This window comes from Bubalus kerabau, chromosome 1, assembly GCF_029407905.1.
Source record: "Bubalus kerabau isolate K-KA32 ecotype Philippines breed swamp buffalo chromosome 1, PCC_UOA_SB_1v2, whole genome shotgun sequence".
In the NCBI taxonomy this organism is placed as follows: domain Eukaryota; kingdom Metazoa; phylum Chordata; class Mammalia; order Artiodactyla; family Bovidae; genus Bubalus; species Bubalus kerabau.
The window spans coordinates 238,298,335-238,528,120 of NC_073624.1; the positions used below are offsets into that span (position 1 = coordinate 238,298,335).

At 43.5% G+C, this 229,786-nt stretch overlaps 3 protein-coding genes, 2 long non-coding RNA genes and 1 other non-coding gene across 7 annotated transcripts; 2 read left to right on the plus strand and 4 right to left on the minus strand.

Moving 5' to 3' along the window:
- The first annotated feature begins 234 nt into the window (after window positions 1-234).
- On the plus strand, window positions 235-60,266 carry ITK (IL2 inducible T cell kinase). The gene is made up of 17 exons (XM_055560612.1): window positions 235-509; window positions 19,131-19,235; window positions 20,657-20,738; window positions 23,028-23,156; window positions 27,776-27,816; window positions 31,763-31,914; window positions 35,835-35,900; window positions 39,674-39,728; window positions 48,535-48,617; window positions 50,899-51,032; window positions 51,401-51,475; window positions 53,082-53,253; window positions 53,620-53,836; window positions 54,756-54,820; window positions 54,911-55,029; window positions 57,979-58,136; window positions 59,438-60,266. Exons 1-17 carry the CDS (start codon window positions 372-374, stop codon window positions 59,507-59,509), a joined length of 1,863 nt encoding a protein of 620 aa, XP_055416587.1. The 5' UTR covers window positions 235-371; the 3' UTR covers window positions 59,510-60,266.
- Window positions 60,267-91,989: 31,723 nt separating this feature from the next.
- Window positions 91,990-205,432, plus strand: CYFIP2 (cytoplasmic FMR1 interacting protein 2). The gene is made up of 30 exons (XM_055560626.1): window positions 91,990-92,129; window positions 93,907-93,996; window positions 100,605-100,682; window positions 102,191-102,292; window positions 104,519-104,700; window positions 106,501-106,597; window positions 107,581-107,709; window positions 109,980-110,084; window positions 112,658-112,749; window positions 114,530-114,647; window positions 117,743-117,862; window positions 118,361-118,486; window positions 124,446-124,612; window positions 125,385-125,532; window positions 128,711-128,864; window positions 130,296-130,452; window positions 130,974-131,070; window positions 134,099-134,175; window positions 137,086-137,194; window positions 139,260-139,379; window positions 145,560-145,759; window positions 147,009-147,096; window positions 164,061-164,204; window positions 165,948-166,038; window positions 166,875-167,005; window positions 190,158-190,230; window positions 190,920-191,014; window positions 197,706-197,944; window positions 199,661-199,808; window positions 202,255-205,432. Exons 1-30 carry the CDS (start codon window positions 92,013-92,015, stop codon window positions 202,420-202,422), a joined length of 3,762 nt encoding a protein of 1,253 aa, XP_055416601.1. The 5' UTR covers window positions 91,990-92,012; the 3' UTR covers window positions 202,423-205,432.
- Window positions 116,169-116,240, minus strand: TRNAC-ACA (transfer RNA cysteine (anticodon ACA)). The gene has a single exon. It is a non-coding gene; the product is annotated as a tRNA-Cys (tRNA).
- Window positions 138,068-142,239, minus strand: LOC129636884 (uncharacterized). Of its 2 annotated transcripts, none has more exons than XR_008707184.1 (3): window positions 141,799-142,239; window positions 139,554-139,675; window positions 138,068-138,763 (listed from the first exon to the last, which is right to left on the minus strand). It is a non-coding gene; the product is annotated as an uncharacterized LOC129636884 (long non-coding RNA). The 2 variants fall into 2 exon arrangements; XR_008707179.1 differs by having other exon boundaries at window positions 141,351-142,239.
- FNDC9 (fibronectin type III domain containing 9) lies at window positions 148,424-152,047 on the minus strand. The gene is made up of 2 exons (XM_055560620.1): window positions 151,787-152,047; window positions 148,424-149,775 (listed from the first exon to the last, which is right to left on the minus strand). The coding sequence occupies exon 2, from the start codon at window positions 149,766-149,768 to the stop codon at window positions 149,085-149,087; it is 684 nt and encodes a 227-aa protein (XP_055416595.1). The 5' UTR covers window positions 149,769-149,775; window positions 151,787-152,047; the 3' UTR covers window positions 148,424-149,084.
- LOC129636874 (uncharacterized) lies at window positions 152,968-166,457 on the minus strand. Its single transcript, XR_008707171.1, has 2 exons — window positions 165,923-166,457; window positions 152,968-153,302 (listed from the first exon to the last, which is right to left on the minus strand). It is a non-coding gene; the product is annotated as an uncharacterized LOC129636874 (long non-coding RNA).
- Window positions 205,433-229,786: the final 24,354 nt, after the last annotated feature.

The window sequence follows — 229,786 nt, forward strand, 5'->3', positions numbered from 1 at the left end:
ACTATGGAGCTTAACTATTAGATGAGCTAAACCAGGAACTATAAAGATTGAACTCTAATTAGTCATATCATTTTGAGTCTAAGGTTTTTCAAACATTTCTAAACCATACAGCAAAAGGTATGCATAGTTTTTACATATGCCTCATAGTTTTGTGAATTTCGAAAGGATGTGGTTATGGGCTTTGACATCAGAAGAGAAGCTCCGCAATGTTGACTGAACGTTGATAGAGAGATAATATTGGAGGCAAGCTGCCTTTGAACAGCTCTCTGAAGATCAACTGCCTCCCCATCGCATTCCTTGCCCTGAAGCTGTTTCCTCTGGTTGTGCTGAGGGGTGATGCACAAGGTGCATCACTTTTCAAGAATTGGATCATGAACAACTTTATCCTCCTGGAAGAGCAGCTCATCAAGAAATCCCAACAAAAGAGAAGAACTTCTCCTTCAAACTTTAAAGTCCGATTCTTTGTTTTAACCAAAACCAGCCTGGCATACTTTGAAGACCGTCATGGGGTATGTGATCACTCTATTTGTCTATTTTTAAAATAACATTTTATAGTTAGATTGGGCTGAATCATAAAGATATACATAGAATAAAATAAGAACACGGAAAATACAGATGTGCTTATTATAACAACCTAAAAAATATAGTAAGAGTAACTGGGAGAGAACGTGGAGAGTAGTCAAGAAAGGGTAATTATATTAGGTGATTTCAGTAAAAGAGTAAGTTTATTGCTCATTAGCTTGTCTTTCCTATATAAGGTTAAGTTTAACTTTTAAATTTTATTTTATTTGGCAAATGAAATGGTTAAGTGATGGGTCCCGTTCAACATTTTTGTGGATTCAATTTTATTTGTCTCAATGTCATCACTCACCTGACATTTGGAATAATAGTCTCTGGGCATTTAATTGTCTAAAATTTACAAAGCTCAGTGGTAAACCTCTTCATCCCTTGGAGAACTTCCCAGGAGACTAGGGTTATCACACACAAAATATAATGCAGTACAGACCAGCAGTTCTTACCAGAAGATTACAGCTGCTTGGCTAAGTCAGTCTTTATATTTCTAAAGATATTCTTATATATCATAACATCAGTAATAATAAGAGCAACACAAATAATCATAACAATGCAGTTTGGTACAAAAAGCACTGGAAGAGGCATCAGGGGACCAAACTCCACTTTCCTCTAGGTGAGTTAGCCTCAGCAAATGTCTCTGTGTCAAGTTCTTTCTTGATAAAATGAAAGGACTGGAAACACCACCTACAACATTCCTTTCTTCTTTAAAATCCTTTGTTTCTATGAAGTAGCACTTGTACAGCCCACCTCAGCAATTTTTTGAAGCATGTTTGCCTTCTTGTTATATCACTGTATTATTTTTCTGTCATCAGGGAGGTAGCAAAAACAACATTAGGTGCTTGACAGTCACTTAGAGACAAAGGCACTCTGATTCTTAGCAGGACCGAACTTAGTAGGTGTAGGCATGAGTTTGGGTCTTTTGAGAGCCGGGATTGAAGTGTTCAATGATATGGGGTCTTGAAAGAGGCCAGGCCAGGTATGGAGACTACAAATGCCTGAACTTCTAAGCTGCTGGTGAAATAATACTGCCTGTTTTTTAGAAGTGAAAAGACATGCATGTCTTAAGTAGATCCTTACTGATAATAATCCACCAATCAGTTAGGAAGAATATGGAATTACTTATGTGCAAGGCCCCTTTAGTAGGTATTCAGTATGTATTCTTTGACTAAATTAACAGGGCCAACAGCCAGGTTTTCAACCTGGAGGATTCATCATTTAGAGCTGATTAATCATATGACCTCAGTCAATTTTTTTCCAATTGTGAATGGGACATTAGAAGCTCTTATTTCATGTTTAAAGAGTTTTCATTTACATTTAAATAGTTTTTCAAAGTCCATTTTGTAGTTTTTACCAATTTTTTTCCCCGACTCAACATTCAACATAGTATCATCTCATGTAGTTAGTACTGATTGTTTCTGAGCATAATTATTGCTTGTGAACTGTTTGGTTGTGAGTTCTGTACAATGGTATTTGCAGATAGTCCTACGAAAAATAATCTTGATTCAGAATTTTGTTGGTTATAATTTGCATGTAGGCAAGGTTGTAAAAATAACTCAGTTTCTTCATTTGAGCATTATGAAAATTCTAGGACAATTAATTCATCCTGGGGAGCCCTGACCTATAGTTTTTAACATTTCCATGTAGGATACAGCAGATATATGTTTCACAAAGATCAAACTTCTTATTTTCTAATGCTTATGCTTTATATTCATAAATAACATTTTAAAAAGCATTTCTTTAAATATAGGAATTTACTGATTATAAAATTTTTCAAAGTTACTGAAAAAGACAAGATATATTAGTTATTATTATTTTTTCTCTATGTGACATTCCATTGCTTAGAGCCATCAATTTGCACACAGGAGTGCATTGTTCATTGCTCATAAACGATAATAGTATTACACCTGTGGGAAGAAATGCTTTTAAGCATTTTTTTTTAATTTATTTTTTAAAATGAAAACTCAGTTCTGCCATTTGTAAAATGGGTGTTATAATAATATTCTCTTCATGGGGGAAAAAATGGTAAAAATTAAGAGAGGGTGTATTTAAATAGACTTATCTGAAAATTACCATTTTGGTAGATCCAAGAAAAAGGTCATATATTGGCAATTTCATATAGTTCAACTTAATATATAAAGAACTGCGCATAAGTCCTGTCACCTAGTAAACACTTAATAAAATTTAGCTACTATTTGTATCATCATTATATCTGTGAAGGAGAATGAAGGGTGGCATAACATAATCATTTCAAATGAAGGGAAGTATTAAGGATTCTTCAAAGTCAGGCTAACATCAGGGTCCTGGGTTCCCTCTCTTCCATGACTAAATACATATGTGGGGCAAGATATACATGCATCATGAGATGTATGATTTGGGGCCAACATTTCCCCTCTCTGGGTCTCAGCTTCTTTTTCTTTTTTCTTATTTATAAAATTCTGTTCACTGCAGCTCTAAAATTCTGTGGATTTATGACATATGAAAACAATTCTTCCACATATTCAGGAATGAATACTGTAGTTCTGCAAAATAAATATATTTTTTCCTAACTTCAAATTGCCATGCCCATGGTCATTATACTACATCCTGATTGAGCATTTTGTTTTAACATGGATTTAGATCTTTTATCATACGCCTGTTTGCCATATTGAGATGTGCAAGTGTTTTCAGTGGGGCCAGGAAGCCCCTTAGTCGTGCTGGAGTAGGGGGCCAAAAAGAAGCAGAGAGTTGGCAGGTGGTGGCTTGCTGGCAGCCGTGATTTCAGACACTCCCCTGTGCCTGCCAATGTCTTAGCAAAGTGGTCCCCCTTGTTGAACAGTCTTTAACAGAGGACAAGGAAAAATGAGAGTCCACCTGCTAAATGCCAAACAATCATTGCAATGGCAGTGGCAGTAGAGAATATGGGAGAGACTTTGTTTGTAGTGTTTGCCAATTTCTGTAGTGCAAATACTCCCATCAAGATCAATTTCAAACTACTAATGTAAAGTCTACCAGCTGACAGAATTCCTGAAAATTTAGCAATCGGCTCTCATAGGCCAACACAAGCAGGCTCCAGCACATCACAGGCAGGCTAAAATAAAAATAAACTTCTGGGAGGTAGCTACCTGAACAATGTGCTTAGTTGCACAGGGCTGATATCAGATCCTTTTTAGGGGTAAAAGAGAGAAATGGTGGGCTTCAGGCACTCTGAGTAAGCACAGGATAGGAGGGGTAACACAGATAGGACACAAGTGTCACAGAATGGTGAGGCTAGAATAGTCAGCTAGTGGTGGGTTCAAATGGTGCTTCTTTCACTTTCTAGATGTGGGATCTCAGGCAACACATTTAACCTCTTTAAGTCTCTGTTTCCTATTTATAAAGTAATGACCCCGGCACTACCTACTTCAACCAGTGTTGAGTATTTCATGAGAAAAGTATGCTGTAAGCTTGGTACTAATAGGACCATCTTAATATTCTGAAAGGCCCTTGGGAGAAAAGGAAAGGTTTCCCTATTTCAATGACTCACTGTACCTTAGGAATCAAGTTTGCCGTGGTTACCGTGGCCCAGGAGCCATTACCATTTACATAAGACAGGAAAAATAGTCAAAATCCCCATCCTAGTCAGTGTGTGGGTAGGCTGACTACTCCTCAAGGATACTTCCCTTTAGCCTACTGATCTAGTGGCAGAAACATCTTTGTAACATGCATCCTTCCTAAATGAAAGATGGCAGGTGGGGAGAGTGTCCACTTGCCTTGCTTCTGGCAGCAGTATTGCACAGTGGTCAAAAACACAGCTCCTGGTGTCAGATTTGGGTCAAAGAGCAGCTTTACCACTTAAGAGCTGTGTGGCTTTGCAAAGGTTGCTTAATGCTGTGTGACCCCCTTTAATATTATTTACCTGTTATAAAATGATCACTCCTGAATTTTTTTAAGTGAGATGAGTCTCATCATTATTTTAATAATAACAGCAACTAATACTTACTATTTACTATTGTCAGTCACTATGCTAAATGAATTATTTCACCTAATCCTTATACCTACTTTATAAGTTAGGAACTATCATTACCCCAATTAACAGAGCATATAACTGAGGCAAAGAGAATTTAAATAACTCCCTTATGTCTCCAGAGGCAACACAGCCTCCTGATGAACAGTTCTTATCACTATGAACAGTTGTTGCTCTTAGGCAATTGGGGTCACCACTGGGTTATTACAAAGTATGTAATGCCTTCTTGTTCTAGAGTCCTCCATGTAAAGGCAGTCTTGAAAATCAGCAACCGTACCACGTAGGTCTTCTGCAATGAAATATGTGATGAGCTCTATCATTTCCACATACAGTCCAGGAAAAATCTTTGTCTTCTTCCACTTCTGGGAGCTTCTACCATGTGTCCAAACTTTGGTGCTTAAAGTTCCTCTAGGATCTGTCCATTTCTTTCCATTTTCTAGAGTCACCTTCTTTATGGAAGCTGCCAGCATCTCTCACCTGGGATTGTTGCCACCTCCTAATGGTCTCCATGTACCCACTATACCTTCTCCCTGCACCCCTGTTCCCTATCCCTGCACCCATTATACCCTCCCCACCATCACTCCATTCCCCACAAGGAAGCTAGGGTAAGCTTTTCACGTGGTGACTGTGGACTGTGATCATGTCCTGATGACCCTCATCAGAAGATGGCATGTCCCTTCAGTGGTTCTCCCTTTATCCTGAGAGTGGACACAAGAATCTATCACACTGTCTCCTCCATCCCAGTTCATGCTCCTTTGATCCTCTCTCACTGAGTGCCAACCACATGAAATTTTCTTCAACTTTAAGACCTCCATTTTCAATGTCGCTTGCTTGAAGAAGCCTTCCTTCATTTCCCCAGCCTAGGTCATCTCTTCTTATGCTTTGCCACAACATCAAACACCTTTATTTCAGTGCCAAAATTATACTTATCTATTTATTACTGTGATTATTGTGCTAATGTCATGTCCCTCCCCTCCCCTCCATTAGACTATAAGCTTTACAAGGGCTGGTGCCCAATTTGCTAAAGATGGCATCACCAGTGTCTACCACAGTGCCTAGTACATATTATTCACTCGTTCAAAATTTGTGAAAGAAAGAAAGGAAGGTGGGAACCAAGGAGGAAGGAAGGGTATGAGGTATAGACACAGTTGCAGAGGTTAAAGTTATACACACGGTCCCTTAACAGAACAAGGCTCAGCACCAAAAGAGTTGAGAACAAAACTAGCGATACAAGATTTCAAACAGGCAATTCCTGGGTGCAGGGGTAAATAAACAGAACTCCCTGAAGGTAGCAGTTCATGACCTAGCCTTGAAAGATGAAGAGGAGGATTCAGGAGGTTGGAGTTTTAAGATTTGGGTCAGAGACACAAGTAAAAACCAACAGGTAGGCCAGTAACCCCTCCCACCTCCTTTTAGGAGAATCAAGCAACACTGCTCTCTTTCACCCTCCACCCTGTCTTACCCTTCCATCCTTCCCTTTTACAGCTAAACCTTTTGTAGATAACATTCTCAGAGCTACCCCAGGATTTTTGCTTGAGACGTTCACCACTCATGGTCTCTCTTCACTTCATTCCTATGTGACTGAGTTGCCTTCTGACTCGGTTCCCACTGACACTCAAGACTCTGTACTATCCACACACCTAGAATAGACTTTTAAAATGAGAAATCAGGTACTGTGCCCTGCTTTAAATCCTGCTGTGACTGTTTAGACTATTTAAATTAATTCTCAACCATGGCCTACAAGACTCTTCATCCATGGCCCCTACCAGCCTCTCAGATTCATTGCTTCTGGTCCCTTCATCCATCATGCTTCTATCATATCTGCTGTCTTTCTACACCTTGAGCACCCAAGCCATGCCTCCTGATAGGGCCTTTGTACTGAGGCAGGACTAGGGTGAGATACACTCAAGGGGGCGCTCACTTTTAGGTCCTGAGGAGAGTGAAAAAGTTGGCTTAAAGCTCAACATTCAGAAAACTAAGATCATGGCATCTGGTCCCATCACTCCATGCCAAATAGATGGGGAAACAGTGCAAACAGTGTCAGACTTTATCTTTTTGGGCTCCAAAATCACTGCAGATGGTGATTGCAGCCATGAAATTAAAAGATGCTTACTCCTTGGAAGGAAAGTTAGGACCAACCTAGATAGCATATTCAAAAGCAGAGACATTACTTTTCCAACAAAGGTCCATCTAGTCAAGGGTATGGTTTTTCCAGTAGTCATGTATGGATGTGAGAGTTGGACTGTGAAGAAAGCTGAGCACTGAAGAATTGATGCTTTTAAACTGTGGTGTTGGAGAAGACTCTTGAGAGTCCCTTGGACTGCAAGGAGATCCAACTGGTCCATTCTAAAGGAGATCAGTCCTGGGTATTCATTGGAAGGAATGATGCTAAAGCTGAAACTCCAGTACTCTGGCCACCTCATCCGAAGAGTTGATTCATCGGAAAAGACTCTGATACTGGGAGGTATTGGGGGCAGGATGAGAAGGGGACGACAGAGGATGAGATGGCTAGATGGCATCACCAACTCAATGGACATGAGTTTGGGTAAACTCCAGGAGTTGGTGATGAACAGGGAGGCCTGGCATGCTGCAATTCATGGGGTCGCAAAGAGTCGGACACGACTGAGCAACTGAACTGAACTGAGGGCAGGGTCATTGCACTAGCTACTCTCACTGTCTGGAACACTCAAGATTTTTGTAGGATTGGTTCTTTATTATTTTTCATCTCTTCAAATATTTTCCCAGAATCTTGTTTCTTTTTTTTCTTTTCTTTTATAATCCATGGATACTTTAATACCTCAGTATCTGTACTTTTGATTGGGTTTATTGATGTGCTGCCCTGTTTCTGTTCTGTCTCTACATCCACTGGAAGGTCACTTTCATGACCGACTGCCTCTCTCATCCCTGTATCACCAGCATCTAGTAATGTGCTGAGCATGTAGTAGGTGCTCAATAAATATCCAGGGAATGAATGAAGGTCACATAACACACTGATTTCAGAAGAGCATCTATGGAGATAGAAATATGGGCCTGGCCAAGTCAGGCAAAGAAAAGTTAAAATCCAAAGCAAAGTACTTTGCAATTCAGGCCACTCAAAGTGAAGGATGTGAGGTTTTGATGTATGCATTAACAGGGTTTCTTTGAGAATTGATTTTTGTGTGTGATGGGATGTTGATGTCTTATGGAGCTAGCCACTGGATAGAGAATTCTTGTTTTAGAGGCAGATACTCAAAGGTTAAAATAAAATTCTATTCTGACTGCTCAGAGACTGGTGCATCCATTAATCAGTTTCTGCAGTAAAAATAGGGCACAGGGCAAGACGGTACATGTGAGGGCTTTGTTCCTGACTCAGTCTGGAAGAAAGGTTTAGCTGGAAAGCCCAAGAGTTCAGTTTCCATGTAGTTATAATGCATGAAAATATTTATTCTTCCATTTTCTTCTTTTTCTATTATCCTTTTTAGATACATTTCCATTCATGGACTCCAAAGTAATAATTTTTCTCAAATACGTGTTTTTTTTTTTTAATAATCAAGTTGTTCATGTCAAAGATATACTTATCTATTTTCTGTACTGAACACATTGACAAACTTATCTATCATCTGCTATGTGACTTTCAGGTTGTTCTCAGATGCACTGAAAATGCTTAAAAATAATAGTATACCTAATATAGAACAGTCTGCTTTTTTAAATGCCTCCTTACGATAGAGTTATATGGGATGTATCACAGGATAGCATTTTCTGATCTCTACCATTCATTGTTACATAATCTTCCAAAGAGACTGAAGCAATGCTTGGGACCACCAATAGTTACCAGTACCACTGGAGAAGATTATGTTTCTAAGAAGAAACTAATAAAAACAAAAGAATCCCACTGTTGTGATGATCTTCAAATACACTATTTTTATAGGTTTTGAATGTTATAGTGAGAGAGAGGGGGAAATATAATATTCTATGCATGGGTAACTTTATTTGATTTAAAGTGAGTCCATATGTAGATGAACCCACTCCCTACATAGTAGGAAGGAAGGAGTGGCCAAAACCTCCTACTCTGCAAGATATTAGTCTCCCTAGATGATGATCTTAGGGCATCTGAAAGGTTTACATGAATGAGCTCTCTGGGTTAGATCATCAAGCGTCTGTATTAAGAAGCAAATGAAATACAGGGGCGTATCACATAAGCCATTTTTGACTGCTCTGTTGAGGTCAACTCTAATTTTAGATAGGGCCTCAGGAACTGAAACTCTCAAGCAGACCATAATTCTGGAATTCTAGGAAAGTGGAATGAGGTAAGAAAGCAACAACACAGCAGCTTACTGGGGATCCGGTTCTGATTAACCTGGGTTACTTTGTTCAAGACCTTCTTCTATCTGGGATTTGGTTATCTTGCCCATAGTGCCAAGGGATCGGACTAGATCAAAGTTTTAAAACTTTTCTAAGCATGGAGCCCCCTTTTAGTACAGAATTATATATGCTATTCCCATTCATGTACGTGAAGCAGAAGAGAAAGTATTCTAGTTGAAGCAAGAAAAAGGTAGGCTGTCCCTACCCTCTTGGCCTTACCCTTGACCAGAAAATATCACCTAGGTGCTTCCAATTCTATGATTTCAGTCTCCCAAGGCTGTAAATTGAATAGTAGAAATGAAAAGATAAAAGCTAGTTGAGAAAGTCATTTCACCTTGAAGCCTCATCTCTAACATACAAAATTGGACTGAATGATCTCTAAAGACCCTTCCAGCTCAAAAGAAATGGAAACCATGTGATTGTATCTCACTGCCAGTCATATTAGGAATTCACAAATAGACATGGAGATTAGTTAAATATGGAAATCTTTCCAGGAAGTAATACATATAAGAGATGATTAATAACTGTATGACTGATAAAAAGGCATGTTATCAAAATCCAAGCATGAACCCAAGAATGCATCCTAAAAAGAGGGCCATCATTTCAAATGTAACCAATGTAAAATTCAGAACAATATGAGCCAATATCTAATGAGTCCTTGCTGAGTTGCCAGGGCACCAAATTAAGTGCTTTAAATGCATCATATCAGAAATATTCACAATAACCATATGCAGTAGGTCCAATGTTTATCCCCATTGTATTGAAGAAGAAACAAAGGCTTGAAGAAGCTAAGTATCTTTTCTTAGGTCAGACATCTGGGACAAATATTAAAATTGGATTAAGAGTTCTACAATGGGTATTCTTAGATGTAGAACTTGTTTGGGTCCGAGAAGTCGTGTAATAGAAGCTATGGTGGCTGAGAAGGGAGAGTTGGGACAAGGACTCGCTGGTGAGTTTCCAGCACTGTTTAATGGAGTTCCTGAGCAGAGACCAGTAGGACTGCTCCTGTTAGCCTGGCAGACCTGCATGAATGACACACAACAGCAGCAGCAACAGCAGCAGCCTGCAACAATAACCACAAGGAGAGGGCTGAACTTGCTCCTCTGGATTTTTCTAGTTTATCTTCACAATTCTTTGAAGGAGATAAAAGCCAAGTTCTGTTTTAGAGAGGAAGCAATCAAGACACAGGGAAGTGAAGCCATTTGCCCAAGGTCACAATAGTGGCCATGAGAACAAAAGCAACAACTTCCCTTGGGATCAGTGATTCCCAGTAGTTTGATCTCACACTGCTTTCCTGCCTGAAAACAACCATCAGAATCAACTTATCAGTTCTTCCAATGTACTTTACTTTCAATTTAATTTACTTATTTTTGGCTGCACTGGGTTTTTGTTGCTTTGTATGGACTTTCTCTAGTTGTGGCGAGCAGTAGTTACTCTCTAGATGCAGTGCACAGATTTCTCATTGAGGTGGCTTCTTGTCGGGGAGTCCAGGCTCTGGAGCGCAGGCTCCAGTAGGGTGGCGTGTGGGCTCCAGTAGTGTGGTGTGTGGGATTAGGTGCTCCACGGTATATGCAATCTTCCTGGACCAAGGATCGAACCCATGTCCCCTACGCTGGGAGGCAGATTCTTATCCACTGTGCCACCAGGGAAGTCCTACAATGATACTTTATGTATACATATGTAAATACAAATAACTTTCTTTCCTCCCCTCCACTTCTTATACAATGGTAGCATATTCTACCTGGGCTTCCCTGGTGGCTCAGATGGTAAAGAATCTGCCTGCAATGCAGGAGACCCAGGTTCGATCCCTGGGTTGGGAAGATTCTCTGGAGAAGGGAATGGCTACCGATTCAGTATTTTTGCCTGGAGAATTCCATAGACAGAGGAGCCTGGTGGGCTCTACATATGCCTCCTAGCTTTTCTTTTGGTTGATTAGCAAGACTTCTTAAAGATCAATCTATACTGTATGCAAGGGGCTTCTTTGTTCTTTTTTTCCCTTTGATTGCATAATATTTTTTTGTACAGATAAAAAAATCATCTTGATGGACTTTTAGTCCATTTCCATTTGTTTTGTCATTACAAACAGTGAGGAATGAATAACCTCATAGGTATCTCACTCACAACATGTATAAGTATGTCTACATAGGGGTTCTTAACCAGGGGTGATTTTGCCCATCATTGGCAATGTCTGGAGAAAGTTTTGGTTGTCATACCTGGGGAAGGAAGTGCCACTGGCTTTGGTGAGTGGAGCTAGGGATGCTAAGTATCCTACAAGACACAGAACAAACTCACAGCAAAGAATAATCCAGCCCAAAATGTTATTAAATAATAATGCCAAGATTGAGTAGCCCTGGTCTATAGAAAACATTTATAAAAATGGGATTGCTGTGTCAAAAGATATTTGCATCTCTTGTTTTGCGTAACATAACCAAATTAATCTCCAATGAAGTTGTACGAGTCAACATTCTTCAGGGTCATGTGTGAAATGCTTGTTTTCTCAAAAACCTCACCAACAGTATTATCATATATTTTGATCTTTGCAAGTCTTAAAAATGGTGTCTCAGTAAAATTTATTTATACTTCCATTACTATAGTGAACGAGCATCTTTTCATATACTTAAGAGTAATTTATATCCCTTTTACCCATCTTTCTATAATTTTTTAGTGTCTTCCATAATAATTTGGAGGAGCTCTTTATTAGCTAAAACCTTTGCACAGACTAGTTTTCACTTTCCTTTTCATTGTCAAGAAATTGTTATCCACTTGCCAATCATTCTAGATAACTTATTCAAATCATTTCTGTTAAGAGTTTGTCATAGGGTCCACAAATATTACTTTCTGCTGCACATTTAGTCTTACCTTCTGTTCCCTCCATCAACCAAGTAACAAATGTTAATTGAACATCACCTTTATAGATTTCCTAAAATCTAATGACATTGTTATCCATCTATATGCTTTTGCTACTAACTCTCCAGTGCTTGAAAAAGATATAGAAATATATTCGTTAAAGCTCTTTAAAAAGCTGACATACCCTATTCTGGAAAGAAAGAAGGCTTTGAAAGAGCATTCAAAGACCAGAGGTGCTGACAAACAAAATGTGCAGGACATCTTCAGGATCTACTCTGTACCACTTAGTTCTTGCTCTTAATTTCTACATTAAGTCCTTTTCGCTCTCTCCACTTGCTTCAGGAAATTTAAACAAACCTGCTTTTTAAGGCTAACATCACTGCTATCATTGCTGAGAAGAATGAGGTTTAGGATCACTCTTGAATTATTCTAGAATTCTCAAAGACAGATATACCATATAAAAGCACACAGAGCTGCTTTATTAATTTATGAAGAAAGTTGCTATCACTCAAGAAGAACATGAGAGGAAATGTCATGAACTTGAACCTCTATGGATACAAACGAGCATGTGGCAGGTGCTGCCTGGATGCCGCTGACTGTTGATGGGAGCGCGAAGAGCTTCATCATTTTGCACACCCAGCATGTGATATGTATCTCTTGGCCTTCTCCTATAGTCATCTGCCAAAACTGCATTACAGTGTAGTGTTTGTAAAATCTGTGACTGCTTTAAAATAGTACTTTTATTTTCCTGCTTAATAAATTTATATGCTCACTGCAAAAACTTGAAATATAGTAATATATAACTTACACTGCAAAAATCTGCCATGATGTCATCCACAAAGGAGAACCAGGATAGCAGCATTCTTACCTGTACTATTTCTTTGATTATTGGACATATTATTATATATTTTATTATCTCTTTTCCTAAAAATGAGATGCTGCTTCCATCTATTGCTCTAAACCAGCTTTTTACATTTTAATATATATATTTTCCCTTCTGTATAGACTAACTTTACTCTTTGTTGATGGCTACAGCATGGTCACAAGATAGATGAACCATGACTAACGTGACCATTTGTCTATTGTAGATATTTAGGTTCCTCTAGACTTTTTAGTGTAATAAATAATGCCACGAGGAACATCCTTTTTCCTGTGTCTTTATGTATCTTGAATAAATGTTTCCTTAGGATAGATCCTATAAGGCAAATGTATTCATTTATTTTAGATAACTGCTTTAAAATATAATAAAAGAAATACATGTTTATGGTAAAACAGTGAAACTGTATAGAAGGACAGGAGGTGAAAAGAAAGGCTCTCTTTCTACTTTCTACTCTCAAATCCCAGAACCCCTCCCAGGAGTATCTGCTTTTAATAGTTTCTTGTGAGAAAATGCATTCATAATTTTAATAGAGGGTCTCAAAATGCATCTGGAAACTGTACAAGAGTGTAGTCCTGTTTCCTTTTTTTTTCTTTTTCTTCTTTTTTTTTTTTAAACGGGGGAGGGAGGGGTAGGTAAAATCCTTTTATTTTCAGGTAGTCAGGGTGCTACAGCTAACAAGATGGAAGACTGTAAGGGAAGCTTGAAAATTTTCCCCACAGCAAAACCAGCCTCATCATAAACCACAGTGTGAAAAGCTGAGTTGAGGAAAGCCACGACTAAAAGGTCTTGTGGAAAAAAGGAAAGACAAGAGGGCAGGTGTGGGATGGATCATAGTTTCCTTTAAGTCAGTCCAGAAGCCTCAAAATCTTCTACCTTAGCTCCGGACCCTCCCAGAACTTTGAAGGTTAGTGGGAGTAAAGAGGTAGGTCCAAGGGAAGATAAGCTGGGAGAGGAGAAGAACCAGCAGCAGCTAGTTATAAATTACACTGGTATTCTAGAAGATGCTGCTGTATACCTGAGCGGCAACTGTCAGCATCTCCGTGACTCCCCGAGAACTAAATGATTAACAAGACCTAAGAGAACTAAGCCCAGAGAACTGAGACAACTTGCCCAATATTACTTGTTCTTACAGGGATTCAAACCATGACTTTTCCAAGTTCCGAATCTCTTCTTTTCTTTCCTGCAATGTGAGGGTTCCCTTTGTTGTAAAAGACCAAAAGCTGCATTGGGAGACTGGGAGTGAACGCATGGGTTACCTACAGCATGCTTTGCAGAGATGAAACTAGAATCCAGGAAAGCCCCTAAAACCAATCTTAGAACTGATAGCCTGCATTCTGGTTGGGGTAGGGGACAGCAACCCCCAAGTTTCACCTCACATGACATAAGTTTCCATTTCAATTGCATCATTGTGCCATTTCAGATAGAGGCAATGGCTGTACCATACCCCAGAAGAAGCAATGAGTAAAAATTTAAAGTGCCTGATTAACATCATCATCAGAAAGACTTCCTCATTTCAAAGTATGTTAGTAGCTCAGTCTTGTCCAACTTTTTGTGACCCCATGGACTCTCGCCCACCAGGCTCTTCTGTCCATAGAATTCTCCAGGCAAGAATACTGGAGTGGATTGCTATTTCCTTCTCCGAGGTCATTTCAAGGAAGTTCTGATAAAGGTAGCATGTGGCTTCTTTTACAGTGTGATCCAAGAAAGTCTTAAAACCATCCCTCCCCTTTGAAAAACAGTTGGTTCCTTTTGAACAACTTTCTCAGATGATGCCTGAAATATGTTTGTCGAATCTCCCTCTGGGCTTAAGTCTCTAATATATGTCCTAATCCAAACTTCTGTGAAACAAGCCACATCTTAAACTATCAGGAAGTTAAACTTTGGGTGAATGACTATCTGGGGAAGGTTTTGACAGCCCAGGGAAAAGGTAAGAAGAGAACTAAAGTCATCACATTTGCTAACATGTGAGCAAATGGGACACAGTGGGGAGGACCAAGCAACAGGCCCCTTTTAAAGTTTTGTCCTGATTTTACAAATAATTGGCAAACAAATAACTCCAGAATGTCAAAATCACCAGGATCATCAGTTAAATATTAATGTTGTTCTCCCAAATGGTGGTTCCCATTACATATTTGCCTGAAAGAAAATCCCCAAAGAAAAGGTGAACACATAACGACAAGAGGGTGAAATCTTGTTCTATGGGCACCATTTGGAGAAGGAAAGGATAGAAAGTAACACTTTAGTGGTTGATTTATCTTTTGAATGTAGGCTTACATAGTTCTTTCAAATCCTCTAGTTTAACCCAATGATTCAAGGACTGTTATTATTACCACTTAAAAAAAAAAAGAAAGGCAACCAAAAAATTGAGACACTTGCCTGAGGTTGCACAGATAATCTGGCAGAAAGGGTCTGCCTGATGTGAAAGTTCTGTTTCTGTCCCACTCAGCCTCATCAGAGGAGAAAATTGAAGTTCTGCTGTTTTCAGAAGGGTAGAGATATCCTTTCATGGATAATAGATACATAGCTTCTTACTGATGTATCTGCTAGACTAGCTGAGCAGCTATGGAGCCAATATTACACCAGCAAAGAGGGAGTTCTGTGCTCCCACTTTGAAATCCAACATAAGCACTACACAACCAAACAGGGCAGAAATAAATCTCTGCTGGGTCACGGCTTGGAGGAATCCACCACACAACTGATTGTTCAGCATTAGGTTCAGGGAATAAAAGTCTCCTACATTAAATCAAGGCAGGTACAAAGCCATGAAGCAGTCATTAAGCACTCAGGTTCTTCAGTCATAGAATTGAGTTTGTATGCTCACTTATAAAAAGACTTGGCCCCTCTGAACCTCAATGTCCTCACCTAAAAAATGGGGGAATAATACTTCATAGGATCATGACCAAATAAGATGCCCTTTGAGTGCCTGAAGTATAGGAAATGCTCCCAAAATCTTTTGTTTTTCCTCCCTCTCTTTGAAAGAAAGTCACAATCCAAAATTCCATTTCATATATTAATATAAAAAGAAAGGAGATATCAAAGACATTTGCACCAGCTCGACTTTGTACAACTATGTGGGCATCAAGCATCTTCTTGGATAGTGTTTGATACATGTCAGATGTCTGGGGTGAAACTCTGGAATAGGAGGACAGCTTTGAACGTGGCCAGGAAAAGATACAAGGTCAAGTGAAGTTCTGTGATCTTTCAACCAGAGGGGTGCCTGTTTTACTTGGTGTCTCTCTTTCTCTGGTGGCTTTTGTGTGGTTTCCTTGGAAGGTTTTAGGCTGGCATTTTTCAGAAATAGCACAGTTGTTTGGGATGATTACAGGCCATCACCATTTCCCAGAGATGAAGTGGTGTTTAGCTTGCTGACTGGCTGTCCCCTGTGCCCGGCTCAGGGAAGGCACAGATTACCCTGCTGTTTACAACTTAACAGATCTGAGGAGGCCTCAGGAATTGGAGAGACTGACCAAGCAGGAGAGACTGTGAGGGGGTAGCCTGATCATTCCTTTGGGAATGAGACTGAGCTTTGATGATGGAACATGACATCCATTTCAACAGAAGGCTCACCTGACAGTCTCTAAATATCTATGTTGGAACTCAAACATTAAGAAGTCAAAGGAGATCATCTGAGTTTGGAGAAATTTTCCTTGGAAATCTTGAAGCCACACTGCCCAATAAGGTAGCTTCCAGGCATGTGTGGCAACTGATCACTTGTTGTGTGGAGAATCCAAATTGAGATGTCTTGTGAAATATATGATTTCAAAGACTTAGTTCTTAAATGTAATAGGTCTCAATTTTTTATGTCAATGATGTGTAGAAATGATAATACTTAGAAACACGGGGTTAAATCAAGTACTGTGTTCTTAAAATTAATTATACTTTTTCTTTTTGCTATTTTTAGAGTGGCTAATAGAAAATTTTAAATTCCCTATGTAGCTCTCACTATGTTTCTGTGGGTTAACGCTGCTTTAGAACTTCACATAGAATTTGGATCCCAATTTATCACTCCAGTTACTATTTATGTCTACTTGATGCCTTGACTATGATGATCCCAGGCTATTAACAACTCAAACTTATCCAGAAAGTTTCTACCCCAGGGTTTTTTGCTCTTGCTGTTTATTCTACTTTGTGCTCAGGCTCCTATATCTTCTCACATCTGGCCCCTTTTTCGATTTTCTGGTCCCTTTTCAAATGCCCTCTCTCCGGTAAGGCCAGTGTGACTACAAACTGATCATATCAACCTATCCTATTCTCCATAGAGCACTTTATATTGTCTACCTTTCTGACTAGAGCTCCATGAGAAAGTCTACTCTTTTTGTCTCTCTGCTTCCTGCACTAAGAATAGCCCTGGTTCAGAGCTGGCAAGAAATATTCCTGAATAGCTAAATGCATGAGCCGTAAGTCTGACTTAGACTATTTAAGCTGGGTTCCAACATGGCGCCCTTTGTTCATATCATCCTAATTGTGCGCCTGTTGTAGACTAGCCACTGTGACACACTTGAGGGACACTGTAACTGATGTCTTGGTCTCTGCCCTCAGAAATGCAGGACTTGGTAGGTTCCAGGGAGCAAAATGTCTGTAGACAGAGTTGTCATGTTACGGCCACGAGCCTTCTGTTGCATTTCGCTATGTACACTACTAAGGAAATAACCCGAAAGAGGTTAAAAACCAAGATAACCTCAAAGCTCAGACTCCCTGTTTACCACCTGTAGCTGCAGATGGTTGTTGAAAAGGCAGCTCTCTTGTGCTCTTCTGCTTTTGAAAACAGATTAACCATTCAGAAGACTATAATTATGGGCAGGATCAGGACATGTATTTAGCTGTGGAAGACTCTAAAGTTTGGGAAGTTTGAGAAGATAGTTTGGCTCCAAAGGGCATATGTTTTCAGAGGTTTTTAAGGGAAGACTGATCTCTTAATACATCCTGAGATTACTAAAGCACATTGAAGACCACTATGTAGAGGAGATGTCATTTTTGTTTATTTATATTCCATAAGTATGTGTGGGAAAGACATATACATTCCAAATGGTTAACCTTGGCTACCTCAGAGTTGTGGAGAAGGGTAGAATGCTAAGATATTAGAAATAATTTTATCACATGCCTCCATATTGCTTTATTTGTTACAATGAACATGGGTAGATTTTGTACTTTCAAAACTAAAGTTTCCAGAAAGAAAAATTTTTAGAAAGAAATTCCATAAAGCTTCCCTGTATTTGATAGGGGGTACTTCTCACACCTTGACTTTTTCATCTCAGTTCTGTGCCTCGGCTACTAAGGCAAAGGCCAGCCACCAACCTTGGTACCAAAAAGTGGTAAGTAAAGTCTGAGCTCATTTCTGGAGAATCTGATGGTGTCCTAGCTCCCCAAATACCCAGAAAGTGCCCTCATATATCACTGCTCTTTTGCCATAGTTAGGACTTCTTTAGCCTCTTTTCCTGGGAGGGTATCCTTTATTGAGAGCATCCATCATAAGCCAGGTAATTAGAGTACCTGTTCCTATTTTAGTCTGCAATCATTACTTCAAGGGTAGGCATAATTATCTTCACTTCTCAGATGTGGAAAGTGAAGTTCAGGAAAGTCTGATGCATGTCCCAAGGTCACAGAGATGGTTGGAGGCAGAGCCTAACTTTGTCCCTAGCCCTTTCCAATCTTATGCCCAATTAACCACCATTTGTGCTACCTCTTAAGCTATAATGAAGTGTTTTGCAACTTGTTCCATAACTGAACTAAACTCTATTCTCAACAGAAGCCTAATTCTAGGCACCTGTGAAGGGCTCCTGCTCTCCAGGAGCTTTCCCCTGACTAGCCTTCCATGGAGCCTGCTGGTCTACCAATCTAACATCTCCTGGGATCCAAGGACAAGGACCTTTAGAAATCGGTAACATGTAACATCGTTACAAGCCACAAAGACCATTATATGAATTAGTTATCAAGGAATACATCCAGTAAGCTTCCAAGGAGATGAAAACTGGGGCCAGTATAACTGGATGAGATAGTAACAGAGCAGAGTCAGGAATGTCCTACAGGGGTGCCATTGTGGGACCGTGGATAACCAAGGGACACAGAGAAGGCAGATGTAGAAAAGAAAGGTGCCACTAAAAGTATTTGTCACCAAGCAGGTAAGGCCTGAGCTCACTTGCTATGCTAATAAGGCCAGGGATAGGCACAAAACAGAAAAAACTGGCACATGTGGGGTCTGCACTACCCATTCTAGCCAAAAGTTCTGCAAATGCTGCTATTTGTCACAAGTTCACTGAGATATAAGACCCAGAAGCTCAATGAACAGAGGTCCATCACTTCATCAAGAAGATGATTCAAATAACATGTACTCCCAGGAGTCTGCTTCAGAGTGTCCTTCTAAGGCACCAAGGGCCAAGAAGGAGCTTCTGGATATTTGCAGGGTTGGTTTACGATGGATCTTATCTAGTAATGGATTTCTAGAAGCCACCTGGACAAAAATATTGTCTTCCTTCTTCCTCAAATGGAATGTGTTTTTCCTCCCCACAGAAAAAGCGCACTTTGAAGGGTTCCATCGAACTCTCCCGAATCAAATGTGTCGAGATTGTGAAAAGTGACATTATCATCCCATGTCACTATAAATATCCATTTCAGGTAAGTCCATCAGGCCAGGGGTCTAGTTCTCCATTTCTTGGATGGTGGTTGAAATGCTCAGTCACTGAATGAGAAGGTGGCCCAGAGATGACTTAGACCACGCCCAGAAGAAATCTGCTGTGTTCTTTCAATGACACATTCATTCAACAAAGATTAATTACAAAATTTTGAAAAAGTTGTCATCCCTCATTTCCCTTTCTTTCATGTCTTCCCTACCTCAAGGAAAGTCCTAATTACTCTATTCCTAGGGGGAGGAAAAAAAATAATCAACAGCCCCAAGCCTAACATTCTGTAAGCACAGTTTACTTATAATTTCAGACAATAGATTACACTCCTTGGTTATAAATTGATTGGAAGTTCTAGAATAAAAAGACTCAGATTTTATAATCTGAGAATTATCTGGAGTTGTGCTGTCCAATACAGTAGCCACTAGCCACATGTGAATGCTTACATTTAAATGGAAATTAATTCAAATTACACAACATTAATCAGCTCTGAGTCACACTAAGCCACAGTGAATGAATAAACATTTCACATCTTCAATAGCCACGGGCTAGTGGCTAATTTTGGACAGCCAAGATTTTAAATTTCCATCACTGCAGAAAGTTCTATTGAGCAGAGCTGATGGAGAGTATCTGTAGTCTTTAGGTCATGACATTGTCTAAATCTTGTTACCACTCTTGATATTTATGGTTCTGAAAGAGTGGATATCTTCTTGCACATCCTGGGGTTACCATTCATGTTTGTCAATCTGAGGAGTTAATATTTCATTTTCAATGTGGCATAGGAAAGAACTTTTTTCCTACTAGAAAAGTGACCTCCACAAGTTGGAATTTTTAGTACGGAAAGTAAAAGGAGTAACAGGTATTTTTCTCATCATTGAAACTCCAATTACTAATGCATGCATGAAAAAACAACCTGGTGAAATCCAAAGATCTGTTGTATAGTTAATAGTACTGCACCAATGTCAATTTCCTGGTTTTAAAGACGTATTTTGTTATGAAGATGCTGTCATTGAAGAAATGTGGGTGAAAAGTATATAGGAACTCTGTACTATCTTTGGAAATTCCTGAATCACTTATTTCAAAATAAGTTTAAAGAAATCTCAGTTATATATCTTCATCTAATATCTTATTCTTTCATATGCCATAATTTTTTAATCATTGAAAAATTAATGTGAGAAATATGCTGCCTAGTTAAGTGGGAAACTCTTTTCTCCAGCTGTTTTAATGTAGTGATGGCTTATCTGCACAGCATTCAAACTTCTAGATAAAAAGGGCACTAGTCCCCAGATCACCCAGATGTTTGCCTTTTTGACAACAGCCTGAGACCCCACTCTCAGCCCAGTAACCCAGAGGGGCCTCTGTCAGTCATCCACCTCCGACTTCACTGCTTACCTTGAACTCTCTGTGCGTCTCCAGGTTGTTCACGACAACTACCTCCTGTATGTGTTTGCTCCAGACCGGGAGAGCCGGCAGCGCTGGGTGCTGGCCCTCAAAGAAGGTAACTGGCCTCCTGTGTGACTGAATCTCTGAGACCTCTAGATCCTCAAGAATGCTTGAGTTCCATGATCAAATAAAGAGCAGCTGATGGTCAAATATTTCTTCCTTTTGGTGTTGGTGGGGACTCCCAAAGTTTCAACTTGGGCAATAACCAGTACAGTACAGTATCAGGCAAATCCTGCTAGGCCCCTGTTTTTGTAAGGCTCTTAGATAAGGATGTTTTTAATATTTTTTAACGGTTCTATTTTAAAGGGTTATGTAAGTACCTCCAAATGTATCTGTTGTGTCTCCTGGTAAGTAAAACCAAACTATTTACTATTAGGCCCTTTAAAAAAAATGTCTACTGACTCCTTGTGTTGAATGAAGAACAAGAGCATGGGCCCTCAAGCTAGAGGACCTGGGCTTGAATCCCGGCTCTGGCACTCACTAGCCATGTGTGTTCAGGCAACTCAACTGCTCTGTGCTTCAATTTCCCCATCTATTTTTAACAAGGAGAGGAGGAGGGAATAATAATAATAGTATCTCCTTCCCTGTATTATGCAAAGTAAAATAAGCAGACAGAAAAAGGAAAATCCTGTATGTTCTCATTTACATGAGTAAAACATAAAACAAATGAATATCACAAAACAGAAACAGACTCACAGAGACAGAGAGCAAACTAGCAGTTTCCAAAGGAGAGAGGGGTGGGAGGAGGGGCAAAATAGACAAAGGGATGAAAAGGTACAAAATACCAGTCATAAAATAAGTAAGTCACAGGAATGTAATGTACAGCACAAGGAATATAGTCACTATTTTATAATAAGTTTGTATGTATGTAATCTGTACATACATGAGTCTGTACAATTCATAAAAATATTGAATCACTGTGTTGTGTATCTGAAACTAATATTGTAAGTCAGCTACACATTAATATTTTTTTAAAAAAGCACCTGCCTCCAGAGCTGCTAAGAGTAAGTCTCTTGGAACTGACCAGGTCCATAGTCAGCACCCAACAAATATCAACTGGTCTTAAAGGTTTTCGGATCATTGTAAGGGTACTTCTTAGGGCTCACCTTCTCAACAGCATAATCAGAACCAGCACAGTATTTACATACATGAGATGTGGAACCAGGCTGCTAAGGAAAAAGCTCTAGCTCTGCCAATAATAGTGTGACCTTGGGCAAATTCCTTGACTTTTCAGTATCTCCATTTCCTTACTTGACTAGCAACAGATAGTCATAGGGTTATTGTGAGAATTAAAAGAGTTTGTTGTTGTTGTCCAGTTGCTAAGTTGTCTCCAACTCTTTGCAACCCCATGAACTGCACCTCACCAGCTTCCTCTGTCCTCCACTATCTCCTGGAGTTTGCTCAAATTCATGTCCATTGAGTCAGTGATGCTAGGACACGGCAGACACTTGGAATCATACCCAAAGAAAGCATTTAGTCTGTATTACTATTATTGTCATTTAGCCTGAAGGCCGAGCTTTGCAGGAAAAATAGATTCAAATATTAATCTAAGCAGCTACAGAGACTGACAGTAGGCAAGCCATCTGAAATCATGGGACCCAAGATGCCCTTATCTGAAAAATGAGAATAAATATACAAGTCTTATCTTCTTCCAAGATTGTTGTGAGTCTCAAATGGAAAGTGCCAGATAAACTGAGAAGTGCTCTCAAGTTTAACATTCACAGGCACAGAACAAACACTAGCACACAAAGTAATCAAAAGGGCCCCAACTACTCTCACTGGCCGCTCTCCCTCAGTGAAGGGATTTTACTCACAGGATGTTAGAGCTGAAAGAGGCATTTGAGATAACCTGTCAGTTTTTTATACTTTTTTTTCCCACCAGGAAAGCCTCTCTTCTCCTGTACCAAAATTTGACTTTACAGCCACAAATCTAGAAAGGATAAAAGCAAAGTTGCTATGGGTAGAGATGGGAGAGATGGAGTGGTGAGAATCACACCCACTCAGTCTTCCCTGAGTTCCCTAAGGCATTTTTGTGGGGCCCAGAGACCCCATCTAACAATCCCATGGCACAGTGGGAACTGGGAATCAAATGAGGATTTTGCTCAACCCAAAGACACACAACTAACCAAAGGCACAGCTGGATAAGAATCCAGATCTGCTGATGCCTAAATTCAATATACATGCTTCTATGTGCCCAGGAAAAAAGGCCATTTTTTTCTGGCTACTCTAGGTAATACTCATGCAAGTTCACACAGCAGGGTCCAATCTCAAGGAATTGTAAAGTTGGTGGCTCTTGAGTGACTGACCTGGAAATAACTTTTCTGCTGGTGCCAACTCCTTTCAGAAACCAGGAATAACAACAGTTTGGTGCCCAAGTATCATCCTAATTTCTGGTTGGATGGGAGATGGCGGTGCTGTGCTCAGATGGAGAAGCTTGCAGTGGGCTGTGCCCAGTATGATCCCACCAAAAATGGTAAGCGATTATGAATTCCCTTTCTTCTTCATATAATGACTGACCACTCTGCTAGTAGGAAGTAAAGGTTCTTTGCTTCCCATCACCAGGGGTGTCCAGGATTGAATGCAAAATTTCACATTTTCAAACTTTCAGAAGATAGTCATCTGCCTCTAACACCAGTCTGTTGGTGTTTTTTCATCTCGAGTGTGTGTGTATGTGTGTATGTGCACTCAGACATGTCCAACTCTTCGCAACCCCAAGAACTATAGCCCACCAGGCTCCTCTGTCCATGGGATTTTCCAGGCAAGAATACTGGAGGGGGTTGCCATTTCCTTTTCCAGGGGATTTTCCTGACCCAGGGATCAAACCTGTGTCTCCTACTAACCTGCATTGGCAGGCAGATATTTTATCACTGAGCCACTGGGGAAGCCTGCACCTTGAGGCTGATGTCTTTATAACTCCTTGTTACTCAAAGTATGGTTCTTAGACCAGCAGCATCATCAGCACCTGGAAGCTGGTTAGAGTGCAAATCTAGGGCCCTTCGTAGGTCTGTTGGATCAGAATTTGTATTTTAACAATATCTGGATGCACGGTTAAGTTTGAGAAGTATTGCTATACCCTCAAGTTAGGAAATTTGAAAGGCACAGTCTATTAAATCTGAAGTTGTAGAGACAGCCTTATAGATATATAGAGATACACAATATTATCTATTAGCATGGCATCGTATCACACGTGTTTATAACACAAGTTGAATTCTACACACTTGGAAGGGAAAGAAAGTAAAACCAAAAATCTGCTTATTTTACAATGTGGTTTCTCCCCACCTCTACTTATTTGCCCTTGAACTCCACAGTCTCAGAGAGAAAGAGGCCTCAGCCTAAATGCAAAGTGGAAACAAAAGATGCTGTTCTTTGGCCTTTGAAGTCAAAGACCTAAGTCCTAAGGATTGGTGTTTGAATCATTTTTAATTTATGTATTGAATTTGGAAGGGGCGCATCCCAGATAGCTCAGTGGTAAAGAATCTGCTTGCCAATGCAGGAGATGAGGGTTCAGTCCCTGGGTCGGGAAGATCCCATGAAGACGGGAATAGCAACCCACTCCAGTATTCCTGCCTAGAAGATCCCATGGATAGAGGAGCCTGGCGGGTCACAAAGAGCTGGACATGACTGAGTGACTAAGCATGCATGCACGATGACTTTGGGCCCAAAATCCCTGGTGAAGGGCAACTCCACTCTGATGCACACTTACATACATAACACTCCCACTTCTCACAACCATCTAGGGTAGGTGGTGTGATGTTGAAGAAAGAGGAGGCTTGAGCACTCCAGTACCCTCGAGGTTACACAGTGAGGAAGCGCGCTGCGGAGACATGGTTGACTAGGAATGACGGATCATATGGATTGTTTTCTTCCATCGCCCTTTCCTCTCAGCCTCTCTTACCCTACTTAACTTTTCTCATCTGCCAGTTTCTTTTTTGCACTAAAACCCAGTACCTCAGATTGACAGCCCAAGGCGGATGTGCTAAATGTAACACGTGGCTGGGTTTTCTGCGGCTTCCTGAGTTGTAGCCCCTCTTAGTGCCACTTTAAAAACCACTACTTCTCACCTTCCACCTTGGGAGAGAAAGTTCAGAGTTACCAGTCCCTTGGCCCAGAAAAGCATTTGCCTAGTTTTAGAGGTCAATGATTCCCTACATTAGCTCTATGGACCATACAAAAGCCAACATCTAATGAAAAAGAAATAGGTTTTATGTGGGTGGAATCAACCACAAGGACAGGATGGCATGGGCTTGCCAGTGACTGAAAGCTCTTTCCAAAGTCAAAGCTGTCTCCAAATTCCTGCCGGAACCTTGCTGTAGGCCCTTGGATGGGTCACTTGGCTAACAAGGACCATGATGTCCTCATCACTAAAATGGAAGGGGAAATTTTAGGGGTCTTAAGGTGAAATATTCTCTAAACCCCTTTCCAATTCTGAAATCCTTTGAATCTGTTTCCATTTTGCAATTTTCTCCATGCGTGTAGTGGCTATTCCTAGGGACACAGTATTCCCCTCCACTGCGTGGTACACACACAATAAAGGTGCGCGGAACATCTGAATGGCTCACCAGGACAGGGTTGGTCATGCTGAGCTCCTCCCCAAATGAAGCCAGGGTCTAACCGCGGCACAGTCACTCTGCTGATGGTCCTGCTTTTGCAGGACCTCCTGCCATCTCCTCATCTGAGTCTGTTCTTATTCTCCCTTCTTCTGGTTTGGTTTAAGTAATCTCATGCACCATAGTTTTGACAGACTTGAGAGCAGTTTTCAAGACACAAGGCTTGTAGAATTCCCAGTGTTGGGCCTAAGAGGACAGGGCTTTGGGATTAAAAAAAAAAAAACACCTGGTGTGTGTTCCAGCCCCTCAGTATCCTTGCTCTGTGATTTCATATTTGTTACTTAACTTTCTGAGTCTCTTAGCCAGTTTTCTCATCTGTAAAGTGGGAATGATGATAATAAATAGTTACTTTCTGGGGTTGTTGGGAGGTTCAGTGGGGTTGGAAAAAGTTCCTAGCATAGCTGCTGGCACTTCGTGGGCTCTCTGTAAATGGTAACCGTGTCTAGTAGTCATTCTTTTTGTGGACAGAAGAATCTGAAGCTGAGATAGTGTGTGTGTGTCTGCCTGGGAAGTAACAGAGGTCACTGCATTTAAAATAGGCTCTGTTACATCAAACCTCAGGCTTCCCAGGTGGCTCAGTGGGTAAAGAATCTGCCTTCAATGAAAGAGATGAAGGAGATGCAGGTTTGATTGCTGGGTCAGGAAAATCCCCTGGAGGAGGGAATGGCTACTCAGTCCATTCTGAGAATCCCATGGACAGAGGGGCCTGGTGGGCTATAGTCCATGGGGTCACAACAGAGTAGGACATGACCGAAGCGACTTAGCAAATACTCAACCAACAGCAGCACCCATTTATGCAGCCAGAACTAACCCCACATACAAGTTTTACCACATACAAACTTCACACAGAAGGGGAGGAAGAAAGGTAAGAGCAAGGCCAGAGGAAGAAGAGATCAGGCACCAAACACTCAGGGCTGGAAAGTGCTCAAGACCACCCAGCTTGTATGTGGTGGAGTTGGGGTTAAGGTAACTGGCTCTTGGCACCAAGTTGAGTGCTGTAATGGAACCATGTTTCCCACTATGTATGTATGTTTCCTTTTTCTAAGTTAATTGCACACCTAATACCCCAGTCTGCCCTTGATTATGGAGAAGGCAATGGCAACCCACTCCAGTACTCTTGCCTGGTGAATCCCATGGACGGAGGAGCCTGGTAGGCTGCAGTCCATGGGGTCGCTAAGGGTTGGACACAACTGGGCGACTTCACTTTCACTTTTCACTTTCATGCATTGGAGAAGGAAATGGCAACCCACTCCAGTGTTCTTGCCTGGAGAATCCCAGGGATGGGGGAGCCTGGTGGGCTGCCATCTATGGGGTCGCACAGAGTCGGACACAACTGAAGCAACTTAGCAGCAGCAGCAGCAGCAGCCCTTGATTAAGGTGTCAGCACAGGGTCTGGGCTCCAGTGTCAATGTATGAATCTCTTCTCACCACATCCCAGACACAGCTGCCCAGTTCCAAGTCAACCCCCTGCAGAGATACGGTGCTCACCATCTGTTGATACCACCCACCCCCTGCTTATCTCTAACTGTTCAAGAAGTCTTTGAACCGAGCAGAAGCCTAGGCACTGCATCCCCATACCACACAGACACACAGCTTCAGTCCACTGATTCCACACTGGGGCTTTTTAGTGCCTTAAACCAGGAGTTCCTAACCTCTGAGATCTAATGCCTGATGATCTGAGGTGGAGCTGATGTAATAATAATAGAAATACAATGCAAAATAAATATAATGCACTTGAATCATCCGCAAGCCACCCCTTCCCCCACCCCACCCACTGGATTCCTGGAAAAACTGTCTTCCACGAAACGAATCTCTGGTGCCAAAAAGGCTGGGGACTTCTGCCTTAAAGGAGAAATCCTGAGAGACACAGATGAAGAGATAAAGGAAAGAGAGAGGGAAAGGGAGAGAAAGAAGAAAGGAGAAAGGAGGAAAGAAGGAAGAGACTGCAGAGAAAGCAAGACATGGAGACACAAAGACATAAACACAGAAAGGTGTTGGGGTGTTGTCTGGAGGAGTCGGCAAGAACAAATACTCAGAGCCTTAAGATAAAAGCCCTCTCACAAAGCAACACGATGACCTCTCACCTCATCCACCCTCTCTCCAAGCCCACAGGGGCATCAGGAAGCCGGTGAGTCACGGTCTCCCTGAGTTACCAATTCCAAGTCCTGGTTCAGCAGGTGGAAGTGCCTTTGTGGAGGCTCCATGCCTCTGGGGAAGGACATACACTGAGACCAGGGGAACCCCTCTGCACTAGGCTTTTCCTGGGGTACAGCAAGAGGGGCTTCTGGAAGTTTCTGGTGTCTCCTGGAAAACTAGATCAGGAACACGCAGGCTGAAAGAGATAAAACCCAGGCCCTGTGTCTCATCCTTTCCTCCTGCTGTTCTCTTTGGGGCCCCTTTTCTCTGAAAAGCCCCCAGCCGTTCATCTCCAGCTGGGCACATTCGGTTTCATGCTCCTTTTCTTTTTCTGTTTTTCTTGTTTCAGCTTCAAAGAAGCCTCTTCCTCCTACTCCTGAAGACAACAGGGTGAGTGAAAGCACAGGTCTGGGTGCGGGGAGGCGGGGGCCCAGGGCACCTCGAGCTGCTGCTCTGGTGTCGTCCCGCTTGGGTTTCCCATCTGCTCAGGTTTCTCAACCGTGACCTCGTTGTGATGCAGCTGAACTCAACACTGTGGGTTTCCTGGGCCCAACTTGTCTCCTGGGTGGGTCCAGGTAAAATGACCACTCAGCTGCCAAAATCTTCATTCCATCGCCTTCACTCAACAAACACTTCTCGGTATCATACTGTGCATCCAAGTACCTTGACTAGGCTGGGGCCTAATAACAGCTCACAGCCACATAAAATGATGTGTTTACTCCACCCTTTGACAGACAAGCATTTTGGAAGCATACACCTGAGAACACTTCAAATTCTTCAAAGCAGGTCCACACTTTTACTAGTTATTTCAAAACTCACTCTCTGTTCTGGCCACTTCAGAGGGTTGTAGTTTTATTCTCATGTGAAAGCTTGGGAAAGCAAGTCCCATGAGAAGTTATCTCAAGGCCATTCGGTAACTTAGTAGTCAAGTTAGTAGGCTAGAGGGTTCCTGGTGTGGTGGTGTTTAATTCAAGTGGTCGTTCCCAAAAGTGTGGTCCCTGGACCAGCAGCATCAGCATCACCAGGGAGCTGGTTAGAAATGCAGATTCTCAGAACTCCTTCCCCCCCAACCCAAACCTCACCATCCCATCAGACCTTTGACACGCAAAACTTTAGGGAAAGGGACCAGTAATCTGCACTTTAATAAACCTCGAGATGATTCTAAGGCATGCTGGAGTTTGAGAAACACTGGTCTAATATACTGACTTGCAAGATTTAAGTGATATCAAGTCAATTCTCGGGAAGCTATTTAGTCAAAAAGACAAAACAAAACAAACCAAAAAATAGGAGAAAAGGCAATCTTAGCCCTCACTTTATGGTAATACCAATAACGATATCCACATTTGAGTAACTGGTCTTTATTCTAGAACATACTGATTCTACTCCCTCATGCTTCTTCCTGAAGGATGAGCCCTGCTTTTTTTCCAGCCAATATGGTGACATTTCAAACACTGGCAACTTCGCCATAAGAGAAGTTCTACATCGCTCAAAACTGGGCTGACTTTTAGATTTGTTGTCAGCCCTCTCTCACACAACAAGAAAGAAGTGTATTTAAATTGCAGCAGAAAATGGGCTCTTTTCCATTTTACTTCATTCATCTCCTAAAGACCATTTCACCATCACCCTTGAAAATATGGTTTCAAATCCCACTGCCCTGGCTCGTGGGTGGTTCCAATAGTCCCACCTAAACCCACATCTCTGCACCTTAGGCTGGCTTGCTCCTTCTGGTTTTTCACTATTAGTGAAGGTGAAAGTCAGAAAATAGGGCCTATCCACCGCCCCTTGGACACCACCACTTGGCTTCTCAGACTTCTTGGAGGAGCAGCTTTAGGACACCAACCACAGGGCTATTGGAATCACGGTTGCAGTTTCAATCACACATCTAAATCCACAGCAACATTTATGTTGAATTACTTGAAATCACTTCTCCCATCACCTTCATGTTCTGTTCTAGACTAAGTGATGGCATCTTGAGTTGGCATCTATAGAGGCTATACTTTTAATCTGATCTGAGCAACAGGCCTGATGCTTAGTGTGAGAGAGACTATGGACTGGGGACAGTTCTCGAGGATGGAGGGTGGCTATTATTGGTCAGGATAGAAACCATCCATGATCAGAGTAATTGAGAACTCCAGGCCTCTCTAGCCTGTGGGTGCAGATGAGGTTATGTTTCACTCTTGGTTTCCCCACGTACACAAGAACTCAGCCCTTCTTTGAGGCCCATCCCCATCAACCCAGAAGGACTTCCTGAGGGGCCACCCAGACACATGTCTGCCTACGCCCTGGCTTCCTTGTTAAGGCACACTACCCGTGCCACTCCCACCTGGGAGGGCCCAGTCTCAGCTGCGTGGAGCTCTCCCCAGCTGGGGTCAGGAGCTCTCAGAGGTCAGGACCATTCTGAGACCAGCAGTAGAGTGGCCAGGAGACAGGACCATTCCCCCATTCCATGACTCACCTCATCTCCTGGGCTCCCAAATAGCCCTTCTGGACCCCAGAGTCTCAGTTTCTCCAAATGTCATCCCTTCATTTTCTCAGTATAATCTCATGGTTCTCAATCCTATCAGACCCAGTACTCCCTTTTTCTTACAAATATTTTATAAAGCCCCCTTTATTATAACAAAAAGAAAGTAAATAGATAATACCACTTATGTAAACACATACTTTCTAAAAGAACCAATAAATGTTCTCACCATAATGTTTAAAAAAGAAAATAAAATAACTTATACAAACCCATACATATTTCTATATATAAATATTGGGCATGACTATACTGGACAACATAATAAAACACACCTGTATTTGAATCCTGTTAAATTTGGCAGCTCAAATGTAACTGTTTCAGTAATGTAGTATCAGTGACTCAAAGAGAGTACTACCATCTGTGATACACTTTCCAAAAGAGCAAACAACTCTTGGTCAAGTTCTGAACTAAACAAAGTGTAATCCACCCTCCACGTAAAGGGTGGCTGCCTCCTAGGAAACCAAGTGCTTCATATAAGGTGGAGGTAGGATCTAGGTCAGAGTGTTATTGTACATTATTACTGTAAGCGGCCTTCTCTGGAATATCTAACAGGACATTCAAAAATCGTGGGATGCTGCAGGGTGTTTTGCATCCTTGACCCTCTCCCATTCAATGCTAGTAGCCACCTCAACCTTTGTGACATTCAAAACACTGCCACAGATGTCCAAAATACTCCCTGTGGAAAGGTTTCACATTGTTTGAGAAACCTGCTCTGATCTTTGTCTTAATAATAATTAATCAACCAGTTGGATCTATAATGAGATGAATACCTTACTATATTTTTCCTTTATCCTCCTGCCCTTGAACACAATTCCTTCCTCCATTAGCTGTTAGGGTGACAACCTCAAGCTCAACAACTCTCATCTGTAGTACTCAGTATATCATTTCACAAGCTCCACAAATAATCTAGGCTTCAAATCCAAACTGTATCAGTATGACAACATTTTATTTTTTAATCTCCGATATTTTTATGCCACCAAATACTTCAGTGCACTCAGAGAACTTCTGATTTCCCATCACTGACTCTCACTCTAGCCAGTGATCTCAGTCTCTTCCCACATTTGCTATCTCACAAAGCCTGCTAACCTCTAGCAGGTGTGCCCACCCTGAACACTTGTGACTCCTTTACATGAGGACCTCTTCGGTCTTTAATATCTCATCCTAAGAAAGATACTGAAAAACAGTGATACAAGCAAGAGAGCCCACCAGAGGAACAAGAGATCCCAGGGATATAGTAAAGAAAGCATAAGAATAATTCAATTGCTAAACTTGTCCCATCTGGGCCTCAGTTTCCTTATTCTAAACAAAAGAGTGGACTAAATGATCTCTCAGAGGCATTCCAGCTCCAACAGTCCATAATTCTATGGATCTGGACAAACCCAAAAATAAAACTAGGAAAGCATGAACTAAATGATATAGTGTTGACTTCATCACCTTTGCCAAGAATGTGATGCTTCTAGCGGAGAGTCTGTGAATTATGACATGGCTTAAGTAGAGAAACAAGCAGATTTCTGTGACGAGCATGGCTGCCTGGAGCTCACTGAGAGTCAGAGTTTACCACTTGGAATGGGAGAGGCAACGAATTCCAGGTATTGCGTGTCTTTGTGTCCTATTCCATATCACGAGCCTGACAATGAGAAAGCCAACTAGAGGAAGGTGAATGGCCTCAGCGAGTACCCCCAGTGGATCTGAGGAACTGGTGTCTGACTGGCATAGGTCCAAGAGCAAGTTACAGTTCAGGGACTTGCTGACCTTGTTCCACAGGTTACCTCCTTTCTCACATCTTTGCTTGATTTTGTTGTCTCCCTCCTCCAGCGGTCACTTCGGGAACTTGAAGAAACCGTGGTCATTGCCCTCTATGACTACCAAACGAATGATCCACAGGAACTCATGCTACAGCGCAATGAGGAGTACTACCTGCTCGACAGCTCTGAGATTCACTGGTGGAGGGTTCAGGACAGGAACGGGTAAGGCACCTGGGTGGCTGCTGTCCCAGCTTTCAAGGGGAGGTGGGAACAAAGACAGTCCTGCCTCTCTCAGAGCGACCATGGCACTGAGTTAGGAGAGGAGAGCAGAGACAGAGGAGGAGAAGGAAGAAGTTGCTGAAAAGGGTCTTCCCCTTCTCAGAAAAGCCTGGGAGGCAGTCACTCACCATACTTACTCCCTGGACCTTATCAAGCCCTCTCAACCTCCAAACTCATCTAAAAATCTTCTGGGTTTTTCCACTGATATCCACAGTTTGGGAGAACAGCAACTTGTTCCACAAAGCACCATAGTTTTTGAGTGCTTAAATGAGGCTGAAGGTGTATATGCCATTGTGAGGGTCTTATTGTTGGTGGAAGCAAAAGGCATGTACAGATGGTGCAGATTGGTGGTTACATTAAGAATAATCAGGGAAAAAATACTAAAGATTTAGTTAAGCCAAGAGCTGTGAACTAGCCATCCATATGATTCACAGAGAAAATAAAATTGTACAAATACAATTTAGCCTCAATGGGACTTTTGAATGAAAAAAAATCTTATGACCCCTTATCTGAACTGAATTACAAGAAATTACTGTTACTGACCTTTAGAATGCTCTGGGATGTATATGAGTTTCATACCAGTGGTTAGTTTATAGTTATCAGATTTACACTGCTTAATAAGGCTGTATATTTTCCTTTAAAGATCAGAGATATTTACCTATGTCCCAGAATATTCTCCAGAATCCCTCCAGAAGATGATTTCAATAACTGCATAAATCCAACATAAAAATGTACCATAATTTAGCAAATTTCCTTCTTGGGTGCTTAGGCTGTTTCTAATATTTTGAAAATATTAACAATGCTACAATTAACATCTTTATATATTAAGGGTTTAAAAATTTTCAAAGTATGAGATTATTATTAATTTTAACATAGTTTTTAAAAGATAATGAAAACACTCCATTAGTGCAATATCTGGATAGCCAATGTGGATGTTTTATATTACAAAAACTAACAACAGAGAGAAATATACATAAAAAGAAGCCACCCTCCATTTGTCTGCACATCAGTTCTAAAAGTATTCATTGTTAAGTTACTTGTGCATCCTAGGCAAAAGAGTTATACATATAGAAATGCATCCTATTTTTCATTTGCATTAAGGTGATTCATTCTGATCTTCACCTTGCTTCTAACTTTTAATGATATATCTTAAAGATATTTTCATATCAGTGCATACAAATCTACCTTATTTTTTAGGTAAACATATAGTTTTAGAATGTATGATTGTATTATAAATATTTAAATAATATTTTATAGTGGGACATTTAGTTTTCAAGTTGCTTTCTTTGTTGTTTCACACAAGGCTGCAATGAAGATCTTGCATTGTGCATGCTCATGTAACTTAGAAATCTTTTGAAATACATATACATTTGAAAACATATTTTTTCTTTGGAAAAAAATACATAACTCACATTTCTACCTATGGAACTGGTGAGTCAGACTATGTGACATCTTAATTTTAGAAGATAAATCCCTTAAAAAGCTTGCCAAATTTTACATTCCCCACCAACAGGGTATTGGAGTACCAACACCGAAGTGAAAGTGTTAGTTGCTCAATCGTGTCCAACTCTTTGTGACCCCATGGACTATAGCCCACCAGGCTCCTCTGTCCATAGAATTCTCGAGGCAAGAATACTGGAGGGGGTAGCCATTGCCTTCTCCAGGGGATCTTCTGGACCCAGGGATCAAACCTGGGTCTCCTGCATTGCAGGCGGATTCTTTTCCATCTAAACCACCAGTGAAGCCCAACATTGGGTATCATTAAACTTTAAAAAGGGGGGCCAACCTGATGAGTAGAAGAAGAAGTACAAACATTTTTAGGGTAAAAACTTTACTTTTTACGTATATCATAACGTACATTTTCAAGGCACCTTCTCTTTAAGTACCCTTATCAATTCCATTGCAAGGGAAGTAATGGAGGGTTAGATCAAAAACTGTGGTCTCAGAGGCAGTGTCACTTGCTTGCTGAGAACAGACCCAAAAGCTCCCTCACCTGGAACCTCCCTCTCTAGTTAACTTGGGGAAACAAACAAGACCAGTCACATCACCTTCTCTTTGCCTATTATGGGGAGGCTCATTTCAGAAACAGGTTCAAGATTGCCTGGCTCCACAAATGCCAGAGGAACTTACTAAGAAATTCATCCCTTCAACCAACTGACATTTCTTTAGTACACCTTATGTGCCAGGAAATTTCTTCTCCAAAGTTTCACTTCCCCAAATGACAGTTTACACTTTGTTCAATGGCCCGCGGAAAGGCTCAGCTCTGTACTTCAAAGGGCATCGCAGAAGACACCCCAGAGGCCAATCAGGGTGTCTGGGAATTTCCCTAGTGTGCTTTGTAATAGTGTGGTACAGCGGAAAGTACACAAGATGCGGAGACAGAAGACTCGGACTTGAATATCAGCTGCTTTTGTTATACAGGGCCTTTGGAAAAGTCACTTAACTTCTCTGAATCTATTTCCTTACCTGTAAAATGCAGATGATAATATCAGCTTTCCATCTCAGAGTGTTGAGAAAATCACTGAGATAAAGAAAGTGAAAGGGATTTGTAAATTCTATATCCACACACAAGAGAATTATCATCATTTTGTAGATAATCCAGTTTTGGTTGGGATATTAAAACTGTCATTTTATATGAAAGCAAAATAGTATTTGACCTAGTAAAATAATTGTAAACATATGGTGTGGCAAAAACAGACATAATTAAAAGGAAATCCAAAAGAAAGACATAAAAGACAGCATATCTGAGAACAAGTTGACTCCTATCAGTTGGAATTGACTACCTTGAGTGCTGGCTTAAGAAGGATTCTGAGGCTGGATGTTCAGTTCTCCAAAGAAAGCATAATACCATGACTGACTAACCGTGGGTACAAGATACAAGATATCAGGTATTCGGTATCACCATTCTTCATTTCTTCACTCTTCCAAACAATTCTGTGAAATAGATTACACATTTCCCATTAAACAGAAATCACTAGATTGAAAAAAAATTCAAACACTTAATGGAGTAGAGAGCAAGAAGTTAGGAGACATCTTTTCACAGAATGCACAGTCTGGGGGGATTTTATGTGTAAACTAGTTTAGGTCCTTCATTTTACAGGTACAGAATCAGAGGCCTAGAAAGTGGAGGAGACACTGCTCTCACCTTGTAGTATTAAATGTGACAGTGAATGTGATCGTGTTTTGAAAAGTACCTACACAAGTGTAAAGTATTTTGATGTTCTTACCAGTCTCTTGATCCATATGTCTTTGTTTATACACAATTTATTCCTGCTCAAAAGAGACTCCTAACCCCAAATCCAACATAGTTTTATTTTGTTTTTATCATGTTTTATCATTTATGTTTGAAGGAGCACAAATAACAAAAAACATTAGGGAGGCCTTGAATTAAAAGTTTACATGGTTGACTGACAGTATCTTTTGGGACCCGTGGTTGGAAATAATTCTTTATATTTTATTATTTTGGTTTCCTAACTACAAAATGCTAGCACTAAAGTGGAAAAATACTGATTATAACACACACACAGAGATGTTTCCTATTAGAAAATAAAGACTGAACATTGATATTTTTTCCAATAGAGGAAATTTTCACAATGAAGAGATTAGCAAGCAGAGCTAATAAAGAAAAGTAACTATTTCTTATTTATTATGGCTCAAATTTTAGTAATAAGATCTATATAGCCTTTAACAGATAGCAGGTTGTTATTTTCAGTAATTTTTATTTGAAAATTTTAAAATGTCTTATCCTGAAAGCTAAACAAGAATTCTTCATCTTTAAATGACATTTAGTTGATTAAATCTATGAAATGGAGATGTAAAAATTAGCTTTATATTAATATAAACACTCATTTCCCTCTAAACAGGCATGAAGGATATGTTCCAAGCAGTTATCTGGTGGAAAAGTCTCCAAATAACCTGGAAACCTATGAGTAAGATTTTTTTTTTTTTCCAAAAATTGGTGCTAATTGGTCTTCTTAGATTAGGAGTGTCATTGGTTAATTATTAAAATACGTCATTTTCTTGACTTGCTTCCATACTCAGAACCCTAAATAAACAGCTGGGGGTCACTTTAAATAGGAGAAGGGGAAGGATATGTGTTCTCATCTCCCCTTTTACCAAACTAATGTTTTCAGATGCCTGCACACATTGTAGTCAAAGAAACAGTTTCTCCTGGGAATTCCAGGAATATTGATCTTACACTATGAACATTGGATCTAATACAGATTGATTTAAAGCATGGTTTGATGCAATACTTCCAATACCAGCAGACAAACAGATAGGTATTAAATATCTGCTTAGTTTGTGTCATTTGTTTCAGACTGTTATTTAAAAGGAGAGTTCACAAACAGTTTTAGTGGAATTATTCAATGTTTAATAAAATCCAAATGTAGAGAACAACATACTTAGCATGTGCGTGTATTCACCAGCTCAGCTGCTAGAAGGCCCAGAAGCAATAACACTAGAGTAGCAATGTGCACACTCAGGTTCTGGTTTTTAATTAACACTTCCCACTAGAAACAACTAGGACTTCCTGGAGAAATGGCTTGGAGACTTGGAGTTAGGGCAAGGAAAGAACAAAGATGAAATTGGAACATTTTGATGCACCAAAATATTAAAGAAGTACCCTCTAATTTTTTGTTGTTAAGTAAAGTGAACACATTGAGTGAGCACAGAAGTCAGATTAAAAATGCCTCTTCTGACAAAATCTGGATAATCTGAGTATCAAAATAAATAATGACAGTAATGAACTACAATCACTGGATAAAACAAGAATCTATCATAAATAAATACTTTGATAACTAAATAAATAACAGGACAAGAAGAAAAAAACTCCTTCTCACCATAAAATGCCAAGTAATGAATGCAGAAGGAATTTTAAAGTGAAAAACCATCTTTTTATAGCTTGAAGTACCAACTGATCCAGGCAAGAATCATCAATAAAAGTTACAAGTAGGTGGTAAAAGTTTGATAATTACATAGTTTCAAAGTATCTTCCTACAAATCACTTATTAAAAAGAGGAAATACATGGCAGACCCCATCTTAACTAAACAATCCAAGTTCACATCAAGAAGTGGGCAAGCAGACATCGTGCATCTCCTGACATGATACACTGAGAAGGACACAGCATCACTTCAGTGATATTCCCACCCAAACATGCATAACCTGAATTCGTCATGAGGAAATAACAGACAAATCCAAACTGAGGCATAGTCTACAAAATAACTGCCCTGGGCTCTTCAAAAATGTTAATATCATGAAAGACATGAAAGACTAAGAAACTGGTTCACATTAAAGGAAACAGAAGAGATATAGTAGCTAAATGCTCCAGTAATCCTGGGTCAATCTTGAACCATAAAAAAGCAAACCAAAAAATAGTAATACAAAGCATATTATTGGGACAACCGATGAAATCTGAATAAAGTCTAAAATTAGATAGCATTGTGTCAGTGTTAAATTTCATGATTTTGGTAATTGTACTATGGTTATATAAGTGTATATTTTATTTCTTAGAAATACATAATGAAGTACCTATTACAATAATGTTCCAGTTTGGACACACTGCAGTTTGAAGAACTCTATTTTAGAAGATGCAGGGGGTGAAAGTAGTTAAAGAATATTAATTATTTTGGTCCATTTCATTTCTCCTTCAAACTTATACATATTTCATTTTTATATTAAAACATAGATAAGGAAAGAAGGAGCCATGTGAGAACATGCACATGACAAATAATGCCATGATTATGTTCCTTAGGAGTTAACAGATTGTAAGAACTGTATCTGGCAGGTGTAACTCCTGAAAGATGTGAAGTCGGGGGCTACAGCATAGCAAGCTAGGCTTTTCTTGGGGGAGACAGGGAGCCTTTAATGCTTTTTCCTTAAGTCCTTGGTACATGATAGTTACAGGCTCTATATGGTGGTGATAAGAGCATGGGTTCTGGAGCCCCACTGCCTGGGTTCACATGCTGGCTATTCCAGACCAGCTTACTGACCTTGAGCAAGTCTCATAACCTGCTGATAGCACTTCCTGACACTGATAGATGAGCTCTACATTAGCTAATTATTCTTTGCAGTCTTGAAGTTCTCACCAGGATATGGCTGGAGCTTTCCCCCAGCAAACTTTGATGGAGTCCACTCCAACTCGATTGGACATGAGTTTGAGCAAACTCCGAGAGCTGGTGATGGACAGGGAGACCTGGCGTGCTGCAGTCCATGGGGTCGCAAAGAGTCAGACATGACTGAGCAGCTGAACTGAACTGAACTGAACTAGTCAGAGATGTGATTGCAGCCTAGTTAACAGCCAATGCAAAAGAGATTAATCAGGGCATACCCAGGGTGTTTTAAGGGAAACTTTATAAAAAGTCAGTTAGTGTCCTTTTATAAACCTGCATAATACTAGCTTAGAGTCATCAGTCATGAAACTTCCAAAGATGATACCACATTGCATTTATCTGTTAAATGTTATCTGTTGTTGCTTGCTTGAGTATGTTTCACACATCCAAATTACTGGCCAGCCAGGCACAGAGCTGGGCTACTAGTTTCAAATGCTCTGAGATGTTTGAAGATGAGCTTTTAGCGCTATGTATGTTGATGAACCCAAACTATAAAAATGACATTGACTCCATAATATACTTAGATTTGCTTTTCCCCACCGTCCAAATCATTCCAGCACAGTGCATTGGTTCCTAAAACTGTCTGACATGAATTGTTTCATGGTAAGATCTATTCTTTGGTAGCAATAAATCTAGAAGTTATCTTTCTTTTCTTTTTTTCCCCCATTTATATATTGAATCTATTATTCAAATTGCTCATAGAAAATTTGATTTTAAAACTTCTTCAGAGAAGAGATGAGCCACTTATCCTGAGAAAATTAGCCTGAAATCTTAAGAAATTAAAACAGTTGTGTGCTAAAATCAGAAACACAAAATTAAACAATATTGTGTTATAACATGAACCGCGTGACACATTTTCCTTTTAAACTAAATTTGAAGTTCAATCTCAGGTCAGCTCACTTTGTAAAAGTAGAAAATATGTGAATATTTACCTTATTTTTAGCAGAATACATCCATTAAAAATTTTTAGTTTATTCAACAAATAAATTTGGCACTCATTTCACAAGGAATGTAGCAATACCTAAGGTTTTTCTACATTTGCAATTTTTACAAAGATAAACTAGCCTTATGGGACACTGTCAATGTTATTTGTACAGGAGCTTTTCTGCAGCTGGGAAAAATATAATTATTTTGCAGAAGATCTTGAAAACCAGTCTTACAGAAGAAAATGCTGCAATCATTTTAAAAGGGTATTTGCTACACTTTCAAATTTATATTCAACTTTTATAGCTGTCCTAGCACCATTCTACTTATAACCATCCACTGACTTACAAAGCAGAACAGAAGATAAACGTTTTCAAAAATTTTAATAAGGAAAATTTCCAACATGCACAAAAGTGGAGAGAAAAATATAATGAACCTCAAAGCCCCCCAGCTTCAACAATTATCAACATTTTACCACTTCTGATTCATTTGTTCCCTTCCAATTAAACATTTTATTACTTGGAAATGGTTTGTACTTTTGCTTTTGAGTTTGAAAGTATTGGTAGAAACAAAAAGAACAAAAGATTCTCTAGTATTAATTATCTTTCATAAGTAAATAATAAAAATTTTTAAATCTCATTTTTCTATGACTTTTTCCTGCTTTCAGGTGGTACAATAAGAATATCAGCCGAGACAAAGCTGAAAAACTTCTTTTGGACTCAGTAAGTCTCTTTAACCTATCTTTTGGCTTCAAATAAAATGAATTGTGCTACTCTTTTTCAGCCAGGCGGTGGTTTGCGCTAACGCAGTGAGTTGATGTGTTGGATTAAAGTGATGTTCATGTCTGGTACTAGTATAAAAGTATTTTGGGGTTTACAGGCTTAGCATACATCAGTCCTGGAGAGGAAACCTGGAGAGGATCAAAGGTCTTGGTATTAACATGTGAACATGGCCACCGCTTCAGTGGGTGGTCTTTCCCGCCATGATGGCTGGCCCTGGAGAGCTTGGGGCTGGTCTTCCCTGCCTGCCTCTCTGGTTAGGTCAGGGGTGGCTGTGATTCAGATTCCTCCTTGCTGAGCTGTGTGTGGAACTAGAGGAAATACATCACTTGTTTTTAACTTATTTTTCTTTTTTTTTTTTTTTAATTTTATTTTATTTTTAAACTTTACATAACTGTATTAGTTTTGCCAAATATCAAAATGAACAACTGTTCTTCTCCAGAGCCATATAGTGTGAGGCCCAGGACTGATCTTACCCAGGGGTGTCAGGATTGAGGGTGAGAGGGAAGTGAAGAAAGAAGGCATGGTGTGGTGGAGAAAGTCCTGGCCCCCGCTCTGGCTCCAACTCAGTGTGTGACTTTGGGGACATCTCTTCTTCCTTCTGGACCTCAGTTTCTCAACGAGTTCAAGGGAGGCATTGGACTAAATCAGAGATGACAACTACCTAGGCTCATACTGCCACTCTCTAGTCTTGGTTCTGTGGCCGACCCCATTGATCAGAGTTCATGGCTTTGGGGTCCTTCTCAAAACAGCACTCAAGGAAGCTGCCATCAATTGACTGGCATGCAAGGGAACCCCTCTCTTCCTGGATCAGACGATCATTTGTTACTCTAAAGCTGTGCCTCTCAAAGTATCTGAGTAATGGATTACTTTCTGTGGTTGGTTTTTAATTTCCATTTGTCACAGACTTAAGTAAATTCAATAAAAAATGAATTAATAGGGGAAAAAAAGCAAAAATAAGAAGCAAATACATAAAAAATAATGCAAGTCCAATTTTTTATTAGTATTCAGTTGCTATAAAAAGATTCTAAATGATTCCTCTCAATTTCTTTTTTTGTCTGGTGGTGGAGCAGTAACAGTTTGCCAACTGGCACCCATCCACAGACCACACTTAGAGTAGCCCTGAAAATTGCACGTTGGGGCTCTTGCAGAGAAACCAAATGCATGGAGGTACTGAGAGAAAGCTTTCTATAGAGAAATCAATTTATCAGCTTATTTGCTTAGATCAGTGGTTCACAAGCCTGTCTGCACATGAAAATTACCTGGGAAACATTTTAGAAATACCAATGACAAGGTCCCACCTCAGACTCATTAAATCATAATCTCTAGTGGATAGGGTACAGGCATTAGTAGTTCAGAGAAAAATATCTGAGTGAGTCTAAATTCCCATGATGTTAATAACCCAGGCTCAACACAGCCTCACCAGTGAGACCAGTAAACAGTAGGCATGGGCTGATAGAGGGATTAGTCTCCCTATGCTGAAATGTCAACCATGTTCCTGCCATTTCACCATATATTATTTTCCAGTTATAGTTTGAAGGTATTTCATATCTTTAAGAATCTTAAACTGCAAACCTCTCTTGGATGGAATGAAGCTGGAGTGACCAATGTATCCTGGTTTGCCTGGAACAGTTCATTTTAAAACTGAGAGTCCAATGGTCCCAGAACCACCCCCACCACCAACCTCAGTCCCAGACAAACCAGGACAGTTGATCACCCCAACAGGCAACCATTACCGGTTTGGAGAGTGACTAGGGGTGAGCTTAGAGAAGGGGACCTGGGAAGATTTCAGGTAGAGAATGAAGGGCTGTGATGAGAAGGTGGAAGGATGATGAATACTGTCAAAAAATAATCTAAAGGTATAGAGTTGATTATTAATGTATTATTTAATTTTGCACAAGGGAAACTTGAAAGTGATAATAAATTCATTCTATCAAAGGCAAAAATAAAATTTCTATATGAGGAAATTGGGAAGGGAGGAGTCATATTTTGAAGTCATATTTTGAAGCAGTGAACGTCTCCCTTGATTAAGTTGCCAATAAGCAGGCAAAGAGGACAAGTTCAGTTGTTTGTGTGTTTACCAGTGACAGGTGTATAACAGGCAGTCTGTATGATGGTGGCCATCTCAATTAGCACCTGTCATGATTATGACATGTTTGCGCCACTTCCTTTATTAGGATTTCTCAGTATAAACTCACATACCTTACCATTTTGCTGAGCACGGAACTAAGCACATAAAGATACTTGAGATAGGATCTTTGACCTCAATAGGGACTCTCATAGACACTATCAGGAAACAAGAAAAACTCTGAAGAAAGAGAGAAGAATCTAAGATAAACTGAGCATATACAGGAGGCTTTCAGTACTCTCAGAATTTTGAGAAGATTCTAGAAGGAATTAGAAAGAGTTCATGGAGTAAGAGGAATTAAGGTGAGTCACTACTAGACTCTGGTTTCCCCTTGGTACCACCCTAACTCAGCACTTAATTATTCCCTGTGGTTCCCAATAGAGTACACATTAGAATCACTAGGGAATTTTTAAAAATAAAGATCCCCAAGCCCCGGCCCAGACCTACAGAATCAGACTCTCCAGGGTTAGCTTCTGGAAACCTGTATTTTTTCAAGTCACCTTGTAATATATATATGCGGCCTACTCAGCACCTATGTTGTTGGATAATATAATAAATTGTTAAATTAACCAATAGAATCCTATAATAAGAGTTATACTGAATTTAAACAAGTACAGTTTTGTTATTTTTAATCACACACTAGTTAATGAAGTATGCCCATGGGGCACCTAAAAAAGCTCACAGTAATGATTAGCAAAAGATGCTTTCTATTTTACAGCAATTCTTTGGAGGCACTTAAACACATTCTGCTTCCTAGAGCAGTTGAAACACTCTTCCTTATTAATATTCTAAACTACTTCACCAAATCCTCTTTGCTTCCTTAGGTCATATACAGGCAAACTTCAGTGGGTCCCTGTATTGTAAGATGTTTAAAATATCAACAGAACTTTTTCAGGGGTGTATTTAGTGTCTCCTTTTCTAACAATTATAGGACCCTTAAAAGATTGATTGGTTCACTTTTATTGACCAAAATTGGATTTATTTCATTTTTATTAACTAAATATCTCAAGGTACTTTCCCAAACATATTTCACCATTAGAATATAAATGCTTTATCTTGTTCCTGCTTTACACAGGACCCCAGAACTGTACCTATGACATGGTAGTTGCTTATTGAATATTTGTTGAGTGAATGAATACAGCAAATGCTTAAGAAATGTTTTTGAAATTAACAACTATATTTTGGGAGAAGCTGGCCAGTCATGAGCATTGTTTGGAGCTTTTAAAAAAATACAAATTCTAGGATGTCAGCCTTCACCAGTCAGAACCTTGGAAATTGGTACTCAGGTGATTCTGGGACTTAGCCAAATTTCAGAACCACAGAAAACAACTCTTAGCATGTATTATCAGTTCAGATAACACCTCCTCTAAGAACGTCCTCAAGCTTTCCCTCTCACAAACTGTGGAATGTGGTTTTTCCCCACCTTTGAACTCTCATGTTGCAATGTCATGACATCTCCAGTAGCTCTCTTTTCACTCAGCCATGGACCTCAAAGTCTGTCTTCTGTGTAACCCGTTTAGGTAGAGGGCGAATTCCTTGCAAGCAGGTACTTGATACCTTACAGCATGGCACATATTGAGTGACCTGAATTTGGGGCAGGAGCCTTTTCTAAGACATTGTTAATGATATTTCCATGATTCTAAGGTATTACTAGTTAAAGATGCAATATTGAGTCCACAGAAGAATTGTTTTAAGGGAAGAAACGAACCACATCCAAAACGAAAAGTAGTTATATGTCAGAGACACTCAAATTATAATACAGCATAACAAAGATATAAGTTATCAGTCTATATTTTTCATAATAACCTACCCTGTGTGTCAAGATTATCTTCTGTAAGGTCCTCTTCAAATCATATGGACAGAAAGAAAGAAGGACATTCCTAACACAGTCAACATATCTCAGAAGAAAGCAGACAATGGTATTAATACTTCTAATGGATGGCATACCATGGCATGTGATAATAATGGCTGATGATAGTCCTAATAGTCCTTGTTCTGGTATTATACTCCAGGAACTGTTCTATGCACTTTAACTCTCCCAACCATCTTGCAAAAGTCATTTTACGACTGAGAAAACTGAAGCTCATACATCGAATCTGGAAACATCTGTAATTCACAGAATTATAAATTGTTAGAGCTAGAATTCCTTTTAAAGAATATCTGATCCATCCCCTTTGTGCTACAGGGGAGTAAACTGGGCCAAATTTAGACAGTAAATTAGTGTCAGTCTGGACTAGGGCAGGGACGCTTCTTCATACACACACACACACACACACACACACACACACACATACACACATACACACACATAGTTAATAAGGGAATATATGAGTTAAGGTCTATTTTCCCATCTGCACATTTCCCATCCTTGGCACATTTTTTTCTATTGTTGCATCTTTATTTTTCTAGATAAAATCGTAAAAGATGACCTGAGACCTTGACTATATCCCATAGGAACAAGCCCACTCCCCAACCCAATCTGGCTACACTGCACAGATCAGTGCCCCATGCATGGCAGTGATAGGAGCAAAGACCCTTTACACTTCCCTGTTCTTGGTGGTTGTAACTTCCTCTGAGCCCCTTACAGGAAGTAGGTGATAATGTACATGCCGGATGCCTCATTTTCCCCACACCCTGGACTGCCTCAGCCCCAAACCAGAGTTTCCTGTTACCAGTGCTGAATGCCACCTAGAGCAACTACGATGGAGGAAGAGCTCTGCCAGCCTCCTGTCCTCAGCAGAGCTGACTACAAACCTTACTTCTCTTTTGTCTGATGTCTATGGATCAGTTTACTCTTAACAGTTAAACCCCTCTCTCATCACAAATTTATAAAAAAATAATAATGGTTTCTTTTAAAGAATAACAATAACAAAAAAAAATTCTTAATTAAATAGAAGAGATATTCCCACTCCTTCCTTCACAGATAGCTGATAAACTTCAGGCCTTTTTGGTCTTTGTTTCTTCCCTTTAGAATACGTTACAAATGCAGATAATGTCTGCTTTGGCTAAAGCTTGATTTCTTCCTGCCCTGAATTTAATCCATCACATTTCAATGAGGCAAGAGCAAAAGCTTCAATATTTAGCGAAAGGGGAAAACTTTTGAAGACTACAAGTGATACTATGTAATATATGGATGAATATCATAAACATGATGTTGAGTTGGAGAAGGAAATGGCAACCCACTTCAGTATTCTTGCCTGGAGAATCCTGTGGACAGAGAAGCCTGGTGGGCTGCCGTCCACAGGGTCGCACAGAGTCGGACATAACTGAAGTGACTTAGCACCCATGCATGCATTGGAGAAGGAAATGGCAACCTACTCCAGTGTTCTTGCCTGGAGAATCTCAGGGATGGAGGAGCCTGGTGGGCTGCCGTCTATAAGGTCGCACAGAGTCGGACACGACTGAAGCGACGCAGTAGCAGCAGCAGCAGAAGCCAGACACAGATTCACTATTCACAATATCAAAGGTTAAAACAGCCCAAATGCTCAGCAACTGATGCACAGATAAACAAAATGTGGTGTTATCCATACAAAAGAATATTGCTGCCGCTGCTGCTAAGTCACTTCAGTCATGTCGGACTCTGTGCGACTCCATGGACTGCAGCCTACCAGGCTCCTCCATCCATGCGATTTTCCAGGCAAGAGTACTGGAGTGGGTTGCCATTGCCTTCTCCGATGTTACAAGTTGATGAACCTTATAAACAGTATGCTAAGAGTAAGAATCCAGTCAAAAGAGACCACATATACAATTTCATTTACATGGAATTTCTAAACTAGGCAAATCTATAAAGAAGGCAAATTAATGTGCAGGGGTGCAAATGATACTGAGGTGTCTTTTGGGAGAGATTAAAATATTCTAAAGTTAGATCATGGTGATGGTCACATAAGTCTTTGATTTTGATAAAAAATCATTGAATTGTACACTTAAACAAGGATCATTTCATGGTATCTAAATTAGGCTTCAAAAACTATTTTAAAATCTAATGAACTAGTCTGGGATTTTGTGTGTGTGTGTGTGTGTGTCATATAGCTCAGCTTTACTTCAGAAATTGAATTCACTACTGATCCCAATGCAGGGGAAATCAAGTTTTTTAAAAGAATAATTTGCAAGCAAGTTAGAAGGGTCTTTCTTATTGCACTGGATAAACAGTTTACATTCATATCTGAGAAAAAGAAACTAAGAATCTGTTAGTTCTCCTCTGGCCTAACCATGTCCAAGGTCATGCACACAGCACATTGTGGACAGTGTGGAAGGTTACAAGGGGGTGTATAAGGTTACTCTATTGGTCCAGAAAGATTTACAACTCATTTTCTTACATTTTAAAAAAATTAATGAAGTACAGAATCATTAAAGTAAATTCTGTGTGTACAAAGACAGAATACTAGTACTGTCCTCAAATACTATGACATCTCATAAAAAGAAATGTAGTAGCTTTCTATATTTTCATCAATCCTTCCCCTGCTTTTAGGTAACAGCTAGGGCAGCCCTACCTCACAACCTTGAGAAAGTAAGGTCAAGGGTAAAACAGAGACCTGAAGAGTCAGGTGTCAGCTTCAAATTTCTTTCTTTTTCTAGTTTTAGTGAGATAATAATTGACAAATGACATAAGTTGAAGGTATACAACTTAATGATTTGACTTATGTATATATTGCAAAATGATTAGTACAATAAGTGTAGTTAACATTAATCTCCACACATAGCTACATTTTTTTCTTGTGGTGAGAACGTTTAAGCTCTTAAACAACTTTCAAATATACAGTGCAGTGTTGTTAACTACAGTCACCATATTGTACATGATGTCCCCCAAATTTCTATTATAACTAGAAGTTTGTACCTTTTGACCACTTTCATCCAACTCCCCTACCCTCCACCACCCTCAAATTTCAAAATAGACTCTTGAAACTCCCAGCAGAGAGAAGAAGAGTTTGGGCAAACTCAGAGAGTTTATGGGGTAAAACTCTAGGTTTGGAGAATGCACAATGATGTAAGGGCCAACTGTCCCCTACACATGCGCCTCTGCAGGTTTAGGGCCAAGTCAAAGGAAGTAGGTTACATTTCTGTGTGAGGATGAGCTTTCCAACTATGAGTGCTCTTTCAAAAGGCAGAGACTACTCATCAGGATGGTTAAAGTAAGAAATGCATATTTGGTTGAGTCAGTAGAGACCAAATCTGAATGTCCATAAGCCTTTTAAAAGTTCAAGCCCTGGAGATTCTAAGTGTGCAGGTATCAAGGGGAGCATGGTTACTGCTTGTGGTCATTGTTTTTCTTTGTCTTGTTTTGTGCTTTAGATTCTTCACTTGATTTTGTGATCATCAGTAAAGTTTGGGGCACACGGGGTTAGGCCAGATCAGTGATTTTCAACCAAGAGTGACTTCGTCCCCAAGGGAACATGTGACAATGTCTGGCATCCAGTTGATAGAGGCCAGGGATGCTGCTAAACATCCTATAATGCACAGGAAAGTCCCCTCAACAAAGAAATACTAGGCCCCAAATGTCCATAGTACTGAGGTTGGGATAATTCTGGGGTAGAAAACCTTTCTGGGATCTTCTCTAACCCTGAGATTATAGGATTCAAACAATTAGTATAACCACCTATGTATTATGTTTATGGGTAGATGACCCACCTTTGGGATTAGGGCCTTATGTTGTTCTAAATTGTACATACTTTGCTCCATGTATCTCAAGCATACGCCTGCCTCACAAGGCTTCTGTCTCTCTCTGGCCTTCACTTATGGCCCTCACTACATCTAAGTTAAGTGAACCACAGAAATAAGTTTTGCAAATGTCACCAGCACAGATGGACAGCTGGATAGGAACAGAGCATCAGACACAAAGTACTCAAAATCAGAGCTAAGATTTTTAAAGGTCCTACCAGGAATGAATAAACTGGTGTCTCCATTTGTTTGTACTTATTTCATCAGCACTGGCAAAATTGTCAGTGGTGTAGAGGGTATATTTTAGAGAATTCCCCCTTCTCTGCACTTCCCTCTTGCAACCAGCAGTTTCATGTTCTTTCTCCTTTTGCCCTGCAGCAAAATCAGCACTTGAAAAAGGGTCTACAGTATATATTCCCATTAAGGAACTGATGAATCTTCCTAGACAGAAATTTTGTGCCCTTGTGGGGAATGGACAAGTGGCTTCTAACATTTGTTGAATGGAGGCACCATGGACTAGTAGAATGAGCAAGGGTTTTGCTCACCCACCACATTCAAGGTTCAAACTCCAGGTCTGCCCCCTACATTTGTAGGTCATGAGAAAATCACTTCAGCTCTGCAGCACTCAGCATCTTCATCAGGAAATTGAGGATAACAACATCTAATTTGCAATGTTGTGGTCAGGGTTAGATAATATCTATAATGAGCCCCAGGAAGGCAGAATTTGTGTCTGTTTGCCTCTGTTTACTGTTTATGTCATCACTAGAATAGTCTTGGACCCACAGTAGGAGCTCAAAAAATGTCTCTTGAATGAATATGTGAAATGGGAGCCATTACTGCTGAGAGGCTGCTTTGTGCCAAGCTGGCCTATGGTATCTCCTCCTTTCAAGGGCAAGAAAGTGGAGCTAGATACATGAGCCTGATATCCTGGGATCACTGATTTTTCAACCTTGTTAACCATTCCAGGGCAAAGAAGGAGCCTTTATGGTGCGAGATTCCAGGACTCCAGGGACGTACACCGTGTCCGTTTTCACCAAGGCCATCGTAAGGTATGGTGCTAACTGAGCAAAGTGGGGAGAGATGGTACTGAGGTGGGTGATCAACAAGCCACACACAGCAATGTCAGACAGTGGATGAGGTAGAGGGGTCCTTAGAAATAGTGCATCGTCCCTGATCCCTCTGAGAAAACCAAGGCCAGGGAGATTAACAACATAGCTGAACTCACTTAACTGGAAAATGACAGAGCTGGGCCTGGATGCCAGGTTCTTGCCCCAGTTAGCAACCTCGAGTGCAGAGCTCTAATGAAATAAAATATCTAGTCCTATATTTAATACAAGTTTATAATTTAATCCAAAGAATAACAAAAAAGATACTTTGTAAGCAAGAAAAAATGAATTCTAGTTCTGGCTCTGCTGATAAAACTACTCCCCATTTATTGAGTCCTTACTATGTGCAAGAATCTTATAGGTCATTTCCAACCATAATAAGCCCCAAAAGCAGGTACAACTATGCTCCTTTCACACATAGAGCTGATGGCCCCTTCTGAGGCAACACCAGAGGTAAAGCTGCCTTCATGTTCCAGCTGGTTGACTGCAAGATCGTCACTGCTGGTCTATGCTCCTCAGACCACAGTCTCCTCTGTAAAACTGTCTAGAAGCCTAGCCAGGTCACAAATTCTTTTCTATCTAGAAAGTCAGTAAGAACTAAGCAGTGTGGCAATGACCAAAGTCCAGTAATAGAAAAGTAATTTTTAAGGTGTCCTCAGGGAACAAACACTTTGGAGAAGGAAATGGCAACCCACTCCAATATTCTTGCTTGGGAAATCCTATGGACAGAGGAGCCTGCAGGCTATAGACCATGGGGTCTCAAAGAGTTGGATATGATTGAGCATCACGCACAATGCAGGGAATATTTGCTGAAGGATGAAGGTCCTCAGCAAGACTTGAAGCAAGAGCAGGGTGTAGCCAGGTGGTGAAGAGGAAGGGTCTGTCCAAGGTTGAGAAAGAAGGCAAAACCCATCTCCAAGGGGCCATGTCTCTGCCATAGCTGGGGGACCAGGGACTCCAAAAGGATGATGGGAAAAGAATGAGAAATAAAGTCTGTGTTGGGAGTCCCTCAGCCCAGCCCAGATTCAGTGGTTCATTAGGAAGGCTCAGGACTCAGGATATGGTGGTACTCAAGGCTAAGACTTTTTACAATGAAAGCATACAAAGAGAAAGCAGCACAAGGGAAAGGCACGTGGGGCAAAACCCAAAGAAAGCCAAATGCACGCTTTCAAGAGTCCTCTCCTAGTATACTACACAGGATGTGCTTAATTCCTCCAGCAACAAGTGCCATAACAGGGTGAAATGGTGTCACCAGGGAAGCTCACGAGACACTCAGCACCCAAAGTTTTCACTGTTGGCTGGTCATGTAGGTACCCTCTGCCTGGCACATAGCAAAATTCCAGACTCCCAGAAGAAAAGCAAATGTTGAGCATAAACCTCATTGTTTATGTAAACAATTTAGGCACATCCTTACCAGTTAGAGAATAGTGGAAGCCCTTTTGAAACCCAAGTTCTCAGAAGCCAACCAAGGGCCAACCTGGCAAGCAGATCTTTTATGAAGGGCATTCAAGGCAGCTATGTTAACTCTGCTGCTGCTGCTGCTGCTGCTGCTAAGTCATTTCAGTCATGTCCGACTCTGTGCGACCCCATAGACGGCAGCCCAACAGGCTCCCCCGTCCCTGGGATTCACCAGGCAAGAACACTGGAGTGGGTTGCCATTTCCTTCTCCAATGCATGAAAGTGAAAAGTGAAAGTGAAGTCGTTCAGTCCTGTCCGATTTATAGCGACCCCATGGACTGCAGCCCACCAGGCCCCTCAGTCCATGGGATTTTCCAGGCAAGAGTACTGGAGTGGGTTGCCATTGCCTTCTCCTGTTAACTCTGCTATGCAAAGTCAAATAAGTACAAAGGGGCTGAGATGCTTTCTGAACATATGCTGATGATTAGTTAAATCCACACAGCAGAGAAGGTAAACGTGCCGGCCCATGGGGGATGGATACAAGATCATAGGGGATGGATACAAGACCTTCCCCCATTTTGTGGTTTGGGGAGAAACATCACTAGTCCATCATGGGACCAATCATAACTGGGTCCAGACGCACCCTCAGAATCTTCCTTCGTACACCACTCAGGACCAACCTGTAAAGACTGACATAAAAGTTAAAATATATCTGCCATGCTTGTGAGAGGGTAAAAAGCAAAGCTTCTAGGATACTGCTACCAGTAGATACTTCTGTGTCCAAACATTACTTCTTAGTAATCACTGCATGTCTCATTTGTTTAAGCGAGAACAACCCCTGTATAAAGCATTATCACATCAAAGAAACAAATGACAACCCCAAGCGATATTACGTGGCTGAAAAGTATGTGTTTGATTCCATTCCTCTCCTCATCAATTATCACCAGCACAACGGAGGAGGTGAGTTCTCAGGACAAGGCCAGAGGGGGGGCCCTTGCAGGGGAACATAGAGAAAAGTGACAAACACCCACCAACTATAAATGGTAATAATTTATACCAATACCAAAGGATGTCAAATATTTGATTACATACTTTCCATTAGCAAATTTTGCTGCTGGAACCATGAGATTTCACCAACCACCTACCCACCTGCGATATTACAGGTCCTCTCAGGAAAGGTGTAATATCAGTGATTGTGGCTTTGGAATTTGTTTCCCAGAATAAAAATAGCTCTTGCATTGGATTACACTTTTTTATTCCTGGTGATTTGACTCAGATGGTTGCTTCAGTAAAGCTCTAACAACTGCCTTTCACTTTTTATTACCCAGGCCTGGTCACTAGACTCCGGTATCCAGTTTGCTCCTGGAGGCAGAAAGCCCCAGTCACCGCAGGGCTGAGATACGGTAAGAGTGCATTTGGGAATGGTATTCATTTGCACTAACTCACATAAAGGTCTGGGGCAAATTGTGAATGGACTTCCCCAGACTTAAAATGATCATTAAACAAGTATATCTGGAGATGTATCTCAAGATGGTATACACAAATGAACATTTACAATGTGTGTAAGATAAATGATAGATAGACAGATGCACATTTATCTAGGTCATATCAATGAAGTGTTTGCTGACCACCTACTCTGTACAGAGCATTTCACTCAGTGCTATGAGAAACCAATGCTATACCACTGTGTTCTGGTCTGTCTTCTAGAACTTCTGTATCATCTAGTTTATTGGCTATCAGTCCATTGCAGGTGCTATAAGCTAGCAGCATCCAGAAGTCTGCACAGCACTGTGTTAAAATTTTTTGAATGGTTTTAGGCAGGGTATCCATCTCCAGGGCCATGGGCCTTACTTTTCCTTCCTTCCCTATGAAACCACTTCACCACCTTGTACTTTCTGCCTGGAATCTGAAGGCATTTGGGGGTGCAAACATACTCTGATCCAAACTGTGCTGGCCGAGGAGAAGGCTGATGTAACTTTCATGTTGTATCTTTTATATTGCTGGTCCTCAAACTTCAGTGGGCATTCAAGTTATCTAGGATGCTTATGAAAAGTATTGACTCCCGGCCCCAACCCAGCACTTACCAAAACGCAGTCCCTGACAGTTGGGTCCTGGAGTTACATTTTCAGCAAGTGCCCTGGGTGATTCTGACACCAGGGGCTAGAGGGTGATACTTTGAGAAATGTCACCGTGGGCTCCTCCTCTGTAACCAGCACCATGTCTGCACACTGTGGGTGCTTGGTACTGTTTCCTGTTGGGCCTCTGCCTCAAAGAGGTAGAAAGTGAACTGTTTATGGTACTAGACCAAACCTCAGGAGAGGATAGTGTTCCTCAGCCTCCTGACAAAAATAAAGTAACTCTAATACCTGTAGAATCCTAATGTGTTCATGCTGGGTGGAAGCCCAGGAAGTATTTTATGAACCCATTCATTTCTGTCAGCATGGAGGCTGAGATTCAGATTCCTTTTATTCATTTATTGAGCATCTGCTGAGAGCCTACCTCGTGCTAGACCGTGTGCTGGCCTGCACCTCTGTACCACTCCTCCTGGAATCTACTACCTTACCTCTGCCAAGGCCTAACAAGTGCTGTCCACAAAATGGATGCTCTTGATGGATAAATGAATGAATAAATGACCAATTCAAATAAAACTTGCTCTACATGAAAAATGACAATAACAATTTTCAATCAGGTATAGGAAATGATTGGGACCTTAGAACCCTTTCATTGACTTTAATATCTCAACTAATGCCATCCTCCTTCCTCTTTCCATGTAATCGTCCCCACACACATTTTTTCATGGTTTTCAGTGCATATTCTATGTTATTATTTGGGAAAGAAGACAATTTTACCTATCTATAGTTCTAAGTATGAGGGCTTATACCATTTGCCATCTTTGAGCTACATTAACGATAGTCTAACATTCTGTATAGAGCAGTATAGTTCCCTGGTAGTCCTATACCTCATATCTACTGCTTGCCAACTCTGGAAAACCCTCTCTTTCTCTTCCAGGGAAATGGGTGATTGATCCCTCGGAGCTCACTTTTGTGCAGGAGATTGGCAGTGGGCAGTTTGGGTTGGTGCACCTTGGCTACTGGCTCAACAAAGACAAGGTGGCCATCAAAACCATTCAAGAAGGGGCTATGTCAGAAGAGGACTTCATTGAGGAGGCTGAAGTCATGATGTGAGTGGCCAAAACAAGAGTACACAGAGAGCACTGTGATCTTTAAATGCCATTCTAATGTCGTCTTATGCCACCTCCCTGCGCAAGTCCAGTGATGGCTTCCTATGGCATGGAGAATAACACCAAGCTCCTCGCTGTGGTCTAGAAGGCCTGCCATGGTCTGGCCCTGCCCACTCCTTAATTTCATCTCCTACCCATCTCTCCTCTGGTTCCACGCATGCCAGTCACACTGACCTTCATTGTCCTCACACATACCAGCTGAGTCCGTGCCATTCTTCAGCTCAATGAGACATTTTTGTTTGAGGGAGGAAGTGTATTTTGGGAAACTGAATTTAGACCATCTCAACTCTTGCCATTTTTCTCCAGGAAACTCTCTCACCCCAAACTAGTCCAGCTCTATGGAGTATGCCTGGAACAGGCCCCCATCTGCCTGGTGTTTGAGTTCATGGAACACGGCTGCCTGTCAGATTACCTGCGTAGCCAGAGGGGGCTCTTTGCCGCAGAGACCCTGCTGGGCATGTGTCTGGACGTATGTGAGGGCATGGCCTACCTGGAAGAGGCGTGTGTCATCCACAGAGACTTGGTAAGAGGATGCAGGGCAAAACCTTACAAGTCCAGGGTGAAGGGGCATGTGCCAATGAAATGCAGAACTACCAACACTGGGAACGCAAGAATCAATAAAAAGGCACAAGCTTTCTTCCTTCCCATTGCAACTTCTTCCTTCCTCCACCCACTGTGGGAGGTCCTCATGAGACTCAGTTCTGGGCTGTATTCCCAGCCCCACCTCTAACTTTCACTCTCTGAGTTGGAGTTTACATTCTTCCAAAATGAAGCTAACAGCAGCTTCCTTAACCTCTCTATGCCTCCACATCCTCTTGGTAAAATGAGAGAAGTTGACAAGTACATGCTTTCTTAAAATGTTATCCAAGGATCTATCAGAATCACAGTGGAGTGATCCTAGAACCAACCTCAGAATTTCTGGTGGTTGAGGCTCAGGAATATTCATTTTAACATGTCCACCCCATGGAATTTGCAGGCACATTAGAATTTAAGACTCACTGGATCTTTTATCAGTAAGGGATCTTCAAATCCAACACTCTGTGATGTGAATTAGGGACTATGTCATCTCCCTATTGAGGAATAGTTTTAAGAGAATTAGCAACCTCAATACATTCTCACTTTAGTCAAATGGATGACAGCTTCTTCATACCATCCCTAAGGTTAACATCGGGTTGCACTGGAGCTTATAATTGGTTACACAACACCATGGATTTCTTTTTGATTAGGATCCCAGGAATGAAGATGAAAGATGAGATTTACTCACCCTGATAAAAAGACCTTACGCATTCAGTTTCCACCGTGCACTAGTGATGCTTAATTAACATTTGTGAAGCTCCTTATTGCTCCCATATAAGCAAAGCATTGTGATTATAGGAGACTCCTTAATTACTGATTACTCACCAAGTTTTCTTTTTCCTTTTGTTTGCCTGTCTCTGCTCCAGGCTGCCCGGAATTGTTTAGTTGGGGAAAACCAAGTTATCAAGGTGTCTGACTTTGGGATGACAAGGTAACTTAGGGATATGGTAGCAGCAAAGTCTCAGGAATGGGATGCAGGCCCCCAGGACACTCGGACCATCTCTCTCCTCTCTCTTCCCAGGTTCGTCCTTGATGACCAATACACCAGTTCCACAGGCACCAAATTCCCAGTGAAGTGGGCATCTCCGGAAGTCTTCTCCTTCAGTCGCTACAGCAGCAAGTCAGATGTGTGGTCATTTGGTAAGTATCATTCTGGCCCCACACCCACACAACCTGGGACTGTGCGCCAGCTGTTTTATTTGTCCAATTGCTGGGATGGTAAGGGCATCCCAGTGAGAGTCTACAGACTCATTATTGTATTTATTCTTGGTTATTTTTGAAATGGGGGTAAAAATAAAAAAAAAAACAGGATACTGATGACAGCTGCTGTGAGATCAAGAGATGGAGGAGTCAGAAGATTAGAATATGAGTTCCCGGAGGGCAGGGACCATGTGTTTTTTCCAACATTATATTTATTCCCACATTTAACCCTCAGTAAGTATATTACCCATTCATTCAACAATGATTTTTTTTTTAGCATCTACTACATGCCAGGGGCTAATCTGGGTGCTCACAAAGCATTGTTACATAGGATAGAAAAGACTCCTGGAGCCAAATTTTAAGGAGAGATAACAGTCATGTAAACAAGCTAACAAATATGTGTGTAAAGTCAAGTCAGGCAGTAGTAAGCAAGTGCTATGAATAAAACAAAGCAGTAATGGGGCAAAGAAAGACTATAATGGAGGGAGGGAGGGTCTGTATTAAATAGCAGGATCCATCCAGGAAGGCGTCTTCAGAGAGGACTCTCTGTGACTGTTGAGCAGAGAGCTCAATGATGAGAGGAGGATGTCTCCATTTGAAGATCCAGGAAACAGTGTCTCTAACAAAGGCAGCAACAAGTGCCAAAGTTTGGTGTGTCCAAAGAAAAGGGAGTACTGACTTAGCAGGAATAATATAGGCAATGAAATTGGCTGGCCATGGTAGGAATTCAATTTCTCATAAGTGCAAATGGGCATGAATGAAAGAATGAATGATGCCCATGTGACAAAGAGCACTAAATGTTCTTGCTGGAAGTGTCATATCTTTGTAAATCATAGCCTGTGCATATTAAAGTGTGCACAAAACTATCCTGGACAACCTCTTTGATCTGGAGTGTAAGAAGGACTCTACTTTGGACAGGAATGGTTTGGAGTTTGATGTTGCCATTCTGTATGAAGGGAAGATTTGCCAAGTATATTGACTAGTAGGAGAAACCAGGGAGAAGACTAATTAAATCCCTTAGGAAAAGAACTAATTAGTCTTCTTCAGTACTTTAGAATATCCATTTCCAACAGCCAAGTGGTATGTTTATTTTGAGTCCTTCTAAATTGTTCCTTGGACTTCTCAAGTGGCTCAGTGGTAAAGAATACACCTGTCAATGCAGAAGACCAAGGTTTGAGCCCTGGGTCAGTAAGATCTCCTGGAGAAGGGAATGGCAACCTTCTACAGTATTCTTGCCTGGGAAATCCCATGGACAGAGGAGCCTGGCAGGCTATAGTCCACAGGGTCACAAAAGAGACAGATACGACTTAGCTACTAAACCACAACAACAACAAAAATTGTTCCTTAAAGCAGTTCCTCTGTTCAACAGGCCTAGTTATGACTTTGATAATCAAACTGAAGGTACAGAATGAACTCAGAAGAAATAAAACTGCACTAGAGCAACCTCAGATCCTCTTTTTCCCAGTGCATACAACTAGGAAGGGTGTGGCCACTCCCCATGGGTACAGCTGGTCATGTTGCACCAAGCCAGTTGTTCCATAAAGAAACGTTTGCAGCCATGGCCACTTTGTCACATTCACCCACTGACTCGGAATGCTGTTTATCCTGCCACAGGTTGTCAGCCTAGGACTTTGCTGCTGCATCTTATAATTAGAGGATTGAGCTTAAAGTCTGTCCCTTCCTAGGATGTGTCATCTGAAGTATCCAAAGATGAGACTAACTGATGGAAGCAGAGTAGGAAGGGTGAGAAAACTGGGGTGACAACCCTGAGAAACAGAAATGTGGATGGAGGAGAGCTCGCTGCCTACCTCAAGGCCATTGGGCTTTGTCTTGCATTTTAAGCTTTTTGCCCTAATGAACTACTCTATTTTAAACAAGTCAACTAACCTCTTCGGGGCCTTACTCAGTTGCTCACTGCATCACAAGGTTTGCATAAAAGCAATTGTTTTGCAGCCAGCTTTGAGCAGCAAACCCCCATTTTCCAAAGAAATCTCACTAGAAATCCTGGCATCTTGGGGTGTTAAATAGGCTTATTTACTGAATTTTCCCAAACTTCTGAGGCACTTCTGAGGCTCCCTCAGAAATTCTCTTCCAGTTGTCTGGACTGGGCCCCAGGATCTGCCATTGGAACAAATTTCTGAGATGATTTTTCAAGACTTCAGACGCTTGAGGGATCATATTTTGCAAAATTCTTTCCTTGAGTTCTCTGGATTCTGTTTTGAAAAACTACTGGATTAGGTGACCTGCAAGCTCTGTTCCCACTCTGACATCCAATGACCAGATATAAGTACATAGTAAAGTTGGGTGTAACATTTCTACTGAGGGCAGAAAAGAAAAAGTGATTAAATCAGAGGTCAAAAATAGACAACCTGAAGAGTTTTGCTCGGTTAACACAGTATTTTTTAATCAAATTGAGTTTATATTTTAAAACTACCAATTTATGATTTATCTTTTAAAACAAATCAGAAAAATGTGGCAATCCTGAGCCCTCATTCCCAACTGCCTTATTCTTGTTGGAGCTAAATCACAGCTGTCCCTTTGGGGACAGAACTTTGACTTCTGGTTTTCCACAGTCCTCACTAGTCCCTGTTATGCAAACTTCATTTACTCCATCCATCTACATCATATGTAGACATTTGAGTTTACAGCCCTTGAAACTTTAGTTGTAGCATTTGAGTTAGATATAACAAAGGGCTGAGCTTGAACTTTCTTCAGTTGGGAAATCTCAGAAATAGTACAGGCCTAATAAGCCTTAGGTGGTTTGACATTATACTTTCTGGTGGTAGAGACTTGAATTTTAACGTCAGAGAGTCTGTGATTTCTAGATGTGAGTTTGTTTGTTATTTATGAACTTTATCACTACCTGTTTTGATTCACTATTTCTCATAGGTGTGCTGATGTGGGAAGTCTTCAGTGAAGGCAAAATCCCATACGAAAACCGAAGCAACTCAGAGGTGGTAGAAGACATCACCACTGGATTTCGGTTATACAAGCCCCGACTGGCCTCCCAGCATATCTACCAGATCATGAATCATTGCTGGAAAGAGGTCAGTAAAGGAAGTGGTTCCCCCTTCTCCCTCCCCCACATTATAATCTGTAACTTCAGGGTCTGGCCCCATCCCCAAAGAAAGGAACCCTCTCAGAGGATGAGGCAGTAGAGATGACAAAACAGATTAGCAAGAAAATGACGTTGAGCACCTATTAACTGAAGGAGCTCCCTATCTTTAGAAGAGCTGGCAGAGATCTTAAATATTATTTGATTTGCAATGTAATGGTATAAGCCATCAACACACTGTCAGAGAGAAAGAGGGGGTAGATTTGATTACATTTATGTGGGCCTATTTCTGGGATCCTAACTCTACTCCATTTATCTGTCTATTCTTTCACCAACATCACAGCCTCTTGATTACTAAAGCTTTATAGTGAGTCTTAAAGTCAAGGAGTGTCAGTCCTTTAACTTTGTTCATCTTGCTAGTATTGTGTTCACTATTTTGAGTCTTTTACCTTTCCATATAAACCTTAGGGGCCTCCCTGGTGGCTCAGACAGTAAAGAATCCACTCACAATGCGGGAGACCTGGATTCGATCCCTGGCTTGGGAAGATCCTCTGGAGGAGGGCATGGAAACCCACTCCAGTATTCTTACCTGGAGAATCCCCATGGACAGAGGAGCCTGGTGGGCTACAGTCCATGGGATCCCAAAGAATTGGACATGACTGAGTAACTAAGCACAGCACAGCACATAAACCTTAGAGTCCTTTTGTCAGTATCTACAAAATAAGTTGGTCGGTTCCTGTGTTGAATCTATAGATCAAGTTGAAAACAAATGTAATCTTAACAATATAAAGTCTTCCTATACACGAACATGGAATATTTATTTACTTAGATCTTCTTTGATATCTTGTTTTAGAATTTTATATTTTTCCTAGTATAGATCCTGTACACATTTTATGAGATTTATACCCAAATATTTACTTTTTTGATGTTATTTAGCACTTATTTATGTTACATTTTATATATGATTTTATTTCATTCTCTCAACAATCTTATGAGATAGATAATATTATTATCCTCATTTTACAGATAAAAAACTGAGGTTCAGAGACGTTAAGTAACCTGTTTAAGGTCACACAGCTAAGTGGAAAAGCTGAAATTCAAAAGCAGGCCATATTTTGATTCCAAAATGCCTGCTGTTAACAACTAAGACACAATGCCCTCAAATACAATGTATACAGAAGCATATTTTAAAATCAGTAAAAAGTATTGCAGTTTAATTCTGGTTTGCTTTAGAATTAGCTATGACACACAAGTACAAGGAAATCACAGAGTAACCTTTCTTTCTCTTCCTAGAAACCAGAAGACCGGCCACCTTTCTCCAGACTCTTGAGTCAACTGGCTGAAATTGCAGAATTGGGGCTTTAAAAGAGACTCAGTGCTAGGCCACGGGCTACAGATCCTAAGTGGGGGAAGGAGGTCTTCCCTTCACAGAGCATTAAAAGCTGCCACCAGCCCAGGACTCCCCAGAGGCAACTGGCCTGTCGCACCAGTCCCTAAGCTGTCACGGAGGCAACAACCTGCTAGAGGCTGGGCCCAGGGCACAGGCAGAAGGCTCAGCCACTGTACTGGGAATGGGGCCAGAGCAGCAGTGATGTCCCTACCCTTCCTCCAGCCTCTTCTCCTGTGTAATGCACAAACCTCAATCAACAGCTTTAAGGCAACACTTCTTGCACTTCTTAGAGAAGAGAGAGATGGTGTAGGACCCTGGATTATTACCTTCATTATTATTTTAAACATGGACCTAAAGTTCATGGTCAAGGGATTCTTTATTTGACCCAGCAATACAGAATCCCAGAATATGGGGTGAGATGATCAAGGAGCATGACAATTTCTCAAGGAGAACTAGTGAGTTAATTAAAGTCACAAAGAGTAAACTCTGCTTCTGTGATGCTGTCAGCCACAGCTTCCTGCCTCAGAAGATGATGGAACAACTGCTTACCTCAGAGACCGGATATGCTGAGAAGTAGCTTTGTGAGGTTTTACTCATAGAGTACACTGCCACCTCTTGAGGAGAGCATAATGGACTGGGGTGAACAATTCTGATCCCACTGCTGGAGCATTGGGTATCTGGCGTCTGGGAAGAAAGAGGGTGTCAGATGATGGAACCACCTGGTACAAGGAAAGGCCTTAGGTTGTTACCACTTGGATGCTCATCTTTAGTACCAAGTCAAGCAGGTGACTCTGCCTCCCCTTCCATGCCGAATGCTTCCGCAGGCATCCTGGGTGGGAGGGTGGGGAACCATGGCTTCTGTAAACAATCAGACCCCTCTCTGCATTCTTCCATCCTCATCAACAGAGTGCAGACTTGTCCCAGGCACTGTGGCCTGGCAGAGAAACTGAAGCTTGTTTCGGCCCTAGAGATTTGCAACTTCAAGGTTAAGACTTCAAGTCTCCCTAAATTCTAAGGGAGGAACAAGAGGTCTGTTCTTGCTCAAACCATCTGTATGAAAACTGAGTCAGGTACTGAGTCGGGGGCTCCCAAGATGCACAAGGATGCCTCTTGTTATTGAGCACCTCAATATGCAAAGTGAAAATGTACAGAGCTACAGGACTTATCTGCAGAATCTCAGTTCACCCTGAGTTTACACCAACACTGTGAGGTATTATTATAATTCCCATTTTACAGATAATGGAACTTCGGCTTTGAAAAGCTTGGACACCTGCCTGAAGTGACAGAGCTAGAAAGTATTAATATAGAGCCCACCTCTGTCTGACTCCAATGCAGTTTCTCTATTTTTATTCAATACTGCCTCCTACTGAGGGTCAAAGAGATTGCAGAAGAGATAAGTACAGCCGAGGGGAAGAACCAATAAAGCCCACACAGCACCATCAGCAAGTAAAGTTGATCCTGTATAAAGCAGTGTGGTTGTCGATGTAGCCCTCCAACTTGGAATAGGATCTTTATTTCCTCATCTATATCCTCACCTTCATTAGAGTTAATGACTTTGGAGTTATTAAAGGAGTAATTAACCCTTTGATTCACCCAAACCACCAGAGTAATACTGCAAGAAGCTGTTTATAGATGGGCTTCAAAGTGGCTTTAAAAGATTCTCCTGCAGAAGTATAAATACTTCCTTTAATTATCACTTCAACTTTGAACTGGCTGCGGTCTTCTTGGACACTTTCTGGGAAAGGGTATTCCCTGATGTGAGAGAGATTTAATTTTCCTACGGTGTTGAGATAAAACTCTCAGAGTGATTACTGGATGGTGTTGAAGTCAACTCTTTCTAACTCATGTGATATTTTGACTGCCTGGTGATGCAGATGCACAACTTTTAACTATAACTATTGTGACACCGGTAGCTTCAAAATAAAACTATCATTCAGAAGATGACGTTCTTCAAACTTATCCAAAACCATCCCTGTTTACTGTTTTGGCATTTTGTACATTCTTTTTTGGAACCTTTAATTAGAGATGATTTCTGGAACATCAAGCCTAGAAGGAAAACATCAGAACTGACTGATTTTCTGTGGTAGGGTTTAGAATGATTCTCCCCTGCATGGTATTATCTTGTTCCAGCTCAGATTCATTGAGGCTTTAACTCAACACGTGTCAAGAGTTTAGCTCTCAGTGTTCTGAAAAATGGACTTCCTGCCTGTTTGGCATTTTTTCCCCTCTCACATTTTGAAAATGGTGCCGTGTGTTTACAGGGAATTCCCCTATGCAAAGTTTTGGTTCTAGACGCATTTGATAGATTCTGCATTGTGTCCTTTTGAGACTATATATTTATATTTTACTAGAGTGAATATTTATTACTGTACAGTCATTCACAATTAAAATGTTACAAATATCTCCTATGCTTTGTAAAGCACACCAAATTAAAGGCTGGGTCTAGCAAATAAAGTTGTGCATTTTAGTGAATATGGTATCTATAGCCTGGGTCCATATTTAGCCAAATGTCAGACAACCACAAGTTTTCCTTAAATAATAATGGTTACATAGTTTCACATTACACAGACAAGTAAAGACTATATATCACTTAACATTTTTTTCATCAAGTAAATATCAAATGCTTCCTATGTTCCTTCGATTGTTCCTTCCTATGTTTTGTCTTTGCAGAAACAAAATTGAGAAAGACACAGTCTTTACATTCCAGGTATGGTTGAGAAGGCACACATATACACAAGCAAAATTATAATATGGGAATTAGAGCAACAACAGGAATAAGGTCAAAGTACAGAAGAGCTCAGAAAAAGTGATGGAATCTCTCAAAGGGCAATGTCAGTAGAAACTTTCTAGAATCTTGCTACTCAAATTGTGGTCCCTGGACCAGCAACAGCAGCATTACTAGCCTGTGAGAAACCCAAATTCTCTGCCTCCACCCTGAGATACACTGAATGAGAATCTATATTTTAACATGATCTGATCATATGTACATTTAAATTTTGGAAGCACTACCACTGAAGACATCACATCTAACTCAGTTTTGAAGATGAATTATGGGATTTTTAGGCAAGCCAATGGGCAGAAATAAGACAAGTATTTTCCAGGTAGAAGGATAGAGGAAACAAAACATATTGAGAAGCTATTATCTGTTTATCATTGCTGGAACATAAGGAGAGAGAGAGAGTGTGTGTGTGTGTGTGTGGTCTCAGCAAAGGTGAGGATAATAAAAGGAGTAGACAAATTGAAATTAAGGCTATAAATCTATAGACAAGGACCTAGATTTTAAAACACACACACACACACACACACACACACACACACACACACACAAATACTGGAACTCTAGTTGTAGAGAAAAAAAAATGTCTTTGAACAAGGAGAGAAGGTCAAATTTGCATTTAAAAATATATTCTGGCACCAGTGTGGTGAGTGGATTTGAGAGAGGCAAAGCTGGTGCAAGAGAAACCAATCTGGAGAAGATGTCTGCCTTGTTCCTAGTACCAGATTATTGTTCATACTCATTCACTGTCATCTCCTGTGTGGGTGACCTGTGGAAATGTAATTTGGAGTCTTTAAGCCACAGTTCAACAGCAAGGCACATCTATTCTCCTTCTTAAAATCCCAGTGGAATAAAAGCTGGGTTATTATAATTCTGGTATATTGAGCTCTCCCTGTACCTTTCATATCACCAAATGCCCACGTCTACCGCGGGAACCAGCTTGTGCACCAGAAGCCTTTGGCTTCCACACTGTCCTTTGTGGAACTCACCTCTGGGCTTGACTCCCACTGGCAAATGACCCAGAGAGGAAACTTATAGAGCAGGTTGGATGAGCAGATCTGCTTCTCAGAGTACATTTATCCTGCAGACTCTACTCTGCCTGGGATCTCCCAACACACAAGATCACCACACTCAGGAAAAGGCAGAATATATGCCATTCAGCAAGAGGGGTGGGGTGTGCGTGTGTGAGTGCAGAAGGAGCCGTAGATTTTTTTGAGGGGCTCAGAAAGGTGCTCTGATCAGGAAGAGGGGGATAGAGTTGAAGCTGCATTCAAACAGAGAACACATATTTTCACTTAGCGTAGATATTTATTTGCAGTGACTTTGAGGAAAGTGCTAGAAATTTGGTGCACCAAACTCACTCCCCAGAACCACCCCTTGGTGGCAATACTGTGTGTGAGGGAGTGGGGGTGGTATCTTCTATGACTGTGATTCTTCTCAAGTTACCATGAGCAACTGGCTTCTGGGATAACAGAATCACACAGATACTGTTAGAAGGAGTTTTAGAGATCATTTGTTACCATTCACCTGCTATTTCTTGGCACTATGTCAGGCATATATGATGAATAAGATACCTTATCAGTTGAGGACCAAACACACCACAGTCAAATTAAGATAACTCAAGGAGGGCCTATTACAAAAGAACTACTTAACACAGTGTGGGTTTAGATGAACTGCAGGAAGTAGCAAGAAGGAAAAGAGCTGCCAAGGAGCAGTTACTATCCCCAGGTCCCCAAAAGATGAGGAACTGGAGCAGTCATTTGACTGCAGAAGCAGAGTCACCTGGAGAAAGTTGCCTTGAGAGGACAGGACCTTTAGTGAGGGACAGAGGAAGCCCAAGGCAACATCACAAGGAGGAAACTGCAGAATAAATAAGCTGGCCCCACTCTCTTCCTTCCCCCATCAACTGCTGGGGCTGATTGTTGGCCAATCCCTCTGTCCTCTGGAAGTCAGAGGACAAGGAAATTCTAGTACAATTGTCTACAGGCCAGTCTCCAGGCAAGAAGGCAGGGTGAGAAGAGTGAGAAATAGGACTGGAGGAGCAAGAGAAGATATCCAGTACAGAGGCCAACCTTCCTGTAAGAAGCCTCAGCTAGTAAAAGGAAAAAAAAAAAGTCCAACGCATAAATAAATGCAGTTGATCCTCCTTATTTGCAGAGTCTATACTTACAAACTGCCTACTCACTAAGATTTATTTGTAACCCCAAATCAATTCTTGCAGCCTTTCCACACACGTCATTCATGACATGCCCATGCTCAGAACCATGAAAAATTTGAGTCACTCTACAAGCACATTCCCAGCTGAGGCTGAACAAGGCAAGGCCTCTGCCTTCTCATTTCAGCTCATACCATAAATTAGGGTCTTTTTTGAGGTCTGTTTAGTGTCACACTTTTTGCACTTGTGTACACTTTATTGGTCATTTTGCTGTTTAAAATGACCCTTAAGCATAGAACTGAGGTACTACCTCACGTAAGTAAAAGAACACTGCGATGTCTGTTACAAGGTAAATGTGGGTTAGGTGAATTTCACTCGGCATGACTTATGATGCTGTTGACTGTGAATTCAATGTTAATACATCCACAATACATACTAAACAAGGTGTTTTTGAACAGAAATATGCATAAAACAAGATTATGTGTAAATCAGGTGACTTTATAAAACGTAAACACAAAATAATGAAAATCAACTGTGATCGCAAAGGGCTGCTGGAGGTCATATGATGGAACAGAGGTCACAGTACAGTGAGCACAGAGAAAGAGTGAAAACACGCAAGGGATCAGGCAGGGCTGCACAGAGGAAGTGATATTTGAGCTGTGTCCTAAAGGGTAAATGGGAGTTCCTAAGAGACGGAGGACCTAGAAAAACATGTCAGACCAGAGAAACTAACATGCATAAAAACACATTTTATTCCACCTTCTTCCCCAGCATTATTTCTATGTTAGCACTGGGAACCTTGGGGCCCAAAGCCAGCAGGTGCTGGAGAATCAGTTAAAGGAACTTAGTGGATTCTGGTTCCTCACCATCCAGATTCACATCTACTCATTCCCCTCTCCACCCATCTAGAGCTACCAAGGAGTTCCTGGTCCCTTTTCATTTTCTCAGGTTCATTTTGAGTACAAATGTCTACAAGCTGAGACAAGCTACACATTTATTTGCTTTTCTGGTGTGTATATCTCAAAGCACTTTCCCATCTAAGATGATGTTTGATCTCTCCAGCAGCGTTGAGATGAAAGAGCGGGTGAAGAGGGGGTCTCACTTGATAGAAAAGGGAAGTGACACACAGCATGCGTGATGTTGTAGAGCTACTCAACACAAGCGAGATTAGAACTCAGATCTTATTCCAAATCCCGAGTTCTTCCTAGAGATCATGTCAAAATTTGAACCATGATGATAATTAAAAAAACAAAAAAACAAAAGCTCCCATTTTTGAGCACATATGATGGCTCTGCTGAGTGTGACACTGATTGTTTCATTTAACCTTCCAAGAACCTAAGGGAGAGAAACAATTATGATCATCTCAATTTTATAGATGCAGAGTACGGGGCTCCCTGGTGGCTCAGACAGTAAAGACTCCACCTGCAATGTGGGAGACCTGGGTTCCATCCCTGGCTTGGGAAGATGCCCTGGAGGAAGCATGGCAACCCTCTCCATTCTTGCCTGGAGAATCCCCATGGGCAGAGGAGCCTGGCGGGCTTCAGCCCATGGGGTCACAAAGAGTCAGACACGACCGAGCAACTAAGCACAGCACATGGGGCTCAGTAAACTAGGAAAGCCATTCATGGTCCCGTAATTAGTAAGAGGCAGAATGCAGGCCTGAAGCCAGACGTGTCTGTTCCCAAATTCCATGCTCCCAACCATTTGGTGGGGTTGATTATAGGGCCACGATGCCAGCCCCTGAGGATACAGCAGCACCAAACTCACTGTACCTCAGCTACACTGTTGCATTCCAAATCTGGAATACGCTCGAGGCCTCCTTATCAGTTCTTATCCAAAATTACGACTTAGCAGCAGCAGCAGCAGCAGCAGCAGTATTTGTTTAAATAACGATGAAAGTTTCTTTGCTGTCAAGTTATACATAAAACACCTGACCTTCAGGGGAGACCAGTTCTCTAGAAGTTGTGAGATGTGAGCAGTGAGAAAAAGAAAGCAAAGAAGAGAGGGGATGCCCCCAATATTTCACCTATAAATCAACAGGATTCTGAAGATTTTGTGAGGATAAAATTTGCCCATCCATACACAGTACTTGGCATAGAGACTGATTCCAAATAAACATCCAATAACTGTTTAAAAAATATGCTTTAACAAATTATTTCAGATTCAAAAAAGGAAATAGGCAACCCAGTTTCCTATGAAAAGCCCTGGGTCTGGGTCCAGCTGACCTTGGGCAACCCTTCCCTTCTCTGGGCCCCCATTCTTTCATATGTAAAATGAGGCAATTTTAACCAAGTGGTCAAGCTTTATCTAATGGACAATGTAAATTGAGCAACTGACCATCAAGTTTCTCTTTTCCTGCTAACTACATGAATGTTTAACTACATGAATCAAATCTGTAGCAAGCTCATTGCACATGGAGATATTTTTTTGTATTTATTCACGTTTTTTTCTCCATCTCATATCCTTTTTCCTTTGTTAAAAACATTATTACTGATTTAGAAACATTTTAATACCATATGTCACTAAAACTTGTATTAAATATGTTTTTTGAATAAGATGACACAGTAATGAATACAAGGATTCTATTTGGGAGGAGGGAAATAAGACTATATATAATTTGGTTAAAAGTTAAAAGCATAAGCTTTGGTCTCACTATCTTGAGCAAGTTATCTAGCCTGCCTTAGTTACCTCAATTATAATATGGGACTAATGGTTACACTTTCCTCACAGGATAATTTTAAACATTAAATGAGATAATGCACTTGATAAATGTTAGCCATTATTAACATTTATGTTTCCTCTCTCCAGAACCAATTCTGTTGTTGTTGTTGTTGTTGGAATGTGTCTTTTTTTATTTAAACTTTTTATTTTATACTGGAGTATAGTCAATCAGCAATGTTGTGATAATTTCAGGTGCACAAAAGAGCGACTCAGCCATGTATATATGCGTATCCATTCTCTCCCAAACGCCCCTCCCACCCAGGCTGCCACATGACATTGGGCTCAGTTTCCTGTGCTATACAGTAGGTCTTTGTTGGTTTAGCCACTGTAAATCTCACAGTGTGTACATGTCTATCCCAAACTCCCTAACTATCCTTTCATGCCATTCTTTCCCCACAGGTAACCACAACCCAATTCTCTAGGTCTATGGGTCTGTCCTGTTTTCATAACTAATTCTTAACGCCCACTCCAGATGCTCCACTATTGGTTTCCATGAAGCAAGGTCTGCCAATGGATTTTAAACGGAGACCTAGGTGTCCTAACTGACTTAGGGCTTTTCTAAAAACAAGGCAACGTTGCCACACACAGAACCACAATACGTGGCCTATAGCTTTGCAAGCAGCAAAGCAATTCTTGCCTCATAGCTGTGGTCCTCTCACTGCTGATGGTGCAGCCTGGGTTGAATGGGAAGGATATCTGTCTGAAGGCAATAGAGAGAGAGCTACAAGTTTCAAGCAACATGTAAGCTAAATTTTCACTTTCAATTATTTATTCAATCCACTTTTACTATTATTTCTATTATTTTACATAATAGAACACCTGTTATGTACTAGGCCCTGAAGATTCAATAGAGAGTAAGATACCATCTCTGCTCTCTTAGATTTTATGTTCAAATCTGGTATACAGGCAAGTATATCAATAATTACAACACAGCATAATAAGTAGTAAGGTAGAGGAAGCCCAGGGAGTATGAACGCTGACCCTAATCCAATTCAAACAGGGAGGGGTCATGGAGGAAGTGACAGCTGAGCAGATATCAGAAGGATGACTTGAAGTTAGCCAGCATTGTGGGGGAAAGTGTAGAAAGCGCAGGAAATAGAGAGATTGTGCCAAGCAAAAAAGCCCAGACTGTGCAAAGCCTAAATGCAAGAGAGAATACAGCAAGTTTGGGAAGTGTAAAGATTCCCCTTAACTGAAACAAAGCAAGCTTTTTCACAGCAGAAGAGACTAGAGAGGTATGGAGACAGATCATGCAGACACTTGCGGGCCCTGGGAAGGAGTTCTGGCTCCATCCTGAGAACAGTGAGAGCTAGTGTACTTTAAGCCTGGCCTGGGCATGTCCTTTGTTTTAACTCACGCAGTATCCCACAAGCAGTGGGACCTTGGAGTACATCTAACCTACTTCATTGTACAGATGAGGAAATAGACGAAGTGACTTATCTCAGGTAAATTAGTTGCAAAATCAGGACCAAATGGCAAGCCTCTGTATTTCCATAGCAGTGGTTTCAATAACATCATGTTGCTTCCCCTTATAAGCAAACAGAATTCAGGGGTCAGGAAATTATTTTTGCCCAAGATCTAACCAAATATAGACATAATCATCTTTTTTTGTTTGTTTTTAAGCAATGTGTTCCTGCAAGGTGAAAAGACAGGGAAGGGACCACAGGGAGAAATATGTTTTCCAGAAATTTACAGCATCTAAAATAATATGCCATTTAGAATGAAAATCCAGTCTCTCACTGTTACATATTTGTAATCACTGACACCCAAAATCCCAAGGATCACAGTAGAAAATTAAAAATTAAAAAAAAGAAAAGAAGGAAACTTCACTTCTGGTTTTCAAAGCCATCCTCCACAAACACCCCCACAGCCTTCTCACATGGCACCAGTGAGAATATATATTAATATATATGACATATATATATATATATATATATGTCATCCTTTCTGAAATAGCAATCTAAATTAGAATGAGTGATGTAACATCAAAGGATTATGAATGCTGTGTGCTAGGGAAATGATGTGAGATCAGTGAGGGCAAAGACTTTCACAAGTTCTTTGCTGAGTGTTGAGTAATGGGGCTCCTCTATAAATAGCCCTGATAGGAATAGCTGAGTGATTAACTAGAAATTTGTGAGCCCTTCAGAAATATTTCAGAAAGGTTCCCCTGTAGCAAAACTTTACCCCTTAACTTCAAAATGTTTCGAGTGCTTTCAAATTATTTACCTTGTGAAGTAGGAAAAGCAATTCATCTCCCCACATTGTAGACAGGGTGGCATCCCAGGCACAGAGTGGTGAAGTCACTTGTTCAGGGATCCCAAGGTTGGAATTCGGTGTTGCCTGACTTCCCCTGGCTTGAGGGCCCACCAGGAAGCTTAAAGAGACCCGTTTCTGTGGAGAGCACTAAATGAGGTAAGTCTTGAAGAGAAGGTGCCTGTCTTCTCAGTTCTTTCTCAGGTTTTGCCAGAAAATACTTCCTGTTACCATGTATTCGCCTTTCTGTCCGTTAGGCAATTAATTCTTCCTGAATGAACTAAAGAGCCTCTTGATGAAAGTGAAAGAGGAGAGTGAAAAAGTTGGCTTAAAACTCAACATTCAGAAAACGAAGATCATGGCATCCGGTCCCATCACTTCATGGCAAATAGATGGGGAAATAATGCAAACAGTGACAGACTTTATTTTCTTGGGCTCCAAAATCACTGCAAATGGTGACTGCAGCTGTGAAATTAAAAGACACTTGCTCCTCAGAAGAAAAGCTATGACCAACTTAGACAGCATATTAAAAAGCAGAGACATTACTCTGCCACCAAAGGTCTGTGTAGTCAAAGCTATGGTTTTTCCAGTAATCATGTATGGATGTGAGTTGGGCTATAAAGAAAGCTGAGTGCCAAAGAATTGATGCTTTTAAACTGTGGTGTTGGAGAAGACTCTTGAGAGTCCCTTGGACTGCAAGGAGATTCAACTAGTCCATCCTAAAGGAAATCAGTCCTGAATATTCATTGGAAGGATTGATGCCGAAGCTGAAACTCCAATAATTTGGCCACCTAATGTGAAGAACTGACTCATTGGAAAAGACCCTGATGCTGGGAAAGATTGAAGGCGGGAGGAAAAGGGGATGACAGAGGATGAGATGGTTGAATGGCATCTCTGACTTGATGGACATGAGTTTGCATAAGCTCCAGGAGCTGATGATGGACAGGGAAACCTCACGTGTTGCAGTCCATGGGGCCACAAAGAGTCGGACACGATTGAGGGACTGAACTGAACTGAATGAAGTTGAGGGAGGTCCCTGCTTAAGAGATGGCAGCTTTGGGGCTTTGCCCCCAAGGAAGTGAAAGGGAGGGTGAGAATGTATTTCTGAACAAGAGGAGCAGTATTTGGGATCAGATTCTGTTGGTGGAAGCCCCTTCTCCCCAGCCCTCGGGTTTATTTTCTGTCCCTTCACCCTGTTCTTTTTCTTCACAGAATGTCTCTCAGTTGAAACTGGACATTTGCTAGGTAAATTTGTCTGGTCTCTTCTAAAAAGATGATAAGCTCCAAAAGGACAGGGAGTCTGTCTTTTGTACACCAGTGCCTACTCTGCTCCTAGCACGGTACTTGGAGCAAAACAGGTGCTCGATAAATATTAGGGAGATAAATGAGCACTTGGAAATACTGCGAGGTCTATGAGATACCAAAGGAGCCCAAAGCTTCAGTCCTCCCACAGCTGCAGGTGTGGCTCCCAGGCCTGGGAGCTCCTGGAGAACAAGTCCACCCTAAGCGGCGCTGCTGGCTCTCCTTGCTGGGGGCAGTCCGAGATGCAGGCCAGGATGCACGGGCCGCCCTAAGGGGCGCACCGGGAGCCCCTGGCCGCAGCCATTTCCGGCTCTTTGTGTGACAGCCGCGGCGGCGAAGGGGCGGGATCTCGGGAACAGAGGCGGAGCCGCGGAGGGTGGAGGGGCGGGGCCGAGGGCGGGGCCCAGCGCGGCGGCCGCCAAGCGGAGCCGGGCAGAGCATCCTGCGCCCCGGCGCGGGGCCCCGCGGTAGCCTCCGGCCGCTCGCCTAGACCTGCCCCAGACCCAGGTAAGACCCAGGCTCGCAGGCCTCGGGGCCGGCGTGGGGACCGGGATGCTGCTGGGCATGGCGACGCGGCCGCAAGGATGCGCGAGGGGTCTGCACCTCTTCTCCGAGCCCCGCGAGGGTGCTCGGCTCGGCGGCTGGACTAGCGCGGCCTGGGAACCCCGAAACCCTCGGAAGGCTGGGCCTCAGGTCCGGAATAGCCCCCTACCCCCTCCGGCCCACTCTGGGCCCCTCGGTGCGTACCCCCTGCGGGGAGGCGCCGACGCACGGCGGAGCTGGGGCGCGGCGGTGGTGGCAGCAGCAGCAGGTGCGCGGCCTGGGCCGGAGCCACCGGCCCGGGAGGACGCGGCGCTCATCCCGAGCACCGGAGACACCTGCAGCGGCCGCGAGCCCGTTGGCGGCGGTGGTCTCCCAGCACCCAGGTACTGCAGAGCGCCGGCCGCCGCCTCTGCGGCCGCAGCCACCATCACCTCCTCCAGGGCCAGCGAGGGCCTCCTGGGCCCGCCTGGCAGCCTCCTTGGGCTCACAGCGCCCTTCAGTGAACGTGAGATGGGTGGGGCGAGGGGCGAAGAGGCGATGTTTAGGGGTGCGGGCTTTAATGAGAGAGGAGACACGCCTGACCCGCTTTGAAGCCTTCCGGCCTAGCATCGCTCTCCCTCCCGGCTGTCTGGGGGCGGGAGAGGAGGTGGGGGAAGCGGGGGAGTGGGCTGACTCCTGGGGTAAAGGTTGGGTTTTCCTGAGCTCTGAAGACTCGGGAAGATGCCTACCTGTCTGTAGCGGCATCTGCTTTTCAGGACAGCCCTCCCCCTCCAAGGGTACACCGTGTGAAAAGGAAGAGAAGGGCGTGCTCTTCGTGTGCAGTGGGGGCGGGGGTGGGAAGCATGGTCCGACAGGAGTATGGTTCTCTGTATGGAGAACCTGGCAGAGCAGGACCCTAGGACTGCCCAGGTGCCCTCCCCAGCCCAGGGAATTTGACTTTGACCTCTGCTTGCCTGGTTTCCGCAGCACAGCAGAAAGACTCGCCAAGGGTTGATAGGCCCTTACAGCCAGGCCAAGAAGAGGACAAGGATCTTTTCCTGCCTGCTGGCTTGTGCCTTCACGGCTAGACCGGGAGCCTGGGGCAGTCCTGCCGGCTTGCGGAGAAAATCAGGAGAGTGCTGGTTCCCACACTCCCTCTTTCCACCTTCTGCCTGAGTCCCCAGCGCAGGGGGTCTCTTACCTTACTCCTGGGCACAGGCCCTGTTGCAAGCCGTGCTGGCAACCGTGGAGATCACAAATGCTGGAGAGCAAAACATCCAGGTTTATCTTGCTGGCAGGATGGTGAAGGACCTAAAAGTTGTTTCCTCCACCATCAGACCCCTAAGACCGCCCACCTCCAGTTCCAGATACTGCCCTGCCGAACCACCATCCCCACTGGCTATTTGCCTGTGTCAAAAATTGTTTTCAAGAAAGGAGCCAGTGAACACATTAATCCTCAAGAGCTAAATACACAAGAATCTCCCATTAGACACAGAGCAGGTGCTTCAGAAGTCATTTGACCAGAAAGGAAACAGAAACTTGGAGATATTTTAATGGAAAATAAAGCTTTAAGTAAATAATATTTGATATTTCTAGTGGTGGAATTTCAGGCAGTGGGCTGGAGGTGGGGGTGGGGAACCGGGTAGCAGTTTGGGGGAACAGCTTGCTGAAATGACAACAGCTAGCAGCTGTCAGCTCTGTTTGCTTGCTGCAAGGGCAACTTTGGCCCTGAGGACAAAAATACCATAAGAGTTGTGTGCGTGTATATTTGTGTGTAACTGGTCAGGGTTACTGTCACTCGAGGGTATTATTGAGCACCCAGTGATCACTTGGAGGAGGTGAGACTTTCCCATAGAGAGTTACTTGTTGGCACTGGCTGCCATCTGCCAAGGCAGCTCCGAGGCCACAAGGAGAGTGTGTTATTGCTCACAAAGCCAGTTCCTCTGGCTAGTTCTGCAGACTGAGCCTCTGGCTGGGGGCATTAGAGCTCTGCTCACTAAGCTGCTTTATTATATTTTCTGGCCAGTTCTGACTGGTTCCGTAAGCACCCAAGCCTACTTTGTTCAGTCCCTGCTGGAAATGGAAAGGGAAAAAGTCATTTTACACATTAGACCAGGAGGAGGGTGTAAAATCCACCAGGATCAGAGAGTTTTACTCCAATCAAATCAGAGGCTGGCCCACAGAAGACAGTAGACAAGAAAATTTAAAAAGTGGAAAAAGGTCTTGAGGGGATAGTGCATGTCCCCTCTGATATATTACGCCCTCTTGGGCATTCAGAGGGCTCGGCTGCTGTCATTGACCAGAAAGCTGAATTAGGTGATGAATAAGCAACAAGCTAATTAACATTGGGAACAGCACTCCTGGAAAACAGTGCTGAGCTCCTCCAGCCTCCACATTTGATGATCAGCCTACCCTCTCAAAGGGGTTTCTTTTGGCTGCTGTTGGCCCCAGGGTTCCACCAAGGGCTGCACAAAATGGCCTTTTATAGCCTCCATGTGGCTACCATAACAATGAGTCTATTTCTTTACTGGCAAGTATTAATTATTCACTTGTAGTTGACGAAACCAGACATCAGTCATCTCATTGGAGCTTTTGTAAAAGGCCTTTGGTCTTATTGTTCTGAGGAGCATAGCTGAGTCTAGGGTCTAGAGGATGGACCCTGCATTAGTAGTGGAGGTGGGGCAAGAGGGTGGAGGATGCTGCCGCCCCTGGCAGTGACACAGTGTGCCAGCTGTGGTGGGCAAAGAGCTGGTACTTCATCGGATGCTCTCATTAGACAAGGGCTACATGAAAATGCTATGTAAACTGTCTAACACATAGTAAATACTATTTTATGTGTGTGTCTATTGTTGTAATGTATTAATGACATAATCATTAAGAATGTGACTCATGCTACATTATATATTGTGTCAATTTAAGACGACAAATTTTTTTTATTGTTGTCATGGTTGATTCTGCTAAAGAATTCCATGGCCTTAGAGGGCCTCCCACCGGCAAGGTTCCACCCTGGTCACCTAACGGACACTACATTGCTGGTGGCCATGTCCAAGAACAGCCCTTCTGTGAGTTGGTCAGTTAAGTCTTCACTGCTGGGGGATGAGGAGCCACAGGAGTTCCTTGATGTGCTAAGAGGAGTCCCAGTTTGGGAGAAGGAGGTGTCGTCCACACAGAGTTCTTATCAACCCTTGTACCTCCAGAACCTTCCTGGATTTTGCTTTTGCCAGGGCAGTTGGTCTCAGTGACCATGAAACCCAGTCCCAGGTTGAGCTGCAAAAGGTAGCCAAAGGAAAGCCTGATAAGCAGGGGTGTCAGTAAGGGCTTCAGCTGGGACATGCTCCTGAGTAGCGCACTGAAGGTAGATGTAGCTGGAGTAGGCAGAGAGAAGGGGGAAGGAATTTACTGAGCAGACGCCCAGAGGTAGTTCTCACATTTCAACACATAGATCAGGAAGGACCTCTTCCTCTGTGTACATTCAGCATTTTGCAACCCCACCAAAAATGTTAAGGGCATGCAGGCAGAGAGAGAGCAGTATACTGTGGTCTTCAGACGCAGGATCTATCCCTGCCTTGCTGTGTGCCTTTAAATCAGCCACTACCTCTCTGACTTTGAAAACTGGGGAACTGAAAGCAGCCTGCCCAGCTTGTTACCTACCTGTTGCCACGGGAGCCCACGGATGAGATAATGTCTGTAAACCCCAGTCTGAGAAGAAGAAAAGGCCCTGGAAACAGAGGAAAGAAGGAGGTTCCTGAGTGTGTGGCCCCTTTAGATGGCTGCCCTCCATTCCTAAAGGGACAATTTATTAATTATATATTGTGTGTCAATTGAAGAAGACAAATCCGTGGTCTCTCTGTACCCCTGAGCCAACTGAAAAGGAAACTGAAAGGCACTTTGTGATTCACGGATTCTATCAAGGCCTCTGGAAGGCCTTGTCTGTACAAAGACACTTCAGAATGTGGTCAGTGGCTGTGGGACGCCTCCCAGGATGCAAAGAGGTTGGGTACCGGCTACTGCGCCCTGGCCACTATGCTGAGGACTGTGTGCGATGTGCCTCAGAGGACCACCAATCAGGTCATACTTCTTGCACCCTGGCAGCAGAGGTGAAAACAATGTGGGTGCCAATTCTTGAAAGAAAGTGTTTTGAAAAGGCAGAGCTTGGGTTCAGGCAGAATTTCTTGCAGGGATCATTCTGGCTAAGTGGCATTTTGATAGACTTGCGGCAACTCAGCAACAGTATAAGGAGAGGAAAGAGTAAACATGACCTGGAGAGCTGCCCAAGAAAGACTCAATGATGACATCATCAATAGGTCTTTTGATTTCGTGTTTGCATCATCCTTAGGCCTTTGTAGAGTAGTGGTTATCGGGCATTTATCTCTTTAGGGAATAGGGAGATATTTAGTGTGTCCATGGTGTGTGGTCTCTGTCTTCTAAATAATGCAGGAGATGAGGTCCTCTGCAGAAAGTAAAGGTGGTGGACTGGTAAGGAGAGTGCGGGAGGTGTCCGGAGGTTTGGAACAGCTGCCTTTGTGGGTGGAATAAGAAATCAGATGGCAATGAATGAGAACATTGTCTAAATGTACCAAAGGCCCAGTTGAGATCAAAGAGACTCTGCAGGGCTGACCCTCATAGAAGACACTCAGTAGCTCAGTGTTAAGTGAAGGGATACCTGAGAATGATATTCTGTTTGTGTTTTTCAGTTGTGGTGCTTTAAGACCAATTCAGGCAAGATATGAACGATGAGATAAGAATCCAAAACTCAGGGTCAGCCATCAACCTCCAAGTATGCTATACGTTCATAGGGGAAAGAGAAATGAAGTTCTGCTTTTTATTTTTTTGAGGTGGAAACAATGACAGAAGAAACTTCTAAATATATCCCCTTACATTCTTATTACAATAAGACTAACTTAGATATGGTGCCTTAGGGGACCATGATGATTTAAATTTTGTGTGTTTTTTTTTTTTAAAGAAGACTTTGATTGTTGACCATTGGCTCTTGCATTCAGCAAATTGTTCATGAAGTGTTAGTTAAGCAAGTAATACCTAGGATGTACCCAGCTTTGTGCTAGTTGCTATGGGTCAGCCCCTGCATAAGATGACAGTTAATCCTTGTCTTGTCATTTTTGGTGATTCAGAGAATTAGTAAAATATAAAGCAGTTTATAATGCAATAGGAAATTATGGACTCCAGACTGTGAGTGCTTTGGGAATCCAAGAAGTGAAGCTTGTGATGGTTCAGTTGGTCAGACCTTCATGGAGGAGCCTGTCTTAAATTGGGTCTTGACACTGATCAAGGGTAGGATATGAGAAGGAGAGAAGACAGTTCACTAGGGAGTGGAGAGAGCTTGACAAAGGCATGAGGCAAGAATGTCCATGGGCCGGTTTATGGCACCCTGCATACTCAGGCCACAGAAGATAGGCCGTGTTGGGAAGCGTGCGTGGTCTTGAAGGACTCCCTTTGGATGGAGTGTCCTATTTATAGTCACGGTCATTTGCTTTTGAGTTGGAATGACCCTGACAGAGGTTCAAGTTCAGTGATTCCTATCTAATTGTTTTGGGGTTTGCTTTCATTTTTTCCTCAGTGCATTTGATGAACAGTGTCAACATACAGTACGTCACACCCAGCAGCCAGTCCCCCTCCCAGCTCTAGCACTATTTTCTTCCACTCAAGAAAAAAGATGAACATTTAAGCAATGATTCCATGAGAGGACTTTGACCCCTCCCTTACATATCATAAAAAGCAGCTTGTTGTGCCAGCCTCATTTCTTAAACTCTTATTAGGACAAGTTGCTGCCATAACCTTCACAACAGAGGTTTTGCCATCGTGGTTGAGAACCACTACAAGACCAACCTCCATATTTTACGCGCGGGGAAATTGCCCTTTTAGAGTGAGGCAAAGGTTCAGGGGCCGATGTCAGTCTTCAGGCTGAGCCACATTCAAATTGCAACTTCACATCCACAAAACTGAGGTTTCCATGCTCCAAGCTGGTGACTGAACAAAAGTCTCGCTCTTTGTTTCCACAGCAGATGTGGTGGCTTCCCTTTCTGAGTTTCAGCAGGTGCCTCTGAGAGGCAGCTCCCCTCTCCTCCGATACAAGTCACACTGGTGCCCCGCCTGCCCCCGCCATGGTGTCCTGTCCCAGCAGGAGCAAATCAGCAAGCTGCCTTTGGTGGCAAGACTGCCACTCCCAAGAGGGTGAGATCTGCCTGGGTGGGTTGTCAACAGAAAGGCCTCCTCACCCCTGGCAACACAGGAAGAAGCTGAGTGAAACGGCAAATACGGTGACAAGCCCTGTAGCCTCACCAGCATGTTTTCCTTTGCTGTAAACAGAGAAAGGGGTAGGCCTTCTCCAGAGACCCAAGTCGAGGCTGACCTGGACTTCTCTGCTCTGAGCTCAGGTCTCCTGTGTGAGAGAAGCTGCAGGGGATGGGGCTTCTGAGCCCCGAAGTCCACAGGGAGGGACTTGCTTAGCAGAGGCTGCCTGAGACAGTGCTGTGGACTGAGCCAACTGTCTGACTGCCAGCAAGGAAGCCTTGGGTTGTTGTCTTTTAAATAAATTTTTAAATTTTGATCAAAGCCATACATAGACATGCTTGAAAGAATCAAATAGTATTGAAAGACTCACAGTGAAAAACAAGCATCCAGTGCCCACCTCCCGTAGAGGGCTGCTGCCTTTAACTCACCGTTTCTTCCAGTACTTGCCTCCAGATCTCTAAATGATACGCTTCTGCTGCCGTTTCTTGATTTATCTGTGCTACGCACTGTCTCTTCACTTCCTGCTGTGATGGATGAAGAGTTCACTTTCTGACACCATCCTCCTCCCTCTCCTGCCCACATCTTACAATATAGTAAGAGCTCTGTTTTAACCTAAATTATGTTTAAAGCATCTGCATTATGAAGACTTGTAAATGATGACCCCTAGAGAGCCACGGTATGTCCTTTGATTGTATTTCCTTTCTTACATAGAGTTTTCTTTTATTGCAGAATTAGAATTCTTCCTCCCTGGTTCTCTCCCTCCCTTCCTTCCTTCTGTCTAATATTCCTCTTTTTCATTTATAGCACTGTCACACCAGGTTCCCCTCAGTCTCCCAGGAAGTTGCAATGTTGGCCCAGCTCAACCCCTAACTACACAAGGGACCCTGCCCAAGTCCTCTCATCTCTTGACCTCAGTGTCCTCATAGTAGAAAGAGAGAGCTCAGGTAGGAGACTTGTCCTCATTCTAAATCTCAAAGCCTGTCACCCCACCCACAGATTTTTGTGTCTGAGGAGTCTCTCCTTCTCGGCAGGACAGTCCCAGGCCCTGGCCACAGAAACAGGCAGAGGAGGGCCTGGTTTGGTCCCTGCCTCATGGTATTCTGCTCACCCCGCAGTCCAGGGGCTCCCCCTGGGTCGGTGTGGCTATGTCTCTTGCTGTCCTTTTCTCTCATGTTCATTTTCATTCATGCATGTAAGGTCAGCATACTCCCCAGACTCCCCAAGCTCCCGCTCCAGCTCTCTTTGTCCCCCTCCTGCTTGTATTATATATACCCTAAGGTCTCCAAAAGTGGTCATACAAATTCTAACATTTTTTGGTAACAGCTTTATTGAGTTATGGTTCACATACTGTACAATTCACTCATTTAGAGCATACAGTTCAGTGGTTTTAGTAAATTCACAAAGTTGTGCCATCTTCGTCAGGATGAATTTTTATAACATTTTCATCACCCCAGAAAGAAACATCATACCCTTTTAGCAATGCCACCTATTTTCCCCAGTATCTACCCCAAATCTAGGCAATTACTAATCTACCTTATTTCTGTGTAGATTTACCTATTCTGGATATTTCCTTTAAAAAACATATTGCGCTTCTTTCAGTATAATATTTTCAAAGTTCATCTATGATGTAGCATGTATCCATAATTCATTACTTTTTGTGGCTGAATAATATTCCATAGTATGAATGTTCCATATTGTATTTATTCATTCATCATTTGATGGACATTTGAGTTGTTTCTACTTTTAAGCTATTATGAATAATGCTACTATGAACATTCATGTACAAGTTTTTTTGTGAGTATATTTCTTTTAGGATTTTCCTAGAAGTGCAGCTGCTGGGTCTTATGGTAACTCTGCATTTTAAACTGTGAGGAACTGCCTCACAGTTTTCCAAAGGGGCTGCACTCTTTTACATTCCTACCAGCAATGATTGGGGGCTCCAATCTCACACCTTCACTAACACTTGTACTTACCAGTCTTTTTTATTATAGCTATTCTAATGGATATGAAATGATATCTCATTGTGATTTTGATTTGCATATTCCTGAGGACTAAGAATAATAATTATCTTTTTATGTGATTATTGCCCATTTGTATATCTTCTTTGGAGAAAAGTCTGTTCAGATCTTTTGCCCATTTGAAAATTGAATTGTCTTTTTATTTATTGAATTTTAAGAGTTCTTTATATATTCTACATGCCTAGCAGATATATGATTTCCAAATATTTTCTCCCATTCTGTGGATTGTCTTTTTACTTTCTTGATAATGTGATAATGTCCTCTGAAGTACAAGTTTTCATTTAATTTTGATGATGCATAGTTTTGCCTATTTTCTATTTCATTGCTTATGCTTTTGGTGTCATTACATATTTCATGGTTCCAAAGGTTTACTTCTTTTTTTCTATAAGAGTTTTAGCTGTCAGGTTCATGTCTTTGATCCATTTTGAGTTAATCTGTTATATGGTGTGAGATAGAGGTTAAACTTCATTCTTTTGAATGTGGTGTCCAGCCATCCCAGAACCATTTGCTGAAAAGAGAATTTTTTTCCCCATTGCATTACCTTGGAACCCTTGTCAAAAATCAATTGAATATAAATGTGATACTTTATCTTTGGATTCTCAGTTCTTTCCATTGATCTATATGTCTGTCCTTATTCCTCACTGTTTGACTACTGTAGCTTTGTAGTAAGTTTTTAAATCAAGAAGTGTATATCCTCCAGTCCTGTTCTCTTTTGAGATTGTTTTGGCTATTCTAAACAGTCCCTTGAATTTCCATGTGAATTTTAGGAACAACTTGTCAATTTCTGCACAGCAGCCAGCTGGGATTTGGATAGAGATCGTGTTAGATCCGTATCAGCTTGGGAAGCATTGCCATTTTAACAGTAAATCTTCCAGCCTATGAAAATGCACCTCATGTATGTGTGCATGTGCCTTGTGCTCAGTCATGTCTGACTCTTCGTGACCCCATGGACTATAGCCCTCCAGGCCCCTCTGTCCATGGCATTCTTCAGGCAAGAATACTGGAGTGGGCTGCCATTTTCCTACTCCAGGGATCTTCCCAAACCAGGGATTGAACCCATGTCTCTTGCATCTTCTGCACTGGCAGGCAGGTTCTTTACACTGTGCCACCTGGGAAGCCCCTCATTTATGTGACCTTTCTTTAGCTTTCCTACAGTGTTTTATAGTTTTCAGAGTATAGATTTTACAATTCTTTTTACTAAATTTATTCCTAAATGTCTTATTACTTTTCATACTATTGTAAATAGAGCTGTTTTCCTAATTTCATTTTTACATTGAGCATTGCTAATGTATAGAGATACAATTGATTTCCATATGTTAATCTCATATCCTGCAATCTTGCTGGACATGTTTATTCATTCTAGTAATTTTCTAGTGGGCTTTTAAAGGATTTTCTGCATATACAGCCATGTCATAGAGATAGTTTTATGTCTTCCTTTCTAATGTGGATATCACTTATTTAATTGTCTTTCTTAATGGTTCTAATATCCAGGCTAGAACCTCCAGCACAATGTTGAATAGAAATGGAGAAAGCAAATCTCTTTGCCTTCTTCCTAATCCTAGGGAGAAAGCATTTTGTCTTTCATCATTAAGTCTGATGTTGGCTGTGGGTGTTTCTATAGCTGCCCTTTATTAGGCTGAAAAATTTCTCTTCTGTTTGTAGTTGGTTGAGTGTTTTTATCATGAAGCAGTGTGAATTTTGTGAAATGCTTTTTCTGCATGTGTTGAGATGATCCTGTGGGATTTATCCTTTATTCCATGGGGATGGCTTATCACATTCATTGACTTTTGGATATTAATGGCAAACCAATCTTAGATTCTGCAGTAAATTTCATTTGGTCTTGGTGTATAATCCTTTTTATATGTTGCTAGATTTGGTTTTGTTGGGGCACTAACTTTTATGGTATACTTCCTACCTACTGAGCTGTTTGCATGGATTAACTTATTTAGTTTTCAAAGTATATGAAATAGGAACTACTCATATTATTCCTCATATCAAAAATGAGGCAAGTGAGGCTCAGAACCATTATGCCATTTTCCTAAGGCCACACAGTTAGGGAGTGATAGAGTCAGGACTCTGGTTCACCACAACACTAAACCACCTCTAGTGATCATATCAACGGGGGTTCAGTTCAGTTCATCACTCAGTCTTGTCCCACTCTTTGCGACCCAATGGACTGCAGCATGCCAGGCCTCCCTGTCCATCACCAACTCAAACTCCAACTCATGTCCATCGAGTCAGTGATGCCATCCAACCACCTCATCCTCTGTCGTCCCCTTCTCCTCCCGCCTTCAATCTTTCCCAGCATCAGGGTCTTTTCCAATGAGTAGGTTCTTCGCATCAGGTGGCCAAAGTATTGAAGTTTCAGCTTCAGCATCAGTCCTTCCAATGAATATTCAGGACTGATTTCCTTTAGGATAGACTGGTTGGATCTCCTTGCAGTCCAAGGGACTCTCAAGACTCTTCTCCAACACCACAGTTTAAAAGCATCAATTCTTTGGCACTCAGAGGCACTCAATTTGGCACTCAATTCTTTATAGCCCAACTCACATCCATACATGACTACTGGAAAAACCATAGCTTTCAATACATGGACCTTTGTCGGGAATGTCTCTGCTTTTAAATATGCTGTCTAGGTTGGTCATAACTTTTCTTCCAAGAAGCAAGTGTCTTTTAATTTCATGGCTGCAGTCACCATTTGCAGTAATTTTGGAGCCCAAGAAAATAAAGTCTGTCACTATATCCATTGTTTCCCCATCTATTTGCCATAAAGTGATGGGACCGGATACCATGACCTTAGTTTTCTGAATGTTGAATTTTAAGCCAACTTTTTCACTGTCCTCTTTCACTTTGATCAAGAGGCTCTTTAGTTCTTCACTTTCTGCCATAAGGGTGGTGTTATCTGCATATCTGAGGTTATTGATATTTCTCCCGGCAATCTCGATTCCAGCTTGTGCTTCATCCAGCCCAGCATTTCACATGATGTACTCTGCATATAAGTTAAATAAGAAGGGTGACAATATACAGCCTTGACATACTCCTTTCCAAATTTGGAACCAGTCTGTTGTTCCATGTCCAGGTCTAACTGTTGCTTCTTGACCTGCATCCTGAAAAACCTGCATACAGACTTTTCAGGATGCAGGTCAGATGGTCTGGTATTCCCATCTCGTTAAGGATTTTCCAGAGTTTGTTATGATCCACACAGTCAAAGGCTTTGGCGTAGTCAATAAAGCAGAAATAGATGTTTTTTCTGGAACTCTCTTGCTTTTTTGATGACCCAGCAGATGTTGGCAATTTGATCTCTGGTTCCTCTGCCTTTTCTAAATCCAGCTTGAACATCTGGAAGTTCACGGTTCACATACTGTTGAAGCCTGACTTGGAGAATTTTGAGCATTACTTTACTAGCATGTGCTGCTGCTGCTGCTGCTGCTAAGTCACTTCAGTCCTGTCCAACTCTGTGTGACCCCATAGATGGCAGCCCACCAGGGTCCCCCATCCCTGGGATTCTCCAGGCAAGAACATGGAGTCGGTTGCCAATTCCTTCTCCAGTGCATGAAAAGTGAAAGTGAAGCCGCTCAGTCGTATCTGACTCTTAGCGACCCCATGGGCTGCAGCGCACCAGGCTCCTCCATCCATATGAGTGCAATTGTGCAGTAGTTTGAGCATTCTTTGGCATTGCCTTTTTTGGGGATTGGAATGAAAACTGAAATGAAAACTCTTCCAGTCCTGTGGCCATTGCTGAGTTTTCCAAATTTGCTGGCATATGGAGTGCAGCACTTTCACAGCATCATCTTTCAGGATTTAAAATAGCTCAACTGGAATTCCATCGCCTCCACTAGCTTTGTTCATAGTGATGCTTCCTAAGGCCCATTTGACTTTGCATTCCAGGATGTTTGGCTCTAAGTGAGTGATCACACCATTATGATTATCTGGGTCGTGACGATCTTTTTTATATAATTCTGTGTATTCTTGCCACCTCTTCTTAATATCTTCTGCTGTTAGGTCCATACCGTTTCTGTCGTTTATTGTGCCCATCTTTGCATGAAATATCCCCTTGGTATCTCTAATTTTCTTGAAGAGATCTCTAGTCTTTCCCATTCTGTTGTTTTCCTCTATTTCTTTGCATTGATCACTGAGGAAGGCTTTCTTATCTCTCCTAGCTATATGTTGGAACTCTGCATTCAAATGGATTTATCAGTGGTGGGTGTGAGATGATTTTCATGTGGTACTCAGACCTGTGTTTGTTTTCAGTGTTCTTTATTTTCTATTTTAATTTTGTTTAAAATTTATTTATTTTTAATTGGAGGATAATTGCTTTACAATATTGTATTGTTTTCTGCAATACATCAACATGAATCAGCCATAGGTATACATATGTGCCCTCCCTCTGTTTATGGCAGGTGATACTAGTTCTCTATTAGTGATCATGATATAAAGTTTCCTTCTAAAATATATTTATAAAATTGAAACAAAAAGCCTATTTAGAAAAAACTACTAAGCAAATAGGATATGATTGCATATTCCATGTTGATGTAAATTATGTTATTAATAGCAAAGGAGAAGGGACAGGAAAGCTAGAAATAAAGACAGGCTAAGCCATCACGTTCCTCCTGTGTTGTTGGGGAATTCAGGCGTGTTCATGCCTTCTTTCATCCAGTATGTCCTCCATGCCTCCTATCCCCTTGCCATCCTGCTAAGGTCTCTGAGATTTTCAGTGATATGTGAGAAGTGGTCTGTGGCCTCAGGGAGCTTGAACATGCAAGCGTCATTCTGCTCTGGGGTGGAGGGCACACGCGTTTTACTTCACAGACAAACTCAGATTGAGTGCTAGTTGTCACTTGGAGGTTTGTCTTTCATGAAAAGTATATGGAGGCTTCCTGTGAACTCATTGAGAAATAGAGCTGTAGTCAATGAGCAACATTTGCCCTGGTGTGGGAAGAGGAAGTACTAGTACTCGGAAACCTTCTGAGGCAGAAAGTGTGGGAAGAGAGGTAGGTACTACTAATATACCTACCACTGGGTCATACGGTCACTCTGTATTTTAAAATTCCAGGAACTGCCAAACTGTATTCCAAGATGGCTGCACTATTTTATATTCCTACCAGCTATGTATGAGGGTTCCTTCCGATTTCATATCCTCCCCAACTTTGTGCTGATAAGCTTTGGGAGTTCCAGGGAAAAAGCAATCACGTCATAGAGGCGAGAGATCTTGAAGGATAAGTAAAATCAGAACCTGCGGTTATAGAGGAAGGAGATTTCAGTTCATAGATAACTGTTCACAGAATATTGCAAGTTATCACTTTACTTGCTCAGGTATTAAATATGTGAATAATTTCAATGAAGTTCTTTTTGAAATATAAAGGACTTTCTTACTACTTATATTCCTTGTCACCTGCCCCACTTTTAAAAACCTGGTATCTTGGACATCGTAATGCCTCTGTTGATGTTTTGGGACATCCATTCATTGAAAAAAATCTTGATTTCTAGCTGCAGTTGTGTGCATGGCATTGTGCTAGTTCGTGGGTGTGAGACACAGCTCCTGTCCTCAAGGAGCGTATCATTTAGGGCAGGAGAGAACACATGGTAAGTTGTGAAATAGAACTTTAAAGAAGGAGCACATTGGGACTTCCCTGGTGGTCCAGTGGCTAAGACTGTGTGCTCCCAATACAGGGTGCCCACATTCGATCCCTGGTCAGGGAACTAGATCCCACATGCCACAACTAAAGAACCTGCATGCCGCAGCAAAGATTGACAATCCCACATGATGCAACTAAGACCCAGTACAGGCAAATAAATAAATAGATTTTTAATAATATCTTTTTTAATTTTAAAAAAACATGGAACACACTGGAGTCTGTAAGGACCACGAGAGAAAGTAGATTCAGGTAGCATGGCCGGGGAGTCAGAAATTCTTAAGGAGGTAACCATTTCCTTATTCTGGCAGTGTGTAAGGTATTTGTTGAGTACTCTTGGGCACCGTGATATTGGTGGTACTTTTGCAGCCTGCTGAAATGTGTGGAGTTTTTCCCCTTACACTCCATGGCCCAGACCCCTGTGCCTGTGCGGTTCTTCTGTCCCCCCCTGTATAGCTCTGTCTCTCCTCTCTACCCTCCACTGTGTGGCTGGCTCCTTACCTGTGGCTGCGTGTTGTGGATTGGTCCAAGTCATGCTCTAAAGGTAGCACCGAGTCACATCTGTGGGGTTTGGAGCCACAAGATCTGACCAATAAGTGGAGTGTTCCTGTAAAACTCTTCATTTCCAGTCTTCTCAGAATCAGCTCCCTGGTCCATGTGGACACACCCTATGGAAGTCCTGTAAGATGTGCCCAAGTTACGTGTCCCTGCATGGTACCCACACCTGAAAAGAAGCTGCCTTTAATGTGTGAGAGGGTGTCAGCTGCTGGGAGAACCCTGTGACCTGAGGAGCCACGTCCTGTCACAGCAAACGTGTGTCCCTCACAATCTCCAGACATACTAGCACATACACATGATGGAAAAGCAGGTCACCTTCTGAATTACTTCTTTGGATTTTTTTCCTTGATCAATCAATTGCTACTCAGTCTCAGCCTGCCTTTTATTTATTTTTATTGTTTATTTATGTATTTTTTATTTGCAGAAAAAATATACATATGGATGTATTTTTTAACTTTTTTAAAATTTATTTTAGTTGCTTTCTAGCTGGGGAGATTTACACATAGAGAAAATATTTCTTGGCCCGTCATTAAACCCAAAAGTGACAGTTACCTAATCTTTCTAGTTTGGCAGAGTCTTGTTCTTCTTGAAGAAGGAAAGGCAGTCAGATTAAAAAAAATAATAATAAAGTGCTTAGTACCTTTCAAAAAAAATTCAAAAGTAGGAATGGTCTAGAAGAAAGGGCATAGAACTGGGGGTCAAGATATGCTGTTTCTGCCCTGACTGGGCCACTAGTGACCATGTGACCATGAATGAATGTTTTTACTTCTCAGCAACATTGTGTCCTCCCTAGAAAAACAGCAGAAATAACACCTGTCCCCTGGAACCTGCAGAGGAATTGTGCTTGAGGAAATCAACATGGAAGATCTGAAGAGTTGAGAATTAGTGATAATTATAATGCCTTTATTTTTTTTTTTTGTAGAAGTGTTTTTGCAAAGCTTAATTCATCCATTCGCTCCCTTAAAAAGAAGCCATTCAACTAGCTAACATTTCTCCAGTGCTTGCTGTGTGCCTGCTGTTGGGCTGAGCATTCCACGTGCTGTGATGTTATATAATGCTCACAATAAGTCACTGAGGACCAGGACTATTATTAATCATCACCTTTTTTCAGATAAGGAAAGGGAGGTTCAGAGAGGTTATGTAACATACTTAATGGTTATGCAGCTAGGAAGTGACAGATGACAGATTTTGAATCCAGAGCTCGAGCTTACCCACCATACTTAGCCTAGTTTTCCAGGTCATTAAAAATTATGACTTTTTTCCTTTTCCTTCTAGAAAGTCAGACAGAAAATGACAATGCAGATCTTTTGTTTAGAATGCATCAACCTGCAGTCCCAAAGCCAGGCTCTCCTAGTACCCATCCTGCATCTGTGGGGTGCACCCCTTTTTGCTCAGAATCTATCAGTCATCTTGGCAACACGGGGGTGGGGGGCTGTAAACCCTTCTCAGAACCAGATTGCCTGGGAGTCCAATGTTATTACTTCTCAGTGAAACCAGGCTGCTGAGTTTAAGTTTATTATGAAGACACTGAATTTCAATCTGCCATGAATGCCCCATGTTGCAGCTTGCAGCTGTGTCTGGTAAACGTTGCTCCCAGAACAGTGTTAATTTTTCAAAGTTTTATTAATTTCTTTTCCAAAGTGACAAAATGGCCACATGGTCATGGACTGAATGTTAAGAATTCTTCTCCTTTGGAAGATTGTGTAAAAGGCAGGACACTTGGGCTGGGAAAGAAGTACTTATATGTATACCTCAGTTAAAATTTCCACAATGTTTTTTCTTTCTGATTGATGTAGAGTTGGCAGTGACCTCCAGCACTTGGGTTAGAAATATCTGATTTCCTTCTCCCTTAGGCAGTGAATGATCTACAAACAAACAGAAAAATGCATTAGAGAAACTGAATTTATGACGGAAATAAAGATTCCTAATTTACTGGCTCTGTAGGCCATTCACTTATTGATTCTCTTTCAAGGGAAGGATGGGCGTTTTACTGTGTTAAAGGGGAAAATCTTAAGGGTTATTCTTGTAAATGAGTATTCTGGAATCTCAAAGCCTAGAAGAAACCCAGTTTATAGGAAGAAGGAGAAGGCAGAGATCATGGCAAGTAGGAGTCAGGGAAGATGCAGTAAGGGAAGATAGATCAGAACTGGGAGTGTATACACTGAGCTGGGAGTTTTTATGGAAATTTTCTAATGTATTTAAAATTGAATAGAAAAATTATCATAAATCCCTTTCTGTTAGCATCACACAGCATTGACAGTTAACTCATAGCTGTGTTTGTTTTATCTATTTCACTCATTCCCCATCTAGTATTATTTGGAAGCAAACCCCTGTATCCTTTTATCCATATTTTAGTAGGTACTTGTTAAAGACAAGGACTCTTTTAAAACATAGCTTCAATATTACTGTCATATCAAAAAATTAATAGCACTATTTCCTTAATATTGTCAAATAATCAAGTCAGTGACTACGAGAGAAATTTTCCCATTTTTGAATTTATGTTACAGTTTCATCTTTATGAAGGTTTGTTTGAAATAAGAACCAAATAAGGTAAACACATGTGATAGTCTAAATCTTTTATCATCTGTAACTTCCACCTCCATCTTTTTTTCCCCTTGCACTTTTATTTATTAAAGGTACCGAGTTATGTGTCCAGCAGACTTTCTCATAGATTGTCTTTTACTAATTGCATTGCTGTGGTGTTTTAACGTGTTCTGTCCTCTGTCTTTCTTGTCTGATGATATCCAAAGCTTGATTAGATTCAAGTGTTTTGGATTCAGCACTCTTCCTGAGGTGGTAGTGTGTTTCTCCTCAGGAGGCACAGAACACCTGGTTGTCCCTCATGTAGTGATGTAAGCAGTGGTTGATGATCAGAGCCTATGTCCATTTGTTCATTAGGTGTTGAAAACTAGGGATATTTTAATTCTGTGAATCTTTCTGGGGAAAAAAGAAATACCTTTATAAATAGAGAAGCAGCCATCTCTTCTACAATTTAGTGATCCAGTGATGCAGTTGGTACAGGAAAGAATGGCTCAGTGTTTGCAAACTCTTTCCTTTTATTCATTGATTTTCAACATGAAAGTTCATTCACAGGCATCGTCCAACAGTAACAGAGGCACAAAACCAAGTTTTTATTAAGTGTCTTTACAATCTTATAGATTCACATCTATTTGTATTGTTTCAAGTCCGTTGAGTTGTGCAAATTGGTCCTCAGATTGCCCCCTCTTTGGCCAGTGGAAGCTGCCTCAAGTTGGTCCTTTGACACAGCATTGGCAGTCATAGATAAATAGCTGCTTCTAGGCCTTTTTTTGGGGTCACAGAGAGTGGGACACAACCGAGCAACTGAACTGAACTGAACTGAGGCCTCTCTCTCTTTTTTTTAATTGAGATATGGTTGCTTTACAAATGTTGTGTTAGTTTCTGCTGTACAACGAAGCGAATCAGACGTATATTTACATGTATCTTCTCCCTCTTCAACCTCCCTCTCACAACCCCCCATCCCACCCATCTAGGCTTTTCTTATGTAAGACAAACCTAGGTTCCAAGCCCAGCTCCACCACTTGCCAGCACTTGACCTTTTAATATTATCTAAATTCTGAGCTTCTGTTTGCTCATCTGTAAAATGGGAATAATCATAGTATTATACTTGCATTAGCCCTTTATAGGGTTGATGCAAGATTAAAATAGTCAAGTGCTTGGCAGAGTGACACAGAGAAGGGCTTAAAATGTTAGCTTTATTATTATTTGAATTAATGAAGAGAATTATTGGGGCTTTGAAGCTTATAGATCATTGCATGCTAAGCCGCTTTAGTCGTGTCTGACTCTTTGCGACCCTATGGACTGCAGCCTGCAAGGGATTCTCCAGGCAAGAATACTGGAGTGGGTTGCCATGTCCTCCTCCAGGGGAATCTTCTCAACCCAGAGATGAAACCCGCATCTCTTAAATCTCCTACATTGGGCAGGCAGGTTCTTTACCACTAGTGCTACCTGGGAAGATCATGTAGATAAGAAGTCATATAGATCATTACACCCCGAAAAATTCTGCAAAATGAACCTCACATTAATGTAAGAAAGAAGACAGTCTTTTCTGTGGACTAGCAGATGGTTGGTTTGGCTGTAGAACTGAAGACTGCAGTTAGAATTCAGGGCAGAGAGAGAGTGGAGGAAGAAGCATAGGTGTGGAGAGCGCCTGAGATCTCCCACCCCCGTGAGGCCAGGCGCCTGCTGAGGGCAGAGGGGAAGTCACTTCTGAGCTCCCTGCGCCCTCATTGGATGGGGCCTTCACTGTTGCTGGAGCACGTGACAGGGAGGTGAGTTGAGAGCTCAGTGAGGCGTGAAGCAGTACTCAGCAGCTCAACCCCACCTGCCCTCCCGACCAGGCCTTAGGAAGACGCTGGGGCAGCCTGCGTGGGTGCACTGTGCAGCTGTGTCAGCCGGTCACAGCCTGGCCCAGCTCTGCTGTCGCTGGTCCTTTCCCACCCTGGTCTCTCATTTCCTAACGAGCAAGGCGGATTCTCTGACACTGAGACTCCAGCCCTGATGCGGGTCTCAGGCTTCTCTGGGCTTGGGGGTGGGGTGGGGAGGGGCGCTCTCAGGAGCACAGTCTGCCTTCCCAGAGTTTCTTTATTCAGATGTACTAAGGGATTGGAAATGACGACTCACTCCAGCACTCTTGCCTGGAGAATCCCATGGACAGAGGAGCCTGGCGGGCTACAATCCATGGGGGTCACAAAGAGTCAGGACTGAAGTGACTTAGCACACAAAGGATTAGCAGCAGCGGCTTCTTCATCATCTTTTTATAAAACTCACTTTTTCGATTTTTGTTCACCTAGTCTACTGTTGTTTTTGTTTTCTTTGTTTTTTGCTTCATATAGTTCTGCTTTTGTAGTTAGTAATCCCTGCATTCTCATTTCTTTGAGTTGATTTTTATCCATTTTTAGGTTTTTGAGCAGAAAATTCAGTTCATGCAATTCTGCTTTCTTAGTTTCTGTGAAATGCATCGAGACATTTATTCATGTTCTCTGTCTTTTGGTTCTAAATATTTTATAATTTCTATTTGAATTCCTCTGTAGCTATGAATAACCTGAGAGATGCGTTTTTACAAATTTTCACAGGCTTGGGTTTTTTTCTTTGCTATAAGTTGTGTTATCGATTTCTAGTTTTTTGGCACGTAGTCAGTGAATATGGCTTCTAGAAGGTCATATTTGGGGGAACTTGTGAGAACTTGTTGTATGCCCTAAATCATGATCATGTTTTATTAATGTTTTGCATATGCTTTAAAAAATGAGTTTTCTGTTTGCTAAGTGCTGAGTTCTTAAAATAGCAGTTAGCTATAGGTAAGTGCTGTTTAGAACCTCTTCAACTTCAGTGTCTGGCAAAGTTCTCCTCAAAGCCGCTGTACTCTGCCAGGGTTTGAGACACAGAAATGTCCATCTCAGGCTTATTTGCTTGGTGTAGCTCACAAAGAATACCATACTTCTAGGCCAAGGAAGACAATGGCTCTAATGTTTTTGCAAACCAGGTTAAATTCTCTGGAGTCTGAATTCTCTGATTCCCAGCTTAACTTCAAACTCTGGTTTCAATAATCTTTGGCACTCTTGATAATGGATATTTGTGTTATGCAAGAATTGAAGAGTAAAACTGATAAATATCTCCTCGAATAGCAAAAACTGGAGGTTGACTTTGACCCAAGTCTCAGCATCAGGCATGACTTGAGGTCCTTTGCTTCTGGTCTCTGTGGTCGCATGGGCATCATGTAACTTCCCTGAGCCTTGGTCTTCCATCGATTATGTGGATGTGATACGGCCTGCCATGAGAGGATTGTGGTGTGAGGTTCAGTCGAGGCAATAGACATAAAAAAGTACTTTGTAAATGTAAAGAGGGCTTCCCTGGTGGCTCAGACAGTAAAGAATCTGTCTGCAATGTGGGAGACCTGGGTTCGGTCCCTGGGTCAGGAAGATCCCCTGGAGAAAGGAGTGGCCACCCATTCCAGTACTCTTGCCTCTAGAATTCCGTGGAAGTGGAGCTCCATGAGCTTCAGTCCATGGGGTCACAAAGAGCAACTAACACACACACACACACACACACACACACAAACTGTAAGGATATCCTTAGATATCCCACACAGGTTGAATAGCAAGTGGAAGTGGTCTCAGCGCATGTTACTTACCTCCCTGGATGCTCTGGAAGAAGCCTGGACAGGGGTGGCCTGGGAGAAATGTGTGGAGGCCCCTGAAACTCTCCGTTTCCTTCTCTTGCATCCCCTCAGCGTGGACAACAGAAACTGCAGCCATGACCACCCACGTCACCCTGGAAGATGCCCTGTCCAACGTGGACCTGCTGGAAGAGCTGCCCCTCCCTGACCAGCAGCCATGCATCGAGCCCCCGCCTTCCTCCATAATGTACCAGGTAAGTCCTCCCAGAGCACCAGGACCAGGATGAGGGGCTCAGGAATTCTGGGGACCCCCTGAGAGGGTTTGTCTTGCAGGCAGAGGGAAGGGGGCTGCCTGAATCTAGAAGGTGAAAGGTCGTAAACTGATGGAGTCCCTGGTGCAGTGGTGGAGCTGAGTGTAAGAAATAGATTAGCTAGTAAACGTATACCAGCGCTATTTCTCTTCCCAGGGAAAGGCTTGTTGGTCTGTTCTGACCCCAAATACCTTCCTGGCTATTCTTGCTGTGGCACCAACCAAGGTTTTGGCAGCTCTGACCTCATGAATTAAATATCACCATTAAAAAACCCCTAGAGCCTGCCTGGGTAATTACTTTTTCTTCGTGTATGTGAGAAGAGATCTTCAACTCCCCACAGCCCATAATGGCTCGGGGAAGCTGGTCACAGTTGTTTGCTTTTGCCCAAAAGAGGCAAGCTCGTGACAAACTGATCAGGTTGCTCAAAACTGTGATCCCACCGGGCATGGTGGAAAGGGTATTGGTGCAGCCGGAGTCAGCCTTGCAAATAGCCCCTTGTCTGAGTGTGCTGGGCAAGTACACCGTGTTAAGGAAGAGTAAGTTAATTGTAAATTTTTAGCTTTCTTGCTGTATTTGACCTTTTGAAAGTTCTGGGACTGCTAAATGAGACTAAGAATAAATGCATAGTATATTTCTAATTTAATGCAATGGCTTGATTTATTAAGCACATGCCTGAAGGTTCAACTCATCAAGTTGGTTTATTCACATTGTCTAACCCACAGTAAGTTTTTAATTATGTAGATATCTTTTTATTATAAGCAATACAGCAAAATATAACAAATAAAAATTTCCCTGAAACTATGTCTATATATACATGCATATATACATCCACACATCTTTTTACCATTTAGATATATAACTTTTTTTTTTTACCAAAAAAGGATGGTAAAAGCCTCTACGATTTGACTTTTTTAACGTAAAATTTATCATGGGTATTTTTCCTGACAGTACTCCAGTGCTAGCATACTATTTTTAACCAGCACATAGTACCTGTAAGCCCATTGTATGGATATGCTATTATTTATTTAGCCTTTTGCTGTTAATGAACATTTGGATGGTTTCCAGTTTTTTTATTACAAAAAATTACTGCAGTTATTATTCTTGTACAGACGTATCTGCACCCTCTGGCAAATATTTTTGCAACAACGAGATGAAAACAGTGTATACCTTCCCCTTTTTTTAGTATCTTCACCTTTAAAAGCATCTTTAAATTTTTAATGCAATTTTTAAAGGTTACTTTTCATTTACAGCTATTGCAAAATATTGGCTATATTCCCAGTGTTATACAATACAACCTTGAGCCTATCTTACACCCACTAAGTGTGTGCCTCCCACCCCACCATTTTGCTCTTCCCCTTCTAGAAAAAAACCACTAGTTTTTCTTCTATATCTGTGAGTCTGCTTCTCTTTAAAAAAAAAAAAAATCACACATCTCCACATTCAACAGCTGTTTAGGCTTGTATAGTTTAAGTTTTCACTTGTGAGGCTCTCTGGGTGAACCTGATTACCCATGGGAAGCAGATGCAGGCCCTGTCTGTGGCCAGCTTCTGCCCAGTGGAATGCAGGGTGGGATTTCTCAGTGGAAGATGAGAGGGCGGTGTGTAGATAGATTTCCCCAGAGAACGTGGGCATTGGCTGGCAGCAGTTTATGTCCTGGACACACAGCCATCTTGAACCTGTTTTCCAGCCACTAAGTGTTCCTGCCCTTTAATCCCTGCAGGCTAACTTTGACACAAACTTCGAGGACAGGAATGCCTTTGTCACAGGCATCGCGAGGTACATCGAGCAGGCTACAGTGCACTCCAGCATGGTAAGTCTCCGTGGCCCTCAGGCGCAGACATAGCCCCTCCTTGAGGAGGCAGGGGCTCAGCTATTCCAAGAACCCACTGCCTCAGAAGGATCCACCTCCTCAAGCCCTTTTTCCCACCCCACCCATCCCCTCTCCATGCCTGGGGGTACACTGGTCTGTATCCTCCAGCCTTGCAAATCCTGCTCACCTTTGGGGCCCAACTCTATTCACACTGTTCGCTTTCCTGAGCTTCTCTCTAGCTTTGGGGTTAACAGTTGATTAGATCTTGCCTTGTTTTGTACTTTATAGATTACTGGCTGTGTGGAATTTTGGCTCTTGACCAAAGCACAAAGTTTCTCAAAGTTTTGCAGTAACACATTCTTGACTGGAGGAAGCTGGTGGCCTAAATCATTCACAGACAGGGGCCAGTGGTTTGATGGGACTGTGTCTGGCCCACCTGTGTGGGTACCTTCTCCCTTTGGCTTTCATGATTTCACCCTCATGCATCACTGACATTTAAAGAATTCAGGGACTTCCCCAGCAGTCCAGTGGTTAAGACTCTGTGCTCCCAGTGCAGGGGGCACAAGTGCAGTTGCTGGTTGGGGAACTAAGATCTCACATACTGCGCACATCCTGACCTAAGACATAAAATAAAAAGTTTAGTTTCTTTAAAAAAAAACAAAGAACAAAAAAATTCCACAATTTCTCATTCACAGGCTCTGCCTACAGCTCAGTGGACCTTTCTCACTATATCATCGATAGCCTAAGCCCTTGTCTCACCACATCCTGCCCATTCATTCAATAAATATTGTGTCCCTGGTACTTGATCAGACCCTGCTAACTGCTGAAGGGCTGGGGGGCAGGGGGCGTGGTGTGTATGCAAGGACAGATGGGGTCTTAGTTCTCAATGAATCAAGTGGGAAGTAGACAGGCTTAGCATTTTTTGAACATTTTCTGTGCAGGTATTTCAAATGCATTGTCAATTAATCATCACCTCAACCCTGGGAAGAATGTTTTATTACAATACCCGTTTTATGGATGGGGAAAACAAAACTCCAGAAAAGTGAAGTAACTTACTCAGGGTGCTGCCACTGAACAAATGACAGAGCTAAACCCGAATCTGTTTGACTATAAAACATGCTCTAGACAAGTCTTTGCAAACAAAAATGTACAAAGTTGAAGATAAAAGACATGGTGAAAGTTCAGAGTTTTTAAGTGGCCTTGAGAGGGTCAGAGAAAGCTTGTTGCAGGAAGTAGCTTTTGAGTATAGCTTTATGGTACCCCACTCTAGTACCCTTGCCTGGAAAATCCGATGGACGGAGAAGCCTGGTAGGCTATAGTCCATGGGGTCACAAAGAGTTGGACACGACTAAGCGACTTCACTTCACTTCACTTTTTGTATACTTTGCACACATACACACATTGTAACTATATGTATATGTGTATATATATATATATTTACATATATATATAGTACTTTAAACTGTGTAAAATTTTCTCATATGTAATATCATTGGAACCTTATTACAGCCTGTGATTTGCAAAGAGATCGTTATACACATTTTAGGGATGAGAAAACTGAGACCTAGAGAAGTTAATAAGCAGGTTGCTTATCATCACACAACTAGTAAATCACAAGGTTGAGCCTAGAATCCTGGACTTATGATTCCCAGCTCTGACCTCTGCTGACCCACCCAATTAGAATTGTATCTGTCAGAGAGGACATGGGGAGAGCACACCAGCTGGTGGAAGCAGCATCAGGAGAGGCTCAGAGTCAAAAGTTTTCAGAGATTGCCTGGGTTGGAACTGTGAAGTACATGTAGGGAAATTCTTGGTGATATTCATAACAAATTGGGTGCATAGAGAGTGTCTTAGTTTGCTATAGCTGCCATAACAAAATACCACAGACTGGGTGACTTAAATAACAAATTTATCTTCTCCTGTTTCTGGAGATAAGAAATCCAATATCAAGGTGTCATCAGGGTTGGTTTCTTCTGAGGCCTCTCTTTGCCTTCTGGCTGTGTCCTCACGTGATCTTTTGTCTGTGTAGACACATGTAAGGTGTCTCTCCGTGTGTCCAAATTCAGTCAGGTTGGATAATGGCCTCATGTTAACTTAATCATCTCTCTAAAGGCCCTGTCTCCAAATATACTCACATTCTGAGGTCCTGGGTCTAGGACTTCAACATATGAATTTGGGGGTGGGGGGGTGACACAAGTCAGCCCATAACAGAGGGCTTTCATTCATTTAATTAAAAAAAAAAATCAGTAGCAATAGACAGTTTCCATTAATGAGGAAAATGTGAACAGAACTACACTTGAGAAATAAATTTTGCTTGTTAGTTTTGTGCAGAGTGGTAAGGAGGCATGAGAGAGGCAAATAGATCAGTTGAGATAAGGTTATCTACCCTGGAGGCGTCAAGGGCCAGATGAGGGCAGTGGCCTGAGGAGCGTCTAAGGGGTCAGGGATGTAGGAGGCACTGGAGGGCCACTCTGCCTGGCTTCACAGTCTGCTGGGGGCTGGGGCCGAGGGGAGCTGGAACGATGCTGACTGAGGTTTCCTGAAAAAACCAGGTCAGGGGCACCAGTAGTTCAGTCAGAGGAGGGGCCAGTCTGGAGAGGGATTGTATTCCTTTTCTGTTGCTGCTGTAACTGATTATCACAGATTTGGTGACCTAAAATAAAACAGATTCACTTGCTTACAGTGCTTTTGGTCGAAGTTTGACATGGGATCTTAAAGGGTTAAAATCCAGGTGTTGGCAGGGCTGCGTTCACTTCTGAAAGCGCTAGAGGAGAATCTGTGGCCTTGTTTTTCCAGGTTGTAGAGGCAGCCTGCTCTTTGGCTCAGCCCCCTTCCAGCCAGCAGTCACACCACTTCAGTCTCTGCTTCCATCCTCACATCTCCTGCCCTGACGCTCACCTCCCTTAGGACCCTTGCCATCACACTGGGTCCACCCAATAACCCAGGATAACCTCCCCATCTCAAGGTTGCTAGCTTCATTCCATCCTTTTGCCATGTAAGGTATTGTTTCCATAGGTCCTATAGTTTAGGTTGCAGACATCTTTCTGGGGGCCACTATTCTACTGATGCAGGGATAGTGTTGATAAGGTTTTAGGCGAAGTCCAAAATAGGGTGCACCGCTGATGTTCATGGATAATACCCAAACCTCACTTCCTCAAGTTTCATGCTTGTACCCTGCTCAGACTTTGTCTAGAGTAGCTTATCAGCAGCAAGAGGCTTCATTCGATGTTCATCTTCTTGTATTACTCCTGCCCACACTGGAGCAAGGTGAATCTCTCAAAGGGCAGGATAGCCAGAGAAAAGAAGAAGAGGAGGAGAAAGTGTGTAAACCATGTAATTGACCAGCTACAAGGAACAATCAAGGGTTCTTTGCTGGGAGTAGGATGGGGGCCTAGTGTCCAAAGTTAAGTGCTGAGAGGTACAGTCTGCCAGAATCTGAAACTTGAACTGAATTCACATTGGGTTAAATTATGGACCTACAGGATCTTACAAATGTAAAGAACCTGAGAGATCCTTAGTCCTGCAGCTGTAAACCTGGCTGCACATTGAAATCACTTAGAAAGCATTAAAAAAAAAAAAAAAAAAAACACTCATGCCTGGACCCCTCCCCCAGAGATAAAGATTTCATTCCACTGGAGTCCATCATGGGCATCAGGAGTTTTCAGAGTTACCCAGGTGACTAATGGGTAGCCAGGTTGAGAACTAGTGATTTAGGCCAGAGAGCTCCAACTTCTGGGTTCTAATGCCTGGAGATCTGAGGTGGAACTGATGTAATAATAATAGAAATAAAGAAAGAAAGAATAGAAATAAAATGCACAATGAATGTAATGCACTTGAATCCTCCTGAAACCACCTTCACCCCCCACCTTGGTCCATGGAAAAGTTGTCTTCCCTGAAACCAGTTTCTGGTGCCAAAAAGGTTGGGGACTGCAGATTTAGGCCAATTCTCTGCCTCCAAATGATGAAACCATGACATTTTCCAGGTAAAAGGTGGGTCCAAGCAGAGCCAAGAGCAGAACTCAAATTCCCTGAGGCTCTATCCACCACACCATCCTGACCTCTATATTCCAGGCATGATTATACAACAAACCTAACTGATGGTCAGCTGAGCTGTTCACAGGGCAGAGTCCACAGCATTCTTGTTCACTGGCCTGTTCCTAGCATGGAGCTCTGAAGGGGAATGTGTGAGTGCTCAGTGAAATGTTCAGTGGGTGAATGAGTGGGATACTAACACCTGTCAGTGGGCAGCTTGATGCTAATAATTAGACACATGTTCCCTACACGTTACTGTCACTTCCCTTTTCTGACACATGTTCTGAAGCAAAGGCAGCAGAAGACCCACAGACTTGATCTTGGTTCTCTCTGGTCTCAAGGACAACATGTTACTGATTTAAAGAGTTCTCTAAATTAAGAATTGAAAGTGTGACTCGTCAGTGACATTTGCCATTGAAAACAAAACTATAAAAAGGAATAAGCTCCAAATTGAATCTGATCTTGTGCTAGGAAGATATTATGAAATAGATATGATGTGTGGGATAAAAAATAAATGAGAAAAGACTCATTTTTGTATCAGTATGAACATTTACAAAAGAGATGGCCTAGTAATACTATTTTTTTAGTATATTTTTTGAGATGTCCTTCATATAACATAAGACTCACCATTTAAAGTGTATAGTTCACTATTTTTATGGTAGATTCACAATGTTATACAATCATTGCCCCTGTCTAATTTCTATCACCACAAAGAGAAACCCCAAACCCTGTAGCAGTCCTTCCCAATTCCGCTCTCCCACAACCACTAATCTGGTTTCTGTTTCTGTGGATTTGGTTATTCTGAACAGTTCATCTAAATGGATCGCATAATAGTGGCCTTTTGTGTCTGCCTTCTTTCACTTAGCATAGTGTTTTCAAAGTTCGTCCATGTTGTAGCATGGATCAGTACTTCATTCCTTTTTACAGATGCATACTATTCCTCTGCATGGCTACATCACATTTTATTTATCCATTCATCCATCGATGGACACAGTTGGGTTGTTTCTGTTTTTTGACTGTTAGAATAATGTTGCTGTGAGCAAGTGTGGAGTTTCAGTGTGGACATATGCTTTCATTTCTCTTGGGTATATACCTCAGAGTGAAATTGCTGGATCATATGGTAACTCTGTGATTTAACTTTTTGAGGAACTGCCAGATTATCTTTTCCCTAGTAATACCCCAAACTCTCTTTACAGATTGCCTAGTGTGTATGTATGTTTGTGGGCTTCCCTGGTGGCTCAGTAGCAAAGAATCCGCCTGCAATGCAGGAGAGGTGGGTTTGATCCCTGGGTCGGGAAGATCCCTTGGGGAAGGAATTGGCAACCCACCCCAGTATTCTTGCCTAGGAAATCCCATGGACAGAGAAGCCTGGCGGGCTATAGTCCATGGGGTCCCAAAGAGTCGGACACGACTAAACCACAACCGTGTGTTTGTATTCTACTCAATTCTCACAAAATTCTCTGAGGTTGTTGTCATCATCATTATACAGATGACTAAATGGAGAATTTTAGGTTAAGTGACTTCCTGAAGGCCAAAGGGCTAAGAAGTGGTAAAGCTGGGACTTCAGCCCTGATATTTGGACCCTGAGTTTAGGGCTCTTTCCATTGAAGCAGTTACTAGGTGAAGCAGTTACTAGGTGAGGTGAGTAATCAGATTCATTTTTCATGCTGTTGTTAATTTTACCATCTGCTCTGTATTATTTTTAAAAATCTTAATCTTGATCTTAACCATCTTCCTGCGTATGAAATAGCAACACGGGCTGTTATTAAAATGCAAACATTATAGCACTGTGTGATACGAAAAGGGAAAGCTCCCATTTATCCAGCCCCACAGAGAGCTTGCTCCTCACAGTCTTGGTATATATTCCACCAAGATATTTTTCAATACACAGTAGTATTGTGGTTAATCTTGAAATCATGTCCAACTCTTTGCAACCTCATGGACTGTAGCCCACCAGGTTCCTCTGTCCATGGGATTTCCCAGTCAAGACTACTGGAGTGGGTTGCCATTTCTTTCTCCAGGGGATCTTCCCAAGCCAGGGATTGAACTCACATTGGCAGGCGTATTCTTTACCACTGGGCTACCAGGGAAGTCCACACAATAATACATTATACTTTCATAATTTTTACTCTTTTTTTTTTTTTTTAACCTACCTGCTGTACATACTGTTTGGCTGCTTGCTTGTTTTCTTGCCGTCTGGGACAACTTTTGCGGTTGGAACTAGTGGGTCTGCTCCACCTTTCTGAGGTAGCTATCTGTCTTTGAAAAGTGTATCCAGCTGATAGAGCCCTGGGGTGACTGATGAGGATAATTTAGGCCAGTGTTTCTCAAACTTATTGTGCACAGGGGAATGTGAGATCCCTGGGGATTTTATTGAAATGCAGATTCAGATCCCAAAGGCCCAGGGAGGAGCCTGAGACTCTGCATTTCTAATAAGCAACACCCACCAGGCAATGCTGATGCTGCTGGTCCAGAGACCACACTGTGAGTCCAAGGATGTGGAGGCAAGGGCAGCTGTTGAGAAGTCTCGTGGCCCTGGAGTGGTTTCTCCCTGTTGAGTGTGTTTTGCTTTTCAGAATGAAATGCTGGAGGAAGGGCACGAGTATGCAGTCATGCTGTACACCTGGCGCAGCTGCTCCCGGGCCATCCCCCAGGTGAGTCCTGCACCACAAGGGACGGCTCCTCCCTCCACCCACCCCCATCCAGGTAACTGACCTTCTCCAGGCGACAGGGAGTGAAGCGGAGCCTCCTACCCAAGGGGGCTCACTGAACATGTGCAGAGAGCATCCCATAAAACTGACGCCAACTTTAAACAAGTTCTCATTATCCTTTCATTTTGAAAGCAGTATATGCTAACTGTACAATACCCAAACCACTGCAGAAAGGTGTAAAGTAGAAAGCAAGACAGCCTCACCCCCTCCCTCCACCACCCAAATCGCCACCTCCCACCAAAGCGTAATCACTATGGACCCTTTGCTGCATGTTCATCTGACTCTCTTTCCTCCAACAACATGAATATTTCTGATTATTATTTTGTAAATGATTGTCATTTACCAAAGCATGTTGTTTCTTGTTTATATGGTTCCGCCACTTGCTTTTTTACACTTCATTCTTTATAGCTGACTTTTTTCATGTTAACACATACAGATAGTATTTTTATCATTATCATATTATATTCATGGGTCCCACCATCACCAAAGCAACAAACCCCAAGTGTGTAAACAGAAACCATTCCTCTCCCTTGCTCCCAGTCCTAACCCCCAGAGGGAACTGCTTACTAGCAGCTTGGTTCACACCCTTTCAGAGTCTCTGTACCTGTATTATTTATGGGCACATACGCATTGTTTTGTGTTTTATTCAATAAAAACAGGATTAAATTACCCTTACTTTCCTGCAGCTATTTCCACCCAGATTTATGGTAGCAGTCTTTCCATGTCAGGTCAGAGATCTGTCCCATCACCCTTAACAGTTACATTAATGATACTGCATCGTATTAATACTTTATCCATTTAATCATTGACCAGTGGATGTTTAGCTCGTTCTGCCATTTCCACAATTTCTTAACAACAGTGTGAAGAATGTCCTTGTGTTTATTACCCTTTGCTGACTCTTCAGTGTCGATGACCTGTTAGCAGCCTTGTGTGCACATGCTGTGAACACACCTGCCACATGATTCTGATGTGCCGAAAACCCCTGGGCAGAGAAAATGGGCTCCTCACTGGGCCTGGGTGTGCAGAAGGGCTTTGCCCCGAGTGCACTCAGAGCCATGGACAGAACATTCTTCCCTGCTTAGAATCTGGCAGAGGTCCCCCCTGGGGTAGCACTGAGGGAAAGATGGAAGGAGGGAGACCCTGTAGATGAACGTAGACGTGTGTACAGCACATGGTGGGGGCCTAGAACAGACTGTGGGGGAGGAGGGCTCTGTTCCGGGACCAGCTGGTTTCCTTCCTGCAGCTGATGTCTAGGGAGCAGTCCTGCCTAGAAGCACTCACTCTTCATCAGGGCTGCCCCAGCCTCCTCTCACTGTGTAGCCACCATATCACTTCTCATCCTAAATGAAGTGCATTCGAGAGTGAAAACGGGCCCTATTAATAAGACAGCAGGTGTGAACCAGGACTGCCTGGGCAAACCAGGGTGTGCAAAACCCCCTGTCTCCCTGCAGGTGAAATGCAATGAGCAGCCCAACCGAGTAGAGATTTATGAGAAGACGGTAGAAGTGCTGGAGCCCGAGGTCACCAAGCTCATGAAGTTCATGTACTTTCAGGTGAGGGGTCGGGCCAGGTCTGGGCCAGGACAACTGAGAAGGCCCCCACCTTCTAGACACAAGGGTCTGGATTTCTGTGCCGTGTTCTTCATTCGTTCGGCAAAACACTGTCCAGTGCCCCTGACCCACCCCAGGATGAGCAAGACAGACAAGCACCCTCCCTCCATACAGTTCGCATAAGTGGGCAAAGGAGAGTATTTTGGCCGGGAGGAGAGACTGACCATAAACAATACCCAACAGAACATGTGCTGTGAATAAAGTGCAATTAGCAAACCTCTGGCTTGGAGGGTGTTTGCGACATGGATGAACTTTAAGGCCAGCCTCAAGGGAGGTAGCGTTTGAACTGAGATCTGTATGACGTCAAAGAGGCGGGCAGGTGATGAACCAGGGGCAGATGATCCAGGCAGAAGAAACTGCAGAGGCAAAGGCCCTGCAAGCTCAAGAAGCAGGACGGGTTTAAGAAATGGAGCAAAGCCAAGGAGGCTGCATAGTGAGCTGAGCGAGTGAAAAAAATTGAGGTTGGAGAGGTGAACAGGGACTCACTCATATAGGCATTATAGCTGTGAAAAGAACACGCATTTTCTTTAAGCATTACAGGAAGCTGTTGGAGGTTTCCAGTGACATGATCTGATCAGACCGTTGAAACAACATTCTTGCTGCCATGTGGCTAGTGGATGGGAGGTGAGGGGCAGGTGTCAAGGGCGAGGGAGTGGAGGTGAGGGGAGAAGAGTAACAGCAGGGAGACCAGCTGGGAGACCAAGAAGAGCAAGTGTTTAAAGGAGGAAAAGAGAAAAGATGGCCAAAGATTCCTGTGAGTGACAGGTAAGAGGGCAAGCTGGTTATCGTGGTTTTGTTGGAAGCCATTCAGGAATGCAGGCTGAGCAGTTTAAGCCCACCCTGTGCCTGGGTGGGGGTCCTGCCATGCACCCTGTGCCCTCCATGTGTTCTGCATGTGTTTATGAGCCTCATAAGTAGACTTGCAAGCACTGGCCCAGGCTCAGCCCTGCGCCCAGCTCTGTGCTGGCCTCCTGGAAGTGGTGGGGAAGATGCAGATAGAGCCTTGAAGGCAGAGCAAGCCAGGGTTCTGCCACCTTCTGGCTGGGACCTTAAGTCATTTCAGACCTCTGACACCTTCAATATTCTCACCCTCTGGAAGGAATGCCCATTTCACAGGTTTTCTCTAAGGATACATAAAGTCCATTAGTAAAGAGCCCTATTTGTAGAGCCCTTGCTACAGAGCAGGTTTACTAACTCACAGATGCTGTTATTAGCATCATGGACCTGCCTTCAATGGGCCTAAAAGCTCTTTGGGAAGACAGTTCCAAGAGAGCAAAACTACCCCAAAATGAAGTAAGTACTAAACTGAGGGCCTCCTGACAAGATGTATTTAGAGAAGGGAGGCTATGGAGTAATCGAAAACTCCTCTGTCCAGTACAGTCGCCAGTAGCCATGTATGGCCGTCTACTTGAATTCAAATTAAATAAAATGTAAAATGCATATCCTCCTCAGCACTTGCATTTCCAGTGCTCGGTACTCACATGTGATGAATGGCCATTGTGTTGGACAGTGCAGATACAGAACATTTCCATCATCCTGGAAAGTTTTGTTGGACTTACACTCTGGAAGAAGAAAGTGGCTTGATCTGGTCTTTGAAGGTCTCCCTATCTCCTTTCCTTGCTTTATTTTTCTCCACAGCTCATACCACATTCTGATATAGAGAATTTATTTGATATTTTGTTTTCTGTCACCCATCACTAGAATATAAGTTCCTTTGGGTAGAGACTTTTTTTTTTCTGTTTTGTTCCCCACTTTACCCCAGGGGCAAGAATGATGCCTGGCACATAGGGGATCCTCAATAAACAGCATCTATTGCATGAATGGAGCTCTTTCTCTGAGCGTCCCTCTCACTGTCCATTGCTACCCCCTAATTGTCCGGTGCCTGCAGTGTCCTAGGTGCTAGGAATCACACATGACAAGATAGCAAGGAGGGGGTGAATAAATTCATTGGTTTGGCTCACTTGGGGACAGGTTCTGGGCTTCCCTCTAGAAATCAGCTTAGGATTTCAGGACTCCTCTGAGGAAGACCTCTCGGCAGTTTTGCCTTTCTCTAAAAGTCCAGGCTCTGAGTAGAGCCCCCAGGGAGCCTTGACCAGCTCCCCACCAGGGAGCTCAGCGAGCCGCCCCACCAGGCTACCCAGTCCTGACCCGCTGCCCCTCTGCCCACAGCGCAAAGCTATCGAGCGGTTCTGCAGTGAGGTGAAGCGACTGTGCCATGCCGAGCGGAGGAAGGACTTCGTCTCCGAGGCCTACCTCCTGACCCTGGGCAAGTTCATCAACATGTTTGCAGTCTTGGACGAGCTGAAGAATATGAAGTGCAGTGTCAAGAACGACCACTCTGCCTACAAGAGGTCAGGGCTCCTCTCCCTGCCCCGCCCCGCCTTCCTGGGCAGCCAGCCTGTGGGAGAGAGAAGCCAGAGCCCTCCTAACAGGCTCAGAACCAAGCTAGCCACTCCACAGACACAGCAGGGTTGGGTCTGCCTCTGTTTTTGCAGCTTAAGGAATAAGATACAGAGCTGAGCTTTGCCAAACTGGGTCTTGGCAGGGTTTTCTATCTCGAGGTGGAATCAAATCCTCATTTACCCCACCAGTGGAGCAGCATTTTCTGTGTCCCATGCAGTCTGAGATTATATTATGATTAATATAATCCTAAAATGGTCACAGGAGTCATTCTCTGCAAGAATCAGAAAGCCAGTTCAAACTGCTCATGTGAAAGAAGAAAATGGGTTGGCTCCCAGAACAGAAAAGTCCTGGTCTACCTGATCCAGGTACTCAGGTGATGCTGTTGGTCTGGTTCCCTCTGCCTGTCAGCTCAGCTTTCCCCAGTGACCGCTTCATTCTCAGGCTCGTGCCCTGTATGGCCTCCAGCAGCGTCCCTCCAGTCAGCATAGCAACCCCAGTTCCTAAGGAAGGAAAGGATGTAGCTCCTTGCAGATATTTTGCAAAAGCCCCAAGAAGGATTATCCTTGCTCCAGCTTGGGTCCTGTGCTGATCCCTCCATCAGATACTATGTATGAGTATGTTGGGGTGGTGCTGATGAGGGGGGTGCTCGCCCTTGGGGTCAGTTGAGGGTCAATGGCAGCTCACAAGAAAGAAGGACTGAGAGTGGAGAGGGGCGTGTGTATACAGCCACCCCAAAGTGGGGGAGGGCAGGTGAAAGTAGCAAATCCACCTGTGTTGCTTGAGGCTCAGATAAGCTCCAAGGTGTCCATACATATCTCTTGGGAAGAGTTTGCTGTGTCATGATGAAGAGGGCCCCTGTCCTCAAATCACCTCCTCCTGGGGCTCTGAGGTAACCAGAGAAAGCAGACAACAGACTGATCCTCACTGTTTTATCCTCTTGAGTGAACTGAAACCTGTCAGTACCCAGAAGACAGAGCCCCATTCAGAAATGGCAATTTCACAGAGATTCCATAGACAGCTCATGGTACAGTGTCTTCCCCCCAAACTCTCCCCAGATTTGGCCAAGTCCTGCCATCATGATCACAGCTGACATGCTCTGGGGACTGGCTGGGACCTTGCTGTGTCTTGTCCGTGTTCCACGGTCCCTGGTGACACGGACTGCACCAACTCCGCCTCCAGGTCAGGCTGGAGAAGTCCCAGGGCAGTGGTTTCCTCCCTTCGAGGCCTGCTGTGTTCCCCACACCCATCATCCCCTCAGTCCCATCAGGTTAAGTAGACTTTTGCTTTCCCTACAATGTTTAGAAACATTGAGGTTTTCCTGTTAGCAACATAATACCCAACAAAAACAGAACATTCCATTGCTTGTGATTCTTCCCCATGACGTACCGTGTAGTTTTACTGGAGGTCACTACAAGGCTCGGGATGCCCGTTTCACTAGGTCCTACCCCTTGGGCTGGTTGATGGCATGCTAGCTACCCTTAAACTTGCCTAGTCTTTGAACTTCAGTGCATTCCTGCTTCTTAATTTCAGGTACCCTTATTACAGCGGTGCAAACAGCTCCAAGTGAAATGACTCCAGAACAGGCTCTCCTTCAATGTTAGAGTCACTTGTGCCATTCAGAGCCCTGCAACTTTGGGGATAGTGTATCTGGGTTAGCTGGGAGCAGGGCCCGACTGGGTTAGGTGGGAGCTGAGGCCCGGCTTAGGCCGGCTATTCATGAGCATCCCTCTCTACACCACCCCATCCAGGGCAGCACAGTTCCTGAGGAAGATGGCTGACCCCCAGTCCATCCAGGAGTCACAGAACCTGTCCATGTTCCTGGCCAACCACAACAGGATCACCCAGGTGATGGCAAACCTATGTCAGTCCTGACCCGGTGTCCTGGGATGCAAGCTCGGGCTTGGAGGTTGGGGGACCCACAGGCAGAGGAGCTCCACCCAGATCATTCATCCCCTCTGCTCTACTCAAGCTTTAAGCTGCAGATTTAAGTGTCCCTTCCCAGCCAAAGACGGCCCCTTCACCCTCTGCAGTTTGTCCTTAGAAAATCTTCTAGCCAGTGTTCTGCCCCGGTATAGGTTGGTATAGGTTGAGAGCTTGGGTTCTGGAGTTTGACTGCGTTGTTTTCTTATCTTGGACCCTCCATTGCCCTACTGTGAGGCGTTGGGCAAGGTCTCAGCCTCCGTTTCCTCACCTGTAAAATGGGGCTGTTTAGGATTGCAGTGAGAAATAAATGAGATACTATAGCATGTATATAGAGCTTAACAGACAAGGACATAAGATGTGGTTATAGTTACCGCCATGGCTTTCCCAGGATATTCCCACTCAACGGTGTGTCCCTTTGGAGAGAAGGAGCCTGGGATGGAGACCTCAGGTCTTCTTGTACAGGAAATGTCTTTGTACTGACGAGTCCTGTACTGGGAGATGCCTGCTGGCCCATTTCTCCTCCACTGAGCTGGGTCTTCCCACTATCATCCTTGGAGACATTTGGGGCTCAGTCCACACACACCCTAAAACTAAGCTGAGATGACCACAGGCTGATTGCTATAAAGCTGAACTGCTTTTAGTTCAGCCAGAGAAAGCATTTCTAACCATGAGAACTGCCAGGAAATACAACAGAAGCCCCTAAGGGGCAAGCCCCTGCCCTCGGAGATGTGCGGCAGCTCTGACCAACCGCTGTAGACACTGAGGAGAGGTTGCAGGCTCTCCTCCACCTGATGTGGTCAGCAAGGCTGTGCCCTGCCCCAGGGCCCAGCAATGAGCCATCCTGGGTGCTGTAGGTGAGGAGGATGCAGGATGGGGACTAACCAGAGGGGGGCGCTGCTGTTTAGTGTCTCCACCAGCAACTGGAAGTGATCCCAGGCTACGAGGAGCTGCTGGCCGACATTGTCAACATCTGCGTGGATTACTACGAGAACAAGATGTATCTGACCCCCAGTGAGAAGCACATGCTCCTCAAGGTACAGCTCCCTCAGTCATACCCCCTCACCTCCTTCTTATTTAAAATCATTTTAAAAGGTTGTTTCTTTCTTCTTGCTTAAGCATGAGTGCAGATCTTACTATACAAAAGGTTTTATAACCAATTTTTTCCGTTTGATATGCTGTGTACACCTTTCTAGACAGCATTAAGGCTATGTCTACAATGTGACTTTTAATGGCTACCTAGTATTTCATTACATGGGGACACTGTCATTTAACAAATCCCCTATCACTTGGTATTTGTTTGCTAAAGTGCATTGAAAGTCTGTGGTGTTTTATGTCCATACTCTTGTTAAGTCAGACATCCTAGAGGAAAATTGCCAACCTAAGAGGAAGGCAAAATCTTATAGCTTTTACTATATTTTGTCAAAACAGTCATGTTTGTTTCATCAGTTTACACATTTCATTTTTAAATTATCAAGTGATGTTTATCATTGTAGAAATTCTGAACAGAAAAGCATTAAAAAATCGAATCTCTTATAATCTTTCCACCCAGAGATAACACTTTTAGCATTTTGATGTCTATCTTTCTCTTTTTTTCTGTGCTGATGTATTTTCAACATATGCAGTTTACATAAATTGTGTGTGTGTATTATTTATCCCATTTCATTAAGTGCATTTGGAATAACATGCAGCCCTTAAATAACGTTGTATGGATGAGTTCCCATTTCTTTAGCCATTATTCTATCCTTAGCTGCTTAGGTTACTTCTAACTTCTCTCTGAAAACAATAGCACTGAAATGAGTAACGTTCTCCATATTCTTTATACACACTGCATCACCTCTTTTATTTCTTTCTTCCCTTTCAGAGTTCCCCTGGTGATTTGACTTTTTCTTCCCCTCCATGTTGCCTCTTATTTCCAGAATACCAACCCTGTTGGTGTTCCCTTCTTTACATTTACATAGCATCTCGAAGAAGGTTGCAGGAGAGTGTGGCTTTGTGACTCATTCACTCTGGCTTCCTCTGCACAGTCAGAAATTCAGAGAAGTCACCCAGAGTTCAGCAGCCTCTCTCACACCAGTGCTATGTCCAGGCAGTTACCACAGCTCTGCCCAGAATTGTTGCTTCCACAAACTAGGTTACTAAACCCCACTTCACCAATCATCCTTACATGCTGCTATCAGATTCTCAGGCTCTTCATTTCTCTTGCCTGCTTTTAATCCTCCCACATCTCGGCTTCCCAGCCTTCTTCCTCTCAATTCTCAACCTGGCCTCTTGGAGTTTTGCAGTTTCTCTACAGTGTGTTAGTAAACTCAGATGCCAGCAGGGGGCGCCTTTCACCTTAAATGGAAAAGTCTGGCACACCCCCTGCAGAACCATAAGTACCCATCCTCTAGCCCAGTCCCTTAGGTGTCAGTCATGACTAATCCCCCGTCACATAGCAACTGCGAGCCGAGGAAGCTGCTTTCAGCCTAGTTGTTCAGGCTCCCTCGGGCTTGCTGTACATTTGACAAAAGGAGCAAAGTAAGCCAGCGTGCAGGAAACTATTGGGTTAGCCAGAATGTTCATGCTAGTTTTTCCGTTACATTTTATGGAAAAACCCAAATGAACTTTTTGGCCAGCCCAATATTATATGGACTGGAATGTTTAGAATCAGCCTGTCAACCTGCCTATAGGGCACTGTCAGCAAAAATGTGTTCTTTTTGTTAATGAAATCACCAATGAGATTCCTTGGGAATCTTTGTTGTAGTTTCCTTGGGGAAAGGGGTGAAGAGTTTCACATTCGTTTACCATCTAGTGAGTATGCATCAAGTGCCCGCAGTGTTTGCCAGGGCCTGGGGATGCAACAGCAGCACCGCTCAGTCTTTCTCGAGGATCTAAGTGCATACGTGCTGTTAGATCCCAGTTCAGATCCTATCTCTGCAGCTGTGTCTAACCTCTCTGTGCCTCCAGCTCCTCATCTGTAGAATAAGGTTATTGTGTAGAATTTGACTCATAAGATGGTGAGAATTAAGGATAATGTCTTCTAAATCTCTAAGCACAGACTGGCCCATGGGGAGGACTCAAGAAGTGGCCACCACAATAATAAACGAAAGAATCCTCTGCATGTCTTCACAGAAATCAAATTTATGATTGAGATTAGTTCTACATGTCCTTTTTTGTGACGACACATGGGTTTTTGTAATAGAATATGTCACTAGAGGGGGTGTGGGTGTGCACATGTCCACATCTGCTTTTTTTTTTTTTTTGGTTTTTTGGAACATTTCCAATGGATGTGACTGGCTTCTGTCTCTGCCTCTTCTCATGCTAGGTAATGGGTTTTGGTCTGTACCTGATGGATGGGAATGTCAGTAACATTTACAAATTGGATGCCAAGAAGAGAATCAACCTCAGCAAAATTGATAAGTTCTTTAAGGTCAGCACCTGGGGCTGGGGCTGGGCAGTGGGCCAGGGGGTGGTCTCTCTGGGGAAAGGAATGAAATTAGGCAGCAAAGAGTGGTGCTTATTGATTGAACTATGGCTCGAAGGATCCCAAGAGGAGGAGGAGAATAGAGACAGGGGCCCTAGCTGCCTTGGGTAGAGGAATCCATGCTATTAAAGGTGTGTGCCTCAGTCTCAGGACACAGCCAGAAGGCCTTGCAATGCTTTCCACACACTGCTTTTACCCTTTCCTGAAACCCCTTGCCATCTAAAGAAAGAGGTGTGTCCCAGAAGACAGAACCCGCTTTAATTTTCAGTATAAATCAGAGCTCACAATTGCAGGATTCAAGTTCACAAGCTCACAGACTCTCCTGGTCCGCCAGAGGCCTACTCCGCTCCCTACCTCTGGGCAGAATGCCTTATGGAGTCCAGCCTGCTCTCAGTCCATTCCAGTGCCTCAGAGACTTCATCTTGTGGTCCCAAATCTTTAACAACAAACCTTGAGGTTTGCCTTTGAGGTTTTTGCAAAGGGGTTTTCTACTTTGGAAGTCAGTTCCATATTGTCAGTATGTCCTAGCATCAGGCACTTCAGGTGTGGAGTAGAGCCTCTGAGATCAGACATGGGGAAACCAAGCTTAAATTACAAGTGGATCCCTTTGAAGATGTGGCTGGGCCTGGGTCTCACTGACTCTTGGAGGTTAGTGGGGAAGTAAGTCACCCAAGGGGCTTCCCAGATGGTGTTAGTGGCAAAGAACTTGCCTGCCAATGCAGGAGACATAAGAGATGCTGGTTTGATCCCTGGACAGGGAAGATTCCCTGGAGGAGGGCATAGCAACCCACTCCAGTATTGCTGCCTGGAGAATCCCATGGACAGAGGAGCCTGGTGAGCCACAGTCCATGGGGTCACAAAGAGTCAGGCATGACTAAGTGACTTAGCACGCATGCGCAAGTCACCAAAAGCATCCTGAGGCTTGGCTTGGCTTCTTTTTGAAGCTAGAACTTTCACTTTTCTCTAGGACCGCCCAAAATGAAAACTGGGCTTATCTGGGGGGAACTGGCAAAGTCCACCCCTACCTTAAATCCACATAAATGAGATGGGGGTGGAATTGAAGACCACAGTCTCACCTCACACAGACCTGGGTTTTAGTCTCTCTCTTCCACTACATAACTGGGTGATGTTGGGAAAGTCACAGAGCTTCTCTGAAACTGAGCTCTCTAACCTGAAAAATAGGAATACTAAGGGCGTCTACTTTATGGGGTTCCCTTGAGGATTCAATGAGCGACATAGGTGTCAGAACCCTGGGTTATAATCCTGGCCCCTTGGCTTCTAGCTGGTCTGACTTTGTGAAAAAAAAATCACTCTAGCTGAGTTGTAAAAGCTTCAATTTGTCCATCTTGTTAAATGGGAATAATAGCAGTACTGATCTCATTCAGCTATTCTATGGAGTGAGATAACTGTTTTCTGTTTTGCTTAATATACTGTTTTTTAGAGCAGATTTAGGCTCATAGCAAAATTGAGCAGAACGAACAGACATTTCCCATATAACTCCTATCCCTACTCATACCCAACCTCCCCCATTATCACAACTCACCAGCAGAGAGGGACATCTGTTTTAGTCCATAATCTGCACTATTGACACATCATTATCACCCAGATCCCAGAGTGTGCAGTAGGGATAACTCATGGCATTGTGTGTTCTGTAAGTTTTGACAAATGTATAATGACTATATCTACCATTGTTGTACTTTGTTGCTCAGTTGTGTCTGACTCTTTGTGACCCCATGGACTATAGCCCACCCAGCTCCACTATCCTTGGGATTCTCCAGGCAGGACTACTGGAGTGGGTTGCCATGCCCTCCTCCAGGGGGTCTTCCCAACCCAGGGATGGAACCCAGGTCTCCTGTGTCTCCTGCATTGGCAGGCGGTTTCTTTACTGCTGAGCCACCAGGGAAACCCCTCTATCTACCATTGTGGTATCATACAGAATAGTTTCACTGCCCTAAAAGTCCTCTGCTTTTGAAGGACTTAGCACTGTAGTGCCTCATGAATCAGAAGCAGACAGTGAATACCAGCCTCCCCACCATTAGTCCTCCTCTTCAGATGGGAGTCGTCTGCCCTCTGCTGTTGGGTGTTCAAGGTTTCAATTCACCTTGTGGAGTTTCTCAAAAAGGTCACTCCCAGCCAGTGGAATTCAGGCACTCACATCTGGTCCAGAGTTTGAAACAGCGAGGAGCCTTTAATCTAAGGAAAATTAGAGCAGATAAGACCCTGCCCTGGGTGGCAGGCCATCTGGCTCTCGTTCTTCATCTGTTCTGCCTGCTGGGTAACCTTGGACAAGTCTCTTTGCCTCTCTGGTCTCAGATGCTGGAACACAGAGATGGTTGGAGGCAGAGGAGGACCTGTAGGCTGGCTAAGGCTCTTTGTGGTTCCAGGGTCACAGGGTAGCAACATCAGAGTCAGAACTAGGGGTCAGCCTGGAGGCACACATGGAGGCCTGGCTCTCCCAGTGGGAGGCAATGCCGGGCCCTCCCTCCGTGTCTCACAAGCTGTGTTTGCTTCCTTTGCAGCAGCTGCAGGTGGTGCCCCTTTTCGGCGACATGCAGATAGAGCTGGCCAGATACATTAAGACCAGTGCTCACTATGAAGAGAACAAGTCCAAGTGAGTGCCTGCCGTAATGTCTCTCGGCTCCCGCGAGGATGCCCAGCCCGGGCAGGGGGCCGAGGGGCCATTTCAGCCCCTCCCCTCTCCCCAGACCCTGGGCAGGTGGAGTCTGTCCATCACTGGCTCCTGAAGAGGAGAGCAGCGGATGGTGATCTGAGCCCTTTTGCACTCAGCCTTTGCTGCCAGGGTTCAAAAGCGCTCAGAGCACAGCCCCGCCCCTTCTCTGTCCCCGTGGTGGCCCATGCCACCTGCAGGGGAACAGCAGGAGTCCTCCTGCCCCCAGCAAGGGGAGGAGTGCTGGCCCTCAGTGGTCAGATGGAGCGAGGTGGCCTTCTTCATCCTGCTGGTTCTCTCCTCAGGTCTTGTGTCCATATGGTAAGTATGCCGTGCAGGGTATGGTACCAACGGTTCCAGCTGTGAAGTGGGTCGATGGCCTCCTCCAAGGTTGTTTTATAAACCACCCTCTAGGTCATCTGTGCTAAGATCCGGGGTGTCAGCACCTCATGGAAGTTTGGGGAACACTGGGCTACAGGCTTGGCTACCTCTTTGATCTCTGGCCTTGTTAAGGAGGCTGCTTCTGCCTACATTTCCACCAGAGGGGGACAAACCATGTTTTCATCAGGGATGAGGGACTTAAGGCCTTAAAAATACGTAAATGCAGAGTCCTTGAACTCCACCAGCTTTGAGCCACTGATGAGTCTCACCAGGGAGAGCTTCGTAACCCAGTGGCTGCTGGTATGTGAGGAGGTCTTCCAGGAGAAGCATGGAGTCCCAAATGCTGGACTTATTTCCTGTGTGAATTCTTAGCCACCTGAAGGTGGTTGGAGTGGTGATGTGCTCAGGGTGGGGGGCAGGGGCTTGAGTGATGTGTCCCCAACCCACACAGGGAACTCAGGATAAAGGTCGTGTCGAAGTATAGGCGTGAGGAACTGTCAGCGTTCTCAGTATTCTCTGGAGCGCCCCTTCAGAGCTCCTTCTGAAATAGTAAATTCTCCCTAAATGTGTATCTGCCTTGCTTGGTGCCCATGCTTAGTCTGTCCACCTGGTCACCCAGCACCAGATGGCAGAAGACAGTGACCAGGGTTGTCTTTTGTTCCGTTGGCAAAGGAGAATGCAGACTCCCATTCATTGATTTCTTCCCCAATTTAAGATGTTTTCTCAAAGATCTCTTTTTTAAAAATTGAGGGAAGTGTTGAGGAGAAAGAAGAGAGAAAGAGGGAGAAGATGAGGGCAAGAGAGAGTAGTGCCTCTCAGGATGGCTGCGGCTTCCTCTCGGTGAAGAGCTTCCCTGTTCCTGGCTCGCTGTTGCAAAACAGACACAACCCCGTTAGGTTTTTCCAGTCCCGCCCAAAGGCCTTTGTCAATGGCAGCTTCACCCACAGGACACAGTGCTGCCAGGGTCAGTTGACAGATCTGGGAGGTCACCCACCTTGCTTTTTCTTAGCTTGGATTCCAGCTCTTTGTAGCCCTAGAGAGGCTGCAAGTCCCTCCCCGCTCATGTGACTGGTAAGTACTGTGGACACCCATTACCTGGGAAAGTATGAGATTGGGCCTTAGAAGAGGCCAGCCCCAAGTAGGAGAAGGAAGGTCTTTTCCATGCAGCCTGCAGTCCCTACCGTGGAATTTAGCAGGCACTGTTGCTGGTGGGTAGGACACCTTTTGGTTGTTCCCAGTGGAGCCAGTCACGTTAGCTGAGCACCAAGACTAACTAGTGGATGGAAGGAGCCTGCCCCTCCCAGGGCCAGGACCCACTCCAACCCCCTGATTTTCTGCCTAGGTGGACATGCACCCAGAGCAGCATCAGCCCCCAGTACAATATCTGTGAGCAGATGGTTCAGATCCGTGATGACCACATCCGCTTCATTTCGGAACTCGCTCGCTACAGCAACAGTGAGGTGAGCTTGCCCTGGCTGGTGGGATGGAGGCCCGTGTGGGACTAGGGTGAGAAGGGGTGAGGACCTCCAGAAAAGAAATGATCCTGGGGATCCTGGGGAGTGGATGAGGAGGGCAGAATGGCCAAGAGCCAGACAGAGCTGGGATTAATTCTGGTTCTGCTTCTGACCTTCACAAGTTATTCCGCATCCCTGAGCCTCAGTTTCCTCATCTGCAAAATGGAGCTAATAGTATCCAGAAAGGTTCATTGAGAGGATTAAACACTATGATGTATGGAAAATGCATTGCACCTAGCAGGTAGTAACAGCCCAGTAATTGTTAATCTGTACATGATCTAAACATCTCCACCCTGGGTGGCAAGAGAAACAAAGTTCTGTACAATCATGCTCATAGCACCATCTAAATATTTTAAAACAATTATAAAAATCATTGTAATAAGCCAGAAAATACAATTAGGAACAGAAGAAGGTCATAAAAATCTCCTGTGATTGCTCTAATTACATTTTTACTGCCACTGGATTTTCCTTTTCTTCTTTTTTTAAATAGGGAAACACGATTAGTGCACAAACCTCAGAAAAAATACAGATAGACAAAAGAAGGGAAAATCAGTCATGTAAAATTCTACCATCCAGAACCCACTATTATTAACATTTGGAGGTATATATATATTATCCTTTGTGGCTTCCCTGATAGCTCAGTTGGTAAAGAATCCTCCTGCAATGCAGGAGACCACGGTCCAATTCCTGGGTCAGGAAGACCTTCTGGAGAAGGGATAGGCTACCCACTCCAGTGTTCTTGGGCTTCCCTTGTGGCTCAGCTGGTAAAGAATCCACCTGCAATGTAAGAGACCTGGGTTCGATCCCTGGATTGGGAAGATCCCCTGGAGAAGGGAAAGGCTACCCACTCCAGTATTGTGGCTAGAGAATTCCATGGACTGTATAGTCCATGGGGTCGCAAAGAGTTGGACCTGACTGAGAAACTTTCACTTTCATATATCCTTCTAGAGCTCTTTCTATGCAGACCTTGTAATGAATATATATGTTGATTTAATAAGCACGGGTCTCCTGATTTCAATCCCTGTTTTACCTTTTGAAGCTCCAGGATGACTTTGCACTACTCCATTTGTGCTCACTGCCTCCACCATGTGGCTAGTAGCTGTAATTACTCTTTCCAAAACCCAAAGTAGGGAAATGTCTGATCAAAAGGGGGCAACACATCTGAAATGAGAGCAAATGCAAGCAGTATGGTCATTAGATGAGTGGCCCACATTCTTAGTAGGGCTCCTGGTAGACATGGATCAGGGTCAAGCCCAAACCTTTGGCTTTCTTAACTGTATATGCCAATGAATTGAGCATAAGCTAAGCTATGGGAATAATTTAAGTGCCAGGAAAGTGAAAGTGAAGTCGGTTAGTCCTGCCGACTCTTTGCGACCCCATGGACTGTAGCCTACCAGGCTCCTCTGTCCATGGGATTTTCCAGGCAAGAGTACTGGAGTGGATTGCCATTTCTTTCTCCAGGGGATCTTCCCAACCCAGGGATTGAACCTGGGTCTCCTGCATTGTAGACAGACGCTTTACCATCTGAGCCACCAGGGAAGTAGGTGCCAGGGACCCCATTCAATTCCTGTCCAGTTTTGGTATGATCTAAGACTGAGTCAGGCTCAGAGGTATTTTTAAAATTATACACATTATGCGTGTATATATACAGATCATTCTTGGTATTCACAACAGTTATATTTTATAAAGTGGCCATCAACACTGAATCAGCAAGTAATCGCTCCTCCAGAAAATACAGGGTTAGGTTTCTGTGAGCCTCTGGTCACAGTGTTTCTATCAGCTGACTTTTAATATATAGCCTTGTTTTACATGCGTTTCTGTTTAAAGTCACTGTACGTAATATATATTGTTGATTTGTTAACATTAAATCATACCCAACAGCACTATAATTCATACCTGATCAAAGTATATCTAAAACACCTATTTTCAGGACTTCCCTGGTGGTACAGTGGCTAAGACTCCACACTCTCAATGCAGGGGGCCTGAGTTCAATCCCTGATCAGGGAACTAGATCCCACATACCACAACTAAGAGTTTGCATGCCACAACCAAGACCTGGTGAAGCCAAACAATAAATATTTAAAAAATAAAATACATATTTTCTCCATAAAGCACATCACAGCCTCCTTTTTTATAGAGGCATAGACAGAGAGTCAGCACTGTGTTTAGGGGGCATTTTAAATAGTGAAATCACCAGTAAAAAGTATAACAAAGTGGAAAACGGGGCATTAAGTAGATCAGGAAAGAGACACTTGTTTACAGTAAGAGCTGAAACAAGAGAGCAGAGAGCTGTGTTGTTCAGCCTCAGCTGGGAACACGATTCAGATGTTTCTGCCACTCTGCACACACCTGCAAATGACCATGAAAGCACTGCAAGGATTGATCTTGAGGCTGTAAATAAATTTTAGTAAATAGGGAAAGTCACAAATTCAGAACCCACAAATAATGAGGACTGGCTCAATATGTATATGTATATGCACACATATATACACATGTCTGTGCATATGCACATGCATACATGCATATTATATTTCACTGTGGGATATATTACATGTTCAAATAAATGTTTGTCTTCACCAGTGCTTTTCAGTCAATGAGTCACTTGTAATTGGTTGTGAAGTCAACTAAGTGATCTCTAAGTAGCATTTTGGTATGAAACAATGGACAATCAGAGGAGGTCTCAAGTATTAAGCACAAAGTTTCTTTGTGGAAGATGTTATTTCATGTCTGTATTGAATACCTCAGTCAGTATATAGTATACACTTCCTGCTGTAAATCACAGACCCAAAACTCTGAAAAGCCACTGCTCTGCAATTGACCAGGGTCATTGTGAGTGGGGCTCTGGCATCATACCACCTGAGTTTGAACCCTCAGTCATTTGTAAGCCATGTGACCAACAAGGGACTTGTCTGAGCTTCAGTTTATCAGTCAAGAGGTATAATAATAGCACCTCCCTTGCAGTGTTCTTGGGGGGATCAGTGAAATACAATGGAAAATTGCCAGGTTCGTTGGCAGTGAAGGTGATGGTCGATGTTCCTTAGGTGGTGACGGGCTCTGGGCTGGACAGCCAGAAGTCAGATGAGGAGTACCGCGAGCTCTTTGACCTGGCCCTGCGGGGCCTGCAGCTCTTATCCAAGTGGAGCGCCCACGTCATGGAGGTGGTAGGTGTCCCAGGAAAGAGGGTCTGCCCCTCCCCAGCCCCCTCCACTCTTACCTCTGGTCTCTTGGAATCTGTCTGCCCCTGCCTCTCTCCAACACTTTTAAACAGGTTTATTAAGAGAAAATTCACACACCACACCATTCACCAATTTATAAATCCATTAATTTTTAGTATATTTCCAGTGCTATGCAGCTGCAGTCAAATTTAGAACAACCTAACCCTCATCTGGTACAATCACACCCTGTTCCCTGTCCCTACAGCCTTAAGCCGTCTCCTTCTGTCTCTGTAGATTTCCCTATTTTTGTATGTTTCCTATAAATAGAGTCCTATCATACATGATTCTTTGTGTCAACTGCATGTTATCCAGGTCCATCCATTGTAGCACAGATAAATACTTCATTTCCTTTCTTGACTGAGTGCTGCTCTGTCGTGTGGACTCTCCTGGTTTAGTTGATCTGTTCACCCACTGATGGACGTGGGGTCTCTCCTCTCTCCCCAGTACTCCTGGAAGCTGGTTCACCCCACGGACAAGTTCTGCAACAAGGACTGCCCAGGCACGGCCGAGGAGTACGAGCGAGCCACACGCTACAACTACACCAGTGAAGAGAAGTTCGCCTTCGTCGAGGTGGGTGCTGACTCCCTGTGTCTCCTTGTCCCCCACTCGCTAGGTTGGTGCTCAGTGTCGGCCATGGGGCTTCCTGGAGGGCTGCTGGGCTGGGTGGCAGCCCTGGTCCTCATGTGCATGCACCTGCTCACCCCCTCCTCCTGCCCGAATTCATCTCTGTCCCACGTTGTTATTCAGAAATGGTGAGAAACTCATTCTGGTCTTAAAAAATCCCAAAGAAAGTGTCACTCCATTGGAAACAAAAGACGAGACAGACACATGGCCACACCAAATAAGAGAAATGCCCATACTGATGAGAGGTCAGAGAACTACAGATTAAAGCTAAGATACAGAGTGTTGATCCGTCAGGATGGTACAGATCTAGAAGACTGGCGATGTCCATTGCTGGTTAAAGTGGGATATAGATCTCAGATACTTTGAGTGGCCAGTATGCATTTTACAGGCTTTCTCTGAGGGTAGCCTGAGCATCTGTATTCAGATTTTTAATGTGCGTATCCTTTGCCCAGAAGTTCTTCTGGGGAATATATCTCAGAAATAAGCCAACTGTTATCACCGTATTGTTTATAATGCCATAATATGTGAAACAACTGAAATGTCCTACAATATGGATCAGATAAAGTAAATGAAGGTGCAGCTGTATCACTAAATATGATGCAGCCACTAAAATGGATGTACTGATATGAAAAGATATGCACAGAATATTGTTAAGTTTAAAAAAAAAAAGATTAAAGAGCAGCAGGTAAAATGATGCCATTTCTGCTCAAATTAATATACTTTTGCACATTTGCTCAAAATGGAAGGACGTAAGTGTGTGTGTTTATATATACCAAACCATCAACAGTCATTTCTGGAGACACGATTCTTGCTTCCTACCTTAGACTCTATGATTTGTTTTTTTGTTTGATTACTGAAAGATATTCTATGGGAGCAAAAGGGCACATTCTTACTGAGTTGTGAGTGGCAGCTACTGTTTCTGTTGTTTCAACTTTTTGACTATGATGAATAATGCTAATGCATACATTCATGTACAAGTACTTGTGTTGAAATATGTTTCATTTTCTTGGAACTATACCTAGAAGCAGGATTACTGGATCATGTGGTAATTCTTTGTTTAAAAATTTGAGAAAATGCCAAACTGTTTTCTGAAGCAGCTTGATCATTTTACATTTTCACCAGCCATATGTGGGAGTTGTAATTTATATTGGGTTTGATCCCTAGATATGTAAGTCATATCCTTGTCATCACTTACTGTCTTTTTTAAAAAATAAATGTGTACTTTGAACCAATGAACCTGAACTTTTAAAGAATTTTTTATAATGTTATTTATATATTTATTTTGGGCTGTGCTGAGTCTTCATCAGGGCCTCCCTGATAGCTCAGGTGGTTAAGAATCACCTGCAGTGCAGAAGACCCCAGTTTGATTCCCGGGTCAGGAAGATCGCCTGGAGAAGGGACAGGCTATCTCCCCCGGTATTCTTGGGCTTCCCTGGTGGCGTCATCACTGCAGGGGCTTTTCTGTAGTTGCAGCAAGTGAGGGCTGCAGTAGTTGTGGTGCAGACTCCTCATCGCATTGGCTTCTCTTGCTGTGGAGCACAGGCTCTAGGGCAGGAGGCCTTCAGTAGTGTGGCTCATAGGCTCAGAAGCTGCAGTTCTTAGACTCTCAAGCACAGGCTCAATAGTTTGGGGGCACAGGCTTAGTTGCTCCTCGGTATGTGGGATCTTCCCAGACCAGGGATCAAACCTGTGTCTCCTACATTGGCAGGCAGATTCTTTACAACTGAGTTACCAGGGGAGCCCCACTTATTGTCTTTTTTATTTTAGCTATCCTAATTGGTGTGAAGTCATGTCTCATTGTGGTTGTGATTTGCATATCCCTAATAACTAATGATGGGAGAAGGCAATGGCAACCCACTCCAGTACTGTTGCCTGGAAAATCCCATGGATGGAGGAGCCTGGTAGGCTGCAGTCCATGGGGTCGCTAAGAGTCAGACACGACTGAGTGACTTCACTTTCACTTTCCACTTTCATGCATTGGAGAAGGAAATGGCAACCCACTCCAGTGTTCTTGCCTGGAGAATCCCATGGACGGAGAAGCCTGGTAGGCTGCAGTCCATGGGGTCACACAGAGTCGGACATGACTGAAGTGACTTGGCAGCAATAACTAATGATATTGAGCATTTTTCCATGTACTTATTGGCCATCTATATAGCTTCTTTGGAGAACTATTTGTCCAGATTCTTTGCCCATTTTTGTTTGGGTTATTTGTCTTTTTATTTTTGAGACATAGGAGTTTTTATATATTCTGTATCAGAAAAGCCTATTAATCCACCATGATTTACAGGAAAACAGCCTGTTTTCCAAATTGCAACCGAATATCTGAGCCAAAATGAAAAAGAGGAAAAAAATTTATGTTGCATCTTGTTTTCCAGAAATGATATATTTAAAATTATATCAATATTCAAGCATCTGAAAAAAAGAATTTTTATATATTCTGGATACAAGGCCCTTATCGGACATATAATTTGAAAACAAGATTTCCTCAATTCCATGGATTGTCTTTGTACTTTCTAGTTGGAATCCTTTGAAGTAAAAAAGTTTTCTATTTTGATGAAGTTCAATTTATTTTTTCTTTTGTCTCTTATGCTTTTGGTGTCAGATTTAAGAAACCATTGCCTAATCCAAGATCTCAAAGATTTATTCCTATTTTTCTTCTGAGATTTTTATAGGTTCAATTCTTACATTTAGGTCTGATTCACTTTGAGTTAATTTTTGTATATTGTGTGAGTAGGGGTCCAAGTTCATTCTTTGCATGTGGATGTCCAGTTGTCCAAGCACCGGTTGCTGGAAAGAGTATTCTTTCTCCATTGGATTGTCTTGGTGCCCTTGTCAAAAGTCAATTGACTATAAATGCATGGGATTACTTCTGGGCTTTCAATTCTCTTCCATTTATATATATGCCTATTGCTCAGCCATGTGTGACTCTTTTGTGACCCCCATGGACTGTAGCCTGCCAGGCTCCTCTGTCCATGGGACTCTTCAGGCAAGAGTACTGAAGTGGGTTGCCATTCCTTTTCCTGGGAATCTTCCCAATCCAGGGATTGAACCCAGGTCTCCTGCATTGCAGGCAGATTCGTTACCGTCTGAGCTATCAGGGAAGCCCGTATATGCCAATACCACACCATTTTGATTAGTATAGCTTCGTAGTAAGTTTTGAAGTCAAGAATTGTGAGTCTAACTTTATTCTTACTTTTTCCTCTGTAGAACTTTGTGGTCTCATCTCTTTATCACTATTTTTCTAAACTTTCTCTGTGAAGCATCGTGATGAGAGCCTTTTGTATTCATTGTTTGGGACAATGGCCTATTTTGAGCCATTGCTGTGCGGAAATACATGTTCTGTAGATCTGGGAAATTTTCTGGAATTTTAATTTTGGTAATTTCCTCCTCTGTTTTCTCTGTCCTGTCTTTGTTTCTATCTGGCAGATGTTGGACACCCAGGATTTAGTGTCTAGCTTTCCTATCTTTTCTCTCTTATTTCATATCACTTATTTTTGTTCTACTTTATGAGATATTTCCTTAAATTCAGTTTTCAACTCTGTTAGTATTTTTTATTTTGCCTATATTTTTAATGTTCAAAAGCTCCATCTTAATGTGTGAATGTTCCTTTTTTTTTTTATTGTATCCTGCTCTTGTGTCATGAATGTACTATCACTATGAGGAGATCATTGTTTTTTTAATCAGCTTTATTGAGATATAATTTACATTCAGTAAACAGCATCCATTTAAAATGTATAATTCAAAAATTTTTGACAGTTGTTCACACACCTGTGAAACCACAAACACAAGATACAGACTATTTCAATCTCACTTTAAGACTTCTTATGCCATTTGCAATCCATCCTTCTCTCTGTCCTTGGCCCTAGTCATATTTTTTGTCACCATAGATTTGTTTGCATTTTCTAGAATTTTATATAACTGGAATTATACAGAATGTATTTTGTGTGTGTGGCTTTTATTTACTCAGAGTAATAATTTTGAGATTCATTCACATTGTTTTGTGTATCAGTAGTTTGTGCCTTTTCATTGCTGAGAATTTTTTCTCATTTTTTCTCATTTTTTCCATTGTGTGGCTAGCCTATAATTTTTGTATCTATTCAACTATTGATAAACATTGGACCATTTTCAGCTTTGGGTCAATGTAACTAAAATTGCTTTAAATATTTGAGTATAAGTCTTTGTGTGGACATAGGTTTTCATTTCTCTTGAAATGGCCATATTGGAGGTATATGTTTTTAAGAAACTGCTGAACAGTTTCCTAAACCAAGTGTACCATTTTATATAAAACTTATATAAAATTCAAATATTTTTTCTAATTGGTGACTTTGCATTTTCATTTTCTTAGGATTGCCTTTTAAAGAGCAACTGTCTTTAATTTTGACAAAGCCCAACTTACCTATCATTCCATGGTTTGTAAATTTTTTGTGTTCCAGCTAAGAAATCTCTGCCTAGCCCAGAGTTGCAAAGATTTTCCCTTGGCTCTAACAGATCTGCATACTCTTCTGTATTTGGAATTATTCTGAAACATGTTCATTATCTTGTCCTTCCTTTGCCTCTATTCTCTAGTTTCATTGCCAGTGAGAAGCCTAGATTCTTTTATGACCTCACAGTCCTTTAGAGCTTCTCTCTCATTATTTCTGCACTATAAAGGTTCTCTTCAGCAAAACCATCGCTGTTGGTTCTAGTGTAACTCCTTCCCTTCTGAGCTCTGTTCTCACCATTTCTCCTGCCGCAAATATTCTGTTTCTTCCTTTACACCTTAAAGGAAGATAAAGTCTTAGCATCAAAGCTCATTCATTCATGTATCCATTACGTTTTCAACAGAACTCTCTTGAGGGCCACTAGGGACCCAAGCCCTGGCACGGGGCTTATACAGTCTGCGGAGCCTCACCCCTGCAGTGCTTACAGTCTGGTGCAGAGGGAGGAAATCAAATACGTCAGGATGGGTGTGGCGAGTGTGGCAGTCGTCAGGAGGCTCACTTGGCAAGGCTTTCCCCTTCTGAATTCTAAGCCAATCTAGAAGTTAGCAGTTGAGGCTGATGGGGGCCGAAGGCTCAGGTTTGGTAAAGCTGGACTAGAGAACGTGGCTTTACTCAAGGCCACACCGAGCTTCCTGTTCCTCCCCCATCCTGTGAAACTTCCCACTGAGAAACAGGCAGAGCAGCTGCATAAATATCCACATCCCTTCCTTGGGCTGGGACGGGGATGATTATTGCCAGGACAGGACAGGCACCCAGAGGGGAGGACATGCCCCACAGGCAGATAGACCCCAAGTGAGCGGCAAGGTCACACTGATGATATACACATTACAGTCACCTGACTCTCCACCTCTGCAGACAGATCAGTGAGAAGGGGCTAGTGAGGAGGCATCTGGAAGGGTAGAGTACTTTACCCACAAGATTTCTACAGGAATCCTACTTTATGGATTCAAGCAGCAACTGGCCAAATTATTTCAAAAGCAAAGGTTGTGGAAATTCCATAAGAAATGTTATGGTTAAAAAAAAAAGAGTTCTATTTGATATTGTCTGTGGATACATGGTATGTGGAAAGGCCTCTAAAAGTCAGAGTGCTGCTCAAAACATGGTCCACAGACTGGCTGCTGATTGTCACTAGTCAGCAGCGAGACCGGGAGCCAGTGCCAGGATACAAATTCACTGATGGTGAAGCACACGCCATGTGGCTGACGTCTTCGCTTTGTAGCAGGACTTCCTTGAGAGGGGAGCAGAGTGCTGACTTCTGTTCTGATACACATTTCCTCCCAGCCGTGAGCTGGCACTCTCAGCATTGCTGGCTGGCTTCATGCTTCTGGAAGTCTCCACCAGCACCCTCTCTGAGACATGCCGAGGGTACTGGGTGGACAGCTGTGCTGAGGCCAGTGAGCTCACCTTGATCTGTGCCTGGCCAGGTGATCGCCATGATCAAAGGCCTGCAGGTGCTCATGGGCAGGATGGAGAGCGTCTTCAACCAGGCCATCAGGAACACCATCTACGCGGCCCTGCAGGACTTTGCCCAGGTGACCCTTCGTGAGCCCCTAAGGCAGGCGGTACGGAAGAAGAAGAACGTCCTCATCAGGTGGGTCTTCAGATGGCCTTTTTTAGGGCCATGTCCAAAATCAGGGGTGCTGGGTGCAGGCCACGGAGGATGTTCCCAGCTCAGTCAGCTTCCAGGGACGTGTCTGAACACAGGGACCCTTCCAATGAGTTCCAGCAAGTTCTAGGAGGCTCTTTTAGGAGACTGGACATTTGGGATAATTTATGTCCCCATCTCTAAGTTTGAAGCCCATATCCACACTGTATAGCTGTGTGAACTTAGTTACTTACCTTCTCTGAACCTCTGGGAAAGGAAGGAAACCTCTGTTTCCTTCATTTGTAAAACATGGGTAGGTACGATACCTACCCGATAGGCTTTTGGGATAATGCAGTGAGAGAATTCATGTATAAACCTAAGCACACCACAGTTTGGAGCGAGTATGCAACACATATAAGCTGTTATTAAAGTTTTAAATATGCAGAGAATGAAATGGGACTAATGAAACTGTTCTATAAGCAAAAAGAAGAATAGCCATCCTGCTTCACTCAGCTTCTCTCCCACTGTATGGGCTCTGAGCCGAGTTCTCAGGCAGCCGGTGGGCATCAGGATCACTGGGGCGTTTGTGAAATACAGACTTCCGGACTGCACCTCTGATCTGTGAAGCCAGAATCCCTGGAGGAGGGGCCCTGGGATGAGTATGGTTCACAGGCACGTCAGGAGCTCTAAGGCACGTGATCCTGGACGCTGTGGACTCTAGATCCAGGCTTGCAGCACCTCCTTCTGATGGTCTGAATCCTGGTTCTTCCTTCCCCAGTGTTCTACAGGCGATTCGGAAAACCATCTGTGACTGGGAGGGGGGCCGTGAGCCCCCCAATGACCCGTGCTTGAAAGGGGAGAAGGACCCCAAGGGTGGATTTGACATCAAGGTGCCGCGGAGAGCCGTGGGTCCCTCCAGCACACAGGTAAGTGGCTCCAGGCACAGGCCAGCCTGCTGACTCAAAGGCCAGCCAGGCTACGGTAGGTCATCCTGGCTGGACCGTGGGGCAGTGGGCTCGGGAGTCCTCAGGCAGAAGGGGCAGGGCCAAGCAGCTGTTCTCGTCTTTTTCTGTGTTGTTTTGATGTGAGAGGGAGGACCACTAGTATAAGATTCAGGAGACCTGGATTCTAGTCCTACATACCTGTGTGACCTCGGGCACGTTATTCTGTCTCTTTGTGCCTCAGTTGTCTAATCTGGCAAAAGGGGTAATACCAAAACTGGCTCTCCTAGCCCAGTGACGTACAGGTTCCAAAATATAGAGGTGTTTAACGTGGAACCTGTATGCATCTCTCTTGTCCCTTTTTAATGAACCCTGACCTCCCCTCTTCCTTCCCCCGTAGTGATGTCCTAGTTTAGAAATTCCCAAGTTTCTGCCTCTGACTTGCTGTGTATTCTTGGGCAAGTGCCTTGACCTCTCTGAGCTCTGGTTATCTTCTCTGTTAAATGAAAACTTTGGATAAGATCATGTTACTGACTAAACATCCCTTTTGTTATTCTCTGAACACACACAAAATCACAAATTGAAAGTCTTTGATCCCTTAGAGAAAGTCTAATGATCAGAGATACTCAGAGTTGCTAACCAGAGCTTTTTGAACAAGAGGTTGTGGCTTATCCAAAGTAGTTGTAATATTATAGGGGGGGAAAAAAGAGTGAAGAACCTAGACACCTTAGTTAAATCCTTGCCACCTACTTAAGGATAAATAATCTCTGGTAGGCTTTTTGAGGTACTGAAAGAAGGCTAATGGACCCATTACAGCTTTTAAAAGTCTCACAGGGCCCACAAGCCCCAGCCTGGGAGCTCTTGCTTCACACAACCCTTATGTCTTATCCCTAAAGTCCTGAGTCCTTGAATTTCCTGAGATGAGCCATCTAAGGCCCGCCCTGACCATTTTCACTGTGTGTGTGTCTGTCTGGGCTCGGGGATGGGGCAGGGGTGGGACCAGGGTGAGCTGGGATCGCAGCACCACATTGCAGCTTCCCTCAGCCAGCAGGCCCCTTGCACTTACCTTGCCTGCTTGAGAGATGTGACACTTCTCAAGGAAGCTTCTACAAACAGTTCTGTGTAAATGTCAGGGGCCAGAGGCCTTTCCAGTCCAGAATGGCCTGGAGAGGCTGAGCAGGGCTTCTGGGTGTTTCTTCTGAGCAAGGCAAAAGAGAGAATGGAAAAGGAGGAGACAGGGGGCCAAGAGGCAGAGAATGAGAGAATAATGGGGGACAGGGAGGGAGAGAGGAGTGCTTGCGTAATGTGAGACGGAGTGTCACCAACAGGCCCTACCAATGCTCCCAGGTTCTGGTAGGGTGGCGAGAACACACCCGATGGACTCCTGGATGCTCAGCTTGGAATAGCCTTTAGAAACACGCTAGTCCCAAACTAGTTCCTCCCCCTCCCCATTTTGCAGATGGGGAAACTGAGGTCCAGAGAGGGAACGTGACTTGTCCAAGTCACAAGGTGAGTCTAGGTGGAGGTGGGACGAGAACCAGGTCTCCTGACTCCCACCCCGGGGCTCTGTCAGGGCCCTGGGAGCACAGTAGATGTGGCATCTAGCAGAGCTGGGAGGTGACTGTTCCGGTGAATTAAATGCTCTGCTGAATAAAAGTAGGCGGGGAAAGCGTTTCCCCCTCTTGGATTTCAGATAGTTAGAATCCGATACAAATCGGTCAGCATGTGCACAGATGGGATTAAAGAATCTTTTCTTGGAGGACTCCAAAGGCCATCATTAGAACAGGGGCTCTCGAGTCTTAGGGACAGTCAGCCGTGCCCACCGACATGGTTGCAGAGGGTGGACTATCTGATGACCCGCAGCTCCATAGTTCCTTTACCACAAAGGAGGGTGCTGTGCCAGGGGTGGCGTGCCACTCCCCTCTGTGGCCACACTGCCCAGCCCAGCCCAGGCCAGGTGCTTGGTGGGTGAGGTGCTAGAGAAGACCAGAGGATAGACGTGGTGGCAGAGGGAGGTTGGAGTGTCTCAGAGGTGGTCGGCAGGTGGCCTCTAGCAGTCGTGGCGGCTTTCCCACCGTATACAATACCTCTTGCTTTTCTCTCTCTCTCTCTCTTCTCTCTCCCTCCTCCCTGTCTCTCCTGCCCTCCCATTCCCTCCTCTTCTCTCCCATCTATGTCTTAGGCCTGCCAGTGGTCCCCGCGGGCTTTGTTTCACCCCACTGGTGGCACACAGGGCCGAAGAGGCTGCCGATCCTTGGTATAACACCGCCTGGCTGGGTTGGTTGGGTACACTTCTCCAGGAGGCAGCAGGAATGGACTAGCCTGGCTCCTCACGGCCCCTTCCAGCCCTAAGATTCAAAGACACATGGTGTGGAAAGATCTAGATTAGCCCTTGCGCCCTTTGCACTTAAGGCCCTCTGTAAGCAGGAGTTAATTGTCTAGTAGGCCTCCTGTAAGTACTGACCTTCACCTGCTTTCTGCCCAGCGCTTCGGCCGTGCCATGCTGCTGGTGCCCCCAGAGGGCGCAGCGCCGCTGTCCCTCGGTAATGAAGTTTGGAAACTTGAGGTGGTGGGGGGCTCGCTCTGACCCTACCTCGTTTCACAGTTCGTCCGAATGTTAGAACTGAAAGGGACTGGTTGGAGAAAGCATCTGGTACAACCTCCTCATGTTGGCAGATAAGAAAACTGAGGCCCAGAGTGGGACTTTGTGCCCAAGGTCACACAGCAAGTCAGTGGCAGTGCGTAGCCCTGAACCTCCGGCTTTTGACTGTGAGTCCAGCGCTCTACCCCTGGTGCCACCATGGCTGTCCAGCAGAGCAGGGACTGACTCCAGGGTGACGTGGAATGAGGTTCTCCTCTGATGCCCACTCCCTGGTTGAGCAGAGCAGGCAAGAACCTGGGCCTTGAAAGACCTAGTAACCACGGGAGGCCCCCAGCCCCAGGCAGAGCATCCTTCAGGGCTAGCCTGTCTCCTTCTTGAAGGTTATACATGCTAAGTTTACTTCTCCAACCCTAAACTGGTGCTTCCTTAAGACAGTGCTTATTAAGGGCAGATATCTACAGAAAAAAAAAAAAAAAAAGACTAGAAATACAACACAAAGCAACCTTTTCCCCTGGATGGAGGGCCAGCTCCTGACCTTCCCATCTTCCTTTCTTTTTCAAGCTGTACATGGTGCGGACCATGCTTGAATCACTTATCGCGGACAAAAGCGGTTCCAAGAAGACCCTGCGGAGCAGCCTGGATGGACCCATCGTCCTGGCCATCGAAGACTTCCACAAGCAGTCCTTCTTCTTCACGCACCTGCTCAACATCAGCGGTGAGCGTCCTGTTGGGGTGGGGAGGGGAAGGGCTCCCAGGAACTGGAGCAGCTCAGGCTGTCGTGCCAGAAGTTGCAGACATGGGATCATCAACCCAAAGGGGCACGTTTTTGCCACCAAAGATAAAAGGCATACTTTCCAGCAGAGTCTGAGAAAGGCCAGGCTCAGTCCAGCTCTTGTGAGTCAGTTGAATTTAGGAGATATTTGTGGCCAAATTTTTGTGAAGTCTTTAGTAAAGGGGGATCACAAACAGGTGACACACTCAGATGCACCTAAGGACCAGGTCAGCTTTTTGCTTTTAAGCAGCATTTCTGAGCTGATTAGTGCTCGTTGCTCCTAGCAAAGGGGGCTCCCAAGTTGCACCCCATCCCGTGTTCCCCCCTCCACCGCTCCAGTGGGTTGGATACATGTACAGGTGGGATGAGGGGAAGGGAGAGTAGCATCCAAGGGTCCTGAGAGGGTGACATGTCTGTTGGTATTGAAAAGGGTGATCTAGGTAGAGAGCAGTCTTTGCTGTTTTTCAGTCACTCAGTCATGTCCAACTCGTTACAACCCCATGAACTGCAGCATACCAGGCTTCCCTGTCCTTCATTATCTCCTGCAGTTTGTTCAAATCATGTCCATTGAGTCGGTGGTGCCATCCAATCATCTTGTCCTCTGTCACCCCTTTCTCCTCCTGCCTTCAGTCTTTCCCTGCATCAGGATCTTTTCTAATGAATCAGTTTTTCACATCAAGTGGACAAAGTATTGGAGCTTCAGCTTCAGCATCAGTCCTTCCAGTGAATATTCAAGGTTGATTTCCTTTTGGATTGACTGGTTTGATCTCCTTGCAGTCCAAGGAACTCTCAAGAGAGTAGTCTAGGAAGGGACTTTGAGGCCTCTGAGCAGTAAGGAATCCAGAATTATCACTAGGAGGGATCATGGGGCCTCAGTCCAGCCAGAAGCGGACACCTGTAGATCTGCCTTGACACAACAAAGACACTCTGACACTTAGATGTCATGTTTTCAGGATGGTTTTGTAAAGACATGATGGAAATTGTAGGGACATCACTGCCCGCCCCCCAGCCTCCACACTGCTGGGAGAACAAATGCTGTCTTCTTTTTTTTTTTTTTTTCTTGGCCACACCTTACAGTTTATGGGATTCTAGTTCCCCAGCCAGGGATTGAACCCATGCCCTCAACAGTGAAAGTAAAAAATCCTAACCACTGGACCACCAAGGAATTCCCCAAACACTTTCTTCGCAATAGATGTTAGGCTGGCCTTCAGGTCCAGGAGAGCAAGGTCTACTAATGGAGTTGTATTCTTGAGTACCTGCTCTGTACCTAGTACAATGAAAGAAGAATAAAAGATATTTTTTTAAAAAAAGTCAGAACTAAGATCTTCTGGTGCTTCTGACATATAACCCAAACTCTTTCCCTCATGCTTCTAGAAGCCCTGCAGCAGTGTTGTGACCTCTCCCAGCTATGGTTCAGAGAATTTTTCCTGGAGTTGACCATGGGCCGGCGAATCCAGTTCCCCATCGAGATGTCCATGCCATGGATTCTAACAGACCATATCTTGGAAACCAAAGAACCTTCCATGATGGAGTAAGAGGCAGGGTTGGGCCAGCAAGGAGGTTCCCAGGGTGCTGGTGGAGGGCAGTTTGCTAGCCATAGAGCCCTGTTCTTTCTAGAACTTTCCAGATGAGGCACTGTATCCCACCCAGTGTCAGGTCACCACCACATGTGACTCAGCCTTGCAGAAAGGCTCAGAAGTCTACCAGCCTGACTGCCTTTCCCTGGCTTTGTCAGCCTCATCCCAACCGTGTTGGTAAAATGATCATCTCTAAAAATCGGGACACTGATGTCCTTAATAGATACCCAATTGCTTTTAGTCCCAGACTGATTTTTTCAGGCCTCGCATCATGAACTTTGATCTCTGTGGGCAGACTGTAAAATAAGTCATTTCCTAAGTAGAGCCTAGAAACATCATAGCATGCTGAAAGCGCCTCTTTTTCCTAATACTGAATCTGTTCACCCAACCGTGCATGTTTCCTGAGCAAGTTTAAGTCTGCCTGCCTTGAGAGAGATCATTAGTAAGCTACTGGCCATTGTTTTTCCTTCCTCAGGTATGTCCTCTACCCTTTGGATCTGTACAACGACAGCGCCTATTATGCTCTGACCAAGTTTAAAAAGCAGTTCCTGTATGATGAGATCGAAGCCGAGGCAAGTGACTGCTTTTCCTTTTGTTCCACAATCCTGCTCCGAGAGTCTGGACTTCTCAGATCTCTAACCACTGGCCCAGAGTGGAGTGTCTGTCTGTTTGAGCTGTGATAACAAAATACCACAGATTATGGGGCTTAAACATTACAGATATGTATTTCTCACAGTTCAGGAGGCTAGAAGTCTTAGGGTAGCAGCAGAGTCAGGGAGGGCCCGTTTCTGGGTCCCAGACTTCTCGCGGTATCCTCATGGGGTGGCCAGGGCCAGGAACCTCTCTGGGGTCTCTTTTGTAAGAGCACTGATGCCATTCATGAAGGTTCCATCCTCATGACCTCACCACTCCTAATTCCATCACTTTTAGGGGTTAAGATTTCAGCACATGAATTTAGGGGGACACAAACATTCAGACCGTAGTATGGGATATCAATGACTTGCTTTGGAGACTGATCTTTTTAAACATTGTGATAATCAAAAGGGACCTAGTGGAAGGGGAGGATGGTCTTTCTTTTTCAGATGATTAATAATAGCAAAGATAGATAGAACTACTTGGGTAAAATTAATTTTCTAATAGGTCTTTTACAGTTGGATTCATTGGTGATAACAACAACAACAATAATACTACCAAGAATTCACTGGTGGTCTAGTGGTTAAGACTATATTCTTCCACCGCAGGGGGTGTGGGTTTGATTCCTGGTCACAAAACTAATATCCTACATGCCATGCAGCACAACCAAAAAAAAAGAAAGAAAAACAGTAATTCTAGCTATCAATTGCTATATTTATACCATTTACAAGGTACAAAGCACTTTATGGAAGTTTTAGATAATCTTTATAATGATTTAAAGAAGTATGTTCTACTGCCTAGTTTAGAGTATTCAAGTATCATTGCCCCAATATCACATAGTTTACAGAGTTTCATTCTAGTACTGGTAGGACTGAAATAGCCTTCTTCTCATGTGTGAAGCTGTTGAATTGTCGTTTAATGGCTTTATTTTTGTAATGGTCAGCAAAGGCTAGGATACAGTGCAGTAACAAACAATCACAAATTCTTAGTAGTTTGAGACCAAAGTTTCATTTCTCTTTTATGGGTTGACTAAGAGCTCTCTTCCACGTAGTCTTTAGTCTGGAACCCATCTGGAATATTCACTAGTTGCCATGGCAGGGAGATGTGTCAGGGTGAATTTACACTCTGATACTTAAAGCTTCCAGCTGGAAGTGACACATGTCATTGATCAAAGCAAGTCACTTGGTTATGCTTGCTTTCAAAGAGGAGTCAGAAGGTGCAGTCCTACCACAGGCCAGCAAGGAGCAGAAACAGGAGATCAACAGCACTAAGGACTACCAAATATCTCAGTTTTGTCATCTGGAAATTGGAATGAGTCTCCACTCCACTTAAGTATGTGGAGTTATATAAACATAGAATGATACCAATTGTCATTATAAGATTTTCAACTGTAAGGTACAAATATAAGATATTCTTATTTATAAAGGACAGATGTGAATATTTTAAGATAAGCATTACTACCAAATTAGTTTGAAAGTTTATATATTTCAAAGAAAAGCTAGTAGAGATGCTGCTTTCTTTCTGACTCTTTCAATTGCTGTGGGAGTTGAGAACCTTGGTGGAGCCCAATGCAAATCTGTCCTCTTTGTCTTCTGAGCAGTACACAAACTTGGGAAGAAAGGTTCCAGTAGACAAGTTAATTGGTTGCATCTCAGCTTTGACAAGTCCATTTTTTGATAAGATTTTAATCATGTTCTCTAACAGGCTGAAAACAAAAAAAATCTAGAGTGTCCTGTATACAAGTGACGTTTAAAAACTAAATGGAAAGAAAGCATACAGCCCAGCCCTGGGTAACACAGGTGGCCATGAAGCAGAAGTGTCAATTGTCCACCTTTCTTTTCCCATCCTCAGACTCTGTTTTGAACCTGGAAAGGCCTATGCATGGATACCCAAGCTCTGTCTCCCACCCCTGCCCTCAAACAATGGCCATTTGGTCAACCCTGGGCCCTAGGGGTATATACATCTGCAGTGCAGTCCACCCCCAGGGATGGACCCAGGGAAAAGAGCACACAGACCATAGAAGGGGCTTGGGCCATTTGGGCAAGAATATTCAAAGCTGGTTCTAGAAAGGGAGCAGGAGTTGCACACCCCCACCTGGACCCTATGGATTCTTTGCCTGTAGGAGGTCCCCCGGGTACCCTTGAAGCTCAAAGTCCAGGGCAGAGGGCTTGGTTACTCGCATACATTGTTTTTATGTTCAAAATAGTATTTATGGTATAAAATAAAAGATATGAAAGCTCTTCTGATAAAGAGCCTCATGGAGCTGGGAGTTTGGTGCTAAAAGGCTGGAAGATTAATCACCTAAATACATTCTGTTGCTACAAAGTTATCCCATTATTACCCTGAAACTACCACAGCCCATCTCTTTAACATCCCACCTTTGGCCGTTCCCTGCTCTTGCCATCATTGGAGAATTTGGCTTCAATCCTCTGTGTCTGGTGTGAACTTTCTTCTCACCTGAGCATCACATTCTGCCACCAACATGCTAAAACACTGAAAAGGCAAGATGGTCTCTTCCTCACCAAAGATATTTAAGCAAACTTTTTAAAGAGGAGGTTTTTAAATTTTTAACAATCATCAACTTCTTTCTTTGCAAAGCAAGGTAAAATTAAAATGAAAGGAAAAGAAAAGAAAGTCTGTTAGGAGATGGGGAGACTGATATGTTAATTACAGGATGTGGGCAGGTACCTGGTAACAGCCTCCAGGTGGCCAGTGGGGAGGGCAATTCCTCAACAGCGTTTTGAATCTTGCCTTCTCTGTGCCTGGTTGAGGACCTTGAGAGCAAGGGACCAGATTTCCCAAACGCACTTGGCCACAGAATCTTCTTTTCTTTTTTCTTTCCTTCAGAGCATCTTGTTCCTTCTCACACTTTCAGGCAGTCCTACAGCACTGCCCTCTTCAGATGCTGAAGTTTCTCTAATAAAGTGGGACAGACACCAGTGACATTTCCTGCTTCCTCTTCACCAGGTGAACCTGTGTTTTGATCAGTTTGTCTACAAGCTGGCGGACCAGATCTTTGCCTACTACAAAGCCATGGCCGGCAGGTATGAGAGCTCAGCACTGTGGCGCCAAACCTTCCTAAGATTGCCACCTGGAAGGCCAGATCCTCTGTTACCAAACCTCCCTTCTTCTTTAGCACCTAAGGAAATCTGAATGATTCCATTAGCCTGGATTGGGTGCTAGCAAGTAGAAGAAAGAAAAATAGGCAGATATGGGGCTAGACCTCACAGAGCTTACAGTGTAGTGAGAAAAATAGACATTAATAAAAACTATTGAATGCACAGTGATGAGGGAGATTCCTGTGAAAGAAAATGTATTGGGAATATATAACAGTTAAACCTGAACCAGTCTTAAGGGTGGGTAACTGGAAGGGCTATCCTGAGAAGGTAACATTTGAGTTTACATCTGAAGTGAATAGGAGTTGGTTGAGTTAAACTAGATAAAGAGTAGAATGGAAAACTGCAGGCAAAACAAACCACTGTGCAAAGTCCCTTTGGTGAAAGCATAATATTAATAGCATGCATACCTCGTAGGGTGGTTGAAAGGTTTAATTAAAATTAGTACATGTAAATATCTCATTCACAGACCACAGAGGGGTGGGCTACGTGGCAAAGCTGGGCAGGTAGGCAGGGCCCAGGCCCTGTGGTCTTATAGGCATTTATCCTAAGAGAAGTGGAGCACCATGGGGTGATTTCCAAAGTATGACAGTGACCTGATTTGATTTTTATTTTTATAAGTTTGATGTTTTAAAACATTAAAATGTAGGGAATGGATTGGAGGTGAGCAAATGTGGGAGTGTGAAGGTCAAACAGGAGACCAGGGAAGGAGTCCAGGTGTGTCAGGTCTCACAGGCTCATTGGTGTTGTCAGTATGGGCTGATTTAGACCCCTGAGATTTCCCGGGTTCGAGGAACCCATAATAGTGCTGCCAGCAGAAACCTCTCTCTATATATATAGTTACATACATATATGTATCTATATATAGGGTAGTTCTCTTTTTTATTGGAAATCCAAATGTACAAACCAGAAATCTCAAGGATTGTTACATTTTTCAACAGTTAAAGACTTGCTTCCTTTTGCTTTCAACAACTTGAGTTTCTCTGATGTATTTCAGTCAAGAGTTGGTGTGGTGATGGTTTAGTTGCTAAGTCGAGTCTGACTCTTGCGACCCCATCAACTATAGCCTGCCAGGCTCCTCTGTCCATGGGATTTCCCAGGCAAGAATACTGGAGTGGGTTGCCATTTCCTTCTCCAGGGGATCTTCCCAATCGAGGAATCGAACCCATGTTTCCTGCCTTGGCAGGTGGATTCTTTACTGCTGAGCCACCAGGGCTCCCCAAGAGTTGGTGTACAGGTACACAAGTGTCTGTTAACACAGAGTGTGCATTAAATGAAATAATGACTCTTAATGATGGAAACTATAGAAAGCATATACTTAGGGTTTCAGGGAAGCATAGAGAGTGCAGCCTTTCACAAAGGAATGACTTCACAAGCATCTGGATTGGATTGAATTGTATGTGGTCCTATCAGAGAGCTGGGCTTCCAGTTTCTCCAAGATAATTCCAGTTATCTTCAAAATATGCTGGTCCATTGTCTGTGTAAACAAACTCAGACTTGTCAAATCCTGAGTCCTCTATATATTTAGTTTGCAAAATATCCTTATCTAAAAGAGGAATCTTGGTCTATATCCCTTCTTATAAGACCTGTGGTTTGTCAAAAATGCAGGAAGTTGGGGGAGATTGTGAGAAGTTGGAAGAGTCAGAGAGAAAGTGCCAGAGGGACAGAATGATCTAGATCACTGCTGTCCGTCAGAAATATAATGTAGGCACAAGTGTAATTTTAGCAGTCATATTTTTAAAATTAACAATACTACATTATATAACCTATGATATCTAAAATATTACAATTTCAACATGTAATAAGTGAAAATTATTAAAGAGATAGTTTTTGTTGTTTTTTCTTAAGTCTTCAACACCTCGTGTGTATTATATACTAATAGTACATCTCAGCTTGGACCCACCATGTTTCAGATTCGTGGCTGCTGTGTTAGACAGTGTAGATTTAGATGATGTCACTTTCCTGCTTAAAACCTTTCAGTGGCTTCAATTACACTGAGGAAACATTTACTCTCTTTACCGTGGCTTGTATCATCCCACAAGGATCTGGCCCCTAGACTAACATTGTAAATTCATTTTTGCACTATGCTCTTCAGCACACCCCACCCCTTATCTACACCTTTCCTTTTTCTCAACGTACCAAGCTAATCATGCCTGAAAGATTCTTCCCCCAAATCTTTCCATTTTTAGCATTTAGGTTTCTGTCCAACAGGACCTCTTTAGAGAGACTTTTCATGATAACACCAAATGATCCTGTTTTGTTATTTTCAGAGCACTTATTGCTCTGCAATCCATGACTCAGTGTGAAAGATAATAATAGAACATCTAATTCATAGGGTTGTTGTGAGATTAAAAATGACTATGCATATGTGTATATGCATGCCTGGTGAATAGTAAATACTATGCAGGTTTTTACTATTGTCTAACATTATTTTATTCCTCTGCTTATTTATTTATTATCAGTCTCTTTTCACTAGAACCCAAGCTCCACAAGGACGGGAACTTTGAATCCTTGGTACCTAGACTGTTTTCCTGGGCTATACTAAGCAGGCACTCAATTGCTTTTATGGTAAAAAAAATAAGAGGAAAAAAGCAGCTCAACTTCTGTGTTGCCTGTCTTTAACATAGAAATTTCATTTCACCCTATTGACCTTTTCCGGCTGAAAGAATTTAAAGAACTTTGCTCTACAGCAGAAAAAAATAATAATATTTAAAATATATAACAGAGTGCTTTATGAGTAGAACCTATGGTTCAAAATACATATGGCTGCGTGACTGAACTCCATTCACTGTCATGTTTACTGGTTTACTGGCCTTGTGTCACTTTTATCCTTTCCAGCGTCCTATTGGATAAACGTTTTAGGGCCGAATGTAAGAATTATGGAGTCATCATTCCATACCCACCATCCAACCGCTATGAAACACTGTTGAAACAGAGACACGTTCAGGTATGGAGCCAGGTGGAATGGGAGGGAGAGAGGGGCTGTGATGTTAGCCTAGAGATCAGAAATCAGGACCACGTATCATCTGCCCTGAGTATTGCCCTGTGTGGGCTACTGAGCATAGGGATAATCCAGCCTCAGAATCTTACCAAGAGGCATTGGGCTTCCTTTGGGTCAAGTTCTAGGCTTCTCAGCCCATCTGCTGCTCACCTCAGTTGCATAGGGGCCACCAGAGCCTTTGAATGCCCATTGTGAGCTGCATATCAACTCTGAATATTCCCTGGAAGGACAGATGCTGAAGCTGAAGCTCCAATACTTTGGCCATCTGATATGAAGAGCTGACTTGCTGGAAAAGACCCTGATGCTGGGAAAGATTTAAGGCAAAAGGAGAAGGGGTTGGCAGAGGATGAGATAGTTAGATGGCATCACAACTCAATGGACATGAATTTGAGCAAACCCCAGGAGACTGTGGAGGACAGAGAAGCCTGACGTGCTATAGTCCATGGGGGTCATGAAGAGTCGAACACGACTTAGCGACTGAACAACAACGTGAACTTCAGCCCACCTCCTTCAGTCGGGACTGACGTTCAGAAATGGGAAAGTCTGTCCCTGACTTTCCCATTATGGTATACAGTTAGTCTCTGTTACAATTTGACCCATGATATAGATGAAATGCTGCCAGGAGCTCAGAAACATATCCCTGGTTAACAATGTTCATGGGAGCCAGGCAGACAAAATAAGAGATGCTTTAGCAGATCTTAAATCCTACTACTAAGCCCTGTCAGTCACAGGCAGTGAAATGAACATCATGCTGTGATTTCTGTGTGCTTATCCTGAGGTTCACATATTCCTGGTGAAGACTTGGGTAAATGGGAGCAGGGCCGAGGCTGAGGAAATGCCCTGGATAGAGAGGAGAGGAATTGCCCTGAAAAACCTGGGAAGTCCCACTGCTCTGAAAAATCCATGCTCGAAGAATCGTAAGAGGAAAAAGCATTTGCCCATCTGTCAACATCGAAGGCTCCATGAGAGCTTCTCCTTCAGCCTCTCAGAAGATTCCATTACCAGTGCAGCTAGAATTAGCCACAGGATGTTAATCCTGAGGGCTTTGTGTGTGCAGAAGATGGCTATAAGGAGCCTTAGTCAATTAGTAGAAAATCTCTCCCAAAAGGGAAGCAGAAAAAATGAAATAGTTCAGACGAATCCTTAGGCACATAGCAAAGTGCAGTGCACACAGCAGGTACTCAATAAATGTTTATTGCTGTCTACATAGCATCTGTAGTCATGCCCACATGAACCCCAGTGGAAATTAGCCTGAGCTATATTTTCCATCCTGTAATCAGCCCTTCTCCTCGTGCTTTTAAATTTATCCTCATAAAGGTACACAGTAGGCCCTTGCTTGGGTTGGGGAGGCGGGGGCACCCTGGTGACTCTGAACCGCATGATAGGATGAATGCGGGAAGAACCTCAGGGTGAGATTCAGGATGTCAGCATTGCATGGGCTGCCAGAGCTTATCACAAGCCTCTTCCTGCAGTCTGAATGCACTGTATTTTTCTTCAGCTTTTTATATTTTAAACCTACAGGATAGTTGAAACAATAAGACAGTGAATACACATGTGTACTTTATAGCCAGATTCATGATTATTCATGTTTAATCATATTTGCTTCACTTTATTTTTCTCATGTATATATTATTTCTCATACAGTAAATGTACTTTATGTATTTATAGAATATATAATTTATAAAAACATATTTATATGTAAGTAATGTATTAAAATATATATTTTAATATACATAATTTTTCTTAGCCATTTGAGAGGAAGTTGCAGACATCATAACACTTTACCCCTGATACCTCAGCTCATTATCTCCTAAGAACAAGGATATCCTCTTCTCATCCAAATAGTACTATCATACTCAGGAAATTTAACAATACTGTTTTCTGCATAGATTCCCTATTTGTCTTGGTCATGTTCTTTATATTTTTAGGACAATTTACTAAATCAGTGCATTTCATTTAGTTGTCATGTGCCTGTGTAAAATTTAAGTAACTTTCTCTCTCTTCCATGCAGCTGTTGGGTAGATCCATTGACTTGAACAGACTCATTACCCAGCGCATCTCTGCTGCCATGTATAAATCCTTGGACCAGGCCATTAGCCGCTTTGAGAGTGAGGATCTGACCTCAATCGTGGTAAGAGATGGAGGCCCTTGGGAGTTCTGCTGTGGGACTCCTCAAACTAGAAGCCTTGTTGGGGAGTTGTTGGTAGCCTGGTACTGAGCTGGTTAAAGAGACTCAATGAGTCTCTTTCTCATCTGAATGAGCAGGGCAAAAAGAACGACTTAAAAGGAATGAGAAAAATTTTACCTTCCTGATTGCCTGGAGAGAGGGAGTGGAGGGAGGTCTTGAAATCTCTGGAGATGGCCTATCCCGGGACATAGCTTCTCATCCTTTAGGATTCTACAGATACAGCAAGTAGCTAGATGGTCCTGAGAAAGGAGGGAACATGTCACAATGGAGTCGGCTTCATTGGTGTGCAGTAGGTTAGAGCCCAGAGAGGCTGTTGACTGGTTTAATGCTCCATTGTCACCATCTTGGAATTTACAATCATTTTCTAATGAAAGCCCCCACCTTTTCATTTTGTGTTGGGACTTGGAAATTGTATAGTTGTTCCTGATGCACAAGTATGGAACCGGCGTGCACTCTTCTTTTATTAATCAGCTATTTGAACTACTCTCTGCTAATTCTCTTCAAGAATTAGAATAAACTTGGTTGGTCAGTCTTTAGGTGATGAAAGGAAGATTTTAAAACTTCAAGAGCAGATACATAGAAGGAATGAGAGAAATAGAAAATCACCATTAGAACACCAGAGTAATAATGGTCGCAGGCAAGATCCAGTAATAGACACTGAAATTAGTGGGCAGAGCTTTAAGAAGAATATTTTGATTCCCTGTATTCGGAAGTGTCCAGAGTATTCAAATTTATAGAGACAGAAAATGGAATGGTAGTTGCCAGGAAATAGGGAGTTAGTATTTAATGGGTGCAGAGGTTCAGTTGAGGAAGACTAAAAAGTTCTGGAGGTGGACGTTGGTGATGGTTGCAAAACTACATGAATGTACTTAGTGCCACAGAACTGTACATTTTTAAATGGTTAAAATGGTGAATTTTATGTTATGTGTATTTTACCAGAATTTTTTAATTAGTCACAAAAAAAAAAAAACTTTGAGAAGAATCAGGATAATTGCCTAGTCTCAAACTATCTCCTTCAAGATACTTACTAATTCCAAAGGGAAGAATAATAACTTTACAGTGAGGAAACCTGGGAGGCATCCTCTTAACCAAGCACGAAGGTTAGTATCACCAGTTAGAAAATATATTCATGTATCCCCTGAATTGGCTTCCCTGGTGGCTCAGACGGTAAAGAATCTGCCTGCAATGCGGGAGACCTGGGTTCGATCCCTGGGTTGGCATGGAACCCACTCCACTATTCTTGCCAGGAGAATCCCCATGGACAGAGGAGCCTGGCAGGCCACAGTCCATGGGGTCATAAAGAGTTGGACACAACTGAGTGACTAAGCATAGCACAGCACACAGCCCCTGAATATGTATGCATAATGAAAAATACATAATCTCAATCTAATTGTGATTATATATCTAAATCGAATGGCTTTCAAAAATGAACAATGCTTTTCAAAAGCACCCAGAACATAAAAGACAAAGGGAAAACTAAAAACTATTAGAGATTTGAAAAGACAAGGAGACATGACCACTCAGAGAAATGTGGGATAAGACTTTCACGGAAAAACTGGTGAAATTTGAATAAGGTCTGTCATTTAGTTCATAGAATTGTATCAATGATAGTTTCCAACTTTAGGCAATTATACTATGATTATGTAAGAGGTTAACATTGGACAAACTAGGTCAGGAATGTACAGGAGGTCTACAGTAACAGCTTTTCTGTAAGTCTAAAGTTATTTCAAAATAAAAGATATTTTTTAATGGACAAAGCAGTTTTTAAAAAAAGGATTAAGAACTAGGATTCTAGCATCAGAAAGACCTTGGGGTCCCAGTTCTGGCCTCGCCACTTACTAGCTGGGTGATCTTGGGTGAGTCACTTATCTTGTGTAAAAACCTGTAGTACATGGAGGAAACATTAGAACCCACCTCATAGCCGTGTTCAAGGATGAAATGAGATACTGCCTGGAAAGAGCTTTGCATAGTCCCTTCCACTTTATGAAAATAGCTTATGAAGAAAGAGAGGAATATAGAAATTTTGAGCTGCCACAACTAAGACCCAGTGCAGCCAAATAAATGAAATGAATATTAAAAAAAAAAAAAGAAAAGAAATTTTGAGCTGCAAATGAGGCACTCTCAGGGTAGATTCTCAGCAGCATTTCCTAAGAGGACTTGACCCAGCTGCCCCAGCTCTGTCCTGGGTCACGGACTTTGAGAGACTGTGATACAGCACAAGTTCTTCTAGGAGATCTACTTTAAGACATGGGGTGTTTTTTTGCCAAATGTTAGCAGTGATTATGTCCAAGAGGTGGGATTTTTGCTTTTCTCTTCATTGTTTTTCTGTATCTTGTAGTTTTCCAGAAATGAATGAGCATACCCTATGGAAAAACTGGTTTTAGTGTGTGGCGGGGTGTCCACGGCCTCTTCCCAGTCCTTGAAAGGCACTGAATGTTCTTTTAGCCAGGAACAAAATCAAAACAAGCAGTGAAAGCCTGAGTTTATCAGGTGAGGGCCACAGCCGCAAGAGAGTAGCCCCAGTCCCTGAAGCCCATGAAGAGGAGAGCCAGGGATGCTGTCTCCTGGGGCGTCGGGAGGCCCCCACTGCCTTGGCTGAGAAGCTTCTGCCTCTTCTGAGAAACAGAAAGGAATGTGTTCCCCTCAGCCCTTCCCTCCGCCTTGATGCCCAGCTGGGAGGACTGTAGCGATTTCATCAGTTAGTCGCCCTCCTCCTCTGCAGCTGAGCAAATAGATTCTCGAAGGGATCTGATGCCAGAGTTGAGAGCTGGCAGCCTGCAGTCTGTGTTTTGTTTAGGCTGCAGAGCATATTTGAAAATTTGAGCCAACATTTAACATTTGGTAGAATTCGAATAAAACTGCAGAAACCCCGGCAACATCAGACCTGCCTTCACAGATGGCAACAATTGCCTAGACACCCCCATCAGCTGAACTGTGCTCTCTTGGGCTTGCCACAGGCCTGGTGCACTTCCTTCACGGGATGACCTAGTGCCTGAGTTTGAGATCCCTTTTCTCGTGGCCCAGGCCACAGAGAAGGTGAAAGGCCAAGTGTGCTGACACCCGGGATTTCTGGGTTCCCATGGAAAGCTCTTTCCTCTTCCTCACATAAGTAGCCTATCGGGTGTTTTGTTTCCCCAGTGCTGCTTCTCTGTGTTGCCCCCCAGTAAACCGGCTTTACTCTGCAGAGCTGACCTCCACTCTGAAGGCACATAGACCGCCCTTGGGGCCTTCTAAACCTCTGTGCCTTGATGCACTGAGCCCTGCACCCCCCGCAGGCAAGTGCCCTCTTAGGACTGAAAGGCTGGAAGAAATGGCTCATGCAAAACACCATTTGTATTGCGTAATAAAAACTCCCGTGGCCTGGCGGAGGAAGTGGGCCTGCATTTCGAGCATCCCCATGTCAGCAGTTGAGAGCTCTCTTCTTCAGTCTCTGATGTGCATTTGTGAGGCCATTGAAATCACAGAATGGAAACTGTTTCCCAGTTTCTCATCTGCAGCTGTCTTCATGGTAACAGGGCACCCCCATGTGCTACGGATACTTAGTGATCTTAGAAATAAACTCATCCACATTCATCGCATTTATTTATTTACTTACTTACCCATCCTAAGTGACTAGGAACAAAGATGCCATCTGGCTAGCCAGGCCCCGAAAGATGGAAGCAGACAGCTGCTGATTCTGTATTTCTACCCTTCGTATGTTTCACAGTGCACAATCACTGGAAACTTATTCTTCCAACTACCGTTCCAGAACTGAAATCCAGACTTTGGCCTTTTCCAAGAGATCAGAGGCTCTGCCATCACTTACCCCATTCCAATGCAGTAACAAACAATTGGATGCCATGACATAGCTGCTCCACCTTTATCCGGCAGTGGCTCTCCACTTTGCCATGGACAGCCCAGCCCAGGCTCCCTCCTGCCCCAGCTTATCTCACTCCAGCCAGTTAAGTCTGCAAACTTTGATCCAGTATTTTGCCCCCAATTTAGAGCCACCAAATCTGAATTTCAGAGAGATGAAGCTCCAAGATTAGAAGTGTGGTCTGGTTCCACCACACTGTGGACCCCAACCAGAGTCAGAGGGGTTCTGTGTCTGATGAGAATAAAACTGAATCCCTGATGCAAGGCTTCCTTCTGTGACTGTAAAGAGTTGGGCTCCATGTCCCAGGTCTTATAGCTGGCCCTCTGACTGCCCCAGCTCCTGGCCACACTCTGGGGAACAGCCACTGCCTATGTCCTTTTAGCTTTTATGTTGTAAATCCATCTTTACTGTTCAAAGGACTTTCTCAGTAATTGCTTATTTATTCCAGGCAGGTGCATCCAAGGACCAAATACACATGATTTGATTAGAAGACCTGGAAGCACATCCTAAACCTTGTTCTATATTCCCCTATGACCTTGTATCGAGTGAGTTATTTCTCCCTCTGAGCCTCAGTCTACCCCTCCATGAAACAGGCAGTCATACCCATCACAAAAGATGGCTTAACCACTGCAATATAACAGTGTTCCAGAGCATTATAGGGAGAAGACGATGGCACCCCACTCCAGTACTCTTGCCTGGAAAATCCCATGGACGGAGGGCCTGGTAGGCTGCAGTCCATGGGGTCGCTAGGAGTCAGACATGACTGAGTGACTTCACTTTCACTTTTCACTTTCATGCATTGGAGAAGGCAATGGCAACCCACTCCAGTGTTCTTGCCCGGAGAATCCCAGGGACAGGGGAGCTTGGTGGGCTGCCATCTCTGTGGTCGCACAGAGTCAGACACAACTGAAGCGACTTAGCAGCAGCAGCAGAGCATTATAGAGGGAGTACTTTCTTTCTCTGCACAGGTTTGTGGTTTGATTCTCTTTGATAGCAATGCAGCGAAGAACTAAACCCAGCCCAAAGGATTTTACCTTCTTTTTACTTCCAAGCAAATGCAATGACCTGCTATGACTGGATATTATCCACTCTGAGCCCATTCTCTGCCTGAAGGTGGCATTCCAGATGACCAGGGCCTATGGCTCATGCAAGTCCTTGGTCCATGGCTTGCAGCCAAACTTTTTCCAACATGTTTAACCAATCCCCGTGTGACTGGGGGACACAAGAGAAGTTGAGAGGAGGAAACATTGTGCCCCCAGCTGTTTTTTAAATTTCTGTAGTATATAACCGGAGAAGGCGATGGCACCCCACTCCAGTACTCTTGCCTAGAAAATCCCATGGATGGAGGAGCCTGGTAGGCTGCAGTCCATGGGGTCACTAAGAGTCAGACATGACTGGGCGACTTCACTTTCACTTTCATGCATTGGAGGAGGAAATGGCAACCCACTCCAGTGTTCTTGCCTGGAGAATCCCAGGGACGGTGGGGCCTGGTGGGATGCCGTCTATGGGGTCACACAGAGTCGGACACGACTGAAGCGACTTAGCAGCAGCATAGTATATGACAGTTAAGAATGTGAACGTCAGAGCCCAGCTTCCTGGATTTGAAGCCAAGTTACTGCACTTCTTAAAGCCTATTTTCTATATATATGTATAAAATAAGAACAGCCATGATGCTGACCTTATAAGGGTGTTTTGAGCATTAAGTGAGTTGACACATATTAAGTGCTTAGAATACTCCTTGGCATGTATTAGGTTGAATCGTAAGAAATTTCTAATGTTGGATGGTGTTTGACATAAGAAATTAGTAGTCTCACATGGACCAACCTAGTGTTAAGTACTTACCAGGTGGTAGCTCTTTTGCTTGCTTTCTGCAGGATGGAGATAGACCCTCAGTCATAGATGGACAGTCACAATTTTCTTTTACTTTACTTGCGTCACTCAGGTACAGGCGTTTTCCTTACCAGCATAGAAACTGGAAAGCAAGTAGTTGTGCTTTTCTCCCCAAGGGAGTGCAGACAAGGGATCTGCATGTGACCTGTGGTCCCCTTCTGGGTACAGGCATGCATTTTCCCTTGGCATGGTCTGGCACTTCCTTCACTCAAGGGAATGTTGCCACGCAGTACTGCAGGAGTCCTAGTCCCCATACCAGCAGTTACGAGGTTGTCTGAGGGGCTCTTGCCTGCTCGAAAGGCATCTGGCAGGTATAGCAGTACTGGCGTGCAAGGCACGTATGCAAGTCCTCAGCAGCTTCGGGCTCTCTCGGGCAGGAGCTGGAGTGGCTGCTGGAGATCAACCGGCTCACGCACCGGCTGCTGTGTAAACACATGACCCTGGACAGCTTCGACGCCATGTTTCGGGAGGCCAACCACAATGTGTCCGCCCCCTACGGCCGAATCACCCTGCATGTCTTCTGGGAGCTCAACTTCGACTTCCTCCCCAACTACTGCTATAATGGCTCCACTAACCGGTAAGGGGGTCTCAGTGCAGAGGCCTGGGGGTGCAGGGGTGCGTGTGCGCTAAGTCACTTCCATCTTTGTGACCCTATGGACTGTAGCTCTCTGGGCTCCTCTGTCCATGGGTTTATCCAGACAAGGATACTGGAGTGGGTTGCTATGCCTTCCTCCAGGGGATCTTCCCCACCCAGGGATTGAACCCTCATCTCTTGTATCTCCTTAATTGGCAGGTAGCTTCTTTACCACTAGCTCCACCTGGGGGCAGGGGCAGAAGCAGCCAACTCTCTCCTTCAGAGGAAGCTCTCTCAGTATCATCAGGGCCTGGCTCATGGCTAGCTTTGAATAAGTATGTGCCAGATGCAGGAAAGGGCCTGGGAAGAGTCCACATTCTTAGCAAGATGGCCTTCCAGTTCTCTAAAGATCTGGGACTTTCAATCTTCTTGAGCAGAGATCTGCCAACTCCAGCCCACAAGTCATCTCTAGTTGTCAACTGTTTTTGTTCAACCCATGAGCTAAAAATGGTATTGATATTTTTAAATGGCTGGGGAAACCAAAATCCAAAGAAGAATTATAATTTGGTGACAAGTGGAAATTATTTGACATTCACAAAGTTTATTGGAATTCTGCCATCCGTGCTCATTCATTTACAGTTGTTTATGGGCGCTCTCGTGCTACAGCAGAACTGAGTCGTTGCAACAGAGACCATCTGGCTTGCAAAGCTGAACATATTTGCTATCTGGGGCTTTATAGAAAGAGTTTGCAGCACCCTACTCTTGAGGAAACCAAACTGGGTGAAGGGCCCTGGAAAAGGCTGTGCTCAGGCTCAACCCATTCTCAGCTTTCTTGACCACTGTTCTCAGCAGCTGTAAGCCCAGAGTCAAGCCTGTGAACCTGGACTACTGTGTTCCCATTTGTTCTTTGCGACCCCGTGGACTGTAGCCCACCAGGCTCCTCTGTCCTTGGGGATTCTCTAGGCAAGAATACTGGAGTGGGTAGCCATACCCTCCTCCAGGGTCTTCCCAACCCAGGGATTGAACCCAGGTCTCCCGCATTGCAGGCAGATTCTTTAACCATCTGAGCCACCAGGGTGCCCTTATGAAAAGGAGACAGGGGTTAAATGGGAGTTTGTCACAAGAAGTGTATAGGCAACCGCCTAAGAAACAGTGAGGTTGCCCCTGGTCAGGAAGGGCTCCCGCTCTGTAATCCGTGAAGAATAATATTAGGACCCAGTTAACTCCTGCCCCATCTCTTTTCTCCTACTAGTTTTGTCCGAACTGCCATTCCTTTCACCCAAGAACCGCAGAGAGATAAACCTGCCAACGTCCAGCCTTATTACCTCTATGGGTCCAAGGTGAGTGGTCTTGCCTGTGTCCTACTTCTGAGAGGACTAGTGAGCAAAAGCAAATAGAAAAGTGTTCCCGAATCAGAAAGGCAAGAAGTGTGGAGATAAAGAGGCAGCAGTGAGGTCCAGGCAGAAACAATTATGAATATATTCATCTTTATTTGTTCACAACTAGCAAGACTGGGGGTGAGCGCAGACCTGGCGGGGCTGGGTTCTGGGTGGGAATGGGGAAACAGGTGAGAGGGTCTCCTTGTCTTGGCGTCACATCTCCTCCTGTTCTCGGTTGATTCACTGTCATATCGTCCTGCAATTCTGGGATTTTGTGCTCCATAACTCTGAGGGATTTGCAGCCAGGAAGCAGTTGGGAAGGTGGAACTTTGAAGGAAATCCCAGATGGCCAAAACTACCTCTGAGAGGTCTCGTCCTGTCTCTTTGCTGCTTGGATCACAATGCCGATCCTGACACAGGCAGTGTCTGTTCTGGACCTCAGTCCTTTGCCAGTCGTTAAACAGACATTCCTTAAGCCCTAGAACATGCTAGGCAGGGTCTCCATGCTGGAGATTTAGCAGAGACTGAAGCAGACGCATCTCCACCCTCCTCCAGTTCTGTTTCCACCCTGGGGGGTGAGCACAGGGGATCACCCTTCACACAGATTCACCAACACCTTGACGTATGTAGGAGATTGTCTCTTAGCCTGCAGGTTTGTGTGGGAGAATGCCATGGAAAGAGTGCAGAAACAGCTAAAAAGCCTAGGTTCTTTTTTGTGACGGATGAAAACTGGCCACCTCTGACCCCATTTTTCACAACATAAGCACAGATGGACTTAGAAGAAGTGACTGGATAAGTGTAACCTGGTTAGACAAGGTGCTCCTCTAGGTATGGGAGCCCTAGTTTGGGAAGGTAAGGAATAAAGATGAGTGCCCATCACTCGGGCCTGAAGGTGGGAAGCTGGGGCTTAGAAAGTCTTAGGCTGATGCTGAGAGAGAGCAGGTGTCTCCTCCAGAGCAGCCAGTCTGGTCAAGGCTGCTCTCTCAAGGCACCCTTCCAGACAGCCTTGTGGACAGTTGACAGGCATGGCATGAATCAACAGTGGCTCACAAAGGGACTCCCTTTTCTATTCTCTTTTAAACCTTGATGATGATATCAAGGAGCAAGTCTTGAGTTGGTGTCAAAATGTCTTTAATAGCTCTCCAACAATTGCTAATCTACCTTTTTATCAAAGAGAGCAGGCCCTGAGCTTAGAGTCCTTAGACAGTAATAGTATCCAAGTCAAATTTAATATGATTTTGTTTTCATTCTGCTTATTAGGTCTCTTTTCTTCTATTTATTATAGCAGAAGTGTGCTGGCTTTTCATTTGGGGAATAACATGGGCTTCCTTTTAAAATAAGTTTTTTAAATGACTCAATATAAAGAAAATGCATTGTTAATAATAGTACGGATAGTCTATGGGTTAAAAAAAAGTGAAGACGGGGTACAAGTTGTGTGTAATTGGCTGAATTAGAGTATTTTGGTGTGCAAAATACTCTAGAGCAAAGTTTCTCACATCTTTCCAAAATAATCCCCCCACTGCTGTAACAGTAAAGGAGCCTGGACAATTGCCTCAGCTGACTGAAAGTGTAACTAAAGAGCCTATCTTCAATTAACAATTTCCTTGAAGTGTGTTTTATTTCAGTCATGTCAGTTTCCATTTCTAACCCATAATATACTCATGGTTGTTTTAATTTTAAAATAATGCTTTTATTTTCTAACTGAGCCCTGCTGCTCTAGATGGACCCTCCTAAGAGATGGCATCTTCCTCCCCTTGCCTACCATGGGGGTATGTGTTTTCCAGCTTGAAAGGCTTTGTCAAAGGGCACTCATCCAACCAAGTAGTTCACAAGAGCTCAGTCATTTGAGGGAAGATGAGTGGGTAGTCTACAGATGCATTTTTACAGGAGACCTGTTGCATGGAGGCCTTTAAGCTACATGAGGTGGGCTGCTTCCTCCCCACCTCTCACTACCCAAAACGAGGCAATGCAGCCTGACCACCTCCCTCCCTCTGCAAGGCACCCGCATCGGGGACATGCTGGCCGGCTTCCACTGCTGCAGCTTCAGCTTCTGGTTCTGCATCTTCTCCAGAGTTTTTGTGTGGCAGCTCCACCAGGGGGAGCCCCTGCAGGCCTTCCTCCCCCTGACCTAGCCCCGGGGCCTCCTCTGGCCATCTCACCAGCCCATTGGCTTCCTCCATGTGGCCCGCTCTGTAAGACCATCGAGGTTCGTGGCACCGGATGCACCAGAACTGGAGGCAGATGAAGGCTAAGACTGCCGTGAAGCAGGCCAGCAGAATGGCCATCAGCACCCAGAGCGAGATCTGGGGGTCCACCAGGGAGCTTCCAGCGGCAAGTGGAGTCTTATCCAGGGTGTGGAACATGGTGCAGTAGTGCCTGTAGGGAAAGAGAATCTTCTTGCAGCTGATGCACAGGAAGTAGAGTGTGGAAGGGGTGAGGTGTTCCAGCACCACGGAGCTGATTGTTCGAGGCACCTTCTCCTCGTGATGGAAGCTGTAGCGAAGATAGCCAGAGAAGATGCTGTTCCAATTGGGCCTATACATAATATGGTAATAGTCCTCCAGGCAGGGCTCCGAGGACGACCAGGAAATGATGGCTCCCGTATAAGAAACGTTCCCAACCTTGATGTTCATCACGATTCTGAAACCAGAATCAAAGTCAAGAGTGACATGTCCTCATTTAAGTGTTGATTTACGATAATCACAGCCACTGTGCATTGAGTATTCAACATGGAGACTAATATTGCCCCCGTTTAACAGACTGAGAGATGGAGGCCAAGAGGTGACAATACTCAGCTGGGCATAGCTGAGGAATGGCAGAACCGCAGTTCAGATCAGGGCCATCTCATGCCAAAGCCGGGGGCTTGCAGGCCTAGAAAAGATGCACCCAGATCCCCCAGCCCCATGCTGCCCTGTCTCAGAATCCTTAAATACAACATGGTTCCCAAACCTTAAAAAAAAAAAGGAAGAGAGGGAAGAAAAAGGAATGAAGGAGAAGCAAGCACAGCCTCAGGGTCCCTGTGTTAGTCACCATGGGCCTGTGACCTCCAAAATTTCCCTCTAAACCTCCTGTTTCTGCCCCAAGTGCTGTGAGTTCATTCATCTAGAACGTTCTGGCCACTGTGTTTTTAGCCTCGCAGTTCTGTTGCCCGTGGCGAGAGGCGCTTTGCATCAGTCACTCAGGGACAGCTCATTTCTCCCCAAAGCCTCTGATTGTGTCCTGTCCATTTGTTTGCTTTTTTCAAAGCAGAATTACCCAGGAAATTAGTTTCGCAGGTCAAGATAATCAGCTCCAAATACCAGCAGAGCTGCTCCTATTTGATACTGCTGGTTCTGTGACTGTTAACGGTGGTAATCACCAGCCACAGTTAGCGAGCAGTTGCTATGTCACAGGTCATGCTAGAAGCTCAACATACCGTAACAAATATGCTTTATTCATCACAACCTCTGAACTAGATTCCCATTTTACAGACGAGCAATCTAAGAGAAGCCATTATCTAACAAGACCCGAAGCCACATAACCTCTGGATTTCCAGGTTTAGTAGTAGAATGTTATCACAAAATGAGGTGCTGGTACTAAGACTGGGTTGCTGCTTTTTCCAACACATCAAATGATCTCTCTTCTGACTGCCTCCCTCTCACTTTGGTAAGGGTTCGTCATCTTCAAGCTTTTTAGTTTCTTTTTAATTCTGTGTATTTGGGAGAATTCAGTTCTTCTCCGCTGAATTGCCCTTGAGCCAAAATTCCAGAGACAGCCATACTCAACCTGTGTATGTTCATAGATAGGTATCACCCAGCCCAGTCTTCTGCCCCTACTCTCTCTTATGAAAGACAGAGGTTTCATTTCTGATTGCAGCAGCATAGTAAAAAAAAACAAAAACAAAAAACAGTTGATCAGATTTTAACCTGAATTGGATACTAAGCCAGACTGGTTCCTCATGAGCTGCTTTCTCTCCTCCCTGCCTCCCTCCAACCTCCTATTCTCATGCCCTTGCTCCTAGAGGAAGTAAGGTACAGAAAGGTGCCCGGCAGTAAGTTATCTTCAGTGCTTGATTTTCTTATCTAAAGATGACAGTAAACTATAATGCTCAGGAAGAGGAATGAGTTCCTTGCCATTTGGCTTGAAATGTTTTCCCAGAAAAATGGGGAATTAAAGGGACGAGGCAGGGGTGCTCAGATCCCTCCAGGAAGAGAGTCTTTTGCAGAGGACACTGAGTACCTGTGCTCCCTCCGTGGGTCTCCTTCTCATACACACCCGTCTACCCCATCCCAATACCTGCCACGTCTCTACGCATATACTTCCGACCACAATGAAAAGAGCTTAATTCATTACTTGTGCTACAGAAGCAATAGCCCTCGTAAACCCTTCCATCAGGAGTGATTGGGAATCCTGTTTCTTGTCATGAATCTCTCACATCTGCACTGGCTGTCTTTGCAGACTGAGTTTTCTACAGCAGACATTTTAAAAAGCTTTCTGTCAAGATGTGGCATTCACAGCTTTTAGGATTAGATGTCTCCCTGTATTTGTTCTTCTGTCTCTCAATCCCCCCTATTTTTAGCTACTAATATTACCATTGCCTGAATCTCCTCCAAGCAGAGTATGAAAAGAAAAGCCATTTCCATTCCCAAGAAGAGCCATGTATGCCCCTTACCTGATGCTTGCAGTGATCCGGTTGTTAGGCACCCCTCAGAGTCAGTGGATCAGAGCCCAAGGATGCTGCCTTCTCCCCTCCTCTGCTCTGGGCTCTCTGGGCTCTCCTTGATGTCTCTCTCACCACTGTCTGAGTAATTGTACTGTCGCCCCCAACGCTCACATTATTCATTTCTTCAGATCAGCATCATTCACCATGGCAACCAGCAGGCATCTGTACGCACGATGTTTCAGTCTGGAAAGGCTTCTGCTCATTGAGAGGAGCTCTGATTCCTTCAGCCGAAAAAAAGGCAAACAGTCTTCTCCATGTTGATCCTCAGAATGAAACTAATTCCTCAAAGGCCCCTAAATTATCTCTCTAATAAGCTAGTTATCATTTTTATCCCTCATCCAGACCTTCTTTGGACAGTGGTTTCAAAGGCGAAGATGCCATTCTCTGTTTTCCCACAAGTAAAGATATGATTACCTCCTCATCCCCTCCCAACCCAACCCACCGCCACTCCACCTCTGCGTCCCCTTATTTCTTTATTCTTGTCTCCTGAGGCTTTACCTAGTTACATGACATTGGTCAAGATGCTTTTATTCTCTGGGCCTCAGTTCATCATCTGTAAGGCTAATGGCTTGGGCTGGATCCAGATATCAGATAGAAAACATGAGTACCACCCCTGCCCCAGTCCTGAGCCCATGTGAGGCATGCTTGCTAAACCGTCAGGACACTTGTCCTGAGTTGGTTTGAGTGTTCCCCACCCCGACCCCACCAAATTCAGGTCTGCCTAGAACCTCAGAATGTGACCTTTGTTGGAAGTTGAGACTTTGTGGATTTAATTAGTTAAGGACCTAGATGTGTTATCACCCTGGATTTAGGGTGATTCCAGTGACTGGTGTCTTTATAAGAGAAAGGAAAGGGGGAGTTATGCACAGAGAGAGGCAAAGGACAGAAGCCCATTGAAACGATGCTGCCAGAAGCCAGGAGGAACTGGAAGATGCAAGGAAGCGTTCTCCCCTGGAGCTTTCAGAGGGAGCACGGCCCTGTCGGCCCCTTGATTTCAGGCCTCCGGAACTGTGAGCGATTAAATTCCTAATGTTTGAAGCCATCGTGTTTCTGGTAATTTGCTACAGCAGCCCTTGCTCAGATGGATCTAGGCCTGAATCATATAACACAATAATAAAACACAAGCTAGGTGTTTTTAAAAAGTCATCTTTTTTCTTCTTGGTTTTTGGCCAAAGTATCCAAGTGAACCCACGAAGGTCTCCTTTTGATTCACATCAGTGATACTCAAAAAGTTATAAAAGCTGCCCAGTGAGTCACAGACCCTGCCCAGTCCAAGGGTCTCTGTGAGACGTGGGGTGTCGGGATGCCGGGTGTCCATCAATTAGACATTTGCTCTGTGCTTCCTGTGACATTCAGTCTTCCCAGGTGTCTGGCTGGAATCTGCTGTGATGCGTGCTAACGGTGAGTCCCTGCAGAGCACCGCAGTGTCCTCCGCAGATAGGCCAGTGCAGTAGTCTGCAGATGCCTTTTGAAAAGGTTATTTTGAGGAGAATAAAAATACCAGAGTTAGGGGACCTGTGGAGTGACAAGATGAAGCTCAAGCCTTTGCCACCAAAAACGAGAATTTATTTTTAATGCTCCTGGATGGCATTTTTCACACTGAGCTTTTTATTTGAGAAGCTGAGACACTGGGAGAATGTGAGGTCTAGATGTCCTCTTGGTTCACAGATCCCGAGAGAAGAAAAGGTTTCCCCAGGCCGGGGGACTGATGAGTGGCAGAGCCAAGAGGGGAGTCCGGGTCCAAGGAACCCTGACTCCAAAGCCAGGGCTCATCCTGCTCCCTTGGCTCGTCACCATTCACCAGCAGCACCCAGAGCACTCAGTGAGCCCTTGTAGGTAGACAGGTCACATGGGCACCCTTGACTCAGAAGATCGCACCCAGCCAAGCTCCTCACTGTCTTCACCTTCAGGGTAAAGTCATCCTTCTGCAGTCACCCGAACGGTGGCCTCTTCAGCTGTCAGGCCTGGGGGCCTCTGGCTGGTTTACACCAGCAGTAAGTCACTGCAGAGGAAACCAGCCAAAAGCGGGGTCCCTGCTCCCTCCCTGAAGGTGGCAGTGAAGGGATAGTTGCGAGGGCATGCCCTGGCCCCAAAACTGATTGCCACCCAGAAGCTGAAGACCCCAGGCTGGGTTCAAATCCTGCCTCTAAGGCCTTGGAAAAATTTTATGACTGTCCTAGGCCTTGGTTAACTCTTCTGTAAAAGGGAAATATTAATACAACCTGCTTGATGATGTTGGAGCAGTGAGATGAACCCATCTCTGTAGTGCTGGGCTTAGGAATAGTGAGTGAGTGAGTGAAGTTGCTCAGTCGTGTCCGACTCTTTGTGACCCCATGGCTCTTATTATTTAGAAGACAAGGTCCGTGGACACAAGCCATTGCCTAAGTTGGCTGTAGCTTCATCCAGAGGCTGTGATGGACAAGATGTGCCATCTGCATGATGCTTCCTTCCCTCTTTCTCCCCTTAAAACAGCTATATTTTAAAAATGTGTTAAAAAGTATCAAAAAGTTCAAAGACAGTAGTCAAACACAAACTGCTCAGAAATAACCACTGAGAACATTTTGGTGTGTTTTACATGTTTTTTTCTCATTTTACCCATGGGGAACTCTTTGAGGTAAGTCCTCTTACCATCATTGTATAAAGGGAGAAACTGAGGCTCAGAGGGATTAACTGACTTGACAAGTATCACAAAGCTAGGCGGTGGCAGAGCAGGTCCCTGCACCGAGGTCTGTTGGTCCAGACACCAAGCTCCCAGCCGGCCTCTTTGATGCCGATCTCCACTTTGGGCCGATCTTTAGTCAGTAGTGGTCAACAGTAGCTCATTGCCTTGTGGTTGACTTCTCTGAGAGCTGGGGACAGGACTTTGCAGTTTGGTGGATTCCAGGGTGATGGGAACAGGCAAGGAACTAAAAGATCTCAGAGGGAATATCCAGTCACCTGAAAGTAGCAGGTAGAAGCAGGGAGAAAATCAGCTACATTTGAGAAATACAGTCCACAGGTGTTTCCTCTTCCGGAGTCTGGAGTCCAGGTTCCCCTGCCTAAGAGCTGTGTCACTTAGGGTTGTGTTCAGTTCAGTTCAGTTCAGTCGCTCAGTCGTGTCCAACTCTTTGCGACCCCATGAATCGCAGCACGCCAGGCTTCCCTGTCCATCACCAACTCCTGGAATTCACTCAAACTCAACGTCCATCGAGTCAGTGATGCCATCCAGCCATCTCATCCTCTGTCATCCCCTTCTCTTCCTGCCCCCAATCTCTCCCAGCATCAGAGTCTTTTCCAATGAGTCAACTCTTCGCATGAGGTGGCCAAAGTACTGGAGTTTCAGCTTTAGCATCATTCCTTCCAAAGAACACCCAGGACCGATCTCCTTTAGAATGGACTGGTTGGATCTCCTTGCAGTCCAAGGGACTCTCAAGAGTCTTCTCCAACACCACAGTTCAAAAGCATCAATTCTTCGGCGCTCAGCTTTCTTCACAGTCCAACTCTCACATCCATACATGACCAGTGGAAAATCCATAACCTTGACTAGATGGACATTTTTTGGCAAAGTAATGTCTCTGCTTTTGAATATGCTATCTAGGTTGGTCTTGAAGAAAGTAGGGAAAACCACTAGACCATTCAGGTATGACCTAAGTCAAATCCCTTATGATTATACAGTGGAAGTGAGAAATAGATTTAAGAGACTAGATCTGCTAGAGTGCCTGATGAACTATGGACAGAGGTTCGTGACACTTAGGGTTAGGGTTAATATTAAATGTAAAAAACCTTTAGCAACTGGTCACCAAAATTAGTATATGGGTCAAAACATTAAAAAAAAAAAGTTATTCTCTAAGTGAATTGTAGAGTTCTATCATAAAACAGCCTCCCAAGTGATATAGATTGTGGCACAAATCATTTCTTAAATTATACCAATAACTTCTCAATTGTGTTTTGGTCTTTGGAGATTGGTGGTGTGATCTTTGTTTGATTTGGTTGTTGGTGTCTAAACAGTGCCCCAGTGTGAGCCCTGATTTGACCTCAGGGAAATTCATTCTACGCTTGCAGTGCCTCTCCATGAAGCCATAGTCCTTGGGGTCTAGAAACCAGGGCTTTGCTGCAGCAGGCTGGGTGCATCTCAGCCTGCTCCATACCTGGGCGCCAGCACTTCACATGGGGCCCAAGCAGGGGAATCTGTCTTGGCCCCACAACACCATCAGCAGCGCCACCCAACTTCCTGCCCCTACCCTGCTATCTTATCTGTGTGACACCTCTCCCAGGCTATACAACATTATTTATCCCCCAGTCCAGAAGAATTTTGTTATTTTGGCAGTTGGTAGATATGGCAGAATATCATCTTGTATTTCACTGCAGGAGAGTCACTTCACTTCACTTGGGCTTTCTGACTTTCCTTAAGGTTTTTTTTGGTTGCACTGAGTCTTCAGTGCTGTGCATGGGCTTTCTCTAGTTGCGACGAGTGGGGACTACTCTTCATTGCAGTGCATGGCGTTCTCATTGCAGTGGCTTCTCTTGTTGCAGAGCATGGGCTCTAGAGCATGCCAGCTTCAGTAGTTGTGGCTCATGAGCTTAGTTGACCTGAGTCATGAGGAATCTTCCCAGACCAGGAATTGAACTCGTGTCCCCTGCATTGGCAGGTGGATGCTTTTTTTTCCTTTTTTTTAAATGACACACACATATTATTTATTGCAACATTATTGGACAGTATTTCTCAAAGAAAATCAAGTGATGATAACATAGATAATCAAGATAAATATCATTTGATAGATAATAAGCAAACAGGTGATCATGTATATATACTCTAGGAAAAGGAAATTAGGGAAAATACTCTTAAAAGTGAATATGAAGTGTAAGATTTTATATATTTTAATATTTATTAAGCATAGGAAGAAGATGAAATCTCTTTTTACTATTGTCTGTTTTTTAGTTTATATTTATTTTTAATTGATTGATTGCTTTGCAATATTAGTTTGATTTCTGCCATACATCAATATGAATTTGCCATAGGTGTACATATGTCTGCTCCCTTTTGAACCTCCCTCACACCTCCCACCCATTCCCACCCCTTTAGGTTGTTACCGAGCCCCGGTTGAGTTCCCTGAGTCATACAGCAGATTCCCATTGGCTGTCTATTTACATATGTTAGTGTATATGCTTCCATGCTACTCTCTCCATTCATCTCACCCTCTCCTTCTTCTCCCCGGCCCTTGTCCATAAGTCTGTTCTCTATGTCTGCATCTCCACTGCTGCCCTGCAAATAGGCTGATCAGAAGCATCTTTCTAGATTCCATAGATATGCATTAATATACAATATTTGTTTTTCTCTGACTTACTTCACTGTGTATAATAGGCTCTAGGTTCATCTACCTCACTAGAACTGATTCAAATGTGTTCCTTTTATGGCTGAGTAATATTCCATTGTGTATATGTACCACAACTTCTTTATCCATTCATCTGTTGATGGACATCTAGGTTGCTTCCATGTCCTAGCTATTGTAAATAGTGCTGGCAGGCAGGTTCTTAACCACTGGACCACCAGGGAAGTCCTTCATTTGGGCTTTTATCCTCTGCTAAATGGGGATGATTGTACCTGCATTACCTGGTCTTAAAGGCTGCTTATGGTCCCCAGAGATACCAGATCGTAATCCTAGACCTGGAAATGTTGCTTTATTTGGGAAAATGGCTTTGCAGATATGCTCAGGTAAAGAATCTTGAGATGGAAGTATTATCCTGGTTTATCAGGACAAGTCCTAAAGGCCATCACTAGCATCCTCATAATAGAGAGGCAGAGGAAGGCTACACACACAGAAGAGAAGGCCAGATCTCAGCAGAAGGATTTGAAGATTGCCATTAGTGATGCAGCCACCACCCAAGGAATGCTGGCAGCCACCAGAGCTGGAAGAGGCAACGAACGGATTCTTGCCTCAAGCATCTAACGGGAGTGTGGCTGTCCTGATTTTGACATTGGCCCAGTGATACTGATTTTGGGTTATGACTTCCAGACCTATGAGAATAAACTTCTGTTGTTTTAAGCCATAAGATTTATGGTAATTTGTTACAGCAGCCATGGAGAAACAAATACAACTGGACAATTACAAGGGAATTATGTAAAAACATTCATGAAGAGGGGACTATGATACACTTGTGTATCATCTTATGAGTACAGAATTTTTAAAAAGCAGCATCATTGGTTTCCTTCAAAAAACTTTTGGCAACTCTAGATATTGTCGTGTTGATAGGGTATCTCAGAACAGGAGGGTTTGGTTCCTGTTCTCCCTCTTGCCTTCTCCAAAAGACTTTATTCATGGGACAGAAAACAGGAGAAGAGTTATTTCTTAAGGTCTCTACTTGGATCTTTCAAACTCTGAGCCAAGAAGACCAAAAAGACACCCTGATGTTGGAGAACCAGCCCTATGGCTCACCAGACGTCAAAAAGTGACAGACATGAGCATTTTTACTCACACCCTCCTATGGATTTGAACCTGTAACTTAGGATTTATCAGTTCTTTCAATCATCTCATTCTGTGATCTTCCCAACAAGGATGCCATTACTGTTTTATTCATTTACCTGCATCCTCATTTACCTGCAGGTTTTAGAGTGAAGCTCCAGCTCTCTCCCTCTCTGAATTGGAGAGCTATGTTTGTGTTGGTGGGCTGATGGCATTCAAATTGCTCAAGGAACATTAGAGAAATTGTAAGTAAAACAGGAAATTAGAAACAGTTTTAATTCCTCTTGGGATCTCTGAAAACAGCAATTGTGATTCCAGAAAGGAGAGATGCAAATTGCTTACAAATTTGATTTGCCAAATAAACAGGCTTCCCTGTTTGGAGTGGTTGGTCTTGTTTATCATCTGGTGAAGACAGACACTTGATGACTAAAATCCATCTACAACACTTCTGGATGGTTAAAATGGTAGCTTTTATGTTATGAATATTTTACCACAATTTTTTTAAAAGTCCACTTATAGAGATATTACAGTTCCCAGAATCTGCCAGATCAACTCAGCTTTTTTTTCCTCTCCTTAAAATGCTATTTCACTTTTAAACAAATATGCATATATATCACACATTGATATTATGGCTCCAATTCCTGAATCAGGATTATTTCTTGAGATCTCATAAAGGTATCTATTCTGAGCAAGATGGTTTTAACCAAGCTTAATTTTAAGCAAGACATCCTAAACAAGGTACATAGTTTCTAAAGGTATGTAGTTTCTAAAGGTACGTAGTTTCTAAATGCAGGCATTGATTGTAGCCCAAGTCAGTCAGCAGGATTGGTTCTATATAAGAGATCTGTAGCAAGTTTCCAATGTCTCAAGTCATGTTGCATTCCTGTTTTTCCTTGCCAAACCTCAGAAAATGCCCCGGCTCCCATATTCCCACATTTTCTCAATAGGGCCCAGCCTCCTACTGAACCAGCAGGTCAGATGGGTGCCCTGTGGGTGTGTGTGTGCATGTACTTCCCAGCATGCGTGTGTGTGTGTTTCCTCCTGCATGGGTGTGGTGTGTCGGGGTAGGGGGCAGCAGTTGGGGAATGAGGGGACCTTGTTCACTTAGAAGGAGGATTTGAATTCTGCTCATTTCATGCTAGTCCTTCCTGAGCTTGGGCCATCAACTGAGGCCTGAATGGTCCAGACCAGAATCCAAGAGTAATAGAGGAATGTCAACAAGAAGCCTCCTGTGTGTGGGTTTGTAAGGGGGATTTTTTTTTCAGCCCTGTGTGTGATTAAACAATTCCAAAATTCTTCTTCTCTGCTTAGAACTCTGGAGAGAGCTGCTAAAGGGTTTCCATCTACCCAACTACATTTTTATTTGTGCTTGCCAGGAAGTGCCAAGGGAAACTTGTGTTAGAAGCTCCGTGGGTGGGAGTGGCGGCTAAGGAGGCTGCTAAGAAGGATGAGCACAGGAAGACCGCAGTGGAGCTTGCACCTGTGGGGGGAGTTAACAGCACATCTATTCCCACCCTCTGTCCCAGGCAGAGCAACCTCCTGTGTCACATGTCTCAGTCTCCACTCAGTGCAGTCTGTTGTTGGACAGCTCCTGTTTTTATAATGTTCCAAATATTGAGCAAAACCTGCATGTTTTTTTTGGTATCTTCCATCAGCTGGTATCGACTCTGCCCCCTGTCACATCTGTCCCCGTGTAGGAGATACACTGTGTTGTACAAAATTTTACCCCATAGATATACTCTCCAGATTCAGAGAATCGTGACTATAGCCAAAGCATCTGGGAGAAATTTGATCAGGAAGCTGTATTTTCTTAGTCTTTCCTTTCCAGTTACCAAAGGAAAGGAATATGAAGGGCAGTTATTTCAGCCGGTACTTCCAGCGTGCCTGGTACCATGCTAAGAGCTGTATGTATGTCACCTCATTTAAATCTTGTACAATCCTCCCAGAGTTGGTATTATCTTTACTTAGGGAGTGAAAAAACAGTGAACATGTTAATCACTCAGTCATGTCTGACTCTTTGTGATCCCATGGACTGTAGCCCACCAGGCTCCTCTGTCCATGGGATTCTCCAGGCAAGAATACTGGAGTGGGTTGCCACATCCTCCTCCAGGGGATCTTCCCGACCCTGGGATTGAACCCAGGTCTTCTGCATTGCAGGAAGATTCTATACTGTCTGAGCTACCAAGGCTTAGAGAGTTTAAATAATTTGCTCAGGATCATCTAGCTAGTAAATTTATGGAACTGGAATTTGAACTCAGGTGTGCTCACCCCAGTAAATAACTCTGGACTCAGACAAAGCAAGAAAAGAAGTCAGAGAATCATACAGGGGAAGAAAGTAGCTGATTGCTTTCTGTCCCCTCTAGGAATATCCATTTGAAAGTTCCACGCTGTTCAAAAGTTCCCTTCACAGGATATCTGAAAAAGACACTGAATATGCTCAGAGCTTCACTGGGTTCAGAGGAGAGGCCCAGCTCCAGGTGGGGAGGGTGAGGAGGAAGCTCCCCAGGGGATGAGTCCATGTGATACCCCTCGGACTGTGAGCGCAGCCCAGCCATCCCTCTCCCGTGCCCGTGCAGGCTCAAGCTGCAGCCTCTTTGGGAGGAAACTCAAATCAGGTTTTTGTTTTTTAATCTTTGAAAGCAAATATTGGGAAGTGAATTGGACTATGACGTACCCCAGTGGGCTTTTTAATTTACTTTTGTTATTGAAGTATAATCATAAGCAGTAAAATGCACTGTCTTTGTTTAGGCTGCTGTAACAAGAATACAGTAACTGGGTGGCTTAGACAGCAAAGATTTCTCACAATTCTAGAGGCTAGGGAGTCCAGGATCAAGGTGCCAGCAGATTCCGTGTCTGATGAGAGCCCACTTGCTGGTTTGCAGATAGCCTTCTTCTCCTAGTACATGTGGAGAAGAGAGGGGAGGTGCAGGTGGGGAGGGAAAAAGAGAGAGAGGAAGGGGAGGGGAAGAGGAAGAGGGAGAGAGCATTTTCATGTGTCTTCCTCCCAGGGCACTAATCTCATTGATGAGGACTCCACCCTCATGACTTAATTACCTCCCCAAAGTCCCACCTCCTAATACCATCACAATAGGGATTAAGATTTCAACAAAAAAATTGGGGGATGAGAGCACAACCATTTAGTCAATAACATGCACAGATCATGTGTGCATATAGTTTCATGAGTTTTGACAAGTGTATACATGTGTGTAGTCAAGAACCCAGTCAACGTGTGGGACATTTCCATCATCTAGCCACCACCAGAGGGAAGCCATGGTGTGTCTGCTGTTTGTTTTCCCCACTCTCATCCCTGGAGAGGGGGCAGGAAACTATGGAGTGGGCTTTGGTTACAGAGCCAGAGCCAAGATGCACTCACTTGGGAGCGGGATTACCTTCTGCCACGTGTGCCCTGGTACCTCACTCCCGTCTCTCTGGTCCCTGCCTGTTTGGCAGGGTGGCCTGTTATAGAGACACTAAAATGGTTTGCTCCACACACAGAAAGTTATATGGCCTGGCTCCATGGTTGACTATATCAAACTCAACAATTCATATACTTCAGGATTTGCTGATCATCACCCTCTGTGAACATCATGCTTTTGAATCAGTTATATTTTCCCTCCCCACATAAACTCCTCCTGCCCTACCCCATTTAGAAATCTTTAGTAACTACCTACAAGGTGTCCCTCCTCCAGGCTCAGGCAGAGTTTTACTGTGACAACACACCAGTGTTGAGTGCAGAGCGCTGTTTTTTCACACTCTGTGTGTGCATGCTCAGTCACTAAGTCATGTCTGACTCCACCAGACTCCTCTGTCCATGGGGTTTTCCAGGCAAGAATACTGAAGTGGGTTGCCATTTCCTTCTCCACTCTCAAACTCCAAGCCTCTCCATATATAGGCATTAACTTAGCAAGAGAACTGTTATTCAGCCTGTTGGATGAGTGGGCTTGTGATTCCTCACGAATTCTTGTTATTAGTGGACACTCTAATTGTGTTCCTCATGTATCCTTCTTATTAGAGGGTACCATGATTGTGATGCTTGTTTGTGAAGTTTAGAATATAGTAAAACATACTTGATGCAAAACCTAGGCTGAACATAATCGAATCTTCCCTGATGGCTCCAGACGGAGCTGAGAATCTTGCAGAACTCCAGAAGCACCATCACAGTTCCTTTTTAATTCATGTAGGATTTCTAATTGGAGAAGGCAATGGCACCCCACTCCAGTACTCTTGCCTAGAAAATCCCATGGATGGAGGAGTCTGATAGGCTGCAGTCCATGGGGTCGCTAAGACTTGGACATGACTGAGCAACTTCACTTTCACTTTTCACTTTCATGCATTGGAGAAGGAAATGGCAACCCACTCCAGTGTTCTTGCCTGGAGAATCCGAGGGACGGGGGAGCCTGGTGGGCTGCCATCTCTGGGGTCACACAGAGTCAGACACAACTGAAGTGACTTAGCAGCAGCAGCAGCAGGATTTCTAATTAGCCAGCTAATAGATTACAGATGTGGTCTTTACATATTTGCATGCTCTGTATACAAGATTTTTACAATTCCAGATAGGAGAACTGTACTCAAATCTAAGTTTAGAAGTGAAGTTTTTCTTAAAAAAAAAAAAAAAAAATTAGGGTTTATGTAATAATTCTGCTTCCAAAGTTCACCTTTGTAGGCAGAGGTTAAAAACATGGGCTTTGGGATCATAACCACCTGGGTTCAGACAGGGCTCAGTTACCTATGAATTGTGTGACCTTGAGCAAGCTACTTACCACCCTGAGCCTCAGTTCCCTCATCTGTGAAATGGGGCCTAGAATTGTACAGATCACAGATCACATGCATGGGTTGTGTGAATTAATTGAAAATGCACTTGGAGGGCTTCATGCAGCCTTGCATGAGGTGGTCCATAAGTGGCAGCATTTCAAAACAAAGTCAATGATAACTTCAGTGTCTCACCTAGCTAAGTGAGACCAACTCAGAGCCCTTTATTTTGATCCTGTATTCTCAGAAAGACCTTAAAGAGATTCCACTAATTCAGCAACAGCATCTCATTGGGTCCAGAGGACAGTGGAGGTGGCCCTTCAGTGGTCAGGGCTCTGGGCCGTCAACCAACACCCAATCAGAACATCTCAGCTTTTGTCTGTTTCCTGTACTTATTTCTGTGACATCTTTTTTTCTTTTTTTTGCTACTCAAAAAGCTTCAAAACCAATATTCTAATCCAACCCACTCATTTCATAGATGAAGAAACTGAGGCTCAAAATTCCTGTATGGTTTTCCAACGTGGTCGGCAGAGGTCTCCTGCCCCCAAGGGCTCTTGGTTCTCAAGACCCCGCCCTGTGATAGATGAAGACACCTCAAAGTAGAAAGAAGGCAACGATGAATCAGCTATTGAGGTTTCACCACGGTTCTTCCAGCCAGTTCCTAGCATTGAAAATTCCCCTAGAGAAAGAAAAGCATTTGTTTTACCCTCGCCCTGTGGCTCAAGTGTGAAAGTCCTGGTTTGTGTGTGGACAGTCAAGTGTAGCATGAGTCCTATTTTATAAAAAGATATTTGCTTGGAGGCCCTTTCTCCTGTTCTGTTAGGGAACTGCTGCCCCATCAGATGCTCCATCCTGTGGTCAGTGACCACCACTCTCTAGTAGCATCTTGCAAAATGTATTCATAGGGGTTCCCCAGTGAGAGAACAAGGACATCAAGCTTCTGTCCTTCTATGATTGAAACACCTCCTGCCAGGACTCATGTAGTGTGCATTCAGTTCTCTGCCACTGACTTGGCCACATCCTCTGTTTTCCAGCCTCTCAACATCGCCTACAGCCACATCTACAGCTCCTACAGGAACTTTGTGGGGCCCCCACATTTCAAGACCATCTGCAGACTCCTCGGTTACCAGGGCATTGCTGTGGTCATGGAGGAACTGCTGAAGATCGTCAAAAGCTTGGTGAGGAAGGGGCCCTGGAAGGGGTCCAGTGGGGAGCAATGAGGCCTGCTTTTACTTTTTACCTGGCCTGAAAAATCCAGTAACAGGCTCTTCAGCTCTGTCTGTAGGAATCACCCAGGGAATGCTTTGCTTTGCCCTTGTCCCCTGATTCCTCTCACCTATCACCCTGTAACATTTCATGCATTTTCTGACCTGCGCTTTTTTGCCTCTTCTTTTCTGATGCCAAGCTTATTCCTAGAACTTGCTAACTGAATTCAGCAATCTTGACTTTGACTTTAAGGCCTACTGGCACTAGTGGTAAAGAATCTGCCTGCCAATGCAGGAGACATAAGAGACGCAGGTTGGATCCCTGGGTGGGGAAGATCCCCTGGAGGAGGGCATGGCAACCCACTCCAGTATTCTTGCCTAGAGAATTCCATGGACAGAGGAGCCTGGTGGGCTACAGTCCATGGGGTCACAAAGAGTCTCACAAAGATTGGGCAGGACTGAAGTGACTTAGCATGCATGCATGCAATGACTGCTCATACCCACCTCCTGTGCTGTATTATCTAATTTGAGCATGACAAATCCATGACACATGTGCTGCCGTTTTTTTCCACCCACACCCTTGGCAGATATCACTAATCAGTCACCACACTTCTTCCCCTTGGGATTTCTTGCTGCACACTGATCCTGGCCTAGAATTGTGTATCCCTTTGCCATCATTCTATATCCACACGAAGTATGGTCATGTGAGCATTCATTTAACCAGGACACTGCTGCAGCAAGGCTTAAACATTTAAATAAGATTTTCTTGAAAGTTTGAGATGATGAAAGAGAAATAAAGCATATCTATGTCAGGAATAGCAAGCAGAATTCGTCTGCTAACTTTAGTCCTCTGGTAGCAACTATATATAATGAGGGGTTGTTCTAGGTTGTGAAGCTAAATTTAAAGAAGAAAATGTGGTAATTGATTAAAGGTGTCTACGACAGACACGGGAGGGATGAATGAACCATGAATTTTCTGTGCATAAATTAGATTGTGTGTCAATCTTCATAGCTCCCTGGTCCCATTTCATCTTAGATCTTAGTTTAGCTCTCGTGTAAGTGCCCCAACCCCAGGAAGGACCCCATGCCTAGAAATTGCCCCCCCTTGAAGTCTGTGAGCCCAAGGGGATAATGAGAGTGTCCCCTTTTCTGTCTTATAAAGGCCCACGTTCCCTTACAAAGGGCGATGGGGCCAGCCCACTCCCTTAGGAGAGATCTGCTGGTCCTCTTAGGGAGCTTGGGACGCTGGGACACATACGTTGACACATACAGCATAGACTGGGTGGCTTCAGTGACAGATGTTCATTGCCCATGGTTCTGGAGATTGGAAGTCCAGAGCACAGAGCCAGCATGTAAGGACTGTCCTAGGACTGTCCTCCTTCACAGACAGCTGCCTTCTCCCTGTGTCCTCACATGGCAGAGAGTGTCTTTCTCTTGCTCCCTCTCCTCTCTTCTTTTAAGGCATTAATCCCTTCATGAGGGTTCCTCCCTCATGACCTAATTCCTTCCCAAGGCCCCATCTTCAAATACAACTGTACTGGGGATCAGGGTTTCAACATATGTATTCGGGGGGAGAACAGATATTCAATCCATAGCACTTATCCACAGGTCTCAGCTGAACCCCTGTACACCCCCACTGGCCCAGCATTCAGCCCTGAGACACTCATATGCAGCAGCCGTGGATTACTCACTCATCTTGTACTCTTCCTTTGTCAGCTCCAAGGGACTATCCTCCAGTACGTGAAAACATTGATCGAGGTCATGCCCAAGATATGCCGTCTGCCCCGGCACGAGTATGGCTCCCCAGGTGGGTGATGGGGAACCAGGAGCGGGGTGTGGTGATAGGAAAATAATCCAGACCCATCCCATGGTGGAAGGGGGCTCTGGCAATCTACCTTGAAGTTCTTGCTTCTCCGATGTGGCAGCAGACTGTCACAACACTGGGTTTGCACCCTCTCTCTGCCACTAAATTGCCCTGGGCCACTTTTAATCCCCCTGATAAAAACAGTATCGTCTTCCATCAGTGAACGTAAGTGGTGCCTGCTGGGCCTGCCTCACAGCACTGCCCGGAGGCTGGAAGAGGTCCACAAATGTGAGAACCGTTAGGTTGTGAGCAGCGAGGTTTAGTTGTAAAGGTCTTCCTTAGCTCAGCACATCCACATTCCTTCCTCCATGTGCCTCTTTGGAGGAGACTGACGCCCCAGGCGTGGGGTAACGTGGCATTTCTAAGGTAAGTCAGGAAATAGGAGTTTTCACCACTCAGTCTCTGGGCAGAGAAGTCAGCCAGTCTTCCCCTCCCTGATAGTGACAGCACCTGGAATGAGTTTGGAGCCTGGGGGATGGGGAAGGGTGGAGACTATGAGTTTAGTACCAGGTGTTTTTCCTAACTACCAAGATGCCGGGTGCTGGGTCAGTGTGAGCCAGAGCAGGAGAGGTCTGGGGCCAATAGCTCTAGCTTTCATTCCCAGCTGCCCCGCTTACTGGCTGTGTGACTGTGGAGATGCCACTTACCTTCTCTGAGCCTCGTCTGAAAAGAGAGGTCACAGTGCCTGGTCCAGGGTGTTTTTATGAGTGTTACATGAGCTATTGCAGATACAGTGCTTAGCATGACCCTCCCACTAACCCTCCCCCTGCACCTCCCAGGGATCCTGGAGTTTTTTCACCACCAGCTGAAGGACATCATCGAATACGCAGAGCTCAAGACTGACGTGTTCCAGAGCCTGAGGGAGGTGGGCAATGCCATCCTGTTCTGCTTGCTTATCGAGCAAGCTCTGGTGAGTTCTGAGCCCCAAGGAATTGGTGTGTCTCCAGGCTGGAAGGGTCCCCCCACCCCAACAGATGCCCGAGGCCCCTCGAGCGCATCCCACCTGGGAGCCCTGCCACTCAACTGTGTGCTCTTCCAGGGCGGGCATGCACTTCTGTCCATTCCACTCAGACCTCTCTGACACCCAGATACTGGGAGAAGCAGGTCCTGGAGTCAGAGGGGCCTGGCCTTCCCCCCACTGCCCCCCTTCCACTAGCAGCAGGGCCCCGGCAGTCTGTCAGAGTCTGGGTTTCCATTCACCCGTCAGACACAAGATAACTCCTGGCAACCACAGGCCAGGCACTGCGCTGGGAGGTGCAGTGCAGTGTCCTGGGTGGTGGAAAGGAGACCTGTCCTGAAAAGTGTCTACACGGAAACGATGTGTTTACCGTCAGAGCAAGTGCTGTGAGGGATGATTGCCAGGTCAGGAGGGAACACCTGTGGTGTGGTCTTGAGGGTGGGGGAGGACCTCCCTGAGAAGGGGGCCTGAAAACTGATCAGGAACTGGCCTCATGGAGAATCAGGGACAGCTGTTCCGGGCTGAGGGGAGAGCACATAGTACTTTCTTCGTTTGTTGTCATGGAAAACAGGGATTCTCACCCTGCAAGGCAGTTTAGAGGCTGAAAGGAGGTAAGACATGAAAGTGAAAGTTTCTCAGTTGTGTCCGACTCTTTGCAACTCCATGGACTATACAGTCCATGGAATTCTCCAGGCCAGAACACTGGAGTGGGTAGCCTTTCCCTTCTCCAGGGGATCTTCCCAACCCAGGGATCAAACCCAGGTCTCCTGCATTGCAGGCGGATTCTTTACCAGCTGAGCCACAAGGGAAGCCCCAAGACATGTAAAGTAAGAGCTAAACAATTGGTTTGAATTATGCTAATGGGCAAAAACATGAGTCCCTGTGCTTCTGCGTCTTGGGACCACACAGAACTTGTTCGCAGCTTGCTCATGGAGTCTGCATTCTCCACACCCTCCCAGTGCTCTCCACTCGGCTCTGGTCCCTTAAGGCGTCTACAGGTGGGCCTGGCCAGCTAGGCACAGGGTAATGGGCAGCACTGTGGAAGGAAAGGCATGGTCCTCAGGACGCAGCAGGAACATCTTTCAGCATCCATTCCTGCTGTCCTCTGTCCACACACACATTCAGCAGAAGGGTATTGAGAACCTGCTCATTGCCGGGTGCATCCCTAAGTGGCAGGTCAGTGGCCATGAATAAGACAGACAAATAATTACCATTTTTATTCCAGAGAGGGTGACGATGGAAGCGGTAAACAACCAGAGATGTGAGTGCAGAGGGTAGGGGCTGTGGAAGAATAAACAGGGAAACAGAATAGCTCGAGAGTCGCAGGTGCTGGGAAGCATGTGCTGGTTTTGGAGAGGATGAGGTCTCTGAGAAATGCTGAGAACCCTGGAGTGAGCTGGTGTGAAGAAGCAGAGTGGATCAGGTTGGGGCTGAGGTGGGAGAGGCCAGGGCCTCAGTCCTGGGCCAAGGGGGCGCCTCGGGAAGACTTGGGATGCTGTAAGTGGTTGGAGGGGAGCGGATTCTGATTTATTGTTTTAAAGGCCCTTTTGCTGTTTGGAGAAGAAGCAGCCAGAAGGTGAGTGAAGTGCCAGGCTATTTGCAGTTGTCCAGTTTGGCAGGGTCATCTTAGAGGCACAGAAAGAGAGGGGCAGGAGGAGGAGGAATTTGGAAGGAGGTGAAGTGAAGGTAGAGGCAGTAAGGAAGCAATGAGAGCACAAACTCAGAACAAGAGCCCGAGAGGGTTTGTCCTCTGGACGTGTGAGCTGCGGCGAGCCGGCCCTGTCCACATCGGTGCCTCGTCTCTGCAGCCAGGGATCTGGATCAGCTGTTCTCTTGGACCCTTCCCGCCTGACAGTCCCTGAAACACAGTCTATTTTGTGGGGAGTAATAGCCTCTCTGTTCTCCTCAAAATGGACTAAGTGTTCCTCTTCATGGTAACAGGTTTTTAAACATGGTTCAGCGGGCCTGGTTGCTATGGCAACATAGCCGTCAGAAGTCACAAGGACAAGACACACAGGAGAAACCACTCAAGGCCTCAGGAAGATGAGGAGATGTGCAGGTGGGCGGGGGGTGGGCAGGTCCCTGAGGCCCTAGTTCCCAGTGTCTCTCATGAGCACTGTTCTGCACAAGGAGCATCAGTTAACTTCCCACGTACAGACCCCCAAGAGGCAGACTGTGGACGGGGCTACGAGGAAAGGAAATCCTGTCTCAGGCATCCCTGCCTGCATGGTCAGTTGCAGGTACCACTGCAGTCAACAGAACACTCACATCAAAGGCCTTCAGAGCTAAGAGAGACCCTAACAGTTTATATGGCCTAACCTCCTCTATGCATAAGTTAGGAAAGGAGAGTCAGAGAGGGTGCAACTCACCTGAAGTCACACAGCACATCAGTAGCAGAGGTGAAAGAACAAAAGCGTGGGTTTCCAGTACTGATCGTCTGCCTTAGGGGAATGTGAGTGGGAGGAGACATAGCAACAATCAGGGCTTGGGACTTGCCTGGTGGTCCAGTGGTTAGGACCCTTCACGCTTCCACTTTGAGGACACAGATTCAACCCCTAGTGGGAACTAAGATCCCATGAGCCACATGGGAGGCTGTGAGCTCTGCTTTCTACTTAGACAGCTGGAGAAATCCCCAAGATAAGACAGTGCTTTCTGAGATTAGAATGAGGCAGGAGCTTTTGGGAACTTTTTAATTTATGAAGCCAGAATAAATATTTAAATGACATATTGATTATTCTTATTAAACAGGAGGACTAATAACAGAAAAAAAAAAGAAAGAAAGGAGGAGGAAGGGAGGAAGGAGATTATATATGTCCGTAGAGGAAAGGCATTTAAACTGGAAGGTCCGTCCAGTGGAGGACTGTGTAACAGTCAAAAAGAATAAAGTATGAAGGTGTCTTTGCACATACAACATAGAAAATGGTGAAAGACATAACAATGAATAGAAAGAGAGAGAGTTCCCTGATAAGACACATTATGCCATACAAGCAAAATAAACAAACAAAGCCCACAAAATAACCCTGCATTGGGGGAAAAAAATCTGGGAAAATCATCCTATAGTTCAGTCATTTTTCTCTAGGTATTACAGAGGGAGCTAGGATTAGAGGGCAACAGAGACGTTTGCTGTATATGAAATGTTGAATTTTTTACAAGGAATATATATTCATGTATTATCATTGACTAAAACTTAATTAAAAAGATACAAGTAGTATATCATTGGAGAAGGAAATGGCAACCCACTCCAGTGTTCTTGCCTGGAGAATCCCAGGGACGGCGGAGCCTGGTGAGCTGCCGTCTATGGGGTCGCACAGAGTCAGACACAACAGAAGCGACTTAGCAGCAGCAGCGGTATATCATAGTTTCAGGAAAACTGGAAGGATACAGAAAAGTATAAGATGAGAAGCCTTTTGCCCACTGGTCTCTTGTATTCTAATAGATTTATAGAGTTTTGTCCTGTTGTGGGGTCTATATCTGTGCTGCTAAGTTGCTTTAGTCATGTCCGACTCTGTGCGACCCCACAGACGGCAGCCCACCAGGCTCCGCCGTCCCTGGGATTCTCCAGGCAAGAACATTGGAGTGGGTTGCCATTTCCTTCTCCAATGCATGAAAGTGAAAAGTGAAAGTGAAGTCGCTCAGTCGTGTCCAACCCTTAGCGACCCCATGGACTGCAGCCTACCAGGCTCCTCCGTCCATGGGATTTTCCAGGCAAGAGTACTGGAGTGGGGTGCCATTGCCTGTATATATGTACAAATACCTTCTCTTGCTCTGTGGCTTGTCTTTTTAAAACAGATGATTAATATATCATTGATTTGTAAATGGATGGAATATAAATTGAAAAGATTGATCTCCTGGACAAAGATATGTATTCTGTAAGTTCGGTGCTTATAAAAAAGTAAGGATGCAGTAGCAGAACAGAAATGCATACACCCGCAGGGTGGGTCCTTGTTTGCTCAGTGTTTTTAATGAAGGTCTAGTAAGCATGCCGGCTCAAACAGTAAATAATCTGCCTGCAATGCAGGAGACCTGAGTTCGATCCCTGGGTTAGGAAGATCCCCTGGAAGAGGGAATGGCACCCCACTCCAGTATTCTTGCCTGGAGAATTCCATGGACAGAGGAGCCTGGCAGGCTACAGTCCATGGGATCGCAAAGAGTCAGACGTGACTGAGCGATCTTCACAAGGCACAACAAGCATAGAGTAATTCAGTTGACCCTAGAACAGCACTGGGGCTAGAGGTGCCTACCCTCTCTGCAGCCAAAAAGTCATGTGTAACTTTGCAGTCAGCCCTTTTTATCTGCCGTTCCATATCCATGGTTCCAATCTGTAGATTCAACCAACCATGAGTTATAATACCGTGGTATTTACAATTGAAAAGTATCTGAGTAAGTGGACCCATGCTCTTCAAACCCATGTGTTCAAAGTCATTTGTGTATGGAGTATGCAGTATTCTCACTGCATAGACTAGTTGGATCACCCATTTTACTGTGGATAGATGTTTTCATTGCTTACTGTTTGATAATGCCATGAATAAAGATACCATGAATGTTCTTATATATTTCTTTTGGCAGAAATGCTCTCATTTTTTAATTATTAATTTTAAATGAATAATTATTAGTTTTATTAAATTGCTACTCTAGAATATACCTCTTTTTTTTCTTTTTATAAGGCCATTTTTTATTTTATTTAGTTTTCTGTTTTTTTGGCCATGCAACACAGTATGCCGGATCTCGGTTACCCAGCCAGGAATCAAACCTGTGCCCCCTGCATTGAAAGTGCAGAGTCTTAACCACTGGACTGCCAGAGAAGTCCCCTGTGTGGTCTCTGTTTTATTGGGTAAATACCTAGTAGCGGAATAGCTGGATCGATGTGAATGCATTATATTTAACTTCAGTGGATACTGCCAAAAAGCTATACAAGGTGGTTGTACCAGTGTATACTCTGTTCAGCAATGCGTGGGAGTTTTCATTTCTTCACATCCTCATGAACAGTTGGATTGTCTGTCTTTTCAGTTACAGCCATTGGTGGATGTGTTGTGATATCTTACTATGGTTTTGATTTCCCTGATGACTAAGGATGCTGAACTCTTTCCATATGGTATTCTCATTTGGACAGACTCTCTTGTGAAATGTTGTTCAGTATTTTTGCCTATTTTATTACTGAGTTATCTTTTCCTGTTGATTTGTAGCCATGATTTATACACTGTCTGTGAGTGTGTTCGTTACTCAACCGTGTCCAACTCTTTGCAACCCCGTGGACTGTAGCCTACCAGGCTCCTTTGTCCATGGGATTCTCCAAGCAAGAATACTGGAGTGGATTGCCATTTCCTTCTCCAATATACGTAGATATGTGTATTACAAATGTATTTCTGTGGCATGTCTTTCAATGAACAGAAGTTCTTAAGGTTTATTGTATTTCTCGTCTACATTTTCCTGTGTGGTTGATGCTCTTGTGACTTGTTTAAAGAGATGTCCCCTATTCTTAAATCATGAAGATAAGTTGTCTTCTGAGAGTTTTAGAGTTTAGCCTCTCCAGGCTCAATAGAACTTTAAATCTATTATTCACCTGGAATGGATGTTTGTGTTGAGTGGGAAGTAGAAAGCCAACTTCATTTCTTTCCTAAGTTGCCTCAGCACCACTAATTGAAAAGCCCTCTTTCTCCCTGGTCTGCAGACGTAGTTCTGTGTCTGTCATTTATCAAGTGTCCACAAAGGGCTGGTCATGGGAGACTTTTAATGAATACTTGAATCAAATCTGAAATGAACCATATGTGTTAGGTATCTGTTTATAAACCTATTGTGTTTTTAAAGGAAATTCTATTACTAGTGACTAGTATCGCCTCTACTATCTTTTACTCTGAGAAATCATAAGGGAAGTATTCCACAATGCGAAGTTTTGGTTCAAATGTTGTGTGGTTTTCAAGCCATCAGCCCATTGTTTGCTATGCCAGCGCACACCAGGAGAGGGCCCTATTCGTTCACGGGAGCAAGGGAGGTCGGCATCCCTGCAGAGGAGGCAGCCCTTCTGTCTGCCTTTTGCTGCCGGACCTCCTGTCCAGGACTTGAGAGTCACTTGAACACTTGAGAGTGTTCCCTGCCTTAGGCCCTGTTGTTTGTTTCTTTTCTCATCCTAATAACTAAGTGAGCCATAGTCATACTGGTCAGTCATGAGTGGTTCTTACCTTTATAGGAATTGAGGACAGTTCAGCCCCAAACTCATAGATCTGAAGGCCGCTCAGGGGTGCAAGAGTCATCAGGGGCCATCCAGGGCAGGTGTCTTGACCTCAGCACCGCTGACATCGGGGCCAGATAGTCCATAGTTGGGGGTACCTCCTGTGTGTGGCAAGTTGCTGAGCCACATCCCTGGGCTGTGCCTGCTAGAACACAGGAGCACTTCCCCAGTTGTCACAACCAAAAATGTCTTCATCTACTGCTTAATATTCCCTTGGAGGACAAACCCTCCCTCTTGCTGAGAACTACTGATCTGATGCAATCCTAGTTCCACAGTTTGCAGATAGGAAACTAAGACCCTGAGGAGGAGCTAACCTTCTCAGAGCTGCAGCTACTCAGCTAGTGCAGGAGTTAAGACAAGAACCCAAGACCCTCACAGTTCAAGTACTCAAGGCCAGAGAGCTGTTCTGCTGAGCTTTGCAAATTGCTCTGTTGGCTTTTGTTTTTATTTTCGTTTTAGTTCCAGCTACATGTCTGACCCCTCTATTTCCTGCTTCCACTATGTAGTCCATTTTCTTTAATTTTGTTTTTCTCATGGCATAACTGAAATCAATTCATTGCTAGAAAACAGGTTCAGAAAGAATAAAACGGAAACCATAGTGCCACACCAAGATAACCATTGTTCACATTTCAGTGTGTTCACGTTCTAGCATATTAATTTTCCATATATATATATATACACACATTTTTTTTTTACTTTGTTTAGTTATAAAAGTAATAGTCACCAAGCTGAAAAGAGAGGTTACCTCTGTGGGGTGTGATGCAGGCAGGAACAGGTGATAGGGGTCCTCTATACTGTACATTTATTGCTTGAATTCAGTGCAATAAGATTTATTGTTTTTCTTCCTTTAAAGGAAATACACCCATGCTTAAAAAATATACATGGTCCCGATGCATGGGAAATCAGAAGCAACCCCCCCACCACCACCACCCAACTCAGACTCTCACTCCATATTCCCACCTCTACTTGATCCACTTATTTTGCCCCTCACCCTGAAAAAAGACACCCCCAGCTACACAGGACATGGATTCTGTCCCTACATCCAGGCACCATCAAGTGGCTCCCCTCGGCCTGAGTGTATGAGAGTTTCTTCCAGCCCAGACCCTGAACCCAGTGGCTTTCTTGATTGGAAATGAGCCAGGATTTGTGGGAAGAAAAGCAGAATCTTTTCAAGTAGTCCCCCGGCTGAAAGCTCCACACGGGACTGTAATGTGCTGCCAGGGAGGAGAGCCCTGTTCTAGAGGTTGTCTTCTCAACTAGCGTTGCCACAGAGTAGTCATTGACATGTTGTCACGATTCTTGCCGTATCTGCAGACCCCTGCTCCTGTTATTTATGTAATAATTGTATCTAAAATAACTTTTTACCTTAAACTTCTTTTAAAAGGAAACTTCATATCATTTTCCATTTTAAAAAAACCATTCTCTCTCGCTGTCATTAGAAAGCAACCAAAATAATAAATCCAATCAAAACAAAAGATGATGACATAATTCCAGTTGCTGCCTGCCTGGGCCCTGAGTGAGGCCTGCACATTTTCTCTGTTAAAAAAAGACATTAGCAAACGTTACAGAAGTGGGAAGACCTACTGCTTCCAGATGGAGACCTCGTCATTGACATTGTCAGAAAGATTAACAGGAAACTGAAAAGGAGAAAGACATTCTCACTGTGACTCTCTGTTATGAAATTCCACTGCCCTGGACCCCCTCGTTTCCCACCCTTTGGAAAATGCCAACCTTGGGAGCCGCTGACATGCATTTGTGGGAAAGCAAAAGCTGCTTTCTGGGTCAGTTTCTTGGCCATAGATCTTTCCTAGTTGACCAGACATGATTCTAAGCTAGAATAATAATAATTAATTTTCCCCTTGATGATTCATGGGCTAGGGGAAGGGGTGCAGGGTGAGACATAGTAATATAGAGTATTTTCATTATTCAAGTAAGGCATAGCCTGGTAGGGAAATACCACCCCCGCACATACGCATAATCAGATAAAGCTAAGTTGCTGATTTATTCAGCTAGGGCTACAGAGAGCTCCTGGAAATGATGGAACGGGAGCAGATGTAACAAACCTCAGGTGAGCTCTCCACTGCCTCTGGAGTCCCCAGTGAGGGGCTGGAAGCTGCAGCTCATACTTTGCGAACAAAGGAGGGCCGTGGTGGATGTGGGAAGCCTCATTTCACAACTGTTCTACAGGCCCTGTATCCTTGGGGCTTAACATCAGTCCGCAGGAAGTACTGACATTGACATCTATATGCATCCTTATAAGGCAGTGTTTAGACGGCTGGGCCCTCCGTCAGGCCCTGTCCTGCCACCCACAGCCCGCGGGAAAGCCAGAGCTGGGATTCCTGTGGGGTGTTCCACCTCAAGTTTTCCAGTTCATTTCTCCACACTCACTGGACAAAGACAAAACAAAAATGTATCCATGTTATTGTCTGTGTTGTCTCGAGACTCAGAATGTTATTTAAGAAAAGACTGTTTTGAGAATGGTTTGATGTTTCCCCTTAGGCAATCAGCTAAAACGGGTACATAGTTTTTCACCCAGAAGCAGAGCCTAAAGGTAGAATCTCATGCTGTTGTACATGAATCTGACACATGTAAGATCACACTTTTTAAAAAAAAAATATGTATCCTGAATCTTGATGATGTCCGTTAACCAAGAGATAACAAGTTCCCAGTTAGCCTCCTAGAGTGAGTGAGTTGGGAACATGAAGTTTTGTGGTATTTCATGGAAATCCCTCATAGTTCATCAGTTTTAAATTAAGTAAATAGAAAAGGAAAATATTAAGACTGAAAACAAAATGAAATACTTATCCCTTGAATTTTAATGTGGGTTTCTTTCAATAAAGTATTTTTGCATCCTGACTCCAGAAACCTCTTAATTTTTACTTTCTCTATTAACAGAGAGCACTTTTACAGTAGCTCTTGATTGTTACTAATGTAGAACTGTGATACGTTAGTGGCTGTCCCAAGCAATGGGAATAATAAGCATTGGTGTGGCACTTGCTAAGTGTACCAGTTGTCACTCATTAGCCCCTCCCAGGGAGGACCCTGTGCAGAAGCGGGAGCACACATCAGTTCCCAAACGAGAGACTCATTAGGGTACTTTTTGATAGAGCAAGGCTTTCCCTGGTGGCTCAGATGGTAAAGAATCTGCCTGCAATGCAGGAGACGAGTTCAATCCCTGGGTTGGGAAGATCCCCTGGAGAAGGGAATACCCACTCCAGTATTCTTGCCTAGAGAATTCCATGGACGGAGGAGCCTGGCAGGCTACAGTCCATGAGGTCAGAAAGAGACAGACACAACTGAGCGACTTTCACTTTTCACTTGGTAGAACAACTGCTTCATCTTTATACTTTAGAAAACTCATCATGATTGGATCCTGGATCGCCCAAAAAATGCTATAAAAAGACTCCTTAAGAACAGTCAGGAAATGTTAGTATGTTATATGATATCAAGAATTGTTGATGTAGGTGATCACAATACTGAGGTTACATAGGAGGATGTCCTTTTTAGGAATTGCGTGCTGAACTATTTAAGAATAATTGATGCAGTGGTTTCAGCTCACTTTCAGATGATTCAGTAAATCAGAGAGTCAAAGCAGATACGGTAAAATGTTCACTAGAACTCTACATCAAGAGTATAGGGATGTTCATAGTTCTTTCAAATGTTTTGTATTTAATACGTCTGACATTTTTCATAGCGCAAACTTGAGGACTGTGTGAAGGAAACTGCATCATAGAATCTGGAAAGCTAAGAAAAAGGGTCATTGAGCAGACAAGGTCATGAGGTATAAGAAGGAAGAAAAGTTATAAGGGGGTTTTTTGTTGTTGTTGTTGTTTTAGCTACTTCTGCTAGTTGGTGAGATTTATTCTTGGTAACATAAGCCCCAGAGCTACTTCTGACCTCATTTCCTAAATTTATTGAGGCATCTGCTAGTGCCAAACTCAGCCACGACTCTCATGCTGCCCATCTGTTTGATTTGTGAGCAGGAAATAGCAGTTCAGGACCATAGAAAGCCAAAGCTGCGGAAGCTGGCCAGTGTGAATTAGGAGGCCACTCAGGCTTGTGAGCGCCGCTGGGAGCACACCCAGAACAGTCGGCTGCCCTCCTCCCAGAATCCATGGGGGTGAGACCCTCCCTCTGCTTCTGGGTCTTTGAGAGAAAAGAAAACAGCAGTGCCTTTTCCCTATGCTCAACTTAAGAGACATGTTTCCGTGCAGCTTCTTTGATGGTCTCTCTGCCTTTCCATTCTTGCTCTGTGGGCAGTGTGCTAGTAGGTAAAGCATTAGGGAGACAAAAAAGACAGAGCTGATTTGCCCATGTAGCAGCAAAAAGATTTTCATACCATTGTAAACCAGATCATGCTACTCTCCAGCTTCAAACTGACAGGTAGCTTCTCATTACTGAAAAATCTTTATTTTCAATTTATCAAGTATAGTTGATTTATAATGTTTTGTTGATCTCTGCTGTCATTGGTACTAAAAATTCGAAGTCCTGACTTTGGCCTTCGAAGTCCAAATAATGGCCCAGATTATTCAGCCGTACCTTTTCCTTCAAAACCATCTTTCATTGCCACTCTCTCCCTGGCTACCAACCTGACCCTTGAAGGTCAGCTTGCTGCTGCTGCTAAGTCGCTTCAGTCGTGTCTGACTCTTCATGACCCCATGGATGGTGGCCTACCAGGCTCCTCCGTCCATGGGATTTTCCAGGCAAGAGTACTGGAGTGGGTTGCCATTGCCTTCTCCAGAAGGTCAGGCTAGAGATGAGAAGTCTGAGGTTCCCCAAAGACCTGCATCAGGACCAAGGCTGACTCTTACTATCCTTGGCTTCTACCCTAATGCTTGATGACATTTACCCTCTTGGCATTTATAATTCAGGGGCAGCTAGAGCACCCCCAAAACAAAGCATCTCTTCTACTTTCTGTCACAGTGTTTGGAATTCTCCTATTAAGGGCTTACTTTGTTGATTTGAAATGTTCTTTGATCTTTAGAAGCCGGCTAAAATACCAAGTCCACTGAGACTGTTTGGGAGATAGATAATGCTGTGAAAGTCAGTTCTTCGACGGTTATTCACTTGCCAGGTAATTCTGAGGAGTAGGAAGATCACTCAAGAAAGGGTATAGCGGAACAAAAAGACCTCCTCCAGGCATAAACAAAAACAAACCAAAGAAAAACACTGAAGTAGAAACTCATAGAAACTCTGTACTGTGCTTGGTGAGATGTTGAGAGTATACACTAAGTGATAAAAAGAGTTTACAGAAGAGTGCTATTTTATATTCCATTCTTATTTTAATATCTACGCTTAAATGTTTTATGCACGGTAAGAACTAGCTGGACAGACTCCAGAAGGTTATCAATGATGACCCCCTGCATGATGAGGTTATAAATTTTCCTTTTATAAAAAAAAGTGTATCTGCAATTTCTATTTTTTCAAAAATAGCCAAAAATAAAGGGGTAGAGTGACAATTTTAAAAACATAGCTCATGTTCTCTGCACAGTGACTGTATCTAACAGTACTGTATTGTATACTTGAAAGCTGCTGAGAGAGTGCATCTTAAATGTTCACAACAATAACAACAAAAGTGGTAATTGTGTGAGGTGAAGAAAGCATCAACTAACCTTATTGTGGCAATCATGTTGCAATATATATATATATATATATCAATTATTGTGTCATACACCTTAAACTTACACATTGTAGTATGTCAATTATATCTGTGTATCTGGGGGGAAAAGCTGTGAATGCTAAATTAATAGTTTTTCAAAGGAAAACCTTTTCCTAGAGGCTGAATTAAATATTGGGTGCATTTCCAGAAGAAAATGACAAATGTCCAATCAAATAGCACTTGGAAAGTGGTTAAAATGTCATTGCTGTTGATGGCTCTTGGAAATCAAGGATAACACATCTGTAACCTAAGTGCCAGTGCCCTCATTCTAACCTAAGGCAGGTATTCATGGGCCATCCTGCTGAGTCTGGTGTCAGAATCCTCTCCAGGAACACCCAGTGCCTCTCAGCCATGGTCGGTACTTGAGATGACCCGGGGCCATCACTAGCACACAGGTTGCCTTCAGGCAAATCATGAAAAGATATCTTTTCTCGAGATCTTATGCCTTCTTCTTTTGCAATATTAATATATTGATTTTTTTGGAGACCAAAATACATCTGTTGAAAATCATTATAAACAGCCCATATCTGATGTCTACCATATATTTGAAACCCCCTAGGATGGGATATCCTTGGGTAGTATACTATCTTCATAAACCATTCACAGCAACCCTGGGTGATACTTTTTTTTGTCATCTCTAACTGGAGATCCACCCCCTCCCCTAAAATAAATCCTTCTCACTCTCCCCCAGAAAGAGTGGTCTGAGCCCCCTGGAAATGGCCCAGTTGTCCTGACATGCTAGCACTGGAGTTTGTCCTACTTTGGTATCTAGGAGGCGACTGAACTGCCCCCCTCCTCTTGGTCAGTTGTACAGTCCATAGAAGAAGGCAGTATGGCAAAACATAGGATGCTAACTAGGTGTTATTAGCCAGTCAGCTGTTTCCATTTCCAGGCAACACGATGGAAGGCAAACTATGGGTCTTTGTTACAATTAAAACTCAGACTTCATTCCATTTTTTCCCAGTCCCTGACTTTGCTAATTTCGCACTTCAGTGATTTGCAATGAACGCAGTTCCCTGGGGCCTCTGCTGTTGCGTTGCAGACTGTACTGCAGCCCAAGCCTCTCCCTCCCAACACCTAGCAGTTTGGGTGTGCAATCCAGTGGTTCTGACGATGTGTCCTAGGTGGCACAGTCCACTGGGCTTCATGATGAGTTCGGAAAACTCAGAAGGTGAGGGCATTTTCCCCCCAACAGATTCTAACTGGTCCCTTAGAGTTTTGAAATCAGTATTTCCTAGTTGAGATGTGCTACAGTTACATGGGAATCCTCATGCCTTGATGCCTCTCAGGAAAGACCGTTTTCTACTTTTTCCATCCAGGGCTGTAAAACTCATCTAGTGGAGTGCAGTGAAAGAGCAGGGTGAGGTTGGTTTTAGTGAAGATGATTGTCCTATAGGTCCAGTGACCATATTAAATAAGAAATATTACCATATTTATTTATGCTCTGCCTATATCCAAAAGAATATGCAATACCTTTTAATTAAGAAATGGTTTCACTGAGTCTGGAGACCATTACACAGAATAAGACCAAAAAGCATTAAGAGGCAGAGATGACCAGGGCATGTTATATAAGGCTCTCTCAGCCCAATTTCAGGTTGATTTCCCTGGTACTCTCCTGGACAGGGTGTATCTTTGGACTTAGAAATCTGGGATTCAGGTGTCACCTCTATACTTGACAGCTGTGAGCCACTGGTTGTTTTTTGCTGCTGTTGTTCAGTTGCTAAGTCATATCCAAGTCTTTGTAACCCCATGGACTGCCGCACGCCAGTCTTCGCTTCACTGTCCTTCACTATCTCCCAGAGTTTGCTCAGATTCATGTCCATTGAATCACTGATGCTATCTAACCATCTCATCCTCTGTCCCCCTCTTCTCCTTTTGCCTTCAATCTTTACCAGCATCAGGGTTTTTTCCAATGAGTCACCTCTTTACGTAAGGTGGCCAGAGTATTAGAGCTTCAACGTTAGTCCTTCTAATGAATATTCAGGCTTGATTTCCTTTAAGATTGACTGGCTTGATCTCCTTGCAAGTCTCTTTCCCTCTCATAGAGTGTTCTCCAGCACCACAATTCAAAAGCATCAATTCTTTAGTACTCAGCTTTCTTTTGGTCCAACTCTTGCATCCATACATGACTCCTGGAAAAACTGTAGTTTTGACTATATAGACAAGAGTGATATCTCTGTCTGTTTATCATAGCTTTCCTTCCAAGGAGCAAACGTCTTTTAGTTTCATGGCTCTAGTCACCATCTGCAGTGATTTGGAGCACAAAAAAATAAAGTCTGTCACTGCTTCCACTTTTTCTCCTTCTATTTGCCATAAGTGATAAAACTGGGTGCCATGATCTTAGTTCTTTGAATGCCAAGTTTTAAGCCAACTTTGTCTATCTTGGGTGGCCGTGCATGGCATGGCTCATAGCTTTATTGAGTTACACAAGCCCCTTCACCATGACAAGGCTATAATCCATGAAGGGGATGAGCCACTGGGGAAATGATTAAATCCCCCAAGGTGCTGGGGCTATGTCCATATTTCTCCAGAGCCTTTGTATGAAATGAGGTTACTAGAGCCCCTTCCCTCCTCTTCCCACAGCCCAGCAAGGAGCTTTTACTTGCCTTCCCTGGTAGTTCCCTAATACAGAGGGGTCTGACTGCCTGCAGCTCACCAACCCACCCCTCCCTCACTCACCCACCAGCCAAATGATTCCTGCTCTGTATACACCAGCCATCTCATCTCTGACCTCATCTTCCCTCTGTCTGTGATTGCGTGTTTCCCCACCCATCCTGCCAGGCCCATCATTACCTCATTCCCCACAGGTCTCGTGTTCAGCACACACTTTATCAAACGCCTATTTCTGCAAGACACTTGGTGTTATTTCTCCCTCCTTTGAGTCTCCAGGGCCCTTGGTTGCCAATTTCTTTTGTACCTAGTGATTCTGTTTATTTCCCCAGTCACAAGTGTCCTTAACCCTCTTCCTCCATTAAATTACAAATTTTATTAAAATCTAGTTTTTCCAGTCTTAGCTGTCATCATGTCTCCTGCAGCATCCAGGCCCCACTCTGGTCAGAAAACAGTAAGCACGCCGTGAATGTTTGATGAACTGAAGGGAGGAAGGAAAGAGGTAACACTCAGTGCGTTCTGCCCCACCCCTGGCTGGAAAGGTGGCCTGCTGTCCCTGTTCGGGTTGTGTGCTGGTAGACGTGGACGTGCCCAAAATTTATCAGTCTCCCCTTCATCACAAGTGCCACTGTGCACTTTCTCTTTCTTTGGACTCATAGAGTCAGACAAATTGAAATATCTGGAAAAACCCAGTTCCCTGGAGAAGTGCCCACTCAGACCTTGCACTTGTGTATTCCTTTCCCCTGGAGTCCATCCCATCCTCATGTTGATGATTCCCAAGTTTGGGTCCACTTTGTGGACTCCGCGGGGCCCTAGGCCTTGTGTCTGCTTGCCTTTTAGACATCTTCTCTTGGATGCACAGAGACTTGCCTCCCGGGTCTGCTCTCAGCTTCCTCCCACCTGCAGTCTTGCTGTGTCTTCTGACCTGTGAGTGGCCCACTACACATGTCCTTTCTCTCTGCTGACACATCCAGTCTGCATTTGGCTCTCTGGCATCTGCTTCCCACTCTGTCTCCTTGACCACTACTCCAGGCCTTGCTATCTCTTGCTTGACCTATTCCAGCACCCTTTTTGCTCCCCGACCCCACAACCTCCCACCATTACTGTCTTTCTCTCTTGGAGCCAAAAAGTGTAAATGTACATGGGATCATGCCACTTCCCTGATTAAAACCATCAGGATAGCATCCAAACATCTAAGCAAAGTTTACAAGATCCTGCTCAGCCCTCTTTCCTTATCTCATGCAACCTTCCCCCAGCACTGAAAGCGTCAGTCTTATTCAACTGTCAGCCCCTGTCCCACTGCAGTCCCTCTTGCTTTGGGGCCTTTGGCAGGTGCTGTTCACGCTTACCTGTCCAACACTTAGCCTTGGTTCACGTCTCAGCATTTCCTTCTGCAGGAAGTCTTCCCCATCATCCTCCCCAGAAGTCTGGATCGGTGGCCCCTATTACATATTCCCACAGCGCCCACATACCCCAATACAGCACTTACTAGAACTGCCCATGTGACTCACTTCCCTCCTCATCTTGGTAAGGACCATGCATTAGGTCTGCCTCACTTCCTGTTGTAGCTTCACCTCACAGAGCGACTTGGTATAGCAGATGCCTACTATTTGCTGAATGATTGACTTAATTTCTGCTCACGCTGCATCCTAGTCAGAATGAAAGTGTTGCGAGTTTGGCACCTCCTTGTTTGGTCTCTAGATAATATTATACCCATGTTCTCTATAGTCCTGTGATGGCCTTTCAGAGCAAGTGAAATGCAGGTCCTACGTGTGGTTGGGCCCTCTAAGAAGACTCTTGAGAGCTGTTTGCATGGGATATGAGATGCTGCTTGGATTCTCCCTCAGAAGTACCCTGGGCTGCGGCTGGACTAGAGAGCCCAGCCTACAAACAGCTTGGTGGGGACCTGGATGAATAAGCATGCTAATCAGTTTTAAAGAGAAAACTGCTGGAGACTGAAGGGGTGTGGAAGACCCCTAGATGCTGAATCTTTGGATGGGACTTTGCAGGATGGACAAGAATAAGTAGAGTGTGGTTTGGGAGAGGGGCAGGCAAAAGGAATTTATAGGGATAGGTTGAGCACATGAGCAGCCCGGTTATTTACCTTGGAATCACACCAGCAGAACTTCAAAAATTAGTTGCCTGCAAAGAAATCATTTACACAAATTCAGGATAGAAGTAACCTCTGGATTTTAGGAAACAGAACTATCAGTTATCGCCTATTTTTTCAGCTAGAGGATGACATGAGACTCTCCATTCCTCTTCAAACTGCATATATATGTCAAAGTTTTTCTTTCTTTTTTTTTTTAGTTGAAAGAATGTTAGTTGGTAGGACCAAAATCCCAGTAAATAAAGCAAAGAATGATGTGATCTTATTAGATATGAAGTTGTGTCCAACATATCTTATCAGTTGTGTCCAACTCTGCAACCCTATGGACTGTAGTTCACCAGGCTCCTCTGTCCATGGGATTCTCCAGGCAGGAATAATGGAGTGGGTTGCCATTCCCTTCTCCAGGGGATCTTCCCAACCCAGGGATCGAACCTAGGTTCCTTGCACGGTTGGTGGATTCTTTACCATCAGATATGAGTGAGGCTAAAAAGCTTCTCAAGAGTGAGATTTTATAGTAATTTCCTTCTGTCTCTATTTTGAATAATTGAATGTGGTTTTCATAAAGTGTATGTATAATGCAGGGGGCAGTATTTCAGTCTTCCCAAGGCTTTGGCTGCATGAGTGGCTATGGAAAAGCAGTGAGTATGGAAGTGAGGTGGCCCTGGATCCCAGTACCAGCTCTGCTGCTTCCTTATCAGTGTGCGGACCTGGTTGGGACACCCCATCTCCCAAAAGTCTCAGCATCTTTGTGCATAGGATAGGGATTATTAGACCTGCATCACAGGATGTTTGGAGGGGTAAAGCAGAAAATGGGTACAAAGCACCTGGTGCCGAGCCTTGGAAAGGACCCTTACAGACCATTTAATCCAACCTCTTCATTTTGCTTCCTTTAAACTGTTCTTAATCACACATGACAAGTAGTATAAATGAGCTTATAATAAAAAACTTTATTGTCTCCACTGCACCTCCCCTCACCTGCATCCCCATCCCCAAGGCAACCTGCTTTAATCATTTCTGTTTCTAGTTCTTCTAGTTGTATCTCTATAATGCATGGTAATATGAGGTTAATCTGTATTTCTTCATGAGCAACTTTAAACAATGCTTATTGCCTCCCTAATTGTAAAGATGAAATTTTAGGTCATTTACATCTGCTCCCTCTCTTCCTCTCAATATTTGATTATGTCACATTTTAAAATTTATATTGTCCTATCTTGTAATCAGAAATAGTATACTTACACTTCTTTCAGTAACATTATTTAGTATCTCGACTCTGTCCATGAAAGACGAGGAAATCAACAGACCTCACTTCCACTTCTAGACTTCTCTCCTACTTCCTGTCGGCTGCCCTTTTACTTTTATGTTGTCACAGCTGTATTTTCTGTAACATTTGTATTTTGCTCTTCATCTGTGATTTTTTTCTTTAACCATAGCCTAACAAAAGGAGAAAAAGCCAAAAGCAAATACTTTTTACTTTATTAATCCGAGGCAAGTATTGTTCTGTGTTGGACCAAGTGCCATGCTAAGATTTTATTTCCTTCTGTCTGATTCTAGCATCTAGACCCCAAAAGCTCCTTGTTGTAAAATTCAAAAGTACTTTCAGAGTTTCTTCCAGTTTAATTTTTTGAAGTAATATATGCATAGTAATAATTTAATAAATACATACAAGTAGGAAAAAACAGGGAGGAAGAGAGAGAGGAATAGAACATAAACAGAAGTAAAATAGAAAATAAATCCTGCCCTGTGGAGTATTTCTTAGAAGTGTTCACACAGAGTAATCAGTAACATTGAAGAAAAAATTCTTCCTATAGTGATAAGGGAAAACATCTAGACCTGTTAAGAAAACCCAGAATAGGAGAGATTCTCTCCTAAGTCTAAATTCCCTTATGTGCCACAGACTTTCAACTTTTATTCCACATACTTATTAAGTATTTGCTATCTGCTGGCCACTGTGCTTATTCCTGGTAATAAAATATAGTCAAAAATAATCATTGTCCCTACCTTCATGAATGTTACATTCCAGTAGAAGGAGGTAGATATTAATCAGATAGTCACATATAGACATGTGCAATACAGACTGAGTTCAAATGCTAGAAAGGAAAAGAGCTTGGTTCTTTGAGGACATATAACAAAGGAACCCCATGGGCAGAGAAGTATTGGAGGGATCCAAGAAGTCTCCCTGGAAGGAACGATGCTTAAATTGAGATCTGAAAGAAGAGTGGGGATTTACTAAGCAAAGAGCAGGGAGATAGGTTAGTGGGCATTCCAGAGAGAAGGTAGAAATTCAGTGATGACTATGCAAATGGTGGATTCAAATAACAGAAAGCTGCTGTCACTGGTGCAGAGAGAGCTGGTGGGGAGAAGAGTTGAGAAGAAACCCACTCTGGGTGGCCTTCATAGGCCAGGGGCCAGATGGTTTCCTAGTAGAGTGGAAAGCCAAGTGTGATCCTTCAGAATAGAGATTGGACGAGAGTTGGTCAGTATTAGCATAGGTGCCTGCTGTGAAGCCTGTTCAGATCCCTGATACAGGCTCTGTGTTCTCTGAACTGGACATTTTTATCAACTGTGATGGCCTCAGCTCATGAATGCCAAACAAATACCTTCCACCTTGCAGAGTATGTAGCCACCTCATCATGCAAACACATAGCCACCTCATCATGCAAACACATGCAAACTAACCACAAAGTTCATCCTTGGGAACTTTCCAGACAATGCTTTCCCACCTCTGTGAGGAAACCACACCATTCTCTTTCCTCACCTTCATTAACAAATGACATTACAAGGTAGAGAACACACAAGAAGCATGCTAACAGGAAGCACTCCCAAACAACCTCTGGTCCTGCAAACTTGAGGGAGAGGCAGAGTGCAGAGAAGGGCTACTGGAACACTCCTGTCTCCCCTAAGGAAATTGAAATGGATGCTCATTATGTGAAATTAAAGCAACAGCATTGGTCTTGTTGTAGAGGTCCCAGAGCCTTCTTCCCCTTTCTCTATCCCCTAAGGTGGCTTCTAAGGTCAATTTTATTGACTTTAACAAAACAGAAAATTGACAGTTCATGCAAGGGGTAACTTTTCTAGTAAGAAGGCACTTCAAGGAGCACAGACATTTTTAGGAAGAAAATAAAGCAAGAAAGATAAAACTTAGCAGAGAAAAAGAGAGAAAAAAAACTTAGCAGGAGGGGTACGTATACCAGCCCTCTGCTTGAAATACATGAGTAATCTCTCATTGCACCTTAAATAAAATCCAGGCTTCATCCCATGCTATGAGACCTCACATGATCTGATCCTTCCCTACCATTAGGAACTCAGACTGTACTGATTACTTGTGTCTCTATGCTCTAGTCTACTTTCTGCCCCAGGGCCTTTTCACCTCATATCTACATGGCTGGCTCCCTCTTTTTTAATTCTTTACTCGATAACTCCCCCTCAAAAAGATTTTCCCTAGCCTCCTCTCTGAAGTAGTCCCTTCCCCACTCCCAGTCACTCTAGCCTAGTACCCTATTGTGTCTTACCACTACCTGAAACTTTTTTACTTGTTTTTATCTCTCTGAACTACAGTGGAATTTACATGAGTGCATAGATCTACTCTAACTTGTTCAGCATCGTATCTGCAAAGCCTACAATGTCTGGTACCCAATAAATATTTGTTGGATAAATGAATGTAATAGGTTTCTCATATTTGGAAGATAGTCATGTGGGTAAATAAATTCATCTATCCATCTAAGAAACATAATATAACAAATATGCATTCATTTAATAATTATTACAAGACTGTTATGTACTGGGCACTGGAGATAAAAAGTAGAAATAGAGGCACTCACATTCCTCCCTTTAAGGAGTTCATAGTATTGTGGTCAATGTGGAGAGAATTCAAGACATAAGGACTTACTGGTCATAGCAGGTGAAGAAGAGTGAGAAAATGAGCCCCAGGTCTTAGACATGGCAGATGAGGTTATTCTGCCATTCTAGGAGCAAAGGAACCTGAGATAAGAAAGGGAGGAGGTCAGCTTTAGAAATGTGAAGCTTTGGAAATATCTAACAAGGAGGTAGATATCCAAATCTGGAGCTTGAAAGAGGCATCTGGCAGGAAATAGAGTGGACGGATCAAAGGCAGTGCTTATAGACTTGGGAATAGGTGAGACAAACTGGGTAGAATAAAGTGAGAATAAAAGAGGGACCTTGGAGAAAACCAACATGTAAAGAATGGTTAGAAGTCAAACCTGCAAGAGAATCTACAAATGAGAAATTGAAATAGTGGACCCCAGCAGAACTCATTGTCACAGTGCCTAACATACCAGGAGGACTGAAAGTCGTCCACTGCACTTGGTGACAGAGCAGTAACCTCTGCCCAAGCCCTTGCCATGACATGGTACAGCAGGCCATGATAGTTTTGTTTGCTGTGGAGGGAAGTGAAGACTAGGACATGGAGAGAGAGGTAAAAGGCTCCTATAAGCTGCTTGGCCCTGAAAGGAGTAAACAAATGGAAAGGTGACTGAAGATACAGGCTAGAAAAACACATTCAGTAATACTCTAAAGAGCAGAACAAGGATATTGAAAGGAAACTACTGGGAAATTGCTTTGGTTTAAAACTCTAACCATTAGAGTTTTAAAATGGATTGGGCTACCTCCAGAAGGACTGAGATCTTGATTATCGGAGGTATCAAAGAAGACCCTGAATGTATGTTAAGAAAGAGTAAGGTGTTCAATCAGTAATCCAGGCTTCTACTGTAAGAAACTGGAGAAAGAAAAACAAACCCAAAACAAGCAGAAGGATGGGCGTAATAAAGATATAACAGAAATCAGTAACATTGAATGCAGAAGAACTACAGGGAAATAAACATGAAACTAAAAGCTGTCCCTATTTCATTTCTGATACTGGTAATTTGTGTCCTCTCTCTCTTTTTTTTTTTTTCCTGGTCTGGTCTGGCCAGAGGTTTAGCAATTTTATTATACTTTTTTTTCCCCTGCAGTGAATCAGCCTGAATAATCAATAGCCAGGTTTTCAGATTATATAATGAATCAAAGGATCTAAGCTTAGCCATAGCAAGGAAGACCAAGTTGCTTAATTTACTGGTTTGGGGAGGAACAGATTAATTAAGAAAGGAAGGAAATTTCCCCCTCTGGCTAAGAAACTGAGAATTACACCTAGATCAGGCAGATCCCTCTAAGTTCAATTGTCCTCCATCTGTTACCCTCACTTCAAAAACTGAAGGGAGTTTAGGAGTTTCTTTCTTGAGCAGCTAGTTGGACTGCTAGATTTCCAAGATGGCCATGTTCCACCCATGCCTAGTGAAGAAAGCCAAAGGTATTCACAATTCTGATTTTCTCAGGTGCTTAAAATCCAAGAGTATCAGAGTTGAATGAAGGCTGGATTTTACCTAATTCAAATCCCCACAGTTTAAAGAAGAGAAACCAAGGCCCATGGAGGGTGGCTTGTCTAGGTCCCCTCCATACCCTCTGATCTGAAATCCAGTAATCATGAACTGACCCTGGGACAGACAATAAGCCCATAGGGACAGACAGTAAGTAGACCATATCTTCCAGGCCCCTGGAGAAGGAAATGGCAACCCACTCCTGTATCCTTGCTGGAAAATCCCATGGACAGAGGAACCTGGCAGGCTTACACTCCATGGGGTCGCAAAGAGTCAGACACAACTGAGCAACTTCACTTCGCTTTCCAGGCCTGCTGCTGCTGCTGCTAAGTCGCTTCAGTCGTGTCCGACTCTGTGCGACCCCATAGATGGCAGCCCACCAGGCTCCCCCGTCCCTGGGATTCTCCAGGCAAGAACACTGGAGTGGGTTGCCATTTCCTTCTCCGATGTATGAAAGTGAAAAGTGAAAGTGAAGTCACTCAGTCATGTCCGACTCTTAGCGACCCCATGGACTGCAGCCTACGCCTGCCCCTAATTGTCATAGTATATGTTTGCTTTTAAGCTTACTTTTATGCATAAAGAATCCCCATGAGACCTGTCTGTCTGGGCCCTAGTCCCTCTTCTTTCACCCACTGGAGTCAAGATGGAGAAAACCCACCAGACCCAGGCCTTCACACTGAGGCATCCTGCCCAGTAGGATTGGCTACCTGCTTTGAGCCCATGAGCCTGAGCTCACCACCATCGAGTTGAACATAATCTAGGTCCATCATCCCTATCTGATCCCACTGCTTTGAATTCTTCACCAAATTCAAATTCTTCACCAAACTTTGAATTCTTCACCAAATTCCTTGTAAGACTGTAATGAAAATGTACTATACACTCAGTATGTCCAGGGTCTGTGCTATGAGGCTATACATTCTCTCAGTCCTACTCATTAAAATAGGTACTGTTCTCATCCTCATTTTTCAGATAAATAGGCTCAGAGAGGTTAAGCAATGTGCTTAAGATGCCACAGCTAGTTAAGTAGAGGAGTCAGGGTTTGAACTCAGGTCTAACTGACTCCAGTGTTCAAACCTTTAGTGATGAAAATTCTTCCTGGTTTAAAATAAAAGTTCTCTCTCTCTTTGCAGTCTCAGGAGGAAGTCTGTGATTTGCTTCATGCTGCACCCTTCCAAAACATCTTGCCTAGAGTCTACATCAAAGGTAAGAAACCTCTGAAAGCAGCTAAATACTTATATTATCATATGTAAAATAGATTGCCAATGAGAATTTGCTGTATGACTCAGGAAACTCAAACAGGGGCTCTGTACCAACCTAGAAGGGTGGGGTGGGGAGGGAGATGGGAGAGAGGTTCAAGAGGGAGGGGACATATGTATGCCTATGGCTAGTTCATGTTAGTGTCTGGCAGAAAACAACAAAATTCCCTAAAGCAATTATCCTTCAATTAAAGAATAAATTAATTTTAAAAACTAGCCATTTGAATTTGAATCTTATGCTCTCTTAATCTCAGTAAACTCAGATCTGCAGTCAGAAAAGAATGAGGTTAAAGCCTTGGGCAGCTGTTAATGCTGGAATTGTAAATGATGCTCCAGGCCTGTTCCTTGGTTCTTCTAGAACATCCCTAGTATGTCGCTGTCTAGGTTAGTCTACATCCTTCAAGTGATGAGTAACTCACCACCCCATGAGGTAGGTGATTCCACTGGACAGATAATAGAACATGTTTCCTTGTAGTGAGTCCTGATCACACTTGCCAGAACTAAGGAAAACAGTTCGACACACTCCTTCTAAGTGCTGGAATGCAAGTACATCACCAAGTCCTCTGAGAGCTCTTCTTTTCCCGTTTCCCCCAGTGTGCCCTGAATCTCATTTTCTGCCTACCATTCCTTTTGCAGAGGGCGAACGTCTGGAGGTCCGGATGAAACGCCTGGAAGCCAAGTATGCCCCACTTCACCTGGTCCCTCTGATAGAGCGGCTGGGGACCCCTCAGGTACTATCCTCCTATCATGGACTCATAGAACTGAAAGGAACTTTAGAGATAGAGAGAGATCATTTGGTCCAATCTCCTCCTTACAGATGGGGAAACTGAGGCCCAGAGAGAGAAACAGAAGGTCACAGCACACAGCCTGGTAGTGGCAGGGATGGAATGAGATTTGTTGACTCTCAGGCCTACACCCTCTATCATCTGTCCTGCCAAGAAAGAAGGAAGTCAGACAAGTATCTGTTACTCCCCGTTAACTATTAAGAATTCTACTATTATCTCTCAGAATTAAAACCATCCATCCTGCAAGCCAGCAGTTCACCTTTGGGTGCTGTGCTGTGCTTAGTCTTTCAGTTGTGTCTGACTCTTTGCAACCCCACGGACTGTAGCCCACCAGGCTCCTCTGTCCATGGGGATTCTCTAGGCAAGAATACTGGAATGGGTTGCCATGCCTTCCTCCAGGGATCTTCCCAACCCAGAGATCAAACCCAGGTCTCCCACATTGCAGGCGGATTCTTTGCCATCTGATCCACCAGGGAAGCCCTATCTTTGCTAAAGAAGGAAAAATAATAATAATAATAATAATACAGGAACACACGATGTTTACCACAGCATTGTTTGTTAAAGCAAAAACTGGAAGCAACCTAAATATCAATCAGTAGCATGTTGACTAAATAAAATGGGGTAAAATCATTTAAATGATGAATACCTGCCAAATCATAATGAAAAGGGAAAATCAGATCTAGATACATCAGTGTGGACAGATCATAAACACACAGTTAGGTGAATAAAGGAAGTTGCACAACAGGTCATGGAGTTTGATGCTATGTGGATTTTTTTAAACACATACCAAAAAACCATATAAAGTGAAACTTTTCCTAGGACATGAAAGTGTCCAGTTCATAATGGTGGCAACTTGTGAAGAGAGATGAAAGAGACAGAGATGGATAGGGAGATCAAACACAGCTTTATCTGTAATGTTCTTATATTTTCAAAGGTGAATGAGCTCAGGTGTTAATTCTGTAGTTAAAACTCATTTTTATAAGCCTGTATCTATATATGGAGATGAGTGAAAGAGGACCCCTGCCTTCAGAGAACTCACAGACCGTGTGGGTAGTTGGGAAAAAGACACCGGGAGAAAAGGAGGTAACAGGAAGCATGTATTGTCTCCTTTCAAGTTGACTCAAGTTGAATCAGGCATTTAGGGGTAGGGGGCAGGGGTATTCAGGAAGAAGAGAAAACAGGGCACTGTAGTGAGACATACCATGATGGCTTGTTTTGTTCAACAAAACTGACTATTTCAAAGGTTTAGGATTCAGATCCACTCTTGGACTTACATCCCTAAGGTCCTCTCTCCCGTCACAAAAGCTCATGAGTCAGAAAGCTTTGGTCCTCCTCAGAGAGCAAAAGGCAGTCTCTTCTCTCAAAAACCATGGCAAGTGTTAGAGCCCAGGGTGGAGCCCCATCTGCCCAGGTGTCAAGCTGATGAGCTTGACAGAGCCAGACCCCCTGTGGGCCACCCACCTCCTACAAAAACAGTGACGAAACATTTAGTGGCATTTGGGTTCTTTAGTCACTACCGAGAGAATTTAGATACCGTGAAATATGAACATTTTCTTTTTTGGCTTTCTGGAGCTGAACACAGAAGATCCTCTCAAGATTGCCTTTTAGGGAGAAATCCCCCAAGCCAGTGACATATAAATGTGTCTGCTCCAGGGTTGGTGTCATCCTACAAGAATCTGGCCTCTCGCACCCAGGCTTTGGCATGTGTTTCCACTTAGAAGTATGTGAATTCCTTCCCTGTTCTGGTGAACGCTATTTCCCTGGGACTGGTGGAAATCTCAATTTGTCAAATGCTGATATTTAACAAACAAAAGCCTAGACATTCTGCCAGAGAGGAAATGCCAGTTGTATAAGTCTCCCAGCCCTTAAGGAATAGTCCAAAAATTAGTCCTCCTGTAGACAAAAGAAAAAAATTTTAAATATTAACTTCCAAGCTTGCTAGGGTTCAGGGAACTCACAAAACCTCTAGGTCAGTGATAGGGAAATTCTGCTACATATTTAATGCTGGAAGGGTTCGACTGTGCTACATTGCTTGTATTTGTTTCTAGGAAAAACTGAGGTGACCTGGTGTGTTGCCTAGTGCTATCATGAAAAGAATGTTCTGTCGGGGAGTTAGGACTCTTCTTCCCAGCTTTATCCCTGAACTGTTGTATAATCTGGTGCTAGAATTTAATATCTTTGATCTTTGTTTTTCCATCTGTAAAATGGGTAAATAGCTGAGCTGCCTTCACAATCATTATGACAAACAAATAAGTAAAAAGCTTCCAAAAAACAGAAAGGAAAGAGTGGGCATGGGATATTAATCTTCTCCAAAGTATCCTAAATGTAATCAAAGTACTCCATACAGAAATCTATTTCCACATGATTTCACAAATGCTTTCTCTATACCCTTATTAACAGAAAAGAATGGCAGAGGGAGAGAAAAAAATTCCCCACTGAGTGGGACTGAAAAGAAATGGCTTAAATTTATGTTAAACACACACATACACACATAGTATACATTAAAAACACAGTCACAAATTGGGGGTATATGTGATGATAATCTATAATGCACTTTTTCAGAGCAGAAAGAAAAATCAAAAGAAACAAGGGCATGAAAGAAAACTCAAAACATAAAAAATATAAAGGAAGCAGCAAACGTAAGAAACAAGCATAAGAAAAAGCATTCTGCCTTACCAATAATCAATGAAATGTGAGAGAGCGGGGTACAGCTCTTCATCTCCCAAGTTTGTTAAGACCTTTTCTTCATGATAATGAAGTATCAGACTTGGCACAGATAGATGCACAGCAGTTCAGCTTTTCTTGGGACTAGGTATGTTTCTTTGTCACTAGGTAGCAAAAGCCTTTTAAGACTACTTGTATTCTTTGAATAGTTCTAGGATTTTAGCCTAAGAAAATAACCAGAAATAAGCTCAAAAATATATATATATATTGTATATGTGTATATATATACACATATATATATGTGTATTGTATATATACACAATATATATATATATTGTATTCTTTGAATAGTTCTAGGATTTTAGCCTAAGAAAATAACCAGAGATAAGCTCAAAATATATATATATATATATACACATATATACACATATATATATGGAAAACGGGGCTTCCCAGGTGGCACAGTGGTAAACAATCCCCCTGCCAATGCAGAAGATGCAAAAGACACAGGTTTGATCCCTGGGTCAGGAAGATCCCCTGGGGAAGGAAATGGCAACCCCTCCAGTATCCTTGCCTGGAGAATTCCATGGACAGAGGAGCTTGGCGAGCTGCAGTCCGTGAGGTCACAAAGAGTTGGACACAACTGAGCAACTGAGCACGCACGTACATAAGAATAATTACTTATGATCTGTCTATATTGTTGAAAACTTGTGAACAATTTAAAATAACCAACAAGAGTAGGACTGGAAAGAAGCTCAAGAGGGAGGAGACATATGTATACCTATGGCTGATTCATGTTGATGTGTGGCAGAAACCAATACAGTATTGCAAAGCAATTATCCTCCAATTAAAAATAAATAAATTTAAATTAAAAAAAATTTTAAAGAGTAGGACTAAATAAATGAGGTATATCAATGGCTATTTTATTTAGCCATTAAAAAACCATGTTACTGAAGATATTGAAGGAAATGGTTTTTTATAGTACTAATATCTTGAGAAAAAGACAATGTAGATAGTATGATACAAATTTTATTAAAATAGATACATATACATAATCATATACATACACACAAATAATACATAAGTATGTTAAGAAAGCTTGTCCCTGGGTGATGGGATTTATGGGAGATTTTTTTTTTTTTTTAATAACAGTTTTACAGGTTTTTTTCCCAGACTTTACTTTTATAGATCATACGAGGACCTGTAAAGGTAAACTCTTTTACAGGAAAGGGACAAAGCCCCTGACCATTTCAGCCAAGGCCCTTTGATTGGCTGTAGTTCAGGGTCACAAGAGTTCAAAGCCTGTCTGCAGATTTATTGGGTTGGCCAAAAAAATCATTCGATTTTAAGTAAAAATAAAACACATTTTTCATTTTCACCAAGAACTGTTTTGAACGACATGTTGCTGCTGCTGCTGCTAAGTCGCTTCATTCGTGTCCGACTCTGTGCGACCCCATAGATGACAGTCCACCAGGCTCCCCTGTCCCTGGGATTCTCCAGGCAAGAATACTGGAGTGGGTTGCCATTTCCTTCTCCAATGCATGAAAGTGAAAAGTCAAAGTGAAGTCGCTCAGTCGTGTCTGACTCTTAGCGACCCCATGGACTGCAGCCTACAAGGCTTCTCTGTCCATGGGATTTTCCAGGCAAGAGTACTGGAGTGGGGTGCCATTGCCTTCTCCATTGAACAACATAGTCATTAACCAAAAGAACTTTTTGGCCAACCCAATATAAGCCCTGTTGCTAATTCTTTAGATCCTCCCACAATTGTCAGGCCTTGAGGACTGATTCAGATTAACTAAATGCACAGGAGATTACCTGGTAAACCAGAGCTCTCTATGTTGGTTTCTGAAGGAGAATATCCATGACTCAACAAGTGTGGGTTCTTTCCTTACAGAGCATCTTCGCTGTACCAGGCACTCTCTTTCTAAAGTAGGGAGCCCTGCCAAAGTCTAGGCACCACCACAGGGCGTTGCCTGGTGAGAACAGAGTCAAGCACGGGGGTCAGGGTTTTTTAAAAGAGGTATTTCTGGTGAACTGTGGCAGCTCTCTGCTCTGCAGTGTTCTTTCTCTGCCCCTGGAACCAAGATGAGTATTTGTGAATCAGGGTTCCCTCTCCCTCCTGTTTGAAACATAGGTTGTCAAATCCTTCTTCCCCAATTCACAGTTTTGTCTGAGGCTTTTCAGTTTGTAGTTGTCATGACAACTGCACTCCTGACCCACATTCCTGACAGGCTCCAGCGTTGGTGTTTCCTGACTTATTTCCCTTGATGGATTAGTTTAATTGAGGCTGCCCTCTCTCTCTGGGCTAGAGGCTGGGAGCTGTACTGGGGGTAATCAGGCGGGCTCCCCCCAGCCACCCTGAACTCTCTGGGGAGCTGATCCCAGGAGTGCCCTGGGGACCTCTCAGTCTCAGAAGCTAGCGCTCTTTAGCTTTGTCCCAAGATCTGGAGATCTTACTTTGACCTTCAGTACAGTTCAGTTCAGTCGCTCAGTCGTGTCCAACTCTTTGACCTTAGATGTTAATATATATTATCTTTGCATTCGGTTTTGTGATCTCTACTCCCAGATATTTTTTCTTCCTACAGATGGTAATGTGTTTTGATGTGCTAGTCTAGCCTGCTGATTATTAGAGATGCAATAACTAGAAGCCAAATGATCAGCCAGTTTAAATTCTTAATAGAAATTGTTGACAGTGGTGAGAGGACTTCTAACTGAAGGAAATTATTCTGTAAAATCAGTGGTAAAATTTTAAGAGTAGCATATGCTCATTGTAGCACATTCATCTGTACAGAGTATTTGTGGTAAAAAGTGAATACCCCACCTACTTCTCCAAGCCCATCTGTTCTCACAACTGACGGTAATCCTTCTAGAATGTTATACACTTTCACACAACCCCTACACACAGAGTTCGGTGTGTCTGTCTGTGGGATTGTGTTATTGATGTCTCATAATAGGATTCTAGTGTATGCCCTTTTCTGCAACTTGCTCTATTCACTTAACAATTTAATCCGCATATCTAGATTACTGGGATTCAAATCCCAGCTTTTCCACTCACTGACTGCCTCTCTGAACCTCAGATTCTTCTTCAGTAAAATGGGGATAATAATGGCATCTACTGCAGGGGGTTTATGTGAAGAGTTAAACAAAGTCAGTACTTAGCAAATGCATGGAACAGGGCCTGGTGTATTACACACACAGTGCGGCTCACTAGTGGTGGTAATAGTTCACTAGTAACAATAATACTAGCAGTTGTGCCATCTAAGTCTTTCCAAAGGCTCCGTAGCATTTAGGTAGGTTGCTGTTGTTCAGTCACTCAGTCACGTCTGACTCTTTGTTCAGTTCAGCTCAGTTGCTCCGTCGGGTCCATCTCTTTGTGACCCCATGGACTGCAGCACACCAGGCTTCCCTGACCATCACCAACTCCCAGAGCTTGCTCAAACTCATGTCCATCAAGTTGGTGATGCCATCCAACCATCTCATCCTCTGTCATCCCCTTCTCCTCCTGCTTTAATCTTTCCCAGAATCAGGGTCTTTTCTAAGGAGTCAGTTTTTCTCATCAGGTGCCAAAGTATTGGAGTTCAGCTTCAGGATCAGTCCTTGTAATGAGTATTCAGGATTGCTTTCCTTTAGGATTGACAGTTGATCTCCTTTTAGTCCAAGGGACTCACAAGAGTCTTCTCGAACACCACAGACCACCTTACCTGACTCTTTGTAGATCTACCTGTATCACATAGGTAGATTTAAAATTTTTTTAACTGTTCCTCTATCGATGGCTCCTAGATTTTACTTACCCAAAGACTTTCCTGCAGTTGAACTAAGGTTTATAAACTATCTTGCCTGCTCTGGGCAAGACATCAGTTCTGGTGAACAAATTACAGGCGCAGCAAGCTTCAGAGTTTGGGAATCTTGGGTTAGGGGTGGAAAATGGGGTCTGAGATGTGACGGGAAGGTTCATGTACTCTCCTCTTCCCAGCAAATCGCCATCGCTCGGGAGGGTGACCTGCTGACCAAGGAGCGACTATGCTGTGGACTGTCCATGTTTGAGGTCATCCTGACCCGCATCCGGAGCTACCTGCAGGACCCTGTCTGGCGGGGCCCGCCACCTACCAACGGTGTCATGCACGTGGACGAGTGCGTGGAATTCCACCGGCTCTGGAGTGCCATGCAGTTCGTCTACTGCATCCCCGTGGGGACTAACGAATTCACAGCTGAGTAAGTAGCCCCGGAAAGGTGGGGTCACTCCCCAACCTGTTCGTCCTCCTAAGAGCCATCATACAGCCAGAGCTCAGTCAGAAAGGAGGGCAGGGGTGGGATGGTCCAACAGCAGTTTACTGAGGGCATGCTTTATGTTGGTCGGAGTGCTAGGTGCTGCATGTAATCCCATGCCCAGCGAAAGCATAGATGGTTCCTGGTGTGTGGGATTCACAGAGCCTAGAGGAGATGAGAGTATAGACATAAGGTGGATTGAATGAGGCCACCGGGCAGCAAGGACAGGAAGGACTACAGATTCCCACAAGGAGAGACAAGAGGATTCAGTTCAGTCTGACTCTGCGACCCCACGGACTGCAGCACCCAGGCCTCCCTGTCCTTCACCAGTTCCCGGAGGCTGCTCAAACTCATGTCCATCGAGTCGGTGATGCCATCCAACCATCTCATCCTCTGTCGTCCCCTTCTCCTCCTGCCTTCAATCTTTCCCAGCATCAGGATCTTTTCCAATGAGTCAGTTCTTTGCATCAGGTGGACAAAGTATTGGACAAGAGGATTATTGGAATTTAATTCACGGACTACAACTGAGCTGGAACATTGCTTAGGATGCAGCTCTTAGAGGGGAAAAGGAGACCTCCCAGGAAAAGCTCCAGGTTGTTTGAGGCAGAGATGGAGTGTGTGCATATCAAGGCCTCAGACCTCTAAGGTTCTGTCTTCCCAAGACTGGAAGGTGGGCCAACAGAAGGGGCAGGATGGAGCCCAGGCAAGGTCTCGGCATCAAGACCTCACTGCACATTGCCATCTCCCACACAGAACCCCAGGGCTCATAGAACAGAGAAAGGCTTCACCAGCAGCAGCTGGGCCCCACCTTGCTCATGAGGCCTCTGCTCCTGAAAAACGGGGAGGGGAGCCTTTGAGAAGGGCCCAGTCCTGTCCTCAGAAAAAGCAGAAGCAGAGCCCCATTCTCCCGTCGCTTGCCCAGCTACACAGCAGAGCAGAGTGTGAGGGGAGCAGACCAGGCCTGCCTCTGAAAGGCACATGGGGGCCACAGAGGTCCCCCTGGAGGAGTGGGATGGGAAGGCTGTTTTCCAGAGTGGCTGCACTTTCAGCGACAGCAGTGAGGAAGCTGGGAACCTTTCCAGTGAGATTCAGCTGCTGATGAAGGACGAGAGATTCAGCCGAGAGATGCCCCACAGCCTCCCAAATCACCTGCATTGCTGTTGAGAGTTGAGGTTGTGCAGGCTTAGTTTTACCAGACTCGAGAGGACTGGCAGCCCCCAACACCAGCAACATCTGCTCATGGCCCCACCATGCCCCCCCATCCCTGCCCTCTCAGCCTACACTGGCCAGTTGGTCTGGTTCAAAATGGCCCTTCACCTCACAGGTTTCCTCTGATTCTTGTCCAGAACCAAGACAGCATCTCATCAGAATTCTGATTGGTTGAATAAATCTCAAAGGCTGGTTGGATTTTTTTTTTCTTGCAAATTTGTCTTCTTCAAAGCTGATTTTTCTTACATCGGTGGGGTGACAGACTGACACCTCTGTGGTTAGAAGGGCTTATATTGTAACCTCAGTCCTGGGAACAAATGAATCCATAGTCGCAAATTCCCATGTACCCATTTTACAGATTAAGAGAATTGGCCCAGAGATGGTCCAAGATGAGGGCTCCTCCCCCCACTCCCTCCCACCTCTCATTCCAGCTGCTTCCTCTCCCGCTCCCAGGCAGTGTTTCGGAGATGGCTTGAACTGGGCTGGCTGCTCCATCATCGTCCTGCTGGGCCAGCAGCGTCGCTTCGACCTGTTTGACTTCTGTTACCACCTGCTCAAAGTTCAGAGGCAAGACGGGAAAGATGAAATCATTAAGAATGTGGTAAGCAGCTCGTGGCTGGGGCCTGGGAGAGGGGGCCAGGCCTGACAAGCAGGCTTTCATCTGCCAAGGAGGGTGAGCTCCTTGTGGAGGCCAACTCCCTACACCGCAGGTAGGTGCGGAGACACTCAGCAGCTGGTGACCTTCTCATAGGAAGCCATGAGTCACTGGCTTGTAAGTCACTGGGATGAATCAGGTCACCCCGCAGGGCAGGGCCAGCCTCCAGAGCTGAAACACACCTTCCCTGTGCCAGTCAGAGTCTGCTCATGCCCCTTCATCATCTGCACAGACACTGTTGTGCAGGCATGGGGATGGGATGAGCACTGTGGTGGGATGAGCGGGGCTGCCATGGGAGCATGAGGAAGGGCCAGCTAAACCAGACTGAGGGGCTGGGGAGAGGCCTCAGAAGGCTCCCCATAGAGGTGATGCTTGGGCAAAGTCCTGAATGACCAACTGCAAATAGACAGGCAGAAAATGGAGTGCAGAATGGGGGAGATGTTCTAGACAAAGGGACTGGCTAGGGTAAAGGCACAGAGGCGTGAGGATGGATGGCTGGAAGATGGTCCTGGTGGGTCTCCAGGACCAGCCGAGAGGGAAAAAAGGCAGGCACCACTTCATAAAGGTGACAATCTTCATGAAGTAGAATATACATAACATAAAATTGTTTTATTTTAACTATTTTTAAGTGTTCAGTTCAGTAGAGTTTAATCATTTTGAACTGTTTACTGCATTAAATTCACTCACCTTGTGCAACCATCCCATTTTTTTTTTTCTTGCTGTTATTTAATTGCAGGAGTTCTTTCTGTGTTCTGGATATTAGTCCCTGATCAGATACATGATTTGAAAGTGTTTTCTTTCATTCCTTGAGTCGCCTTTTCACTCTGTTGATAGTGTCCTTTGATGCAAATGCATTTTTAATTTTGATGGATTCCAATTTATTATTTATTACACTCCATCTCCAGAACTTTTTGTCTTCCCCAAATGAAACTCTGTGCTTGGTTAAACACTAACTCGCCATTCTGCCTCCCTCCAGCCTCTGGTAACTCTTCACTTTCTTTCTCTATGAATTTGACTGCTCTAGGTACTTCATATAAGTTGAATTCTTGGACTCAGAATAATGTGTTCAGGGTGTACTGTGTTGTATTAATAGCATGTGTCAGAATCATCTTCCTTTAAAGGCTAAATAGTATTCCATTGTATGTGTGCATGACATTTTGTTTATCCACTGGTCAGTTGATGGACACTTGAGTTGCTCTCACATTTTGGCTGTTGTGAATAATGCTGCTGTGTCGTGAGTGTACAGATAACTGTTCCAGACCCTGCTTTCATTGCTTTGTGGTATATACCTAAAATTGGAATTGCTGGATCGTGTGGTAATTCTATCGTCAATTTTTGAGGACCCCCATAATGTTTTCCACAGGCACAACATCATTTTACTTTCTCACCAGCAATATATGAGTTCCAGTTTCTTTATATCCTCCCAGCACTTGTTATTTTCTGTATATTTTTGGAACTAGCCACCTTAATGTGTATGAAGTGGTATCTCACTGTGGTTTTGATTCACATTTCCTTAATGATTAGTGATATTACCATCTTTTTGTGTGCTTATTGGCTATTTGTTTACCCTTCTTTGGAGAAATGTCTACCCAAGTGTTTTGCTCACTTTTTAATTGGGCTGGTTGGTTTTTTTTGTTTGTTTGCTTGGTTTTTTGCTATTATTTAATTGCACAAGTCCTTTCTGTATTCTGGGTATTAATCCCTAATCAGATACAAGATTTGAAAATGTTTTCTTTCATTCTTTGAATCACCTTTTCACTCTGCTGATAGTGTCCTTTGATGCAAATACTTTTTTAGTTTTGATGAATTCCAATTTATTATTTGTTACCTGTGCCTTGGTGCCATATTCCAAGAAGTCATTGCCGGGCTCAGTGTTATAAAGCTTTTTGTCTATGTTTTCTTCTAAAGGTTGTATAGTTTTTGCTCTTATGTTTAGGTCTTTAATCCATTTTGAACTTATGTTTTGTGTATGGTATAAAATAAAAATCCAAATTCTTTCTTCTGTGTGCCAGTCTTCCCAGCACCATTTGTGGAAAAGACCATTCTTTCTCCATTAAATGTTGCAGGCACCCTTGTCAAAAATCATTTGACCATATATGAAAGTCTTTATTTCTGGGCTGTCTAATCCATTGGTCCATATGTCTGTCTTCACACTATTTTGATTATTGCAGCTTTGTGGTAAGTTTTGAAACTCATGTAAAGGGTTTTATGGTTAAGTTCACATTTCATTGTCAAGCTCTGGGCTCCCATAGGAGGCCTTTAAGCAAGAGAGTGGCATTACCATTGAAGCATCAGGACTCTGGAACCCACCCTCAACTATATTCTTCCGTTGCTCTTGATCTCTCTATCCCCTCCTCCCACTCCTAACCTACATGCCCCTGTCCTTCTCCAGCCCCTGAAGAAGATGGCAGACAGGATCAGGAAATACCAGATCTTGAACAATGAGGTTTTTGCCATCCTGAACAAGTACATGAAGTCCGTGGAGACGGACAGTTCCACCGTGGAGCATGTGCGCTGCTTCCAGCCGCCCATCCACCAGTCCCTGGCTACCACCTGCTAGGCAGAAGGTCCTGCAAACCCTCGAGCCGGAGGAGAAGAAGCAGGAGAGAGAAAGCCACAGCCAGCCTGCAACAGGGTCCGACTGGACAATGTGTGAGATGAACCTGGAAGCAAACAAGAACCTCCCCAAACACATCTGCACCTCCCAAGGGCTGGGCCTCTGCATGCTCTCCCGTGACATCTCCATGGTGGTTTTTCCATAGTGTAAATGAAAAAAAAGAAGAAGAACAGAAACAGGGCAGTACTTGCTTTTTTCTCTTTTTCCCCTCAGCTATGTTAAGAGCCCTAGTTTCACGCTTTCTCCATCTCATGGTCCCCACATCCATGGTTGCTACACAAAACCTCCTCCCCGATTGTGACCTCCTGCCCAGTGGCCACATGCAACCCCAGGACTGAAGTCTTAGAGATGGAGAAAAGAGTGTGGCCATGCCCCAAGATGTCAGCCTGGCTTGACAGGCATGATTCCACTTCCTAGCATCTTCGCCTCCTTTGGCTCCCTCCCCCCACTTCCCACCGTGTCATCTTGTCCTGCTCCAGATGCCAGGGATTCAACCACCAAGTGTACTCCTGGACCAAGCACTGAGAGCCATGGTGAATGGGCGACGAGCTTCCTGGTATCAGTACCATGGTAGATGGTGTTGAGATGTTGCCTTTGGCCTTCCATGGACTCTTAAAACCACATCCTGACTCCCCTCTCAGGGCACTCCTAGGGAGAACTCAGAAATGCATTCACAGCTGGAATGGGTGAGTGGAAATGGGGTAGAAAGATGGTCAGGCCTGCTGTGTAGAAGCAGTATTTATGAACACAGCCAGGAATTCCATAGTCCAAAACAGAAAGCTGTTAGAACACTGCATCAGCTTCATGGTGAGAGGGTCCTTTATTTATTGAACAAATACTTAGCACCAAGTCCCCCAGAGAGTGAGCACTGTACTACTGGCCAGACATGCACTGCCCACAGCATTAGCCAGCAACCAAATTAGGGGCCACTTCTTGGCACAGAATCTCTCATCAAGAAAAACCCTCACAAGAAAGAAAATATTAAAGGGTTATTTTAACAGAATCCAGAAACACCTTGGGGTCAAGGAGGTAAGGAGTGTAAATAATACTTGTCAATGAGCTTTTAATACCAACCAACCCAGGGATCAAACCCACGTCTCTTGCATCTCCTGCATGGTCAGGCAGACTCTTTACCACTAGCACCACCTGGGAAGCCTCTTTTAATACTAAAATACACCCAAAGAGGAACCCTGTTCTAATGAATCAGGACTTTTATTGTCCTAGAAGCTGAAAGATTCTGGAGACATTTGACCTTTGGCTTCTGTTCTTTGATGTTCCTTAACTTAGATTTTGAGATATGGGTCATATCTCACAGGGACATTGTTGTTCAGTTGCTCAGTCGTGTCCGACTATTTGTGACCCCATGGACTGCAGCACGCTGGGCTTCCCTGTTCTTCACCATCTCCCAGAGTTTGCTCAAACTCATGTCCATTGAGTCAGTGATGCCATCCAACCATGCCTACTTCCATTTCCCAGAATGAATCAAAATTCCTTGCAGAATCTCTTACTGAGCATGGGGAAGCTGTTCAGAAGGACAGAAGCCTTTGGGAAATGAATGTGCTTACAGAGCACCTTATCATCAAAGGGAATCTGTGAGCCTGAGCTTATAAGAACATATAAAATGAGACAATTTGGTATTTCTTCCCTGGCCCAGGAAGGAAAAGAGAGAAAATAAACCAATAATGATTGCCTCACTCAGGGCAGATGAATAGAAATTTTTTCCATTATCCAGATGGCCCATTTCATCCCCAGGCAAGAGCAAAGAAGTGTCCATAGCAGGAGGTTTGTGTTATCCACTCATGTTCACCAAGGAGGACAGAGGTGGGGCTCGCCAAGTGTGATCCAAAGGCCACCTCCATCAGGACTTCTGAGATTAGCACGTTTGATGCAGATTCCTGGGCCTACCTCAAACCCACCAATCCTGCATCTCTGGGAGCAGAATTGAGAAATCTGCACTTGCCACAAGCTGGATTGTTCTGTTACACATCAGAGTCTGAGGACCCTGTAGAGGACCCCTGCACTGCTAACCTTGGGCTTTGAGCTCCCTCTGAGCCATGAAAAAAAATAACTGTAGGGAAGGAAAGTGAGTCAGGGTACAAGCTGTCAGATCCTATTCTCATAGGAATAGTATTTCTCTCTCTCTCTCTCTCTCTCTCTCTCTCTCTCTCTCATTTTTTCCTTCTTGAAGATCATACGTGTGTCCCAAAGGCAAAAGTGAGGGGTTACACCACATGGGAGAACTATATGGTAAAACTCACCTTCAAAACCTGCATAAAATTTCTAAGCTCCAGAGTCTTCTGAGTCTTCAGGCCTGTCTGGGTACAGTAGCTTGCTCACTTTCTCAGCTACTTGACTCTCTATTAAGTCCTGGAGATCATTCTAAATCCTTGACTATTGCTTTGTTGAGGTTTGGGTCACCCATTTGATGAGATTGATATTTCAACAATCTGCCCCTCCCATCCTATCATAGCCCTGACTTTGACCCTCTGGTAGAATCCCATTGTCCTCAAGAGATTTTATCTCAGTAAATTGAGGTCTTCACCTTTAGGAGAGATGTTTCATTTCCCTGGCTCACCAGCAGCATTGATTCACAAATACAGAACGGGTTTAATATTCTTTCCTTCCTGGTGTTACTGCCCCTCTTTTGATTTTTTGTGTATCTAAGAACCAAGAAAAATAAAATCTTAGGTTTTAAAAGGTTTAAAAAAATTCTGTTTCACAAACTGTCAAATGTACCATATTTGTATTAAGAGTTGTCGGGGATTTTTGTACAATGAATTTACATTTATTTATGGTGACTTATATTTACGCTTGTGATCAAATAATGATGTTAAATTCTTAAATCATATTTGCTATGCAGCTGAAGATGATATTTTGCTTTGTATTTTGGGGTACCTGTGTTGAGTTGATAAACATTTCCATCTCCATTAAAACTGCTTCCAAACTCGTGAAATGAGTGTCTTGTCTTGATTCTGGTTCATATTCTAGTCCTAGTTAATCTGTGGAAGACCACGGGAAAATTGGTAACTAAGGAGACAACCTGAAAGAGAATGGAGGAACATAAAGAATATAAAGATGCTGCACCCTAACCTAATGGCTTGTTTTGCTTTCTTACAGGGGGAATTATATCTTTATAAATTGACTTACTCTGGGCTTGATATTGGAGATGTTTCCTGAGCCTAGGGCTTTCATAGTCTCACAGTATAATTCTGCAGCCTAGATTCTTAGTGCTGTTTTTTGTTTGTTGTTTTTGTTTTTTTTGGGTTTTGGGCGTTTTTTATTTTTTTAATTGGAGTGTGGTTGGTTTACAATGTTGTGTTAGTTTCAGATGTACAGCAAAGTGATTCAGTTATATATATATCTACTCTTTTTCAGAAACTTTTCCATTATAGATTATTTTAAGATATTGAATATAGTTCTCTGTGCTATACAGTAGGTCTTTGTTATTTTTAAGTTTTATATATATATTAGTAGTAGTGTGTATCTGTTAATCCCAAACTCCTAATTTATCCCTCCCTACCTTTCCTCTTTGATAACCGTAAATATGCTTTCTGTGTCTGTAAGTCTATTTCTGTTTTGTAAATAAGTTCATTTGTATCATTTTTTAGATTTTACTTATAAGTGATATCATATGATAATTTGTCTGACTTAGTATGATAATAATTTGGTCCATCCTTGTTGCTGCATATTGCATTATTTTGTTCTTTTAATGGTTGAGTAATATTCCATTGTGGAATATTATGTGTACACACACACACACACCTTTCATCTGTTAATGGACATTTACATGGCTTTCATGTCTGCTATTATAAGTAGTGCTGTTATGAACCTTGGGGTGCCTGTATCTTTTCGAATTAGAATTTTTGTCTTTTCTGGATATATGCCCAGGAGTGGATTGGTGGATCATATGGTAAGCATATTTTTAGTTTAAGTAACCTGCATGTTGTTTTTCATAGTGGCTGCACCAATGGCACCCCACTCCAGTGCTCTTGCCTGGAAAATCCCATGGATGGAGGAGCCTGGTAGGCTGCAGTCCATGGGGTCGCTAAGAGTCGGACACGACTGAGAGACTTCACTTTCACTTTTCCCTTTCATGCATTGGAGAAGGAAATGGCAGCCCACTCCAGTGTTCTTGCCTGGAGAATCCCAGGGACAGCGGAGCCTGGTGGGCTGCCATCTATGGGGTCGCACAGAGTCAGACACGACTGAAGCGACTTAGCAGCAGCGGCAGCACCAATATATGTTCCTACCAAAAGTGTAAGAGTGTTCCTTTCTTTTCACATCCTTGCTGACAGGTTGTCTGTGTTCTTTTTGTTGATAACTGTCCTGGCAAGTGTGAGGTGATATCCCACTGTAGGTTTGATTTGCATTTCCCTGATTATTGTCAATATTGAGCATCCTTTTATGTGCCTGTTGGCCATCTGCGTGTCCTCTTTGAGAAAATGTCTATATAGTTCTTCTGCCCATTTTTTCAACCAGGTAATTTATTTTGTTGATGTAGAATCATAAGAACTGTTTATATACATTGAATGTTAACCCCTTGTTAGTTATATCATTTGCAAATATCTTCTCCTACGCAGTAGGTTGTCTTTTCATTTTGTCAACAGTTTTCTTTGCTGTGCAAAAGCTTTTAAATTTAACTAGGTCTCATTTGTTTACTTTTGCTTTAGGAAAGGAATCCAAACAAAAAAAATATTGCTCTGATTTATGTCAAAGAGTGTTCTGCCTATGCTTTCCTCTAGCAGTTTTATCAGACTTACATTTAGGTCTTTAGTCCGTTTTGAGTTTGTTTGTATATGTTGTTAGGGAATGTTCTAAGTTTACTGTTTTACCTGTAGCTGTCCAGTTTTTCAGCACTACTTATTGAAGAGATTGTCTTTTTCTCCATTATATATTCTTACCTCCTTTATTGTAAAAGAATTTACCATGAGTACATGGGTTTATGTCTGGGCTTTCTATCCTATCTCATATATATCATTTATCAATACATCCCTAGTTCTAAGAGGAAGCATGAAACTAATATGTAATAAGGCCTGATGTGTGTGGGCATCATGCTAAATTCCATTCATCCATTCCTTTGAATCAACCAGTCACTGTGCTAAATTCCACCTTTGACAGAGAGACTATGCAGTGTGTTTATTTTCACATGGTTATAAGTGACAGCTAGAATTTGAACCCTGTTCTAAAGGCTCGGCTTTTGTTGTTACACTATACTAAATCAATCATTCAGGCCGGACCTCAAGACTGGACTTAGGAGTTTGATTACTGGACTTTGGGGGGCTTTGGATAAGTTCAGTTCAGTTCAGTCACTTAGTTGTGTCTGACTCTGCGACCCCATGAATCACAGCATGCCAGGCTTCCCTGTCCATCACCAACTCCCAGAGTCCACCCAAACTCATGTCCATTGAGTCACTGATGCCATCCAGCCATCTCATCCTCTGTCGTCTGCTGCTTCTCCTGCCCCCAATCCCTCCCAGCATCAGCGTCTTTTCCAATGAGTCCACTGTTCGCAAGAGGTGGCCAAAGTATTGGAGTGTCAGCTTTAGCATCAGTCCCTCCAACGAACACCCAAGACTGATCTCCTTTAGGATGGACTAGTTGGATCTCCTTGCAGTCCAAGGGACTCTCAAGAGTCTTCTCCAACACCACACTTCAAAAGCATCAATTCTTCGGCGCTCAGCTTTCTTCACAGTCCAACTCTCACATCCATACATGACCATGAAAAACCATAGCCTTGACTAGACGGACCTTTGTTGGCAAAGTAATGTCTCTGCTTTTGAATATGCTATCTAGGTTGGCCATAACTTTCCTTCCAAGGAGTAAGCGTCTTTTAATTTCATGGCTGCAGTCACCATCTGCAGTGATTTTGAAGCCCCCCAAAATAAAGTCTGACACTGTTTCCCCATTTATTTCCCATGAAGTGATGGGACCAGATGCCATGTAAAATAGAGCAAAACCAGCTATAAGGAGAGGTCCAGCCTAGTGGCAGGGAAGTTCTCAGGCTGAAGGCACCTGGGGACTTCTTGCACTCATCAGAAAGGTTGGTACTAGAAGATCACTAGAAAGATGTGTTTAAGACCAACACTGGTGCTGGGAGCATCACAGCTCCCAGATTTACACGGTGTTACACAGCACCAGATTTCCTTGAGTCAGACACGACTGAGCGACTGAACTGAACTGAACACAGCACCAGATTTCCTAAAGACCAACCACTGAGATGAGTCCTAGAGAATTCATTAGTGACCCTCCTCATTGCTGCAGTCTGGGCTACCCTTGAATTTCTCAGGGCCTCAGTTTCCTTATCTTCAAGGTTGACAAAATAACCCAAGGTTCCTTCCAGCTCTGCTATCCCCATACTAGGTCATTTCCTACTGGTGTACTTTGAGGGACCTGACAACTTCACAGACTCAAAATCTTTCTCAGCCATGTGATATCATCTCCAAGGGTTCTCATCTTTAGGGCTGGTATATTTGATCTAGCATCATTGGAGCTAGATCCAATGAAAAGAAAATTGCATGGTCAAATAAATTTGGGGAATGTGTCATGCTCTCTCCCCTCTTGAAGATGGGCAGTGATCGGAGGAGTCTAGTAGAACATAATTAGCCTGGATTAACACCATGTCTCCCAGATGGCTGTGACCTTAGACACTCCTTTCTCTGCAACACTAATGATTCTCTCATGGAACATTCTTTTAAAACCATTGGGCTCAGGATGTGGAAATCCATGTTAAGATAGTTTTCTAAATTCCCACTAGAGAAGAACCACTTATACATGGGCAATCATGACACCTGGGCAATGGGATCCAAGTGGGGAGGGAAGTAGGGACTTGACAAAGTATTGAAGGAATTCAGGTGGAAAAGGGAAGCATTTTCATGATGGAAGAACATAAGGTGGTTATTGTTCAGTCGCTCAGCTGTGTCTGACTCTTTGTGACCTCGTGGACTGCAGCACGCCAGGCTTCCCTGTCCTTCACTGTCTCCTGGAGCTAGCTCAAACTCATGTGCATTGAGCAAGTGATACCATCCAACCATCTCATCCTCTGTCATCCCCTTCACCTCCTGCCTTCATTCTTTCCCAGCATCCGAGTCTTTTCCAAAAAGTCAGCTCTTTGCATTGGGTGGCCAAAGTATTGGAGCTTCAGCTTCAGCATCAGTCCTTCCAATGAATATTCAGGAGCGATTTCCTTTAGGGTTGACTGGTTGGATCTCCTTGCAGCCCAAGGGACTCTCAGAGTCTTCTCCAACACCACAGTTCAAAAGCATTATGTCTTCGGTGCTCAGCCTTCTTCTGAAAGGCAAGGGAGAAAAGGAAAGATATACCCATCTGAATGCAGAGTTCCAAAGAATAGCAAGGAATGATAAGAAAGCCTTCCTAAGTTGCAAAGAAATAGAGGAAAACAATAGAATGGATGAAGCTAGAGACCTCTTCAAGAAAATTAGAGATACCAAGGGAACATTTTATGCAAAGATAGGCACAATAAAGGACAGAATATAGCATAACTGTGTGTATTCACTTGCTGTGTGAATACAGAGTTACACAGGATTGCCATGACAAAATACCACAGCCCAGGTGGCTGAAACAACAGAAAAATGTGTTTTCTTAAAATTCTGGAGGCTAGAAGTCCAAGATCAAGGTGTCAGCAGGGTTGGTTTCTCCTAATATCTCTCTCCTTGATTTATAGATGCCTATATTCACCCTGTCTTCACATGGTCTTTCCTCTGTGTCTCTGTCAGAGTCTCCTAAGGACACCAGTCACATTGGTTAGGGCCCATTGGTTATGACCTCATTTTACCTTAGTTACCTCAATAGAAGCTCTGTCTCCTCTAGAATCCCATTCTGAAGTACTGGGGGCTAGGGCTTCAACACAGGAATTGAATGAAATTTGTATCAATTGAGGAACTCAGCCCATAACAATGAAGAAGAAAATAAATCTGGGAAAGATGCTGATTCTGGGGCCCTGGACTGTTTGAGGCTGGCATGCACTGCTTTGAGAAATACTTCTTAAACACTATTTTCAAGCCTTCAAAGAGAGGTATGTATATAAAAGAAAAGAGGGCTAGCCTATGATGACGGCATTTTTAGCTGAAAACCCCCAAGTAATTTTTGGGCCATGGACAGCAAATAGTTTGAATTTATTATTAGGAAACATGGTTACAAGTGTCCCTTTAATGTATAAAGATTATGTACAATATTTTACGGAGCTGTTAAAAAATAGAACATTTGGTGAAATGTTCATATTAAGACCTATTTCACACACTCAATGGAATTGCCGACAAAATTCTGTTAAAGTAATTAGACTTCATTTAGATAAGGTAAAAGAAACACTGGAAGAGTTTAGTCAAATCACAGAAGATCCTAATAGAATGAGCTATCTTGGAGGGAAGTAAAATTAACTTTGAATTTGTAGTCACTCTCACTCACTACGGAGAAGGCAATGGCACCCCACTCCAGTACTTTTGCCTGGAAAATCCCATGGACGGAGGAGCCTGGTAGGCTGCAGTCCATGGGGTCGCTAGAGTCAGACACAACTGAGCGACTTTACTTTGACTTTTCACTTTCATGCTTGGGAGAAGGAAATGGCAACCCACTCCAGTGTTCTTGCCTGGAGAATCCCAGGGATGGGGAAGCCTGGTGGGCTGCCGTCTATGGAGTCACACAGAGTCGGACATGACTGAAGCGACTTAGCAGCAGCAGCAACACTCACTATGAACTATTTCCTGCTATTATTATTACAAAAAGTAAAAGGTATCTAAATTTGTCTAAGAGGATCAAAGCATATCTTTATAAATTTTAGAGAAATGGCCTTCCAGTGAAATATAAAGACATGCAAACAATGAACTAAGTATTTTGCATGACTGAGAAGACTCACATGTGAATAATCCCAAACTGATTTGTTTACAAACTATTTTTCAGCTATTATAGGTCAAAATATAGTCTCATTCTTTAGCTTAAAAAATAGTTATGAATTAGTATTTATATTTATTTTTATGAGTTAGAATCACAAAAAAATAAACTTGATGTGAAGCATATCTTCATTATTTTCTGTACCTATTATCTCTTTCAGTATCATTTACTATTTTAAAACATTCTTCCAATTTTATCGAGATATAATTGACATACAGCACTGAATAAATTTAAGCTGAAAAGCATAATGATTTGATTTACATAGATCATGAAATGTTAACATCATTTGTGAAATCTTAACATCATGAAATATTCACAAATTTAGTGAATATCAATCACTATATATATATATATATATATAAATAAGATGAATAGAAAAAATGTTCTTAGTGGTAAGAGTTCTTAGGATTTACTCCCAGTAACTATTGTATGTAACTTACAACAGTTAAACTATGTTGTGTATTTCATGCCTAGTACTTACTTATCTTGTAACAAAGTTTTGGCCTGCTTCATTCTGTTCCCTCTCACTGCAAATGTGATCTCTTCTTCCAGGAATGTGTTTGTTTTTGAAGTATAATTGAACTGCAACATTATGTTTGTTCCTGGTACGCAACATGTACTTCTTGCTGTTATTTAGTTGCTAAATTGTGCCTGATTCTTTTGCGACCTCATGGACTGTAGCCTACCAGGCTCCTCTGTCTATGAGATTTCCCAGGCAAGAAAACTGGAGTGGGTTGCCATTTCCTCCTCCACAAAGTATACTCTTAGTTGAGGGAAATCACAATAGATTGAGTCACATATTGTGTTTAGGGAGGTTTCCTCATAATATTCCAAGATTGAAAGATTTAAAAGAACAATTCAAAAAATACTGTAGGCTCTAGATACTGCTTTATAAGACAATGAAAACTGTAATGTAAGGGATGTTTATGTAATAAATTTATATAATAAAATGTGAGTGTATATTTTCTGTAATGACAATATTTATATGTGACCCCAAGAATAGTTGAATGTTATATGTAAAATGCAATGGCACCCCACTCCAGTACTCTTGCTTGGCAAATCCCATGGGCGGAGGAGCTTGGTAGGCTGCAGTCCATGGGGTCACTAAGAGTCAGATAGGACTGAGCGACTTCCCTTTCACTTTTCACCTTCATGCATTGGAGAAGGAAATGGCAACCCACTCTAGTGTTCTTGCCTGGAGAATCCCAGGGACGGGAAGCCTGGTGGGCTGCTGTCTATGGGGTCGCACAGAGTCGGAGACGACTGAAGCGACTTAGCAGCAGCAGCAGCAGCATATGTAAAATGCATGATTCTTTTCTGAATCTAAGTATTGCTTTAAAAATCTTATTGATAACTTCATGTATTTCTTACTATTGAAATTAATTTTAAAGCTCTCTGATTTACAGTGACTCAATAAAAGTTGTCTCATTTGACATTATTGACAAGAGAATACAAATGAGATAAAAATCTTGATTATAAAGAGTAGGTTTTGTATTCTCATCACACCAAAATAATTAAAAAGGTAACTATGAGGTGATGGATGTTTAAATAACTTGATTGTAATGGTCATTTCACAATGTATTTGTATATCAAAGCATCATTTTGTACACCTTGAATATGTAACATTTTTATTTTCAGTCTTATCTTGATGAAGGTAGGGGCAGGGGGGATCTTGTTCTGTTTTTTCCACCTGTGCAAATCCTGTATTAAAGCAACAATCAAAGTACAGGGTGGCTCACATGCTTTGTTTTGTTTTTGCTGCTGTATCAACTTAAATTCTAATCACTTGTTTATGCATTTATATTATTTTTAAAAGGTGAACATTTATAGCTCACAAATCAACAGAGTGACATTTCCACCCAGATACATTTTTTCATCTTATTTCCCAGTTTTAACAACAGACATTCGGAACAAGAGGGACGGCACATCAAATGTATGCCAGCACCTTCTGTGAGCACTGCTAGGGTGTCTGAGAGATACACTGAAGGTTTACATTCCTCAGTAAAGAAAAATAATTTATGCGGGTATATTCTTAGACCTATTTGCCTTCATTTTACATTCTCTATGAGCTTCAGATTCAGTGGTGGCATTCTAAACATTAGACCCCTTAAAATGACATCTCTGAAAAAGTCTTAATTAAAGGTCATTATCACTGACATATGATATTTTTATGTATAATAGACAGTCCTTCAGAAAGCAAAATAAGTAATTCTGTTTTATTCGATTTTTCCCCCCACCACTGATTTGTTTAATCCAAATCTTGTTCATCACTGTAGAAACCCTATAAGTCATTAGGAAGATGAACTTTGTTATCTACTAAAGGATTTTAAAATGAACAGGTGAATGTAAAAATGACTAATACCTTGAAGATGGTGGTGGTTTAGTTGCTAAGTTGTGTCCAACTCTTTGCCATCCCATGGACATAGCCTGCCAGACTCCTCTGTCCATGGGATTCTCTAGGTGGGAATACTGGAGTGGGTTGCCATTTCCTTCTCCAGGGGGATTCTTTTTTAATTGAATATAGTTGATTTGGGGGTTTCCCTGGTGGCTCAGTGTTAAAGAATCTACTTGCAATGCAGGAGACGGGGGGACATGTGTTTGATCCCTGGGTTGGATCAAGATCCCCTGGAGAAGGAAACGGCAACTCACTCCAGTATTCTTGCCTGGAAAATCACACGGAGAGAGGAGCCTGGTAGTCTGTAGTCTATGGGGTTGCAAGAAGAGTTGGACAGAACTCAGTGACTAAACAACAACAAACATGGTTGATTTACAGTATTAGTTTCAAGTGAATACCATAGTGATTCAGTATCTTTACATTACATTCCATTAAAACTTTTTACAGGTTAATAGCTGTAATTCGCTGTGCTATACCATGTGTCCTTATTACATATGTATTTTACACCTAGTAGTTTATCTCTCTTAATTCTATACTCTGTTTTGCCCTTCTTTGCTTCCCTCTTCCATTGGAAACCACCGGTGTTTTTTTATTTTTGTTTTTTTTTCTTTTTCTGTACCTGTGAGTCTGTTTTTTGTTTGGCTATATACAGTTGTTTGAACTTCCCAGGTGGCTCAAGTGGTAAAGAATCCACCTGCCAATGCAGGAGATGAAGGAGAAGTGGGTTCAATCCCTGGGTGGGGAAGATTCTGTGGAGGAGGAAATGGCAATCCACTCCAGTATTCTTGCCTGGAGAAGCCCATGGACAGAAGCCTGGCGGGCTACAGCCCATGGGGTCGCAAAGAGTCAGTCATGACTGAACACACACAGTTCTTTGTTTTCAGTTTTAGATTCTACATATAAATGATATCATACAGTATTTGTCTTTTTCTGTCTGACTTCACTAAGCATAATGTTCTTTAGCTGCATCCATGTTGCTGCAAATGGCAGGGTTTCGTCCTTTTATGGCTGAGTAATATTCCATTGTGTGTGTGCGTGTGTGTGTTGTGTGCATGTGTGTGTTGTGTGTGTGTGTGTGCACACTGTGCCTGTTTTATCCATCTGTTGATGGACACTTGGGTTGCTGGCGTATCTTGGCTTTTTAAATAGTGCTGCTGTGAACATTGGGGCGCATGTATCTTTTAAAATTAGTGCTTTCACTTTCTTCTGGATATACACTCAGATGTGGAACTGCTGGTAGTTCTGTTTTCAGTGTTTTTGAGGAACCTGCATACTGTTTTCTCTGGCGGCTGCACCAATTTACATTTCCACCTACAGTGTACAGGGTTCTCTTTTCTCCACATTCCCACCAACACTTGTTATTTTTAGACTTTTTAACAATAGCCATTCTGACAGGTGTAAGGTGATATCTCTGTGGTTTGGGTTTTCATTTCTTTAATAATTATTGATATTGAGCATCTTTTCATGTACCTGTTAAGTCATCTATGTGTCTTCTTTGGAGAAATGTCTATTCAAGTCTTCTGTTCATTTTTTGATTGAGTTGTTTATATTGAATAGTTTGAGCTATTTATGTATTTTGGATATTAACCCCTACTGTTCATACTGTTTGCAAATATTTTCTTCCATTCCATAGGTTGTCTTTTCATTATGTCAATGGTTTCCTTTGCTGTACAAAAGCATTTAAGTTCAATTAGGCCCCATTTGTTTATTTTGCCTTCATTTCCTTTGCTTTTGGAGATGGATCAAAAAAAAAAATATTGCTTCGATTTATGTCAAAGAGTGTTCTGCCTATGTTCTCTTCTAGGAGTTTTAAGGTTTCAGGTCTTATATTTAGCTCTTTAACCCATTTTGAGTTTATTTTTGTATGTGTTGTGAGGAAATGTTCTAATCTCATGTCCAGTTTTTCCAGCACCACTTATTGAAGTGACATTGTGTATTCTTACCTCCTTTGTTTAGATTAATTGATTATAGGTGCATGAGTGTGGGAATCTTGACTATAAAAACATAACAATGTTAAAGGCAAGAAAAACAAATTTTATAGAATAAATGCATATTAATTTAAGAATATCATGTCTTTATTTTCACCAAGCAAACATCACTGTCCAACAACAAAATGCCCAGAAATATGCAGTGATAATTAAATTCAGTCTTTGGTATTTTTACCAACTTGCAGTCATATAAAACCCATGACTTTATATATACCTTATTTTGTGTTATAAAAGTTTGTTTTATCTTCAGGATGACAGAGCATATTTTATAACAGTTTAAGAATTCTTACTTATTTAAAGACATCTGGTATGTGGTATTTTTGCCCCTGACCCTCCAGGTCAGATTCTGCATTCAGTTCCCCTGCAGTGAATAAGCCAGAGGTGGGAAAGGGACAAAGACACACTTCCCTCTGGGTGAGGAGAGCCAGTCTCCACCTCCCCATCTGGTTTGATTTACTCTGATTTTCTCAGTCTGCGCTCCCCTCTCAGCCTTTTCTCCATATTCCCAGATGTGCTGTCTGGCTCGCCCAGAGCTTCCGGCAGAATGGGGAAAGCAGAGGGTTTCCCTGGGAAAGTATGTTGTGAGATGCTATCAGAGCTAAAAATATACGGTCCCTAAGCTCCACCCTCATTAGTTAGAATAAAGCCCAGGGATTTCTGCCTTCTGGAGTTTCAGACCAACATGAAAGGGGGATATCAAAGAGCCCCTGGTTGGGGCATTTCTGAAACACTTCTGGCAAGGAGCCCAGCCCTGAGCTGGATGGGACCCACTGGGGCTGCAGTGGGGCAGGGGCTGATCGCCTGGATTTGGCCCATCCACAGCTGCCCTGTATTCTTTCATTTCCTCCCCCTGTCATCAACATCCCCTCCAATACTCAAAGATCCAGGCTCAGAAAGAAGTAGAAGCTAACCAACCAACCACACCAAGGGCTCTTTTCAGTTCATCCTGGAGTCCCAGGCTCCCCTTGTCCCTTTTGAGATGCTTACACCTGCCTTTGTCTGTCAAGAATGCACCCCTACCTCACCCCCATCTCCTCCTCTTCACAGTCTCAGACCTTCCATCATCCTTCAAGCCTCACTTAAAATACCCTTCCTCTTGGAAACTTAGGTCCCATGTGCTCTGTTAAATACTCTCTGACCATTCTGTACTTGACCTTGTTATTTATCAAAATTATATTTCTGTGTTGTGTGACCATCTCATGAATATAATTCATGAGTATAGAGGTTTTATCTGTCTTGCTCAACACCATAGAACCTGTGCCTTAAACAGCAGGTAATACATTTAAAGTGTTTCACCTGTCTGCTGATTGCATCAATTGCCCATCCCCTCAAAAAAATTTGCCATTTAATTGGTGTCAACAAGCTGGTTAGTTGGTTTAGTCGGCAAGTCATGTCCGACTCTTGCAACCCCATGGACTGCAGCCCGCCAGGCTCCTCCACCCATGGGATTCTCCAGGCAAGAATACTGGAGTGGGTTGCCATTTCCTTCTCCAGTCAACAAGTTAGCCTGCCTTAAAACAGCAGCTGTCATAAAAGAGAATAAAGGACTAATTATCTGGAATTGACTGTGGGCCTGATGTTTGTACTATGGGGATCATGGTTGTACTGTATAGGGCGATAGGGAGGACTAGAGTTAGGATAGAGGCGGGGGGCAGACTCTAGAAAGAAACAGCATAAGGGATGGGCATGGAGTCTGGGGTCAGGCATGGGGACAGGGTCTGCTGAGAGCAGTTCATGGTGGTGGTAATTTTCTCTTTCTTAGGATCCTCCTTAGTCAATAAAGCAGGCAAAAAGAAGTAAGTAGTTCAAAAGCTGGGTTCTTAAAAACCCAGCTCTGCTAAAACTAGAGAATTCTTTTTTTTAAATTAATTTTTATTGGTGTATAGTTGCTTTACAGTGTGTTAGTTTCTACTGTACAGTAAAATGAATTGGCTATTGGCTTAAAAGCTCAACATTCAGAAAACGAAGATCATGGCATCTGGTCCCATCACTTCATGGGAAATAGATGGGGAAACAGTGGAAACAGTGTCAGACTTTATTTTTTGGGGCTCCAAAATCACTGTAGAGGGTGACTGCAGCCATGAAATTAAAAGACACTCCTTGGAAGAAAAGTTATGACCAACCTAGAGCCTGGTAGGCTGCAGTCCATGGGGTCACGAAGAGTCGGACACGACTAAGCGACTTCACTTTCACTTTTCACTTTCATGCATTGGAGAAGGAAATGGCAACCCACTCCAGTGTTCTTGCCTGGAGAATCCCAGGGGTGGCGGAGCCTGGTGGGCTGCCATCTATGGGGTCTCACAAAGTCGGACACAACTGAAGCGACTTAGCAGCAGCAGCAGCAGATAGCATATTGAAAAGCAGAGACATTACTTTGCCAACAAAGGTCCGTCTAGTCAAGGCTATGGTTTTTCCAGTGGTCATGTATGGATGTGAGAGTTGGACTGTAAAGAAAGCTGAGCTCCGAAGAATTGATGCTTTTGAACTGTGGTGTTGGAAAAGACTCTTGAGAGTCCCTTGGACTGCAAGGAGATCCAACCAGTCCATTCTGAAGGAGATCAGCCCTGGGATTTCTTTGGAAGGAATGATGCTAAAGCTGAAATTCCAGTACTTTGGCCAGCTCATGCGAAGAGTTGACTCATTGGAAAAGACTCTGATGCTGGGAGGGATTGGGGGCAGGAGGAGAAGGGGACGACAGAGGATGAGAAGGCTGGATGGCATCACCGACTCGATGGACATGAGTTTGGGTGAACTCCGGGAGTTGGTGATGGACAGGGAAGCCTGGCATGCTGTGATTCATGGGGTCGCAAAGAGTCAGACACGACTGAGCGACTGAACTGAACTGAACTGATATATATATATATATATATATATATATATATATATATATATACACACACACACACACACACACATACATATATATCTCCTCTCCCTTTTGGCTTTCCTTCCCACTCAGGCCTCCACAGGGCATTAAGTAGAGTTCCCTGTGCTATACAGTCTGTCCTCATTAGTTATCTATTTTATACACAGCATCAATAGTGTATATGTGTCTCCCAATTCCTTCCACGCACCCCCTTTCACCCTTGGTATCCATATGTTTGTTCTCTGTGTCTCTTTTTATGCTTTGCAGATAAAATCATCTATACCAATTTTCTAGATTCCACTATATGGGTTAATATACAGTATTTGTTTATCTCTTTCTGACTTTCTCTCTGAACGTCAAGTTCCTTATGGATAAGAATAGTAACAGTTATAATACCTATTTCTGCTGTTACTGCAGTAACCAAATGATAGTATGTGTGCATTATCTTAGTACAGTGTTTGGAAAGATTTGGAGAATCAAACACCTACCTAGTCTCTTGGTGTAAACGACAGAGGCTGTAGCTCTGTATAATTACCGCTTTAAAAAATTATTATGAATTTAGTGGCTTACAGCAACACAAACTTATTATCTTACAATCATGGACATCAGAAGGTCAAGGTCTTCCAACTTAATCATTAGGCTAAAATCAAGGTGTCAGTATTTCCTTGGGGCTTTGCAAGGGCTGGAAATGTTCTGTATTCTTCTGAGGATGGCAGTTACAAGGGTATGTTCATATGTAAAAATACATTGATCTTCACACAGTACTTTAATATTTGTGCACTATTTATGAGATGTCAGGGCTTCCCTGATAGCTCAGCTGGTAAAGAATCCGCCTGCAGTGGAGGATACCCCGGTTCAATTCCTGGGTCGGAAAAGTCTGCTGAAGAAGGGATAGGATACCCACTCCAGTATTCTTGGCTTCCCTGGTGATTTAGATGGTAAAGAATCCGCCTGTAATGCAGGGGACCTCGGTTCGATTCTTGGATTGGGAAGATACCCTGGAGAAGGGATAGGATACCCATTCCAGTATTCTGGCCTGGAGAATTCTGTGGACTGTATAGTCCATGGGGTCGCAAAGAGCTGGAACCAACTGAGTGACTTTCACCTATGAGGTGTTGCTGCAATAAAAATGTACATTCACAAAGTTAGGATTTTTTTCCTATGGCCAAAAGCCAAGAGTTATTAACCTGATTGCCCCTGAAATTCAGTGCAAAGTGGTATGTGTAGGTTGGTGTGTGTGTCTTTTGGGGCCAAAATGTTCACAGTTTTTTTGTTGTTGTTGTTAGATTCCTAAAGGGATGTGGGGCCTTAAAAGGTGAAAAATTACCAGTGAGGTCCTTCTCTAAATGAGGATCACTTGCTCCTGGTTCTGATGGGGTTTACTCAAGGTCAGACCAGTTTGTGCAGACCAGGCATTCTGGAAATGCAGGATGGAGTTGAAGAGGCATAAATATATTTATCGGACCTGTCACAAAACAAACAATGACATTTTTCTTTGGGCAGCAAAATGTAGATAATTAACTCTAGTCAGTTTTTAGTTCAGTTTTTAAAAGGCATGGCTTTCCATTAGCCCAGTGACTTGGCCTGCAGGCAGTCCAGAGTCAGGCAACTCTGTCCCCCCACCCCACCCAACCCCTCCATCCCCATCAGGGCAGAGGTCCTCCAAGGTAGATGGGTGACTTAAGCCCTGCCCCACCTGACAAGCCATAAGGAAACCTTAACCCACGCTCTGGATTCTTTAGGAAACTCTCATCTAGGCCCAACTTGCAAACCAGAATTTCCAGTGTGGCTGTGTTGGCAGTAAGTTAATTAGCAGTCTATGAGGACTGAGTGCTCTCGCCACAGTGGCTCTATCCAAGGGCATAGGGCAAGGCATTCGGTCCTCTTTCTCTCTCCTGGGTGAGAAGCAAATGGGAAGAATGCAGCTCAGAGACTGGAGGCCAGTATGGGAGGAAGAGCCCTTTGGGGTGGGAATCCAGAATCTGAAACCCCAACCCCAAAATCCATTTGTCACTTGCATGTATTGAGTGCTTAGTGGGTGAATGCCAGCTCTGTGCTAAATAAAAGCTTTACATGGCAGAATGGACTCGATGCAGACAGCCTTGGTGTGATTCCCAGCTCCGTGGCTTTGTAGCTGTGTGGCCAGAGGGCCAGTTGCTTGCTCTCATTGGGTGCTTGGACCCTCCTCTGTAATATGGGTCTAACAGGAGTACCTGCCCTAAATTCTTCCATGTCGCTTTGAAGCAGGCTCCTACCTAGTCCTCTGATTTCTTTTTTTTTGATTGAGATACAATCCATTTACTAAAGTTTATTCTTTCCAGTGTACAATTCAGTGATTTTCCATATATTCAAAAAGTTGTACAACAATCACCTCTAATTTCAAAGCATTTACATCACCCTAAAAAGATACCTATACTGTACCCATTAGCAGTCACGCCCTATTCCCTGTCCCCATCCCTGCAGCCCTGGAAGCCATTCATCTTTTGGTCTCTATTTCATTACCTCATTCTATTTCATTCTATTCATTCTATTCATTACCTCATTCTATTTCATTACCTCATACCCATAGAAATGGGATCATATAATATCTGGCCTTTAATATGTGACCTCTTTCACTTAGCATAATGTTCTCAAGATTCATGCATGTTGTACCAGGAGGTGTCAGGCCCTCATTCCTCTTTATGGCCAAATAATATTCCATTGAATGGATGTACCATGTTTTGTTTACCCATTTATCAGTTGATGAACATTTAAAGTCTTTGTGCTTTGGAGCTGTTGTGAATAATGCTGATTTTTAATGTTGTGAATGTCTGTATACAAGTTTTTATGTGCATAATTGTTTTCTCTCCTCTTGGTTATGTGATAATTTTATCTTGTACCGTTCTCCCACCCCTTGGCAAAAGGGCCTTCCTTCTGTCACTGTCAAAAACAAATCAAGCTTGCTTATACCTCAGGGCCTTTGCACTAGACATTCCTGTGTCTGGGAGGCTCTTTCCCCACATATTTCCATGATTCACTCCTTGTCAGTCATAAGAGATACTTTCTTATAAGAAAAAGGCAATTTTTCTTAGATCAGACAGAATTCTCTTTCCTTCTTTTCACTTTCTGCAAAGAGAAGGACTTATAGACAGGCATGGACCCCTTCAGGTCTGTAGGGGACGGGGCAGTTAGTGTGGAGACAGGAAAGGGAACCCATTTACTGCGCTGGATTTGTGCTTATGATCTGGGTTGTCTTTCATGATTCTCAACACATCCTGTTGAGGCAGGTTTAATTTTAAAAGGTGGTATATTGTAGGTGAAAATACTAGCTTTGGAGTCAGACAAAAATGAGTTTGGTTTGCCTCTTACTTAGCTTTGCCATTTAATAGCTGGAGCTTTGTGGACTTGTGCAAGCTACCTCGCTCCTCTGTGTCTCAGTTTCCATGTCTGCAAAATGGAGAATATGACACCTACTTCAAAAGGGTATTGTAAGAGTTTGCTGATATAATACCTAAGAAGCCCTTGGATACAGCAAGTATTAAGTAAGGGGTAACTTTATTATTATCATTATCATTGTCTCTATTTTACAGAGAAGACAACTGAGGCCCAGGAAAGGTAATAACTTGCTTAAGGCCACGCAGCTCTCCTGTGTGACCAGGTTGTTGCAGGGGTGGGGTGGGGTGCTCTTTCCAGGGCCTGGGAGTGGGCTCTTGTCTAACATTCAGAAATAAATTGTCCAAGGAGACATAGGTGCTGACAGAGCAAGAGACTTTGTTGGGTAGGGGCACCCAGGTGGAGAGCAGTAGGGTAAGAGAACCCAGGAGGACTGCTCTGCCATCTGGCTTGCAGTCTTGGGTGATGGGGTCAGTTTCTGGGTTGTCTCTGTCCAATCAGTCTGACTCAGGGTCCTTCCTGGTGGTATGAGCATCACCAGACTAAGATAGATTTCATAGAGGAGGATTCTAATGGGAGGTTGGCAGGACATATGGACTGGCGTCTCCTCTCTCCTTCTGACCTTCCTTGAATTCTTCCAATTGGTGATAACTTGTTAGTTCTGCATTCCTTATCAGGACCTCCTGTTGTAAGATAAGTCATGAAAGTGATTACTATCTTGCCTGGCCGGGGTGGATGGTTTTGGCCAGTGGTTCCCCTAATAAGCAGTCCCTGGTGGCTCAGACAGTAAAGCGTCTGCCTGCAATGCGGGAGACCCAGGTTCGATTCCTGGGTTGGGAAGATCCCCTGGAGAAGGAAATGGCAATCCACTCCAGCACTCTTGCCTGGAAAATCCCATGGACGGAGGAGCCTGATAGGCTACAGTCCATGGGGTCGCAAAGAGTTGGACACAACTGAGCGACTTCGCTTTCACTTTCTTTCCCCTAATAAGGCCAGATGCTTAATACCACCTCTAACTTGTTCTTCCTCCCCAGGATCCTTGAAGGAGGCTGAGCTAGTCCCCAGCTTGAAACCCCTCTCCCACCTCACATCTCCCATTCCTCACCACTTGGGAGTGTGTAGGAATTTCCCCTGAAACTCAGGTGGTACTACCCACTTGGAGCATTGTGCCTGTGTCCCCAGGCTCTGACCAGTGTCCCTAGAGACCTGAGATGACCCACGGGCATCCCTTCAAGAGTCTCACCAGCAGGGAGACAGCATGGAGGCCAAGGAAGAAGTTTCCAGGCTCTTGCCCTGAATCAATAAGAGAAGCTCCTTTTTAAAGAGGTTTATTTGTTGTCCTTTCATGCAGCTTTGGAAAAATGGTTTTGATGCCCACCCCCCACCACCAAAAAAAAAATAAATAAAACTAAAGATCTTTTATTTTCATAGCACATAATGAGGAACCTGAGACCTGCATTGGAAAAACCAGACTCAGGTCCCAGCATGTTAGGGATAGAATGGGGACCAGGACTCATATGGCCTGACTCTTTAATACCAGCCTCTCAGGCATCAGAGTCCAAGATGGGTGTATTTTTTAAAATCCAAAAGGGGAAAACAGCTTAAATGTGTCCTTCATTTTCTAGTTGACTGTTCCCACTTTAGGATCTGTCTTCCCTCTGGCCACAAAGCTCACTGATCCCCTACCATCCTTGTTCCCGTGTGCCAGGTGCTACAGATCCCAACAGGCACAGGGGGCCAGTGCCACCTCAGTCCCCCAGATCCCTCACCCTGAGGCTGCTGACCTGAGCAGTGACTCAGACCACTGAGAGGCAGGAATGAGGATGAGACCACAACCAGTGCTCTGAGGACCCACTTGAATCCCAGCCTGGCCACTTCTTATCTGTGCGACCTTGAGCAAGTCCCCAGACCTCTCAGAGTCTCACTGTCATCAGGCGTAAACCTAGAAGAACTTCATGTACCTCGTGAGATTGCTGTAAGGATTACAGGTTAACATATGCAAAGAACCTGCAGCACTGAAGCCGTGCAGCAAGTAAGAGTTTAAATGAGTATTATTTAACTCCAGTTGGTTAAACTTCGATAAGATCTGAAGTTCATTGCCATGCATGAAGTGCATTAGGCTCTCTGCACACCCATACCAAGGCCAAGCAATGCTGCCCTTCCACATAGCATTCCTTGGAGTGAGCTCTGCCCTCTGTTGTAATGTGAAACTCCTTCCACCTGTAGGCAGATGCTCTGATGGAGGACCCCATAACTGGTGTGATCAGCTTGAGAAGAGCAGTCAAGAAATAGCTCTAGGTTCAGGCTTCTGGGTTTCATCCTAGCCCCACTATTCAACTGCAGACTAGTTATTTAACCTTTCTGAGCCTCATTTTTCTCATCTCTAGAATAAGAATCATAGCAGTCAGTACCTAACTCAGGTTTACTGTGAGGAGTAAATGGGATGATGTGTATGAACGTCTCAGTGCACGGCTCAGCCTTAAAAAGTGGCCAGGAAGTAATACTTGTTATTATTTGCCCTCAGGTCAGCCCTTTCAGCCCAGAAAGAAAGCTTAGTAGGAGATAAAAGTCACTGGATTGGGATCCCAGTGACTGTGGGTGAAGCATTGATTCTGCCACTAATAAACAGAGTAATGCTGGGCATGACCTCACCTCTCTCTGTGCCTCGGTTTCCCCATCTGCCAACTCAGAAGGTGGGATTTATTGAGCCCTTCTAGCTCTAACTCTGAAGGATGGTTGATGAGAAGGTTGTATGGCTGCTCCATATAGTTTTGGGATGGTCACAATCTTCCCAGCTGTCCCATACAGAACAGACCAGGAAGAGGTCTGGGAAGAAGTCTCTGGGCTCCTTAAACCAGTGCCTGGATTAAGAGCACTGCTCTGGGGATGCCCAAGCCCAGCTTGAAATTTGGTCCCTACCTCTGCGTATGACCTTGGCAAAGTCCTCCCACCACTTCTCTGGACCTCAGTTCCTTCATCTATAAAATGGGACTTAAAATGGTACCCAGTACCCAGAGTCAGGAATTATGATGCCCAGTGCCTGCACAGTGCTTACCATAGAGAGGAAGGATTTGATGTGCTGTTTTAATAATCATGATTGATGCCAGTTGCCTGTGGACCCCGTCTCTGGGCACAGTGCTCATTCTTCGGGCCAGTCTGAGTGCACTGGTGTCCATTCTAAGCATTATTTCGTATGCACTTTATGAGTGTAAGACAGTAAAGCTCTCTGAGGCCAGCAACCATCACAGGGAACCACCTAGAGGAGAGTGGGCTGGCCTCTGCATACCGACCGTCGAGATTCCTGTGATTCCAGGTCAGCCTGGAGGAGGTGACAGCACTCTGTCCATCCCCTCCCTGCCCTGAATACCAGCTCTCCAGGACTGGAAAGGACCACAAGCTGCATCTTTTCCAGCCCCTTTACCTGGTATAGGATGCCAGGAGGAAAAGTGGCCTACCCAAGTCTCATGGGATTGTACTAGACTTGGGACTGTAAATAGTGTGTGTGGTATTGAAGAGAGTGTCTGCCTTTAATTCTTGGCTTCTCACATTACAGGCTGTGTCCTCACTGGACTGGAAAATAATAAACCTTTGCTTCCCACAGTTGTTGCAAAGATTAAATGAGCATACATAAAATATATAGCAAGCCCTCTACAAATAACATTTTTATTACTCATGTCTTTACTCTGTATTCTTCCTCCACTGCTTTGCAGCCACACCACACTGGAAACATCCCGTATATCAATTTTGGGATATCCTTTCCGCTGTGAAACTGTGTGGGAGTAGTCTGGGGTGCCGGTCTAGAAACCTGATTGGAACTCTGCCTCTGTGTTGCTCTGTAAACTGCCACAGGTCATCTTTCCTCTCTGGCCCTCAGTCTCTTCCTCTGTAAGAGCACTGTCCGATAAGAAAAAGAATGTGAGCTGCATTCTATATATATTGGGTTGGCCAAAAAGTTTGTTTGGGTTTTTCTGTAAGATCATATGGCAAAACTCAAATGAACTTTTTGGCCAACCCAATAATTGGAAATTGTTCAGTAGCCACTTTATGAAAATTAAAAAAAAGTAGAGAAAAGTAGTTTTAATAATTGATTGCTGTTCAGTTGCTAAGTTGTGTCCTACTCTTTGCAACTCCACGGACTGCAGCACACAAGGCTTCCCTGTCCTTCACTACCTCCTGCAGTTTGTTCAAACTCACGTCCATCGAGTCGGTGATACTATCTCACCATCTCATCCTCTGTCACCCCCTTCTCCTTCTGCCTTCAGTCTTTCCCAGCATTAGGATCTTTTCCAATGAGTCAGTTCTTCATATCAGGTAGCCAAAGTATTGGAGTTTCGACTTTAGCATCAGTCCTTCCAGGGAATATTCAGGGTTGCTTTCCTTTAGGGCTGACTGGTTGGATCTCCTTGCTGTCCAAGGGACTCTCAAGAGTCTTCTCCAGCACCACATTTCCATGTTGTACCCAATGTAGTATATCCAAGAAATAATCGTGTCAACATGTAATCAATACTAGAAAATTATTGAATGAGATATTGTATACCTTTTCTTAAGTTTCTGAAATCTGGATGATTCTTGATCTGGGGCGATTTTGGCAATTGTCTGGGATATTTTCGGTTATCAGAACCAAGAGGGGTAGAGGATGGCAGGCTGAGGTATGTGTGTGCAACTGGCATCCAAAGGGCAGAGACTGGAGATGCTGCTAAACTCCCTACAGTACGTAGGACAGCCCCCCACAACAGAGGGTTATCTGGCCCCAAATGGTAACAGTTCCTGTTTTACACATAAAGCACAGTTCAGGTTAGCTGCTTTCTAAGTTTTAAATAGCCACATGGAGCTGGTAGCTACCGTATTGGATAGTGCAGTTCTATAACATCAAATATTTGGACATGCACTTAAAAAGCCAAATTTTTAGGAATTCGGGTTTTAGTAAATTTGTTTTCCTGCTCCTCCCTGAATAAGTGGCCAAATGAGATGTAGCTGGTTCGCCCATCCCTGGCTGGCTAAGGACAGAGCCCATCTGTCTCTGACTGGTTAGACTCTTCCAAAGCTACCCGCCCTCCCCTGGGAGACTGAGCCTGGGATGGACAGTGAACCCTGTTGTTCTTTTCTGGGGAGACAATGCTGCAGGCCCTGCTACCTACCTGACAGGGCTATTGTGGCTCAGGGAGAAAAGGGCTTTGTCAGGACAGCAGCCGAGGAGCCTGCAGTTCAATGGGGCCCTTCATGTCTGCACTCCCGGGATGTTAGATGCCAGCCTGGGGAGGCTCCACCCCCTCCTAGAACAAACAGGGACCCGGAGGCCCAGAGAGGGTGTAGAAGGCCCTCCAATAGATCCCAGTTCCCTCCACCTCAGCCCTTTGCCCTAAAACATGAAATCCATCTAACTCTGAGAAGCCCTGCCTCAAAGCACAGGGTGAACTCAGTATTGCCCTTAAACTGGGCAAGGGGGCCCCTAACCCATACTCTGAAATTTAGCAGCTCCACAAATCACAAGCATGTATACAATTAATGTATTAAAGAACAAGCATGTATTTGTCTCCCACGATCTAGGCTCAACTCTGGCACAAGGCAGTGATAACCCAAGATCTTCTCTTGTGACTTAAAAAGCCCAGGCTAAAGCGAAGCACTCCATCTCTCTTGTCCTGTGTCCTTGGAAAAATGCAGTGAGAGTTTGAGGGTTGTACCTTGGCCAGCCTCAGAGATGGACTCTGTTTTATAGCACAGGTGGGATCTGAGTGGCAGAAATGCTTAGCTAAGAGTGTGCGCACGCTCAGGAGTGTCCAACTCTTTGCGACCCCATGGACTGTGGCCCGCCAGGCTCCTCTGTTTTCCAGGATTTTCCATACAAGAATACTGGAATGGGTTGCCATTTCCTTTTTCCACGGGATCTTCCCAACCCAGGAATTGAACCTGTGTCTCTTGCATCTCCTACGTTGCCGGGTGGATCCTTTACCACTGCACCATCTGGGAAGCCCAGGTAAGAGCAAACACAAACTAAATTCTCTCGTCATGTTCTCCCTCATGGTGGCATAGACTCATTCATTTTTCTGTAATAAAGTACCCAGGAGGGCCAATTTGAAGTTTCCCAGGAGGGCCAATCTGTTTCTGGCTGCTGTGCATTCCAATTCATGCTGGTCTTGAGAAGTACTCACCTCTGTTTGAACTCCAGTGCCACATTCCTCCAAGGTTAGGGACAAGCTTGGATGTTAGGGGTAAAGACATATGAACTTGGATCTGTTGTTTCCCTTTCCTTTCTAATCTCTGGACCTCTACCCTATCCTAGACCCCATGGTAAAGTTTACAGATAATGGATACACACAGACACACACAGAGAGACAGAAAGGAGCAGAAAGGGTTGTCTTATTTGACAGGTAAGGAAACTGATCCTTCTGGAGACAAGGTAACTTTTTAAAGTCATTCAGTAAGTTAAGGGAAGCCACATGCTGGAAGAACCCATCCTAGAAGGCCACCAGTAAAGGGTGGAGGGTGGTGACTGGGGAGATAGCTGGGGGCAGAGCAGCTCTTTTACTCCTGACCCCCTCACTTACTGGCTATGGGACCTTGTGGTGTTGGGAGGGGTGTGTTTCTCAGTATTTAAAATATGACTTTTTCTATTCCTATATAAGATGTTATTATGGGAAACTGGTGACAGGTATATGGGAACTCTGTAATATTTTTTTAACTCTTGTGTAAATTCAAAATTATTTCATAATCAAAAAATTATACAATTTTCCCTTATCTATACCATGAAGGGTAGCATCCACCTCACAGAAGGCTTCAATAAAACATGCCTGTAAGGCTTTAGTACCTGTTTGGAAGTGAGAACTCAATAAATAACTACTTTAAGAAGCTATTTCCTCCAGGAGGCCAGTGACCTAACAGAACTGACTGCAACATGGCAGTCCCGTGTCCTCACTACTCGGGAGCACAAGATTATTTTGGCCTAAAATGCCAGGCTTGGTGTGGCTGCTAGGAGCATGCATTTCATTTGGGCTCTTGCACTTCCTAGCTGGGACCCCAGGGCAAGTTGCTCGGTCTCTCTGTGCCTCGATATCCTTTCTTTAAATCATAAAACTACAAGTAAGGTTGTCATAAGGATTAAATGAACTGGGGACTTTTCAGCACCAACAGCTGTGACTGGCCCATAAGCAAGGACTGCCCACGTTTTTTTATGGTCTAGCTCAGTGTTTCTTGAACTTTTTACTAGACCCCACAGTAACAAATGTACTTTCCCTGACTTCCATTTTTCTTTTTAATGGTGATTTGGAAAGCCCCAGTCTCTGAGGAGTTGATCCCATTTTGTTTCTCCTATTAATGATTTATAAGGTTCTTAGGGGACAGGGAATATTTCTGATTCATTTTGATCTCTAAGTACTTCATTCCCTTCTCTCATTCAGTTTACCAAGTTTCTACCCCTCATTCATTCCACATATATGTATGGACCATTTGTTGAGTATCTACTTTGTGTACCTGTTACCTATTAATGTCCCTGTGCCCATCAGACATACGTAGAATGAACGAATAAGGCAGGGAGGCGGGAAGGCAGGCAGAAAGGAAAAAAAATCAGGGTCCCAGACACCCCTGGCCCGAGAGGGCTCCAGCTGGCAGCAGAGCCCCCTTTTCCACCCCCACATTCCCACTTCCACCTCGGCCAGAAAATTGCTCCCTCTGCAGCCACGCTGCAGCCCATCAACTGTGTCATCGGGGACGGAACTGGGTGTCGTCCCGCATCGCGCGGCGGGGCGGCGCCCGGGGGCCCGCCCTCTCGCACCTTGTGGTGTGCGG

Excerpts from the sequence above, each read along its gene's own strand:
- ITK (XM_055560612.1), top strand. The coding sequence starts at position 372 with ATGAACAACTTTATCCTCCTGGAAGAGCAGCTCATCAAGAAATCCCAA. Across the intron at positions 19,236-20,656 it reads ACTATAAATATCCATTTCAG|GTTGTTCACGACAACTACCT; the intron begins GTAAGTCCATCA and ends GTGCGTCTCCAG. Across the intron at positions 39,729-48,534 it reads AAAAACTTCTTTTGGACTCA|GGCAAAGAAGGAGCCTTTAT; the intron begins GTAAGTCTCTTT and ends TAACCATTCCAG.
- FNDC9 (XM_055560620.1), bottom strand. The coding sequence starts at position 149,768 with ATGAACATCAAGGTTGGGAACGTTTCTTATACGGGAGCCATCATTTCC.
- CYFIP2 (XM_055560626.1), top strand. The coding sequence starts at position 92,013 with ATGACCACCCACGTCACCCTGGAAGATGCCCTGTCCAACGTGGACCTG. Across the intron at positions 118,487-124,445 it reads AGAAGTTCGCCTTCGTCGAG|GTGATCGCCATGATCAAAGG; the intron begins GTGGGTGCTGAC and ends GTGCCTGGCCAG. Across the intron at positions 147,097-164,060 it reads ATTACCTCTATGGGTCCAAG|CCTCTCAACATCGCCTACAG; the intron begins GTGAGTGGTCTT and ends TCTGTTTTCCAG.